This window comes from Drosophila biarmipes, unplaced genomic scaffold, assembly GCF_025231255.1.
Source record: "Drosophila biarmipes strain raj3 unplaced genomic scaffold, RU_DBia_V1.1 ptg000005l, whole genome shotgun sequence".
Lineage (NCBI taxonomy): Eukaryota > Metazoa > Arthropoda > Insecta > Diptera > Drosophilidae > Drosophila > Drosophila biarmipes.
The window spans coordinates 4,075,840-4,356,931 of NW_026114527.1; the positions used below are offsets into that span (position 1 = coordinate 4,075,840).

Here is a 281,092-nt window from a genome sequence, read left to right on the forward strand (position 1 = left end):
TCAAATGAGCGAATTCCAGGTGGCTTTACTGGCGCGTGGATTGCCAAGAAAGGAACCCATTATTGGAGCTCAGGACATAATAGTCGTCGCGTCCGGAAAGGAAGGTGTAGACAAAAGCACCATCGCGAGTGGGCTTGGCTGAATTATTCTAAGGCATCTAACCACAGAAAAAAATTAATCTTAAAAAAACAACTTCAGGGGTCTTCAACGTATTTCTTGCATATGTATGTAACTTAAGTTTTAATGTTAAATAGCTGACGAACTATTAAAGCTATAACGAAATAAAAAGTATAACGAATTTATAAACATCAAGCAACGGCAGTTTGGTGGTAACGAGTAGATCAAAATTTTGGTCAATTGACCTAAACCTTTTTTTCATACACATATAAAAAAAATTTTGGTGTGAACATGTTGGATGAAGGTCTCAAGCCTGGCAATAACATGCTTAAATAGCGATCAAAAAATAATTAATTTTATATTTTTTAAGCAAGCTGTTCGGCATTAACCCCGAAAAGCAAATGAGAATGCGTGAGCAATATTTTATTATTAACGGAATTTTTAACCAAACTTAATTTAAGAAACAAGAGGTAAATATTACATATTAAATATCGTCCTTTCTTAAGACGTTGGGCCAAATACGGATGAACTCATCAAGATCTAGGTAATTTTTCATTGTCTTAATTCTTAATGATAATACTGTCACAACACTAGCTTAAATAGCATTCGTTTCTATTCTTTTTAGAAGTGCAAATAAATCGGGTTATTTGTTGGTTTGTATTCAAGCCAGTGTGGCCTTAAATTTAAACGCAGATATTACAACATAGATATGCTATTTGGTAATGAAAAATGTATCAGGCCTTAAAATAAGTATTATATGTTAGAAAAAATCAATAAGGTGTAACAAATTTGACTGCCCCGCATATCAGTGAGAAAACACAGGAAAACAGACCCTTTTCATCGCGTTAACCGCCTTTCGCTATGGCTCCTATGGTTATCTCGATGCTAACCTACCCAAATCAGACCTATCTGTGACAAAAAAAAATTTTGTCCAATTTCAGTAATTATTTTTTAATGTTGTCAAACGATTTTAACCAAAAAATACATATTTGATTGATGATTTCTACAATATTATATTTTTAATAATATTTGTTATAAGGATGTGGGCAACATCCATTTTTTTTAAAGGAAAACACTTAGAAAACAAAAAAGAGTTGAAAACGTAAAAGAGGTGTTTTTAAGGGTTTTAGGTTTTTTAGAATTCGAAAAGGCGGAACAACAGATAATAACACAGTTTGAACAAAATTTCCAGCCAGTGGAAATATTACTACTTTTTAAGGAAAAGACCCCCTCCATCTCAAGCCATTCTAAGAATAACTGATAACTTTAATTTAGGGTTCTAAAAAAAACTGTAAATATCACCTTTAGACGTAAAAAGGTGGTTAGTGTCTTAAAAAAAAGCCTCTAAATAAATGAAAAATGTTTTGAGTCGAATAATTTTATCGTAGGTTTTTCGTGATATCAGCCCCAATATCAAATGTGTAGAAGGACATAAAAGCAATTTAGTGACATATCAATAAAATTAAAATTATTTAGAAAATAAAATGTTATTATTGGTTTGAAAAACCGTGATTTTACAAAAACTACACGTTATAACCCCTTCCCCTTAGAGTCATCCATTCAGATCGGTAGGGTTTTTCGACAAATGTGAAACTCTGATTCCCACAGGGCACATCCACCACCTACCATAATCAAACAAAATCTTTAGCTTCTGCGATTCTTCACTGTCATCATTGCTTACCTTTTAACAGTGAATTTTTAAATTTTCAATGGCAAGAAAAATAACTCAGAGTTGCACCAAAAAAAAAAGACTAACTATCGCATAAAAGTCGGTTAAAATTGAATGGGTAACTATATGGAAAATTTTCCATATGAACCATCTACTGTGTGTGGATTTCCGTGGGAAGACGCTATTAGGATCAATAGCTTAGTAAGCAGTTTTTCTTATTAACATAATTTAATTACCGCATAGTCCATTTTTTTGTCCAGTGTTATATGTCTAAAGAAAAAGATATTTGAAAGCACGTCACTTACTTATTATTTGTATAAAAAAGCATTGTTGGTCAAAAATATATCAGGTTTATCATGCTGCCTTTATTGACCAAGCTTCTTCGGCGCTCTTATTCAACTAAATTGAGCGGATCCCAGATGGCTTTAATGGCGCGTGGATTGCCAAGAAAGAAGCCCATTATTGGAGTGCAGGACATAATAGTCGTCGCGTCTGGAAAGGGAGGTGTAGGCAAAAGCACCGTTGCAGGTGGGCTTGGCTGAATTATTCTAAGGCATAGGGATGCTATTTTTTTGATAGCCAATTTCGCCTGCAGCATGGCCAGATTGGGAAAACGAGTCGGCTTGTTGGACGGAGATATTTTCGGACCTACTGTCCCCCTTCTTATGAATGTCCAAAATGAGCCAGTTGTGAACGATAGGAATCTTATGATTCCGGCCCAAAATTACAATGTAAAATGCTTGTCCATGGGCATGCTTACACCTTTGGAGTCCTCTGTTATATGGCGCGGACCTCTGGTAATGTCGGCCATACGACGGCTGTTAAAAGGAACTGAATGGGGACTGTTAGATGTTTTGATTATAGATACACCGCCGGGAACTGGAGATGTGCATCTTTCAATATCTCAAGAAGCACCTATCACAGGTGTCATCTTGGTAACAACTCCTCATACTGCTGCTATACAAGTGACCTTGAAGGGTGCAAGGATGTACGAAAAGTTGGAAGTTCCTATCTTTGGTGTAGTGGAAAATATGGCTTATAGCATCTGTAAAAACTGCAATCAACGAATGGATTTCTCTCATAACAACTTTATGAATTCTCTACCGCGTAAGCTAATTTCTCTCCCGCTAGACTCTCACATAGCAGAAAGCAACGAGAAAGGCGTGCCTGTTGTTATAAAGCATCCGGATAGCGACTATACAAATTTATTTACACAAATGGCCAGACAGATTTTGGAAATTCTTGAAAAAAAAAATTCAATCAAACCAAAGAAAAATATTGAGTCCTAAAAGAAGCAACATAAGTCGTCCGCAAATTATTTCTTGCATATGTATATTTATGTCTTAATTTTAAATAGCTGACGAATTGTTAGAGATATAACGAAATAAAAAGTATAACGAATTCATTAACATCAATGAACGGCAGCTTAGCAGTTTAGTAATAAAAACGAGTAGATCATAATTTATCGTACAATAATGTCCTAAACCCTTTTTACAGAAGAGTGGAGTTATGGGGTAATTGTAATGACCCTATTTTTGGGTTTAGGCTTAGTATTAATCCTACCAATAAGTCGTTCCAAAACAAAAGCTTTATACAAAAAACCTTAAAAAAATGTTTGGTTAAAAAATTTCAGATGACCTGTGCCTTAAAAAAAAAATTAAATACCGCTAAAGAATTAATTTATTTTATACATTTCTTAAGCTATTGAGCTGTTTGGAATCAACGCCGAAAAGATATAGAAATATGTAAGCAATATTTTAATATTGGAATATTTTAACCCCCATCAAAGATCAAAATCTCTTCTTATTGTCTTTATCCTAAATAACAATGTTCAAACAACAGTAGCTATTACAGCATTCGTTTTTATTCTTTCTAGAACTGCAATATCTATTTCACTTGCTAAAAATTTTTTGTATTTGTATTCAAGCCAGTGCGACCGTAAATTTAAACGCATAAACTATGACGTTAATCAACACGATGGTCTGAAATAGTATTTTTTGTGAGCCTTGGAATTTTTGGTATTTCTTGGCTTATTTTACTATATTTGGTATATATTTGCCGGTCTTGGGCAAATTATCAACTACGACTCACGAATATTTAAATTCTTTTCAATATAGTTACTTTTACACATAATGTGGTAAAACTCGATTCGGTTCGTCTGTAAGTATACATATATATTGCTTTGCCGGTTAATAAATACATATTTATAGCCTGATTTTTCGTGCCAATTTTGAGCTAAGCAGGCAGGCAGTGAAAATACTGGTGATAAAGTTAACCCAGTGGAGTAATCTCTCGATAATTAGTTCTACACTATGTAACATGGTTTTAAGCAACGTTATTAAGCTTGTAGTCTAGAATTTATTAAACTATAGATATAATGGGCCCGTGCAGACAAAAACATTGAACATTGAATGTTAGGCGGTTGAAAAGATCTGCAGAATCAATGTCACCTCTTATAATATTTTGTATAAAAATGGTAAAAATATTATAAAATTAGCATTGTTCTACGATTTACAAGTGTAAATTAAGCAATTGTAATCTACTCTGGTAGGAAGGTAGCCTTACGTTTTGATCCCAGTTCAAACTACGCAGGGCAATTAAGGGACATTTTTTTCGTACCGACTCAATACAGTCGATGTACACTTGATATTGTGGACTCCAAACCGACGAACAATATTCCAAAATAGGACGGACAAGGAAGGTAAATAATAATTTGGTCGTATAAGGGTCATCAAATTCTTTTGACCAATGCATTATAAACTAAATAACACTCATGGCTTTGTTAACTGTGCACATAATGTGGCAGTCAAATTTAGGGTCAAGAAGAACACCTAAATAGTTATCTGAATATATACGGTCAAGTGGCTTATTTTTAAAAAAGTAACTGATAAACATAGGAGTACCCCTATAAAAAGTCATAACGTTGCATTTAAGAAAGTTCAAAGTTAAAAGGTTGTACTCACACCATCCATGAAAACAATCAATATCTTACTGTAAGTTAAATCCCGACGCTATATCATTATATGATAAACAAAGCTTTACATCATCGTGTACATCATTAGTACACGAAAATGTGTTATGATTGAGGGAAGATCGTTAATAAACAAAGTAAGCAGCAAAGGGCCCAAATGACTACACCGAGGCACTCCAGATGTCACGTAAATCAATTTTAAAACAGAATTCTTGAATATAACCCTCTGAGTCCTACCATTCAAGTAACATAAAAACCAATATAATAGATTACCAGGAAACCCAAGCTGATCTAATCTAAATAAATGAAGAGAATGGTTAACGGAGTCAAAGGCCTTACTAAAATCTGTATATACAATGTTAGTCTGCATTTTTTTCCTAAACCCATTTATTACAATAGATGACCAACAAAACCATGCTGACACAGTGATATAAGTGAGAAACATAAATGTTGCAAATGGGAAGTGATAATACGCTCAAATGCTTTAGGAATTGTCGACAATTTAGAAATACCTCTATAATTTTGGGCAGCCGCCTTCGCACCCTTTTTATGGAGTGGTTTTGTTGATTTGTATGCTTGCTGCTCGCTACGGTATTTGTGCGGCTAGATCAGTAGATTGTGTGTGTTCGTCCCACCAAATTTGTATGAACGTGACCGCCCAGTAGTTCAGTGAAAAAGCACAGAATTCACGGGTTCGGAGTGGGCTTATTGCGGGTATAACTGCAGTCGGCTTTATATGTTGCTTTTCTTGCTGTCTCCGACGGTGTCGGTTATCTCGATGTTCGCTCGCCTCGTTGACACGGTGTTCCCGTTTTGTCACTCCTTGAAGATCCTTGACCGCTGCTTGCTCCTGTCGCGTTTGGCTCGGTGACTGCTCGGCCACGATTCAGACTCGCTATGGGGTCAGCCGTGCGGGCTTAGGGAAGCGTCACCGTTCTGAGAATAGGGTGAACAGACTGACGAGCTCTCCAGGATCACTCCTCTCGATACCCGACCGCCTGTCCCTTGCTCTGTCCCGGATGGTCCCACGGGGCTTTCGCTCAGATCGTGCGGACAGTCAAGACGGAACGCCAGGAAGCTGCCCAGCTCTTCAATTCGCTTCTGCGCCTCGTGTAAAAGAACGTTCCACCCTAGCCTCACCCTTTCGCGTACTGTCCGTGCCGTTCCTGCGGGCTCGATTCTCCTTGCGTGGCTGTTGCGGTGTGGTGTCCTGCTTGCTGGTGGCGGTGTCTTGCGAGCTGCTCCTGACAGGGTGGCTGTACGTCTTGACTTCTGTGCTGGGTTCGTGGGCATACGCCGATCCGGGATTTCTCTGCCTTCTATTGACTCTCGGGGCTCTGTCGCGCCGCTCCGGGACTTCTCTCCCTTCTGGCTCGCTACTCTCGGGGTTTCGTTGCGCCGCTCCGGGACTTTTCTCCCTTCTGGCTCGCTACTCTCGGGGTTCTGTTGCGACGCTTCGGGACTTCTCTCCCTTCTGGCTCGCTACTCTCGGGGTTCTGTTGCGCCGCTCCGGGACTTCTCTCCCTTCAGGCTCGCTACTCTCGGGGTTCTGTTGCGCCGCTCCGGGACTTCTCTCCCTTCTGGCTCGCTACTCTCGGGGTTCTGTTGCGCCGCTCCTGGACTTCTCTCCCTTCTGGCTCGCTACTCTCGGGGTTCTTTCGCGCCGCTCCGGGACTTCTCTCCCTTGTGGCTGATCGCGCCAGGACCTGCTCAACTCCACTTGGCGTACTGGGCTCACGCCGGTATACGTCTGCGTAATACTTGGGCAAGGTACACTGGGGCTCGACAGGCTTACCCCCGAGCTCACAATTTCAAGTCGTCGGCTTTCACTGCTCTAAGTCTAGTAGACCCTCCAGGCGTAACGCCAGGACTTCGTTGGCAGGAAAGAACAGATGCCTTGACTTAGCCGTGTGGTGCCTCCTTAGACCTCAGCCACCTGTCTCTGTTCGGAGATTCCTAGTAATCCCAATCCCGAACGTCTCGACGTGACAATCTTGCTCCTTGTAGGCTCCCACGGCGCTGCTTCCGACTCGCCCTGGTGTGGCTCCCTCGTAGTTTGCTTGGTTGGTGTTCGTTCGACTGCTTGTCTTAACTCTTGATGATCGTACTCGACTGATGCTCTCGACTGACTGATCTCGACTGAATGATCCCGCTGCCTGTGCCCTGCGGGTTTATATAGGGCCTCTGGGAACGGTTATTTCCCTTTTGCACACGGCCCGCCGAAACTCTCCACACCGGGTCCAAAGTCCATGGCTCCTCTTTGACCCTCTTGTCCTTCATGCACTGCCGCCGCCGTCCAGCCTGATGTTGCCGTCCCGCTGATTCCGGTGATGCATATGGCATGTTTGTGTGCCGCACCGTTGCCGAGATGTGGGACCTTCTTTCTCGGTCCAAAGTTCACGGCCGCGTCCGAAGTTCGGCGGCGTCCCGTTACTCCCTTTTGCCCACGGCACTCTCGCTTCGCCCACCAAGTCTCCGCTCTCTCTGTCTCCGAACCCTCTTGTTCGCCAAACTCTATCGCTCTCCAAACTCCCTTGTATCCAAACTTTCTTACTCTCCAAACTACCACGTTCTCCAAGCTCTCACTTTCTCCAAACTCTCACGTTCTCCAACTCTCACGTTTTCCGTCCTCGATCTCCAATCTCTCTCGTTCTCCAATCGCTCTCCGTCGCGCCGCCACTACGCGAATCCGCCGCGTACCTGGTGATCTTCCCGGCCATCTTGGAAGACTTTGTACCACTTGTAAACATATTTTTTACTCAGAACAGTTTTACCGTATGCCACTGTCAACATTTCAAGTGTTTCGGAGCACTTAATTTTATTTTTTAAACAAAATTTGATGCAAATCCTTTGATCCATATTTTTCGATAGCAAAAAATCGCTGAGCACGCAAAACAACTTGTTACCTTTACGACTCTCACAACTAAACAAAAAAGGATATTCAATTGAAACTTGGTACAGATGTTAGGGAAGAGTGTACCAACATAACAAAACAAAAAAATCGATAATCGAAAATATGTTGCCCGCGAAATTTGAAAAGTCACCTTACTTTTTGAACATACCTCGTATGTAATTTAAGTTTTAATGTTAAATAGCTGACGAACTATTAAAGCTATAACGAAATAAAAAGTAGAACGAATTCATTAACATCAAGGAACGGCAGTTTGGAGGTCACTTGACCTAAACCTTTTTTTCATACATATATGAAAAAAAAATTTTGGAGTGAACATGTTGGATGAAGGTTATGGACTGCAATCTCAAGCCTCGCAAAAACATACTTAGCCCCGAAAAGCAATTGAGAATGCGTGAGCAATATTTTATTATTAACGGAATTTTTAACCAAACTTAATTTTAGAAACAAGAGGTAAATGTTACATCTTAAATATCGTCCTTTCTTAAGACGTCGGGCCAAATACGGATGAACTCATCAAGATCTAGGTCGTTTTTCATTGTCTTAGTCCTTAATAATAATACTGTCACAACACTAGCTTATGTAGCACAGCGTGACCCCGCCGTACCAATCGAAAAATACTACTTTTCTAAGAAAAATATACTAAAATATACTATTTCGATATTCACTAAATACTATAAAAATACCATAATAATTTTCAGTTAAAACGCCCAAAAATTTGAATTTCATATTAGAATTTTAACAATACAAAGGTATAAAAGATATTAATAACTTATTATTTAAAAAAATAAGAGTGTTTAGTCATTTCATTGTTTTTTTTGTATTAAAATTATTTAAATCCTTAAAACTAAACAATACAGTAAAATTAACAAAGAAAATTCATATAAATCCTTAAAACTAAACAATGTGTTAAAACTAAATAAAAAATTCATTTTAAGTACTTAAATCTAAGCAAGTGGGTAACATATTGAGTAAGAGGTTTCCTTTTGAGTATCAAATCTTATGCTTATTCTAATCTAATTTTCGTCATCAGAGCCTAAATTATTATTTTTACATCTGCCGATAACATATGTCTATCTTTTCTAGATATCTATTTTTATCTATAATAATTTTTACAATATGCAGTGCGCATCCATCTTATTTGCGCTCCTGCCCAGCCATTTTGCATTTTCCGGCATAGTCCCCACTCAGCTCTATATTTCTGCTTATTGCTCATCTTAATTACTCACTTAAAACTTTATTTGATATGCCATTCAATGAAGCGGTTTTAGTGCGTTTGCAAAAGTAAGCGTCACATTTGTTGAAGTGTGACCAAACCGAAAATACCATATAATACCTAGCTGATAAAATACCAAAAAGTATTTAAAATACCATATTCGGTCACGCTGATATAGCACTCGTTTCTATTCTTTTTATAAGTGCAATACCCGATTTATTTGTTGGTTTGTATTCAAGCCAGTGTGGCCTTAAAGTTAAACGCAGATATTACAACATTAGTCAACACTGGATCTTCAAGATATAATAGTCTGAAAATATTACTGTTTTACCCCAGTTTTTGTTGGGTTAAATAATAGGCCTTAGAACTTTTGTTGGCTTGTTTGCTAGTTTTGGTGTATTTTTTATATATTTGCCCGTTTTTGGTGACTTATGCCCCACAACTAACGAATATTAAATTTTTTTCATTTAATTTCTTATTGAATGTGAAAGACGTTCACTAAACATAGTACAACCCGATTTAGTTCGCCTGTAAGTTTACATATATATATGCTTTGAGGTTTGATAAGTAAGTACTTGCATCCTGATTTTTCGTGCCAATTTTCATCGGGTTATTGGCTTATTGGTTATTCGATAGTTAGCTCTACACAATGTAAAGAGGCTTTAACCACTGTTATTCGACTTGTGGTGTAGATGTTATTAAAATATAGTTATAATTGATATAAATGATCATTTCCAAAATAAATATTACTACATATTCTATTTGGTAACGTAAAATGTATCAGGCCTTAAAATAAGTATTATATGTTAGAAAAAATCAATAAGATGTAACAAATTTAACTGCCCCGCATATCAGTGAGAAAACACAGGAAAAAAGACCCTTTTCATCGCGTTAACCGCCTTTTGCTATGGCTCCTATGGTTATTTCGAGTGCTAACCTACCAAAATCAGACCTATCTGTGACAAAAAAACAGATTGTCCAATTTCAGTAATTAACCCCCTTAATATGGAGTTATTTTAAGATGTTGGCAAACGATTTTAACAAAAAAATACATATTTGATTGATGATTTCCACAATATTATATTTTTAATAATATTTGTTATAAGGATGTGGGCAACATCCATTTTTTTTAAAGGAAAACACTTAGAAAACATAAAAGTGTTGAAAACGTAAAAGAGGTGTTTTAAAGGGTTTTAGGTTTTTTAGAATTCGAAAAGGCGGAACAACAGATAATAACACAGTTTGAACAAAATTTCCAGCCAGTGGAAATATTACTACTTTTTAAGGAAAAGACCCCCTCCATCTCAAGCCATTCTAAGAAAAACGGATAACTTTACTTTAGGGTTCTAAAAAAAACTGTAAATATCACCTTTAGACGTAAAAAGGATGTTAGTGTCTTAAAAAAACGTGGAAAAAAGCCTCTAAATAAATGAAAAATATTTTAAGTCGAATAATTTTATCGTAGGTTTTTCGTGATATCAGCCCCAATATCAAATGTGTAGTAGGACATATAAGCAATTTAGTGACATATCAATAAAATTAAAATTATTTAGAAAATAGAATGTTATTATTGGTTTGAAAAACCGTGATTTTACAAAAACTACACGTTATAACCCCTTCCCCTTAGAGTCATCCATTCAGATTGGTTGGGTTTTTCGACAAATGTGAAACTCTGATTCCCACAGGGCACATCCACCATCTACCATAATCAAACAAAATCTTTAGCTTCTGCGATTCTTCACTGTCATCATTGCTTACCTTTTCACAGTGAATTTTTAAATTTTCAATGACAAGAAGAATAACTCAAAGTTGCACGGAAAAAAATGACTAACCATCGCATAAGAGTCGGTTTAAATTGAATGGGGAACTATATGGGAAATTTTCCATATGAACTATCTACTGTGTGTGGATTTCCGTGGGAAGACGCTATTAGGATCAACAGCTAAGTAAGCAGATATTCTTATTAACGTAATTTAATTACCGCATAGTCCATTTTTTTTGTCCAGTGTTATATGTCTAAAGAAAAAGATATTTGAAAGCACGTCAACGAACGGAAATGTTGCTTGATGTAGCCAAAAAAAATGTCAGCAATCAAGGTGTTTAAATAATCAAAGTGTATTTAGTTGCTTACAGAAATCCCCTTAAAGCAGCGACAATGATTTTAAGCTTGTGTGCGCAGATGGTATACAAATTTGCATCGATGTGTTTATCAAAGTTCCTTTACTAAGGGAACTATAAGCCATCCCTCTCAATCACTTACATATTATTTGTAGAAAAATAGCATTGTTTGTCCAAAGTATATCAGGTTTATCATGGTGCCTTTATTGACCAAGTTTGTTCGGCGCTCTTACTCAAATCAATTGAGCGAATTCCAGGTGGCTTTACTGGCGCGTGGATTGCCAAGGAAGGAACCCATTATTGGAGCTCAGGACATAATAGTCGTCGCGTCCGGAAAGGAAGGTGTAGACAAAAGCACCATCGCGAGTGGGCTTGGCTGAATTATTCTAAGGCATCTAACCACAGAAAAAAATTAATCTTAAAAAAACAACTTCAGGGGTCTTCAACGTATTTCTTGCATATGTATGTAACTTAAGTTTTAATGTTAAATAGCTGACGAACTATTAAAGCTATAACGAAATAAAAAGTATAACGAATTTATAAACATCAAGGAACGGCAGTTTGGTGGTAACGAGTAGATCAAAATTATGGTCAATTGACCTAAACCTTTTTTTCATACACATATAAAAAAATTTTTGGTGTGAACATGTTGGATGAAGGTCTCAAGCCTCGCAATAACATGCTTAAATAGCGATCAAAAAATAATTCATTTCATATTTTTTAAGCAAGCTGTTCGGCATTAACCCCGAAAAGCAAATGAGAATGCGTGAGCAATATTTTAGTATTAACGGAATTTTTAACCAAACTTAATTTTAGAAACAAGAGGTAAATGTTAAATCTTAAATATCATCCTTTCTTAAGACGTTGGGCCAAATACGGATGAACTCATCAAGATCTAGATCTTTTTTCATGGTATCAGTCCTTAATAATTAGACTGTCACAACACTAGCTAATATAGCACTCGTTTCTATTCTTTTTAGAAGTGCAATACCCGATTTATTTGTTGGTTTATATTCAAGCCAGTGCGGCCTTAAATTTAAACGCAGATATTACAACATTAGTCAACACTGGATCTTCAAGATATAATGGTCTGAAAATATTATTTTTTACCCCAGTTTTTTTTTGGCTTGTTTTTTTGTTTTGGTGTATTTGTTATATATTTTTGCCCGTTAAATCGCCAAGATTTATGCCCCACGACTAACGAATATTAAATTTTTTTCATTTAGTTTCTTATTGAATGTGAAAGACGTTCACTATACGTAAGACAACCCGATTTAGTTCGCCTGTAAGTTTACATATATAAGTTTGAGGTTTGATAAATAAGTACTTGTATCCTGATTTTTCGTGCCAATTTTCAGGTAGGCGAACACACACGCAGGAAACTATTGCCCATTTTAAGAATCTAGTGATGGAGTTATCGGGTTATTGGCTTATTGGTTATTCGATAGTTAGCTCTACCAATGTAAAGAGGCTTTAACCACTGTTATTCGACTTGTGGTGAAGATGTTATTAAAATATAGTTTTAATTGATATAAATGATTACTTCCAAAATAAATATTACTAGATATGCTATTAATGTATCAGGCCTTAAGATAAGTATTATATGTTAGAAAAAATCAATAAGATGAGAAAACACAGAAAAACAGACCCTTTTCATCGCGTTAACCGCCTTTCGCTATGGCTCCTATGGTTATTTCGAGTGCTAACCTACCAAAATCAGACCTATCTGTGACAAAAAAACAGATTGTCCAATTTCAGTAATTAACCCCCTTAATATGGAGTTATTTTAAGATGTTGGCAAACGATTTTAACAAAAAAATACATATTTGATTGATGATTTCCACAATATTATATTTTTAATAATATTTGTTATAAGGATGTGGGCAACATCAATTTTTTTTAAAGGAAAACACTTAGAAAACATAAAAGTGTTGAAAACGTAAAAGAGGTGTTTTTAAGGGTTTTAGGTTTTTTAGAATTCGAAAAGGCGGAACAACAGATAATAACACAGTTTGAACAAAATTTCCAGCCAGTGGAAATATTACTACTTTTTAAGGAAAAGACCACCCTCCATCTCAAGCCATTCTAAGAAAAACTGATAACTTTACTTTAGGGTTCTAAAAAAAACTGTAAATATCACCTTTAGACGTAAAAAGGTGGTTAGTGTCTTAAAAAAAAGCCTCTAAATAAATGAAAAATGTTTTGAGTCGAATAATTTTATCGTAGGTTTTTCGTGATATCAGCCCTAATATCAAATGTGTAGAAGGACATATAAGCAATTTAGTGACATATCAATAAAATTAAAATTATTTAGAAAATAAAATGTTATTATTGGTTTGAAAAACCGTGATTTTACAAAAACTACACGTTATAACCCCTTCCCTTTAGAGTCATCCATTCAGATCGGTAGGGTTTTTCGACAAATGTGAAACTCTGATTCCCACAGGGCACATCCACCACCTACCATAATCAAACAAAATCTTTAGCTTCTGCGATTCTTCACTGTCATCATTGCTTACCTTTTCACAGTGAATTTTTAAATTTTCAATGACAAGAAAAATAACTCAGAGTTGCACCAAAAAAAAAAGACTAACTATCGCATAAAAGTCGGTTAAAATTGAATGGGTAACTATATGGAAAATTTTCCATATGAACCATCTATTGTGTGTGGATTTCCGTGGGAAGACGCTATTAGGATCAATAGCTTAGTAAGCAGTTTTTCTTATTAACATAATTTAATTACCGCATAGTCCATTTTTTTGTCCAGTGTTATATGTCTAAAGAAAAAGATATTTGAAAGCACGTCACTTACTTATTATTTGTATAAAAAAGCATTGTTGGTCAAAAATATATCAGGTTTATCATGCTGCCTTTATTGCCCAAGCTTCTTCGGCGCTCTTATTCAACTAAATTGAGCGGATCCCAGATGGCTTTAATGGCGCGTGGATTGCCAAGAAAGAAGCCCATTATTGGAGTGCAGGACATAATAGTCGTCGCGTCTGGAAAGGGAGGTGTAGGCAAAAGCACCGTTGCAGGTGGGCTTGGCTGAATTATTCTAAGGCATAGGGATGCTATTTTTTTGATAGCCAATTTCGCCTGCAGCATGGCCAGATTGGGAAAACGAGTCGGCTTGTTGGACGGAGATATTTTCGGACCTACTGTCCCCCTTCTTATGAATGTCCAAAATGAGCCAGTTGTGAACGATAGGAATCTTATGATTCCGGCCCAAAATTACAATGTAAAATGCTTGTCCATGGGCATGCTTACACCTTTGGAGTCCTCTGTTATATGGCGCGGACCTCTGGTAATGTCGGCCATACGACGGCTGTTAAAAGGAACTGAATGGGGACTGTTAGATGTTTTGATTATAGATACACCGCCGGGAACTGGAGATGTGCATCTTTCAATATCTCAAGAAGCACCTATCACAGGTGTCATCTTGGTAACAACTCCTCATACTGCTGCTATACAAGTGACCTTGAAGGGTGCAAGGATGTACGAAAAGTTGGAAGTTCCTATCTTTGGTGTAGTGGAAAATATGGCTTATAGCATCTGTAAAAACTGCAATCAACGAATGGATTTCTCTCATAACAACTTTATGAATTCTCTACCGCGTAAGCTAATTTCTCTCCCGCTAGACTCTCACATAGCAGAAAGCAACGAGAAAGGCGTGCCTGTTGTTATAAAGCATCCGGATAGCGACTATACAAATTTATTTACACAAATGGCCAGACAGATTTCGGAAATTCTTGAAAAAAAAAATTCAATCAAACCAAAGAAAAATATTGAGTCCTAAAAGAAGCAACATAAGTCGTCCGCAAATTATTTCTTGCATATGTATATTTATGTCTTAATTTTAAATAGCTGACGAATTGTTAGAGATATAACGAAATAAAAAGTATAACGAATTCATTAACATCAATGAACGGCAGCTTAGCAGTTTAGTAATAAAAACGAGTAGATCATAATTTATCGTACAATAATGTCCTAAACCCTTTTTACAGAAGAGTGGAGTTATGGGGTAATTGTAATGATCCTTTTTTTTGGGTTTAGTAGTAGTAGTATTAATCCCACCAATAAGTCGTTCCAAAACAAAAGCTTTATACAAAAAACCTTAAAAAAATGTTTGGTTAAAAAATTTCAGACGACCTGTGCCTTAAAAAAAAAATTAAATACCGCTAAAGAATTAATTAATTTTATACATTTCTTAAGCTATTGAGCTGTTTGGCATCAACGCCGAAAATATATAGAAATATGTAAGCAATATTTTAATATTGGAATATTTTAACCCCCATCTATTCCTAGATACAAAAGGCGATACAGGTCAAATACGGATGAACCCAAGAAGATCAAAATCTCTTCTTATTGTCTTTATCCTAAATAACAATGTTCAAACAACAGTAGCTATTACAGCATTCGTTTTTATTCTTTCTAGAACTGCAATATCTATTTCACTTGCTAAAAATTTTTTGTATTTGTATTCAAGCCAGTGCGACCGTACATTTAAACGCATAAACTATGACGTTAATCAACACGATGGTCTGAAATAGTATTTTTTGTGAGCCTTGGAATTTTTGGTATTTCTTGGCTTGTTTTACTATATTTGGTATATATTTGCCGGTCTTGGGCAAATTATCAACTACGACTCACGAATATTTAAATTCTTTTCAATATAGTTACTTTTACACATAATGTAGTAAAACTCGATTCGGTTCGTCTGTAAGTATACATATATATTGCTTTGCCGGTTAATAAATACATATTTATAGCCTGATTTTTCGTGCCAATTTTGAGCTAAGCAGGCAGGCAGTGAAAATACTGGTGATAAAGTTAACCCAGTGGAGTAATCTCTCGATAATTAGTTCTACACTATGTAACAAGGTTTTAAGCAACGTTATTAAGCTTGTAGTCTAGAATTTATTAAACTATAGATATAATGGGCCCGTGCAGACAAAAACATTGAACATTGAATGTTAGGCGGTTTAAAAGATCTGCAGAATCAATGTCACCTCTTATAATATTTTGTATAAAAATGGTAAAAATATTATAAAATTAGCATTGTTCTACGATTTACAAGTGTAAATTAAGCAATTGTAATCTACTCTGGTAGGAAGGTAGCCTTACGTTTTGATCCCAGTTCAAACTACGCAGGGCAATTAAGAGACATTTTTTTCGTACCGACTCATTACAGTCGATGTACACTTGATATTGTGGACTCCAAACCGACGAACAATATTCCAAAATAGGACGGACAAGGAAGGTAAATAATAATTTGGTCGTATAAGGGTCATCAAATTCTTTTGACCAATGCATTATAAACCAAATAACACTCATGGCTTTGTTAACTGTGCACATAATGTGGCAGTCAAATTTAGGGTCAAGAAGAACACCTAAATAGTTATCTGAATATATACGGTCAAGTGGCTTATTTTTAAAAAAGTAACTGATAAACATAGGAGTACCCCTATAAAAAGTCATAACGTTGCATTTAAGGAAGTTCAAAGTTAAAAGGTTGTACTCACACCATCCATGAAAACAATCAATATCTGACTGTAAGTTAAATTCCGACGCTATATCATTATATGATAAACAAAGCTTTACATCATCGTGTACATCATTAGTACACGAAAATGTGTTATGATTGAGGGAAGATCGTTAATAAATAAAGTAAGCAGCAAAGGGCCCAAATGACTACACCGAGGCACTCCAGATGTCACGTAAATCAATTTTAAAACAGAATTCTTGAATATAACCCTCTGAGTCCTACCATTCAAGTAACATAAAAACCAATATAATAGATTACCAGGAAACCCAAGCTGATCTAATCTAAATAAAAGAAAAGAATGGTTAACGGAGTCAAAGGCCTTACTAAAATCTGTATATACAATGTTAGTCTGCATTTTTTTCTTAAACCCATTTATTACAATAGATGACCAACAAAACCATGCTGACACAGTGATATAAGTGAGGAACATAAATGTTGCAAATGGGAAGTGATAATACGTTCAAATGCTTTAGGAATTGTCGACAATTTAGAAATACCTCTATAATTTTGGGCAGCCGCTTTCGCACCCTTTTTATGGAGTGGTTTTGTTGATTTGTTTGCTTGCTGCTCGCTACGGTATTTGTGCGGCTAGATCAGTAGATTGTGTGTGTTCGTCCCACCAAATTTATATGGACGTGACCGCCCAGTAGTTCAGTGAAAAAGCACAGAATTCACGGGTTCGGAGTGGGCTTATTGCGGGTATAACTGCAGTCGGCTTTATATGTTGCTTTTCTTGCTGTCTCCGACGGTGTCGGTTATCTCGATGTTCGCTCGCCTCGTTGACACGGTGTTCCCGTTTTGTCGCTCCTTGAAGATCCTTGACCGCTGCTTGCTCCTGTCGCGTTTGGCTCGGTGACTGCTCGGCCACGATTCAGACTCGCTATGGGGTCAGCCGTGCGGGCTTAGGGAAGCGTCACCGTTCTCAGAATAGGGTGAACAGACTGACGAGCTCTCCAGGATCACTCCTCTCGATACCCGACCGCCTGTCCCTTGCTCTGTCCCGGATGGTCCCACGGGGCTTTCGCTCAGATCGTGCGGACAGTCAAGACGGAACGCCAGGAAGCTGTCCAGCTCTTCAATTCGCTTCTGCGCCTCGTGTAAACGAACGTTCCACCCTAGCCTCACCCTTTCGCGTACTGTCCGTGCCGTTCCTGCGGGCTCGATTCTCCTTGCGTGGCTGTTGTGGTGTGGTGTCCTGCTTGCTGGTGGCGGTGTCTTGCGAGCTGCTCCTGACAGGGTGGCTGTACGTCTTGACTTCTGTGCTGGGTTCGTGGGCATACGCCGATCCGGGATTTCTCTGCCTTCTATTGACTCTCGGGGCTCTGTCGCGCCGCTCCGGGACTTCTCTCCCTTCTGGCTCGCTACTCTCGGGGTTTCGTTGCGCCGCTCCGGGACTTATCTCCCTTCTGGCTCGCTACTCTCGGGGTTCTGTTGCGACGCTTCGGGACTTCTCTCCCTTCTGGCTCGCTACTTTCGGGGTTCTGTTGCGCCGCTCCGGGACTTCTCTCCCTTCTGGCTCGCTACTCTCGGGGTTCTGTTGCGCCGCTCCGGAACTTCTCTCCCTTCTGGCTCGCTACTCTCGGGGTTCTGTTGCGCCGCTCCTGGACTTCTCTCCCTTCTGGGTCGCTACTCTCGGGGTTCTTTCGCGCCGCTCCGGGACTTCTCTCCCTTGTGGCTGATCGCGCCAGGACCTGCTTAGCTCCACTTGGCGTACTGGGCTCACGCCGGTATACGTCTGCGTAATACTTGGGCAAGGTACACTGGGGCTCGACAGGCTTACCCCCGAGCTCACGATTTCAAGTCGCCGGCTTTCACTGCTCTAAGTCTAGTAGACCCTCCAGGCGTAACGCCAGGACTTCGTTGGCAGGAAAGAACAGATGCCTTGACTTAGCCGTGTGGTGCCTCCTTAGACCTCAGCCACCTGTGTCTCTGTTCGGAGATTCCTAGTAATTCCAATCCCGAACGTCTCGACGTGACAATCTTGCTCCTTGCTCCCACGGCGCTGCTTCCGACTCACCCTGGTGTGGCTCCCTCGTAGTTTGCTTGGTTGGTGTTCGTTCGACTGCTTGTCTTAACTCTTGATGATCGTACTCGACTGATGCTCTCGACTGACTGATCTCGACTGAATGATCCCGCTGCCTTCGCCCTGCGGGTTTATATAGGGCCTCTGGGAACCGTTGTTTCCCTTTTGCACACGGCCCGCCGAAACTCTCCACACCGGGTCCAAAGTCCATGGCTCCTGTTTGACCCTCTTGTCCTTCACGCACTGCCGCCGCCGTCCAGCCTGATGTTGCCGTCCCGCTGATTCCGGTGATGCATATGGCATGTTTGTGTGCCGCACCGTTGCCGAGATGTGGGACCTTCTTTCTCGGTCCAAAGTTCACGGCCGCGTCCGAAGTTCGGCGGCGTCCCGTTACTCCCTTTTGCACACGGCACTCTCGCTTCGCCCGCCAAGTCTCCGCTCTCTCTGTCTCCGAACCCTCTTGCTCGCCAAACTCTATCGCTCTCCAAACTCCCTTGTCTCCAAACTCTCTTACTCTCCAAACTACCACGTTCTCCAAGCTCTCACTTTCTCCAAACTCTCACGTTCTCCAACTCTCACGTTTTCCGTCCTCCATCTCCAATCTCTCTCGTTCTCCAATCGCTCTTTGTCGCGCCGCCACTACGCGAATCCGCCGCGTACCTGGTGAGCGGCCGGCCATCTGCTGCTGGGATTTGTGTGGAGTTATTCAACTCCTCACATGCCCCCTCACTTCGGGAAAGATTTAAGAAAAATCAGCGCTCTCACGCTCCGGCATTCCCTTGTATATCCTAGCCCTTGTGTCATAGCGTACCTCGTCCCGGTTCCCTCGGTGCTCCCTCGTTGCTCCCTCGACGTTCCCTCGATGCTTTCAACCTTGTTACGTTTTCACAGCGCCGGTCGTCCTCCGCATGGCAATTTTAAATCCCCCGCGCCGATCCTCCATCTGTTCCCACTGGGCACCGATACTAATCGGCTATCGATACCCAGAGGGCCTGCTCACGATATCAATATCGCAGGTGCGGCGTTGCCACTTGCTCGCCGCGATGTTCCTCATCACCGATATTTCCATTTTTCTTGTGCCCATCGATCGCACTATCGTCCAGTGCCAATCGACCGCCTATCGAGGCGCCCCCTTCCCTGTCATCTGGTGATTCTGCAAAATTTGCGACTTCTCAAGGTGAGTTTCAATTTCCCTTTCCCACTTTCGTTCCTATCCTTTCTGCGACTTTCCTTCACTTTCATCCTTCATTCGCCCTCAGCTGGCTGTCCCGGCTCCACGCGGACCCCTTCGAGAGCGGGCGCGAAGAGGACTTAGCATTGGCTTCGCAGCGGGTAAGGCAGCTGGAGTTTTGTCTATGCCTTCGCCCTAACCCTTTCCCTTCGTTTCAGGTTGCTGCCATGTATGCCCCCTTCTTCTTTATGCTTTGAGTCGCGTTCCCGCCTCCTCCGGTCCTTAGCTTCTGAGTGTTAAGTTTTTAACATTTTATTCACGGATTCATCTCGGTCTGCTCCAAAAAAACGCTCATGCCCGCGAGCCCCAGCCTCACGTGCGCCAGCCTCACGGCGTCCGCCGTTCCTGACCCACACGCTGCGCCTGCCGCCCAGGTTGCGAGCCTCGCGCAACGCCAGTTCCTCCGCGATACCTGCGGGCCACTCCTGCTGCGGGACTCCAAGCCATAGCTGGCCTTCCGGCGCCGACATCGTCCGCGCCAACTAAGGACGCGCCGCCGATTCGTACACCACGGGCGCCGAATGTTACCGCTTCAAACTTGGCCTTCCACCTCCCGTCGGTTCCGGCCATTTCCACGGCCCCCGCTCCTGAGGCTCCGCCGCGTTTCGTGTCCCTGCCGGTGTCGTTGGCCCAGTACCTGGCGTCGATGGTCGCGTACTCGGTGTCGGCGGGGTCCACAGGACCGGCCGGCCACGGGTTCTAGGATCCAGCGGGCTCACCCGAGGTCCAGTCTCCTCCCAGGTCCGGGGCTCATCCAACGTCGCCTTCTCCTCCGCGGGGCCCTCCGGCCACGTCCAGACGGCCGTCTGTTGCCGCCACCTCACGTCTTCAACCACGAACGTCCGCACGCTATGGGTCAAGTGCGCCGCCGGGATGTCCGTTCGGACGTGGTGTCCTACCGGGTCTCCGGGTTGGTACTGTGGCGTGTCCGGCGCAGGTGCGACTCTGCCGCCGGCGGCCGTTCGAACCTCGGCGTGGGTGGCCGCGCGGGTCTCCATCGGGGAGATTCCCCGCCGCGCCTCGTCGGTGGTGGTGGCGTATCAGGTTGCGGCGGTGGTGGCCATCGGGGAGGGAGCGCCTCGCCTTCCGGTGAGGGTGGTCTCGTCGGCGACCCCTCGTTCCGCGGCACCTCCGGCAGCCAGCCCGGCGGAGAGGCTGGAGGCGGGACTCCAAGCCATAGCTGGCCATCCGGCGCCGACATCGTCCGCGCCAACTAAGAACGCGCCGCCGATTCGGACACCACGGGCACCGAATGTTGCCGCTTCAAACTTGGCCTTCCACCTCCCGTCGATTCCGGCCATTTCCACGGCCCCCGCTCCTGAGGCTCCGCCGCGTTTCGTGTCCCTGCCGGTGTCGTTGGCCCAGTCCCTGTCGTCGATGGTCGCGTACTCGGTGTCGGCGGGGTCCACAGGTCCGGCCGGCCACGGGTTCTAGGATCCACCGGGCTCACCCGAGGTCCCGTCTCCTCCCAAATCCGGGGCTCATCCACCGTCGCCTTCTCATCCGCGGGGCCCTCCGGCCACGTCCAGACGGCCGTCTGTTGCCGCCACCTCACGTCTTCAACCACGAACGTCCGCACGCTATGGGTCAAGTGCGCCGCCGGGATGTCCGTTCGGACGTGGTGTCCTACCGGGTCTCCGGGTTGGTACTGTGGCGTGTCCGGCGCAGGTGCGACTCTGCCGCCGGCGGCCGTTCGAACCTCGGCGTGGGTGGCCGCGCGGGTCTCCATCGGGGAGATTCCCCGCCGCGCCTCGTCGGTGGTGGTGGCGTATCAGGTTGCGGCGGTGGTGGCCATCGGGGAGGGAGCGCCTCGCCTTCCGGTGAGGGTGGTCTCGTCGGCGACCCGGAGAGGCAGCCCGAACGTCGGCCTCCTCCTGGGGCGGCACCCACGGTTCGGCGACATACCTCGGAGTGGGTGGGCATGCCGGCTCCTCCCACAGCTGCTGCTCCTCTTCCTCGGCTCGTCGCAAACGGGCTGCCATTCAGGGTCCTCCTACATCTCTCGCAGCCGCGCTTCCTCCGTCCTCCTCCGCGCCACTAGGCTTAGCCGGGTCCTCGCTGACCCACTCGACATTGGTTGTGCCGGTTGGGATGCGGCCGTCCGTGTCGCTGGTGGCCTTCTGAAGACGCCACCTCCTCTGCTCCAGCCGCGGATCTTCGATCAGCCTTTATCGATTTGGCGTTGATCTGCGTCAAGTCGACGCACAGTCTCCACTTGCCCGTCTTCTTCCTAACCATCACGATGGGAGAGCTATATGGGCTGGTTGAGTGCTCTATGCATTCCATTTGGAGTAGCTCGTCCACCTTCGCATTGATCTCCTCTTGAACTTTCGGGTTCTTGGGGTAGTATCGCTGTTTTATTGGTTTGTCGTCCTTCATCGTTATTTGATGCTCTGCCATGTTCGACGTTCCTGTCATGGTTTTGAAACTGGCTAGCTCTGCCTCCAGGAACTTCGCTGTGTCGTCGTACTCTGTTTCCTGTTGTACGACTGCTACCGATAGCCTCTCCTCGAGCCACCCATTGTGTCGGTTCCTGGCCGGTATTATCACCTCGTGTCCAGCGCACCTTATCTCGGTTCCGACTTGAGTTAGAAAGTTCCATCCTAACACCAATGAATCCACTACCCCTGGTAGTATCAGCAGACTCGTTGAGGCGGTGAAAATTTGTCATTTCTCCGTGTCTCCTGGCTATCTGTCTCCTCGCATCTTCTGCACGTGACCTGCGTTGGTGGTGACGACTTTGCCTTTGAGAACTTGTTTTCTTGGGCGAACTCTTTCCGCTCCTTTTCCAGTTCTTCGTATTTATCGGCTAATAGCATCAACGTGTCCAGGTCCGGCACTTTGTACGCCCTTAAAAAGTTCCTTAGGCTTGGGGTGCAGTTTTCCTTTATGATCTTTAAGGTGTCTCTCGCAGAATAGTTTAGAGGCCTCGACATCGTCTGCATGTCGATCATGTAGTCTTTAAAAGACTCACTGAAACCCTGCTTTCGTTGCCTGACCTTTCCCATTCAGTTTATTTTGCTTTCACCGCTGGGACAATCACTTTGGGCGCCAGATGTAACGAGCTGATTTGTTTGCTTTCAGCTCGCTACGGTATTTGTGCGGCTAGTTCAGTAGATTGTGTGTGTTCGTCCCACCAAATTTATATAAACGTGACCGCCTGCGAGCTGCTCCTAACAGGGTGGCTGTACGTCTTGACTTCTGTGCTGGGTTCGTGGGCATATGCCGATCCGGGACTTCTCTCCCTTCTGATTCGTGACTTCTCTCCCTTCTGGCTCGCTACTCTCGGGGTTTCGTTGCGCCGCTCCTGGACTTCTCTCCCTTCTGGCTCGCTACTCTCGGGGTTCTGTTGCGCCGCTCCGGGACTTCTCTTCCTTCTGGCTCGCTACTCTCGGGGTTCTGTTGCGCCGCTCCGGGACTTCTCTCCCTTCTGGCTCGCTACTCTTGGAGTTCTTTCCGGGACTTCTCTTCCTTGTGGCTGATCGCGCCAGGACCTGCTCAACTGCACTTGGCGCACTGGGCTCACGCCGGGATACGTCCGCATAGTGCTTGGGCAAGGTACACTGGGGCTCGACAGGCTTACCCCCGAGCTCACGATTTCAAGTCGCCGGCTTTCACTGCTCTAAGTCTAGTAGACCCTCCAGGCGTAACGCCAGGACTTCGTTGGCAGGAAAGAACAGATGCCTTGACTTAGCCGTGTGGTGCCTCCTTAGACCTCAGCCACCTGAGTCTCTGTTCGGAGATTCCTAGTAATCCCAATCCCGAACGTCTCGACGTGACAATCTTGCTCCTTGTAGGCTCCCACGGCGCTGCTTCCGACGACTCGCCCTGGTGTGGCTCCCTCGTAGTTTGCTTGGTTGGTGTTCGTTCGACTGCTTGTCTTAACTCTTGATGATCGTACTCGACTGATGCTCTCGGATGACTGATCTCGACTGAATGATCCCGCTGCCTGTGCCCTGCGGGTTTATATAGGGCCTCTGAGAACCGTTATTTCTCTTTTGCTCACGGCCCGCCGAAACTCGCCACACCGTGTCCAAAGTCCATGGCTCCTGTTTGACCCTCTTGTCCTTCACGCATTGCTTCCCGCCGCCGTCCAGCCTGATGTTGCCGTCCCGCTGATTCCGGTGATTCATATGGCATCGCCCGCCAAGTCTCCGCTCTCTCTTTCTCCATTATTGGTCTCCGAACCCTCTTGCTCGTCAAACTCTATCTCTCTCCAAACTCCCTTGTCTCCAAACTCTCTTACTCTCCAAACTACCACGTTCTCCAAGCACTCACTTTCTCAAAACTCTCACGTTCTCCAACTCTCACGTTCTACGTCCTCGATCTCCAAACTCTCTCGTTCTCCGTCCTCGATCTCCAAACTCTCTCGTTCTCCGTCCTCGATCTCCAAACCCTCACGTTCTCCAACTCTCACGTTCTCCGTCCTCGATCTCCAAACTCTCTCTTTCTCCGTCCTCGAGCTCCAAACTCTCTCGTTCTCCGTCCTCGATCTCCAAACTCTCACGTTCTCCAACTCTCACGTTTTCCGTCCTCGATCTCCAATCTTTCTCGTTCTCCAATCGCTCTTCGTCGCGCTCTTCTTCCCTCGGTGCTCCCTCGACGCTTTCAATCTTGTTTTCACAGCGCCGGTCGTCCTCTGCATGGCAACTTTAAATCCCCCGCGCCGATCCTCCATCTGTTCCCACTGGGCACCGATACTAATCGGCTATCGATACCCAGAGGGTCTGCTCACGATTCCCTGTCATCTGGTGATTCTGCAAAATTTGCGACTTCTCAAGGTGAGTTTCAATTTCCTTTTCCCACTTTCGTTCCTATCCTTTCTGCGACTTTCCTTCACTTTCATCCTTCATTCGCCCTCAGCTGGCTGACCCGGCTCCACGCGGACCCCTTCGAGAGCGGGCGCGAAGAGGACTTAGCATTGGCTTCGCAGCGGGTAAGTCAGCTGCAGTTTTGTCTATGCCTCCGCCCTAACCCTTTTCCTTCGTTTCAGGTTGCTGCCATGTATGCCCCCTTCTTCTTTATGCTTTCAGCCGCGTTCCCGCCTCCTCCGGTCCTTAGCTTCTGAGTGTTAAGTTTTCAACATTTTATTCACGGATTCATCTCTGTCTGCTCCACAAAAACGCTCATGCCCGCGAGCCCCAGCCCCACGTGCGCCAGCCTCACGGCGTCCGCCGTTCCTGACCCACACGCTGCGCCTGCCGCCCAGGTTGCGAGCTTCGCGCAACGCCGGTTCCTCCGCGATTCCTGCGGGCCACTCCTGCTGCGGGACTCCAAGCCATAGCTGGCCTTCCGGCGCCGACATCGTCCACGCCAACTAAGGACGCGCCGCCGATTCGTACACCACGGGCGCCGAATGTTACCGCTTCAAACTTGGCCTTCCACCTCCCGTCGGTTCCGGCCATTTCCACGGCCCCCGCTCCTGAGGCTCCGCCGCGTTTCGTGTCCCTGCCGGTGTCGTTGGCCCAGTACCTGGCGTCGATGGTCGCGTACTCGGTGTCGGCGGGGTCCACAGGTCCGGCCGGCCACGGGTTCTAGGATCCAGCGGGCTCACCCGAGGTCCAGTCTCCTCCCAGGTCCGGGGCTCATCCAACGTCGCCTTCTCCTCCGCGGGGCCCTCCGGCCACATCCAGACGGCCGTCTGTTGCCGCCACCTCACGCCTTCGGCCACGATAGTCCGCACGCTATGGGTCAAGTGCGCCGCCGGGATGTCCGTTCGGACGTGGTGTCCTACCGGGTCTCCGGGTTGGTACTGTGGCGTGACCGGCGCAGGTGCGACTCTGCCGCCGGCGGCCGTTCGAACCTCGGCGTGGGTGGCCGCGCGGGTCTCCATCGGGGAGATTTCTCGCCGCGCCTCGTCGGTGGTGGTGGCGTATCAGGTTGCAGCGGTGGTGGCCATCGGGGAGGGAGCGCCTCGCCTTCCGGTGAGGGTGGTCTCGTCGGCGACCCCTCGTTCCGCGGCACCTCCGGCAGCCAGCCCGGCGGAGAGGCAGCCCGAACGTCGGCCTCCTCCTGGGGCGGCACCCACGGTTCGGCGATATACCTCGGAGTGGGTGGGCATGCCGGCTCCTCCCACAGCTGCTGCTCCTCTTCCTCGGCTCGTCGCAAACGGGCTGCCATTCAGGGTCCTCCTACATCTCTCGCAGCCGCGCTTCCTTCGTCCTCCTCCGCGCCACTGGGTTAAGCCGGAACTCCAGCGTGGCTGCTGCTACCTGCTCCTCGTGGTTGCGGGGAATCCGTCGCCCCGCAGGTGGCTCCTCTCTGACCCACTCGACATTGGTTGTGCCGGTTGGGATGCGGCCGTCCGTGTCGCTGGTGGCCTTCTGAAGACGCCACCTCCTCTGCTCCAGCCGCGGATCTCCGATCAGCTCGATGTCGCTGTCGGAGCTGATCACTGGATCGGGCTTTCCTCGCCTCCAGATTTGCCGCGAGGTTCGGGTAGGCCGTGTGGGTCAACCACAACCTTGCCCCGGGCAAGACCTCTCGGCCGGCTGGCGGGCAGCCATCGCTTTCCGTGCGTCGCTCCTTGTTACTCTGGTGCTCATGGTGGTGTTCTCGCTAAATGACCGTCTGCCGCCGGCCGTCCCTTCCTCGACACCTCGGCTCTAAGCCTTTGTCTTTGCTCGGTACCGCTATTTCTTCCAGCCTCCCTCCTTTTACATTCCGTTTTTACGGTACAGCTCTCTGATCTGTGCCGTCTTCCCCTTCCTTCGGCGGACTATCGCTGGAAATTTTCCTTTCAGTCATCTCCGAGCGTTTGGACGTTCCGGTCTGATGGTTGTGTCTTTTCCGTACTCCAGTTGTTTTTTTTTTGCTTTCCCTTGAGATATCCTTGTATTCCCTCCTTCGTATCCTAGAGTCTCCTTGGAGTTATCCCTTGACCCTTTTATCTGTGTTCTTTGAGAGTCCTTGGAGCTATCCTTGGGTTCCTTCCTTGTATTCCTGAGCATCCTTGAAATTATCCTCGGGCTATTTTCCTTGTATCCTTTGGCCATCCTTGGAGCTATCCTTGGACCCTTTCGTAGTATCTTTTGAGACTCTTTGACACTTTATTGTTGCCTTTTGTCTAACATATCTGCTTGTGGCTGCTCCTATGTGTTCTGTGTTTGTTATTGTTTCAGCTCGCTCACGTAGGTGGTCCTCTCTTTTTTTGTGTTCACGTACCGTATTTTGCAGATTACTGGTGACGCAAAATCCGTGACCTGGTAAGGTCCATCGTATCTTGGGGCCAACTTTGCTGCGAACCCCTCGGCCGCCTTTGACAAATGACGTTCCTTGGCCCACACGACGTCCCACCACTTCTTGTGTCCATTGTCTCCTCCTTACGTTGTAATGCCTAGCCTGATCCTGCGAGGCTCTCTCAAGATTCTGCCTTACAATCTCGAAGATTTCCCCGAGTTTGTTTGCCTTCTCCCCTGGGGTCTCAGTGGGTCGTCCTGTTCCCAAGGTCTCTCTGTCGTATAGGGCGCTCGGTAGTAATAAACGTCGGCGTGTGTCCTGTGGATTCCGAAACACTCATATTTACTGCCAGCATGATCTCAGCATGATCTCGTCCCAGTTTCTCTGATCCTCCGCAGTGTTACTGGTAGTGGCTGCCTTGATAATGCGTCTGCCACCATATTGAGTTGTCCCTTCCTGTACGCTATTTCGAAGTCATACTGCTGCAACTCCAGGGCCCATCTGGCGATCCTTCCTGAAGGGCTCGCGATGCTGTTGAGCCACTTCAGTGCCATGTGGTCGGTTACCACCTTGAAGTGGTGCCCTTCAAAATATGGCTTCAGTTTCCGGATCGCCCAGACTACTGCCAAACACTCCTTCTCGGACGTGGAGTAGTAAGAGATCACCTTTTCGCCACGTTCAGTTTCCTGGGTCAAAATGGCCCCAATACCGTAATCAAAATCCGGGCACGCCAGTACGGGGTCTGCCACCAGCCTTGCCTTTACCTCTCCGAATGCCGACTGATGTTGCTGTGTCCACACCCACTTGTTGCCCTTGCGCAGCGGATCGTTGAGAGGTTTGACTATTTTTGCGAAGTCAAGTACAAATCGCCGATACCATGATGCTAGTCCTGCTGCTTTCTTTTAGCGGGATTTGCCAGTAGCCATCCTTCAATTCCAAGCTGTTTATGTACCGTGCCTCTCTTAGCTGGTCGAGGATATAATTTATTCGAGGTACGGGTAGGCATCCTTTATCGATTTGGCGTTGATCTGCCTCAAGTCGACGCACAGTCTCCACTTGCCCGTCTTCTTCCTAACCATCACGATGGGAGAGCTATATGGGCTGGTTGAGTGCTCTATGCATTCCATTTGGAGTAGCTCGTCCACCTTCGCATTGATCTCCTCTTGAACTTTCGGGTTCTTGGGGTAGTATCGCTGTTTTATTGGTTTGTCGTCCTTCATCGTTATTTGATGCTCTGCCATGTTCGACGTTCCTGTCATGGTTTTGAAACTGGCTAGCTCTGCCTCCAGGAACTTCGCTGTGTCGTCGTACTCTGTTTCCTGTTGTACGACTGCTACCGATAGCCTCTCCTCGAGCCACCCATTGTGTCGGTTCCTGGCCGGTATTATCACCTCGTGTCCAGCGCACCTTATCTCGGTTTCGACTTGAGTTAGAAAGTTCCATCCTAACACCAATGAATCCACTACCCCTGGTAGTGTCAGCAGACTCGTTGCGGCGGTGAAAATTTGTCATTTCTCCGTGTCTCCTGGCTATCTGTCTCCTCGCATCTTCTGCACGTGACCTGCGTTGGTGGTGACGACTTTGCCTTTGAGAACTTGTTTTCTTGGGCGAACTCTTTCCGCTCCTTTTCCAGTTCTTCGTATTTACCGGCTAATAGCATCAACGTGTCCAGGTCCGGCACTTTGTACGCCCTTAAAAAGTTCCTTAGGCTTGGGGTGCAGTTTTCCTTTATGATCTTTAAGGTGTCTCTCGCAGAATAGTTTAGAGGCCTCGACATCGTCTGCATGTCGATCATGTAGTCTTTAAAAGACTCACTGAAACCCTGCTTTCGTTGCCTGACCTTTCCCATTCAGTTTATTTTGCTTTCACCGCTGGGACAATCACTTTGGGCGCCAGATGTAACGAGCTGATTTGTTTGCTTTCAGCTCGCTACGGTATTTGTGCGGCTAGTTCAGTAGATTGTGTGTGTTCGTCCCACCAAATTTATATAAACGTGACCGCCTGCGAGCTGCTCCTAACAGGGTGGCTGTACGTCTTGACTTCTGTGCTGGGTTCGTGGGCATATGCCGATCCGGGACTTCTCTCCCTTCTGATTCGTGACTTCTCTCCCTTCTGGCTCGCTACTCTCGGGGTTCTGTTGCGCCGCGCCGGGACTTCTCTTCCTTCTGGCTCGCTACTCTCGGGGTTCTGTTGCGCCGCTCCGGGACTTCTCTCCCTTCTGGCTCGCTACTCTTGGAGTTCTTTCCGGGACTTCTCTTCCTTGTGGCTGATCGCGCCAGGACCTGCTCAACTGCACTTGGCGCACTGGGCTCACGCCGGGATACGTCCGCATAGTGCTTGGGCAAGGTACACTGGGGCTCGACAGGCTTACCCCCGAGCTCACGATTTCAAGTCGCCGGCTTTCACTGCTCTAAGTCTAGTAGACCCTCCAGGCGTAACGCCAGGACTTCGTTGGCAGGAAAGAACAGATGCCTTGACTTAGGCGTGTGGTGCCTCCTTAGACCTCATCCACCTGTGTCTCTGTTCGGAGATTCCTAGTAATCCCAATCCCGAACGTCTCGACGTGACAATCTTGCTCCTTGTAGGCTCCCACGGCGCTGCTTCCGACGACTCGCCCTGGTGTGGCTCCCTCGTAGTTTGCTTGGTTGGTGTTCGTTCGACTGTTTGTCTTAACTCTTGATGATCGTACTCGACTGATGCTCTCGGATGACTGATCTCGACTGAATGATCCCGCTGCCTGTGCCCTGCGGGTTTATATAGGGCCTCTGAGAACCGTTATTTCTCTTTTGCTCACGGCCCGCCGAAACTCGCCACACCGGGTCCAAAGTCCATGGCTCCTGTTTGACCTTCTTGTCCTTCACGCATTGCTTCCCGCCGCCGTCCAGCCTGATGTTGCCGTCCCGCTGATTCCGGTGATTCATATGGCATCGCCCGCCAAGTCTCCGCTCTCTCTTTCTCCATTATTGGTCTACGAACCCCCTTGCTCGCCAAACTCTATCTCTCTCCAAACTCCCTTGTCTCCAAACTCTCTTACTCTCCAAACTACCACGTTATCCAAGCTCTCACTTTCTCCAAACTCTCACGCTCTCCAACTCTCACGCTCTCCGTCCTCGATCTCCAAACTCTCTCGTTCTCCGTCCTCGATCTCCAAACTCTCTCGTTCTCCGTCCTCGATCTCAAAACTCTCACGTTCTCCAACTCTCACGTTTTCCGTCCTCGATCTCCAATCTCTCTCGTTCTCCGTCCTCGATCTCCAAACTCTCACGTTCTTCAACTCTCACGTTCTCCAACTCTCACGTTCTCCAACTTTCACGTTCTACGTCCTCGATCTCCAAACTCTCTCGTTCTCCGTCCTCGATCTCCAAACTCTCACGTTCTCCAACTCTCACGTTCTCCGCCCTCGATCTCCAAACTCTCTCGTTCTCCGTCCTCGATCTCCAAACTCTCTCGTTCTCCGTCCTCGATCTCAAAACTCTCACGTTCTCCAACTCTCACGTTTTCCGTCCTCGATCTCCAATCTCTCTCGTTCTCCAATCGCTCTTCGTCGCGCCGCCACTACGCGAATCCGCCGCGTACCTGGTGAGCGGCCGGCCATCTGCTGCTGGGATTTGTGTGGAGTTATTCAACTCCTTACATGCCCCCTCACTTCGGGAAAGATTTAAGAAAAATCAGCGCTCTCACTCTCCGGCATTCCCTTGTATATCCTAGCCCTTGAGTCATAGCGCACTTCGTTCCGGTTCCCTCGGTGCTCCCTCGACGCTTTCAACCTTGTTACGTTTTCACAGCGCCGGTCGTCCTCCGCATGGCAACTTTAAATCCCCCGCGCCGATCCTCCATCTGTTCCCACAGGGCCTGCTCACGATATCAATATCGCAGGTGCGGCGTTGCCACTTGCTCGCCGCGATGTTCCTCATCACCGATATTTCCATTTTTCTTGTGCCCATCGATCGCACTATCGTCCAGTGCCAATCGACCGCCTATCGAGGCGCCCCCTTCCCTGTCATCTGGTGATTCTGCAAAATTTGCGACTTCTCAAGGTGAGTTTCAATTTCCTTTTCCCACTTTCGTTCCTATCCTTTCTGCGACTTTCCTTCACTTTCATCCTTCATTCGCCCTCAGCTGGCTGAACCCCTTCGAGAGCGGGCGCGAAGAGGACTTAGCATTGGCTTCGCAGCGGGTAAGTCAGCTGGAGTTTTGTCTATGCCTCCGCCCTAACCCTTTCCCTTCGTTTCAGGTTGCTGCCATGTATGCCCCCTTCTTCTTTATGCTTTCAGCCGCGTTCCCGCCTCCTCCGGTCCTTAGCTTCTGAGTGTTAAGTTTTCAACATTTTATTCACGGATTCATCTCGGTCTGCTCCACAAAAACGCTCATGCCCGCGAGCCCCAGCATCACGTGCGCCAGCCTCACGGCGTCCGCCGTTCCTGACCCACACGCTGCGCCTGCCGCCCAGGTTGCGAGCCTCGCGCAACGCCAGTTCCTCCGCGATACCTGCGGGCCACTCCTGCTGCGGGACTCCAAGCCATAGCTGGCCTTCCGGCGCCGACATCGTCCGCGCCAACTAAGGACGCGCCGCCGATTCGTACACCACGGGCGCTGAATGTTACCGCTTCAAACTTGGCCTTCCACCTCCCGTCGGTTCCGGCCATTTCCACGGCCCCCGCTCCTGAGGCTCCGCCGCGTTTCGTGTCCCTGCCGGTGTCGTTGGCCCAGTACCTGGCGTCGATGGTCGCGTACTCGGTGTCGGCGGGGTCCACAGGACCGGCCGGCCACGGGTTCTAGGATCCAGCGGGCTCACCCGAGGTCCAGTCTCCTCCCAGGTCCGGGGCTCATCCAACGTCGCCTTCTCCTCCGCGGGGCCCTCCGGCCACGTCCAGACGGCCGTCTGTTGCCGCCACCTCACGTCTTCAACAACGAACGTCCGCACGCTATGGGTCAAGTGCGCCGCCGGGATGTCCGTTCGGACGTGGTGTCCTACCGGGTCTCCGGGTTGGTACTGTGGCGTGACCGGCGCAGGTGCGACTCTGCCGCCGGCGGCCGTTCGAACCTCGGCGTGGGTGGCCGCGCGGGTCTCCATCGGGGAGATTTCTCACCGCGCCTCGTCGGTGGTGGTGGCGTATCAGGTTGCGGCGGTGGTGGCGACCGGGGAGGGAGCGCCTCGCCTTCCGGTGAGGGTGGTCTCGTCGGCGACCCCTCGTACCGCGGCACCTCCGGCAGCCAGCCCGGCGGAGAGGCAGCCCGAACGTCGGCCTCCTCCTGGGGCGGCACCCACGGTTCGGCGATATACCTCGGAGTGGGTGGGCATGCCGGCTCCTCCCACAGCTGCTGCTCCTCTTCCTCGGCTCGTCGCAAACGGGCTGCCATTCAGGGCCTCCTACATCTCTCGCAGCCGCGCTTCCTTCGTCCTCCTCCGCGCCACTAGGTTTAGCCGGAACTCCAGCGTGGCTGCTGCTACCTGCTCCTCTTGGTTGCGGGGAGTCCGTCGCCCCGCAGGTGGCTCCTCGCTGACCCACTCGACATTGGTTGTGCCGGTTGGGATGCGGCCGTCCGTGTCGCTGGTGGCCTTCTGAAGACGCCACCTCCTCTGCTCCAGCCGCGGATCTTCGATCAGCTCGATGTCGCTGTCGGAGCTGATCACTGGATCGGGCTTTCCTCGCCTCGAGATTTGCCGCGAGGTTCGGGTAGGCCGTGTGGTCGACCATCCTTGCCCCGGGCAAGACCTCTCGGCCGGCTGGCGGGCAGCTATCGCTTTCCGTGCGTCGCTCCTTGTTACTCTGGTGCTCATGGTGGTGTTCTCGCTAAATGACCGTCTGCCGCCGGCCGTCCCTTCCTCGACACCTCGGTTCTAAGCTTTCGTCTTTACTCGGTACCGCTATTTCTTCCAGCCTCCCTCCTTTTACATTCCGTTTTTACGGTACAGCTCTCTGATCTGTGCCGTCCTCCCCTTCCTTTGCCGGACTATCGCTGGAAATTTTACTTTCAGTCATCTCCGAGCGTTTGGACGTTCCGGTCTGATGGTTGTGTCTTTTCCGTCCTCCAGTTGTTTTTTTTTTTTGCTTTCCCTTGAGATATCCTTGTATTCCCTCCTTCGTATCCTAGAGTCTCCTTGGAGTTATCCCTTGACCCTTTTATCTGTGTTCTTTGAGAGTCCTTGGAGCTATCTTTGGGTTCCTTCCTTGTATTCCTGAGCATCCTTGAAATTATCCTCGGGCTAATTTCCTTGTATCCTTTGGCCATCCTTGGAGCTATCCTTGGACCCTTTTCCTCGTTTCCTTCGGGTATCCTTGGAGCTATCCTCGGACCCTTTTCCTCGTGTCCTTTGGGTATCGTTGGAGCTAACCTTGGACCCTTTTCCTCGTGTCCTTTGGGTATCCTTGGAGCTATCCTTAGACCCTTTTCATCGTGTCCTTTGGGTATCCTTGGAGCTATCCTCGAACCCTTCTCCTCGTGTCCTTTGGGTATCCTTGGAGCTATCCTTGGACCCTTCTCCTCGTGTCCTTCGGGTAACCTTGGAGCTATCCTTGGACCCTTTCGTAGTATCTTTTGAGACTCTTTGACACTTTATTGTTGCCTTTTGTCTAACATATCTGCTTGTGGCTGCTCCTATGTGTTCTGTGTTTGTTATTGTTTCAGCTCGCTCACGTAGATGGTCCTCTCTTTTTTTGTGTTCACGTACCGTATTTTGCAGATTACTGGTGACGCAAAATCCGTGACCTGGTAAGGTCCGTCGTATCTTGGGGCCAACTTTGCTGCGAACCCCTCGGCCGCCTTTGACAAATGACGTTCCTTGGCCCACACGACGTCCCCCACCGCTGGTGTCCATTGTCTCCTCCTTACGTTGTAATGCCTAGCCTGATCCTGGGAGGCTCTCTCAAGATTCTGCCTTACAATCTCAAAGATTTCCCCGAGTTTGTTTGCCTTCTCCCCTGGGGTCTCAGTGGGTCGTCCTGCTCCCAAGGTCTCTCTGTCGTATAGGGCGCTCGGTAGTAATAAACGTCGGCGTGTATCCTGTGGATTCCGAAACACTCATATTTACTGCCAGCATGATCTCAGCATGATCTCGTCCCAGTTTCTCTGATCCCCCGCAGTGTTACTGGTAGTGGCTGCCTTGATAATGCGTCTGCCACCACATTGAGTTGTCCCTTCCTGTACGCTATTTCGAAGTCATACTGCTGCAACTCCAGGGCCCATCTGGCGATCCTTCCTGAAGGGCTCTCGATGCTGTTGAGCCACTTAAGAGCCATGTGGTCGGTTACCACCTTGAAGTGGTACCCTTCCAAATATGGCTTCAGTTTCCGGATCGCCCAGACTATTGCCAAACACTCCATCTCGGTCGTGGAGTAGTTTTTTTTCAGCCCCGTTAAGCGTTCGGCTTGAGTAAGAGATCACCTTTTCGCCACGTTCAGTTTCCTGGGTCAAATGGCCCCAATACCGTAATCACTTGCGTCCGTTTGCAGGACAAATGGTTTTTCAAAATCCGGGCACGCCAGTAGGGGTCTGCCACCAGCCTGGCCTTTACCTCTTCGAATGCCGACTGATGTTGCAGTGTCCACACCCACTTGTTGCTCTTGCGCAGCAGATCGTTGAGAGGTTTGACTATTTTTGCGAAGTCAGGTACAAATCGCCGATACCATGATGCTACTCCCAGGTACTGTCGGAGCTCTCTAACTGTTGACGGCGGCTCTTATTCGGCGATGGCTGCTACCATTTCCGGATCCGTGCCTATTACGTCGCTAGTCACTCTATGACCCAAATAAAGCAGCTCCTTCTTGAAAAACTGACATTTTTCCGGGTTCAATCTCAGATTAGCGTCTTTCAGCCGCCGGAATACTTCTTTCAAGTTTGCCTTGTGCTCTTCTAGTGTGCGTCCGATCACTATGATATCGTCCTGGTACGCAAATGAGTGCGGCGACATGTCGGGACCAATTACCCGGTCCAACATCCGCTGGAAGGTCGCAGATGCCGAATGGAGTCCAAACGGCATTACTCTCCACTGGAATAAGCCCTTTCCGGGCACTGTATCGATTTGGTGTTGATCTGCCTCAAGTCGACGCACAGTCTCCACTTGCCCGTCTTCTTCCTAACCATCACGATGGGAGAGCTGTATGGGCTGGTTGAGTGCTCTATGCATTCCATTTGGAGTAGCTCGTCCACCTTCGCATTGATCTCCCCTTGAACTTTCGGGTTCTTGGGGTAGTATCGCTGTTTTATTGGTTTGTCGTCCTTCATCGTTATTTGATACTCTGCCATGTTCGACGTTCCTGTCATGGTTTTGAAACTGGCTAGCTCTCCCTCCAGGAACTTCGCTGTGTCGTCGTACTCTGTTTCCTGTTGTACGACTGCTACCGATAGCCTCTCCTCGAGCCACCCATTGTGTCGGTTCCTGGCCGGTATTATCACCTCGTGTCCAGACCACCTTATCTCGGTTCCGACTTGAGTTAGAAAGTTCCATCCTAACACCAATGAATCCACTACCCCTGGTAGTATCAGCAGACTCGTTGCGGCGGTGAAAATTTGTCATTTCTCCGTGTCTCCTGGCTATCAGTCTCCTCGCATCTTCTGCACGTGACCTGCGTTGGTGGTGACGACTTTGCCTTTGAGAACTTGTTTTCTTGGGCGAACTCGTTCCGCTCCTTTTCCAGTTCTTCGTATTTATCGGCTAATAGCATCAACGTGTCCAGGTCCGGCACTTTGTACGCCCTTAAAAAGTTCCTTAGGCTTGGGGTGCAGTTTTCCTTTATGTTCTTTAAGGTGTCTCTCGCAGAATAGTTTAGAGGCCTCGACATCGTCTGCATGTCGATCATGTAGTCTTTAAATGACTCACTGAAACCCTGCTTTCGTTGCCTGACCTGATCCGACAGCCTTGTGAAGAAATTTCTCGGCAGAAAGTAAAGATGAAAGCTCTCTCTCTCTGAATGACCACTCTCGGACTTGTTTAGCGACCCTTGCATAATCCGCTTGGCTGTGTTTAGAGGTCAGCACCGTTGTCTTCCTGTCCTGGCTTGACTCTCTCCTGTGAGCCTCCCTTTGCAAGTTGTCGACGCTCAAGCTTGTTACTAGGTTATCCCCTTCAGCATTAGTAAGCGTGATACTCGGGCTGATTCTGTCGTAATACATGGCTTCCAACTCAGCCCAGATGTCGGCAAGTTGTGGGTCGTTCTCTGTCTCGGAGTAATACTCCGACAGTGTCCACCTCATGTCCTCTAATCTTCCGTCCAGGGCGACATTAAGTCTTTGTGCGACCTGGGGGAAGTCCTCCTTCTGAAGGCGGTAAATCCACTTCTTTCCCATTCTGTTTATTTTGCTTTCACCGCTGGGACAATCACTTTGGGCGCCAGATGTAACGAGCTGATTTGTTTGCTTTCAGCTCGCTACGGTATTTGTGCGGCTAGTTCAGTAGATTGTGTGTGTTCGTCCCACCAAATTTATATAAACGTGACCGCCTGCGAGCTGCTCCTAACAGGGTGGCTGTACGTCTTGACTTCTGTGCTGGGTTCGTGGGCATATGCCGATCCGGGACTTCTCTCCCTTCTGATTCGTGACTTCTCTCCCTTCTGGCTCGCTACTCTCGGGGTTCTGTTGCGCCGCGCCGGGACTTCTCTTCCTTCTGGCTCGCTACTCTCGGGGTTCTGTTGCGCCGCTCCGGGACTTCTCTCCCTTCTGGCTTGCTACTCTTGGAGTTCTTTCCGGGACTTCTCTTCCTTGTGGCTGATCGCGTCAGGAACTGCTCAACTGCACTTGGCGCACTGGGCTCACGCCGGGATACGTCCGCATAGTGCTTGGGCAAGGTACACTGGGGCTCGACAGGCTTACCCCCGAGCTCACGATTTCAAGTCGCCGGCTTTCACTGCTCTAAGTCTAGTAGACCCTCCAGGCGTAACGCCAGGACTTCGTTGGCAGGAAAGAACAGATGCCTTGACTTAGGCGTGTGGTGCCTCCTTAGACCTCAGCCACCTGTGTCTCTGTTCGGAGATTCCTAGTAATCCCAATCCCGAACGTCTCGACGTGACAATCTTGCTCCTTGTAGGCTCCCACGGCGCTGCTTCCGACGACTCGCCCTGGTGTGGCTCCCTCGTAGTTTGCTTGGTTGGTGTTCGTTCGACTGTTTGTCTTAACTCTTGATGATCGTACTCGACTGATGCTCTCGGATGACTGATCTCAACTGAATGATCCCGCTGCCTGTGCCCTGCGGGTTTATATAGGGCCTCTGAGAACCGTTATTTCTCTTTTGCTCACGGCCCGCCGAAACTCGCCACACCGGGTCCAAAGTCCATGGCTCCTGTTTGACCTTCTTGTCCTTCACGCATTGCTTCCCGCCGCCGTCCAGCCTGATGTTGCCGTCCCGCTGATTCCGGTGATTCATATGGCATCGCCCGCCAAGTCTCCGCTCTCTCTTTCTCCATTATTGGTCTACGAACCCTCTTGCTCGCCAAACTCTATCTCTCTCCAAAATCCCTTGTCTCCAAACTCTCTTACTCTCCAAACTACCACGTTATCCAAGCTCTCACTTTCTCCAAACTCTCACGTTCTCCAACTCTCACGCTCTCCGTCCTCGATCTCCAAACTCTCTCGTTCTCCGTCCTCGATCTCCAAACTCTCACGTTCTCCAAACTCTCACGTTCTTCAACTCTCACGTTCTCCAACTCTCACGTTCTCCAACTTTCACGTTCTACGTCCTCGATCTCCAAACTCTCTCGTTCTCCGTCCTCGATCTCCAAACTCTCACGCTCTCCAACTCTCACGTTCTCCGCCCTCGATCTCCAAACTCTCTCGTTCTCCGTCCTCGATCTCCAAACTCTCTCGTTCTCCGTCCTCGATCTCAAAACTCTCACGTTCTCCAACTCTCACGTTTTCCGTCCTCGATCTCCAATCTCTCTCGTTCTCCAATCGCTCTTCGTCGCGCCGCCACTACGCGAATCCGCCGCGTACCTGGTGAGCGGCCGGCCATCTGCTGCTGGGATTTGTGTGGAGTTATTCAACTCCTTACATGCCCCCTCACTTCGGGAAAGATTTAAGAAAAATCAGCGCTCTCACTCTCCGGCATTCCCTTGTATATCCTAGCCCTTGAGTCATAGCGCACCTCGTTCCGGTTCCCTCGGTGCTCCCTCGACGCTTTCAACCTTGTTACGTTTTCACAGCGCCGGTCGTCCTCCGCATGGCAACTTTAAATCCCCCGCGCCGATCCTCCATCTGTTCCCACAGGGCCTGCTCACGATATCAATATCGCAGGTGCGGCGTTGCCACTTGCTCGCCGCGATGTTCCTCATCACCGATATTTCCATTTTTCTTGTGCCCATCGATCGCACTATCGTCCAGTGCCAATCGACCGCCTATCGAGGCGCCCCCTTCCCTGTCATCTGGTGATTCTGCAAAATTTGCGACTTCTCAAGGTGAGTTTCAATTTCCTTTTCCCACTTTCGTTCCTATCCTTTCTGCGACTTTCCTTCACTTTCATCCTTCATTCGCCCTGAGCTGGCTGAACCCCTTCGAGAGCGGGCGCGAAGAGGACTTAGCATTGGCTTCGCAGCGGGTAAGTCAGCTGGAGTTTTGTCTATGCCTCCGCCCTAACCCTTTCCCTTCGTTTCAGGTTGCTGCCATGTATGCCCCCTTCTTCTTTATGCTTTCAGCCGCGTTCCCGCCTCCTCCGGTCCTTAGCTTCTGAGTGTTAAGTTTTCAACATTTTATTCACGGATTCATCTCGGTCTGCTCCACAAAAACGCTCATGCCCGCGAGCCCCAGCATCACGTGCGCCAGCCTCACGCCGTCCGCCGTTCCTGACCCACACGCTGCGCCTGCCGCCCAGGTTGCGAGCCTCGCGCAACGCCAGTTCCTCCGCGATACCTGCGGGCCACTCCTGCTGCGGGACTCCAAGCTATAGCTGGCCTTCCGGCGCCGACATCGTCCGCGCCAACTAAGGACGCGCCGCCGATTCGTACACCACGGGCGCCGAATGTTACCGCTTCAAACTTGGCTTTCCACCTCCCGTCGGTTCCGGCCATTTCCACGGCCCCCGCTCCTGAGGCTCCGCCGCGTTTCGTGTCCCTGCCGGTGTCGTTGGCCCAGTACTTGGCGTCGATGGTCGCGTACTCGGTGTCGGCGGGTTCCACAGGTCCGGCCGGCCACGGGTTCTAGGATCCAGCGGGCTCACCCGAGGTCCAGTCTCCTCCCAGGTCCGGGGCTCATCCAACGTCGCCTTCTCCTCCGCGGGGCCTCCGGCCACGTCCAGACGGCCGTCTGTTGCCGCCACCTCACGCCTTCGGCCACGATAGTCCGCACGCTATGGGTCAAGTGCGCCGCCGGGATGTCCGTTCGGACGTGGTGTCCTACCGGGTCTCCAGGTTGGTACTGTGGCGTGTCCGGCGCAGGTGCGACTCTGCCGCCGGCGGCCGTTCGAACCTCGGCGTGGGTGGCCGCGCGGGTCTCCATCGGGGAGATTTCTCGCCGCGCCTCGTCGGTGGTGGTGGCGTATCAGGTTGCGGCCTTGCTCGCCTTCCGGTGAGGGTGGTCTCGTCGGCGACCCCTCGTACCGCGGCACGTCCGGCAGCCAGCCCGGCGGAGAGGCAGCCCGAACGTCGGCCTCCTCCTGGGGCGGCACCCACGGTTCGGCGATATACCTCGGAGTGGGTGGGCATGCCGGCTCCTCCCACAGCTGCTGTCCTCTTCCTCGGCTCGTCGCAAACGGGCTGCCATTCAGGGTCCTCCTACATCTCTCGCAGCCGCGCTTCCTTCGTCCTCCTCCGCGCCACTAGGTTTAGCCGGAACTCCAGCGTGGCTGCTGCTACCTGCTCCTCGTGGTTGCGGGGAGTCCGTCGCCCCGCAGGTGGCTCCTCGCTGACCCACTCGACATTGGTTGTGCCGGTTGGGATGCGGCCGTCCGTGTCGCTGGTGGCCTTCTGAAGACGCCACCTCCTCTGCTCCAGCCGCGGATCTTCGATCAGCTCGATGTCGCTGTCGGAGCTGATCACTGGATCGGGCTTTCCTCGCCTCGAGATTTGCCGCGAGGTTCGGGTAGGCCGTGTGGTTGACCATCCTTGCCCCGGGCAAGACCTCTCGGCCGGCTGGCGGGCAGCCATCGCTTTCCGTGCGTCGCTCCTTGTTACTCTGGTGCTCATGGTGGTGTTCTCGCTAAATGACCGTTTGCCGCCGGCCGTCCCTTCCTCGACACCTCGGCTCTAAGCCTTTGTCTTTGCTCGGTACCGCTATTTCTTCCAGCCTCCCTCCTTTTACATTCCGTTTTTACGGTACAGCTCTCTGATCTGTGCCGTCTTCCCCTTCCTTCGGCGGACTATCGCTGGAAATTTTCCTTTCAGTCATCTCCGAGCGTTTGGACGTTCCGGTCTGATGGTTGTGTCTTTTCCGTCCTCCAGTTGTTTTTTTTTTTTTGCTTTCTCTTGAGATATCCTTGTATTCCCTCCTTCGTATCCTAGAGTCTCCTTGGAGTTATCCCTTGACCCTTTTATCTGTGTTCTTTGAGAGTCCTTGGAGCTATCCTTGGGTTCCTTCCTTGTATTCCTGAGCATCCTTGAAATTATCCTCGGGCTAATTTCCTTGTATCCTTTGGCCATCCTTGGAGCTATCCTTGGACCCTTTTCCTCGCTTCCTTCGGGTATCCTTGGAGCTATCCTCGGACCCTTTTCCTCGTGTCATTTGGGTATCCTTGGAGCTAACCTTGGACCCTTTTCCTCGTGTCCTTTGGGTATCCTTGGAGCTATCCTTAGACCCTTTTCATCGTGTCCTTGGGTATCCTTGGAGCTATCCTCGAACCCTTCTCCTCGTGTCCTTTGGGTATCCTTGGAGCTATCCTTGGACCCTTCTCCTCGTGTCCTTCGGGTAACCTTGGAGCTATCCTTGGACCCTTTCGTAGTATCTTTTGAGACTCTTTGACACTTTATTGTTGCCTTTTGTCTAACATATCTGCTTGTGGCTGCTCCTATGTGTTCTGTGTTTGTTATTGTTTCAGCTCGCTCACGTAGATGGTCCTCTCTTTTTTTGTGTTCACGTACCGTATTTTGCAGATTACTGGTGACGCAAAATCCGTGACCTGGTAAGGTCCGTCGTATCTTGGGGCCAACTTTGCTGCGAGCCCCTCGGCCGCCTTTGACAAATGACGTTACTTGGCCCACACGTCGTCCCCCACCGCTGGTGTCCATTGTCTCCTCCTTACGTTGTAATGCCTAGCCTGATCCTGGGAGGCTCTCTCAAGATTCTGCCTTACAATCTCGAAGATTTCCCCGAGTTTGTTTGCCTTCTCCCCTGGGGTCTCAGTGGGTCGTCCTGCTCCCAAGGTCTCTCTGTCGTATAGGGCGCTCGGTAGTAATAAACGTCGGCGTGTATCCTGTGGATTCCGAAACACTCATATTTACTGCCAGCATGATCTCAGCATGATCTCGTCCCAGTTTCTCTGATCCCCCGCAGTGTTACTGGTAGTGGCTGCCTTGATAATGCGTCTGCCACCACATTGAGTTGTCCCTTCCTGTACGCTATTTCGAAGTCATACTGCTGCAACTCCAGGGCCCATCTGGCGATCCTTCCTGAAGGGCTCTCGATGCTGTTGAGCCACTTAAGAGCCATGTGGTCGGTTACCACCTTGAAGTGGTACCCTTCCAAATATGGCTTCAGTTTCCGGATCGCCCAGACTATTGCCAAACACTCCATCTCGGTCGTGGAGTAGTTTTTTTTCAGCCCCGTTAAGCGTTCGGCTTGAGTAAGAGATCACCTTTTCGCCACGTTCAGTTTCCTGGGTCAAATGGCCCCAATACCGTAATCACTTGCGTCCGTTTGCAGGACAAATGGTTTTTCAAAATCCGGGCACGCCAGTAGGGGTCTGCCACCAGCCTGGCCTTTACCTCTTCGAATGCCGACTGATGTTGCAGTGTCCACACCCACTTGTTGCTCTTGCGCAGCAGATCGTTGAGAGGTTTGACTATTTTTGCGAAGTCAGGTACAAATCGCCGATACCATGATGCTACTCCCAGGTACTGTCGGAGCTCTCTAACTGTTGACGGCGGCTCTTATTCGGCGATGGCTGCTACCATTTCCGGATCCGTGCCTATTACGTCGCTAGTCACTCTATGACCCAAATAAAGCAGCTCCTTCTTGAAAAACTGACATTTTTCCGGGTTCAATCTCAGATTAGCGTCTTTCAGCCGCCGGAATACTTCTTTCAAGTTTGCCTTGTGCTCTTCTAGTGTGCGTCCGATCACTATGATATCGTCCTGGTACGCAAATGAGTGCGGCGACATCTCGGGACCAATTACCCGGTCCAACATCCGCTGGAAGGTCGCAGATGCCGAATGGAGTCCAAACGGCATTACTCTCCACTGGAATAAGCCCTTTCCGGGCACTGTATCGATTTGGTGTTGATCTGCCTCAAGTCGACGCACAGTCTCCACTTGCCCGTCTTCTTCTTAACCATCACGATGGGAGAGCTGTATGGGCTGGTTGAGTGCTCTATGCATTCCATTTGGAGTAGCTCGTCCACCTTCGCATTGATCTCCCCTTGAACTTTCGGGTTTTGGGGTAGTATGGCTGTTTTATTGGTTTGTCGTCCTTCATCGTTATTTGATGCTCTGCCATGTTCGACGTTCCTGTCATGGTTTTGAAACTGGCTAGCTCTGCCTCCAGGAACTTCGCTGTGTCGTCGTACTCTGTTTCCTGTTGTACGACTGCTACCGATAGCCTCTCCTCGAGCCACCCATTGTGTCGGTTCCTGGCCGGTATTATCACCTCGTGTCCAGCGCACCTTATCTCGGTTTCGACTTGAGTTAGAAAGTTCCATCCTAACACCAATGAATCCACTACCCCTGGTAGTATCAGCAGACTCGTTGCGGCGGTGAAAATTTGTCATTTCTCCGTGTCTCCTGGCTATCTGTCTCCTCGCATCTTCTGCACGTGACCTGCGTTGGTGGTGACGACTTTGCCTTTGAGAACTTGTTTTCTTGGGCGAACTCTTTCCGCTCCTTTTCCAGTTCTTCGTATTTATCGGCTAATAGCATCAACGTGTCCAGGTCCGGCACTTTGTACGCCCTTAAAAAGTTCCTTAGGCTTGGGGTGCAGTTTTCCTTTATGATCTTTAAGGTGTCTCTCGCAGAATAGTTTAGAGGCCTCGACATCGTCTGCATGTCGATCATGTAGTCTTTAAATGACTCACTGAAACCCTGCTTTCGTTGCCTGACCTGATCCGACAGCCTTGTGAAGAAATCTCTCGGCAGAAAGTAAAGATAAAAGCTCTCTCTCTCTGAATGACCACTCTCGGACTTGTTTAGCGACCCTTGCATAATCCGCTTGGCTGTGTTTAGAGGTCAGCACCGTTGTCTTTCTGCCCAGGCTTGACTCTCTCCTGTGAGCCTCCCTTTGCAAGTTGTCGACGCTCAAGCCTGTTACTAGGTTATCCCCTTCAGCGTTAGTTAGCGTGATACTCGGGCTGATTCTGTCGTAATATGTGGCTTCCAACTCAGCCCAGATGTCGGCAAGTTGTGGGTCGTTCTCTGTCTCGGAGTAATACTCCGACAGTGTCCATCTCATGTCCTCTAATCTGCCGTCCAGGGCGACATTAAGTCTTTGTGCGACCTGGGGGAAGTCCTCCTTCTGAAGGCGGTAAATCCACTTCTTTCCCATTCTGTTAATTTTGTTTTCACCGCTGGGACAATCACTTTGGGCGCCAGATGTAACGAGCTGATTTGTTTGCTTTCAGCTCGCTACGGTATTTGTGCGGCTAGTTCAGTAGATTGTGTGTGTTCGCCCCACCAAATTTATATAAACGAGCTGCTCCTAACATGGTGGCTGTACGTCTTGACTTCTGTGCTGGGTTCGTGGGCATACGCCGATCCGGGACTTCTCTCCCTTCTGATTCGTGACTTCTCTCCCTTCTGGCTCGCTACTCTCGGGGTTTCGTTGCGCCGCTCCTGGACTTCTCTCCCTTCTGGCTCGCTACTCTCGGGGTTCTGTTGCGCCGCTCCGGGACTTCTCTTCCTTCTGGCTCGCTACTCTCGGGGTTCTGTTGCGCCGCTCCGGGACTTCTCTCCCTTCTGGCTCGCTACTCTTGGAGTTCTTTCCGGGACTTCTCTCCCTTGTGGCTGATCGCGCCAGGACTTGCTCAACTGCACTTTGCGCACTGGGCTCACGCCGGGATACGTCCGCATAGTGCTTGGGCAAGGTACACTGGGGCTCGACAGGCTTACCCCCGAGCTCACGATTTCAAGTCGCCGGCTTTCACTGCTCTAAGTCTAGTAGACCCTCCAGGCGTAACGCCAGGACTTCGTTGGCAGGAAAGAACAGATGCCTTGACTTAGCCGTGTGCTGCCTCCTTAGACCTCAGCAACCTGTGTCTCTGTTCGGAGATTCCTAGTAATCCCAATCCCGAACGTCTCGACGTGACAATCTTGCTCCTTGTAGGCTCCCACGGCGCTGCTTCCGACGACTCGCCCTGGTGTGGCTCCCTCGTAGTTTGCTTGGTTGGTGTTCGTTCGACTGTTTGTCTTAACTCTTGATGATCGTACTCGACTGATGCTCTCGGATGACTGATCTCGACTGAATGATCCCGCTGCCTGTGCCCTGCGGGTTTATATAGGTCCTCTGAGAACCGTTATTTCTCTTTTGCTCACGGCCCGCCAAAACTCGCCACACCGGGTCCAAAGTCCATGGCTCCTGTTTGACCCTCTTGTCCTTCACGCATTGCTTCCCGCCGCCGTCCAGCCTGATGTTGACGTCCCGCTGATTCCGGTGATTCATATGGCATCGTCCGCCAAGTCTCCGCTCTCTCTTTCTCCGTTATTGGTCTCCGAACCCTCTTGCTCGCCAAACTCTATCTCTCTCCAAACTCCCTTGTCTCCAAACTCTCTTACTCTCCAAACTACCACGTTCTCCAAGCTCTCACTTTCTCCAAACTCTCACGTTCTCCAACTCTCACGCTCTCCGTCCTCGATCTCCAAACTCTCTCGTTCTCCGTCCTCGATCTCCAAACTCTCACGTTCTCCAACTCTCACGTTCTCCAACTTTCACGTTCTCCAACTGTCACGTTCTCCAACTCTCACGTTCTCCAACTCTCACGTTCTCCAACTCTCACGTTCTCCAACTCTCACGTTCTACGTCCTCGATCTCCAAACTCTCTCGTTCTCCGTCCTCGATCTCCAAACTCTCTCGTTCTCCGTCCTCGATCTCCAAACTCTCACGTTCTCCAACTTTCACGTTCTCCGCCCTCGATCTCCAAACTCTCTCGTTCTCCGTCCTCGATCTCCAAACTCTCTCGTTCTCCTTCCTCGATCTCCAAACTCTCACGTTCTCCAACTCTCACGTTTTCCGTCCTCGATCTCCAATCTCTCTCGTTCTCCAATCGCTCTTCGTCGCGCCGCCACTACGCGAATCCGCCGCGTACCTGGTGAGCGGCCGGCCTTCTGCTGCTGGGATTTGTGTGGAGTTATTCAACTCCTCACATGCCCCCTCACTTCGGGAAAGATTTAAGAAAAATCAGCGCTCTCACTCTCCGGCATTCCCTTGTATATCCTTGCCCTTGAGTCATAGCGCACCTCGTTCCGGTTCCCTCGGTGCTCCCTCGACGTTCCCTCGATGCTTTCAACCTTGTTACGTTTTCACAGCGCCGGTCGTCCTCCGCATGGCAACTTTAAATCCCCCACGCCGATCCTCCATCTGTTCCCACTGGGCACCGATACTAATCGGCTATCGATACCCAGAGGGCCTGCTCACGATATCAATATCGCAGGTGCGGCGTTGCCACTTGCTCGCCGCGATGTTCCTCATCACCGATATTTCCATTTTTCTTGTGCCCATCGATCGCACTATCGTCCAGTGCCAATCGACCGCCTATCGAGGCGCCTCCTTCCCTGTCATCTGGTGATTCTGCAAAATTTGCGACTTCTCAAGGTGAGTTTCAATTTCCTTTTCCCACTTTCGTTCCTATCCTTTCTGCGACTTTCCTTCACCTTCATCCTTCATACGCCCTCAGCTGGCTGAACCCCTTCGAGAGCGGGCCCGAAGAGGACTTATCATTGGCTTCGCAGCGGGTAAGTCAGCTGGAGTTTTGTCTATGCCTCCGCCCTAACCCTTTCCCTTCGTTTCAGGTTGCTGCCATGTATGCCCCCTTCTTCTTTATGCTTTCAGCCGCGTTCCCGCCTCCTCCGGTCCTTAGCTTCTGACCCACACGGCGTCCGCCGTTCCTGACCCACACGCTGCGCCTGCCGCCCAGGTTGCGAGCCTCGCGCAACGCCAGTTCCTCCGCCTGCTGCGGGACTCCAAGCCATAGCTGGCCTTCCGGCGCCGACATCGTCCGCGCCAACTAAGGACGCGCCGCCGATTCGGACACCACGGGCGCCGAATGTTACCGCTTCAAACTTGGCCTTCCACCTCCCGACGGTTCCGGCCATTTCCACGGCCCCCGCTCCTGAGGCTCCGCCGCGTTTCGTGTCCCTGCCGGTGTCGTTGGCCCAGTACCTGGCGTCGATGGTCACGTACTCGGTGTCGGCGGGGACCACAGGTCCGGCCGGCCACGGGTTCTAGGATCCAGCGGGCTCACCCGAGGTCCAGTCTCCTCCCAGGTCCGGGGCTCATCCAACGTCGCCTTCTCCTCCGCGGGGCCCTCCGGCCACGTCCAGATGGCCGTCTGTTGCCGCCACCTCACGCCTTCGGCCACGAACGTCCGCACGCTATGGGTCAAGTGCGCCGCCGGGATGTCCGTTCGGACGTGGTGTCCTACCGGGTCTTCAGGTTGGTACTGTGGCGTGTCCGGCGCAGGTGCGACTCTGCCGCCGGCGGCCGTTCGAACCTCGGCGCGGGTGGCCGCGCGGGTCTCCATCGGGGAGATTTCTCGCCGCGCCTCGTCGGTGGTGGTGGCGTATCAGGTTGCGGCGGTGGTGGCCATCGGGGAGGGAGCGCCTCGCCTTCCGGTGAGGGTGGTCTCGTCGGCGACCCCTCGTTCCGCGGTACCTCCGGCAGCCAGCCCGGCGGAGAGGCAGCCCGAACGTCGGCCTCCTCCTGGGGCGGCACCCACGGTTCGGCGATATACCTCGGAGTGGGTGGGCATGCCGGCTCCTATCACAGCTGCTGCTCCTCTTCCTCAGCTCGTCGCAAACGGGCTGCCATTCAGGGTCCTCCTACATCTCTCGCAGCCGCGCTTCCTCCGTCCTCCTCCGCGCTCCTAGGTTAAGCCGCAACTCCAGCGGCTGCTACCTGCTCCTCGTGGTTGCGGAGAGTCCGTCGCCCCGCAGGTGGCTCCTCGCTGACCCACTCGACATTGGTTGTGCCGGTTGCGATGCGGCCGTCCGTATCGCTGGTGGCCTTCTGAAGCCGCCACCTCCTCTGCTCCAGCCGCGGATCTTCGATCAGCTCGATGTCGCTGTCGGAGCTGATCACCGGATCGGGCTTTCCTCGCCTCGAGATTTGCCGCGAGGTTCGGGTAGGCCGTGTGGTTGACCATCCTTGCCCCGGGCAAGACCTCTCGGCCGGCTGGCGGGCAGCCATCGCTTTTCGTGCGTCGCTCCTTGTTACTGTGGTGCTCATGGTGGTGTTCTCGCTAAATGACCGTTTGCCGCCGGCCGTTCCTTCCTCGACACCTCGGTTCTAAGCCTTCCGCTTTGCTCGGTACCGCTATTTCTTCCAGCCTCCCTCCTTTTACATTCCGTTTTTACGGTACAGCTCTCTGATCTGTGCCGTCTTCCCCTTCCTTCGGCGGACTATCGCTGGAAATTTTCCTTTCAGTCATCTCCGAGCGTTTGGTCCAACTAAGGACGCGCCGCCGATTCGGACACCACGGGCGCCGAATGTTACCGCTTCAAACTTGGCCTTCCACCTCCCGTCGGTTCCGGCCATTTCCACGGCCCCCGCTCCTGAGGCTCCGCCGCGTTTCGTGTCCCTGCCGGTGTAGTTGGCCCAGTACCTGGCGTCGATGGTCACGTACTCGGTGTCGGCGGGGTCCACAGGTCCGGCCGGCCACGGGTTCTAGGATCCAGCGGGCTCACCCGAGGTCCAGTCTCCTCCCAGGTCCGGGGCTCATCCAACGTCGCCTTCTCCTCCGCGGGGCCCTCCGGCCACGTCCAGATGGCCGTCTGTTGCCGCCACCTCACGCCTTCGGCCACGAACGTCCGCACGCTATGGGTCAAGTGCGCAGCCGGGATGTCCGTTCGGACGTGGTGTCCTACCGGGTCTCCAGGTTGGTACTGTGGCGTGTCCGGCGCAGGTGCGACTCTGCCGCCGGCGGCCGTTCGAACCTCGGCGCGGGTGGCCGCGCGGGTCTCCATCGGGGAGATTTCTCGCCGCGCCTCGTCGGTGGTGGTGGCGTATCAGGTTGCGGCGGTGGTGGCCATCGGGGAGGGAGCGCCTCGCCTTTTGGTGAGGGTGGTCTCGTCGGCGACCCCTCGTTCCGCGGTACCTCCGGCAGCCAGCCCGGCGGAGAGGCAGCCCGAACGTCGACCTCCTCCTGGGGCGGCACCCACGGTTCGGCGATATACCTCGGAGTGGGTGGGCATGCCGGCTCCTATCACAGCTGCTGCTCCTCTTCCTCAGCTCGTCGCAAACGGGCTGCCATTCAGGGTCCTCCTACATCTCTCGCAGCCGCGCTTCCTCCGTCCTCCTCCGCGCCCCTAGGTTAAGCCGCAACTCCAGCGGCTGCTACCTGCTCCTCGTGGTTGCGGAGAGTCCGTCGCCCCGCAGGTGGCTCCTCGCTGACCCACTCGACATTGGTTGTGCCGGTTGCGATGCGGCCGTCCGTATCGCTGGTGGCCTTCTGAAGCCGCCACCTCCTCTGCTCCAGCCGCGGATCTTCGATCAGCTCGATGTCGCTGTCGGAGCTGATCACCGGATCGGGCTTTCCTCGCCTCGAGATTTGCCGCGAGGTTCGGGTAGGCCGTGTGGTTGACCATCCTTGCCCCGGGCAAGACCTCTCGGCCGGCTGGCGGGCAGCCATCGCTTTTCGTGCGTCGCTCCTTGTTACTGTGGTGCTCATGGTGGTGTTCTCGCTAAATGACCGTTTGCCGCCGGCCGTTCCTTCCTCGACACCTCGGTTCTAAGCCTTCCGCTTTGCTCGGTACCGCTATTTCTTCCAGCCTCCCTCCTTTTACATTCCGTTTTTACGGTACAGCTCTCTGATCTGTGCCGTCTTCCCCTTCCTTCGGCGGACTATCGCTGGAAATTTTCCTTTCAGTCATCTCCGAGCGTTTGGTCCAACTAAGGACGCGCCGCCGATTCGGACACCACGGGCGCCGAATGTTACCGCTTCAAACTTGGCCTTCCACCTCCCGTCGGTTCCGGCCATTTCCACGGCCCCCGCTCCTGAGGCTCCGCCGCGTTTCGTGTCCCTGCCGGTGTCGTTGGCCCAGTACCTGGCGTCGATGGTCACGTACTCGGTGTCGGCGGGGTCCACAGGTCCGGCCGGCCACGGGTTCTAGGATCCAGCGGGCTCACCCGAGGTCCAGTCTCCTCCCAGGTCCGGGGCTCATCCAACGTCGCCTTTTCCTCCGCGGGGCCCTCCGGCCACGTCCAGATGGCCGTCTGTTGCCGCCACCTCACGCCTTCGGCCACGAACGTCCGCACGCTATGGGTCAAGTGCGCAGCCGGGATGTCCGTTCGGACGTGGTGTCCTACCGGGTCTCCAAGTTGGTACTGTGGCGTGTCCGGCGCAGGTGCGACTCTGCCGCCGGCGGCCGTTCGAACCTCGGCGCGGGTGGCCGCGCGGGTCTCCATCGGGGAGATTTCTCGCCGCGCCTCGTCGGTGGTGGTGGCGTATCAGGTTGCGGCGGTGGTGGCCATCGGGGAGGGAGCGCCTCGCCTTTTGGTGAGGGTGGTCTCGTCGGCGACCCCTCGTTCCGCGGTACCTCCGGCAGCCAGCCCGGCGGAGAGGCAGCCCGAACGTCGACCTCCTCCTGGGGCGGCACCCACGGTTCGGCGATATACCTCGGAGTGGGTGGGCATGCCGGCTCCTATCACAGCTGCTGCTCCTCTTCCTCAGCTCGTCGCAAACGGGCTGCCATTCAGGGTCCTCCTACATCTCTCGCAGCCGCGCTTCCTCCGTCCTCCTCCGCGCCCCTAGGTTAAGCCGCAACTCCAGCGGCTGCTACCTGCTCCTCGTGGTTGCGGAGAGTCCGTCGCCCCGCAGGTGGCTCCTCGCTGACCCACTCGACATTGGTTGTGCCGGTTCCTTGTTACTGTGGTGCTCATGGTGGTGTTCTCGCTAAATGACCGTTTGCCGCCGGCCGTTCCTTCCTCGACACCTCGGTTCTAAGCCTTCCGCTTTGCTCGGTACCGCTATTTCTTCCAGCCTCCCTCCTTTTACATTCCGTTTTTACGGTACAGCTCTCTGATCTGTGCCGTCTTCCCCTTCCTTCGGCGGACTATCGCTGGAAATTTTCCTTTCAGTCATCTCCGAGCGTTTGGACGTTCCGGTCTGATGGTTGTGTCTTTTCCGTCCTCCAGTTGTTTTTTTTTTGCTTTCCCTTGAGATATCCTTGTATTCCCTTCTTCGTATCCTAGAGTCTCCTTGGAGTTATCCCTTGCCCTTTTGTCTGTGTTCTTTGAGAATCCTTGGAGCTATCCTTGGGTTCCTTCCTTGTATTCCTGAGCATCCTTGAAATTATCCTCGGGCTCTTTTCCTTGTATCCTTTGGCCATCCTTGGAGCTATCCTTGGATCCTTTTCCTCGCTTCCTTCGGGTATCCTTGGAGCTATCCTTGGACCCTTTTCATCGTGTCCTTTGGGTATCCTTGGAGCTATCCTTAGACCCTTTTCATCGTGTCCTTGGGTATCCTTGGAGCTATCCTCGAACCCTTCTCCTCGTGTCCTTTGGGTATCCTTGGAGCTATCCTTGGACCCTTCTCCTCGTGTCCTTCGGGTAACCTTGGAGCTATCCTTGGACCCTTTCGTAGTATCTTTTGAGACTCTTTGACACTTTATTGTATCCTTTTGTCTAACATATCTGCTTGTGGCTGCTCCTATGTGTTCTGTGTTTGTTATTGTTTCAGCTCGCTCACGTAGATGGTCCTCTCTTTTTTTGTGTTCACGTACCGTATTTTGCAGATTACTGGTGACGCAAAATCCGTGACCTGGTAAGGTCCGTCGTATCTTGGGGCCAACTTTGCTGCGAACCCCTCGGCCGCCTTTGACAAATGACGTTACTTGGCCCACACGTCGTCCCCCACCGCTGGTGTCCATTGTCTCCTCCTTACGTTGTAATGCCTAGCCTGATCCTGGGAGGCTCTCTCAAGATTCTGCCTTACAATCTCGAAGATTTCCCCGAGTTTGTTTGCCTTCTCCCCTGGGGTCTCAGTGGGTCGTCTTGTTCCCAAGGTCTCTCTGTCGTATAGGGCGCTCGGTAGTAATAAACGTCGGCGTGTATCCTGTGGATTCCGAAACACTCATATTTACTGCCAGCATGATCTCAGCATGATCTCGTCCCAGTTTCTCTGATCCCCCGCAGTGTTACTGGTAGTGGCTGCCTTGATAATGCGTCTGCCACCACATTGAGTTGTCCCTTCCTGTACGCTATTTCGAAGTCATACTGCTGCAACTCCAGGGCCCATCTGGCGATCCTTCCTGAAGGGCTCTCGATGCTGTTGAGCCACTTCAGAGCCATGTGGTCGGTTACCACCTTGAAGTGGTACCCTTCCAAATATGGCTTCAGTTTCCGGATCGCCCAGACTATTGCCAAACACTCCATCTCGGTCGTGGAGTAGTTTTTTTTTCAGCCCCGTTAAGCGTTCGGCTTGAGTAAGAGATCACCTTTTCGCCACGTTCAGTTTCCTGGGTCAAATGGCCCCAATACCGTAATCACTTGGGTCCGTTTGCAGGACAAATGGTTTTTCAAAATCCGGGCACGCCAGTAGGGGTCTGCCACCAGCCTGGCCTTTACCTCTTCGAATGCCGACTGATGTTGCAGTGTCCACACCCACTTGTTGCTCTTGCGCAGCAGATCGTTGAGAGGTTTGACTATTTTTGCGAAGTCAGGTACAAATCGCCGATACCATGATGCTACTCCCAGGTACTGTCGGAGCTCTCTAACTGTTGACGGCGGCTCTTATTCGGCGACGGCTGCTACCATTTCCGGATCCGTGCCTATTACGTCGCTAGTCACTCTATGACCCAAATAAAGCAGCTCCTTCTTGAAAAACTGACATTTTTCCGGGTTCAATCTCAGATTAGCGTCTTTCAGCCGCCGGAATACTTCTTTCAAGTTTGCCTTGTGCTCTTCTAGTGTGCGTCCGATCACTATGATATCGTCCTGGTACGCAAATGAGTGCGGCGACATCTCGGGACCAATTACCCGGTCCAACATCCGCTGGAAGGTCGCAGATGCCGAATGGAGTCCAAACGGCATTACTCTCCACTGGAATAAGCCCTTTCCGGGCACTGTATCGATTTGGTGTTGATCTGCCTCAAGTCGACGCACAGTCTCCACTTGCCCGTCTTCTTCTTAACCATCACGATGGGAGAGCTGTATGGGCTGGTTGAGTGCTCTATGCATTCCATTTGGAGTAGCTCGTCCACCTTCGCATTGATCTCCCCTTGAACTTTCGGGTTTTGGGGTAGTATGGCTGTTTTATTGGTTTGTCGTCCTTCATCGTTATTTGATGCTCTGCCATGTTCGACGTTCCTGTCATGGTTTTGAAACTGGCTAGCTCTGCCTCCAGGAACTTCGCTGTGTCGTCGTACTCAGTTTCCTGTTGTACGACTGCTACCGATAGCCTCTCCTCGAGCCACCCATTGTGTCGGTTCCTGGCCGGTATTATCACCTCGTGTCCAGCGCACCTTATCTCGATTTCGACTTGAGTTAGAAAGTTCCATCCTAACACCAATGAATCCACTACCCCTGGTAGTATCAGCAGACTCGTTGCGGCGGTGAAAATTTGTCATTTCTCCGTGTCTCCTGGCTATCTGTCTCCTCGCATCTTCTGCACGTGACCTGCGTTGGTGGTGACGACTTTGCCTTTGAGAACTTGTTTTCTTGGGCGAACTCGTTCCGCTCCTTTTCCAGTTCTTCGTATTTATCGGCTAATAGCATCAACGTGTCCAGGTCCGGCACTTTGTACGCCCTTAAAAAGTTCCTTAGGCTTGGGGTGCAGTTTTCCTTTATGATCTTTAAGGTGTCTCTCGCAGAATAGTTTAGAGGCCTCGACATCGTCTGCATGTCGATCATGTAGTCTTTAAATGACTCACTGAAACCCTGCTTTCGTTGCCTGACCTGATCCGACAGCCTTGTGAAGAAATCTCTCGGCAGAAAGTAAAGATAAAAGCTCTCTCTCTCTGAATGACCACTCTCGGACTTGTTTAGCGAACCTTGCATAATCCGCTTGGCTGTGTTTAGAGGTCAGCACCGTTGTCTTTCTGCCCAGGCTTGACTCTCTCCTGTGAGCCTCCCTTTGCAAGTTGTCGACGCTCAAGCCTGTTACTAGGTTATCCCCTTCAGCGTTAGTTAGCGTGATACTCGGGCTGATTCTGTCGTAATATGTGGCTTCCAACTCAGCCCAGATGTCGGCAAGTTGTGGGTCGTTCTCTGTCTCGGAGTAATACTCCGACAGTGTCCATCTCATGTCCTCTAATCTGCCGTCCAGGGCGACATTAAGTCTTTGTGCGACCTGGGGGAAGTCCTCCTTCTGAAGGCGGTAAATCCACTTCTTTCCCATTCTGTTTATTTTGTTTTCACCGCTGGGACAATCACTTTGGGCGCCAGATGTAACGAGCTGATTTGTTTGCTTTCAGCTCGCTACGGTATTTGTGCGGATAGTTCAGTAGATTGTGTGTGTTCGCCCCACCAAATTTATATAAACGAGCTGCTCCTAACAGGGTGGCTGTACGTCTTGACTTCTGTGCTGGGTTCATGGGCATACGCCGATCCGGGACTTCTCTCCCTTCCGATTCGTGACTTCTCTCCCTTCTGGCTCGCTACTCTCGGGGTTTCGTTGCGCCGCTCCTGGACTTCTCTCCCTTCTGGCTCGCTACTCTCGGGGTTCTGTTGCGCCGCTCCGGGACTTCTCTTCCTTCTGGCTCGCTACTCTCGGGGTTCTGTTGCGCCGCTCCGGGACTTCTCTCCCTTCTGGCTCGCTACTCTTGGAGTTCTTTCCGGGACTTCTCTCCCTTGTGGCTGATCGCGCCAGGACTTGCTCAACTGCACTTTGCGCACTGGGCTCACGCCGGGATACGTCCGCATAGTGCTTGGGCAAGGTACACTGGGGCTCGACAGGCTTACCCCCGAGCTCACGATTTCAAGTCGCCGGCTTTCACTGCTCTAAGTCTAGTAGACCCTCCAGGCGTAACGCCAGGACTTCGTTGGCAGGAAAGAACAGATGCCTTGACTTAGCCGTGTGCTGCCTCCTTAGACCTCAGCAACCTGTGTCTCTGTTCGGAGATTCCTAGTAATCCCAATCCCGAACGTCTCGACGTGACAATCTTGCTCCTTGTAGGCTCCCACGGCGCTGCTTCCGACGACTCGCCCTGGTGTGGCTCCCTCGTAGTTTGCTTGGTTGGTGTTCGTTCGACTGTTTGTCTTAACTCTTGATGATCGTACTCGACTGATGCTCTCGGATGACTGATCTCGACTGAATGATCCCGCTGCCTGTGCCCTGCGGGTTTATATAGGTCCTCTGAGAACCGTTATTTCTCTTTTGCTCACGGCCCGCCAAAACTCGCCACACCGGGTCCAAAGTCCATGGCTCCTGTTTGACCCTCTTGTCCTTCACGCATTGCTTCCCGCCGCCGTCCAGCCTGATGTTGACGTCCCGCTGATTCCGGTGATTCATATGGCATCGTCCGCCAAGTCTCCGCTCTCTCTTTCTCCGTTATTGGTCTCCGAACCCTCTTGCTCGCCAAACTCTATCTCTCTCCAAACTCCCTTGTCTCCAAACTCTCTTACTCTCCAAACTACCACGTTCTCCAAGCTCTCACTTTCTCCAAACTCTCACGTTCTCCAACTCTCACGCTCTCCGTCCTCGATCTCCAAACTCTCTCGTTCTCCGTCCTCGATCTCCAAACTCTCACGTTCTCCAACTCTCACGTTCTCCAACTCTCACGTTCTCCAACTCTCACGTTCTCCAACTCTCACGTTCTCCAACTCTCACGTTCTCCAACTCTCACGTTCTACGTCCTCGATCTCCAAACTCTCTCGTTCTCCGTCCTCGATCTCCAAACTCTCTCGTTCTCCGTCCTCGATCTCCAAACTCTCACGTTCTCCAACTTTCACGTTCTCCGCCCTCGATCTCCAAACTCTCTCGTTCTCCGTCCTCGATCTCCAAACTCTCACGTTCTCCAACTCTCACGTTTTCCGTCCTCGATCTCCAATCTCTCTCGTTCTCCAATCGCTCTTCGTCGCGCCGCCACTACGCGAATCCGCCGCGTACCTGGTGAGCGGCCGGCCTTCTGCTGCTGGGATTTGTGTGGAGTTATTCAACTCCTCACATGCCCCCTCACTTCGGGAAAGATTTAAGAAAAATCAGCGCTCTCACTCTCCGGCATTCCCTTGTATATCCTAGCCCTTGAGTCATAGCGCACCTCGTTCCGGTTCCCTCGGTGCTCCCTCGACGTTCCCTCGATGCTTTCAACCTTGTTACGTTTTCACAGCGCCGGTCGTCCTCCGCATGGCAACTTTAAATCCCACTGGGCACCGATACTAATCGGCTATCGATACCCAGAGGGCCTGCTCACGATATCAATATCGCAGGTGCGGCGTTGCCACTTGCTCGCCGCGATGTTCCTCATCACCGATATTTCCATTTTTCTTGTGCCCATCGATCGCACTATCGTCCAGTGCCAATCGACCGCCTATCGAGGCGCCCCCTTCCCTGTCATCTGGTGATTCTGCAAAATTTGCGACTTCTCAAGGTGAGTTTCAATTTCCTTTTCCCACCTTCGTTCCTATCCTTTCTGCGACTTTCCTTCACTTTCATCCTTCATTCGCCCTCAGCTGGCTGAACCCCTTCGAGAGCGGGCCCGAAGAGGACTTATCATTGGCTTCGCAACGGGTAAGTCAGCTGGAGTTTTGAGGCATACTCCGCCCTAACCCTTTCCCTTCGTTTCAGGTTGCTGCCATGTATGCCCCCTTCTTCTTTATGCTTTCAGCCGCGTTCCCGCCTCCTCCGGTCCTTAGCTTCTGAGTGTTAAGTTTTCAACATTTTATTCATGGATTCATCTCGGTCTGCTCCACAAAAACGCTCATGCCCGCGAGCCCCAGCCTCACGTGCGCCAGCCTCACGGCGTCCGCCGTTCCTGACCCACACGCTGCGCCTGCCGCCCAGGTTGCGAGCCTCGCGCAACGCCAGTTCCTCCGCCTGCTGCGGGACTCCAAGCCATAGCTGGCCTTCTGGCGCCGACATCGTCCGCGCCAACTAAGGACGCGCCGCCGATTCGGACACCACGGGCGCCGAATGTTACCGCTTCAAACTTGGCCTTCCACCTCCCGTCGGTTCCGGCCATTTCCACGGCCCCCGCTCCTGAGGCTCCGCCGCGTTTCGTGTCCCTGCCGGTGTAGTTGGCCCAGTACCTGGCGTCGATGGTCACGTACTCGGTGTCGGCGGGGTCCACAGGTCCGGCCGGCCACGGGTTCTAGGATCCAGCGGGCTCACCCGAGGTCCAGTCTCCTCCCAGGTCCGGGGCTCATCCAACGTCGCCTTCTCCTCCGCGGGGCCCTCCGGCCACGTCCAGATGGCCGTCTGTTGCCGCCACCTCACGCCTTCGGCCACGAACGTCCGCACGCTATGGGTCAAGTGCGCCGCCGGGATGTCCGTTCGGACGTGGTGTCCTACCGGGTCTCCGGGTTGGTACTGTGGCGTGTCCGGCGCAGGTGCGACTCTGCCACCGGCGGCCGTTCGAACCTCGGCGTGGGTGGCCGCGCGGGTCTCCATCGGGGAGATTTCTCGCCGCGCCTCGTCGGTGGTGGTGGCGTATCAGGTTGCGGCGGTGGTGGCCATCGGGGAGGGAGCGCCTCGCCTTCCGGTGAGGGTGGTCTCGTCGGCGACCCCTCGTTCCGCGGTACCTCCGGCAGCCAGCCCGGCGGAGAGGCAGCCCGAACGTCGGCCTCCTCCTGGGGCGGCACCCACGGTTCGGCGATATACCTCGGAGTGGGTGGCCATGCCGGCTCCTATCACAGCTGCTGCTCCTCTTCCTCAGCTCGTCGCAAACGGGCTGCCATTCAGGGTCCTCCTACATCTCTCGCAGCCGCGCTTCCTCCGTCCTCCTCCGCGCCACTAGGTTAAGCCGCAACTCCAGCGGCTGCTACCTGCTCCTCGTGGTTGCGGAGAGTCCGTCGCCCCGCAGGTGGCTCCTCGCTGACCCACTCGACATTGGTTGTGCCGGTTGCGATGCGGCCGTCCGTATCGCTGGTGGCCTTCTGAAGCCGCCACCTCCTCTGCTGCAGCCGCGGATCTTCGATCAGCTCGATGTCGCTGTCGGAGCTGATCACCGGATCGGGCTTTCCTCGCCTCGAGATTTGCCGCGAGGTTCGGGTAGGCCGTGTGGTTGACCATCCTTGCCCCGGGCAAGACCTCTCGGCCGGCTGGCGGGCAGCCATCGCTTTCCGTGCGTCGCTCCTTGTTACTCTGGTGCTCATGGTTGTGTTCTCGCTAAATCGGTTCTAAGCCTTCGTCTTTGCTCGGTACCGCTATTTCTTCCAGCCTCCCTCCTTTTACATTCCGTTTTTACGGTACAGCTCTCTGATCTGTGCCGTCCTCCCCTTCCTTCGGCGGACTATCGCTGGAAATTTTACTTTCAGTCATATCCGAGCGTTTGGACGTTCCGGTCTGATGGTTGTGTCTTTTCCGTCCTCCAGTTGTTTTTTTTTTTTTTGCTTTCCCTTGAGATATCCTTGTATTCCCTCCTTCGTATCCTAGAGTCTCCTTGGAGTTATCCCTTGACCCTTTTATCTGTGTTCTTTGAGAGTCCTTGGAGCTATCCTTGGGTTCCTTCCTTGTATTCCTGAGCATCCTTGAAATTATCCTCGGGCTATTTTCCTTGTATCCTTTGGCCATCCTTGGAGCTATCCTTGGACCCGGCCCTTTCGTAGTATCTTTTGAGACTCTTTGACACTTTATTGTTGCCTTTTGTCTAACATATCTGCTTGTGGCTGCTCCTATGTGTTCTGTGTTTGTTATTGTTTCAGCTCGCTCACGTAGATGGTCCTCTCTTTTTTTGTGTTCACGTACCGTATTTTGCAGATTACTGGTGACGCAAAATCCGTGACCTGGTAAGGTCCGTCGTATCTTGGGGTCAACTTTGCTGCGAACCCCTCGGCCGCCTTTGACAAATGACGTTACTTGGCCCACACGACGTCCCCCACCGCTGGTGTCCATTGTCTCCTCCTTACGTTGTAATGCCTAGCCTGATCCTGGGAGGCTCTCTCAAGATACTGCCTTACAATCTCGAAGATTTCCCCGAGTTTGTTTGCCTTCTCCCCTGGGGTCTCAGTGGGTCGTCCTGTTCCCAAGGTCTCTCTGTCGTATAGGGCGCTCGGTAGTAATAAACGTCGGCGTGTATCCTGTGGATTCCGAAACACTCATATTTACTGCCAGCATGATCTCAGCATGATCTCGTCCCAGTTTCTCTGATCCCCCGCAGTGGTACTGGTAGTGGCTGCCTTGATAATGCGTCTGCCACCACATTGAGTTGTCCCTTCCTGTACGCTATTTCGAAGTCATACTGCTGCAACTCCAGGGCCCATCTGGCGATCCTTCCTGAAGGGCTCTCGATGCTGTTGAGCCACTTCAGAGCCATGTGGTCGGTTACCACCTTGAAGTGGTACCCTTCCAAATATGGCTTCAGTTTCCGGATCGCCCAGACTATTGCCAAACACTCCATCTCGGTCGTGGAGTAGTTTTTTTTTCAGCCCCGTTAAGCGTTCGGCTTGAGTAAGAGATCACCTTTTCGCCACGTTCAGTTTCCTGGGTCAAATGGCCCCAATACCGTAATCACTTGCGTCCGTTTGCAGGACAAATGGTTTTTCAAAATCCGGGCACGCCAGTAGGGGTCTGCCACCAGCCTGGCCTTTACCTCTTCGAATGCCGACTGATGTTGCAGTGTCCACACCCACTTGTTGCTCTTGCGCAGCAGATCGTTGAGAGGTTTGACTATTTTTGCGAAGTCAGGTACAAATCGCCGATACCATGATGCTACTCCCAGGTACTGTCGGAGCTCTCTAACTGTTGACGGCGGCTCTTATTCGGCGATGGCTGCTACCATTTCCGGATCCGTGCCTATTACGTCGCTAGTCACTCTATGACCCAAATAAAGCAGCTCCTTCTTGAAAAACTGACATTTTTCCGGGTTCAATCTCAGATTAGCGTCTTTCAGCCGCCGGAATACTTCTTTCAAGTTTGCCTTGTGCTCTTCTAGTGTGCGTCCGATCACTATGATATCGTCCTGGTACGCAAATGAGTGCGGCGACATCTCGGGACCAATTACCCGGTCCAACATCCGCTGGAAGGTCGCAGATGCCGAATGGAGTCCAAACGGCATTACTCTGCACTGGAATAAGCCCTTTCCGGGCACTGTATCGATTTGGTGTTGATCTGCCTCAAGTCGACGCACAGTCTCCACTTGCCCGTCTTCTTCCTAACCATCACGATGGGAGAGCTGTATGGGCTGGTTGAGTGCTCTATGCATTCCATTTGGAGTAGCTCGTCCACCTTCGCATTGATCTCCCCTAGAACTTTCGGGTTCTTGGGGTAGTATCGCTGTTTTATTGGTTTGTCGTCCTTCATCGTTATTTGATGCTCTGCCATGTTCGACGTTCCTGTCATGGTTTTGAAACTGGCTAGCTCTGCCTCCAGGAACTTCGCTGTGTCGTCGTACTCTGTTTCCTGTTGTACGACTGCTACCGATAGCCTCTCCTCGAGCCACCCATTGTGTCGGTTCCTGGCCGGTATTATCACCTCGTGTCCAGCGCACCTTATCTCGGTTTCGACTTGAGTTAGAAAGTTCCATCCTAACACCAATGAATCCACTACCCCTGGTAGTATCAGCAGACTCGTTGCGGCGGTGAAAATTTGTCATTTCTCCGTGTCTCCTGGCTATCTGTCTCCTCGCATCTTCTGCACGTGACCTGCGTTGGTGGTGACGACTTTGCCTTTGAGAACTTGTTTTCTTGGGCGAACTCTTTCCGCTCCTTTTCCAGTTCTTCGTATTTATCGGCTAATAGCATCAACGTGTCCAGGTCCGGCACTTTGTACGCCCTTAAAAAGTTCCTTAGGCTTGGGGTGCAGTTTTCCTTTATGATCTTTAAGGTGTCTCTCGCAGAATAGTTTAGAGGCCTCGACATCGTCTGCATGTCGATCTTGTAGTCTTTAAATGACTCACTGAAACCCTGCTTTCGTTGCCTGACCTGATCCGACAGCCTTGTGAAGAAATTTCTCGGCAGAAAGTAAAGATGAAAGCTCTCTCTCTCTGAATGACCACTCTCGGACTTGTTTAACGACCCTTGCATAATCCGCTTGGCTGTGTTTAGAGGTCAGCACCGTTGTCTTCCTGTCCTGGCTTGACTCTCTCCTGTGAGCCTCCCTTTGCAAGTTGTCGACGCTCAAGCTTGTTACTAGGTTATCCCCTTCAGCGTTAGTTAGCGTGATACTCGGGCTGATTCTGTCGTAATATGTGGCTTCCAACTCAGCCCAGATGTCGGCAAGTTGTGGGTCGTTCTCTGTCTCGGAGTAATACTCCGACAGTGTCCATCTCATGTCCTCTAATCTGCCGTCCAGGGCGACATTAAGTCTTTGTGCGACCTGGGGGAAGTCCTCCTTCTGAAGGCGGTAAATCCACTTCTTTCCCATTCTGTTTATTTTGTTTTCACCGCTGGGACAATCACTTTGGGCGCCAGATGTAACGAGCTGATTTGTTTGCTTTCAGCTCGCTACGGTATTTGTGCGGCTAGTTCAGTAGATTGTGTGTGTTCGCCCCACCAAATTTATATAAACGAGCTGCTCCTAACAGGGTGGCTGTACGTCTTGACTTCTGTGCTGGGTTCATGGGCATACGCCGATCCGGGACTTCTCTCCCTTCCGATTCGTGACTTCTCTCCCTTCTGGCTCGCTACTCTCGGGGTTTCGTTGCGCCGCTCCTGGACTTCTCTCCCTTCTGGCTCGCTACTCTCGGGGTTCTGTTGCGCCGCTCCGGGACTTCTCTTCCTTCTGGCTCGCTACTCTCGGGGTTCTGTTGCGCCGCTCCGGGACTTCTCTCCCTTCTGGCTCGCTACTCTTGGAGTTCTTTCCGGGACTTCTCTCCCTTGTGGCTGATCGCGCCAGGACTTGCTCAACTGCACTTTGCGCACTGGGCTCACGCCGGGATACGTCCGCATAGTGCTTGGGCAAGGTACACTGGGGCTCGACAGGCTTACCCCCGAGCTCACGATTTCAAGTCGCCGGCTTTCACTGCTCTAAGTCTAGTAGACCCTCCAGGCGTAACGCCAGGACTTCGTTGGCAGGAAAGAACAGATGCCTTGACTTAGCCGTGTGCTGCCTCCTTAGACCTCAGCAACCTGTGTCTCTGTTCGGAGATTCCTAGTAATCCCAATCCCGAACGTCTCGACGTGACAATCTTGCTCCTTGTAGGCTCCCACGGCGCTGCTTCCGACGACTCGCCCTGGTGTGGCTCCCTCGTAGTTTGCTTGGTTGGTGTTCGTTCGACTGTTTGTCTTAACTCTTGATGATCGTACTCGACTGATGCTCTCGGATGACTGATCTCGACTGAATGATCCCGCTGCCTGTGCCCTGCGGGTTTATATAGGTCCTCTGAGAACCGTTATTTCTCTTTTGCTCACGGCCCGCCAAAACTCGCCACACCGGGTCCAAAGTCCATGGCTCCTGTTTGACCCTCTTGTCCTTCACGCATTGCTTCCCGCCGCCGTCCAGCCTGATGTTGACGTCCCGCTGATTCCGGTGATTCATATGGCATCGTCCGCCAAGTCTCCGCTCTCTCTTTCTCCGTTATTGGTCTCCGAACCCTCTTGCTCGCCAAACTCTATCTCTCTCCAAACTCCCTTGTCTCCAAACTCTCTTACTCTCCAAACTACCACGTTCTCCAAGCTCTCACTTTCTCCAAACTCTCACGTTCTCCAACTCTCACGCTCTCCGTCCTCGATCTCCAAACTCTCTCGTTCTCCGTCCTCGATCTCCAAACTCTCACGTTCTCCAACTCTCACGTTCTCCAACTCTCACGTTCTCCAACTCTCACGTTCTCCAACTCTCACGTTCTCCAACTCTCACGTTCTCCAACTCTCACGTTCTACGTCCTCGATCTCCAAACTCTCTCGTTCTCCGTCCTCGATCTCCAAACTCTCTCGTTCTCCGTCCTCGATCTCCAAACTCTCACGTTCTCCAACTTTCACGTTCTCCGCCCTCGATCTCCAAACTCTCTCGTTCTCCGTCCTCGATCTCCAAACTCTCACGTTCTCCAACTCTCACGTTTTCCGTCCTCGATCTCCAATCTCTCTCGTTCTCCAATCGCTCTTCGTCGCGCCGCCACTACGCGAATCCGCCGCGTACCTGGTGAGCGGCCGGCCTTCTGCTGCTGGGATTTGTGTGGAGTTATTCAACTCCTCACATGCCCCCTCACTTCGGGAAAGATTTAAGAAAAATCAGCGCTCTCACTCTCCGGCATTCCCTTGTATATCCTAGCCCTTGAGTCATAGCGCACCTCGTTCCGGTTCCCTCGGTGCTCCCTCGACGTTCCCTCGATGCTTTCAACCTTGTTACGTTTTCACAGCGCCGGTCGTCCTCCGCATGGCAACTTTAAATCCCACTGGGCACCGATACTAATCGGCTATCGATACCCAGAGGGCCTGCTCACGATATCAATATCGCAGGTGCGGCGTTGCCACTTGCTCGCCGCGATGTTCCTCATCACCGATATTTTCCATTTTTCTTGTGCCCATCGATCGCACTATCGTCCAGTGCCAATCGACCGCCTATCGAGGCGCCCCCTTCCCTGTCATCTGGTGATTCTGCAAAATTTGCGACTTCTCAAGGTGAGTTTCAATTTCCTTTTCCCACCTTCGTTCCTATCCTTTCTGCGACTTTCCTTCACTTTCATCCTTCATTCGCCCTCAGCTGGCTGAACCCCTTCGAGAGCGGGCCCGAAGAGGACTTATCATTGGCTTCGCAACGGGTAAGTCAGCTGGAGTTTTGAGGCATACTCCGCCCTAACCCTTTCCCTTCGTTTCAGGTTGCTGCCATGTATGCCCCCTTCTTCTTTATGCTTTCAGCCGCGTTCCCGCCTCCTCCGGTCCTTAGCTTCTGAGTGTTAAGTTTTCAACATTTTATTCATGGATTCATCTCGGTCTGCTCCACAAAAACGCTCATGCCCGCGAGCCCCAGCCTCACGTGCGCCAGCCTCACGGCGTCCGCCGTTCCTGACCCACACGCTGCGCCTGCCGCCCAGGTTGCGAGCCTCGCGCAACGCCAGTTCCTCCGCCTGCTGCGGGACTCCAAGCCATAGCTGGCCTTCTGGCGCCGACATCGTCCGCGCCAACTAAGGACGCGCCGCCGATTCGGACACCACGGGCGCCGAATGTTACCGCTTCAAACTTGGCCTTCCACCTCCCGTCGGTTCCGGCCATTTCCACGGCCCCCGCTCCTGAGGCTCCGCCGCGTTTCGTGTCCCTGCCGGTGTCGTTGGCCCAGTACCTGGCGTCGATGGTCACGTACTCGGTGTCGGCGGGGTCCACAGGTCCGGCCGGCCACGGGTTCTAGGATCCAGCGGGCTCACCCGAGGTCCAGTCTCCTCCCAGGTCCGGGGCTCATCCAACGTCGCCTTCTCCTCCGCGGGGCCCTCCGGCCACGTCCAGATGGCCGTCTGTTGCCGCCACCTCACGCCTTCGGCCACGAACGTCCGCACGCTATGGGTCAAGTGCGCCGCCGGGATGTCCGTTCGGACGTGGTGTCCTACCGGGTCTCCGGGTTGGTACTGTGGCGTGTCCGGCGCAGGTGCGACTCTGCCACCGGCGGCCGTTCGAACCTCGGCGTGGGTGGCCGCGCGGGTCTCCATCGGGGAGATTTCTCGCCGCGCCTCGTCGGTGGTGGTGGCGTATCAGGTTGCGGCGGTGGTGGCCATCGGGGAGGGAGCGCCTCGCCTTCCGGTGAGGGTGGTCTCCTCGGCGACCCCTCGTTCCGCGGTACCTCCGGCAGCCAGCCCGGCGGAGAGGCAGCCCGAACGTCGGCCTCCTCCTGGGGCGGCACCCACGGTTCGGCGATATACCTCGGAGTGGGTGGCCATGCCGGCTCCTATCACAGCTGCTGCTCCTCTTCCTCAGCTCGTCGCAAACGGGCTGCCATTCAGGGTCCTCCTACATCTCTCGCAGCCGCGCTTCCTCCGTCCTCCTCCGCGCCACTAGGTTAAGCCGCAACTCCAGCGGCTGCTACCTGCTCCTCGTGGTTGCGGAGAGTCCGTCGCCCCGCAGGTGGCTCCTCGCTGACCCACTCGACATTGGTTGTGCCGGTTGCGATGCGGCCGTCCGTATCGCTGGTGGCCTTCTGAAGCCGCCACCTCCTCTGCTGCAGCCGCGGATCTTCGATCAGCTCGATGTCGCTGTCGGAGCTGATCACCGGATCGGGCTTTCCTCGCCTCGAGATTTGCCGCGAGGTTCGGGTAGGCCGTGTGGTTGACCATCCTTGCCCCGGGCAAGACCTCTCGGCCGGCTGGCGGGCAGCCATCGCTTTCCGTGCGTCGCTCCTTGTTACTCTGGTGCTCATGGTGGTGTTCTCGCTAAATCGGTTCTAAGCCTTCGTCTTTGCTCGGTACCGCTATTTCTTCCAGCCTCCCTCCTTTTACATTCCGTTTTTACGGTACAGCTCTCTGATCTGTGCCGTCCTCCCCTTCCTTCGGCGGACTATCGCTGGAAATTTTACTTTCAGTCATATCCGAGCGTTTGGACGTTCCGGTCTGATGGTTGTGTCTTTTCCGTCCTCCAGTTGTTTTTTTTTTTTTTGCTTTCCCTTGAGATATCCTTGTATTCCCTCCTTCGTATCCTAGAGTCTCCTTGGAGTTATCCCTTGACCCTTTTATCTGTGTTCTTTGAGAGTCCTTGGAGCTATCCTTGGGTTCCTTCCTTGTATTCCTGAGCATCCTTGAAATTATCCTCGGGCTATTTTCCTTGTATCCTTTGGCCATCCTTGGAGCTATCCTTGGACCCGGCCCTTTCGTAGTATCTTTTGAGACTCTTTGACACTTTATTGTTGCCTTTTGTCTAACATATCTGCTGTGGCTGCTCCTATGTGTTCTGTGTTTGTTATTGTTTCAGCTCGCTCACGTAGATGGTCCTCTCTTTTTTTGTGTTCACGTACCGTATTTTGCAGATTACTGGTGACGCAAAATCCGTGACCTGGTAAGGTCCGTCGTATCTTGGGGCCAACTTTCCTGCGAACCGCTCGGCCGCCTTTGACAAATGATGTTCCTTGGCCCACACGACGTCCCCCACCGCTGGTGTCCATTGTCTTCTCCTTAGGTTGTAATGCCTAGCCTGATCCTGGGAGGCTCTCTTCAGATTCTGCCTTACAATCTCAAAGATTTCCCCGAGTTTGTTTGCCTTCTCCCCTGGGGTCTCAGTGGGTCGTCCTGTTCCCAAGGTCTCTCTGTCGTATAGGGCGCTCGGTAGTAATAAACGTCGGCGTGTATCCTGTGGATTCCGAAACACTCATATTTACTGCCAGCATGATCTCAGCATGATCTCGTCCCAGTTTCTCTGATCCCCCGCAGTGGTACTGGTAGTGGCTGCCTTGATAATGCGTCTGCCACCACATTGAGTTGTCCCTTCCTGTACGCTATTTCGAAGTCATACTGCTGCAACTCCAGGGCCCATCTGGCGATCCTTCCTGAAGGGCTCTCGATGCTGTTGAGCCACTTCAGAGCCATGTGGTCGGTTACCACCTTGAAGTGGTACCCTTCCAAATATGGCTTCAGTTTCCGGATCGCCCAGACTATTGCCAAACACTCCATCTCGGTCGTGGAGTAGTTTTTTTTTCAGCCCCGTTAAGCGTTCGGCTTGAGTAAGAGATCACCTTTTCGCCACGTTCAGTTTCCTGGGTCAAATGGCCCCAATACCGTAATCACTTGCGTCCGTTTGCAGGACAAATGGTTTTTCAAAATCCGGGCACGCCAGTAGGGGTCTGCCACCAGCCTGGCCTTTACCTCTTCGAATGCCGACTGATGTTGCAGTGTCCACACCCACTTGTTGCTCTTGCGCAGCAGATCGTTGAGAGGTTTGACTATTTTTGCGAAGTCAGGTACAAATCGCCGATACCATGATGCTACTCCCAGGTACTGTCGGAGCTCTCTAACTGTTGACGGCGGCTCTTATTCGGCGATGGCTGCTACCATTTCCGGATCCGTGCCTATTACGTCGCTAGTCACTCTATGACCCAAATAAAGCAGCTCCTTCTTGAAAAACTGACATTTTTCCGGGTTCAATCTCAGATTAGCGTCTTTCAGCCGCCGGAATACTTCTTTCAAGTTTGCCTTGTGCTCTTCTAGTGTGCGTCCGATCACTATGATATCGTCCTGGTACGCAAATGAGTGCGGCGACATCTCGGGACCAATTACCCGGTCCAACATCCGCTGGAAGGTCGCAGATGCCGAATGGAGTCCAAACGGCATTACTCTGCACTGGAATAAGCCCTTTCCGGGCACTGTATCGATTTGGTGTTGATCTGCCTCAAGTCGACGCACAGTCTCCACTTGCCCGTCTTCTTCCTAACCATCACGATGGGAGAGCTGTATGGGCTGGTTGAGTGCTCTATGCATTCCATTTGGAGTAGCTCGTCCACCTTCGCATTGATCTCCCCTAGAACTTTCGGGTTCTTGGGGTAGTATCGCTGTTTTATTGGTTTGTCGTCCTTCATCGTTATTTGATGCTCTGCCATGTTCGACGTTCCTGTCATGGTTTTGAAACTGGCTAGCTCTGCCTCCAGGAACTTCGCTGTGTCGTCGTACTCTGTTTCCTGTTGTACGACTGCTACCGATAGCCTCTCCTCGAGCCACCCATTGTGTCGGTTCCTGGCCGGTATTATCACCTCGTGTCCAGCGCACCTTATCTCGGTTTCGACTTGAGTTAGAAAGTTCCATCCTAACACCAATGAATCCACTACCCCTGGTAGTATCAGCAGACTCGTTGCGGCGGTGAAAATTTGTCATTTCTCCGTGTCTCCTGGCTATCTGTCTCCTCGCATCTTCTGCACGTGACCTGCGTTGGTGGTGACGACTTTGCCTTTGAGAACTTGTTTTCTTGGGCGAACTCTTTCCGCTCCTTTTCCAGTTCTTCGTATTTATCGGCTAATAGCATCAACGTGTCCAGGTCCGGCACTTTGTACGCCCTTAAAAAGTTCCTTAGGCTTGGGGTGCAGTTTTCCTTTATGATCTTTAAGGTGTCTCTCGCAGAATAGTTTAGAGGCCTCGACATCGTCTGCATGTCGATCATGTAGTCTTTAAATGACTCACTGAAACCCTGCTTTCGTTGCCTGACCTGATCCGACAGCCTTGTGAAGAAATTTCTCGGCAGAAAGTAAAGATGAAAGCTCTCTCTCTCTGAATGACCACTCTCGGACTTGTTTAACGACCCTTGCATAATCCGCTTGGCTGTGTTTAGAGGTCAGCACCGTTGTCTTCCTGTCCTGGCTTGACTCTCTCCTGTGAGCCTCCCTTTGCAAGTTGTCGACGCTCAAGCTTGTTACTAGGTTATCCCCTTCAGCGTTAGTAAGCGTGATACTCGGGCTGATTCTGTCGTAATACATGGCTTCCAACTCAGCCCAGATGTCGGCAAGTTGTGGGTCGTTCTCTGTCTCGGAGTAATACTCCAACAGTGTCCACCTCATGTCCTCTAATCTGCCGTCCAGGGCGACATTAAGTCTTTGTGCGACCTGGGGGAAGTCCTCCTTCTGAAGGCGGTAAATCCACTTCTTTCCCATTCTGTTTATTTTGCTTTCACCGCTGGGACAATCACTTTGGGCGCCAGATGTAACGAGCTGATTTGTTTGCTTTCAGCTCGCTACGGTATTTGTGCGGCTAGTTCAGTAGATTGTGTGTGTTCGTCCCACCAAATTTATATAAACGTGACCGCCTGCGAGCTGCTCCTAACAGGGTGGCTGTACGTCTTGACTTCTGTGCTGGGTTCGTGGGCATATGCCGATCCGGGACTTCTCTCCCTTCTGATTCGTGACTTCTCTCCCTTCTGGCTCGCTACTCTCGGGGTTCTGTTGCGCCGCGCCGGGACTTCTCTTCCTTCTGGCTCGCTACTCTCGGGGTTCTGTTGCGCCGCTCCGGGACTTCTCTTCCTTCTGGCTCGCTACTCTTGGAGTTCTTTCCGGGACTTCTCTTCCTTGTGGCTGATCGCGTCAGGACCTGCTCAACTGCACTTGGCGCACTGGGCTCACGCCGGGATACGTCCGCATAGTGCTTGGGCAAGGTACACTGGGGCTCGACAGGCTTACCCCCGAGCTCACGATTTCAAGTCGCCGGCTTTCACTGCTCTAAGTCTAGTAGACCCTCCAGGCGTAACGCCAGGACTTCGTTGGCAGGAAAGAACAGATGCCTTGACTTAGGCGTGTGGTGCCTCCTTAGACCTCAGCCACCTGTGTCTCTGTTCGGAGATTCCTAGTAATCCCAATCCCGAACGTCTCGACGTGACAATCTTGCTCCTTGTAGGCTCCCACGGCGCTGCTTCCGACGACTCGCCCTGGTGTGGCTCCCTCGTAGTTTGCTTGGTTGGTGTTCGTTCGACTGCTTGTCTTAACTCTTGATGATCGTACTCGACTGATGCTCTCGGATGACTGATCTCGACTGAATGATCCCGCTGCCTGTGCCCTGCGGGTTTATATAGGGCCTCTGAGAACCGTTATTTCTCTTTTGCTCACGGCCCGCCGAAACTCGCCACACCGGGTCCAAAGTCCATGGCTCCTGTTTGACCTTCTTGTCCTTCACGCATTGCTTCCCGCCGCCGTCCAGCCTGATGTTGCCGTCCCGCTGATTCCGGTGATTCATATGGCATCGCCCGCCAAGTCACCGCTCTCTCTTTCTCCATTATTGGTCTACGAACCCTCTTGCTCGCCAAACTCTATCTCTCTCAAAAATCCCTTGTCTCCAAACTCTCTTACTCTCCAAACTACCACGTTATCCAAGCTCTCACTTTCTCCAAACTCTCACGTTCTCCAACTCTCACGCTCTCCGTCCTCGATCTCCAAACTCTCTCGTTCTCCGTCCTCGATCTCCAAACTCTCACGTTCTCCAACTCTCACGTTCTCCAACTCTCACGTTCTACGTCCTCGATCTCCAAACTCTCTCGTTCTCCGTCCTCGATCTCCAAACTCTCACGTTCTCCAACTCTCACGTTCTCCGCCCTCGATCTCCAAACTCTCTCGTTCTCCGTCCTCGATCTCCAAACTCTCTCGTTCTCCGTCCTCGATCTCAAAACTCTCACGTTCTCCAACTCTCACGTTCTCCAACTCTCACGTTCTCCAACTCTCACGTTCTACGTCCTCGATCTCCAAACTCTCTCGTTCTCCGTCCTCGATCTCCAAACTCTCTCGTTCTCCGTCCTCGATCTCCAAACTCTCACGTTCTCCAACTCTCACGTTCTCCGTCCTCGATCTCCAAACTCTCTCGTTCTCCGTCCTCGATCTCCAAACTCTCACGTTCTCCAACTCTCACGTTCTACGTCCTCGATCTCCAAACTCTCTCGTTCTCCGTCCTCGATCTCCAAACTCTCTCGTTCTCCGTCCTCGATCTCCAAACTCTCACGTTCTCCAACTCTCACGTTCTCCGTCCTCGATCTCCAAACTTTCTCGTTCTCCGTCCTCGATCTCCAAACTCTCTCGTTCTCCGTCCTCGATCTCCAAACTCTCACGTTCTCCAACTCTCACGTTCTCCGTCCTCGATCTCCAAACTCTCTCTTTCTCCGTCCTCGAGCTCAAAACTCTCTCGTTCTCCGTCCTCGATCTCCTCGGTGCTCCCTCGACGCTTTCAATCTTGTTTTCACAGCGCCGGTCGTCCTCTGCATGGCAACTTTAAATCCCCCGCGCCGATCCTCCATCTGTTCCCACTGGGCACCGATACTAATCGGCTATCGATACCCAGAGGGTCTGCTCACGATTCCCTGTCATCTGGTGATTCTGCAAAATTTGCGACTTCTCAAGGTGAGTTTCAATTTCCTTTTCCCACTTTCGTTCCTATCCTTTCTGCGACTTTCCTTCACTTTCATCCTTTATTCGCCCTCAGTTGGCTGACCCGGCTCCACGCGAACCCCTTCGAGAGTAAGTCAGCTGGAGTTTTGTCTATGCCTCCGCCCTAACCCTTTCCCTTCGTTTCAGGTTGCTGCCATGTATGCCCCCTTCTTCTTTATGCTTTCAGCCGTGTTCCCGCCTCCTCCGGTCCTTAGCTTCTGAGTGTTAAGTTTTCAACATTTTATTCACGGATTCATCTCGGTCTGCTCCACAAAAACGCTCATGCCCGCGAGCCCCAGCCTCACGTGCGCCAGCCTCACGGCGTCCGCCGTTCCTGACCCACACGCTGCGCCTGCCGCCCAGGTTGCGAGCCTCGCGCAACACCAGTTCCTCCGCGATACCTGCGGGCCACTCCTGCTGCGGGACTCCAAGCCATAGCTGGCCTTCCGGCGCCGACATCGTCCGCGGCAACTAAGGACGCGCCGCCGATTCGGACACCACGGGCGCCGAATGTTACCGCTTCAAACTTGGCCTTCCACCTCCCGTCGGTTCCGGCCATTTCCACGGCCCCCGCTCCTGAGGCTCCGCCGCGTTTCGTGTCCCTGCCGGCACTCGACATTGGTTGTGCCGGTTGCGATGCGGCCGTCCGTATCGCTGGTGGCCTTCTGAAGCCGCCACCTCCTCTGCTCCAGCCGCGGATTTTCGATCAGCTCGATGTCGCTGTCGGAGCTGATCACCGGATCGGGCTTTCCTCGCCTCGAGATTTGCCGCGAGGTTCGGGTAGGCCGTGTGGTTGACCATCCTTGCCCCGGGCAAGACCTCTCGGCCGGCTGGCGGGCAGCCATCGCTTTTCGTGCGTCGCTCCTTGTTACTCTGGTGCTCATGGTGGTGTTCTCGCTAAATCGGTTCTAAGCCTTCGTCTTTGCTCGGTACCGCTATTTCTTCCAGCCTCCCTCCTTTTACATTCCGTTTTTACGGTACAGCTCTCTGATCTGTGCCGTCCTCCCCTTCCTTCGGCGGACTATCGCTGGAAATTTTACTTTCAGTCATCTCCGAGCGTTTGGACGTTCCGGTCTGATGGTTGTGTCTTTTCCGTCCTTCAGTTGTTTTTTTTTTTTGCTTTCCCTTGAGATATCCTTGTATTCCCTCCTTCGTATCCTAGAGTCTCCTTGGAGTTATCCCTTGACCCTTTTATCTGTGTTCTTTGAGAGTCCTTGGAGCTATCCTCGGGTTCCTTCCTTGTATTCCTGAGCATCCTTGAAATTATCCTCGGGCTATTTTCCTTGTATCCTTTGGCCATCCTTGGAGCTATCCTTGGACCCGGCCCTTTCGTAGTATCTTTTGAGACTCTTTGACACTTTATTGTTGCCTTTTGTCTAACATATCTGCTTGTGGCTGCTCCTATGTGTTCTGTGTTTGTTATTGTTTCAGCTCGCTCACGTAGATGGTCCTCTCTTTTTTTGTGTTCACGTACCGTATTTTGCAGATTACTGGTGACGCAAAATCCGTGACCTGGTAAGGTCCGTCGTATCTTGGGGCCAACTTTGCTGCGAACCCCTCGGCCGCCTTTGACAAATGACGTTACTTGGCCCACACGACGTCCCCCACCGCTGGTGTCCATTGTCTCCTCCTTACGTTGTAATGCCTAGCCTGATCCTGGGAGGCTCTCTCAAGATTCTGCCTTACAATCTCGAAGATTTCCCCGAGTTTGTTTGCCTTCTCCCCTGGGGTCTCAGTGGGTCGTCCTGTTCCCAAGGTCTCTCTGTCGTATAGGGCGCTCGGTAGTAATAAACGTCGGCGTGTATCCTGTGGATTCCGAAACACTCATATTTACTGCCAGCATAATCTCAGCATGATCTCGTCCCAGTTTCTCTGATCCCCCGCAGTGTTACTGTTAGTGGCTGCCTTGATAATGCGTCTGCCACCACATTGAGTTGTCCCTTCCTGTACGCTATTTCGAAGTCATACTGCTGCAACTCCAGGGCCCATCTGGCGATCCTTCCTGAAGGGCTCTCGATGCTGTTGAGCCACTTCAGAGCCATGTGGTCGGTTACCACCTTGAAGTGGTACCCTTCCAAATATGGCTTCAGTTTCCGGATCGCCCAGACTATTGCCAAACACTCCATCTCGGTCGTGGAGTAGTTTTTTTTTCAGCCCCGTTAAGCGTTCGGCTTGAGTAAGAGATCACCTTTTCACCACGTTCAGTTTCCTGGGTCAAATGGCCCCAATACCGTAATCACTTGCGTCCGTTTGCAGGACAAATGGTTTTTCAAAATCCGGGCACGCCAGTAGGGGTCTGCCACCAGCCTGGCCTTTACCTCTTCGAATGCCGACTGATGTTGCAGTGTCCACACCCACTTGTTGCTCTTGCGCAGCAGATCGTTGAGAGGTTTGACTATTTTTGCGAAGTCAGGTACAAATCGCCGATACCATGATGCTACTCCCAGGTACTGTCGGAGCTCTCTAACTGTTGACGGCGGCTCTTATTCGGCGATGGCTGCTACCATTTCCGGATCCGTGCCTATTACGTCGCTAGTCACTCTAAGACCCAAATAAAGCAGCTCCTTCTTGAAAAACTGACATTTTTCCGGGTTCAATCTCAGATTAGCGTCTTTCAGCCGCCGGAATACTTCTTTCAAGTTTGCCTTGTGCTCTTCTAGTGTGCGTCCGATCACTATGATATCGTCCTGGTACGCAAATGAGTGCGGCGACATCTCGGGACCAATTACCCGGTCCAACATCCGCTGGAAGGTCGCAGATGCCGAATGGAGTCCAAACGGCATTACTCTCCACTGGAATAAGCCCTTTCCGGGCACTGTATCGATTTGGTGTTGATCTGCCTCAAGTCGACGCACATTCTCCACTTGCCCGTCTTCTTCCTAACCATCACGATGGGAGAGCTGTATGGGCTGGTTGAGTGCTCTATGCATTCCATTTGGAGTAGCTCGTCCACCTTCGCATTGATCTCCCCTAGAACTTTCGGTTTCTTGGGGTAGTATCGCTGTTTTATTGGTTTGTCGTCCTTCATCGTTATTTGATGCTCTGCCATGTTCGACGTTCCTGTCATGGTTTTGAAACTGGCTAGCTCTGCCTCCAGGAACTTCGCTGTGTCGTCGTACTCTGTTTCCTGTTGTACGACTGCTACCGATAGCCTCTCCTAGAGCCACCCATTGTGTCGGTTCCTGGCCGGTATTATCACCTCGTGTCCAGCGCACCTTATCTTGGTTCCGACTTGAGTTAGAAAGTTCTATCCTAACACCAATGAATCCACTACCCCTGGTAGTATCAGCAGGCTCATGGTTAGTCGCTTGTTCCCGAATGCGATCTCCACCTCCAGCTGTTCATCGATCCCGCCGCACCTTCCGTCTGCCAACCTAACTTGCCGCCGAGGGCAGCCAGGTTGTCCGCCAGTTCCTTGGTTATAAAGCTCGCTGTTGCTCCGGTGTCGATCGTGGCCTTGTACGAGCCTCCCCCAATCGTCACCGCTGCGGACAACTGCTGCTCCTCCTCGATTAGCTTGCCCGTTAGTTTGTAGAGGTAGCATCTTGCGACCCTCGCTCGCCTCTCTGCGGCTGAGGTCGCTGGGCATTTCCCGCCTGCTGGCAGCATTCGACGCTCCTGACACCTACTCTCCCGCACACCCAGCAAAACAACAGGCATTGGAGTCGACATCCTTGTGCCCAGTGTCCGTGGCAGCCGCACCTTCGGCAGGCCTCATGGGGATCTGCAATGTGTGTCGTTCCCCGCGGCCTCTGTGTTTGTGTGTTTGTGTGTTTGTCGGTCTCCACCCCGTGTTCGCTGGTTGTATCTGTTGCTGCTGTGGTGGCGTCCATTGGCCTCCTCGTGGTGCTCCTGGTGCCTGCTGTCGTGGGACTCGTTGCGGCGGTGAAAATTTGTCATTTCTCCGTGTCTCCTGGCTATCTGTCTCCTCGCATCTTCTGAACGTGACCTGCGTTGGTGGTGACGACTTTGCCTTTGAGAACTTGTTTTCTTGGGCGAACTCTTTCCGCTCCTTTTCCAGTTCTTCGTATTTATCGGCTAATAGCATCAACGTGTCCAGGTCCGGCACTTTGTACGCCCTTAAAAAGTTCCTTAGGCTTGGGGTGCAGTTTTCCTTTATGATCTTTAAGGTGTCTCTCGCAGAATAGTTTAGAGGCCTCGACATCGTCTGCATGTCGATCATGTAGTCATTAAATGACTCACTGAAACCCTGCTTTCGTTGCCTGACCTGATCCGACAGCCTTGTGAAGAAATCTCTCGGCAGAAAGTAAAGATGAAAGCTCTCTCTCTCTGAATGACCACTCTCGGACTTGTTTAGCGACCCTTGCATAATCCGCTTGGCTGTGTTTAGAGGTCAGCACCGTTGTCTTTCTGCCCTGGCTTGACTCTCTCCTGGGAGCCTCCCTTTGCAAGTTGTCGACGCTCAAGCCTGTTACTAGGTTATCCCCTTCAGCGTTAGTTAGCGTGATACTCGGGCTGATTCTGTCGTAATATGTGGCTTCCAACTCAGCCCAGATGTCGGCAAGTTGTGGGTCGTTCTCTGTCTCGGAGTAATACTCCGACAGTGTCCACCTCATGTCCTCTAATCTGCCGTCCAGGGCGACATTAAGTCTTTGTGCGACCTGGGGGAAGTCCTCCTTCTGAAGGCGGTAAATCCACTTCTTTCCCATTCTGTTTATTTTGCTTTCACCGCTGGGACAATCACTTTGGGCGCCAGATGTAACGAGCTGATTTGTTTGCTTTCAGCTCGCTACGGTATTTGTGCGGCTAGTTCAGTAGATTGTGTGTGTTCGCCCCACCAAATTTATATAAACGTGACCGCCTGCGAGCTGCTCCTAACAGGGTGGCTGTACGTCTTGACTTCTGTGCTGGGTTCGTGGGCATATGCCGATCCGGGACTTCTCTCCCTTCTGATTCGTGACTTCTCTCCCTTCTGGCTCGCTACTCTCGGGGTTCTGTTGCGCCGCGCCGGGACTTCTCTTCCTTCTGGCTCGCTACTCTCGGGGTTCTGTTGCGCCGCTCCGGGACTTCTCTTCCTTCTGGCTCGCTACTCTTGGAGTTCTTTCCGGGACTTCTCTTCCTTGTGGCTGATCGCGTCAGGACCTGCTCAACTGCACTTGGCGCACTGGGCTCACGCCGGGATACGTCCGCATAGTGCTTGGGCAAGGTACACTGGGGCTCGACAGGCTTACCCCCGAGCTCACGATTTCAAGTCGCCGGCTTTCACTGCTCTAAGTCTAGTAGACCCTCCAGGCGTAACGCCAGGACTTCGTTGGCAGGAAAGAACAGATGCCTTGACTTAGGCGTGTGGTGCCTCCTTAGACCTCAGCCACCTGTGTCTCTGTTCGGAGATTCCTAGTAATCCCAATCCCGAACGTCTCGACGTGACAATCTTGCTCCTTGTAGGCTCCCACGGCGCTGCTTCCGACGACTCGCCCTGGTGTGGCTCCCTCGTAGTTTGCTTGGTTGGTGTTCGTTCGACTGCTTGTCTTAACTCTTGATGATCGTACTCGACTGATGCTCTCGGATGACTGATCTCGACTGAATGATCCCGCTGCCTGTGCCCTGCGGGTTTATATAGGGCCTCTGAGAACCGTTATTTCTCTTTTGCTCACGGCCCGCCGAAACTCGCCACACCGGGTCCAAAGTCCATGGCTCCTGTTTGACCTTCTTGTCCTTCACGCATTGCTTCCCGCCGCCGTCCAGCCTGATGTTGCCGTCCCGCTGATTCCGGTGATTCATATGGCATCGCCCGCCAAGTCACCGCTCTCTCTTTCTCCATTATTGGTCTACGAACCCTCTTGCTCGCCAAACTCTATCTCTCTCAAAAATCCCTTGTCTCCAAACTCTCTTACTCTCCAAACTACCACGTTATCCAAGCTCTCACTTTCTCCAAACTCTCACGTTCTCCAACTCTCACGCTCTCCGTCCTCGATCTCCAAACTCTCTCGTTCTCCGTCCTCGATCTCCAAACTCTCACGTTCTCCAACTCTCACGTTCTCCAACTCTCACGTTCTACGTCCTCGATCTCCAAACTCTCTCGTTCTCCGTCCTCGATCTCCAAACTCTCACGTTCTCCAACTCTCACGTTCTCCGCCCTCGATCTCCAAACTCTCTCGTTCTCCGTCCTCGATCTCCAAACTCTCTCGTTCTCCGTCCTCGATCTCAAAACTCTCACGTTCTCCAACTCTCACGTTCTCCAACTCTCACGTTCTCCAACTCTCACGTTCTACGTCCTCGATCTCCAAACTCTCTCGTTCTCCGTCCTCGATCTCCAAACTCTCTCGTTCTCCGTCCTCGATCTCCAAACTCTCACGTTCTCCAACTCTCACGTTCTCCGTCCTCGATCTCCAAACTCTCTCGTTCTCCGTCCTCGATCTCCAAACTCTCACGTTCTCCAACTCTCACGTTCTACGTCCTCGATCTCCAAACTCTCTCGTTCTCCGTCCTCGATCTCCAAACTCTCTCGTTCTCCGTCCTCGATCTCCAAACTCTCACGTTCTCCAACTCTCACGTTCTCCGTCCTCGATCTCCAAACTTTCTCGTTCTCCGTCCTCGATCTCCAAACTCTCTCGTTCTCCGTCCTCGATCTCCAAACTCTCACGTTCTCCAACTCTCACGTTCTCCGTCCTCGATCTCCAAACTCTCTCTTTCTCCGTCCTCGAGCTCAAAACTCTCTCGTTCTCCGTCCTCGATCTCCTCGGTGCTCCCTCGACGCTTTCAATCTTGTTTTCACAGCGCCGGTCGTCCTCTGCATGGCAACTTTAAATCCCCCGCGCCGATCCTCCATCTGTTCCCACTGGGCACCGATACTAATCGGCTATCGATACCCAGAGGGTCTGCTCACGATTCCCTGTCATCTGGTGATTCTGCAAAATTTGCGACTTCTCAAGGTGAGTTTCAATTTCCTTTTCCCACTTTCGTTCCTATCCTTTCTGCGACTTTCCTTCACTTTCATCCTTTATTCGCCCTCAGTTGGCTGACCCGGCTCCACGCGAACCCCTTCGAGAGTAAGTCAGCTGGAGTTTTGTCTATGCCTCCGCCCTAACCCTTTCCCTTCGTTTCAGGTTGCTGCCATGTATGCCCCCTTCTTCTTTATGCTTTCAGCCGTGTTCCCGCCTCCTCCGGTCCTTAGCTTCTGAGTGTTAAGTTTTCAACATTTTATTCACGGATTCATCTCGGTCTGCTCCACAAAAACGCTCATGCCCGCGAGCCCCAGCCTCACGTGCGCCAGCCTCACGGCGTCCGCCGTTCCTGACCCACACGCTGCGCCTGCCGCCCAGGTTGCGAGCCTCGCGCAACACCAGTTCCTCCGCGATACCTGCGGGCCACTCCTGCTGCGGGACTCCAAGCCATAGCTGGCCTTCCGGCGCCGACATCGTCCGCGGCAACTAAGGACGCGCCGCCGATTCGGACACCACGGGCGCCGAATGTTACCGCTTCAAACTTGGCCTTCCACCTCCCGTCGGTTCCGGCCATTTCCACGGCCCCCGCTCCTGAGGCTCCGCCGCGTTTCGTGTCCCTGCCGGCACTCGACATTGGTTGTGCCGGTTGCGATGCGGCCGTCCGTATCGCTGGTGGCCTTCTGAAGCCGCCACCTCCTCTGCTCCAGCCGCGGATTTTCGATCAGCTCGATGTCGCTGTCGGAGCTGATCACCGGATCGGGCTTTCCTCGCCTCGAGATTTGCCGCGAGGTTCGGGTAGGCCGTGTGGTTGACCATCCTTGCCCCGGGCAAGACCTCTCGGCCGGCTGGCGGGCAGCCATCGCTTTTCGTGCGTCGCTCCTTGTTACTCTGGTGCTCATGGTGGTGTTCTCGCTAAATCGGTTCTAAGCCTTCGTCTTTGCTCGGTACCGCTATTTCTTCCAGCCTCCCTCCTTTTACATTCCGTTTTTACGGTACAGCTCTCTGATCTGTGCCGTCCTCCCCTTCCTTCGGCGGACTATCGCTGGAAATTTTACTTTCAGTCATCTCCGAGCGTTTGGACGTTCCGGTCTGATGGTTGTGTCTTTTCCGTCCTTCAGTTGTTTTTTTTTTTTGCTTTCCCTTGAGATATCCTTGTATTCCCTCCTTCGTATCCTAGAGTCTCCTTGGAGTTATCCCTTGACCCTTTTATCTGTGTTCTTTGAGAGTCCTTGGAGCTATCCTCGGGTTCCTTCCTTGTATTCCTGAGCATCCTTGAAATTATCCTCGGGCTATTTTCCTTGTATCCTTTGGCCATCCTTGGAGCTATCCTTGGACCCGGCCCTTTCGTAGTATCTTTTGAGACTCTTTGACACTTTATTGTTGCCTTTTGTCTAACATATCTGCTTGTGGCTGCTCCTATGTGTTCTGTGTTTGTTATTGTTTCAGCTCGCTCACGTAGATGGTCCTCTCTTTTTTTGTGTTCACGTACCGTATTTTGCAGATTACTGGTGACGCAAAATCCGTGACCTGGTAAGGTCCGTCGTATCTTGGGGCCAACTTTGCTGCGAACCCCTCGGCCGCCTTTGACAAATGACGTTACTTGGCCCACACGACGTCCCCCACCGCTGGTGTCCATTGTCTCCTCCTTACGTTGTAATGCCTAGCCTGATCCTGGGAGGCTCTCTCAAGATTCTGCCTTACAATCTCGAAGATTTCCCCGAGTTTGTTTGCCTTCTCCCCTGGGGTCTCAGTGGGTCGTCCTGTTCCCAAGGTCTCTCTGTCGTATAGGGCGCTCGGTAGTAATAAACGTCGGCGTGTATCCTGTGGATTCCGAAACACTCATATTTACTGCCAGCATAATCTCAGCATGATCTCGTCCCAGTTTCTCTGATCCCCCGCAGTGTTACTGTTAGTGGCTGCCTTGATAATGCGTCTGCCACCACATTGAGTTGTCCCTTCCTGTACGCTATTTCGAAGTCATACTGCTGCAACTCCAGGGCCCATCTGGCGATCCTTCCTGAAGGGCTCTCGATGCTGTTGAGCCACTTCAGAGCCATGTGGTCGGTTACCACCTTGAAGTGGTACCCTTCCAAATATGGCTTCAGTTTCCGGATCGCCCAGACTATTGCCAAACACTCCATCTCGGTCGTGGAGTAGTTTTTTTTTCAGCCCCGTTAAGCGTTCGGCTTGAGTAAGAGATCACCTTTTCACCACGTTCAGTTTCCTGGGTCAAATGGCCCCAATACCGTAATCACTTGCGTCCGTTTGCAGGACAAATGGTTTTTCAAAATCCGGGCACGCCAGTAGGGGTCTGCCACCAGCCTGGCCTTTACCTCTTCGAATGCCGACTGATGTTGCAGTGTCCACACCCACTTGTTGCTCTTGCGCAGCAGATCGTTGAGAGGTTTGACTATTTTTGCGAAGTCAGGTACAAATCGCCGATACCATGATGCTACTCCCAGGTACTGTCGGAGCTCTCTAACTGTTGACGGCGGCTCTTATTCGGCGATGGCTGCTACCATTTCCGGATCCGTGCCTATTACGTCGCTAGTCACTCTAAGACCCAAATAAAGCAGCTCCTTCTTGAAAAACTGACATTTTTCCGGGTTCAATCTCAGATTAGCGTCTTTCAGCCGCCGGAATACTTCTTTCAAGTTTGCCTTGTGCTCTTCTAGTGTGCGTCCGATCACTATGATATCGTCCTGGTACGCAAATGAGTGCGGCGACATCTCGGGACCAATTACCCGGTCCAACATCCGCTGGAAGGTCGCAGATGCCGAATGGAGTCCAAACGGCATTACTCTCCACTGGAATAAGCCCTTTCCGGGCACTGTATCGATTTGGTGTTGATCTGCCTCAAGTCGACGCACATTCTCCACTTGCCCGTCTTCTTCCTAACCATCACGATGGGAGAGCTGTATGGGCTGGTTGAGTGCTCTATGCATTCCATTTGGAGTAGCTCGTCCACCTTCGCATTGATCTCCCCTAGAACTTTCGGTTTCTTGGGGTAGTATCGCTGTTTTATTGGTTTGTCGTCCTTCATCGTTATTTGATGCTCTGCCATGTTCGACGTTCCTGTCATGGTTTTGAAACTGGCTAGCTCTGCCTCCAGGAACTTCGCTGTGTCGTCGTACTCTGTTTCCTGTTGTACGACTGCTACCGATAGCCTCTCCTAGAGCCACCCATTGTGTCGGTTCCTGGCCGGTATTATCACCTCGTGTCCAGCGCACCTTATCTTGGTTCCGACTTGAGTTAGAAAGTTCTATCCTAACACCAATGAATCCACTACCCCTGGTAGTATCAGCAGGCTCATGGTTAGTCGCTTGTTCCCGAATGCGATCTCCACCTCCAGCTGTTCATCGATCCCGCCGCACCTTCCGTCTGCCAACCTAACTTGCCGCCGAGGGCAGCCAGGTTGTCCGCCAGTTCCTTGGTTATAAAGCTCGCTGTTGCTCCGGTGTCGATCGTGGCCTTGTACGAGCCTCCCCCAATCGTCACCGCTGCGGACAACTGCTGCTCCTCCTCGATTAGCTTGCCCGTTAGTTTGTAGAGGTAGCATCTTGCGACCCTCGCTCGCCTCTCTGCGGCTGAGGTCGCTGGGCATTTCCCGCCTGCTGGCAGCATTCGACGCTCCTGACACCTACTCTCCCGCACACCCAGCAAAACAACAGGCATTGGAGTCGACATCCTTGTGCCCAGTGTCCGTGGCAGCCGCACCTTCGGCAGGCCTCATGGGGATCTGCAATGTGTGTCGTTCCCCGCGGCCTCTGTGTTTGTGTGTTTGTGTGTTTGTCGGTCTCCACCCCGTGTTCGCTGGTTGTATCTGTTGCTGCTGTGGTGGCGTCCATTGGCCTCCTCGTGGTGCTCCTGGTGCCTGCTGTCGTGGGACTCGTTGCGGCGGTGAAAATTTGTCATTTCTCCGTGTCTCCTGGCTATCTGTCTCCTCGCATCTTCTGAACGTGACCTGCGTTGGTGGTGACGACTTTGCCTTTGAGAACTTGTTTTCTTGGGCGAACTCTTTCCGCTCCTTTTCCAGTTCTTCGTATTTATCGGCTAATAGCATCAACGTGTCCAGGTCCGGCACTTTGTACGCCCTTAAAAAGTTCCTTAGGCTTGGGGTGCAGTTTTCCTTTATGATCTTTAAGGTGTCTCTCGCAGAATAGTTTAGAGGCCTCGACATCGTCTGCATGTCGATCATGTAGTCATTAAATGACTCACTGAAACCCTGCTTTCGTTGCCTGACCTGATCCGACAGCCTTGTGAAGAAATCTCTCGGCAGAAAGTAAAGATGAAAGCTCTCTCTCTCTGAATGACCACTCTCGGACTTGTTTAGCGACCCTTGCATAATCCGCTTGGCTGTGTTTAGAGGTCAGCACCGTTGTCTTTCTGCCCTGGCTTGACTCTCTCCTGGGAGCCTCCCTTTGCAAGTTGTCGACGCTCAAGCCTGTTACTAGGTTATCCCCTTCAGCGTTAGTTAGCGTGATACTCGGGCTGATTCTGTCGTAATATGTGGCTTCCAACTCAGCCCAGATGTCGGCAAGTTGTGGGTCGTTCTCTGTCTCGGAGTAATACTCCGACAGTGTCCACCTCATGTCCTCTAATCTGCCGTCCAGGGCGACATTAAGTCTTTGTGCGACCTGGGGGAAGTCCTCCTTCTGAAGGCGGTAAATCCACTTCTTTCCCATTCTGTTTATTTTGCTTTCACCGCTGGGACAATCACTTTGGGCGCCAGATGTAACGAGCTGATTTGTTTGCTTTCAGCTCGCTACGGTATTTGTGCGGCTAGTTCAGTAGATTGTGTGTGTTCGCCCCACCAAATTTATATAAACGAGCTGCTCCTAACAGGGTGGCTGTACGTCTTGACTTCTGTGCTGGGTTCGTGGGCATACGCCGATCCGGGACTTCTCTCCCTTCTGATTCGTGACTTCTCTCCCTTCTGGCTCGCTACTCTCGGGGTTTCGTTGCGCCGCTCCTGGACTTCTCTCCCTTCTGGCTCGCTACTCTCGGGGTTCTGTTGCGCCGCTCCGGGACTTCTCTTCCTTCTGGCTCGCTACTCTCGGGGTTCTGTTGCGCCGCTCCGGGACTTCTCTCCCTTCTGGCTCGCTACTCTTGGAGTTCTTTCCGGGACTTCTCTCCCTTGTGGCTGATCGCGCCAGGACCTGCTCAACTGCACTTTGCGCACTGGGCTCACGCCGGGATACGTCCGCATAGTGCTTGGGCAAGGTACACTGGGGCTCGACAGGCTTACCCCCGAGCTCACGATTTCAAGTCGCCGGCTTTCACTGCTCTAAGTCTAGTAGACCCTCCAGGCGTAACGCCAGGACTTCGTTGGCAGGAAAGAACAGATGCCTTGACTTAGCCGTGTGCTGCCTCCTTAGACCTCAGCAACCTGTGTCTCTGTTCGGAGATTCCTAGTAATCCCAATCCCGAACGTCTCGACGTGACAATCTTGCTCCTTGTAGGCTCCCACGGCGCTGCTTCCGACGACTCGCCCTGGTGTGGCTCCCTCGTAGTTTGCTTGGTTGGTGTTCGTTCGACTGCTTGTCTTAACTTTTGATGATCGTACTCGACTGATGCTCTCGGATGACTGATCTCGACTGAATGATCCCGCTGCCTGTGCCCTGCGGGTTTATATAGGTCCTCTGAGAACCGTTATTTCTCTTTTGCTCACGGCCCGCCGAAACTCGCCACACCTGGTCCAAAGTCCATGGCTCCTGTTTGACCCTCTTGTCCTTCACGCATTGCTTCCCGCCGCCGTCCAGCCTGATGTTGACGTCCCGCTGATTCCGGTGATTCATATGGCATCGCCCGCCAAGTCTCCGCTCTCTCTTTCTCCGTTATTGGTCTCCGAACCCTCTTGCTCGCCAAACTCTATCTCTCTCCAAACTCCCTTGTCTCCAAACTCTCTTACTCTCCAAACTACCACGTTCTCTAAGCTCTCACTTTCTCCAAACTCTCACGTTCTCCAACTCTCACGCTCTCCGTCCTCGATCTCCAAACTCTCTCGTTCTCCGTCCTCGATCTCCAAACTCTCACGTTCTCCAACTCTCACGTTCTCCAACTCTCACGTTCTCCAACTCTCACGTTCTCCAACTCTCACGTTCTCCAACTCTCACGTTCTACGTCCTCGATCTCCAAACTCTCTCGTTCTCCGTCCTCGATCTCCAAACTCTCTCGTTCTCCGACCTCGATCTCCAAACTCTCACGTTCTCCAACTTTCACGTTCTCCGCCCTCGATCTCCAAACTCTCTCGTTCTCCGTCCTCGATCTCCAAACTCTCTCGTTCTCCGTCCTCGATCTCCAAACTCTCACGTTCTCCAACTCTCACGTTTTCCGTCCTCGATCTCCAATCTCTCTCGTTCTCCAATCGCTCTTCGTCGCGCCGCCACTACGCGAATCCGCCGCGTACCTGGTGAGCGGCCGGCCTTCTGCTGCTGGGATTTCTGTGGAGTTATTCAACTCCTCACATGCCCCCTCACTTCGGGAAAGATTTAAGAAAAATCAGCGCTCTCACTCTCCGGCATTCCCTTGTATATCCTAGCCCTTGAGTCATAGCGCACCTCGTTCCGGTTCCCTCGGTGCTCCCTCGACGTTCCCTCGATGCTTTCAACCTTGTTACGTTTTCACAGCGCCGGTCGTCCTCCGCATGGCAACTTTAAATCCCCCGCGCCGATCCTCCATCTGTTCCCACTGGGCACCGATACTAATCGGCTATCGATACCTAGAGGGCCTGCTCACGATATCAATATCGCAGGTGCGGCGTTGCCACTTGCTCGCCGCGATGTTCCTCATCACCGATATTTCCATTTTTCTTGTGCCCATCGATCGCACTATCGTCCAGTGCCAATCGACCGCCTATCGAGGCGCCCCCTTCCCTGTCATCTGGTGATTCTGCAAAATTTGCGACTTCTCAAGGTGAGTTTCAATTTCCTTTTCCCACCTTCGTTCCTATCCTTTCTGCGACTTTCCTTCACTTTCATCCTTCATTCGCCCTCAGCTGGCTGAACCCCTTCGAGAGCGGGCCCGAAGAGGACTTATCATTGGCTTCGCAGCGGGTAAGTCAGCTGGAGTTTTGTCTATGCCTCCGCCCTAACCCTTTCCCTTCGTTTCAGGTTGCTGCCATGTATGCCCCCTTCTTCTTTATGCTTTCAGCCGCGTTCCCGCCTCCTCCGGTCCTTAGCTTCTGAGTGTTAAGTTTTCAACATTTTATTCATGGATTCATCTCGGTCTGCTCCACAAAAACGCTCATGCCCGCGAGCCCCAGCCTCACGTGCGCCAGCCTCACGGCGTCCGCCGTTCCTGACCCACACGCTGCGCCTGCCGCCCAGGTTGCGAGCCTCGCGCAACGCCAGTTCCTCCGCCTGCTGCGGGACTCCAAGCCATAGCTGGCCTTCCGGCGCCGACATCGTCCGCGCCAACTAAGGACGCGCCGCCGATTCGGACACCACGGGCGCCGAATGTTACCGCTTCAAACTTGGCCTTCCACCTCCCGTCGGTTCCGGCCATTTCCACGGCCCCCGCTCCTGAGGCTCCGCCGCGTTTCGTGTCCCTGCCGGTGTCGTTGGCCCAGTACCTGGCGTCGATGGTCGCGTACTCGGTGTCGGCGGGGTCCACAGGTCCGGCCGGCCACGGGTTCTAGGATCCAGCGGACTCACCCGAGGTCCAGTCTCCTCCCAGGTGCGGGGCTCATCCAACGTCGCCTTCTCCTCCGCGGGGCCCTCCGGCCACGTCCAGACGGCCGTCTGTTGCCGCCACCTCACGCCTTCGGCCACGAACGTCCGCACGCTATGGGTCGAGTGCGCCGCTGGGATGTCCGTTCGGACGTGGTGTCCTACCGGGTCTCCGGGTTGGTACTGTGGCGTGTCCGGCGCAGGTGCGACTCTGCCGCTGGCGCCCGTTCGAACCTCGGCGTGGGTGGCCGCGCGGGTCTCCATCGGGGAGATTCCCCGCCGCGCCTCGTCGGTGGTGGTGGCGTATCAGGTTGCGGCGGTGGTGGCCATCGGGGAGGGAGCGCCTCGCCTTCCGGTGAGGGTGGTCTCGTCGGCGACCCCTCGTTCCGCGGCACCTCCGGCAGCCAGCCCGGCGGAGAGGCAGCCCGAACGTCGGCCTCCTCCTGGGGCGGCACCCACGGTTCGGCGATATACCTCGGAGTGGGTGGGCATGCCGGCTCCTCCCACAGCTGCTGCTCCTCTTCCTCGGCTCGTCGCAAACGGGCTGCCATTCAGGGTCCTCTTACATCTCTCGCAGCCGCGCTTCCTCCGTCCTCCTCGACGTCGCTGTCGGAGCTGATCACCGGATCGGGCTTTCCTCGCCTCAAGATTTGCCGCGAGGTTCGGGTAGGCCGTGTGGTTGACCATCCTTGCCCCGGGCAAGACCTCTCGGCCGGCTGGCGGGCAGCCATCGCTTTCCGTGCGTCGCTCCTTGTTACTCTGGTGGTGTTCTCGGTAAATGACCGTCTGCCGCCGGCCGTTCCTTCCTCGACACCTCGGTTCTAAGCCTTCGTCTTTGCTCGGTACCGCTATTTCTTCCAGCCTCCCTCCTTTTACATTCCGTTTTTACGGTACAGCTCTCTGATCTGTGCCGTCCTCCCCTTCCTTCGGCGGACTATCGCTGGAAATTTTACTTTCAGTCATCTCCGAGCGTTTGGACGTTCCGGTCTGATGGTTGTGTCTTTTCCGTCCTCCAGTTGTTTTTTTTTTTTTGCTTTCCCTTGAGATATTCTTGTATTCCCTCCTTCGTATCCTAGAGTCTCCTTGGAGTTATTTCTTGACCCTTTTATCTGTGTTCTTTGAGAGTCCTTGGAGCTATCCTTGGGTTCCTTCCTTGTATTCCTGAGCATCCTTGAAATTATCCTCGGGCTATTTTCCTTGTATCCTTTGGCCATCCTTGGAGCTATCCTTGGACCCGGCCCTTTCGTAGTATCTTTTGAGACTCTTTGACACTTTATTGTTGCCTTTTGTCTAACATATCTGCTTGTGGCTGCTCCTATGTGTTATGTGTTTGTTATTGTTTCAGCTCGCTCACGTAGATGGTCCTCTCTTTTTTTGTGTTCACGTACCGTATTTTGCAGATTACTGGTGACGCAAAATCCGTGACCTGGTAAGGTCCGTCGTATCTTGGGGCCAACTTTGCTGCGAACCCCTCGGCCGCCTTTGACAAATGACGTTACTTGGCCCACACGACGTCCCCCACCGCTGGTGTCCATTGTCTCCTCCTTACGTTGTAATGCCTAGCCTGATCCTGGGAGGCTCTCTCAAGATTCTGCCTTACAATCTCGAAGATTTTTCCGAGTTTGTTTGCCTTCTCCCCTGGGGTCTCAGTGGGTCGTCCTGTTCCCAAGGTCTCTCTGTCGCATAGGGCGCTCGGTAGTAATAAACGTCGGCGTGTATCCTGTGGATTCCGAAACACTCATATTTACTGCCAGCATAATCTCAGCATGATCTCGTCCCAGTTTCTCTGATCCCCCGCAGTGTTACTGTTAGTGGCTGCCTTGATAATGCGTCTGCCACCACATTGAGTTGTCCCTTCCTGTACGCTATTTCGAAGTCATACTGCTGCAACTCCAGGGCCCATCTGGCGATCCTTCCTGAAGGGCTCTCGATGCTGTTGAGCCACTTCAGAGCCATGTGGTCGGTTACCACCTTGAAGTGGTACCCTTCCAAATATGGCTTCAGTTTCCGGATCGCCCAGACTATTGCCAAACACTCCATCTCGGTCGTGGAGTAGTTTTTTTTTCAGCCCCGTTAAGCGTTCGGCTTGAGTAAGAGATCACCTTTTCACCACGTTCAGTTTCCTGGGTCAAATGGCCCCAATACCGTAATCACTTGCGTCCGTTTGCAGGACAAATGGTTTTTCAAAATCCGGGCACGCCAGTAGGGGTCTGCCACCAGCTTGGCCTTTACCTCTTCGAATGCCGACTGATGTTGCAGTGTCCACACCCACTTGTTGCTCTTGCGCAGCAGATCGTTGAGAGGTTTGACTATTTTTGCGAAGTCAGGTACAAATCGCCGATACCATGATGCTACTCCCAGGTACTGTCGGAGCTCTCTAACTGTTGACGGCGGCTCTTATTCGGCGATGGCTGCTACCATTTCCGGATCCGTGCCTATTACGTCGCTAGTCACTCTAAGACCCAAATAAAGCAGCTCCTTCTTGAAAAACTGACATTTTTCCGGGTTCAATCTCAGATTAGCGTCTTTCAGCCGCCGGAATACTTCTTTCAAGTTTGCCTTGTGCTCTTCTAGTGTGCGTCCGATCACTATGATATCGTCCTGGTACGCAAATGAGTGCGGCGACATCTCGGGACCAATTACCCGGTCCAACATCCGCTGGAAGGTCGCAGATGCCGAATGGAGTCCAAACGGCATTACTCTCCACTGGAATAAGCCCTTTCCGGGCACTGTATCGATTTGGTGTTGATCTGCCTCAAGTCGACGCACAGTCTCCACTTGCCCGTCTTCTTCCTAACCATCACGATGGGAGAGCTGTATGGGCTGGTTGAGTGCTCTATGCATTCCATTTGGAGTAGCTCGTCCACCTTCGCATTGATCTCCCCTAGAACTTTCGGGTTCTTGGGGTAGTATCGCTGTTTTATTGGTTTGTCGTCCTTCATCGTTATTTGATGCTCTGCAATGTTCGACGTTCCTGTCATGGTTTTGAAACTGGCTAGCTCTGCCTCCAGGAACTTCGCTGTGTCGTCGTACTCTGTTTCCTGTTGTACGACTGCTACCGATAGCCTCTCCTCGAGCCACCCATTGTGTCGGTTCCTGGCCGGTATTATCACCTCGTGTCCAGCGCACCTTATCTCGGTTTCGACTTGAGTTAGAAAGTTCCATCCTAACACCAATGAATCCACTACCCCTGGTAGTATCAGCAGACTCGTTGCGGCGGTGAAAATTTGTCATTTCTCCGTGTCTCCTGGCTATCTGTCTCCTCGCATCTTCTGCACGTGACCTGCGTTGGTGGTGACGACTTTGCCTTTGAGAACTTGTTTTCTTGGGCGAACTCTTTCCGCTCCTTTTCCAGTTCTTCGTATTTATCGGCTAATAGCATCAACGTGTCCAGGTCCGGCACTTTGTACGCCCTTAAAAAGTTCCTTAGGCTTGGGGTGCAGTTTTCCTTTATGATCTTTAAGGTGTCTCTCGCAGAATAGTTTAGAGGCCTCGACATCGTCTGCATGTCGATCATGTAGTCTTTAAATGACTCACTGAAACCCTGCTTTCGTTGCCTGACCTGATCCGACAGCCTTGTGAAGAAATCTCTCGGCAGAAAGTAAAGATGAAAGCTCTCTCTCTCTGAATGACCACTCTCGGACTTGTTTAGCGACCCTTGCATAATCCGCTTGGCTGTGTTTAGAGGTCAGCACCGTTGTCTTTCTGCCCTGGCTTGACTCTCTCCTGGGAGCCTCCCTTTGCAAGTTGTCGACGCTCAAGCCTGTTACTAGGTTATCCCCTTCAGCGTTAGTTAGCGTGATACTCGGGCTGATTCTGTCGTAATATGTGGCTTCCAACTCAGCCCAGATGTCGGCAAGTTGTGGGTCGTTCTCTGTCTCGGAGTAATACTCCGACAGTGTCCACCTCATGTCCTCTAATCTGCCGTCCAGGGCGACATTAAGTCTTTGTGCGACCTGGGGGAAGTCCTCCTTCTGAAGGCGGTAAATCCACTTCTTTCCCATTCTGTTTATTTTGCTTTCACCGCTGGGACAATCACTTTGGGCGCCAGATGTAACGAGCTGATTTGTTTGCTTTCAGCTCGCTACGATATTTGTGCGGCTAGTTCAGTAGATTGTGTGTGTTCGCCCCACCAAATTTATATAAACGAGCTGCTCCTAACAGGGTGGCTGTACGTCTTGACTTCTGTGCTGGGTTCGTGGGCATACGCCGATCCGGGACTTCTCTCCCTTCTGATTCGTGACTTCTCTCCCTTCTGGCTCGCTACTCTCGGGGTTTCGTTGCGCCGCTCCTGGACTTCTCTCCCTTCTGGCTCGCTACTCTCGGGGTTCTGTTGCGCCGCTCCGGGACTTCTCTTCCTTCTGGCTCGCTACTCTCGGGGTTCTGTTGCGCCGCTCCGGGACTTCTCTCCCTTCTGGCTCGCTACTCTTGGAGTTCTTTCCGGGACTTCTCTCCCTTGTGGCTGATCGCGCCAGGACCTGCTCAACTGCACTTTGCGCACTGGGCTCACGCCGGGATACGTCCGCATAGTGCTTGGGCAAGGTACACTGGGGCTCGACAGGCTTACCCCCGAGCTCACGATTTCAAGTCGCCGGCTTTCACTGCTCTAAGTCTAGTAGACCCTCCAGGCGTAACGCCAGGACTTCGTTGGCAGGAAAGAACAGATGCCTTGACTTAGCCGTGTGCTGCCTCCTTAGACCTCAGCAACCTGTGTCTCTGTTCGGAGATTCCTAGTAATCCCAATCCCGAACGTCTCGACGTGACAATCTTGCTCCTTGTAGGCTCCCACGGCGCTGCTTCCGACGACTCGCCCTGGTGTGGCTCCCTCGTATTTTGCTTGGTTGGTGTTCGTTCGACTGCTTGTCTTAACTCTTGATGATCGTACTCGACTGATGCTCTCGGATGACTGATCTCGACTGAATGATCCCGCTGCCTGTGCCCTGCGGGTTTATATAGGTCCTCTGAGAACCGTTATTTCTCTTTTGCTCACGGCCCGCCGAAACTCGCCACACCGGGTCCAAAGTCCATGGCTCCTGTTTGACCCTCTTGTCCTTCACGCATTGCTTCCCGCCGCCGTCCAGCCTGATGTTGACGTCCCGCTGATTCCGGTGATTCATATGGCATCGCCCGCCAAGTCTCCGCTCTCTCTTTCTCCGTTATTAGTCTCCGAACCCTCTTGCTCGCCAAACTCTATCTCTCTACAAACTCCCTTGTCTCCAAACTCTCTTACTCTCCAAACTACCACGTTCTCTAAGCTCTCACTTTCTCCAAACTCTCACGTTCTCCAACTCTCACGCTCTCCGTCCTCGATCTCCAAACTCTCTCGTTCTCCGTCCTCGATCTCCAACTCTCACGTTCTCCAACTCTCACGTTCTCCAACTCTCACGTTCTCCAACTCTCACGTTCTACGTCCTCGATCTCCAAACTCTCTCGTTCTCCGTCCTCGATCTCCAAACTCTCTCGTTCTCCGTCCTCGATCTCCAAACTCTCACGTTCTCCAACTTTCACGTTCTCCGCCCTCGATCTCCAAACTCTCTCGTTCTCCGTCCTCGATCTCCAAACTCTCTCGTTCTCCGTCCTCGATCTCCAAACTCTCACGTTCTCCAACTCTCACGTTTTCCGTCCTCGATCTCCAATCTCTCTCGTTCTCCAATCGCTCTTCGTCGCGCCGCCACTAAGCGAATCCGCCGCGTACCTGGTGAGCGGCCGGCCTTCTGCTGCTGGGATTTGTGTGGAGTTATTCAACTCCTCACATGCCCCCTCACTTCGGGAAAGATTTAAGAAAAATCAGCGCTCTCACTCTCCGGCATTCCCTTGTATATCCTAGCCCTTGAGTCATAGCGCACCTCGTTCCGGTTCCCTCGGTGCTCCCTCGACGTTCCCTCGATGCTTTCAACCTTGTTACGTTTTCACAGCGCCGGTCGTCCTCCGCATGGCAACTTTAAATCCCCCACGCCGATCCTCCATCTGTTCCCACTGGGCACCGATACTAATCGGCTATCGATACCCAGAGGGCCTGCTCACGATATCAATATCGCAGGTGCGGCGTTGCCACTTGCTCGCCGCGATGTTCCTCATCACCGATATTTCCATTTTTCTTGTGCCCATCGATCGCACTATCGTCCAGTGCCAATCGACCGCTTATCGAGGCGCCTCCTTCCCTGTCATCTGGTGATTCTGCAAAATTTGCGACTTCTCAAGGTGAGTTTCAATTTCCTTTTCCCACTTTCGTTCCTATCCTTTCTGCGACTTTCCTTCACCTTCATCCTTCATACGCCCTCAGCTGGCTGAACCCCTTCGAGAGCGGGCCCGAAGAGGACTTATCATTGGCTTCGCAGCGGGTAAGTCAGCTGGAGTTTTGTCTATGCCTCCGCCCTAACCCTTTCCCTTCGTTTCAGGTTGCTGCCATGTATGCCCCCTTCTTCTTTATGCTTTCAGCCGCGTTCCCGCCTCCTCCGGTCCTTAGCTTCTGAGTGTTAAGTTTTCAACATTTTATTCATGGATTCATCTCGGTCTGCTCCACAAAAACGCTCATGCCCGCGAGCCCCAGCCTCACGTGCGCCAGCCTCACGGCGTCCGCCGTTCCTGACCCACACGCTGCGCCTGCCGCCCAGGTTGCGAGCCTCGCGCAACGCCAGTTCCTCCGCCTGCTGCGGGACTCCAAGCCATAGCTGGCCTTCCGGCGCCGACATCGTCCGCGCCAACTAAGGACGCGCCGCCGATTCGGACACCACGGGCGCCGAATGTTACCGCTTCAAACTTGGCCTTCCACCTCCCGTCGGTTCCGGCCATTTCCACGGCCCCCGCTCCTGAGGCTCCGCCGCGTTTCGTGTCCCTGCCGGTGTCGTTGGCCCAGTACCTGGCGTCGATGGTCGCGTACTCGGTGTCGGCGGGGTCCACAGGTCCGGCCGGCCACGGGTTCTAGGATCCAGCGGGCTCACCCGAGGTCCAGTCTCATCCCAGGTGCGGGGCTCATCCAACGTCGCCTTCTCCTCCGCGGGGCCCTCCGGCCACGTCCAGACGGCCGTCTGTTGCCGCCACCTCACGCCTTCGGCCACGAACGTCCGCACGCTATGGGTCGAGTGCGCCGCTGGGATGTCCGTTCGGACGTGGTGTCCTACCGGGTCTCCGGGTTGGTACTGTGGCGTGTCCGGCGCAGGTGCGACTCTGCCGCTGGCGCCCGTTCGAACCTCGGCGTGGGTGGCCGCGCGGGTCTCCATCGGGGAGATTCCCCGCCGCGCCTCGTCGGTGGTGGTGGCGTATCAGGTTGCGGCGGTGGTGGCCATCGGGGAGGGAGCGCCTCGCCTTCCGGTGAGGGTGGTCTCGTCGGCGACCCCTCGTTCCGCGGCACCTCCGGCAGCCAGCCCGGCGGAGAGGCAGCCCGAACGTCGGCCTCCTCCTGGGGCGGCACCCACGGTTCGGCGATATACCTCGGAGTGGGTGGGCATGCCGGCTCCTCCCACAGCTGCTGCTCCTCTTCCTCGGCTCGTCGCAAACGGGCTGCCATTCAGGGTCCTCCTACATCTCTCGCAGCCGCGCTTCCTCCGTCCTCCTCCGCGCCACCAGGTTTAGCCGGAACTCCAGCGTGGCTGCTGCTACCTGCTCCTCGTGGCTGCGGGGAGTCCGTCACCCCGCAGGTGGCTCCTCGCTGACCCACTCGACATTGGTTGTTCCGGTTGGGATGCGGCCGTCCGTGTCGCTGGTGGCCTTCTGAAGCCGCCACCTCCTCTGCTTCAGCCGCGGATCTTCGATCAGCTCGACGTCGCTGTCGGAGCTGATCACCGGATCGGGCTTTCCTCGCCTCAAGATTTGCCGCGAGGTTCGGGTAGGCCGTGTGGTTGACCATCCTTGCCCCGGGCAAGACCTCTCGGCCGGCTGGCGGGCAGCCATCGCTTTCCGTGCGTCGCTCCTTGTTACTCTGGTGCTCATGGTGGTGTTCTCGCTAAATGACCGTCTGCCGCCGGCCGTTCCTTCCTCGACACCTCGGTTCTAAGCTTTCGTCTTTGCTCGGTACCGCTATTTCTTCCAGCCTCCCTCCTTTTACATTCCGTTTTTACGGTACAGCTCTCTGATCTGTGCCGTCCTCCCCTTCCTTTGGCGGACTATCGCTGGAAATTTTACTTTCAGTCATCTCCGAGCGTTTGGACGTTCCGGTCTGATGGTTGTGTCTTTTCCGTCCTCCAGTTGTTTTTTTTTTTTGCTTTCCCTTGAGATATTCTTGTATTCCCTCCTTCGTATCCTGGAGTCTCCTTGGAGTTATTTCTTGACCCTTTTATCTGTGTTCTTTGAGAGTCCTTGGAGCTATCCTTGGGTTCCTTCCTTGTATTCCTGAGCATCCTTGAAATTATCCTCGGCCTATTTTCCTTGTATCCTTTGGCCATCCTTGGAGCTATCCTTGGACCCTTTCGTAGTATCTTTTGAAACTCTTTGACACTTTATTATTGCCTTTTGTCTAACATATCTGCTTGTGGCTGCTCCTATGTGTTCTGTGTTTGTTATTGTTTCAGCTCGCTCACGTAGATGGTCCTCTCTTTTTTTGTGTTCACGTACCGTATTTTGCAGATTACTGGTGACGCAAAATCCGTGACCTGGTAAGGTCCGTCGTATCTTGGGGCCAACTTTGCTGCGAACCCCTCGGCCGCCTTTGACAAATGATGTTCCTTGGCCCACACGACGTCCCCCACCGCTGGTGTCCATTGTCTCCTCCTTAGGTTGTAATGCCTAGCCTGATCCTGGGAGGCTCTCTTCAGATTCTGCCTTACAATCTCGAAGATTTCCCCGAGTTTGTTTGCCTTCCCCCCTGGGGTCTCAGTGGGTCGTCCTGTTCCCAAGGTCTCTCTGTCGTATAGGGCGCTCGGTAGTAATAAACGCCGGCGTGTATCCTGTGGATTCCGAAACACTCGTATTTACTGCCAGCATGATCTCAGCATGATCTCGTCCCAGTTTCTCTGATCCTGCCCTGTGAATTGCGCTATCATCGTCTTCACGGTCCTGTTTGCTCTTTCTGTCGGGTCTTCTTGCGGGGTATATGGAGCCGTGAACTGTTGCTTGGCTCCCATCTCGGTCAGAAATCTCTTGAAGATTTTGCTGTTGAACTGTACTCCGTTGTCCGTTATGACTATCTTCGGGACCCCAAACCTTGCGATGATGCGCTCTCTGAACGCTTTCTTTAGGGACTCGGCCGTCGCGCTCCGCAGCGGCACCAATTCAGTCCACTTGGAGAACTTGTCTATCAGCACCAGCAGCATTTGGTTGCCGTGTTTTGAACGCGGCAGGGGTCCGACGAAGTCTGCGCATACTGTTTCCTACGGTTCCTCTGGCACCTGCGCTAGCATTTTCCCAGCTGCCTGCATCTGATTCGGCTTGAATCTGATACATTTCTCGAACCCTCTTACGTGGGCTCGAGCGTCTCGATGCATGCCTGGCCAGTAGTACCGGCTTGCCAGACGTGCTATTGTCCTTCTGCTTCCTACATGGCTAGCTGTCGGTGAGTTGTGGTTCTCTTTCAGCACCGCTTCTCGTAGAGCTTTCGGGACGCACATCTTCCACGTCGCGACATCCTCACTGCCTGTTCTGTGTGGAATGTTCCTGTAGAAGGTGTCTCCCTCCTTTACGTGGTCCGGGTACTTTTGTGGCTGGGTTCTAATCTTTCCGCGCATGTCCTGAATCCAGATGCATGCTGCGGAGGCTTCCGCCGCCGATGTCTCCTTGATCCCCCGCAGTGTTACTGGTAGTGGCTGCCTTGATAATGCGTCTGCCACCACATTGAGTTGTCCCTTCCTGTACGCTATTTCGAAGTCATACTGCTGCAACTCCAGGGCCCATCTGGCGATCCTTCCTGAAGGGCTCTCGATGCTGTTGAGCCACTTCAGTGCCATGTGGTTCAGCTACCACCTTGAAGTGGTACCCTTCCAAATATGGCTTCAGTTTCCGGATCGCCCAGACTATTGCCAAACACTCCTTCTCGGTCGTGGAGTAGTTTTTTTTCAGCCCCGTTAAGCGTTCGGCTTGAGTAAGAGATCACCTTTTCGCCACGTTCAGTTTCCTGGGTCAAATGGCCCCAATACCGTAATCACTTGCGTCCGTTTGCAGGACAAATGGTTTTTCAAAATCCGGGCACGCCAGTAGGGGTCTGCCACCAGCCTGGCCTTTACCTCTTCGAATGCAGACTGATGTTGCAGTGTCCACACCCACTTGTTGCCCTTGCGCAGCAGATCGTTGAGAGGTTTGACTATTTTTGCGAAGTCAGGTACAAATCGCCGATACCATGATGCTACTCCCAGGTACTGTCGGAGCTCTCTAACTGTTGACGGCGGCTCTTATTCGGCGACGGCTGCTACCATTTCCGGATCCGTGCCTATTACGTCGCTAGTCACTCTATGACCCAAATAAAGCAGCTCCTTCTTGAAAAACTGACATTTTTCCGGGTTCAATCTCAGATTAGCGTCTTTCAGCCGCCGGAATACTTCTTTCAAGTTTGCCTTGTGCTCTTCTAGTGTGCGTCCGATCACTATGATATCGTCCTGGTACGCAAATGAGTGCGGCGACATGTCGGGACCAATTACCCGGTCCAACATCCGCTGGAAGGTCGCAGATGCCGAATGGAGTCCAAACGGCATTACTCTCCACTGGAATAAGCCCTTTCCGGGCACTGTATCGATTTGGTGTTGATCTGTCCCGTCTTCTTCCTAACCATCACGATGGGAGAGCTGTATGGGCTGGTTGAGTGCTCTATGCATTCCATTTGGAGTAGCTCGTCCACCTTCGCATTGATCTCCCCTTGAACTTTCGGGTTCTTGGGGTAGTATCGCTGTTTTATTGGTTTGTCGTCCTTCATCGTTATTTGATGCTCTGCCATGTTCGACGTTCCTGTCATGGTTTTGAAACTGGCTAGCTCTCCCTCCAGGAACTTCGCTGTGTCGTCGTACTCTGTTTCCTGTTGTACGACTGCTACCGATAGCCTCTCCTCGAGCCACCCATTGTGTCGGTTCCTGGCCGGTATTATCACCTCGTGTCCAGACCACCTTATCTCGGTTCCGACTTGAGTTAGAAAGTTCCATCCTAACACCAATGAATCCACTACCCCTGGTAGTATCAGCAGACTCGTTGCGGCGGTGAAAATTTGTCATTTCTCCGTGTCTCCTGGCTATCTGTCTCCTCGCATCTTCTGCACGTGACCTGCGTTGGTGGTGACGACTTTGCCTTTGAGAACTTGTTTTCTTGGGCGAACTCGTTCCGCTCCTTTTCCAGTTCTTCGTATTTATCGGCTAATAGCATCAACGTGTCCAGGTCCGGCACTTTGTACGCCCTTAAAAAGTTCCTTAGGCTTGGGGTGCAGTTTTCCTTTATGTTCTTTAAGGTGTCTCTCGCAGAATAGTTTAGAGGCCTCGACATCGTCTGCATGTCGATCGTGTAGTCTTTAAATGACTCACTGAAACCCTGCTTTCGTTGCCTGACCTGATCCGACAGCCTTGTGAAGAAATTTCTCGGCAGAAAGTAAAGATGAAAGCTCTCTCTCTCTGAATGACCACTCTCGGACTTGTTTAGCGACCCTTGCATAATCCGCTTGGCTGTGTTTAGAGGTCAGCACCGTTGTCTTTCTGCCCTGGCTTGACTCTCTCCTGGGAGCCTCCCTTTGCAAGTTGTCGACGCTCAAGCCTGTTACTAGGTTATCCCCTTCAGCGTTAGTTAGCGTGATACTCGGGCTGATTCTGTCGTAATATGTGGCTTCCAACTCAGCCCAGATGTCGGCAAGTTGTGGGTCGTTCTCTGTCTCGGAGTAATACTCCGACAGTGTCCACCTCATGTCCTCTAATCTTCCGTCCAGGGCGACATTAAGTCTTTGTGCGACCTGGGGGAAGTCCTCCTTCTGAAGGCGGTAAATCCACTTCTTTCCCATTCTGTTTATTTTGCTTTCACCGCTGGGACAATCACTTTGGGCGCCAGATGTAACGAGCTGATTTGTTTGCTTTCGGCTCGCTACGGTATTTGTGCGGCTAGTTCAGTAGATTGTGTGTGTTCGTCCCACCAAATTTATATAAACGTGACCGTCTGCGAGCTGCTCCTAACAGGGTGGCTGTACGTCTTGACTTCTGTGCTGGATTCGTGGGCATACGCCGATCTCTCCCTTCTGATTCGTGACTTCTCTCCCTTCTGGCTCGCTACTCTCAGGGTTTCGTTGCGCCGCTCCTGGACTTCTCTCCATACTGGCTCGCTACTCTCGGGGTTCTGTTGCGCCGCTCCGGGACTTCTCTTCCTTCTGGCTCGCTACTCTCGGGGTTCTGTTGCGCCGCTCCGGGACTTCTCTCCCTTCTGGCTCGCTACTCTCGGGGTTCTTTCGCGCCGCTCCGGGACTTCTCTTCCTTCTGGCTCGCTACTCTCGGGGTTCTGTTGCGCCGCTCCGGGACTTCTCTCCCTTCTGGCTCGCTACTCTTGGAGTTCTTTCTTGGACTTCTCTCCCTTGTGGCTGATCGCGCCAGGACCTGCTCAACTGCACTTTGCGCACTGGGCTCACGCCGGGATACGTCCGCATAGTGCTTGGGCAAGGTACACTGGACTCGACAGGCTTACCCCCGAGCTCACAATTTCAAGTCGTCGGCTTTCACTGCTCTAAGTCTAGTAGACCCTCCAGGCGTAACGCCAGGACTTCGTTGGCAGGAAAGAACAGATGCCTTGACTTAGCCGTGTGGTGCCTCCTTAGACCTCAGCCACCTGTGTCTCTGTTCGGAGATTCCTAGTAATCCCAATCCCGAACGTCTCGACGTGACAATCTTGCTCCTTGTAGGCTCCCACGGCGCTGCTTCCGACGACTCGCCCTGGTGTGGCTCCCTCGTAGTTTGGTTGGTTGGTGTTCGTTCGACTGCTTGTCTTAACTCTTGATGATCGTACTCGACTGATGCTCTCGGATGACTGATCTCGACTGAGTGATCCCGCTGCCTGTGCCCTGCGGGTTTATATAGGACCTCTGAGAACCGTTATTTCTCTTTTGCTCACGGCCCGCCGAAACTCGCCACACCGGGTCCAAAGTCCATGGCTCCTGTTTGACCCTCTTGTCCTTCACGCATTGCTTCCTGCCGCCGTCCAGCCTGATGTTGACGTCCCGCTGATTCCGGTGATTCATATGGCATCGCCCACCAAGTCTCCGCTCTCTCTTTCTCCATTATTGGTCTACGAACCCTCTTGCTCGCCAAACTCTATCTCTCTCCAAACTTTATTGTCTCCAAACTCTTGTACTCTCCAAACTACCACGTTATCCAAGCTCTCACTTTCTCCAAACTCTCACGTTCTCCAACTCTCACGCTCTCCGTCCTCGATCTCCAAACTCTCTCGTTCTCCGTCCTCGATCTCCAAACTCTCACGTTCTCCAACTCTCACGTTCTCCAACTCTCACGTTCTCCAACTCTCACGTTCTCCAACTCTCACGTTCTCCAACTCTCACGTTCTCCAACTCTCACGTTCTCCAACTCTCACGTTCTCCAACTCTCACGTTCTACGTCCTCGATCTCCAAACTCTCTCGTTCTCCGTCCTCGATCACCAAACTCTCTCGTTCTCCGTCCTCGATCTCCAAACTCTCACGTTCTCCAACTCTCACGTTCTCCGTCCTCGATCGCCAAACTCTCTCGTTCTCCGTCCTCGATCTCCAAACTCTCTCGTTCTCCGTCCTCGATCACCAAACTCTCTCGTTCTCCGTCCTCGATCTCCAAACTCTCACGTTCTCCAACTCTCACGTTCTCCGTCCTCGATCGCCAAACTCTCTCGTTCTCCGTCCTCGATCTCCAAACTCTCTCGTTCTCCGTCCTCGATCTCCAAACTCTCACGTTCTCCAACTCTCACGTTTTCCGTCCTCGATCTCCAATCTCTCTCGTTCTCCAATCGCTCTTCGTCGCGCCGCCACTACGCGAATCCGCCGCGTACCTGGTGAGCGGCCGGCCATCTGCTGCTGGGATTTGTGTGGAGTTATTCAACTCCTCACATGCCCCCTCACTTCGGGAAAGATTTAAGAAATATCAGCGCTCTCACTCTCCGGCATTCCCTTGTATATCCTAGCCCTTGAGTCATAGCGCACCTCGTTCCGGTTCCCTCGGTGCTCCCTCGACGTTCCCTCGATGCTTTCAACCCTGTTACGTTTTCACAGCGCCGGTCGGCCTCCGCATGGCAACTTTAAATCCCCCGCGCCGATCCTCCATCTGTTCCCACTGGGCACCGATACTAATCGGCTATCGATACCCAGAGGGCCTGCTCACGATATCAATATCGCAGGTGCGGCGTTGCCACTTGCTCGCCGCGATGTTCCTCATCACCGATATTTCCATTTTTCTTGTGCCCATCGATCGCACTATCGTCCAGTGCCAATCGACCGCCTATCGAGGCGCCCCCTTCCCTGTCATCTGGTGATTCTGCAAAATTTGCGACTTCTCAAGGTGAGTTTCAATTTCCTTTTCCCACTTTCGTTCCTATCCTTTCTGCGACTTTCCTTCACTTTCATCCTTCATTCGCCCTCAGCTGGCTGACCCGGCTCCACGCGGACCCCTTCGAGAGCGGGCGCGAAGAGGACTTAGCATTGGCTTCGCAGCGGGTAAGTCAGCTGGAGTTTTGTCTATGCCTCCGCCCTAACCCTTTCCCTTCGTTTCAGGTTGCTGCCATGTATGCCCCCTTCTTCTTTATGCTTTCAGCCGCGTTCCCGCCTCCTCCGGTCCTTAGCTTCTGAGTGTTAAGTTTTCAACATTTTATTCACGGATTCATCTCGGTCTGCTCCACAAAAACGCTCATGCCCGCGAGCCCCAGCCTCACGTGCGCCAGCCTCATGTGCGCCAGCCTCACGGCGTCCGCCGTTCCTGACCCACACGCTGCGCCTGCCGCCCAGGTTGCGAGCCTCGCGCAACGCCAGTTCCTCCGCGATACCTGCGGGCCATTCCTGCTGCGGGACTCCAAGCCATAGCTGGCCTTCCGGCGCCGACATCGTCCGCGCCAACTAAGGACGCGCCGCCGATTCGGACACCACGGGCGCCGAATGTTGCCGCTTCAAACTTGGCCTTCCACCTCCCGTCGGTTCCGGCCATTTCCACGGCCCCCGCTCCTGAGGCTCCGCCGCGTTTCGTGTCCCTGCCGGTGTCGTTGGCCCAGTACCTGGCGTCGATGGTCGCGTACTCGGTGTCGGCGGGGTCCACAGGTCCGGCCGGCCACGGGTCCTAGGATCCAGCAGGCTCACCCGAGGTCCAGTCTCCTCCCAGGTCCGGAGCTCATCCAACGTTGCTTCTTCTCCGCGGGGCCCTCCGGCCACGTCTAGACAGCCGTCTGTTGCCGCCACCTCACGCCTTCGGCCACGAACGTCCGCACGCTATGGGTCAAGTGCGCCGCCGCGATGTCCGTTCGGACGTGGTGTCCTACCGGGTCTCCGGGTTGGTACTGTGGCGTGTCCGGCGCAGGTGCGACTCTGCCGCCGGCGGCCGTTCGAACCTCGGCGTGGGTGGCTGCGCGGGTCTCCATCGGGGAGATTCCCCGCCGCGCCTCGTCGGTGGTGGTGGCGTATCAGGTTGCGGCGGTGGTGGCCATCGGGGAAGGAGCGCCTCGCCTTCCGGTGAGGGTGGTCTCGTCGGCGACCCCTCGTTCCGCGGCACCTCCGGCAGCCAGCCCGGCGGAGAGGCAGCCCGAACGACGGCCTCCTCCTGGGGCGGCACCCACGGTTCGGCGATATACCTCGGAGTGGGTGGGCATGCCGGCTCCTCCCACAGCTGCTGCTCCTCTTCCTCGGCTCGTCGCAAACGGGCTGCCATTCAGGGTCCTCCTACATCTCTCGCAGCCGCGCTTCCTCCGTCCTCCTCCGCGCCACTAGGTTTAGCCGGAACTTCAGCGTGGCTGCCGCTACCTACTCCTCGTGGCTGCGGGGAGTCCGTCGCCCCGCAGGTGGCTCCTCGCTGACCCACTCGACATTGGTTGTGCCGGTTGGGATGCTGCCGTCCGTGTCGCTGGTGGCCTTCTGAAGCCGCCACCTCCTCTGCTCCAGCCGCGGATCTTCGATCAGCTCGATGTCGCTGTCGGAGCTGATCACTGGATCGGGCTTTCCTTCGGGTAGGCCGTGTGGTTGACCATCCTTGCCCCGGGCAAGACCTCTCGGCCGGCTGGCGGGCAGCCATCGCTTTCCGTGCGTCGCTCCTTGTTACTGTGGTGCTCATGGTGGTGTTCTCGCTAAATGACCGTTTGCCGCCGGCCGTTCCTTCCTCGACACCTCGGTTCTAAGCCTTCCGCTTTGCTCGGTACCGCTATTTCTTCCAGCCTCCCTCCTTTTACATTCCGTTTTTACGGTACAGCTCTCTGATCTGTGCCGTCATCCCCTTCCTTCGGCGGACTATCGCTAGAAATTTTACTTTCAGTCATCTCCGAGCGTTTGGACGTTCCGGTCTGATCGTTGTGTCTTTTCCGTCCTCCAGTTGTTTTTTTTTTGCTTTCCCTTGAGATATCCTTGTATTCCCTCCTTCGTATCCTAGAGTCTCCTTGGAGTTATCCCTTGAACCTTTTATCTGTGTTCTTTGAGAGTCCTTGGAGCTATCCTTGGGTTCCTTCCTTGTATTCCTGAGCATCCTTGAAATTATCCTCGGGCTATTTTCCTTGTATCCTTTGGCCATCCTTGGAGCTATCCTTGGACCCTTTCGTAGTATCTTTTGAGACTCTTTGACACTTTATTGTTGCCTTTTGTCTAACATATCTGCTTGTGGCTGCTCCTATGTGTTCTGTGTTTGTTATTGTTTCAGCTCGCTCACGAAGGTGGTCCTCTCCTTTTTTGTGTTCACGTACCGTATTTTGCAGATTACTGGTGTCGCAAAATCCGTGACCTGGTAAGGTCCGTCGTATCTTGGGGCCAACTTTGCTGCGAACCCCTCGGCCGCCTTTGACAAATGACGTTCCTTGGCCCACACGACGTCCCCCACCGCTGGTGTCCATTGTCTCCTCCTTAGGTTGTAATGCCTAGCCTGATCCTGGGAGGCTCTCTCAAGATTCTGAGTTTGTTTGCCTTCTCCCCTGGGGTCTCAGTGGGTCGTCCTGTTCCCAAGGTCTCTCTGTCGTATAGGGCGCTCGGTAGTAATAAACGTCGGCGTGTATCCTGTGGATTCCGAAACACTCATATTTACTGCCAGCATGATCTCAGCATGATCTCGTCCCAGTTTCCCTGATCCTACCCTTCCAAATATGGCTTCAGTTTCCGGATCGCCCAGACTATTGCCAAACACTCCTTCTCGGTCGTTGAGTAGTTTTTTTTCAGCCCCGTTAAGCGTTCGGCTTGAGTAAGAGATCACCTTTTCGCCACGTTCAGTTTCCTGGGTCAAATGGCCCCAATACCGTAATCACTTGCGTCCGTTTGCAGGACAAATGGTTTTTCAAAATCCGGGCACGCCAGTAGGGGTCTGCCACCAGCCTGGCCTTTACCTCTTCGAATGCCGACTGATGTTGCAGTGTCCACACCCACTTGTTGCTCTTGCGCAGCAGATCGTTGAGAGGTTTGACTATTTTTGCGAAGTCAGGTACAAATCGCCGATACCATGATGCTACTCCCAGGTACTGTCGGAGCTCTCTAACTGTTGACGGCGGCTCTTATTCGGCGATGGCTGCTACCATTTCCGGATCCGTGCCTATTACGTCGCTAGTCACTTTATGACCCAAATAAAGCAGCTCCTTCTTGAAAAACTGACATTTTTCCGGGTTCAATTTCAGATTAGCGTCTTTCAGCCGCCGGAATACCTCTTTCAAGTTTGCCTTGTGCTCTTCTAGTGTGCGTCCGATCACTATGATATCGTCCTGGTACGCAAATGAGTGCGGCGACATCTCGGTACCAATTACCCGGTCCAACATCCGCTGGAAGGTCGCAGATGCCGAATAGAGTCCAAACGGCATTACTCTCCACTGGAATAAGCCCTTTCCGGGCACTGTAAATGCAGTTACTGCCTGCTGCTTTCCTTCAGCGGGATTTGCCAGTAGCCATCCTTCAGGTCCAAGCTGTTTATGTACCGTGCCTCTCTCAGCTGGTCGAGGATATAATTTATTCGAAGCATCGGGTAGGCATCCTTTATCGATTTGGTGTTGATCTGCCTCAAGTCGACGCACAGTCTCCACTTGCCCGTCTTCTTCTTAACCATCACGATGGGAGAGCTGTATGGGCTGGTTGAGTGCTCTATGCATTCCATTTGGAGTAGCTCGTCCACCTTCGCATTGATCTCCCCTTGAACTTTCGGGTTTTGGGGTAGTATGGCTGTTTTATTGGTTTGTCGTCCTTCATCGTTATTTGATGCTCTGCCATGTTCGACGTTCCTGTCATGGTTTTGAAACTGGCTAGCTCTGCCTCCAGGAACTTCGCCGTGTCGTCGTACTCTGTTTCCTGTTGTACGACTGCTACTGATAGGCTCTCCTCGAGCCACCCATTGTGTCGGTTCCTGGCCGGTATTATCACCTCGTGTCCAGCGCACCTTATCTCGGTTCCGACTTGAGTTAGAAAGTTCCATCCTAACACCAATGAATCCACTACCCCTGGTAGTATCAGCAGACTCGTTGCGGCGGTGAAAATTTGTCATTTCTCCGTGTCTCCTGGCTATCTGTCTCCTCGCATCTTCTGCACGTGACCTGCGTTGGTGGTGACGACTTTGCCTTTGAGAACTTGTTTTCTTGGGCGAACTCTTTCCGCTCCTTTTCCAGTTCTTCGTATTTATCGGCTAATAGCATCAACGTGTCCAGGTCCGGCACTTTGTACGCCCTTAAAAAGTTCCTTAGGCTTGGGGTGCAGTTTTCCTTTATGATCTTTAAGGTGTCTCTCGCAGAATAGTTTAGAGGCCTCGACATCGTCTGCATGTCGATCGTGTAGTCTTTAAATGACTCACTGAAACCCTGCTTTCGTTGCCTGACCTGATCCGACAGCCTTGTGAAGAAATCTCTCGGCAGAAAGTAAAGATGAAAGCTCTCTCTCTCTGAATGACCACTCTCGGACTTGTTTAGCGACCCTTGCATAATCCGCTTGGCTGTGTTTAGAGGTCAGCACCGTTGTCTTCCTGTCCTGGCTTGACTCTCTCCTGTGAGCCTCCCTTTGCAAGTTGTCGACGCTCAAGCTTGTTAGTAGGTTATCCCCTTCAGCGTTAGTTAGCGTGATACTCGTGCTGATTCTGTCGTAATACATGGCCTCCAACTCAGCCCAGATGTCGGCAAGTTGTGGGTCGTTCTCTGTCTCGGAGTAATACTCCGACAGTGTCCACCTCATGTCCTCTAATCTGCCGTCCAGGCGACATTAAGTCTTTGTGCGACCTGGGAAGAGTCCTCCTTCTGATGGCGGTAAACCCACTTCTTTCCCATTCTGTTTATTTTGCTTTCACCGCTGGGACAATCACTTTGGGCGCCAGATGTAACGAGTTGATTTGTTTGCTTTCAGCTCGCTACGGTATTTGTGCGGCTAGTTCAGTAGATTGTGTGTGTTCGTCCCACCAAACTTATATAAACGTGACCGCCTGCGAGCTGCTCTTAACAGGGTGGCTGTACGTCTTGACTTCTGTGCTGGGTTCGTGGGCATACTTCTCTCCCTTCTGGCTCGCTACTCTCGGGGTTTCGTTGCGCCGCTCCTGGACTTCTCTCCCTTCTGGCTCGCTACTCTCGGGGTTCTGTTGCGCCGCTCCGGGACTTCTCTTCCTTCCGGTTCGCTACTCTCGGGGTTCTGTTGCGCCGCTCCGGGACTTCTCTTTCTTCTGGCTCGCTACTCTCGGGGTTCTGTTGCGCCGCTCCGGGACTTCTCTCCCTTCTGGCTCGCTACTCTTGGAGTTCTTTCCGGGACTTCTCTCCCTTGTGGCTGATCGCGCCAGGACCTGCTCAACTGCACTTGGCACACTGGGCTCACGCCGGGATACGTCTGCATAGTGCTTGGGCAAGGTACACTGGGGCTCGACAGGCTTACCCCCGAGCTCGCAATTTCAAGTCGTCGGCTTTCAGTGCTCTAAGTCTAGTAGACCCTCCAGGCGTAACGCCAGGACTTCGTTGGCAGGAAAGAACAGATGCCTTGACTTAGCCGTGTGGTGCCTCCTTAGACCTCAGCCACCTGTGTCTCTGTTCGGAGATTCCTAGTAATCCCAATCCCGAAAGTCTCGACGTGACAATCTTGCTCCTTGTGGGCTCCCACAGCGCTGCTTCCGACGACTCGCCCTGGTGTGGCTCCCTCGTAGTTTGCTTGGTTGGTGTTCGTTCGACTGCTTGTCTTAACTCTTGATGATCGTACTCGACTGATTCTCTCGGATGACTGATCTCGACTGAATGATCCCGCTGCCTGCGCCCTTCGGGCTTATATAGGGCCTCTGAGAACCGATATTTCTCTTTTGCTCACGGTCCGCCGAAACTCGCCACACCGGGTCCAAAGTCCATGGCTCCTGTTTGACCCTCTTGTCCTTCACGCATTGCTTCCCGCCGCCGTCCAGCCTGATGTTGCCGTCCCGCTGATTCCGGTGATTCATATGGCATCGCCCGCCAAGTCTCCGCTCTCTCTTTCTCCATTATTGGTCTCCGAACCCTCTTGCTCGCCAAACTCTATCTCTCTCCAAACTCCCTTGTCTCCAAACTCTCTTACTCTCCAAACTACCACGTTCTCCAAGCTCTCACTTTCTACAACTCTCACGTTCTCCAACTCTCACGCTCTCCGTCCTCGATCTCCAAACTCTCACGTTCTCCAACTCTCACGTTCTCCAACTCTCACGTTCTACGTCCTCGATCTCCAAACTCTCTCGTTCTCCGTCCTCGATCTCCAAACTCTCCCGTTCTCCGTCCTCGATCTCCAAACTCTCACGTTCTCCAACTCTCACGTTTTCCGTCCTCGATCTCCAAACTCTCTCGTTCTCCGTCCTCGATCTCCAAACTTTCACGTTCTCCAACTCTCACGTTTTCCGTCCTCGATCTCCAATCTTTCTCGTTCTCCAATCGCTCTTCGTCGCGCTCTTCTTCCCTCGGTGCTCCCTCGACGCTTTCAACCTTGTTACGTTTTCACAGCGCCGGTCGTCCTCTGCATGGCAACTTTAAATCCCCCGCGCCGATCCTCCATCTGTTCCCACTGGGCACCGATACTAATCGGCTATCGATACCCAGAGGGCCTGCTCAAGATATCAATATCGCAGGTGCGGCGTTGCCACTTGCTCGCCGCGATGTTCCTCATCACCGATATTTCCATTTTTCTTGTGCCCATCGATCGCTTTATCGTCCAGTGCCAATCGACCGCCTATCGAGGCGCCCCCTTCCCTGTCATCTGGTGATTCTGCAAAATTTGCGACTTCTCAAGGTGAGTTTCAATTTCCTTTTCCCACTTTCGTTCCTATCCTTTCTGCGACTTTCCTTCACTTTCATCCTTCATTCGCCCTCAGCTGGCTGACCCGGCTCCACGCGGACCCCTTCGAGAGCGGGCGCGAAGAGGACTTAGCATTGGCTTCGCAGCGGGTAAGTCAGCTGGAGTTTTGTCTATGCCTCCGCCCTAACCCTTTCCCTTCGTTTCAGGTTGCTGCCATGTATGCCCCCTTCTTCTTTATGCTTTCAGCCGCGTTCCCGCCTCCTCCGGTCCTTAGCTTCTGAGTGTTAAGTTTTCAACATTTTATTCACGGATTCATCTCGGTCTGCTCCACAAAAACGCTCATGCCCGCGAGCCCCAGCCTCACGTGCGCCAGCCTCATGTGCGCCAGCCTCACGGCGTCCGCCGTTCCTGACCCACACGCTGCGCCTGCCGCCCAGGTTGCGAGCCTCGCGCAACGCCAGTTCCTCCGCGATACCTGCGGGCCATTCCTGCTGCGGGACTCCAAGCCATAGCTGGCCTTCCGGCGCCGACATCGTCCGCGCCAACTAAGGACGCGCCGCCGATTCGGACACCACGGGCGCCGAATGTTGCCGCTTCAAACTTGGCCTTCCACCTCCCGTCGGTTCCGGCCATTTCCACGGCCCCCGCTCCTGAGGCTCCGCCGCGTTTTGTGTCCCTGCCGGTGTCGTTGGCCCAGTACCTGGCGTCGATGGTCGCGTACTCGGTGTCGGCGGGGTCCACAGGTCCGGCCGGCCACGGGTCCTAGGATCCAGCAGGCTCACCCGAGGTCCAGTCTCCTCCCAAATCCGGGGCTCATCCACCGTCGCCTTCTCATCCGCGGGGCCCTCCGGCCACGTCCAGACGGCCGTCTGTTGCCGCCACCTCACGCCTTCGGCCACGAACGTCCGCACGCTATGGGTCAAGTGCGCCGCCGGGATGTCCGTTCGGACGTGGTGTCCTACCGGGTCTCCGGGTTGGTACTGTGGCGTGTCCGGCGCGGGTGCGACTCTGCTGCCGGCGGCCGTTCGAACCTCGGCGTGGGTGGCCGCGCGGGTCTCCATCGGGGAGATTCCCCGCCGCGCCTCGTCGGTGGTGGTGGCGTATCAGGTTGCGGCGGTGGTGGCGAACGGGGTGGGAGCGCCTCGCCTTCCGGTGAGGGTGGTCTCGTCGGCGACCCCTCGTACCGCGGCACCTCCGGCAGCCAGCCCGGCGGAGAGGCAGCCCGAACGTCGGCCTCCTCCTGGGGCGGCACCCACTGTTCGGCGACATACCTCGGAGTGGGTGGGCATGCCGGCTCCTCCCACAGCTGCTGCTCCTCTTCCTCGGCTCGTCGCAAACGGGCCTGCCTTTCAGGGTCCTCTTCCATCTCTCGCAGCCGCGTTTCCTCCGTCCTCCTCCGCGCCACCAGGTTTAGCCGGAACTCCAGCGTGGCTGCTGCTAACTACTCATCGTGGCTGCGGGGAGACCGTCGCCCCGCAGGTGGCTCCTCGCTGACCCACTCGACATTGGTTGTGCCGGTTGGGATACGGCCGTCCGTGTCGCTGGTGGCCTTCTGAAGCCGCCACCTCCTCTGCTTCAGCCGCGGATCTTCGATCAGCTCGATGTCGCTGTCGGAGCTGATCACTGGATCGGGCTTTCCTTCGGGTAGGCCGTGTGGTTGACCATCCTTGCCCCGGGCAAGACCTCTCGGCCGGCTGGCGGGCAGCCATCGCTTTCCGTGCGTCGCTCCTTGTTACTCTGGTGCTCATGGTGGTGTTCTCGCTAAATGACCGTTTGCCGCCGGCCGTTCCTTCCTCGACACCTCGGTTCTAAGCCTTCCGCTTTGCTCGGTACCGCTATTTCTTCCAGCCTTTACTTTCAGTCATCTCCGAGCGTTTGGACGTTCCGGTCTGATCGTTGTGTCTTTTCCGTCCTCCAGTTGTTTTTTTTTTGCTTTCCCTTGAGATATCCTTGTATTCCCTCCTTCGTATCCTAGAGTCTCCTTGGAGTTATCCCTTGACCCTTTTATCTGTGTTCTTTGAGAGTCCTTGGAGCTATCCTTGGGTTCCTTCCTTGTATTCCTGAGCATCCTTGAAATTATCCTCGGGCTATTTTCCTTGTATCCTTTGGCCATCCTTGGAGCTATCCTTGGACCCTTTCGTAGTATCTTTTGAGACTCTTTGACACTTTATTGTTGCCTTTTGTCTAACATATCTGCTTGTGGCTGCTCCTATGTGTTCTGTGTTTGTTATTGTTTCAGCTCGCTCACGAAGGTGGTCCTCTCCTTTTTTGTGTTCACGTACCGTATTTTGCAGATTACTGGTGTCGCAAAATCCGTGACCTGGTAAGGTCCGTCGTATCTTGGGGCCAACTTTGCTGCGAACCGCTCGGCCGCCTTTGACAAATGATGTTCCTTGGCCCACACGACGTCCCCCACCGCTGGTGTCCATTGTCTTCTCCTTAGGTTGTAATGCCTAGCCTGATCCTGGGAGGCTCTCTTCAGATTCTGCCTTACAATCTCGAAGATTTCCCCGAGTTTGTTTGCCTTCCCCCCTGGGGTCTCAGTGGGTCGTCCTGTTCCCAAGGTCTCTCTGTCGTATAGGGCGCTCGGTAGTAATAAACGCCGGCGTGTATCCTGTGGATTCCGAAACACTCGTATTTACTGCCAGCATGATCTCAGCATGATCTTGTCCCAGTTTCTCTGATCCTGCCCTGTGAAATGCGCTATCATCGTCTTCACGGTCCTGTTTGCTCTTTCTGTCGGGATCTCTTGCGGGGTATATGGAGCCGTGAACTGTTGCTTGGCTCCCATCTCGGCCAGAAAACTCTTGAAGATTTTGCTGTTGAACTGTACTCCGTTGTCCTTTATGACTATCTTCGGGACCCCAAACTCGGCCGTCGCGCTCCGCAGCGGCACCAATTCAGTCCACTTGGAGAACTTGTCTATCAGCACCAGCAGCATTTGGTTGCCGTGTTTTGAGCGCGGCAGGGGTCCGACGAAGTCTGCGCATACTGTAGCCTACGGTTCCTCTGGCACCTGCGTTAGCACTTTCCCAGCTGCCTGCATCTGATTCGGCTTGAATCTGATACATTTCTCGAACCCTCTTACGTGGGCTCGTGCGTCTCGGTGCATGCCTGGCCAGTAGAACCGGGTTGCCAGACGTGCTATTGTCCTTCTGCATCCTACATGGCCAGCTGTCGGTGAGTCGTGGTTCTCTTTCAGCACCGCTTCTCGAAGAGCTTTCGGGACGCACATCTTCCACGTCGCGACATCCTTACTGCCTGCTCTGTGTGGAATGTTCCTGTAGAAGGTGTCTCCCTCCTTTACGTGGTCCGGGTACTTTTGTGGCTGGGTTCTAATCTTTCCGCGCATGTCCTGAATCCAGCTCATTGCTGCGGAGGCTTCCGCCGCCGATGTCTCCTTGATCCCCCGCAGTGTTACTGGTAGTGGTTTCCTTGATAATGCGTCTGCCACCACATTGAGTTGTCCCTTCCTGTACGCTATTTCGAAGTCATACTGCTGCAACTCCAGGGCCCATCTGGCGATCCTTCCTGAAGGGCTCTCGATGCTGTTGAGCATCCGGCCACGGGTCCTAGGATCCAGCAGGCTCACCCGAGGTCCCGTCTCCTCCCAAATCCGGGGCTCATCCACCGTCGCCTTCTCATCCGCGGGGCCCTCCGGCCACGTCCAGACGGCCGTCTGTTGCCGCCACCTCACGCCTTCGGCCACGAACGTCCGCACGCTATGGGTCAAGTGCGCCGCCGGGATGTCCGTTCGGACGTGGTGTCCTACCGGGTCTCCGGGTTGGTACTGGGGCTTGTCCGGCGCAGGTGCGACTCTGCCGCCGGCGGCCGTTCGAACTTCGGCGTGGGTGGCCGCGCGGGTCTCCATCGGGGAGATTCCCCGCCGCGCCTCGTCGGTGGTGGTGGCGTATCAGGTTGCGGCGGTGGTGGCGACTGGGGAGGGAGCGCTTCGCCTTCCGGTGAGGGTGGTCTCGTCGGCGACCCCTCGTACCGCGGCACCTCCGGCAGCCAGCCCGGCGGAGAGGCAGCCCGAACGCTGGTGGCCTTCTGAAGCCGCCACCTCCTCTGCTTCAGCCGCGGATCTTCGATCAGCTCGACGTCGCTGTCGGAGCTGATCACCGGATCGGGCTTTCCTCGCCTCCAGATTTGCCGCGAGGTTCGGGTAGGCCGTGTGGTTGACCATCCTTGCCCCGGGCAAGACCTCTCGGCCGGCTGGCGGGCAGCCATCGCTTTCGTGCGTCGCTCCTTGTTACTGTGGTGCTCATGGTGGTGTTCTCGCTAAATGACCGTTTGCCGCCGGCCGTTCCTTCCTCGACACCTCGGTTCTAAGCCTTCCGCTTTGCTCGGTACCGCTATTTCTTCCAGCCTCCCTCCTTTTACATTCCGTTTTTACGGTACAGCTCTCTGATCTGTGCCGTCTTCCCCTTCCTTCGGCGGACTATCGCTGGAAATTTTCCTTTCAGTCATCTCCGAGCGTTTGGACGTTCCGGTCTGATGGTTGTGTCTTTTCCGTACTCCAGTTGTTTTTTTTTTGCTTTCCCTTGAGATATCCTTGTATTCCCTCCTTCGTATCCTGGAGCTATCCTTGGGTTCCTTCCTTGTATTCCTGAGCATCCTTGAAATTATCCTCGGGCTCTTTTCCTTGTATCCTTTGGCCATCCTTGGAGCTATCCTTGGACCCTTTTCCTCGCTTCCTTCGGGTATCCTTGGAGCTAACCTTGGACCCTTTTCCTCGTGTCCTTTGGGTATCCTTGGAGCTATCCTTAGACCCTTTTCATCGTGTCCTTTGGGTATCCTTGGAGCTATCCTCGCACCCTTCTCCTCGTGTCCTTTGGGTATCCTTGGAGCTATCCTTGGACCCTATTCTCCGTGTCCTTCGGGTATCCTTGGAGCTATCCTTGGACCCTTTCGTAGTATCCTTTGAGACTCTTTGACACTTTATTGTTGCCTTTTGTCTAACATATCTGCTTGTGGCTGGCCGTATGTGTTCTGTGTTTGTTCTTATTTCAGCTTGCTTACGTGGATGGTTCTCTCTTTTTTGTGTTCACGTACCGTATTTGGCAGATTACTGGTGACGCAAAATCCGTGACCTGGTAAGGTCCGTCGTATCTTGGGGCCAACTTTGCTGCGAACCGCTCGGCCGCCTTTGACAAATGATGTTCCTTGGCCCACACGACGTCCCCCACCGCTGGTGTCCATTGTCTCCTCCTTAGGTTGTAATGCCTAGCCTGATCCTGGGAGGCTCTCTTCAGATTCTGCCTTACAATCTCGAAGATTTCCCCGAGTTTGTTTGCCTTCCCCCCTGGGGTCTCAGTGGGTCGTCCTGTTCCCAAGGTCTCTCTGTCGTATAGGGCGCTCGGTAGTAATAAACGCCGGCGTGTATCCTGTGGATTTCGAAACACTCGTATTTACTGCCAGCATGATCTCAGCATGATCTCGTCCCAGTTTCTCTGATCCTGCCCTGTGAAATGCGCTATCATCGTCTTCACGGTCCTGTTTGCTCTTTCTGTCGGGATCTCTTGCGGGGTATATGGAGCCGTGAACTGTTGCTTGGCTCCCATCTCGGCCAGAAAACTCTTGAAGATTTTGCTGTTGAACTGTACTCCGTTGTCCTTTATGACTATCTTCGGGACCCCAAACCTTGCGATGATGCGCTCTCTGAACGCTTTCTTTAGGGACTCGGCCGTCGCGCTCCGCAGCGGCACCAATTCAGTCCACTTGGAGAACTTGTCTATCAGCACCAGCAGCATTTGGTTGCCGTGTTTTGAACGCGGCAGGGGTCCGACGAAGTCTGCGCATACTGTAACCTACGGTTCCTCTGGCACCTGCGTTAGTATTTTCCCAGCTGCCTGCATCTGATTCGGCTTGAATCTGATACTTTTCTCGAACCCTCTTACGTGGGCTCGTGCGTCTCGATGCATGCCTGGCCAGTAGTACCGGGTTGCCAGACGTGCTATTGTCCTTCTGCTTCCTACATGGCTAGCTGTCGGTGAGTCGTGGTTCTCTTTCAGCACCGCTTCTCGTAGAGCTTTCGGGACGCACATCTTCCACGTCGCGACATCCTTACTGCCTGCTCTGTGTGGAATGTTCCTGTAGAAGGTGTCTCCCTCCTTTACGTGGTCCGGGTACTTTTGTGGCTGGGTTCTAATCTTTCCGCGCATGTCCTGAATCCAGCTGATTGCTGCGGAGGCTTCCGCCGCCGATGTCTCCTTGATCCCCCGCAGTGTTACTGGTAGTGGTTTCCTTGATAATGCGTCTGCCACCACATTGAGTTGTCCCTTCCTGTACGCTATTTCGAAGTCATACTGCTGCAACTCCAGGGCCCATCTGGCGATCCTTCCTGAAGGGCTCTCGATGCTGTTGAGCCACTTCAGTGCCATGTGGTTCAGTTACCACCTTGAAGTGGTACCCTTCCAAATATGGCTTCAGTTTCCGGATCGCCCAGACTATTGCCAAACACTCCTTCTCGGTCGTGGAGTAGATTTTTCCAGCCCCGTTAAGCGTTCGGCTTGAGTAAGAGATCACCTTTTCGCCACGTTCAGTTTCCTGGGTCAAATGGCCCCAATACCGTAATCACTTGCGTCCGTTTGCAGGACAAATGGTTTTTCAAAATCCGGGCACGCCAGTAGGGGTCTGCCACCAGCCTGGCCTTTACCTCTTCGAATGCCGACTGATGTTGCAGTGTCCACACCCACTTGTTGCCCATGCGCAGCAGATCGTTGAGAGGTTTGACTATTTTTGCGAAGTCAGGTACAAATCGCCGATACCATGATGCTACTCCCAGGTACTGTCGGAGCTCTCTAACTGTTAACGGCGGATCCGTGCCTATTACGTCGCTAGTAGTAGGTAGTATCGCTGTTTTATTGGTTTGTCGTCCTTCATCGTTATTTGATGCTCTGCCATGTTCGACGGTCCTGTCATGGACTGCTCTGCCTCCATGAACTTCGCTGTGTCGTCGTACTCTGTTTCCTGTTCTACGACTGCTACTGATAGCCTCTCCTCGAGCCACCCATTGTGTCGGTTCCTGGCCGGTATTATCACCTCGTGTCCAGCGCACCTTATCTCGGTTAGAAAGTTCCATCCTAACACCAATGAATCCACTACCCCTGGTAGTATCAGCAGACTCGTTGCGGCGGTGAAAATTTGTCATTTCTCCGTGTCTCCTGGCTATCTGTCTCCTCGCATCTTCTGCACGTGACCTGCGTTGGTGGTGACGACTTTGCCTTTGAGAACTTGTTTTCTTGGGCGAACTCGTTCCGCTCCTTTTCCAGTTCTTCGTATTTATCGGCTAATAGCATCAACGTGTCCAGGTCCGGCACTTTGTACGCCCTTAAAACGTTCCTTAGGCTTGGGGTCCAGTTTTCCTTTATGATCTTTAAGGTGTCTCTCGCAGAATAGTTTAGAGGCCTCGACATCGTCTGCATGTCGATCATGTAGTCTTTAAATGACTCACTGAAACCCTGCTTTCGTTGCCTGACCTGATCCAACAGCCTTGTGAAGAAATCTCTCGGCAGAAAGTAAAGATGAAAGCTCTCTCTCTCTGAATGACCACTCTCGGACTTGTTTAACGACCCTTGCATAATCCGCTTGGCTGTGTTTAGAGGTCAGCACCGTTGTCTTCCTGTCCTGGCTTGACTCTCTCCTGTGAGCCTCCCTTTGCAAGTTGTCGAAGCTCAAGCTTGTTACTAGGTTATCCCCTTCAGCGTTAGTTAGCGTGATACTCGGGCTGATTCTGTCGTAATACATGGCTTCCAACTCAGCCCAGATGTCGGCAAGTTGTGGGTCGTTCTCTGTCTCGGAGTAATACTCCGACAATGTCCTCCTCATGTCCTCTAATCTGCCGTCTAGGGCGACATTAAGTTTTTGTGCGACCTGGGCGAAGTCCTCCTTTTGAAGGCGGTAAATCCACTTCTTTCCCATTTGCTTTCATTTTGCTTTCACCGCTGGGACAATCACTTTGGGCGCCAGATGTAACGAGCTGATTTGTTTGCTTTCAGCTCGCTACGGTATTTGTGCGGCTAGTTCAGTAGATTGTGTGTGTTCGTCCCACCAAATTTATATAAACGTGACCGCCTGCGAGCTGCTCCTAACAGGGTGGCTGTACGTCTTGACTTCTGTGCTAGGTTCGTGGGCATACGCCGATCCGGGACTTCTCTCTCTTCTGATTCGTGACTTCTCCCCCTTCTGGCTCGCTACTCTCGGGGTTCTGTTGCGCCGCTCCGGGACTTCTCTTCCTTCCGGCTCGCTACTCTCGGGGTTCTGTTGCGCCGCTCCGGGACTTCTCTTCCTTCTGGCTCGCTACTCTCGGGGTTCTGTTGCGCCGCTCCGGGACTTCTCTTCCTTCTGGCTCGCTACTCTTGGAGTTCTTTCCGGGACTTCTTTCCCTTGTGACTGATCGCGCCAGGACCTGCTCAACTGCACTTGGCGCACTGGGCTCACACCGGGATACGTCCGCATAGTGCTTGGGCAAGGTACACTGGGGCTCGACAGGCTTACCCCCGAGCTCACAATTTCAAGTCGTCGGCTTTCACTGCTCTAAGTCTAGTAGACCCTCCAGGCGTAACGCCAGGACTTCGTTGGCAGGAAAGAACAGATGCCTTGACTTAGCCGTGTGGTGCCTCCTTAGACCTCAGCCACCTGTGTCTCTGTTCGGAGATTCCTAGTAATCCCAATCCCAAACGTCTCGACGTGACAATCTTGCTCCTTGTAGGCTCCCACGGCGTTGCTTCCGACCACTCGCCCTGATGTGGCTCCCTCGTAGTTTGCTTGGTTGGTGTTCGTTCGACTGCTTGTCTTAACTCTTGATGATCGTACTCGACTGATGCTCTCGGATGACTGATCTCGACTGAATGATCCCGCTGCCTGCACCCTGCGGGTTTATATGGGCGTCTGAGAACCGTTATTTCTCTTTTGCTCACGGCCCGCCGAAATTCGCCACACCGGGTCCAAAGTCCATGGCTCCTGTTTGACCCTCTTGTCCTTCACGCATTGCTTCCCGCCGCCGTCCAGCCTGATGTTGCCGTTCCGCTGATTCCGGTGATTCATATGGCATCGCCCGCCAAGTCTCCGCTCTCTCTTTCTCCATTATTGGTCTCCGAACACTCTTGCTCGCCAAACTCTATCTCTCTCCAAACTCCCTTGTCTCCAAACTCTCTTACTCTCCAAACTACCACGTTCTCCAACTCTCACTTTCTCCAAACTCTCACGTTCTCCAACTCTCACGCTCTCCGTCCTCGATCTCCAAACTCTCTCGTTCTCCGTCCTCGATCTCCAAACTCTCACGTTCTCCAACTCTCACGTTCTCCAACTCTCACGTTCTACGTCCTCGATCTCCAAACTCTCTCGTTCTCCGTCCTCGATCTCCAAACTCTCTCGATCTCCGTCCTCGATCTCCAAACTCTCTCGTTCTCCGTCCTCGATCTCCAAACTCTCTCGTTCTCCGTCCTCGATCTCCAAACTCTCACGTTCTCCAACTCTCACGTTCTCCGTTCTCGATCTCCAAACTCTCTCGTTCGCCGTCCTCGATCTCCAAACTCTCTCGTTCTCCGTCCTCGATCTCCAAGCTCTCACGTTCTCCAACTCTCACGTTCTCCAACTCTCACGTTTTCCGTCCTCGATCTCCAATCTTTCTCGTTCTCCAATCGCTCTTCGTCGCGCTCTTCTTCCCTCGGTGCTCCCTCGACGCTTTCAACCTTGTTACATTTTCACAGCGCCGGTCGTCCGCTGCATGGCAACTTTAAATCCCTCGCGCCGATCCTCTATCTGTTCCCACTGGGCACCGATACTAATCGGCTATCGATACCCAGAGGGCCTGCTCACGATATCAATATCGCAGGTGCGGCTTTGCCACTTGCTCGCCGCGATGTTCCTCATCACCGATATTTCCATTTTTCTTGTGCCCATCGATCGCTTTATCGTCCAGTGCCAATCGACCGCCTATCGAGGCGCCCCCTTCCCTGTCATCTGGTGATTCTGCAAAATTTGCGACTTCTCAAGGTGAGTTTCAATTTCCTTTTCCCACTTTCGTTCCTATCCTTTCTGCGACTTTCCTTCAATTTCATCCTTCATTCGCCCTCAGCTGGCTGAACCCCTTCGAGAGCGGGCCCGAAGAGGACTTATCATTGGCTTCGCAGCGGGTAAGTCAGCTGGAGTTTTGTCTATGCCTCCGCCCTAACCCTTTCCCTTCGTTTCAGGTTGCTGCCATATATGCCCCCTTCTTCTTTATGCTTTCAGCCGCGTTCCCGCCTCCTCCGGTCCTTAGCTTCTGAGTGTTAAGTTTTCAACATTTTATTCACGGATTCATCTCGGTCTGCTCCACAAAAACGCTCATGCCCGCGAGCCCCAGCCTCACGTGCGCCAGCCTCACGGCGTCCGCCGTTCCTGACCCACACGCTGCGCCTGCCGCCCAGGTTGCGAGCCTCGCGCAACGCCGGTTCCTCCGCGATTCCTGCGGGCCACTCCTGCTGCGGGACTCCAAGCCATAGCTGGACTTCGGCGCCGAATGTTGCCGCTTCAAACTTGGCCTGAGGCTCCGCCGCGTTTCGTGTCCCCGCCGGTGTCGTTGGCCCACTACCTGGCGTCGATGGCCGCGTACTCGGTGTCGGCGGGGTCCACAGGTCCGGCCGGCCACGGGTCCTAGGATCCAGCAGGCTCACCCGAGGTCCCGTCTCCTCCCAAATCCGGGGCTCATCCACCGTCGCCTTCTCATCCGCGGGGCCCTCCGGCCACGTCCAGACGGCCGTCTGTTGCCGCCACCTCACGTCTTCAACCACGAACGTCCGAACGCTATGGGTCAAGTGCGCCGCCGGGATGTCCGTTCGGACGTGGTGTCCTACCGGCTCTCCGGGTTGGTACTGGGGCTTGTCCGGCGCAGGTGCGACTCTGCCGCCGGCGGCCGTTCGAACCTCGGCGTGGGTGGCCGCGCGGGTCTCCATCGGGGAGATTCCCCGCCGCGCCTCGTCGGTGGTGGTGGCGTATCAGGTTGCGGCGGTGGTGGCGACAGCTCTCTGATCTGTGCCGTCTTCTCCTTCCTTCGGCGGACTATCGCTGGAAATTTTCCTTTCAGTCATCTCCGAGCGTTTGGACGTTCCGGTCAAATGGTTGTGTCTTTTCCGTCCTCCAGTTGTTTTTTTTTTTGTTTTCCCTTGAGATATCCTTGTATTCCCTCCTTCGTATCCTAGAGTCTCCTTGGAGTTATCCCTTGACCCTTTTGTCTGTGTTCTTTGAGAATCCTTGGAGCTATCCTTGGGTTCCTTCCTTGTATTCCTGAGCATCCGTGAAATTATCCTCGGGCTCTTTTCCTTGTATCCTTTGGCCATCCTTGGAGCTATTCTTGGACCCTTTTCCTCGCTTTCTTCGGGTATCATTGGAGCTATCCTTGGACCCTTTTCATCGTGTCCTTTGGGTATCCTTGGAGTTATCCTTGGACCCTTTTCGTCGTGTCCCTTGGGTATCCTTAGAGCTGTCCTTGGATCCTTTTCCTTGTGTCCTTTGGGTATCCTTGGAGCTATCCTTGGACCCTTCTCCTCGTGTCCTTTGGGTATCCTTGGAGCTATCCTTGGACCCTATTCCCCGTGTCCTTCGGGTATCCTTGGAGCTATCCTTGGACCCGGCCCTTTCGTAGTATCCTTTGAGACTCTTTGACACTTTATTGTTGCCTTTAGTCTAACATATCTGCTTGTGGCTGGCCGTATGTGTTCTGTGTTTGTTCTTATTTCAGCTCGCTCACGTGGATGGTTCTCTCTTTTTTTGTGTTCACGTACCGTATTTGGCAGATTACTGGTGACGCAAAATCCGTGACCTGGTAAGGTCCGTCGTATTTTAGGGCCAACTTTGCTGCGAACCCCTCGGCCGCCTTTGACAAATGATGTTCCTTGGCCCACACGACGTCCCCCACCGCTGGTGTCCATTGTCTCCTCCTTAGGTTTTAATGCCTAGCCTGATCCTGGGAGGCTCTCTTCAGATTCTGCCTTACAATCTCGAAGATTTCCCCGAGTTTGTTTGCCTTCCCCCTTGGGGTCTCAGTGGGTCGTCCTGTTCCCAAGGTCTCTCTGTCGTATAGGGCGCTCGGTAGTAATAAACGCCGGCGTGTATCCTGTGGATTCCGAAACACTCGTATTTACTGCCAGCATGATCTCAGCATGATCTCGTCCCAGTTTCTCTGATCCTGCCCTGTGAATTGCGCTATCATCGTCTTCACGGTCCTGTTTGCTCTTTCTGTCGGGTTCTCTTTCGGGGTATATGGAGCCGTGAACTGTGTTTTGCTGTTGAACTGTACTCCGTTGTCCGTTATGACTATCTTCGGGACCCCAAACCTTGCGATGATGCGCTCTCTGAACGCTTTCTTTAGGGACTTGTCTATCAGCACCAGCAGCATTTGGTTGCCGTGTTTTGAGCGCGGCAGGGGTCCGACGAAGTCTGCGCATACTGTAGCCTACGGTTCCTCTGGCACCTGCGTTAGCACTTTCCCAGCTGCCTGCATCTGATTCGGCTTGAATCTGATACATTTCTCGAACCCTCTTACGTGGGCTCGTGCGTCTCGGTGCATGCCTGGCCAGTAGAACCGGGTTGCCAGACGTGCTATTGTCCTTCTGCATCCTACATGGCCAGCTGTCGGTGAGTCGTGGTTCTCTTTCAGCACCGCTTCTCGAAGAGCTTTCGGGACGCACATCTTCCACGTCGCGACATCCTCACTGCCTGCTCTGTGTGGAATTTTCCTGTTCAAGGTGTCTCGCTCCTTTTCGTAGTCCGGGTACTTTTTCGGCTGGGTCCTAATCTTTCCGCGCATGTCCTGAATCCAGCTGCATGCTGCGGAGGCTTCCGCCGCCGATGTCTCCTTGATCCCCCGCAGTGTTACTGGTAGTGGCTGCCTTGATAATGCGTCTGCCACCACATTGAGTTGTCCCTTCCTGTACGCCATTTCGAAGTCATACTGCTGCAACTCCAGGGCCCATCTGGCGATCCTTCCTGAAGGGCTCTCGATGCTGTTGAGCCACTTCAGTGCCATGTGGTTCAGTTACCACCTTGAAGTGGTACCCTTCCAAATATGGCTTCAGTTTCCGGATCGCCCAGACTATTGCCAAACACTCCTTCTCGGTCGTGGAGTAGTTTTTTTTCAGCCCCGTTAAGCGTTCGGCTTGAGTAAGAGATCACCTTTTCGCCACGTTCAGTTTCCTGGGTCAAATGGCCCCAATACCGCAATCACTTGCGTCCGTTTGCAGGACAAATGGTTTTTCAAAATCCGGGCACGCCAGTAGGGGTCTGCCACCAGCCTGGCCTTTACCTCTTCGAATGCCGACTGATGTTGCAGTGTCCACACCCACTTGTTGCCCTTGCGCAGCAGATCGTTGAGAGGTTTGACTATTTTTGCGAAGTCAGGTACAAATCGCCGATACCATGATGCTACTCCCAGGTACTGTCGGAGCTCTCTAACTGTTGACGGCGGCTCTTATTCGGCGACGGCTGCTACCATTTCCGGATCCGTGCCTATTACGTCGCTAGTCACTCTATGACCCAAATAAAGCAGCTCCTTCTTGAAAAACTGACATTTTTCCGGGTTCAATCCTTGTGCTCTTCTAGTGTGCGTCCGATCACTATGATATCGTCCTGGTACGCAAATGAGTGCGGCGACATCTCGGGACCAATTACCCGGTCCAACATCGGCTGGAAGGTCGCAGAATGGAGTCCAAACGGCATTACTCTCCATTGGAATAAGCCCTTTCCGGGCACTGTAAATGCAGTGTACTGCCTGATGCTTTCTTTCAGCGGGATTTGCCAGTAGCCATCCTTCAGGTCCAAGCTGTTTATGTACCGTGCCTCTCTCAGCTGGTCGAGGATATAATTTATTCGAAGCATTGGGTGGGCATCCTTTATCGATTTGGTGTTGATCTGCCTCAAGTTGACGCACAGTCTCCACTTGCCCGTCTTCTTCCTAACCATCACGTTGGGAGAGTTGTATGGGCTGGTTGAGTGCTCTATGCATTCCATTTGGAGTAGCTCGTCCACCTTCGCATTGATCTCCCCTTGAACTTTCGGGTTTTGGGGTAGTATGGCTGTTTTATTGGTTTGTCGTCCTTCATCGTTATTTGATGCTCTGCCATGTTCGACGTTCCTGTCATGGTTTTGAAACTGGCTAGCTCTGCCTCCAGAAACTTCGCTGTGTCGTCGTACTCTGTTTCGTGTTGTACGACTTCTACCGATAGCCTCTCCTCGAGCCACCCATTGTGTCGGTTCCTGGCCGGTATTATCACCTCGTGTCCAGCGCACCTTATCTTGGTTCCGACTTGAGTTAGAAAGTTCTATCCTAACACCAATGAATCCACTACCCCTGGTAGTATCAGCAGGCTCATGGTTAGTCGCTTGTTCCCGAATGCGATCTCCACCTCCAGCTGTTCATCGATCCCGCCGCACCTTCCGTCTGCCAACCTAACTTGCCGCCGAGGGCAGCCAGGTTGTCCGCCAGTTCCTTGGTTATAAAGCTCGCTGTTGCTCCGGTGTCGATCGTGGTCTTGTACGAGCCTCCCCCAATCGTCACCGCTGCGGACGACTGCTGCTCCTCCTCGATTAGCTTGCTCGTTAGTTTGTAGAGGTAGCATCTTGCGACCCTCGCTCGCCTCTCTGCGGCTGAGGTCGCTGGGCATTTCCCGCCTGCTGGCAGCATTCGACGCTCCTGACACCTACTCTCCCGCACACCCAGCAAAACAACAGGCATTGGAGTCGACATCCTTGTGCCCAGTGTCCGTGGCAGCCGCACCTTCGGCAGGCCTCATGGGGATCTGCAATGTGTGTCGTTCCCCGCGGCCTCTGTGTTGTGTTTGTCGGTCTCCACCCCGTGTTCGCTGGTTGTATCTGTTGCTGCTGTGGTGGCGTCCATTGGCCTCCTCGTGGTGCTCCTGGTGCCTGCTGTCGTGGGACTCGTTGCGGCGGTGAAAATTTGTCATTTCTCCGTGTCTCCTGGCTATCTGTCTCCTCGCATCTTCTGCACGTGACCTGCGTTGGTGGTGACGACTTTGCCTTTGAGAACTTGTTTTCTTGGGCGAACTCTTTCCGCTCCTTTTCCAGTTCTTCGTATTTATCGGCTAATAGCATCAACGTGTCCAGGTCCGGCACTTTGTACGCCCTTAAAAAGTTCCTTAGGCTTGGGGTGCAGTTTTCCTTTATGATCTTTAAGGTGTCTCTCGCAGAATAGTTTAGAGGCCTCGACATCGTCTGCATGTCGATCGTGTAGTCTTTAAATTACTCACTGAAACCCTGCTTTCGTTGCCTGACCTGATCCGACAGCCTTGTGAAGAAATCTCTCGGCAGAAAGTAAAGATGAAAGCTCTCTCTCTCTGAATGACCACTCTCGGACTTGTTTAGCGACCCTTGCATAATCCGCTTAGCTGTGTTTAGAGGTCAGCACCGTTGTCTTCCTGTCGTGGCTTGACTCTCTCCTGTGAGCCTCACTTTGCAATTTGTCGACGCTCAAGCTTGTTACTAGGTTATCCCCTTCAGCGTTAGTTAGCGTGATACTCGGGCTGATTCTGTCGTAATACATGGCTTCCAACTCAGCCCAGATGTCGGCAAGTTGTGGGTCGTTCTCTGTCTCGGAGTAATACTCCGACAGTGTCCTCCTCATGTCCTCTAATCTGCCGTCTAGGGCGACATTAAGTTTTTGTGCGACCTGGGCGAAGTCCTCCTTCTGAAGGCGGTAAATCCACTTCTTTCCCATTTGCTTTCATTTTGCTTTCACCGCTGGGACAATCACTTTGGGCGCCAGATGTAACGAGCTGATTTGTTTGCTTTCAGCTCGCTACGGTATTTGTGCGGCTAGTTCAGTAGATTGTGTGTGTTCGTCCCACCAAATTTATATAAACGTGACCGCCTGCGAGCTGCTCCTAACAGGGTGGCTGTACGTCTTGACTTCTGTGCTAGGTTCGTGGGCATACGCCGATCCGGGACTTCTCTCTCTTCTGATTCGTGACTTCTCCCCCTTCTGGCTCGCTACTCTCGGGGTTCTGTTGCGCCGCTCCGGGACTTCTCTTCCTTCCGGCTCGCTACTCTCGGGGTTCTGTTGCGCCGCTCCGGGACTTCTCTTTCTTCTGGCTCGCTACTCTCGGGGTTCTGTTGCGCCGCTACGGGACTTCTCTCCCTTCTGGCTCGCTACTCTTGGAGTTCTTTCCGGGACTTCTCTCCCTTGTGGCTGATCGCGCCAGGACCTGCTCAACTGCACTTGGCGCACTGGGCTCACGCCGGGATACGTCTGCATAGTGCTTGGGCAAGGTACACTGGGGCTCGACAGGCTTACCCCCGAGCTTGCAATTTCAAGTCGTCGGCTTTCACTGCTCTAAGTCTAGTAGACCCTCCAGGCGTAACGCCAGGACTTCGTTGGCAGGAAAGAACAGATGCCTTGATTTAGCCGTGTGGTGCCTCCTTAGACCTCAGCCACCTGTGTCTCTGTTCGGAGATTCCTAGTAATCCCAATCCCGAACGTCTCGACGTGACAATCTTGCTCCTTGTAGGCTCCCACGGCGCTGCTTCCGACGACTCGCCCTGATGTGGCTCCCTCGTAGTTTGCTTGGTTGGTGTTCGTTCGACTGCTTGTCTTAACTCTTGATGATCGTACTCGACTGATGCTCTCGGATGACTGATCTCGACTGAATGATCCCGCTGCCTGCGCCCTGCGGGTTTATATGGGCCTCTGAGAACCGTTATTTCTCTTTTGCTCACGGCCCGCCGAAACTCGCCACACCGGGTCCAAAGTCCATGGCTCCTGTTTGACCCTCTTGTCCTTCACGCATTGCTTCCCGCCGCCGTGCAGCCTGATGTTGCCGTTCCGCTGATTCCGGTGATTCATATGGCATCGCCCGCCAAGTCTCCGCTCTCTCTTTCTCCATTATTGGTCTCCGAACCCTCTTGCTCGCCAAACTCGATCTCTCTCCAAACTCCCTTGTCTCCAAACTCTCTTTCTCTCCAAACTACAACGTTCTCCAAGCTCTCACTTTCTCCAAACTCTCACGTTCTCCAACTCTCACGCTCTCCGTCCTCGATCTCCAAACTCTCTCGTTCTCCGTCCTCGATTTCCAAACTCTCACGTTCTCCAACTCTTACGTTCTCTAACTCTCACGTTCTACGTCCTCGATCTCCAAACTCTCTCGTTCTCCGTCCTCGATCTCCAAACTCTCACGTTCTCCAACTCTCACGTTCTCCAACTCTCACGTTCTACGTCCTCGATCTCCAAACTCTCTCGTTCTCCGTCCTCGATCTCCAAACTCTCTCGTTCTCCGTCCTCGATCTCCAAACTCTCACGTTCTCCAACTCTCACGTTTTCCGTCCTCGATCTCCAATCTCTCTCGTTCTCAAATCGCTCTTCGTCGCGCCGTCACTACGCGAATCCGCCGCGTACCTGGTGAGCGGCCGGCCATCTGCTGCTGGGATTTGTGTGGAGTTATTCAACTCCTCACTTCGGGAAAGATTTAAGAAAAATCAGCGCTCTCACTCTCCGGCATTCCCTTGTATATCCTAGCCCTTGAGTCATAGCGCACCTCGTTCCGGTTCCCTCGGTGCTCCCTCGACGCTTTCAACCTTGTTACGTTTTCACAGCGCCGGTCGTCCTCCGCATGGCAACTTTAAATCCCCCGCGCCGATCCTCCATCTGTTCCCACTGGGCACCGATACTAATCGGCTATCGATACCCAGGGGGCCTGCTCACGATATCAATATCGCAGGTGCGGCGTTGCCACTTGCTCGCCGCGATGTTCCTCATCACCGATATTTCCATTTTTCTTGTGCCCATCGATCGCTTTATCGTCCAGTGCCAATCGACCGCCTATCGAGGCGCCCCCTTCCCTGTCATCTGGTGATTCTGCAAAATTTGCGACTTCTCAAGCTGAGTTTCAATTTCCTTTTCCCACTTTCGTTCCTATCCTTTCTGCGACTTTCCTTCACTTTCATCCTTCATTCGCCCTCAGCTGGCTGACCCGGCTCCACGCAGACCCCTTCGAAAGCGGGCGCGAAGAGGACTTAGCATTGGCTTCGCAGCGGGTTAGTCAGCTGGAGTTTTGTCTATGCCTCCGCCCTAACCCTTTCCCTTCGTTTCAGGTTGCTGCCATGTATGCCCCCTTCTTCTTTATGCTTTCAGCCGCGTTCCCGCCTCCTCCGGTCCTTAGCTTCTGAGTGTTAAGTTTTCAACATTTTATTCACGGATTCATCTCGGTCTGCTCCACAAAAACGCTCATGCCCGCGAGCCCCAGCCTCACGTGCGCCAGCCTCATGTGCGCCAGCCTCACGGCGTCCGCCGTTCCTGACCCACACGCTGCGCCTGCCGCCCAGGTTGCGAGCCTCGCGCAACGCCGGTTCCTCCGCGATTCCTGCAGGCCACTCCTGCTGCGGGACTCCAAGCCATAGCTGGCCTTCCGGCGCCGACATCGTCCGCGCCAACTAAGGACGCGCCGCCGATTCGGACACCACGGGCGCCGAATGTTGCCGCTTCAAACTTGGCCTTCCACCTCCCGTCGGTTCCGGCCATTTCCACGGCCCCCGCTCCTGAGGCCACGTTTCGTGTCCCCGCCGGTGTCGTTGGCCCAGTACCTGGCGTCGATGGCCGCGTACTCGGTGTCGGCGGGGTCCACAGGTCCGGCCGGCCACGGGTCCTAGGATCCAGCAGGCTCACCCGAGGTCCCGTCTCCTCCCAAATCCGGGGCTCATCCACCGTCGCCTTCTCATCCGCGGGGCCCTCCGGCCACGTCCAGACGGCCGTCTGTTGCCGCCACCTCACGTCTTCACCATTTCTCCGTGTCTCCTGGCTATCTGTCTCCTCGCATCTTCTGCACGTGACCTGCGTTGGTGGTGACGACTTTGCCTTTGAGAACTTGTTTTCTTGGGCGAACTCTTTCCGCTCCTTTTCCAGTTCTTCGTATTTATCGGCTAATAGCATCAACGTGTCCAGGTCCGGCACTTTGTACGCCCTTAAAAAGTTCCTTAGGCTTGGGGTGCAGTTTTCCTTTATGATCTTTAAGGTGTCTCTCGCAGAATAGTTTAGAGGCCTCGACATCGTCTGCATGTCGATCATGTAGTCTTTAAATGACTCACTGAAACCCTGCTTTCATTGCCTGACCTGATCCGACAGCCTTGTGAAGAAATTTCTCGGCAGAAAGTAAAGATGAAAGCTCTCTCTCTCTGAATGACCACTCTCGGACTTGTTTAACGACCCTTGCATAATCCGCTTGGCTGTGTTTAGAGGTCAGCACCGTTGTCTTCCTGTCCTGGCTTGACTCTCTCCTGTGAGCCTCCCTTTGCAAGTTGTCGACGCTCAAGCTTGTTACTAGGTTATCCCCTTCAGCGTTAGTAAGCGTGATACTCGGGCTGATTCTGTCGTAATACATGGCTTCCAACTCAGCCCAGATGTCGGCAAGTTGTGGGTCGTTCTCTGTCTCGGAGTAATACTCCGACAGTGTCCACCTCATGTCCTCTAATCTGCCGTCCAGGGCGACATTAAGTCTTTGTGCGACCTGGGGGAAGTCCTCCTTCTGAAGGCGGTAAATCCACTTCTTTCCCATTCTGTTTATTTTGCTTTCACCGCTGGGACAATCACTTTGGGCGCCAGATGTAACGAGCTGATTTGTTTGCTTTCAGCTCGCTACGGTATTTGTGCGGCTAGTTCAGTAGATTGTGTGTGTTCGTCCCAACAAATTTATATAAACGTGACCGCCTGCGAGCTGCTCCTAACAGGGTGGCTGTACGTCTTGACTTCTGTGCTAGGTTCGTGGGCATACGCCGATCCGGGACTTCTCTCTCTTCTGATTCGTGACTTCTCCCCCTTCTGGCTCGCTACTCTCGGGGTTCTGTTGCGCCGCTCCGGGACTTCTCTTCCTTCCGGCTCGCTACTCTCGGGGTTCTGTTGCGCCGCTCCGGGACTTCTCTTTCTTCTGGCTCGCTACTCTCGGGGTTCTGTTGCGCCGCTCCGGGACTTCTCTCCCTTCTGGCTCGCTACTCTTGGAGTTCTTTCCGGGACTTCTCTCCCTTGTGGCTGATCGCGCCAGGACCTGCTCAACTGCACTTGGCGCACTGGGCTCACGCCGGGATACGTCTGCATAGTGCTTGGGCAAGGTACACTGGGGCTCGACAGGCTTACCCCCGAGCTCGCAATTTCAAGTCGTCGGCTTTCACTGCTCTAAGTCTAGTAGACCCTCCAGGCGTAACGCCAGGACTTCGTTGGCAGGAAAGAACAGATGCCTTGATTTAGCCGTGTGGTGCCTCCTTAGACCTCAGCCACCTGTGTCTCTGTTCGGAGATTCCTAGTAATCCCAATCCCGAACGTCTCGACGTGACAATCTTGCTCCTTGTAGGCTCCCACGGCGCTGCTTCCGACGACTCGCCCTGATGTGGCTCCCTCGTAGTTTGCTTGGTTGGTGTTCGTTCGACTGCTTGTCTTAACTCTTGATGATCGTACTCGACTGATGCTCTCGGATGACTGATCTCGACTGAATGATCCCGCTGCCTGCGCCCTGCGGGTTTATATGGGCCTCTGAGAACCGTTATTTCTCTTTTGCTCACGGCCCGCCGAAACTCGCCACACCGGGTCCAAAGTCCATGGCTCCTGTTTGACCCTCTTGTCCTTCACGCATTGCTTCCCGCCGCCGTGCAGCCTGATGTTGCCGTTCCGCTGATTCCGGTGATTCATATGGCATCGCCCGCCAAGTCTCCGCTCTCTCTTTCTCCATTATTGGTCTCCGAACCCTCTTGCTCGCCAAACTCGATCTCTCTCCAAACTCCCTTGTCTCCAAACTCTCTTTCTCTCCAAACTACAACGTTCTCCAAGCTCTCACTTTCTCCAAACTCTCACGTTCTCCAACTCTCACGCTCTCCGTCCTCGATCTCCAAACTCTCTCGTTCTCCGTCCTCGATTTCCAAACTCTCACGTTCTCCAACTCTTACGTTCTCTAACTCTCACGTTCTACGTCCTCGATCTCCAAACTCTCTCGTTCTCCGTCCTCGATCTCCAAACTCTCACGTTCTCCAACTCTCACGTTCTCCAACTCTCACGTTCTACGTCCTCGATCTCCAAACTCTCTCGTTCTCCGTCCTCGATCTCCAAACTCTCTCGTTCTCCGTCCTCGATCTCCAAACTCTCACGTTCTCCAACTCTCACGTTCTCCGTCCTCGATCTCCAAACTCTCTCGTTCTCCGTCCTCGATCTCCAAACTCTCTCGTCCTCCGTCCTCGATCTCCAAACTCTCACGTTCTCCAACTCTCACGTTTTCCGTCCTCGATCTCCAATCTCTCTCGTTCTCAAATCGCTCTTCGTCGCGCCGTCACTACGCGAATCCGCCGCGTACCTGGTGAGCGGCCGGCCATCTGCTGCTGGGATTTGTGTGGAGTTATTCAACTCCTCACTTCGGGAAAGATTTAAGAAAAATCAGCGCTCTCACTCTCCGGCATTCCCTTGTATATCCTAGCCCTTGAGTCATAGCGCACCTCGTTCCGGTTCCCTCGGTGCTCCCTCGACGCTTTCAACCTTGTTACGTTTTCACAGCGCCGGTCGTCCTCCGCATGGCAACTTTAAATCCCCCGCGCCGATCCTCCATCTGTTCCCACTGGGCACCGATACTAATCGGCTATCGATACCCAGGGGGCCTGCTCACGATATCAATATCGCAGGTGCGGCGTTGCCACTTGCTCGCCGCGATGTTCCTCATCACTGATATTTCCATTTTTCTTGTGCCCATCGATCGCTTTATCGTCCAGTGCCAATCGACCGCCTATCGAGGCGCCCCCTTCCCTGTCATCTGCTGATTCTGCAAAATTTGCGACTTCTCAAGCTGAGTTTCAATTTCCTTTTCCCACTTTCGTTCCTATCCTTTCTGCGACTTTCCTTCACTTTCATCCTTCATTCGCCCTCAGCTGGCTGAACCCCTTCGAGAGCGGGCCCGAAGAGGACTTATCATTGGCTTCGCAGCGGGTAAGTCAGCTGGAGTTTTGTCTATGCCTCCGCCCTAACCCTTTCCCTTCGTTTCAGGTTGCTGCCATGTATGCCCCCTTCTTCTTTATGCTTTCAGCCGCGTTCCCGCCTCCTCCGGTCCTTAGCTTCTGAGTGTTAAGTTTTCAACATTTTATTCACGGATTCATCTCGGTCTGCTCCACAAAAACGCTCATGCCCGCGAGCCCCAGCCTCACGTGCGCCAGCCTCACGGCGTCCGCCGTTCCTGACCCACACGCTGCGCCTGCCGCCCAGGTTGCGAGCCTCGCGCAACGCCGGTTCCTCCGCGATTCCTGCGGGCCACTCCTGCTGCGGGACTCCAAGCCATAGCTGGCCTTCCGGCGCCGACATCGTCCGCGCCAACTAAGGACGAGCCGCCGATTCGGACACCACGGGCGCCGAATGTTGCCGCTTCAAACTTGGCCTTCCACCTCCCGTCGGTTCCGGCCATTTCCACGGCCCCCGCTCCTGAGGCTCCGCCGCGTTTCGTGTCCCCGCCGGTGTCGTTGGCCCACTACCTGGCGTCGATGGCCGCGTACTCGGTGTCGGCGGGGTCCACAGGTCCGGCCGGCCACGGGTCCTAGGATCCAGCAGGCTCACCCGAGGTCCCGTCTCCTCCCAAATCCGGGGCTCATCCACCGTCGCCTTCTCATCCGCGGGGCCCTCCGGCCACGTCCAGACGGCCGTCTGTTGCCGCCACCTCACGTCTTCAACCACGAACGTCCGAACGCTATGGGTCAAGTGCGCCGCCGGGATGTCCGTTCGGACGTGGTGTCCTACCGGCTCTCCGGGTTGGTACTGGGGCTTGTCCGGCGCAGGTGCGACTCTGCCGCCGGCGGCCGTTCGAACCTCGGCGTGGGTGGCCGCGCGGGTCTCCATCGGGGAGATTCCCCGCCGCGCCTCGTCGGTGGTGGTGCCGTATCAGGTTGCGGCGGTGGTGGCGACAGCTCTCTGATCTGTGCCGTCTTCTCCTTCCTTCGGCGGACTATCGCTGGAAATTTTCCTTTCAGTCATCTCCGAGCGTTTGGACGTTCCGGTCTAATGGTTGTGTCTTTTCCGTCCTCCAGTTGTTTTTTTTTTGTTTTCCCTTGAGATATCCTTGTATTCCCTCCTTCGTATCCTAGAGTCTCCTTGGAGTTATCCCTTGACCCTTTTGTCTGTGTTCTTTGAGAATCCTTGGAGCTATCCTTGGGTTCCTTCCTTGTATTCCTGAGCATCCGTGAAATTATCCTCGGGCTCTTTTCCTTGTATCCTTTGGCCATCCTTGGAGCTATTCTTGGACCCTTTTCCTCGCTTTCTTCGGGTATCCTTGGAGCTAACCTTGGACCCTTTTCCTCGTGTCCTTTGGGTATCCTTGGAGCTATCCTTAGACCCTTTTCATCGTGTCCTTTGGGTATCCTTGGAGCTATCCTCGCACCCTTCTCCTCGTGTCCTTTGGGTATCCTTGGAGCTATCCTTGGACCCTATTCCCCGTGTCCTTCGGGTATCCTTGGAGCTATCCTTGGACCCTTTCGTAGTATCCTTTGAGACTCTTTGACACTTTATTGTTGCCTTTTGTCTAACATATCTGCTTGTGGCTGGCCGTATGTGTTCTGTGTTTGTTCTTATTTCAGCTTGCTTACGTGGATGGTTCTCTCTTTTTTTGTGTTCACGTACCGTATTTGGCAGATTACTGGTGACGCAAAATCCGTGACCTGGTAAGGTCCGTCGTATCTTGGGGCCAACTTTGCTGCGAACCCCTCGGCCGCCTTTGACAAATGATGTTCCTTGGCCCACACGACGTCCCCCACCGCTGGTGTCCATTGTCTCCTCCTTAGGTTGTAATGCCTAGCCTGATCCTGGGAGGCTCTCTTCAGATTCTGCCTTACAATCTCGAAGATTTCTCAGTGGGTCGTCCTGTTCCCAAGGTCTCTCTGTCGTATAGGGCGCTCGGTAGTAATAAACGCCGGCGTGTATCCTGTGGATTCCGAAACACTCGTATTTACTGCCAGCATGATCTCAGCATGATCTTGTCCCAGTTTCTCTGATCCTGCCCTGTGAAATGCGCTATCATCGTCTTCACGGTCCTGTTTGCTCTTTCTGTCGGGATCTCTTGCGGGGTATATGGAGCCGTGAACTGTTGCTTGGCTCCCATCTCGGCCAGAAAACTCTTGAAGATTTTGCTGTTGAACTGTACTCCGTTGTCCTTTATGACTATCTTCGGGACCCCAAACCTTGCGATGATGCGCTCCCTGAACGCTTTCTTTAGGGACTCGGCCGTCGCGCTCCGCAGCGGCACCAATTCAGTCCACTTGGAGAACTTGTCTATCAGCACCAGCAGCATTTGGTTGCCGTGTTTTGAACGCGGCAGGGGTCCGACGAAGTCTGCGCATACTGTAACCTACGGTTCCTCTGGCACCTGCGTTAGCATTTTCCCAGCTGCCTGCATCTGATTCGGCTTGAATATGATACTTTTCTCGAACCCTCTTACGTGGGCTCGTGCGTCTCGATGCATGCCTGGCCAGCAGTACCGGGTTGCCAGACGTGCTATTGTCCTTCTGCTTCCTACATGGCTAGCTGTCGGTGAGTCGTGGTTCTCTTTCAGCACCGCTTCTCGTAGAGCTTTCGGGACGCACATCTTCCACGTCGCGACATCCTTACTGCCTGCTCTGTGTGGAATGTTCCTGTAGAAGGTGTCTCCCTCCTTTACGTGGTCCGGGTACTTTTGTGGCTGGGTTCTAATCTTTCCGCGCATGTCCTGAATCCAGCTCATTGCTGCGGAGGCTTCCGCCGCCGATGTCTCCTTGATCCCCCGCAGTGTTACTGGTAGTGGTTTCCTTGATAATGCGTCTGCCACCACATTGAGTTGTCCCTTCCTGTACGCTATTTCGAAGTCATACTGCTGCAACTCCAGGGCCCATCTGGCGATCCTTCCTGAAGGGCTCTCGATGCTGTTGAGCATCCGGCCACGGGTCCTAGGATCCAGCAGGCTCACCCGAGGTCCCGTCTCCTCCCAAATCCGGGGCTCATCCACCGTCGCCTTCTCATCCGCGGGGCCCTCCGGCCACGTCCAGACGGCCGTCTGTTGCCGCCACCTCACGCCTTCGGCCACGAACGTCCGCACGCTATGGGTCATGTGCGCCGCCGGGATGTCCGTTCGGACGTGGTGTCCTACCGGGTATCCGGGTTGGTACTGGGGATTGTCCGGCGCAGGTGCGACTCTGCCGCCGGCGGCCGTTCGAACTTCGGCGTGGGTGGCCGCGCGGGTCTCCACCGGGGAGATTCCCCGCCACGCCTCGTCGGTGGTGGTGGCGTATCAGGTTGCGGCGGTGGTGGCGACTGGGGAGGGAGCGCTTCGCCTTCCGGTGAGGGTGGTCTCGTCGGCGACCCCTCGTACCGCGGCACCTCCGGCAGCCAGCCCGGCGGAGAGGCAGCCCGAACGCTGGTGGCCTTCTGAAGCCGCCACCTCCTCTGCTTCAGCCGCGGATCTTCGATCAGCTCGACGTCGCTGTCGGAGCTGATCACCGGATCGGGCTTTCCTCGCCTCCAGATTTGCCGCGAGGTTCGGGTAGGCCGTGTGGTTGACCATCCTTGCCCCGGGCAAGACCTCTCGGCCGGCTGGCGGGCAGCCATCGCTTTTCGTGCGTCGCTCCTTGTTACTGTGGTGCTCATGTGCTCTGATCTGTGCCGTCTTCCCCTTCCTTCGGCGGACTATCGCTGGAAATTTTCCTTTCAGTCATCTCCGAGCGTTTGGACGTTCCGGTCTGATGGTTGTGTCTTTTCCGTCCTCCAGTTGTTTTTTTTTTGCTTTCCCTTGAGATATCCTTGTATTCCCTCCTTCGTATCCTGGAGCTATCCTTGGGTTCCTTCCTTGTATTCCTGAGCATCCTTGAAATTATCCTCGGGCTCTTTTCCTTGTATCCTTTGGCCATCCTTGGAGCTATCCTTGGACCCTTTTCCTCGCTTCCTTCGGGTATCCTTGGAGCTAACCTTGGACCCTTTTCCTCGTGTCCTTTGGGTATCCTTGGAGCTATCCTTAGACCCTTTTCATCGTGTCCTTTGGGTATCCTTGGAGCTATCCTCGCACCCTTCTCCTCGTGTCCTTTGGGTATCCTTGGAGCTATCCTTGGACCCTATTCCCCGTGTCCTTCGGGTATCCTTGGAGCTATCCTTGGACCCTTTCGTAGTATCCTTTGAGACTCTTTGACACTTTATTGTTGCCTTTTGTCTAACATATCTGCTTGTGGCTGGCCGTATGTGTTCTGTGTTTGTTCTTATTTCAGCTTGCTTACGTGGATGGTTCTCTCTTTTTTGTGTTCACGTACCGTATTTGGCAGATTACTGGTGACGCAAAATCCGTGACCTGGTAAGGTCCGTCGTATCTTGGGGCCAACTTTGCTGCGAACCGCTCGGCCGCCTTTGACAAATGATGTTCCTTGGCCCACACGACGTCCCCCACCGCTGGTGTCCATTGTCTCCTCCTTAGGTTGTAATGCCTAGCCTGATCCTGGGAGGCTCTCTTCAGATTCTGCCTTACAATCTCGAAGATTTCCCCGAGTTTGTTTGCCTTCCCCCCTGGGGTATCAGTGGGTCGTCCTGTTCCCAAGGTCTCTCTGTCGTATAGGGCGCTCGGTAGTAATAAACGCCGGCGTGTATCCTGTGGATTCCGAAACACTCGTATTTACTGCCAGCATGATCTCAGCATGATCTCGTCCCAGTTTCTCTGATCCTGCCCTGTGAAATGCGCTATCATCGTCTTCACGGTCCTGTTTGCTCTTTCTGTCGGGATCTCTTGCGGGGTATATGGAGCCGTGAACTGTTGCTTGGCTCCCATCTCGGCCAGAAAACTCTTGAAGATTTTGCTGTTGAACTGTACTCCGTTGTCCTTTATGACTATCTTCGGGACCCCAAACCTTGCGATGATGCGCTCTCTGAACGCTTTCTTTAGGGACTCGGCCGTCGCGCTCCGCAGCGGCACCAATTCAGTCCACTTGGAGAACTTGTCTATCAGCACCAGCAGCATTTGGTTGCCGTGTTTTGAACGCGGCAGGGGTCCGACGAAGTCTGCGCATACTGTAACCTACGGTTCCTCTGGCACCTGCGTTAGTATTTTCCCAGCTGCCTGCATCTGATTCGGCTTGAATCTGATACTTTTCTCGAACCCTCTTACGTGGGCTCGTGCGTCTCGATGCATGCCTGGCCAGTAGTACCGGGTTGCCAGACGTGCTATTGTCCTTCTGCTTCCTACATGGCTAGCTGTCGGTGAGTCGTGGTTCTCTTTCAGCACCGCTTCTCGTAGAGCTTTCGGGACGCACATCTTCCACGTCGCGACATCCTTACTGCCTGCTCTGTGTGGAATGTTCCTGTAGAAGGTGTCTCCCTCCTTTACGTGGTCCGGGTACTTTTGTGGCTGGGTTCTAATCTTTCCGCGCATGTCCTGAATCCAGCTGATTGCTGCGGAGGCTTCCGCCGCCGATGTCTCCTTGATCCCCCGCAGTGTTACTGGTAGTGGTTTCCTTGATAATGCGTCTGCCACCACATTGAGTTGTCCCTTCCTGTACGCTATTTCGAAGTCATACTGCTGCAACTCCAGGGCCCATCTGGCGATCCTTCCTGAAGGGCTCGAGATGCTGTTGAGCCACTTCAGTGCCATGTGGTTCAGTTACCACCTTGAAGTGGTACCCTTCCAAATATGGCTTCAGTTTCCGGATCGCCCAGACTATTGCCAAACACTCCTTCTCGGTCGTGGAGTAGATTTTTCCAGCCCCGTTAAGCGTTCGGCTTGAGTAAGAGATCACCTTTTCGCCACGTTCAGTTTCCTGGGTCAAATGGCCCCAATACCGTAATCACTTGCGTCCGTTTGCAGGACAAATGGTTTTTCAAAATCCGGGCACGCCAGTAGGGGTCTGCCACCAGCCTGGCCTTTACCTCTTCGAATGCCGACTGATGTTGCAGTGTCCACACCCACTTGTTGCCCTTGCGCAGCAGATCGTTGAGAGGTTTGACTATTTTTGCGAAGTCAGGTACAAATCGCCGATACCATGATGCTACTCCCAGGTACTGTCGGAGCTCTCTAACTGTTAACGGCGGATCCGTGCCTATTACGTCGCTAGTAGTAGGTAGTATCGCTGTTTTATTGGTTTGTCGTCCTTCATCGTTATTTGATGCTCTGCCATGTTCGACGTTCCTGTCATGGTTTTGAAACTGGCTAGCTCTGCCTCCATGAACTTCGCTGTGTCGTCGTACTCTGTTTCCTGTTCTACGACTGCTACTGATAGCCTCTCCTCGAGCCACCCATTGTGTCGGTTCCTGGCCGGTATTATCACCTCGTGTCCAGCGCACCTTATCTCGGTTCCGACTTGAGTTAGAAAGTTCCATCCTAACACCAATGAATCCACTACCCCTGGTAGTATCAGCAGACTCGTTGCGGCGGTGAAAATTTGTCATTTCTCCGTGTCTCCTGGCTATCTGTCTCCTCGCATCTTCTGCACGTGACCTGCGTTGGTGGTGACGACTTTGCCTTTGAGAACTTGTTTTCTTGGGCGAACTCGTTCCGCTCCTTTTCCAGTTCTTCGTATTTATCGGCTAATAGCATCAACGTGTCCAGGTCCGGCACTTTGTACGCCCTTAAAAAGTTCCTTAGGCTTGGGGTCCAGTTTTCCTTTATGATCTTTAAGGTGTCTCTCGCAGAATAGTTTAGAGGCCTCGACATCGTCTGCATGTCGATCATGTAGTCTTTAAAGGACTCACTGAAACCCTGCTTTCGTTGCCTGACCTGATCCAACAGCCTTGTGAAGAAATCTCTCGGCAGAAAGTAAAGATGAAAGCTCTCTCTCTCTGAATGACCACTCTCGGACTTGTTTAGAGACCCTTGCATAATCCGCTTGGCTGTGTTTAGAGGTCAGCACCGTTGTCTTCCTGTCCTGGCTTGACTCTCTCCTGTGAGCCTCCCTTTGCAAGTTGTTGAAGCTCAAGCTTGTTACTAGGTTATCCCCTTCAGCGTTAGTTAGCGTGATACTCGGGCTGATTCTGTCGTAATACATGGCTTCCAACTCAGCCCAGATGTCGGAAAGTTGTGGGTCGTTCTCTGTCTCGGAGTAATACTCCGACAATGTCCTCCTCATGTCCTCTAATCTGCCGTCTAGGGCGACATTAAGTTTTTGTGCGACCTGGGCGAAGTCCTCCTTCTGAAGGCGGTAAATCCACTTCTTTCCCATTTGCTTTCATTTTGCTTTCACCGCTGGGACAATCACTTTGGGCGCCAGATGTAACGAGCTGATTTGTTTGCTTTCAGCTCGCTACGGTATTTGTGCGGCTAGTTCAGTAGATTGTGTGTGTTTGTCCAACCAAATTTATATAAACGTGACCGCCTGCGAGCTGCTCCTAACAGGGTGGCTGTACGTCTAGACTTCTGTGCTGGGTTCGTGGGCATACGCCGATCCGGGACTTCTCTCCCTTCTGATTCGTGACTTCTCCCCCTTCTGGCTCGCTACTCTCGGGGTTCTGTTGCGCCGCTCCGGGACTTCTCTTCCTTCCGGCTCGCTACTCTCGGGGTTCTGTTGCGCCGCTCCGGGACTTCTCTTCCTTCTGGCTCGCTACTCTCGGGGTTCTGTTGGGCCGCTCCGGGACTTCTCTCCCTTCTGGCTCGCTACTCTTGGAGTTCTTTCCGGGACTTCTCTCCCTTGTGGCTGATCGCGCCAGGACCTGCTCAACTGCACTTGGCGCACTGGGCTCACACCGGGATACGTCCGCATAGTGCTTGGGCAAGGTACACTGGGGCTCGACAGGCTTACCCCCGAGCTCATAATTTCAAGTCGTCGGCTTTCACTGCTCTAAGTCTAGTAGACCCTCCAGGCGTAACGCCAGGACTTCGTTGGCAGGAAAGAACAGATGCCTTGACTTAGCCGTGTGGTGCCTCCTTAGACCTCAGCCACCTGTGTCTCTGTTCGGAGATTCCTAGTAATCCCAATCCCAAACGTCTCGACGTGACAATCTTGCTCCTTGTAGGCTCCCACGGCGTTGCTTCCGACCACTCGCCCTGATGTGGCTCCCTCGTAGTTTGCTTGGTTGGTGTTCGTTCGACTGCTTGTCTTAACTCTTGATGATCGTACTCGACTGATGCTCTCGGATGACTGATCTCGACTGAATGATCCCGCTGCCTGCACCCTGCGGGTTTATATGGGCGTCTGAGAACCGTTATTTCTCTTTTGCTCACGGCCCGCCGAAATTCGCCACACCGGGTCCAAAGTCCATGGCTCCTGTTTGACCCTCTTGTCCTTCACGCATTGCTTCCCGCCGCCGTCCAGCCTGATGTTGCCGTTCCGCTGATTCCGGTGATTCATATGGCATCGCCCGCCAAGTCTCCGCTCTCTCTTTCTCCATTATTGGTCTCCGAACACTCTTGCTCGCCAAACTCTATCTCTCTCCAAACTCCCTTGTCTCCAAACTCTCTTACTCTCCAAACTACCACGTTCTCCAACTCTCACTTTCTCCAAACTCTCACGTTCTCCAACTCTCACGCTCTCCGTCCTCGATCTCCAAACTCTCTCGTTCTCCGTCCTCGATCTCCAAACTCTCACGTTCTCCAACTCTCACGTTCTCCAACTCTCACGTTCTACGACCTCGATCTCCAAACTCTCTCGTTCTCCGTCCTCGATCTCCAAACTCTCTCGATCTCCGTCCTCGATCTCCAAACTCTCTCGTTCTCCGTCCTCGATCTCCAAACTCTCTCGTTCTCCGTCCTCGATCTCCAAACTCTCACGTTCTCCAACTCTCACGTTCTCCGTCCTCGATCTCCAAACTCTCTCGTTCGCCGTCCTCGATCTCCAAACTCTCTCGTTCTCCGTCCTCGATCTCCAAGCTCTCACGTTCTCCAACTCTCACGTTTTCCGTCCTCGATCTCCAATCTTTCTCGTTCTCCAATCGCTCTTCGTCGCGCTCTTCTTCCCTCGGTGCTCCCTCGACGCTTTCAACCTTGTTACATTTTCACAGCGCCGGTCGTCCGCTGCATGGCAACTTTAAATCCCCCGCGCCGATCCTCTATCTGTTCCCACTGGGCACCGATACTAATCGGCTATCGATACCCAGAGGGCCTGCTCACGATATCAATATCGCAGGTGCGGCTTTGCCACTTGCTCGCCGCGATGTTCCTCATCACCGATATTTCCATTTTTCTTGTGCCCATCGATCGCTTTATCGTCCAGTGCCAATCGACCGCCTATCGAGGCGCCCCCTTCCCTGTCATCTGGTGATTCTGCAAAATTTGCGACTTCTCAAGGTGAGTTTCAATTTCCTTTTCCCACTTTCGTTCCTATCCTTTCTGCGACTTTCCTTCACTTTCATCCTTCATTCGCCCTCAGCTGGCTGAACCCCTTCGAGAGCGGGCCCGAAGAGGACTTATCATTGGCTTCGCAGCGGGTAAGTCAGCTGGAGTTTTGTCTATGCCTCCGCCCTAACCCTTTCCCTTCGTTTCAGGTTGCTGCCATGTATGCCCCCTTCTTCTTTATGCTTTCAGCCGCGTTCCCGCCTCCTCCGGTCCTTAGCTTCTGAGTGTTAAGTTTTCAACATTTTATTCACGGATTCATCTCGGTCTGCTCCACAAAAACGCTCATGCCCGCGAGCCCCAGCCTCACGTGCGCCAGCCTCACGGCGTCCGCCGTTCCTGACCCACACGCTGCGCCTGCCGCCCAGGTTGCGAGCCTCGCGCAACGCCGGTTCCTCCGCGATTCCTGTGGGCCACTCCTGCTGCGGGACTCCAAGCCATAGCTGGCCTTCCGGCGCCGACATCGTCCGCGCCAACTAAGGACGCGCCGCCGATTCGGACACCACGGGCGCCGAATGTTGCCGCTTCAAACTTGGCCTTCCACCTCCCGTCGGTTCCGGCCATTTCCACGGCCCCCGCTCCTGAGGCTCCGCCGCGTTTCGTGTCCCCGCCGGTGTCGTTGGCCCACTACCTGGCGTCGATGGCCGCGTACTCGGTGTCGGCGGGGTCCACAGGTCCGGCCGGCCACGGGTCCTAGGATCCAGCAGGCTCACCCGAGGTCCCGTCTCCTCCCAAATCCGGGGCTCATCCACCGTCGCCTTCTCATCCGCGGGGCCCTCCGGCCACGTCCAGACGGCCGTCTGTTGCCGCCACCTCACGTCTTCAACCACGAACGTCCGAATGCTATGGGTCAAGTGCGCCGCCGGGATGTCCGTTCGGACGTGGTGTCCTACCGGCTCTCTGGGTTGGTACTGGGGCTTGTCCGGCGCAGGTGCGACTCTGCCGCCGGCGGCCGTTCGAACCTCGGCGTGGGTGGCCGCGCGGGTCTCCATCGGGGAGATTCCCCGCCGCGCCTCGTCGGTGGTGGTGGCGTATCAGGTTGCGGCGGTGGTGGCGACAGCTCTCTGATCTGTGCCGTCTTCTCCTTCCTTCGGCGGACTATCGCTGGAAATTTTCCTTTCAGTCATCTCCGAGCGTTTGGACGTTCCGGTCTAATGGTTGTGTCTTTTCCGTCCTCCAGTTGTTTTTTTTTTGTTTTCCCTTGAGATATCCTTGTATTCCCTCCTTCGTATCCTAGAGTCTCCTTGGAGTTATCCCTTGACCCTTTTGTCTGTGTTCTTTGAGAATCCTTGGAGCTATCCTTGGGTTCCTTCCTTGTATTCCTGAGCATCCGTGAAATTATCCTCGGGCTCTTTTCCTTGTATCCTTTGGCCATTCTTGGAGCTATTCTTGGACCCTTTTCCTCGCTTTCTTCGGGTATCATTGGAGCTATCCTTGGACCCTTTTCATCGTGTCCTTTGGGTATCCTTGGAGTTATCCTTGGACCCTTTTCGTCGTGTCCCTTGGGTATCCTTAGAGCTGTCCTTGGATCCTTTTCCTTGTGTCCTTTGGGTATCCTTGGAGCTATCCTTGGACCCTTCTCCTCGTGTCCTTTGGGTATCCTTGGAGCTATCCTTGGACCCTATTCCCCGTGTCCTTCGGGTATCCTTGGAGCTATCCTTTGACCCTTTCGTAGTATCCTTTGAGACTCTTTGACACTTTATTGTTGCCTTTAGTCTAACATATCTGCTTGTGGCTGGCCGTATGTGTTCTGTGTTTGTTCTTATTTCAGCTCGCTCACGTGGATGGTTCTCTCTTTTTTTGTGTTCACGTACCGTATTTGGCAGATTACTGGTGACGCAAAATCCGTGACCTGGTAAGGTCCGTCGTATTTTAGGGCCAACTTTGCTGCAAACTCCTCGGCCGCCTTTGACAAATGATGTTCCTTGGCCCACACGACGTCCCCCACCGCTGGTGTCCATTGTCTCCTCCTTAGGTTTTAATGCCTAGCCTGATCCTGGGAGGCTCTCTTCAGATTCTGCCTTACAATCTCGAAGATTTCCCCGAGTTTGTTTGCCTTCCCCCTTGGGGTCTCAGTGGGTCGTCCTGTTCCCAAGGTCTCTCTGTCGTATAGGGCGCTCGGTAGTAATAAACGCCGGCGTGTATCCTGTGGATTCCGAAACACTCGTATTTACTGCCAGCATGATCTCAGCATGATCTCGTCCCAGTTTCTCTGATCCTGCCCTGTGAATTGCGCTATCATCGTCTTCACGGTCCTGTTTGCTCTTTCTGTCGGGTTCTCTTTCGGGGTATATGGAGCCGTGAACTGTGTTTTGCTGTTGAACTGTACTCCGTTGTCCGTTATGACTATCTTCGGGACCCCAAACCTTGCGATGATGCGCTCCCTGAACGCTTTCTTTAGGGACTTGTCTATCAGCACCAGCAGCATTTGGTTGCCGCGTTTTGAGCGCGGCAGGGGTCCGACGAAGTCTGCGCATACTGTAGCCTACGGTTCCTCTGGCACCTGCGTTAGCACTTTCCCAGCTGCCTGCATCTGATTCGGCTTGAATATGATACTTTTCTCGAACCCTCTTACGTGGGCTCGTGCGTCTCGGTGCATGCCTGGCCAGTAGTACCGGGTTGCCAGACGTGCTATTGTCCTTCTGCATCCTACATGGCCAGCTGTCGGTGAGTCGTGGTTCTCTTTCAGCACCGCTTCTCGAAGAGCTTTCGGGACGCACATCTTCCACGTCGCGACATCCTCACTGCCTGCTCTGTGTGGAATTTTCCTGTTCAAGGTGTCTCGCTCCTTTTCGTAGTCCGGGTACTTTTTCGGCTGGGTCCTAATCTTTTCGCGCATGTCCTGAATCCAGCTGCATGCTGCGGAGGCTTCCGCCGCCGATGTCTCCTTGATCCCCCGCAGTGTTACTGGTAGTGGCTGCCTTGATAATGCGTCTGCCACCACATTGAGTTGTCCCTTCCTGTACGCTATTTCAAAGTCATACTGCTGCAACTCCAGGGCCCATCTGGCGATCCTTCCTGAAGGGCTCGAGATGCTGTTGAGCCACTTCAGTGCCATGTGGTTCAGTTACCACCTTGAAGTGGTACCCTTCCAAATATGGCTTCAGTTTCCGGATCGCCCAGACTATTGCCAAACACTCCTTCTCGGTCGTGGAGTAGTTTTTTTTCAGCCCCGTTAAGCGTTCGGCTTGAGTAAGAGATCACCTTTTCGCCACGTTCAGTTTCCTGGGTCAAATGGCCCCAATACCGTAATCACTTGCGTCCGTTTGCAGGACAAATGGTTTTTCAAAATCCGGGCACGCCAGTAGGGGTCTGCCACCAGCCTGGCCTTTACCTCTTCGAATGCCGACTGATGTTGCAGTGTCCACACCCACTTGTTGCCCTTGCGCAGCAGATCGTTGAGAGGTTTGACTATTTTTGCGAAGTCAGGTACAAATCGCCGATACCATGATGCTACTCCCAGGTACTGTCGGAGCTCTCTAACTGTTGACGGCGGCTCTTATTCGGCGACGGCTGCTACCATTTCCGGATCCGTGCCTATTACGTCGCTAGTCACTCTATGACCCAAATAAAGCAGCTCCTTCTTGAAAAACTGACATTTTTCCGGGTTCAATCTCAGATTAGCGTCTTTCAGCCGCCGGAATACCTCTTTCAAGTTTGCCTTGTGCTCTTCTAGTGTGCGTCCGATCACTATGATATCGTCCTGGTACGCAAATGAGTGCGGCGACATCTCGGGACCAATTACCCGGTCCAACATCGGCTGGAAGGTCGCAGATGCCGAATGGAGTCCAAACGGCATTACTCTCCACTGGAATAAGCCCTTTCCGGGCACTGTAAATGCAGTGTACTGCCTGTTGCTTTCTTTCAGCGGGATTTGCCAGTAGCCATCCTTCAGGTCCAAGCTGTTTATGTACCGTGCCTCTCTCAGCTGGTCGAGGATATAATTTATTCGAAGCATTGGGTGGGCATCCTTTATCGATTTGGTGTTGATCTGCCTCAAGTTGACGCACAGTCTCCACTTGCCCGTCTTCTTCCTAACCATCACGTTGGGAGAGTTGTATGGGCTGGTTGAGTGCTCTATGCATTCCATTTGGAGTAGCTCGTCCACCTTCGCATTGATCTCCCCTTGAACTTTCGGGTTTTGGGGTAGTATGGCTGTTTTATTGGTTTGTCGTCCTTCATCGTTATTTGATGCTCTGCCATGTTCGACGTTCCTGTCATGGTTTTGAAACTGGCTAGCTCTGCCTCCAGAAACTTCGCTGTGTCGTCGTACTCTGTTTCGTGTTGTACGACTTCTACCGATAGCCTCTCCTCGAGCCACCCATTGTGTCGGTTCCTGGCCGGTATTATCACCTCGTGTCCAGCGCACCTTATCTTGGTTCCGACTTGAGTTAGAAAGTTCTATCCTAACACCAATGAATCCACTACCCCTGGTAGTATCAGCAGGCTCATGGTTAGTCGCTTGTTCCCGAATGCGATCTCCACCTCCAGCTGTTCATCGATCCCGCCGCACCTTCCGTCTGCCAACCTAACTTGCCGCCGAGGGCAGCCAGGTTGTCCGCCAGTTCCTTGGTTATAAAGCTCGCTGTTGCTCCGGTGTCGATCGTGGTCTTGTACGAGCCTCCCCCAATCGTCACCGCTGCGGACGACTGCTGCTCCTCCTCGATTAGCTTGCTCGTTAGTTTGTAGAGGTAGCATCTTGCGACCCTCGCTCGCCTCTCTGCGGCTGAGGTCGCTGGGCATTTCCCGCCTGCTGGCAGCATTCGACGCTCCTGACACCTACTCTCCCGCACACCCAGCAAAACAACAGGCATTGGAGTCGACATCCTTGTGCCCAGTGTCCGTGGCAGCCGCACCTTCGGCAGGCCTCATGGGGATCTGCAATGTGTGTCGTTCCCCGCGGCCTCTGTGTTGTGTTTGTCGGTCTCCACCCCGTGTTCGCTGGTTGTATCTGTTGCTGCTGTGGTGGCGTCCATTGGCCTCCTCGTGGTGCTCCTGGTGCCTGCTGTCGTGGGACTCGTTGCGGCGGTGAAAATTTGTCATTTCTCCGTGTCTCCTGGCTATCTGTCTCCTCGCATCTTCTGCACGTGACCTGCGTTGGTGGTGACGACTTTGCCTTTGAGAACTTGTTTTCTTGGGCGAACTCTTTCCGCTCCTTTTCCAGTTCTTCGTATTTATCGGCTAATAGCATCAACGTGTCCAGGTCCGGCACTTTGTACGCCCTTAAAAAGTTCCTTAGGCTTGGGGTGCAGTTTTCCTTTATGATCTTTAAGGTGTCTCTCGCAGAATAGTTTAGAGGCCTCGACATCGTCTGCATGTCGATCGTGTAGTCTTTAAATTACTCACTGAAACCCTGCTTTCGTTGCCTGACCTGATCCGACAGCCTTGTGAAGAAATCTCTCGGCAGAAAGTAAAGATGAAAGCTCTCTCTCTCTGAATGACCACTCTCGGACTTGTTTAGCGACCCTTGCATAATCCGCTTAGCTGTGTTTAGAGGTCAGCACCGTTGTCTTCCTGTCCTGGCTTGACTCTCTCCTGTGAGCCTCACTTTGCAAGTTGTCGACGCTCAAGCTTGTTACTAGGTTATCCCCTTCAGCGTTAGTTAGCGTGATACTCGGGCTGATTCTGTCGTAATACATGGCTTCCAACTCAGCCCAGATGTCGGCAAGTTGTGGGTCGTTCTCTGTCTCGGAGTAATACTCCGACAATGTCCTCCTCATGTCCTCTAATCTGCCGTCTAGGGCGACATTAAGTTTTTGTGCGACCTGGGCGAAGTCCTCCTTCTGAAGACGGTAAATCCACTTCTTTCCCATTTGCTTTCATTTTGCTTTCACCGCTGGGACAATCACTTTGGGCGCCAGATGTAACGAGCTGATTTGTTTGCTTTCAGCTCGCTACGGTATTTGTGCGGCTAGTTCAGTAGATTGTGTGTGTTCGTCCCACCAAATTTATATAAACGTGACCGCCTGCGAGCTGCTCCTAACAGGGTGGCTGTACGTCTTGACTTCTGTGCTAGGTTCGTGGGCATACGCCGATCCGGGACTTCTTTCTCTTCTGATTCGTGACTTCTCCCCCTTCTGGCTCGCTACTCTCGGGGTTCTGTTGCGCCGCTCCGGGACTTCTCTTCCTTCCGGCTCGCTACTCTCGGGGTTCTGTTGCGCCGCTCCGGGACTTCTCTTTCTTCTGGCTCGCTACTCTCGGGGTTCTGTTGCGCTGCTCCGGGACTTCTCTCCCTTCTGGCTCGCTACTCTTGGAGTTCTTTCCGGGACTTCTCTCCCTTGTGGCTGATCGCGCCAGGACCTGCTCAACTGCACTTGGCGCACTGGGCTCACGCCGGGATACGTCTGCATAGTGCTTGGACAAGGTACACTGGGGCTCGACAGGCTTACCCCCGAGCTCGCAATTTCAAGTCGTCGGCTTTCACTGCTCTAAGTCTAGTAAACCCTCCAGGCGTAACGCCAGGACTTCGTTGGCAGGAAAGAACAGATGCCTTGATTTAGCCGTGTGGTGCCTCCTTAGACCTCAGCCACCTGTGTCTCTGTTCGGAGATTCCTAGTAATCCCAATCCCGAACGTCTCGACGTGACAATCTTGCTCCTTGTAGGCTCCCACGGCGCTGCTTCCGACGACTCGCCCTGATGTGGCTCCCTCGTAGTTTGCTTGGTTGGTGTTCGTTCGACTGCTTGTCTTAACTCTTGATGATCGTACTCGACTGATGCTCTCGGATGACTGATCTCGACTGAATGATCCCGCTGCCTGCGCCCTGCGGGTTTATATGGGCCTCTGAGAACCGTTATTTCTCTTTTGCTCACGGCCCGCCGAAACTCGCCACACCGGGTCCAAAGTCCATGGCTCCTGTTTGACCCTCTTGTCCTTCACGCATTGCTTCCCGCCGCCGTGCAGCCTGATGTTGCCGTTCCGCTGATTCCGGTGATTCATATGGCATCGCCCGCCAAGTCTCCGCTCTCTCTTTCTCCATTATTGGTCTCCGAACCCTCTTGCTCGCCAAACTCGATCTCTCTCCAAACTCCCTTGTCTCCAAACTCTCTTTCTCTCCAAACTACAACGTTCTCCAAGCTCTCACTTTCTCCAAACTCTCACGTTCTCCAACTCTCACGCTCTCCGTCCTCGATCTCCAAACTCTCTCGTTCTCCGTCCTCGATTTCCAAACTCTCACGTTCTCCAACTCTTACGTTCTCTAACTCTCACGTTCTACGTCCTCGATCTCCAAACTCTCTCGTTCTCCGTCCTCGATCTCCAAACTCTCACGTTCTCCAACTCTCACGTTCTCCAACTCTCACGTTCTCCGTCCTCGATCTCCAAACTCTCTCGTTCTCCGTCCTCGATCTCCAAACTCTCTCGTTCTCCGTCCTCGATCTCCAAACTCTCACGTTCTCCAACTCTCACGTTCTCCGTCCTCGATCTCCAAACTCTCTCGTTCTCCGTCCTCGATCTCCAAACTCTCTCGTTCTCCGTCCTCGATCTCCAAACTCTCACGTTCTCCAACTCTCACGTTTTCCGTCCTCGATCTCCAATCTCTCTCGTTCTCAAATCGCTCTTCGTCGCGCCGTCACTACGCGAATCCGCCGCGTACCTGGTGAGCGGCCGGCCATCTGCTGCTGGGATTTGTGTGGAGTTATTCAACTCCTCACTTCCGGAAAGATTTAAGAAAAATCAGCGCTCTCACTCTCCGGCATTCCCTTGTATATCCTAGCCCTTGAGTCATAGCGCACCTCGTTCCGGTTCCCTCGGTGCTCCCTCGACGCTTTCAACCTTGTTACGTTTTCACAGCGCCGGTCGTCCTCCGCATAGCAACTTTAAATCCCCCGCGCCGATCCTCCATCTGTTCCCACTGGGCACCGATACTAATCGGCTATCGATACCCAGGGGGCCTGCTCACGATATCAATATCGCAGGTGCGGCGTTGCCACTTGCTCGCCGCGATGTTCCTCATCACCGATATTTCCATTTTTCTTGTGCCCACCGATCGCTTTATCGTCCAGTGCCAATCGACCGCCTATCGAGGCGCCCCCTTCCCTGTCATCTGCTGATTCTGCAAAATTTGCGACTTCTCAAGGTGAGTTTCAATTTCCTTTTCCCACTTTCGTTCCTATCCTTTCTGCGACTTTCCTTCACTTTCATCCTTCATTCGCCCTCAGCTGGCTGACCCGGCTCCACGCAGACCCCTTCGAAAGCGGGCGCGAAGAGGACTTAGCATTGGCTAAGCGGGTTAGTCAGCTGGAGTTTTGTCTATGCCTCCGCCCTAACCCTTTCCCTTCGTTTCAGGTTGCTGCCATGTATGCCCCCTTCTTCTTTATGCTTTCAGCCGCGTTCCCGCCTCCTCCGGTCCTTAGCTTCTGAGTGTTAAGTTTTCAACATTTTATTCACGGATTCATCTCGGTCTGCTCCACAAAAACGCTCATGCCCGCGAGCCCCAGCCTCACGTGCGCCAGCCTCACGGCGTCCGCCGTTCCTGACCCACACGCTGCGCCTGCCGCCCAGGTTGCGAGCCTCGCGCAACGCCGGTTCCTCCGCGATTCCTGCGGGCCACTCCTGCTGCGGGACTCCAAGCCATAGCTGGCCTTCCGGCGCCGACATCGTCCGCGCCAACTAAGGACGCGCCGCCGATTCGGACACCACGGGCGCCGAATGTTGCCGCTTCAAACTTGGCCTTCCACCTCCCGTCGGTTCCGGCCATTTCCACGGCCCCCGCTCCTGAGGCTCCGCCGCGTTTCGTGTCCCCGCCGGTGTCGTTGGCCCACTACCTGGCGTCGATGGCCGCGTACTCGGTGTCGGCGGGGTCCACAGGTCCGGCCGGCCACGGGTCCTAGGATCCAGCAGGCTCACCCGAGGTCCCGTCTCCTCCCAAATCCGGGGCTCATCCACCGTCGCCTTCTCATCCGCGGGGCCCTCCGGCCACGTCCAGACGGCCGTCTGTTGCCGCCACCTCACGTCTTCAACCACGAACGTCCGAATGCTATGGGTCAAGTGCGCCGCCGGGATGTCCGTTCGGACGTGGTGTCCTACCGGCTCTCTGGGTTGGTACTGGGGCTTGTCCGGCGCAGGTGCGACTCTGCCGCCGGCGGCCGTTCGAACCTCGGCGTGGGTGGCCGCGCGGGTCTCCATCGGGGAGATTCCCCGCCGCGCCTCGTCGGTGGTGGTGGCGTATCAGGTTGCGGCGGTGGTGGCGACAGCTCTCTGATCTGTGCCGTCTTCTCCTTCCTTCGGCGGACTATCGCTGGAAATTTTCCTTTCAGTCATCTCCGAGCGTTTGGACGTTCCGGTCTAATGGTTGTGTCTTTTCCGTCCTCCAGTTGTTTTTTTTTTGTTTTCCCTTGAGATATCCTTGTATTCCCTCCTTCGTATCCTAGAGTCTCCTTGGAGTTATCCCTTGACCCTTTTGTCTGTGTTCTTTGAGAATCCTTGGAGCTATCCTTGGGTTCCTTCCTTGTATTCCTGAGCATCCGTGAAATTATCCTCGGGCTCTTTTCCTTGTATCCTTTGGCCATCCTTGGAGCTATTCTTGGACCCTTTTCCTCGCTTTCTTCGGGTATCATTGGAGCTATCCTTGGACCCTTTTCATCGTGTCCTTTGGGTATCCTTGGAGTTATCCTTGGACCCTTTTCGTCGTGTCCCTTGGGTATCCTTAGAGCTGTCCTTGGATCCTTTTCCTTGTGTCCTTTGGGTATCCTTGGAGCTATCCTTGGACCCTTCTCCTCGTGTCCTTTGGGTATCCTTGGAGCTATCCTTGGACCCTATTCCCCGTGTCCTTCGGGTATCCTTGGAGCTATCCTTGGACCCTTTCGTAGTATCCTTTGAGACTCTTTGACACTTTATTGTTGCCTTTAGTCTAACATATCTGCTTGTGGCTGGCCGTATGTGTTCTGTGTTTGTTTTTATTTCAGCTCGCTCACGTGGATGGTTCTCTCTTTTTTTGTGTTCACGTACCGTATTTGGCAGATTACTGGTGACGCAAAATCCGTGACCTGGTAAGGTCCGTCGTATTTTAGGGCCAACTTTGCTGCGAACCCCTCGGCCGCCTTTGACAAATGATGTTCCTTGGCCCACACGACGTCCCCCACCGCTGGTGTCCATTGTCTCCTCCTTAGGTTTTAATGCCTAGCCTGATCCTGGGAGGCTCTCTTCAGATTCTGCCTTACAATCTCGAAGATTTCCCCGAGTTTGTTTGCCTTCCCCCTTGGGGTCTCAGTGGGTCGTCCTGTTCCCAAGGTCTCTCTGTCGTATAGGGCGCTCGGTAGTAATAAACGCCGGCGTGTATCCTGTGGATTTCGAAACACTCGTATTTACTGCCAGCATGATCTCAGCATGATCTCGTCCCAGTTTCTCTGATCCTGCCCTGTGAATTGCGCTATCATCGTCTTCACGGTCCTGTTTGCTCTTTCTGTCGGGTTCTCTTTCGGGGTATATGGAGCCGTGAACTGTGTTTTGCTGTTGAACTGTACTCCGTTGTCCGTTCGGGACCCCAAACCTTGCGATGATGCGCTCCCTGAACGCTTTCTTTAGGGACTTGTCTATCAGCACCAGCAGCATTTGGTTGCCGCGTTTTGAGCGCGGCAGGGGTCCGACGAAGTCTGCGCATACTGTAGCCTACGGTTCCTCTGGCACCTGCGTTAGCACTTTCCCAGCTGCCTGCATCTGATTCGGCTTGAATATGATACTTTTCTTGAACCCTCTTACGTGGGCTCGTGCGTCTCGGTGCATGCCTGGCCAGTAGTACCGGGTTGCCAGACGTGCTATTGTCCTTCTGCTTCCTACATGGCCAGCTGTCGGTGAGTCGCGGTTCTCTTTCAGCACCGCTTCTTGTAGAGCTTTCGGGACGCACATCTTCCACGTCGCGACATCCTCACTGCCTGCTCTGTGTGGAATGTTCCTGTAGAAGGTGTCTCCCTCCTTTACGTGGTCCGGGTACTTTTGTGGCTGGGTTCTAATCTTTCCGCGCATGTCCTGAATCCAGCTGCATGCTGCGGAGGCTTCCGCCGCCGATGTCTCCTTGATCCCCGGCAGTGTTACTGGTAGTGGCTGCCTTGATAATGCGTCTGCCACCACATTGAGTTGTCCCTTCCTGTACGCTATTTCGAAGTCATACTGCTGCAACTCCAGGGCCCATCTGGCGATCCTTCCTGAAGGGCTCGAGATGCTGTTGAGCCACTTCAGTGCCATGTGGTTCAGTTACCACCTTGAAGTGGTACCCTTCCAAATATGGCTTCAGTTTCCGGATCGCCCAGACTATTGCCAAACACTCCTTCTCGGTCGTGGAGTAGTTTTTTTTCAGCCCCGTTAAGCGTTCGGCTTGAGTAAGAGATCACCTTTTCGCCACGTTCAGTTTCGTGGGTCAAATGGCCCCAATACCGTAATCACTTGCGTCCGTTTGCAGGACAAATGGTTTTTCAAAATCCGGGCACGCCAGTAGGGGTCTGCCACCAGCCTGGCCTTTACCTCTTCGAATGCCGACTGATGTTGCAGTGTCCACACCCACTTGTTGCCCTTGCGCAGCAGATCGTTGAGAGGTTTGACTATTTTTGCGAAGTCAGGTACAAATCGCCGATACCATGATGCTACTCCCAGGTACTGTCGGAGCTCTCTAACTGTTGACGGCGGCTCTTATTCGACGACGGCTGCTACCATTTCCGGATCCGTGCCTATTACGTCGCTAGTCACTCTATGACCCAAATAAAGCAGCTCCTTCTTGAAAAACTGACATTTTTCCGGGTTCAATCTCAGATTAGCGTCTTTCAGCCGCCGGAATACCTCTTTCAAGTTTGCCTTGTGCTCTTCTAGTGTGCGTCCGATCACTATGATATCGTCCTGGTACGCAAATGAGTGCGGCGACATCTCGGGACCAATTACCCGGTCCAACATCGGCTGGAAGGTCCAAACGGCATTACTCTCCACTGGAATAAGCCCTTTCCGGGCACTGTAAATGCAGTGTACTGCCTGTTGCTTTCTTTCAGCGGGATTTGCCAGTAGCCATCCTTCAGGTCCAAGCTGTTTATGTACCGTGCCTCTCTCAGCTGGTCGAGGATATAATTTATTCGAAGCATTGGGTGGGCATCCTTTATCGATTTGGTGTTGATCTGCCTCAAGTTGACGCACAGTCTCCACTTGCCCGTCTTCTTCCTAACCATCACGTTGGGAGAGTTGTATGGGCTGGTTGAGTGCTCTATGCATTCCATTTGGAGTAGCTCGTCCACCTTCGCATTGATCTCCCCTTGAACTTTCGGGTTTTGGGGTAGTATGGCTGTTTTATTGGTTTGTCGTCCTTCATCGTTATTTGATGCTCTGCCATGTTCGACGTTCCTGTCATGGTTTTGAAACTGGCTAGCTCTGCCTCCAGGAACTTCGCTGTGTCGTCGTACTCTGTTTCGTGTTGTACGACTTCTACCGATAGCCTCTCCTCGAGCCACCCATTGTGTCGGTTCCTGGCCGGTATTATCACCTCGTGTCCAGCGCACCTTATCTTGGTTCCGACTTGAGTTAGAAAGTTCTATCCTAACACCAATGAATCCACTACCCCTGGTAGTATCAGCAGGCTCATGGTTAGTCGCTTGTTCCCGAATGCGATCTCCACCTCCAGCTGTTCATCGATCCCGCCGCACCTTCCGTCTGCCAACCTAACTTGCCGCCGAGGGCAGCCAGGTTGTCCGCCAGTTCCTTATAAAGCTCGCTGTTGCTCCGGTGTCGATCGTGGCCTTGTACGAGCCTCCCCCAATCGTCACCGCTGCGGACAACTGCTGCTCCTCCTCGATTAGCTTGCCCGTTAGTTTGTAGAGGTAGCATCTTGCGACCCTCGCTCGCCTCTCTGCGGCTGAGGTCGCTGGGCATTTCCCGCCTGCTGGCAGCATTCGACGCTCCTGACACCTACTCTCCCGCACACCCAGCAAAACAACAGGCATTGGAGTCGACATCCTTGTGCCCAGTGTCCGTGGCAGCCGCACCTTCGGCAGGCCTCATGGGGATCTGCAATGTGTGTCGTTCCCCGCGGCCTCTGTGTTTGTGTGTTTGTGTGTTTGTGTGTTTGTCGGTCTCCACCCCGTGTTCGCTGGTTGTATCTGTTGCTGCTGTGGTGGCGTCCATTGGCCTCCTCGTGGTGCTCCTGGTGCCTGCTGTCGTGGGACTCGTTGCGGCGGTGAAAATTTGTCATTTCTCCGTGTCTCCTGGCTATCTGTCTCCTCGCATCTTCTGCACGTGACCTGCGTTGGTGGTGACGACTTTGCCTTTGAGAACTTGTTTTCTTGGGCGAACTCTTTCCGCTCCTTTTCCAGTTCTTCGTATTTATCGGCTAATAGCATCAACGTGTCCAGGTCCGGCACTTTGTACGCCCTTAAAAAGTTCCTTAGGCTTGGGGTGCAGTTTTCCTTTATGATCTTTAAGGTGTCTCTCGCAGAATAGTTTAGAGGCCTCGACATCGTCTGCATGTCGATCGTGTAGTCTTTAAATTACTCACTGAAACCCTGCTTTCGTTGCCTGACCTGATCCGACAGCCTTGTGAAGAAATCTCTCGGCAGAAAGTAAAGATGAAAGCTCTCTCTCTCTGAATGACCACTCTCGGACTTGTTTAGCGACCCTTGCATAATCCGCTTAGCTGTGTTTAGAGGTCAGCACCGTTGTCTTCCTGTCCTGGCTTGACTCTCTCCTGTGAGCCTCCCTTTGCAAGTTGTCGACGCTCAAGCTTGTTACTAGGTTATCCCCTTCAGCGTTAGTTAGCGTGATACTCGGGCTGATTCTGTCGTAATACATGGCTTCCAACTCAGCCCAGATGTCGGCAAGTTGTGGGTCGTTCTCTGTCTCGGAGTAATACTCCGACAGTGTCCTCCTCATGTCCTCTAATCTGCCGTCTAGGGCGACATTAAGTTTTTGTGCGACCTGGGCGAAGTCCTCCTTCTGAAGGCGGTAAATCCACTTCTTTCCCATTCTGTTTATTTTGCTTTCACCGCTGGGACAATCACTTTGGGCGCCAGATGTAACGAGCTGATTTGTTTGCTTTCAGCTCGCTACGGTATGTGTGCGGCTAGTTCAGTAGATTGTGTGTGTTCGTCCCAACAAATTTATATAAACGTGACCGCCTGCGAGCTGCTCCTAACAGGGTGGCTGTACGTCTTGACTTCTGTGCTAGGTTCGTGGGCATACGCCGATCCGGGACTTCTCTCTCTTCTGATTCGTGACTTCTCCCCCTTCTGGCTCGCTACTCTCGGGGTTCTGTTGCGCCGCTCCGGGACTTCTCTTCCTTCCGGCTCGCTACTCTCGGGGTTCTGTTGCGCCGCTCCGGGACTTCTCTCCCTTCTGGCTCGCTACTCTTGGAGTTCTTTCCGGGACTTCTCTCCCTTGTGGCTGATCGCGCCAGGACCTGCTCAACTGCACTTGGCGCACTGGGCTCACGCCGGGATACGTCTGCATAGTGCTTGGGCAAGGTACACTGGGGCTCGACAGGCTTACCCCCGAGCTCGCAATTTCAAGTCGTCGGCTTTCACTGCTCTAAGTCTAGTAGACCCTCCAGGCGTAACGCCAGGACTTCGTTGGCAGGAAAGAACAGATGCCTTGATTTAGCCGTGTGGTGCCTCCTTAGACCTCAGCCACCTGTGTCTCTGTTCGGAGATTCCTAGTAATCCCAATCCCGAACGTCTCGACGTGACAATCTTGCTCCTTGTAGGCTCCCACGGCGCTGCTTCCGACGACTCGCCCTGATGTGGCTCCCTTGTAGTTTGCTTGGTTGGTGTTCGTTCGACTGCTTGTCTTAACTCTTGATGATCGTACTCGACTGATGCTCTCGGATGACTGATCTCGACTGAATGATCCCGCTGCCTGCGCCCTGCGGGTTTATATGGGCCTCTGAGAACCGTTATTTCTCTTTTGCTCACGGCCCGCCGAAACTCGCCACACCGGGTCCAAAGTCCATGGCTCCTGTTTGACCCTCTTGTCCTTCACGCATTGCTTCCCGCCGCCGTGCAGCCTGATGTTGCCGTTCCGCTGATTCCGGTGATTCATATGGCATCGCCCGCCAAGTCTCCGCTCTCTCTTTCTCCATTATTGGTCTCCGAACCCTCTTGCTCGCCAAACTCGATCTCTCTCCAAATTCCCTTGTCTCCAAACTCTCTTTCTCTCCAAACTACAACGTTCTCCAAGCTCTCACTTTCTCCAAACTCTCACGTTCTCCAACTCTCACGCTCTCCGTCCTCGATCTCCAAACTCTCTCGTTCTCCGTCCTCGATTTCCAAACTCTCACGTTCTCCAACTCTTACGTTCTCTAACTCTCACGTTCTCCGTCCTCGATCTCCAAACTCTCTCGTTCTCCGTCCTCGATCTCCAAACTCTCACGTTCTCCAACTCTCACGTTCTCCGTCCTCGATCTCCAAACTCTCTCGTTCTCCGTCCTCGATCTCCAAACTCTCTCGTTCTCCGTCCTCGATCTCCAAACTCTCACGTTCTCCAACTCTCACGTTTTCCGTCCTCGATCTCCAATCTCTCTCGTTCTCAAATCGCTCTTCGTCGCGCCGTCACTACGCGAATCCGCCGCGTACCTGGTGAGCGGCCGGCCATCTGCTGCTGGGATTTGTGTGGAGTTATTCAACTCCTCACTTCCGGAAAGATTTAAGAAAAATCAGCGCTCTCACTCTCCGGCATTCCCTTGTATATCCTAGCCCTTGAGTCATAGCGCACCTCGTTCCGGTTCCCTCGGTGCTCCCTCGACGCTTTCAACCTTGTTACGTTTTCACAGCGCCGGTCGTCCTCCGCATGGCAACTTTAAATCCCCCGCGCCGATCCTCCATCTGTTCCCACTGGGCACCGATACTAATCGGCTATCGATACCCAGGGGGCCTGCTCACGATATCAATATCGCAGGTGCGGCGTTGCCACTTGCTCGCCGCGATGTTCCTCATCACCGATATTTCCATTTTTCTTGTGCCCATCGATCGCTTTATCGTCCAGTGCCAATCGACCGCCTATCGAGGCGCCCCCTTCCCTGTCATCTGCTGATTCTGCAAAATTTGCGACTTCTCAAGGTGAGTTTCAATTTCCTTTTCCCACTTTCGTTCCTATCCTTTCTGCGACTTTCCTTCAATTTCATCCTTCATTCGCCCTCAGCTGGCTGAACCCCTTCGAGAGCGGGCCCGAAGAGGACTTATCATTGGCTTCGCAGCGGGTAAGTCAGCTGGAGTTTTGTCTATGCCTCCGCCCTAACCCTTTCCCTTCGTTTCAGGTTGCTGCCATGTATGCCCCCTTCTTCTTTATGCTTTCAGCCGCGTTCCCGCCTCCTCCGGTCCTTAGCTTCTGAGTGTTAAGTTTTCAACATTTTATTCACGGATTCATCTCGGTCTGCTCCACAAAAACGCTCATGCCCGCGAGCCCCAGCCTCACGTGCGCCAGCCTCACGGCGTCCGCCGTTCCTGACCCACACGCTGCGCCTGCCGCCCAGGTTGCGAGCCTCGCGCAACGCCGGTTCCTCCGCGATTCCTGCGGGCCACTCCTGCTGCGGGACTCCAAGCCATAGCTGGCCTTCCGGCGCCGACATCGTCCGCGCCAACTAAGGACGCGCCGCCGATTCGGACACCACGGTCGCCGAATGTTGCCGCTTCAAACTTGGCCTTCCAACTCCCGTCGGTTCCGGCCATTTCCACGGCCCCCGCTCCTGAGGCTCCGCCGCGTTTCGTGTCCCCGCCGGTGTCGTTGGCCCACTACCTGGCGTCGATGGCCGCGTACTCGGTGTCGGCGGGGTCCACAGGTCCGGCCGGCCACGGGTCCTAGGATCCAGCAGGCTCACCCGAGGTCCCGTCTCCTCCCAAATCCGGGGCTCATCCACCGTCGCCTTCTCATCCGCGGGGCCCTCCGGCCACGTCCAGACGGCCGTCTGTTGCCGCCACCTCACGTCTTCAACCACGAACGTCCGAATGCTATGGGTCAAGTGCGCCGCTGGGATGTCCGTTCGGACGTGGTGTCCTACCGGCTCTCTGGGTTGGTACTGGGGCTTGTCCGGCGCAGGTGCGACTCTGCCGCCGGCGGCCGTTCGAACCTCGGCGTGGGTGGCCGCGCGGGTCTCCATCGGGGAGATTCCCCGCCGCGCCTCGTCGGTGGTGGTGGCGTATCAGGTTGCGGCGGTGGTGGCGACAGCTCTCTGATCTGTGCCGTCTTCTCCTTCCTTCGGCGGACTATCGCTGGAAATTTTCCTTTCAGTCATCTCCGAGCGTTTGGACGTTCCGGTCTAATGGTTGTGTCTTTTCCGTCCTCCAGTTGTTTTTTTTTTGTTTTCCCTTGAGATATCCTTGTATTCCCTCCTTCGTATCCTAGAGTCTCCTTGGAGATATCCCTTGACCCTTTTGTCTGTGTTCTTTGAGAATCCTTGGAGCTATCCTTGGGTTCCTTCCTTGTATTCCTGAGCATCCGTGAAATTATCCTCGGGCTCTTTTCCTTGTATCCTTTGGCCATTCTTGGAGCTATTCTTGGACCCTTTTCCTCGCTTTCTTCGGGTATCATTGGAGCTATCCTTGGACCCTTTTCATCGTGTCCTTTGGGTATCCTTGGAGTTATCCTTGGACCCTTTTCGTCGTGTCCCTTGGGTATCCTTAGAGCTGTCCTTGGATCCTTTTCCTTGTGTCCTTTGGGTATCCTTGGAGCTATCCTTGGACCCTTCTCCTCGTGTCCTTTGGGTATCCTTGGAGCTATCCTTGGACCCTATTCCCCGTGTCCTTCGGGTATTCTTGGAGCTATCCTTGGACCCTTTCGTAGTATCCTTTGAGACTCTTTGACACTTTATTGTTGCCTTTAGTCTAACATATCTGCTTGTGGCTGGCCGTATGTGTTCTGTGTTTGTTCTTATTTCAGCTCGCTCACGTGGATGGTTCTCTCTTTTTTTGTGTTCACGTACCGTATTTGGCAGATTACTGGTGACGCAAAATCCGTGACCTGGTAAGGTCCGTCGTATTTTAGGGCCAACTTTGCTGCGAACCCCTCGGCCGCCTTTGACAAATGATGTTCCTTGGCCCACACGACGTCCCCCACCGCTGGTGTCCATTGTCTCCTCCTTAGGTTTTAATGCCTAGCCTGATCCTGGGAGGCTCTCTTCAGATTCTGCCTTACAATCTCGAAGATTTCCCCGAGTTTGTTTGCCTTCCCCCTTGGGGTCTCAGTGGGTCGTCCTGTTCCCAAGGTCTCTCTGTCGTATAGGGCGCTCGGTAGTAATAAACGCCGGCGTGTATCCTGTGGATTCCGAAACACTCGTATTTACTGCCAGCATGATCTCAGCATGATCTCGTCCCAGTTTCTCTGATCCTGCCCTGTGAATTGCGCTATCATCGTCTTCACGGTCCTGTTTGCTCTTTCTGTCGGGTTCTCTTTCGGGGTATATGGAGCCGTGAACTGTGTTTTGCTGTTGAACTGTACTCCGTTGTCCGTTATGACTATCTTCGGGACCCCAAACCTTGCGATGATGCGCTCCCTGAACGCTTTCTTTAGGGACTTGTCTATCAGCACCAGCAGCATTTGGTTGCCGTGTTTTGAGCGCGGCAGGGGTCCGACGAAGTCTGCGCATACTGTAGCCTACGGTTCCTCTGGCACCTGCGTTAGCACTTTCCCAGCTGCCTGCATCTGATTCGGCTTGAATCTGATACATTTCTCGAACCCTCTTACGTGGGCTCGTGCGTCTCGGTGCATGCCTGGCCAGTAGAACCGGGTTGCCAGACGTGCTATTGTCCTTCTGCTTCCTACATGGCCAGCTGTCGGTGAGTCGCGGTTCTCTTTCAGCACCGCTTCTTGTAGAGCTTTCGGGACGCACATCTTCCACGTCGCGACATCCTCACTGCCTGCTCTGTGTGGAATGTTCCTGTAGAAGGTGTCTCCCTCCTTTACGTGGTCCGGGTACTTTTGTGGCTGGGTTCTAATCTTTCCGCGCATGTCCTGAATCCAGCTGCATGCTGCGGAGGCTTCCGCCGCCGATGTCTCCTTGATCCCCGGCAGTGTTACTGGTAGTGGCTGCCTTGATAATGCGTCTGCCACCACATTGAGTTGTCCCTTCCTGTACGCTATTTCGAAGTCATACTGCTGCAACTCCAGGGCCCATCTGGCGATCCTTCCTGAAGGGCTCGAGATGCTGTTGAGCCACTTCAGTGCCATGTGGTTCAGTTACCACCTTGAAGTGGTACCCTTCCAAATATGGCTTCAGTTTCCGGATCGCCCAGACTATTGCCAAACACTCCTTCTCGGTCGTGGAGTAGTTTTTTTTCAGCCCCGTTAAGCGTTCGGCTTGAGTAAGAGATCACCTTTTCGCCACGTTCAGTTTCGTGGGTCAAATGGCCCCAATACCGTAATCACTTGCGTCCGTTTGCAGGACAAATGGTTTTTCAAAATCCGGGCACGCCAGTAGGGGTCTGCCACCAGCCTGGCCTTTACCTCTTCGAATGCCGACTGATGTTGCAGTGTCCACACCCACTTGTTGCCCTTGCGCAGCAGATCGTTGAGAGGTTTGACTATTTTTGCGAAGTCAGGTACAAATCGCCGATACCATGATGCTACTCCCAGGTACTGTCGGAGCTCTCTAACTGTTGACGGCGGCTCTTATTCGGCGACGGCTGCTACCATTTCCGGATCCGTGCCTATTACGTCGCTAGTCACTCTATGACCCAAATAAAGCAGCTCCTTCTTGAAAAACTGACATTTTTCCGAGTTCAATCTCAGATTAGCGTCTTTCAGCCGCCGGAATACCTCTTTCAAGTTTGCCTTGTGCTCTTCTAGTGTGCGTCCGATCACTATGATATCGTCCTGGTACGCAAATGAGTGCGGCGACATCTCGGGACCAATTACCCGGTCCAACATCGGCTGGAAGGTCGCAGATGCCGAATGGAGTCCAAACGGCATTACTCTCCACTGGAATAAGCCCTTTCCGGGCACTGTAAATGCAGTGTACTGCCTGTTGCTTTCTTTCAGCGGGATTTGCCAGTAGCCATCCTTCAGGTCCAAGCTGTTTATGTACCGTGCCTCTCTCAGCTGGTCGAGGATATAATTTATTCGAAGCATTGGGTGGGCATCCTTTATCGATTTGGTGTTGATCTGCCTCAAGTTGACGCACAGTCTCCACTTGCCCGTCTTCTTCCTAACCATCACGTTGGGAGAGTTGTATGGGCTGGTTGAGTGCTCTATGCATTCCATTTGGAGTAGCTCGTCCACCTTCGCATTGATCTCCCCTTGAACTTTCGGGTTTTGGGGTAGTATGGCTGTTTTATTGGTTTGTCGTCCTTCATCGTTATTTGATGCTCTGCCATGTTCGACGTTCCTGTCATGGTTTTGAAACTGGCTAGCTTTGCCTCCAGGAACTTCGCTGTGTCGTCGTACTCTGTTTCGTGTTGTACGACTTCTACCGATAGCCTCTCCTCGAGCCACCCATTGTGTCGGTTCCTGGCCGGTATTATCACCTCGTGTCCAGCGCACCTTATCTTGGTTCCGACTTGAGTTAGAAAGTTCTATCCTAACACCAATGAATCCACTACCCCTGGTAGTATCAGCAGGCTCATGGTTAGTCGCTTGTTCCCGAATGCGATCTCCACCTCCAGCTGTTCATCGATCCCGCCGCACCTTCCGTCTGCCAACCTAACTTGCCGCCGAGGGCAGCCAGGTTGTCCGCCAGTTCCTTGGTTATAAAGCTCGCTGTTGCTCCGGTGTCGATCGTGGCCTTGTACGAGCCTCCCCCAATCGTCACCGCTGCGGACAACTGCTGCTCCTCCTCGATTAGCTTGCCCGTTAGTTTGTAGAGGTAGCATCTTGCGACCCTCGCTCGCCTCTCTGCGGCTGAGGTCGCTGGGCATTTCCCGCCTGCTGGCAGCATTCGACGCTCCTGACACCTACTCTCCCGCACACCCAGCAAAACAACAGGCATTGGAGTCGACATGCTTGTGCCCAGTGTCCGTGGCAGCCGCACCTTCGGCAGGCCTCATGGGGATCTGCAATGTGTGTCGTTCCCCGCGGCCTCTGTGTTGTGTTTGTCGGTCTCCACCCCGTGTTCGCTGGTTGTATCTGTTGCTGCTGTGGTGGCGTCCATTGGCCTCCTCGTGGTGCTCCTGGTGCCTGCTGTCGTGGGACTCGTTGCGGCGGTGAAAATTTGTCATTTCTCCGTGTCTCCTGGCTATCTGTCTCCTCGCATCTTCTGCACGTGACCTGCGTTGGTGGTGACGACTTTGCCTTTGAGAACTTGTTTTCTTGGGCGAACTCTTTCCGCTCCTTTTCCAGTTCTTCGTATTTATCGGCTAATAGCATCAACGTGTCCAGGTCCGGCACTTTGTACGCCCTTAAAAAGTTCCTTAGGCTTGGGGTGCAGTTTTCCTTTATGATCTTTAAGGTGTCTCTCGCAGAATAGTTTAGAGGCCTCGACATCGTCTGCATGTCGATCGTGTAGTCTTTAAATTACTCACTGAAACCCTGCTTTCGTTGCCTGACCTGATCCGACAGCCTTGTGAAGAAATCTCTCGGCAGAAAGTAAAGATGAAAGCTCTCTCTCTCTGAATGACCACTCTCGGACTTGTTTAGCGACCCTTGCATAATCCGCTTAGCTGTGTTTAGAGGTCAGCACCGTTGTCTTCCTGTCCTGGCTTGACTCTCTCCTGTGAGCCTCCCTTTGCAAGTTGTCGACGCTCAAGCTTGTTACTAGGTTATCCCCTTCAGCGTTAGTTAGCGTGATACTCGGGCTGATTCTGTCGTAATACATGGCTTCCAACTCAGCCCAGATGTCGGCAAGTTGTGGGTCGTTCTCTGTCTCGGAGTAATACTCCGACAGTGTCCTCCTCATGTCCTCTAATCTGCCGTCTAGGGCGACATTAAGTTTTTGTGCGACCTGGGCGAAGTCCTCCTTCTGAAGGCGGTAAATCCACTTCTTTCCCATTCTGTTTATTTTGCTTTCACCGCTGGGACAATCACTTTGGGCGCCAGATGTAACGAGCTGATTTGTTTGCTTTCAGCTCGCTACGGTATGTGTGCGGCTAGTTCAGTAGATTGTGTGTGTTCGTCCCAACAAATTTATATAAACGTGACCGCCTGCGAGCTGCTCCTAACAGGGTGGCTGTACGTCTTGACTTCTGTGCTAGGTTCGTGGGCATACGCCGATCCGGGACTTCTCTCTCTTCTGATTCGTGACTTCTCCCCCTTCTGGCTCGCTACTCTCGGGGTTCTGTTGCGCCGCTCCGGGACTTCTCTTCCTTCCGGCTCGCTACTCTCGGGGTTCTGTTGCGCCGCTCCGGGACTTCTCTCCCTTCTGGCTCGCTACTCTTGGAGTTCTTTCCGGGACTTCTCTCCCTTGTGGCTGATCGCGCCAGGACCTGCTCAACTGCACTTGGCGCACTGGGCTCACGCCGGGATACGTCTGCATAGTGCTTGGGCAAGGTACACTGGGGCTCGACAGGCTTACCCCCGAGCTCGCAATTTCAAGTCGTCGGCTTTCACTGCTCTAAGTCTAGTAGACCCTCCAGGCGTAACGCCAGGACTTCGTTGGCAGGAAAGAACAGATGCCTTGATTTAGCCGTGTGGTGCCTCCTTAGACCTCAGCCACCTGTGTCTCTGTTCGGAGATTCCTAGTAATCCCAATCCCGAACGTCTCGACGTGACAATCTTGCTCCTTGTAGGCTCCCACGGCGCTGCTTCCGACGACTCGCCCTGATGTGGCTCCCTTGTAGTTTGCTTGGTTGGTGTTCGTTCGACTGCTTGTCTTAACTCTTGATGATCGTACTCGACTGATGCTCTCGGATGACTGATCTCGACTGAATGATCCCGCTGCCTGCGCCCTGCGGGTTTATATGGGCCTCTGAGAACCGTTATTTCTCTTTTGCTCACGGCCCGCCGAAACTCGCCACACCGGGTCCAAAGTCCATGGCTCCTGTTTGACCCTCTTGTCCTTCACGCATTGCTTCCCGCCGCCGTGCAGCCTGATGTTGCCGTTCCGCTGATTCCGGTGATTCATATGGCATCGCCCGCCAAGTCTCCGCTCTCTCTTTCTCCATTATTGGTCTCCGAACACTCTTGCTCGCCAAACTCTATCTCTCTCCAAACTCCCTTGTCTCCAAACTCTCTTACTCTCCAAACTACCTTGTTACGTTTTCACAGCGCCGGTCGTCCTCTGCATGGCAACTTTAAATCCCCCGCGCCGATCCTCCATCTGTTCCCACTGGGCACCGATACTAATCGGCTATCGATACCCAGAGGGCCTGCTCAAGATATCAATATCGCAGGTGCGGCGTTGCCACTTGCTCGCCGCGATGTTCCTCATCACCGATATTTCCATTTTTCTTGTGCCCATCGATCGCTTTATCGTCCAGTGCCAATCGACCGCCTATCGAGGCGCCCCCTTCCCTGTCATCTGGTGATTCTGCAAAATTTGCGACTTCTCAAGGTGAGTTTCAATTTCCTTTTCCCACTTTCGTTCCTATCCTTTCTGCGACTTTCCTTCACTTTCATCCTTCATTCGCCCTCAGCTGGCTGACCCGGCTCCACGCGGACCCCTTCGAGAGCGGGCGCGAAGAGGACTTAGCATTGGCTTCGCAGCGGGTAAGTCAGCTGGAGTTTTGTCTATGCCTCCGCCCTAACCCTTTCCCTTCGTTTCAGGTTGCTGCCATGTATGCCCCCTTCTTCTTTATGCTTTCAGCCGCGTTCCCGCCTCCTCCGGTCCTTAGCTTCTGAGTGTTAAGTTTTCAACATTTTATTCACGGATTCATCTCGGTCTGCTCCACAAAAACGCTCATGCCCGCGAGCCCCAGCCTCACGTGCGCCAGCCTCACGGCGTCCGCCGTTCCTGACCCACACGCTGCGCCTGCCGCCCAGGTTGCGAGCTTCGCGCAACGCCAGTTCCTCCGCGATTCCTGCGGGCCACTCCTGCTGCGGGACTCCAAGCCATAGCTGGCCTTCCGGCGCCGACATCGTCCGCGCCAACTAAGGACGCGCCGCCGATTCGGACACCACGGGCGCCGAATGTTGCCGCTTCAAACTTGGCCTTCCACCTCCCGTCGGTTCCGGCCATTTCCACGGCCCCCGCTCCTGAGGCTCCGCCGCGTTTTGTGTCCCTGCCGGTGTCGTTGGCCCAGTACCTGGCGTCGATGGTCGCGTACTCGGTGTCGGCGGGGTCCACAGGTCCGGCCGGCCACGGGTCCTAGGATCCAGCAGGCTCACCCGAGGTCCCGTCTCCTCCCAAATCCGGGGCTCATCCACCGTCGCCTTCTCATCCGCGGGGCCCTCCGGCCACGTCCAGACGGCCGTCTGTTGCCGCCACCTCACGCCTTCGGCCACGAACGTCCGCACGCTATGGGTCAAGTGCGCCGCCGGGATGTCCGTTCGGACGTGGTGTCCTACCGGGTCTCCGGGTTGGTACTGTGGCGTGTCCGGCGCGGGTGCGACTCTGCTGCCGGCGGCCGTTCGAACCTCGGCGTGGGTGGCCGCGCGGGTCTCCATCGGGGAGATTCCCCGCCGCGCCTCGTCGGTGGTGGTGGCGTATCAGGTTGCGGCGGTGGTGGCGACCGGGGAGGGAGCGCCTCGCCTTCCGGTGAGGGTGGTCTCGTCGGCGACCCCTCGTACCGCGGCACCTCCGGCAGCCAGCCCGGCGGAGAGGCAGCCCGAACGTCGGCCTCCTCCTGGGGCGGCACCCACTGTTCGGCGACATCCCTCGGAGTGCGTGGGCATGCCGGCTCCTCCCACAGCTGCTTCTCCTCTTCCTCGGCTCGTCGCAAACGGGCCTGCCTTTCAGGGTCCTCCTCCATCTCTCGCAGCCGCGTTTCCTCCGTCCTCCTCCGCGCCACCAGGTTTAGCCGGAACTCTAGCGTGGCTGCTGCTACCTGCTCCTCGTGGCTGCGGGGAGTCCGTCGCCCAGCAGGTGGCTCCTCGCTGACCCACTCGACATTGGTTGTGCCGGTTGGGATGCGGCCGTCCGTGTCGCTGGTGGCCTTCTGAAGCCGCCACCTCCTCTGCTTCAGCCGCGGATCTTCGATCAGCTCGACGTCGCTGTCGGAGCTGATCACCGGATCGGGCTTTCCTCGCCTCCAGATTTGCCGCGAGGTTCGGGTAGGCCGTGTGGTTGACCATCCTTGCCCCGGGCAAGACCTCTCGGCCGGCTGGCGGGCAGCCATCGCTTTTCGTGCGTCGCTCCTTGTTACTGTGGTGCTCATGTGCTCTGATCTGTGCCGTCTTCCCCTTCCTTCGGCGGACTATCGCTGGAAATTTTCCTTTCAGTCATCTCCGAGCGTTTGGACGTTCCGGTCTGATGGTTGTGTCTTTTCCGTCCTCCAGTTGTTTTTTTTTTGCTTTCCCTTGAGATATCCTTGTATTCCCTCCTTCGTATCCTGGAGCTATCCTTGGGTTCCTTCCTTGTATTCCTGAGCATCCTTGAAATTATCCTCGGGCTCTTTTCCTTGTATCCTTTGGCCATCCTTGGAGCTATCCTTGGACCCTTTTCCTCGCTTCCTTTGGGTATCCTTGGAGCTATCCTCGGACCCTTTTCCTCGTGTCCTTTGGGTATTCTTGGAGCTATCTTTGGTCCCTTTTCCTCGTGTCCTTAGTGTATCCTTGGAGCTATCCTTGGACCCTTTTCATCGTGTCCTTTGGGTATCCTTGGAGTTATCCTTGGACCCTTTTCGTCGTGTCCTTTGGGTATCTTTGGAGCTATCCTTGGATCCTTTTCCTTGTGTCCTTTGGGTATCCTTGGAGCTATCCTTGGACCCTTCTCCTCGTGTCCTTTGGGTATCCTTTGAGCTATCCTTGGACCCTATTCCCCGTGTCCTTCGGGTATCCTTGGAGCTATCCTTGGACCCTTTCGTAGTATCCTTTGAGACTCTTTGACACTTTATTGTTGCCTTTAGTCTAACATATCTGCTAGTGGCTGGCCGTATGTGTTCTGTGTTTGTTCTTATTTTAGCTCGCTCACGTGGATGGTTCTCTCTTTTTTTGTGTTCACGTACCGTATTTGGCAGATTACTGGTGACGCAAAATCCGTGACCTGGTAAGGTCCGTCGTATCTTGGGGCCAACTTTGCTGCGAACCGCTCGGCCGCCTTTGACAAATGATGTTCCTTGGCCCACACGACGTCCCCCACCGCTGGTGTCCATTGTCTCCTCCTTAGGTTGTAATGCCTAGCCTGATCCTGGGAGGCTCTCTTCAGATTCTGCCTTACAATCTCCAAGATTTCCCCGAGTTTGTTTGCCTTGGGTTCTGTTGGGTTCTCTTGCGGGGTATATGGAGCCGTGAACTGTTGCTTGGCTCCCATCTCGGCCAGAAAATTCTTGAAGATTTTGCTGTTGAACTGTACTCCGTTGTCCGTTATGACTATCTTCGGGACCCCAAACCTTGCGATGATGCGCTCCCTGAACGCTTTCTTTAGGGACTCGGCCGTCGCGCTCCGCAGCGGCACCAATTCAATCCACTTGGAGAACTTGTCTATCAGCACCAGCAGCATTTGGTTGCCGTGTTTTGAACGCGGCAGGGGTCCGCCGAAGTCTGCGCATACTGTAGCCTACGGTTCCTCTGGCACCTGCGGGAAAGATTTAAGAAAAATCAGCGCTCTCACTCTACGGCGTTCCCTTGTATATCCTAGCCCTTGAGTCATAGCGCACCTCGTTCCGGTTCCCTCGGTGCTCCCTCGTTGCTCCCTCGACGTTCCCTCGACGCTTTTAACCTTGTTACATTTTCACAGCGCCGGACGTCCTCCGCATGGCAACTTTAAATCTCCCGCGCCGATCCTCCATCTGTTCCCACTGGGCACCGATACTAATCGGCTATCGATACCCAGGGGGCCTGCTCACGATATCAATATCGCAGGTGCGGCGTTGCCACTTGCTCGCCGCGATGTTCCTCATCACCGATATTTCAATTTTTCTTGTGCCCATTGATCGCACTATCGTCCAGTGCCAATCGACCGCCTATCGAGGCGCCCCCTTCCCTGTCATCTGGTGATTCTGCAAAATTTGCGACTTCTCAAGGTGAGTTTCAATTTCCTTTTCCCACTTTCGCTCCTATCCTTTCTGCGACTTTCCTTCACTTTCATCCTTCATTCGCCCTCAGCTGGCTGACCCGGCTCCACGCAGACCCCTTCGAGAGCGGGAGCGGAGAGGACTTAGCATTGGCTTCGCAGCGGGTAAGTCAGCTGGAGTTTTGTCAATGCCTCCGCCCTAACCCTTTCCCTTCGTTTCAGGTTGCTGCCATGTATGCTCCCTTTTGCTTTATGCTTTCAGCCGCTTTCCCGCCCCCTCCGGTCCTTAGCTTCTGAGTGTTAAGTTTTCAACATTTTATTCACGGATTCATCTCGGTCTGCTCCACAAAAACGCTCATGCCCGCGAGCCCCAGCCTCACGTGCGCCAGCCTCACGGCGTCCGCCGTTCCTGACCCACACGCTGCGCCTGCCGCCCAGGTTGCGAGCCTCGCGCAACGCCGGTTCCTCCGCGATTCCTGCGGGCCACTCCTGCTGTGGGACTCCAAGCCACAGCTGGCCTTCCGGCGCCGACATCGTCCGCGCCAACTAAGGACGCGCCGCCGATTCGGACACCACGGGCGCCGAATGTTGCCGCTTCAAACTTGGCCTTCCACCTCCCGTCGGTTCCGGCCATTTCCACGGCCCCCGCTCCTGAGGCTCCGCCGCGTTTCGTGTCCCTGCCGGTGTCGTTGGCCCACTACCTGGCGTCGATGGCCGCGTACTCGGTGTCGGCGGGGTCCACAGGTCCGGCCGGCCACGGGTCCTAGGATCCAGCAGGCTCACCCGAGGTCCCGTCTCCTCCCAAATCCGGGGCTCATCCACCGTCGCCTTCTCATCCGCGGGGCCCTCCGGCCACGTCCAGACGGCCGTCTGTTGCCGCCACCTCACGTCTTCAACCACGAACGTCCGAACGCTATGGGTCAAGTGCGCCGCCGGGATGTCCGTTCGGACGTGGTGTCCTACCGGCTCTCCGGTTTGGTACTGGGGCTTGTCCGGCGCAGGTGCGACTCTGCCGCCGGCGGCCGTTCGAACCTCGGCGTGGGTGGCCGCGCGGGTCTCCATCGGGGAGATTACCCGCCGCGCCTCGTCGGTGGTGGCGTATCAGGTTGCGGCGGTGGTGGCGACAGCTCTCTGATCTGTGCCGTCTTCTCCTTCCTTCGGCGGACTATCGCTGGAAATTTTCCTTTCAGTCATCTCCGAGCGTTTGGACGTTCCGGTCTGATGGTTGTGTCTTTTCCGTCCTCCAGTTGTTTTTTTTTTGTTTTCCCTTGAGATATCCTTGTATTCCCTCCTTCGTATCCTAGAGTCTCCTTGGAGTTATCCCTTGACCCTTTTGTCTGTGTTCTTTGAGAATCCTTGGAGCTATCCTTGGGTTCCTTCCTTGTATTCCTGAGCATTCTTGAAATTATCCTCGGGCTCTTTTCCTTGTATCCTTTGGCCATTCTTGGAGCTATCCTTGGACCCTTTTCATCGCTTCCTTCGGGTATCCTTGGAGCTAACCTTGGACCCTTTTCCTCGTGTCCTTTGGGTATCCTTGGAGTTATCCTTGGACCCTTTTCGTCGTGTCCTTTGGGTATCTTTGGAGCTATCCTTGGATCCTTTTCCTTGTGCCCTTTGGGTATCCTTGGAGCTATCCTTGGACCCTATTCGTCGTGTCCTTTGGGTATTTTTGGAGATATCCTTGGATCCTTTTCCTTGAGCCCTTTGGGTATCCTTGGAGCTATCCTTGGACCCTTTTCCTTGCTTCCTTCGGGTATTCTTGGAGTTATCCTCGGACCCTTTTCCTCGTGTCCTTTGGGTATTCTTGGAGCTATCTTTGGTCCCTTTTCCTCGTGTCCTTAGTGTATCCTTGGAGCTATCCTTGGACCCTTTTCATCGTGTCCTTTGGGTATCCTTGGAGTTATCCTTGGACCCTTTTCGTCGTGTCCTTTGGGTATCCTTGGAGCTATCCTCGGACCCTTTTCCTCGTGTCCTTTGGGTATTCTTGGAGCTATCTTTGGTCCCTTTTCCTCGTGTCCTTCGTGTATCCTTGGAGCTATCCTTGGACCCTTTTCATCGTGTCCTTTGGGTATCCTTGGAGTTATTCTTGGACCCTTTTCTTCGCTTCCTTCGGGTATCCTTGGAGCTATCCTCGGACCCTTTTCCTCGTGTCCTTTGGGTATTCTTGGAGCTATATTTGGTCCCTTTTCCTCGTGTCCTTCGTGTATCCTTGGAGCTATCGTTGGACCCTTTCGTAGTATCTTTTGAGACTCTTTGACACTTTATTGTTGCCTTTTGTCAAACATATCTGCTTCTGGCTGGCCGTATGTGTTCTGTGTTTGTTCTTATTTTAGCTCGCTCACGTGGATGGTTCTCTCTTTTTTGTGTTCACGTACCGTATTTGGCAGATTACTGGTGACGCGAAATCCGTGACCTGGTAAGGTCCGTCGTATCTTGGGGCCAACTTTGCTGCGAACCCCTTGGCCGCCTTTGACAAATGATGTTCCTTGGCCCACACGACGTCCCCCACCGCTGGTGTCCATTGTCTCCTCCTTAGGTTGTAATGCCTAGCCTGATCCTGGGAGGCTCTCTTCAGATTCTGCCTTACAATCTCGAAGATTTCCCCGAGTTTGTTTGCCTTCTCCCCTGGGGTCTCAGTGGGTCGTCCTGTTCCCAAGGTCTCTCTGTCGCATAGGGCGCTCGGTAGTAATAAACGCCGGCGTGTATCCTGTGGATTCCGAAACAATCGTATTTACTGCCAGCATGATCTCAGCATAATCTCGTCCCAGTTTCTCTGATCCTGCCCTGTGAATTGCGCTATCATCGTCTTCACGGTCCTGTTTGCTCTTTCTGTCGGGTTCTCTTGCGGGGTATATGGAGCCGTGAACTGTTGCTTGGCTCCCATCTCGGCCAGAAAATTCTTGAAGATTTTGCTGTTGAACTGTACTCCGTTGTCCGTTATGACTATCTTCGGGACCCCAAACCTTGCGATGATGCGCTCCCTGAACGTTTTCTTTAGGGACTCGGCCGTCGCGCTCCGCAGCGGCACCATTTCAGTCCACTTGGAGAACTTGTCTATCAGCACCAGCAGCATTTGGTTGCCGTGTTTTGAACGCGGCAGGGGTCCGACGAAGTCTGCGCATACTGTAGCCTACGGTTCCTCTGGCACCTGCGGGAAAGATTTAAGAAAAATCAGCGCTCTCACTCTACGGCGTTCCCTTGTATATCCTAGCCCTTGAGTCATAGCGCACCTCGTTCCGGTTCCCTCGGTGCTCCCTCGTTGCTCCCTCGACGTTCCCTCGACGTTCCCTTGACGTTCCCTCGACGCTTTTAACCTTGTTACGTTTTCACAGCGCCGGTCGTCCTCCGCATGGCAACTTTGAATCTCCCGCGCCGATCCTCCATCTGTTCCCACTGGGCACCGATACTAATCGGCTATCGATACCCAGGGGGCCTGCTCACGATATCAATATCGCAGGTGCGGCGTTGCCACTTGCTCGCCGCGATGTTCCTCATCACCGATATTTCCATTTTTCTTGTGCCCATCGATCGCACTATCGTCCAGTGCCAATCGACCGCCTATCGAGGCGCCCCCTTCCCTGTAATCTGGTGATTCTGCAAAATTTGCGACTTCTCAAGGTGAGTTTCAATTTCCTTTTCCCACTTTCGCTCCTATCCTTTCTGCGACTTTCCTTCACTTTCATCCTTCATTCGCCCTCAGCTGGCTGACCCGGCTCCACGCAGACCCCTTCGAGAGCGGGAGCGGAGAGGACTTAGCATTGGCTTCGCAGCGGGTAAGTCAGCTGGAGTTTTGTCAATGCCTCCGACCTAACCCTTTCCCTTCGTTTCAGGTTGCTGCCATGTATGCTCCCTTTTTCTGTATGCTTTCAGCCGCGTTCCCGCCCCCTCCGGTCCTGAGCTTCTGAGTGTTAAGTTTTCAACATTTTATTCACGGATTCACTTCGGTCTGCTCCACAAAAACGCTCATGCCCGCGAGCCCCAGCCTCACGTGCGCCTGCCTCACGGCGTCCGCCGTTCCTGACCCACACGCTGCGCCTGCCACCCAGGTTGCGAGACTCCAAGGCTTCCGGCGCTGACATCGTCCGCGCCAACTAAGGACGCGCCGCCGATTCGGACACCACGGGCGCCGAATGTTACCGCTTCAAACTTGGCCTTCCACCTCTCGTCGGTTCCGGCCATTTCCACGGCCCCCACTCCTGAGGCTCCGCGTTTCGTGTCCCTGCCGGTGTTGTTGGCCCAGTACCTGGCGTCGATGGTCGCGTACTCGGTGTCGGCGGGGTCCACAGGTCCGGCCGGCCACGGGTCCTAGGTTCCAGCAGGCTCACCCGAGGTCCCGTCTCCTCCCAAATCCGGGGCTCATCCACCGTCGCCTTCTCATCCGCGGGGACCTCCGAGCACGTCCAGACGGCCGTTTGTTGGCGCCACCTCACGCCTTCGGCCACGAACGTCCGCACGCTGTGGGTCAAGTGCGCCGCCGGGATGTCCGTTCGGACGTGGTGTCCTACCGGGTCTCCGGGTTGGTACTGTGGCGTGTCCGGCGCGGGTGCGACTCTGCTGCCGGCGGCCGTTCGAACCTCGGCGTGGGTGGCCGCGCGGGTCTCCATCGGGGAGATTCCCCGCCGCGCCTCGTCGGTGGTGGTGGCGTATCAGGTTGCGGCGGTGGTGGCGACCAGGGAGGGAGCGCCTCGCCTTCCGGTGAGGGTGGTCTCGTCGGCGACCCTTGTCGGCGAGCCCGAACGTCGGCCTCCTCCTGGGGCGGCACCCACGGTTTGGCGACATACCTCGTAGTGGGTGGGCATGCCGGCTCCTCCCACAGCTGCTGCTCCTCTTCCTCGGCCCTTTTCCTCGCTTCCTTCGGGTATCCTTGGAGCTATCCTCGGACCCTTTTCCTCGTGTCCTTTGAGTATTCTTGGAGCTATCTTTGGTCCCTTTTCCTCGTGTCCTTCGTGTATCCTTGGAGCTATCCTTGGACCCTTATTGTTGCCTTTTGTCTAACATATCTGCTAGTGGCTGGCCGTATGTGTTCTGTGTTTGTTCTTGTTTCAGCTCGCTCACGTGGATGGTTCTCTCTTTTTTGTGTTCACGTACCGTATTTGGCAGATAACTGGTGACGCAAAATCCGTGACCTGATAAGGTCCGTCGTATCTTGGGGCCAACTTTGCTGCGAACCCCTCGGCCGCCTTTGACAAATGATGTTCCTTGGCCCACACGACGTCCCCCACCGCTGGTGTCCATTGTCTCCTCCTTAGGTTGTAATGCCTAGCCTGATCCTGGGAGGCTCTCTTCAGATTCTGCCTTACAATCTCGAAGATTTCCCCGAGTTTGTTTGCCTTCACCCCTGGGGTCTCAGTGGGTCGTCCTGTTCCCAAGGTCTCTCTGTCGTATAGTGCGCTCGGTAGTATCCTGTGGATTCCGGAACACTCGTATTTACTGCCAGCATGATCTCGTCCCAGTTTCTCTGATCCTGCCCTGTGAAATGCGCTATCATCGTCTTCACGGTCCTGTTTGCTCTTTCTGTCGGGTTCTCTTTCGGGGTATATGGAGCCGTGAACTGTTGCTTGGCTCCCATCTCGGCCAGAAAATTCTTGAAGATTTTGCTGTTGAACTGTACTCCGTTGTCCGTTATGACTATCTTCGGGACCCCAAACCTTGCGATGATGCGCTCCCTGAACGCTTTCTTTAGGGACTCGGCCGTCGCGCTCCGCAGCGGCACCAATTCAATCCACTTGGAGAACTTGTCTATCAGCACCAGCAGCATTTGGTTGCCGTGTTTTGAACGCGGCAGGGGTCCGCCGAAGTCTGCGCATACTGTAGCCTACGGTTCCTCTGGCACCTGCGGGAAAGATTTAAGAAAAATCAGCGCTCTCACTCTACGGCGTTCCCTTGTATATCCTAGCCCTTGAGTCATAGCGCACCTCGTTCCGGTTCCCTCGGTGCTCCCTCGTTGCTCCCTCGACGTTCCCTCGACGTTCCCTTGACGTTCCCTCGACGCTTTTAACCTTGTTACGTTTTCACAGCGCCGGTCGTCCTCCGCATGGCAACTTTGAATCTCCCGCGCCGATCCTCCATCTGTTCCCACTGGGCACCGATACTAATCGGCTATCGATACCCAGGGGGCCTGCTCACGATATCAATATCGCAGGTGCGGCGTTGCCACTTGCTCGCCGCGATGTTCCTCATCACCGATATTTCCATTTTTCTTGTGCCCATCGATCGCACTATCGTCCAGTGCCAATCGACCGCCTATCGAGGCGCCCCCTTCCCTGTAATCTGGTGATTCTGCAAAATTTGCGACTTCTCAAGGTGAGTTTCAATTTCCTTTTCCCACTTTCGCTCCTATCCTTTCTGCGACTTTCCTTCACTTTCATCCTTCATTCGCCCTCAGCTGGCTGACCCGGCTCCACGCAGACCCCTTCGAGAGCGGGAGCGGAGAGGACTTAGCATTGGCTTCGCAGCGGGTAAGTCAGCTGGAGTTTTGTCTATGCCTCCGCCCTAACCCTTTCCCTTCGTTTCAGGTTGCAGCCATGTATGCTCCCTTTTTCTTTATGCTTTCAGCCGCTTTCCCGCCCCCTCCGGTCCTTAGCTTCTGAGTGTTAAGTTTTCAACATTTTATTCACGGATTCATCTCGGTCTGCTCCACAAAAACGCTCATGCCCGCGAGCCCCAGCCTCACGTGCGCCAGCCTCACGGCGTCCGCCGTTCCTGACCCACACGCTGCGCCTGCCGCCCAGGTTGCGAGCCTCGCGCAACGCCAGTTCCTCCGCGATACCTGCGGGCCACTCCTGCTGCGGGACTCCAAGCTATAGCTGGCCTTCCGGCGCCGACATCGTCCGCGCCAACTAAGGACGCGCCGCCGATTCGTACACCACGGGCGCCGAATGTTACCGCTTCAAACTTGGCTTTCCACCTCCCGTCGGTTCCGGCCATTTCCACGGCCCCCGCTCCTGAGGCTCCGCCGCGTTTTGTGTCCCTGCCGGTGTCGTTGGCCCAGTACCTGGCGTCGATGGTCGCGTACTCGGTGTCGGCGGGGTCCACAGGACCGGCCGGCCACGGGTCCTAGGATCCAGCAGGCTCACCCGAGGTCCCGTCTCCTTCCAAATCCGGGGCTCATCCACCGTCGCCTTCTCATCCGCGGGGCCCTCTGGCCACGACCAGACGGCCGTCTGTTGGCGCCACCTCACGCCTTCGGCCACGAACGTCCGCACGCTGTGGGTCAAGTGCGCCGCCGGGATGTCCGTTCGGACGTGGTGTCCTACCGGGTCTCCGGGTTGGTACTGTGGCGTGTCCGGCGCGGTTGCGACTCTGCTGCCGGCGGCCGTTCGAACCTCGGCGTGGGTGGCCGCGCGGGTCTCCATCGGGGAGATTCCCCGCCGCGCCTCGTCGGTGGTGGTGGCGTATCAGGTTGCGGCGGTGGTGGCGACCGGGGAGGGAGCGCCTCGCCTTCCGGTGAGGGTGGTCTCGTCGGCGACCCCTCGTACCGCGGCACCTCCGGCAGCCAGTCCGGCGGAGAGGCAGCCCGAACGTCGGCCTCCTCCTGGGGCGGCACCCACTGTTCGGCGACATACCTCGGAGTGGGTGGGCATGCCGGCTCCTCCCACAGCTGCTGCTCCTCTTCTTCGGCTCGTCGCAAACGGGCCTGCCTTTCAGGGTCCTCCTCCATCTCTCGCAGCCGCGTTTCCTCTGTCCTCCTCCGCGCCACCAGGTTTAGCCGGAACTCTAGCGTGGCTGCTGCTACCTGCTCCTCGTGGCTGCGGGGAGTCCGTCGCCCCGCAGGTGGCTCCTCGCTGACCCACTCGACATTGGTTGTGCCGGTTGGGATACGGCCGTCCGTGTCGCTGGTGGCCTTCTGAAGCCGCTATCCTTGGATCCTTTTCCTTGTGTCCTTTGGGTATCCTTGGAGCTATCCTTGGACCCTATTCAACGTGTCCTTCGGGTATCCTTGGAGCTATCCTTGGACCCTTTCGTAGTATCCTTTGAGACTCTTTGACACTTTATTGTTGCCTTTTGTCTAACATATCTGCTAGTGGCTGGCCGTATGTGTTCTGTGTTTGTTCTTATTTCAGCTCGCTCACGTGGATGGTTCTCTCTTTTTTTGTGTTCACGTACCGTATTTTGCAGATTACTGGTGACGCAAAATCCGTGACCTGGTAAGGTCCGTCGTATCTTGGGGCCAACTTTGCTGCTTGTTACTCTGGTGCTCATGGTGGTGTTCTCGCTAAATGAACGTTTGCCGCCGGCCGTTCCCTTCTCGACACCTCGGTTCTAAGCCTTCCTCTTTGCTCGGTACCGCTATTTCTTCCAGCCTCCCTCCTGTTACATTCCGTTTTTACGGTACAGCTCTCTGATCTGTGCCGTCTTCCCCTTCCTTCGGCGAACTATCGCTGGAAATTTTCCTTTCAGTCATCTCCGAGCGTTTGGACGTTCCGGTCTGATGGTTGTGTCTTTTCCGTCCTCCAGTTGTCTTTTTTTTTGCTTTCCCTTGAGATATCCTTGTATTCCCTTCTTCGTATCCTAGAGCCTCCTTGGAGTTATCCCTTGACCCTTTTGTCTGTGTTCTTTGAGAGTCCTTGGAGTTATCCTTGGGTTCCTTCCTTGTATTCCTGAGCATTCTTGAAATTATCCTCGGGCTCTTTTCCTTGTATCCTTTGGCCATCCTTGGAGCTATCCTTGGACCCTTTTCATCGCTTCCTTCGGGTATCCTTGGAGCTAACCTTGGACCCTTTTCCTCGTGTCCTTTGGGTATCCTTGGAGTTATCCTTGGACCCTTTTCGTCGTGTCCTTTGGGTATCTTTGGAGCTATCCTTGGATCCTTTTCCTTGTGCCCTTTGGGTATCCTTGGAGCTATCCTTGGACCCTATTCGTCGTGTCCTTTGGGTATTTTTGGAGCTATCCTTGGATCCTTTTCCTTGAGCCCTTTGGGTATCCTTGGAGCTATCCTTGGACCCTTTTCCTTGCTTCCTTCGGGTATTCTTGGAGCTATCCTCGGACCCTTTTCCTCGTGTCCTTTGGGTATTCTTGGAGCTATCTTTGGTCCCTTTTCCTCGTGTCCTTAGTGTATCCTTGGAGCTATCCTTGGACCCTTTTCATCGTGTCCTTTGGGTATCCTTGGAGTTATCCTTGGACCCTTTTCGTCGTGTCATTTGGGTATCTTTGGAGCTATCCTTGGATCCTTTTCCTTGTGTCCTTTGGGTATCCTTGGAGCTATCCTTGGACCCTTCTCCTCGTGTCCTTTGGGTATCCTTTGAGCTATCCTTGGACCCTATTCCCCGTGTCCTTCGGGTATCCTTGGAGCTATCCTTGGACCCTTTCGTAGTATCCTTTGAGACTCTTTGACACTTTATTGTTGCCTTTTGTCTAACATATCTGCTAGTGGCTGGCCGTATGTGTTCTGTGTTTGTTCTTATTTCAGCTCGCTCAAGTGGATGGTTCTCTCTTTTTTTTGTGTTCACGTACCGTATTTTGCAGATTACTGGTGACGCAAAATCCGTGACCTGGTAAGGTCCGTCGTATCTTGGGGCCAACTTTGCTGCGAACCGCTCGGCCGCCTTTGACAAATGATGTTCCTTGGCCCACACGACGTCCCCCACCGCTGGTGTCCATTGTCTCCTCCTTAGGTTGTAATGCCTAGCCTGATCCTGGGAGGCTCTCTTCAGATTCTGCCTTACAATCTCGAAGATTTCCCCGAGTTTGTTTGCCTTCTCCCCTGGGGTCTCAGTGGGTCGGCTTGTTCCCAAGGTCTCTCTGTCGTAAAGGGCGCTCTGTAGTAATAAACGCCGGCGTGTATCCTGTGGATTCCGAAACAATCGTATTTACTGCCAGCATGATCTCAGCATGATCTCGTCCCAGTTTCTCTGATCCTGCCCTGTGAATTGCGCTATCATCGTCTTCACGGTCCTGTTTGCTCTTTCTGTCGGGTTCTCTTGCGGGGTATATGGAGCCGTGAACTGTTGCTTGGCTCCCATCTCGGCCAGAAAATTCTTGAAGATTTTGCTGTTGAACTGTACTCCGTTGTCCGTTATGACTATCTTCGGGACCCCAAACCTTGCGATGATGCGCTCCCTGAACGCTTTCTTTAGGGACTCGGCCGTCGCGCTCCGCAGCGGCACCAATTCAGTCCACTTGGAGAACTTGTCTATCAGCACCAGCAGCATTTGGTTGCCGTGTTTTGAACGCGGCAGGGTTCCGACGAAGTCTGCGCATACTGTAGCCTACGGTTCCCTTGTATATCCTAGCCCTTGAGTCATAGCGCACCTCGTTCCGGTTCCCTCGGTGCTCCCTCGTTGCTCCCTCGTCGTCCCCTCGACGCTTTTAACCTTGTTACGTTTTCACAGCGCCGGACGTCCTCCGCATGGCAACTTTAAATCTCCCGCGCCGATCCTCCATCTGTTCCCACTGGGCACCGATACTAATCGGCTATCGATACCCAGGGGGCCTGCTCACGCTATCAATATCGCAGGTGCGGCGTTGCCACTTGCTTGCCGCGATGTTCCTCATCACCGATATTTCCATTTTTCTTGTGCCCATCGATCGCACTATCGTCCAGTGCAAATCGACCGCCTATCGACGCGCCCCCTTCCCTGTAATCTGGTGATTCTGCAAAATTTGCGACTTCTCAAGGTGAGTTTCAATTTCCTTTTCCCACTTTCGCTCCTATCCTTTCTGCGACTTTCCTTCACTTTCATCCTTCATTCGCCCTCAGCTGGCTGACCCGGCTCCACGCAGACCCCTTCGAGAGCGGGAGCGGAGAGGACTTAGCATTGGCTTCGCAGCGGGTAAGTCAGCTGGAGTTTTGTCTATGCCTCCGCCCTAACCCTTTCCCTTCGTTTCAGGTTGCAGCCATGTATGCTCCCTTTTTCTTTATGCTTTCAGCCGCTTTCCCGCCCCCTCCGGTCCTTAGCTTCTGAGTGTTAAGTTTTCAACATTTTATTCACGGATTCATCTCGGTCTGCTCCACAAAAACGCTCATGCCCGCGAGCCCCAGCCTCACGTGCGCCAGCCTCACGGCGTCCGCCGTTCCTGACCCACACGCTGCGCCTGCCGCCCAGGTTGCGAGCCTCGCGCAACGCCGGTTCCTCCGCGATTCCTGCGGGCCACTCTTGCTGTGGGACTCCAAGCCACAGCTGGCCTTCCGGCGCCGACATCGTCCGCGCCAACTAAGGACGCGCCGCCGATTCGGACACCACGGGCGCCGAATGTTGCCGCTTCAAACTTGGCCTTCCACCTCCCGTCGGTTCCGGCCATTTCCACGGCCCCCGCTCCTGAGGCTCCGCCGCGTTTCGTGTCCCTGCCGGTGTCGTTGGCCCAGTACTTGGCGTCGATGGTCGCGTACTCGGTGTCGGCGGGGTCCACAGGACCGGCCGGCCACGGGTCCTAGGATCCAGCAGGCTCACCCGAGGTCCCGTCTCCTTCCAAATCCGGGGCTCATCCACCGTCGCCTTCTCATCCGCGGGGCCCTCTGGCCACGTCCAGACGGCCGTCTGTTGCCGCCACCTCACGCCGTGGTGTCCTACCGGGTCTCCGGGTTGGTACTGTGGCGTGTCCGGCTCGGGTGCGACTCTGCTGCCGGCGGCCGTTCGAACCTCGGCGTGGGTGGCCGCGCGGGTCTCCATCGGGGAGATTCCCCGCCGCGCCTCGTCGGTGGTGGTGGCGTATCAGGTTGCGGCGGTGGTGGCGACCGGGGTGGGAGCGCCTCGCCTTCCGGTGAGGGTGGTCTCGTCGGCGACCCCTCGTACCGCGGCACCTCCGGCAGCCAGCCCGGCGGAGAGGCAGCCCGAACGTCGGCCTCCTCCTGGGGCGGCACCCACTGTTCGGCGACATACCTCGGAGTGGGTGGGCATGCCGGCTCCTCCCACAGCTGCTGCTCCTCTTCCTCGGCTCGTCGCAAACGGGCCTGCCTTTCAGGGTCCTCTTCCATCTCTCCCAGCCGCGTTTCCTCCGTCCTCCTCCGCGCCACCAGGTTTAGCCGGAACTCCAGCGTGGCTGCTGCTAACTACTCATCGTGGCTGCGGGGAGACCGTCGCCCCGCAGGTGGCTCCTCGCTGACCCACTCGACATTGGTTGTGCCGGTTGGGATACGGCCGTCCGTGTCGCTGGTGGCCTTCTGAAGCCGCCACCTCCTCTGCTTCAGCCGCGGATCTTCGATCAGCTCGACGTCGCTGTCGGAGCTGATCACCGGATCGGGCTTTCCTCGCCTCCAGGTTTGCCGCGAGGTTCGGGTAGGCCGTGTGGTTGACCATCCTTGCCCCGGGCAAGACCTCTCGGCCGGCTGGCGGGCATCCATCGCTTTCCGTGCGTCGCTCCTTGTTACTCTGGTGCTCATGGTGGTGTTCTCGCTAAATGACCGTTTGCCGCCGGCCGTTCCTTCCTCGACACCTCGGTTCTAAGCCTTCCTCTTTGCTCGGTACCGCTATTTCTTCCACCTTCCCTCCTTTTACATTCCGTTTTTACGGTACAGCTCTCTGATCTGTGCCGTCTTCCCCTTCCTTCGGCGGTCTATCGCTGGAAATTTTCCTTTCAGTCATCTCCGAGCGTTTGGACGTTCCGGTCTGATGGTTGTGTCTTTTCCGTCCTCCAGTTGTTTTTTTTTTGCTTTCCCTTGAGATATCCTTGTATTCCCTCCTTCGTATCCTAGAGTCTCCTTGGAGTTATCCCTTGACCTTTTTGTCTGTGTTCTTTGAGAGTCCTTGGAGCTATCCTTGGGTTCCTTCCTTGTATTCCTGAGCATCCTTGAAATTATCCTCGGGCTCTTTTCCTTGTATCCTTTGGCCATTCTTGAAGCTATCCTTGGACCCTTTTCCTCGCTTCCTTCGGGTATCCTTGGAGCTATCCTCGGACCCTTTTCCTCGTGTCCTTTGGGTATTCTTGGAGCTATCTTTGGTCCCTTTTCCTCGTGTCCTTTGTGTATCCTTGGAGCTATCCTTGGACCCCTTTCATTGTGTCCTTTGGGTATCCTTGGAGTTATCCTTGGACCCTTTTCGTCGTGTCCTTTGGGTAGTTTTGGAGCTATCCTTGGATCCTTTTCCTTGTGTCCTTTGGGTTTCCTTGGAGCTATCCTTGGATCCTTCTCCTCGTGTCCTTTGGGTATCCTTGGAGCTATCCTTGGACCCTATTCAACGTGTCCTTCGGGTATCCTTGGAGCTATCCTTGGACCCTTTCGTAGTATCCTTTGAGACTCTTTGACACTTTATTGTTGCCTTTTGTCTAACATATCTGCTAGTGGCTGGCCGTATGTGTTCTGTGTTTGTTCTTATTTCAGCTCGCTCACGTGGATGGTTCTCTCTTTTTTTGTGTTCACGTACCGTATTTTGCAGATTACTGGTGACGCAAAATCCGTGACCTGGTAAGGTCCGTCGTATCTTGGGGCCAACTTTGCTGCGAACCGCTCGGCCGCCTTTGACAAATGATGTTCCTTGGCCCACACGACGTCGCCCACCGCTGGTGTCCATTGTCTCCTCCTTAGGTTGTAATGCCTAGCCTGATCCTGGGAGGCTCTCTTCAGATTCTGCCTTACAATCTCCAAGATTTCCCCGAGTTTGTTTGCCTTGGGTTCTGTTGGGTTCTCTTGCGGGGTATATGGAGCCGTGAACTGTTGCTTGGCTCCCATCTCGGCCAGAAAAGTCTTGAAGATTTTGCTGTTGAACTGTACTCCGTTGTCCGTTATGACTATCTTCGGGACCCCAAACCTTGCGATGATGCGCTCCCTGAACGCTTTCTTTAGGGACTCGGCCGTCGCGCTCCGCAGCGGCACCAATTCAGTCCACTTGGAGAACTTGTCTATCAGCACCAGCAGCATTTGGTTGCCGTGTTTTGAACGCGGCAGGGTTCCGACGAAGTCTGCGCATACTGTAGCCTACGGTTCCTCTGGCACCTGCGGGAAAGATTTAAGAAAAATCAGCGCTCTCACTCTACGGCGTTCCCTTGTATATCCTAGCCCTTGAGTCATAGCGCACCTCGTTCCGGTTCCCTCGGTGCTCCCTCGTTGCTCCCTCGACGTTCCCTCGACGCTTTTAACCTTGTTACATTTTCACAGCGCCGGACGTCCTCCGCATGGCAACTTTAAATCTCCCGCGCCGATCCTCCATCTGTTCCCACTGGGCACCGATACTAATCGGCTATCGATACCCAGGGGGCCTGCTCACGATATCAATATCGCAGGTGCGGCGTTGCCACTTGCTTGCCGCGATGTTCCTCATCACCGATATTTCCATTTTTCTTGTGCCCATCGATCGCACTATCGTCCAGTGCAAATCGACCGCCTATCGAGGCGCCCCCTTCCCTGTAATCTGGTGATTCTGCAAAATTTGCGACTTCTCAAGGTGAGTTTCAATTTCCTTTTCCCACTTTCGCTCCTATCCTTTCTGCGACTTTCCTTCACTTTCATCCTTCATTCGCCCTCAGCTGGCTGACCCGGCTCCACGCAGACCCCTTCAAGAGCGGGAGCGGAGAGGACTTAGCATTGGCTTCGCAGCGGGTAAGTCAGCTGGAGTTTTGTCTATGCCTCCGCCCTAACCCTTTCCCTTCGTTTCAGGTTGCAGCCATGTATGCTCCCTTTTTCTTTATGCTTTCAGCCGCTTTCCCGCCCCCTCCGGTCCTTAGCTTCTGAGTGTTAAGTTTTCAACATTTTATTCACGGATTCATCTCGGTCTGCTCCACAAAAACGCTCATGCCCGCGAGCCCCAGCCTCACGTGCGCCAGCCTCACGGCGTCCGCCGTTCCTGACCCACACGCTGCGCCTGCCGCCCAGGTTGCGAGCCTCGCGCAACGCCGGTTCCTCCGCGATTCCTGCGGGCCACTCTTGCTGTGGGACTCCAAGCCACAGCTGGCCTTCCGGCGCCGACATCGTCCGCGCCAACTAAGGACGCGCCGCCGATTCGGACACCACGGGCGCCGAATGTTGCCGCTTCAAACTTGGCCTTCCACCTCCCGTCGGTTCCGGCCATTTCCACGGCCCCCGCTCCTGAGGCTCCGCCGCGTTTCGTGTCCCTGCCGGTGTCGTTGGCCCAGTACTTGGCGTCGATGGTCGCGTACTCGGTGTCGGCGGGGTCCACAGGACCGGCCGGCCACGGGTCCTAGGATCCAGCAGGCTCACCCGAGGTCCCGTCTCCTTCCAAATCCGGGGCTCATCCACCGTCGCCTTCTCATCCGCGGGGCCCTCTGGCCACGACCAGACGGCCGTCTGTTGCCGCCACCTCACGCCGTGGTGTCCTACCGGGTCTCCGGGTTGGTACTGTGGCGTGTCCGGCTCGGGTGCGACTCTGCTGCCGGCGGCCGTTCGAACCTCGGCGTGGGTGGCCGCGCGGGTCTCCATCGGGGAGATTCCCCGCCGCGCCTCGTCGGTGGTGGTGGCGTATCAGGTTGCGGCGGTGGTGGCGACCGGGGTGGGAGCGCCTCGCCTTCCGGTGAGGGTGGTCTCGTCGGCGACCCCTCGTACCGCGGCACCTCCGGCAGCCAGCCCGGCGGAGAGGCAGCCCGAACGTCGGCCTCCTCCTGGGGCGGCACCCACTGTTCGGCGACATACCTCGGAGTGGGTGGGCATGCCGGCTCCTCCCACAGCTGCTGCTCCTCTTCCTCGGCTCGTCGCAAACGGGCCTGCCTTTCAGGGTCCTCTTCCATCTCTCGCAGCCGCGTTTCCTCCGTCCTCCTCCGCGCCACCAGGTTTAGCCGGAACTCCAGCGTGGCTGCTGCTAACTACTCATCGTGGCTGCGGGGAGACCGTCGCCCCGCAGGTGGCTCCTCGCTGACCCACTCGACATTGGTTGTGCCGGTTGGGATACGGCCGTCCGTGTCGCTGGTGGCCTTCTGAAGCCGCCACCTCCTCTGCTTCAGCCGCGGATCTTCGATCAGCTCGACGTCGCTGTCGGAGCTGATCACCGGATCGGGCTTTCCTCGCCTCCAGGTTTGCCGCGAGGTTCGGGTAGGCCGTGTGGTTGACCATCCTTGCCCCGGGCAAGACCTCTCGGCCGGCTGGCGGGCAGCCATCGCTTTCCGTGCGTCGCTCCTTGTTACTCTGGTGCTCATGGTGGTGTTCTCGCTAAATGACCGTTTGCCGCCGGCCGTTCCTTCCTCGACACCTCGGTTCTAAGCCTTCCTCTTTGCTCGGTACCGCTATTTCTTCCACCTTCCCTCCTTTTACATTCCGTTTTTACGGTACAGCTCTCTGATCTGTGCCGTCTTCCCCTTCCTTCGGCGGACTATCGCTGGAAATTTTCCTTTCAGTCATCTCCGAGCGTTTGGACGTTCCGGTCTGATGGTTGTGTCTTTTCCGTCCTCCAGTTGTTTTTTTTTTTGCTTTCCCTTGAGATATCCTTGTATTCCCTCCTTCGTATCCTAGAGTCTCCTTGGAGTTATCCCTTGACCTTTTTGTCTGTGTTCTTTGAGAGTCCTTGGAGCTATCCTTGGGTTCCTTCCTTGTATTCCTGAGCATCCTTGAAATTATCCTCGGGCTCTTTTCCTTGTATCCTTTGGCCATTCTTGGAGCTATCCTTGGACCCTTTTCCTCGCTTCCTTCGGGTATCCTTGGAGCTATCCTCGGACCCTTTTCCTCGTGTCCTTTGGGTATTCTTGGAGCTATCTTTGGTCCCTTTTCCTCGTGTCCTTTGTGTATCCTTGGAGCTATCCTTGGACCCCTTTCATTGTGTCCTTTGGGTATCCTTGGAGTTATCCTTGGACCCTTTTCGTCGTGTCCTTTGGGTAGTTTTGGAGCTATCCTTGGATCCTTTTCCTTGTGTCCTTTGGGTTTCCTTGGAGCTATCCTTGGATCCTTCTCCTCGTGTCCTTTGGGTATCCTTGGAGCTATCCTTGGACCCTATTCAACGTGTCCTTCGGGTATCCTTGGAGCTATCCTTGGACCCTTTCGTAGTATCCTTTGAGACTCTTTGACACTTTATTGTTGCCTTTTGTCTAACATATCTGCTAGTGGCTGGCCGTATGTGTTCTGTGTTTGTTCTTATTTCAGCTCGCTCACGTGGATGGTTCTCTCTTTTTTTGTGTTCACGTACCGTATTTTGCAGATTACTGGTGACGCAAAATCCGTGACCTGGTAAGGTCCGTCGTATCTTGGGGCCAACTTTGCTGCTTGTTACTCTGGTGCTCATGGTGGTGTTCTCGCCGTTCCTTCCTCGACACCTCGGTTCTAAGCCTTCCTCTTTGCTCGGTACCGCTATTTCTTCCAGCCTCCCTCCTTTTACATTCCGTTTTTACGGTACAGCTCTCTGATCTGTGCCGTCTTCCCCTTCCTTCGGCGGACTATCGCTGGAAATTTTCCTTTCAGTCATCTCCGAGCGTTTGGACGTTCCGGTCTGATGGTTGTGTCTTTTCCGTACTCCAGTTGTTTTTTTTTTTGCTTTCCCTTGAGATATCCTTGTATTCCCTCCTTCGTATCCTAGAGTCTCCTTGGAGTTATCCCTTGACCCTTTTGTCCGTGTTCTTTGAGAGTCCTTGGAACTATCCTTGGGTTCCTTCCTTGTATTCCTGAGCATCCTTGAAATTATCCTCGGGCTCTTTTCCTTGTATCCTTTGGCCATTCTTGGAGCTATCCTTGGACCCTTTTCCTCGCTTCCTTCGGGTATCCTTGGAGCTATCCTCGGACCCTTTTCCTCGTGTCCTTTGGGTATTCTTGGAGCTATCTTTGGTCCCTTTTCCTCGTGTCCTTTATGTATCCTTGGAGCTATCCTTGGACCCCTTTCATTGTGTCCTTTGGGTATCCTTGGAGTTATCCTTGGACCCTTTTCCTTGTGTCCTTTGGGTATTCTTGGAGCTATCTTTGGTCCCTTTTCCTCGTGTCCTTTGTGTATCCTTGGAGCTATCCTTGGACCCCTTTCATTGTGTCCTTTGGGTATCCTTGGAGTTATCCTTGGACCCTTTTCGTCGTGTCCTTTGGGTATCTTTGGAGCTATCCTTGGATCCTTTTCCTTGTGCCCTTTGGGTATCCTTGGAGCTATCCTTGGACCCTATTCGTCGTGTCCTTTGGGTAGTTTTGGAGCTATCCTTGGATCCTTTTCCTTGTGTCCTTTAAGTATCCTTGGAGCTATCCTTGGACCCTTCTCCTCGTGTCCTTTGGGTATTCTTGGAGCTATATTTGGTCCCTTTTCCTCGTGTCCTTCGTGTATCCTTGGAGCTATCGTTGGACCCTTTCGTAGTATCTTTTGAGACTCTTTGACACTTTATTGTTGCCTTTTGTCAAACATATCTGCTTCTGGCTGGCCGTATGTGTTCTGTGTTTGTTCTTATTTCAGCTAAGGACGCGCCGCCGATTCGGACTCCACGGGCGCCGAATGTTGCCGCTTCAAACTTGGCCTTCCACCTCCCGTCGGTTCCGGCCATTTCCACGGCCCCCGCTCCTGAGGCTCCGCCGCGTTTGGTGTCCCTGCCGGTGTCGTTGGCCCAGTACTTGGCGTCGATGGTCGCGTACTCGGTGTCGGCGGGGTCCACAGGACCGGCCGGCCACGGGTCCTAGGATCCAGCAGGCTCACCCGAGGTCCCGTCTCCTCCCAAATCCGGGGCTCATCCACCGTCGCCTTCTCATCCGCGGGGCCCTCCGGCCACGTCCAGACGGCCGTTGCCGCCACCTCACGCCTTCGGCCACGAACGTCCGCACGCTGTGGGTCAAATGCGCCGCCGGGATGTCCGTTCGGACGTGGTGTCCTACCGGGTCTCCGGGTTGGTACTGTGGCGTGTCCGGCGCGGGTGCGACTCTGCTGCCGGCGGCCGTTCGAACCTCGGCGTGGGTGGCCGCGCGGGTCTCCATCGGGGAGATTCCCCGCCGCGCCCTGTCGGTGGTGGTGGCGTATCAGGTTGCGGCGGTGGTGGCGACCGGGGAGGGAGCCCGAACGTCGTCCTCCTCCTGGGGCGGCACCCACTCTTCGGCGACATACCTCGGAGTGGGTGGGCATGCCGGCTCCTCCCACAGCTGCTGCTCCTCTTCCTCGGCTCGTCGCAAACGGGCCTGCCTTTCAGGGTCCTCCTCCATCTCTCGCAGCCGCGTTTCCTCCGTCCTCCTCCGCGCCTCTCGGCCGGCTGGCGGGCAGCCATCGCTTTCCGTGCGTCGCTCCTTGTTACTCTACTGCTCATGGTGGTGTTCTCGCTAAATGACCGTTTGCCGCCGGCCGTTCCTTCCTCAACACCTCGGTTCTAAGCCTTCCTCTTTGCTCGGTACCGCTATTTCTTCCAGCCTCCCTCCTTTTACATTCCGTTTTTACGGTACAGCTCTCTGATCTGTGCCGTCTTCCCCTTCCTTCGGCGGACTTACGCTGGAAATTTTCCTTTCAGTCATCTCCGAGCGTTTGGACGTTCCGGTCTGATGGTTGTCTTTTCCGTCCCCCAGTTGCTTTTTTTTTTTGCCTTCCCTTGAGATATCCTTGTATTCCCTCCTTCCTAGATTCTCCTTGGAGTTATCCCTTGACCCTTTTGTCTGTGTTCTTTGAGAGTCCTTGGAGCTATCATTGGGTTCCTTCCTTGTATTCCTGAGCATCCTTGAAATTATCCTCGGGCTCTTTTCCTTGTATCCTTTGGCCATCCTTGGAGCTATCCTTGGACCCTTTTCCTCGCTTCCTTCGGGTATCCTTGGAGCTATCCTCGGACCCTTTTCCTCGTGTCCTTTGGGTATTCTTGGAGCTATCTTTGGTCCCTTTTCCTCGTGTCCTTTGTGTATCCTTGGAGCTATCCTTGGACCCTTTTCATTGTGTCCTTTGGTATCCTTGGAGTTATCCTTGGACCCTTTTCGTCGTGTCCTTTGGGTATCTTTGGGGCTATCCTTGGATCCTTTTCCTTGTGTCCTTTGGGTTTCCTTGGAGCTATCCTTGGACCCTTCTCCTCGTGTCCTTTGGGTATCCTTGGAGCTATCCTTGGACCCTTTCGTAGTATCCTTTGAGACTCTTTGACACTTTATTGTTGCCTTTTGTCTAACATATCTGCTAGTGGCTGGCCGTATGTGTTCTGTGTTTGTTCTTATTTCAGCTCGCTCACGTGGATGGTTCTCTCTTTTTTTGTGTTCACGTACCGTATTTTGCAGATTACTGGTGACGCAAAATCTGTGACCTGGTAAGGTCCGTCGTATCTTGGGGCCAACTTTGCTGCGAACCGCTCGGCCGCCTTTGACAAATGATGTTCCTTGGCCCACACGACGTCCCCCACCGCTGGTGTCCATTGTCTCCTCCTTAGGTTGTAATGCCTAGCCTGATCCTGGGAGGCTCTCTTCAGATTCTGCCTTACAATCTCCAAGATTTCCCCGAGTTTGTTTGCCTTGGGTTCTGTTGGGTTCTCTTGCGGGGTATATGGAGCCGTGAACTGTTGCTTGGCTCCCATCTCGGCCAGAAAATTCTTGAAGATTTTGCTGTTGAACTGTACTCCGTTGTCCGTTATGACTATCTTCGGGACCCCAAACCTTGCGATGATGCGCTCCCTGAACGCTTTCTTTAGGGACTCGGCCGTCGCGCTCCGCAGCGGCACCAATTCAGGCCACTTGGAGAACTTGTCTATCAGCACCAGCAGCATTTGGTTGCCGTGTTTTGAACGCGGCAGGGTTCCGACGAAGTCTGCGCATACTGTAGCCTACGGTTCCTCTGGCACCTGCGGGAAAGATTTAAGAAAAATCAGCGCTCTCACTCTACGGCGTTCCCTTGTATATCCTAGCCCTTGAGTCATAGCGCACCTCGTTCCGGTTCCCTCGGTGCTCCCTCGTTGCTCCCTCGACGTTCCCTCGACGCTTTTAACCTTGTTACATTTTCACAGCGCCGGACGTCCTCCGCATGGCAACTTCAAATCTCCCGCGCCGATCCTCCATCTGTTCCCACTGGGCACCGATACTAATCGGCTATCGATACCCAGGGGGCCTGCTCACGATATCAATATCGCAGGTGCGGCGTTGCCACTTGCTCGCCGCGATGTTCCTCATCACCGATATTTCAATTTTTCTTGTGCCCATCGATCGCACTATCGTCCAGTGCCAATCGACCGCCTATCGAGGCGCCCCCTTCCCTGTAATCTGGTGATTCTGCAAAATTTGCGACTTCTCAAGGTGAGTTTCAATTTCCTTTTCCCACTTTCGCTCCTATCCTTTCTGCGACTTTCCTTCACTTTCATCCTTCATTCGCCCTCAGCTGGCTGACCCGGCTCCACGCAGACCCCTTCGAGAGCGGGAGCGGAGAGGACTTAGCATTGGCTTCGCAGCGGGTAAGTCAGCTGGAGTTTTGTCAATGCCTCCGCCCTAACCCTTTCCCTTCGTTTCAGGTTGCTGCCATGTATGCTCCCTTTTGCTTTATGCTTTCAGCCGCTTTCCCGCCCCCTCCGGTCCTTAGCTTCTGAGTGTTAAGTTTTCAACATTTTATTCACGGATTCATCTCGGTCTGCTCCACAAAAACGCTCATGCCCGCGAGCCCCAGCCTCACGTGCGCCAGCCTCACGGCGTCCGCCGTTCCTGACCCACACGCTGCGCCTGCCGCCCAGGTTGCGAGCCTCGCGCAACGCCGGTTCCTCCGCGATTCCTGCGGGCCACTCCTGCTGTGGGACTCCAAGCCGCAGCTGGCCTTCCGGCGCCGACATCGTCCGCGCCAACTAAGGACGCGCCGCCGATTCGGACACCACGGGCGCCGAATGTTGCCGCTTCAAACTTGGCCTTCCACCTCCCGTCGGTTCCGGCCATTTCCACGGCCCCCGCTCCTGAGGCTCCGCCGCGTTTTGTGTCCCTGCCGGTGTCGTTGGCCCAGTACCTGGCGTCGATGGTCGCGTACTCGGTGTCGACGGGGTCCACAGGACCGGCCGGCCACGGGTCCTAGGATCCAGCAGGCTCACCCGAGGTCCCGTCTCCTCCCAAATCCGGGGCTCATCCACCGTCGCCTTCTCATCCGCGGGGCCCTCCGGCCACGTCCAGACGGCCGTCTGTTGCCGCCACCTCACGCCTTCGGCCACGAACGTCCGCACGCTGTGGGTAAAGTGCGCCGCCGGGATGTCCGTTCGGACGTGGTGTCCTACCGGGTCTCCGGGTTGGTACTGTGGCGTGTCCGGCGCGGGTGCGACTCTGCTGCCGGCGGCCGTTCGAACCTCGGCGTGGGTGGCCGCGCGGGTCTCCATCGGGGAGATTCCCCGCCGCGCCTCGTCGGTGGTGGTGGCGTATCAGGTTGCGGCGGTGGTGGCGACCGGGGAGGGAGCCCGAACGTCGGCCTCCTCCTGGGGCGGCACCCACTGTTCGGCGACATACCTCGGAGTGGGTGGGCATGCCGGCTCCTCCCACAGCTGCTGCTCCTCTTCCTCGGCTCGTCGCAAACGGGCCTGCCTTTCAGGGTCCTCCTCCATCTCTCGCGGCCGCGTTTCCTCCGTCCTCCTCCGCGCCACCAGGTTTAGCCGGAACTCCAGCGTGGCTGCTGCTACCTAGTCCTCGTGGCTGCGGGGAGTCCGTCGCCCCGCAGGTGGCTCCTCGCTGACCCACTCGACATTGGTTGTGCCGGTTGGGATACGGCCGTCCGTGTCGCTGGTGGCCTTCTGAAGCCGCCACCTCCTCTGCTTCAGCCGCGGATCTTCGATCAGCTCGACGTCGCTATCAGAGCTGATCACCGGATCGGGCTTTCCTCACCTCCAGATTTGCCGCGAGGTTCGGGTAGGCCGTGTGGTTGACCATCCTTGCCCCGGGCAAGACCTCTGGGCCGGCTGGCGGGCAGCCATCGCTTTCCGTGCGTCGCTCCTTGTTACTCTAGTGCTCATGGTGGTGTTCTCGCTAAATGACCGTTTGCCGCCGGCCGTTCCTTCCTCGACACCTCGGTTCTAAGCCTTCCTCTTTGCTCGGTACCGCTATTTCTTCCAGCCTCCCTCCTTTTACATTCCGTTTTTACGGTACAGCTCTCTGATCTGTGCCGTCTTCCCCTTCCTTCGGCGGACTTACGCTGGAAATTTTCCTTTCAGTCATCTCCGAGCGTTTGGACGTTCCGGTCTGATGGTTGTCTTTTCCGTCCTCCAGTTATTTTTTTTTGCTTTCCCTTGAGATATCCTTGTATTCCCTCCTTCCTAGATTCTCCTTGGAGTTATCCCTTGACCCTTTTGTCTGTGTTCTTTGAGAGTCCTTGGAGCTATCATTGGGTTCCTTCCTTGTATTCCTGAGCATCCTTGAAATTATCCTCGGGCTCTTTTCCTTGTACCCTTTGGCCATCCTTGGAGCTATCCTTGGACCCTTTTCATCGCTTCCTTCGGGTATCCTTGGAGCTATCCTCGGACCCTTTTCCTCGTGTCCTTTGGGTATCCTTGTAGTTATCCTTGGACCCTTTTCGTCGTGTCCTTTGGGTATCTTTGGAGCTATCCTTGGATCCTTTTCCTTGTGCCCTTTGGGTATCCTTGGAGCTATCCTTGGACCCTATTCGTCGTGTCCTTTGGGTATCTTTGGAGCTATCCTTGGATCCTTTTCCTTGAGCCCTTTGGGTATCCTTGGAGCTATCCTTGGACCCTTCTCCTCGTGTCCTTTGGGTATCCTTGGAGCTATCCTTGGACCCTTTCGTAGTATCCTTTGAGACTCTTTGACACTTTATTGTTGCCTTTTGTCTAACATATCTGCTAGTGGCTGGCCGTATGTGTTCTGTGTTTGTTCTTATTTCAGCTCGCTCACGTGGATGGTTCTCTCTTTTTTTGTGTTCACGTACCGTATTTTGCAGATTACTGGTGACGCAAAATCCGTGACCTGGTAAGGTCCGTCGTATCTTGGGGCCAACTTTGCTGCGAACCGCTCGGCCGCCTTTGACAAATGATGTTCCTTGGCCCACACGACGTCCCCCACCGCTGGTGTCCATTGTCTCCTCCTTAGGTTGTAATGCCTAGCCTGATCCTGGGAGGCTCTCTTCAGATTCTGCCTTACAATCTCGAAGATTTCCCCGAGTTTGTTTGCCTTCTCCCCTGGGGTCTCAGTGGGTCGTCCTGTTCCCAAGGTCTCTCTGTCGTATAGGGCGCTCTGTAGTAATAAACGCCGGCGTGTATCCTGTGGATTCCGAAACAATCGTATTTACTGCCAGCATGATCTCAGCATGATCTCGTCCCAGTTTCTCTGATCCTGCCCTGTGAATTGCGCTATCATCGTCTCCACGGTCCTGTTTGCTATTTCTGTCGGGTTCTCTGTCGGGGTATATGGAGCCGTGAACTGTGTTTTGCTGTTGAACTGTACTCCGTTGTCCGTTATGACTATCTTCGGGACCCCAAACCTTGCGATGATGCGCTCCCTGAACGCTTTCTTTAGGGACTTGTCTATCAGCACCAGCAGCATTTGGTTGCCGTGTTTTGAACGCGGCAGGGGTCCGACGAAGTCTGCGCATACTGTAGCCTACGGTTCCTCTGGCACCTGCGTTAGCATTTTCCCAGCTGCCTGCATCTGATTCGGGTAGAATCTGATACATTTCTCAAACCCTCTTACGTGGGCTCGTGCGTCTCGGTGCATGCCTGGCCAGTAGAACCGGGTTGCCAGACGTGCTATTGTCCTTCTGCATCCTACATGGCCAGCTGTCGGTGAGTCGTGGTTCTCTTTCAGCACCTCTTCTCGTAGAGCTTTCGGGACGCACATCTTCCACGTCGCGACATCCTCACTGCCTGCTCTGTGTGGAATTTTCCTGTTCAAGGTGTCTCGCTCCTTTTCGTAGTCCGGGTACTTTTTCGGCTGGGTCCTAATCTTTCCGTGCATGTCCTGAATCCAGCTGCATGCTGCGGAGGCTTCCGCCGCCGCTGTCTCCTTGATCCCCGCAGTGTTACTGGTAGTGGATGGCTTGATAATGCGTCTGCCACCACATTGAGTTGTCCCTTCCTGTACGCTATTTCGAAGTCATACTGCTGCAACTCCAGGGCCCATCTGGCGATCCTTCCTGAAGGGCTCTCGATGCTGTTAAGCCACTTCAGTGCCATGTGGTCGGTTACCACCTTGAAGTGGTACCCTTCCAAACATGGCTTCAGTTTCCGGATCGCCCAGACTATTGCCGAACACTCCTTCTCGGTCGTGGAGTAGTTTTTTTCTGCCCCGTTAAGCGTTCGGCTTGAGTAAGAGATCACCTTTTCGCCACGTTCAGTTTCCTAGGTCAAAATGGCCCCAATACCGTAGTCACTTGCGTCCGTTTGCAGGACAAATGGTTTTTCAAAATCCGGGCACGCCAGTACGGGGTCTGCCACCAGCCTGGCCTTTACCTCTTCGAATGCCGACTGATGTTGCAGTGTCCACACCCACTTGTTGCCCTTGCGCAGAAGATCGTTGAGAGGTTTGACTATTTTTGCGAAGTCAGCTACAAATCGCCGATACCATGATGCTACTCCCAGGTTCTGTCGGAGCTCTCTAACTGATGACTGCTACCTTTTCCGGATCTGTGCCTATTACGTCGCTAGTCACTCTATGACCCAAATAAAGCAGCTCCTTCTTGAAAAACTGACATTTTTCCGGGTTCAATCTCAGATTAGCGTCTTTCAGCCGCCTCTCTTTCAAAATTGCCTTGTGCTCTTCTAGTGTGCGTCCGATCACTATGATATCGTCCTGGTACGCAAATGAGCGCGGCGACTTCTCGGGACCAATTACCCGGTCCGCTGGAAGGTCGCAGATGCCGAATGGAGTCCATTACTCTCCACTGGAATAAGCCCTTTCCGGGCACTGTAAATGAAGTTGAACTTTCGGGTTCTTCGGGTAGTATCGCTGTTTTATTGGTTTGTCGTCCTTCATCGTTATTTGATGCTCTGCCATGTTCGACGTTCCTGTCATGGTTTTGAAACTGGCTAGCTCTGGCTCCAGGAACTTCGCTGTGTCGACGTACTCTGTTTCCTGTAGTACGACTGCTACCGATAGCCTCTCCTCGAGCCACCCATTGTGTCGGTTCCTGGCCGGTATTATCACCTCGTGTCCAGCGCACCTTATCTCGTTCCGACTTGTGTTGGAAAGTTCCATCCTAACACCAATGAATCCACTACCCCTGGTAGTATCAGCAGGCTCATGGTTAGTCGCTTGTTCCCGAATGCGATCTCCACCTCCAGCTGTTCATCGATCCCGCCGCACCTTCCGTCTGCCAACCTAACTTGCCGCCAAGGGCAGCCAGGTTGTCCGCCAGTTCCTTGGTTATAAAGCTCGCTGTTGCTCCGGTGTCAATCGTGGCCTTGTACGATGCTCCCCCAATCGTCACCGCTGCGGACAACTGCTGCTCCTCCTCGATTAGCTTGCCCGTTAGTTTGGAGAGGTAGCATCTTGCGACCCCCGCTCGCCTCTCTGCGGCTGAGCATTTCCCGCCTGCTGGCAGCATTCGACGCTAGGCGGTATTTTCTCGCGGAAAATTATAAATATAAAACTTCTAAACCTTATCACTAAGATTTTTTTTCTCTTATATTAAATAATTGATCAAAGTCCGATCACTGCGGGCAAAGGCCCAAATTTTAGTGCAGTACCGGTGAATTCCCCAGGCGGGGATATGGTGGGTAGGGGACCGGGGGCACAACCCCCGGGAGCTAGCCTAGGAGTTGGACTGGTGGTGGGCGGTGGTACGCCGGCAAGCAAAGGACTGGCGGCGCCGGCTAATGCGGACGGATTATACACGCCACTGTCCAGCTTTCCCGACTGGGCCAACATGGGAGCTGACCCATTCAAAAAAAGCAATGTGATGGCGAGATCGCCAGAAAAAAGGGCGGAGAGCATCGGCAAGCAGCCTGGCACCCCCACAATAGTAGAGAAAGGCAGCCCAAAAGCTGCTGATGAAGAGCAAGGGGATGTGCTGAAACAGCTTACTGACCTTGGATCGAAGGCCAGGGAGCTGAAGAAGCTAATGGACGGAAAGCGCTCCATCACAAACCCTATGCGGGACATAGTCGATGAAATCGACTATCTCCAGAGAGAAGTTCTGTCGGCTGTGCAAGGCATGCTCGAAGAACAGGAAAGAGCGAAAGTGACCGCTAAAAAAACCTGCGCAGAAGTGCTCGCGAGCGGCAATAGCAAGCGACCCAGGGGACATGAAACTGGGAAAACGCTAGCCATGCCAGCAAAAAAGGCGATGCATAAGGCGCCGGCAAGCGAAGCTAGCCAAGGGGGAAATAGGGGCAAACATGCTGCGACCGAGAGCACCAGTAAGCCCCAAAAGCCCCCACAGGAGTGGAAAAAAGTAGAACCGAAGGCGAGGAAGCCCAAGGTACGTCCGCCACGAAATGACGCGATAGTTATCGCAACATCTACTGGGGGGTCCTACGCGGACATCCTTAAAAAGGTAAAGGCAGATCCGCAGCTGGAAGACCTAGGTCAAGCTGTACAGGCCGTCAGGCGAACGGCAAAGGGGGAACTGCTAATCCTCCTAAACAAGGTCTCTGACCCAAAAACCGCAGAGCTTCAGAGCAAAATGAAAGCGGTCCTGGGCAGCAATGTTGACGTCAGAGCGCAGACTGAGACAACGCTGATCGAGGACATCGACGAGACCACGGACAAAACGGATGTCATATGTGCGGTTAAGTCACAGTTTGATGTGGAACTGCCAGAATCTGCGGTGGTAGGACTACGGGCGGCGTGCGGGGGCACCCAAACCGCCACACTAAGAGTTATGCCCGACATAGGGAGGCGTCTCGTAGAAAAGGGAAAACTCAGGTTGGGATGGACCTGGTGCAGAATCCGGTCCAAGATAACACCCAAAAGGTGTTTTAAGTGTATGGAATTCAACCACATAGCAGGAAACTGCAGATCCCAGGAGGACTGCTCTAAATGATCAACCTAAACCACTGCGAGTTTGCCCAATCGTTGCTGGAACAAAATGTCATCGAGCTCATAAGCGAGCAATATAGAAATAAAAGCTCCGGTGAATGGCTAGCAAAAAATCGGCAATATGGAGCTGCGGAAACCCAAGGCGCCAGATTAGCAGGAAAAAAAGCGGAAATTGCTTCGCCAGGGCCCACGTGAATGATATAGCTTTCTATAGCTGCTACCTGCCGCCAAGCCTTAGCCTCCCCAGGCAATAAATGTGCTCGAAGAGATTGCAGAAGACGCCCGGGAAAATCGCCCTTCCGTAATTGCCGGGGACTTCAACGCCTGGGCTACGGAGTGGGGCTCCCCCGAACAAATGCGAGGGGAAGGGCGATACTGGAGAGCTTCGCCGCACTTGAGCTAGTACTGCTGAACTCTGGAACAAAACCGACCTTTTCTAGAGCCGGGACAAGTTCCATCATTGACCTTACATTTGTGAGCGCTGGACTGGCTTCGGGCTCCAGCTGGGAGGTTAGTGACGCCTATATGGGTAGTGATCATGCGGCAATAATTTGCACGATTAAGACCACAAATGGCCCACCACGAGTTCCAAAGACCGTGGTAGGGTACAAAGTAGAAACGCTAGACGTGGAGATGGTGCAGATGTTGTTCGAGGACCTCTCTACAAACGGATCAGCAGACGAAAGGGCAAACCGCATCGCAGATTACACCAAGGTAGCCTGTGATGCATCTATGCAGAGGAAGGGGAAACTCCCATCAAGGAAAAGACCGGCATACTGGTGGAACCAATCCACTGCGGGAGCCAGGAAAGAATGCCATAGAGCAAGACGCGCATACCAACGAGCAAGAGGAAGACTCGAATTTAGGGCACTTCAGATATATTACAGGGAAAAAAGACGAGCCCTGGAAAAACTAATAAAAGAAAGCAAACGCAGGTGTTTTAATAATATATGCGAAGAAATAGACTCCAACCCTTGGGGCTTCGCATATAAACTCGTCACAAAACGGCTTCGGGCATTTAGTAGACCGTCGCCGACATGCCCAGTCTTCCTAAAAAGGGTAGTAGAAACACTATTCCCTGAGCAAGAGGGTATGGCGCGTATAGCACAGATCGTAGACACGAGAAGCATTAAGCTCACAAGTCCTGAGGAAGTCCTTGAGGTTCTTAAGACAATAAAGGACGATAATGCACCGGGACCTGATGGAATCCCGAATAAAGTATTAAAAATAGCCATAAAAGCAAACACCAAACAGTATGTTGACACGTACAATGCATGCCTAACAGAAGGTGTGTTCCCTAGTCGCTGGAAAACTCAGCGGTTGGTACTCATACCAAAGGGGGACAAGGCAGCGGAGGAGCCTTCCTCGTATACGCCACTCTGTATGCTGGATACGGTGGGCAAAATTCTTGAAAGAATTATCCACTCCCGGCTAGAAAGTGCCCTTGTCGGGACCAACGGCCTCTCTGAGATGCAGTATGGTTTTCGAAAGGGACTATCCACAATCGACGCCATTGGTAAACCGTGTGAGATCGCAGACAAAGCCATTGAGGGAAAGAGGTGGTTGTACGGCACTAAGCAGTATTGCATAGCGGCAACATTGGATGTTAAAAACGCATTCAACTCCGCTAGCTGGCACCACACACTTAATGTCCCAGTGTACATACAGCGAGTAATAGCGAGCTACTTCGAAGGTCGCCTGCTCCTGTACGAAACAGAAACAGGGCAATCTACTCACAGGGTCACCGGGGGAGTCCCACAAGGATCAGTCCTAGGCCCTTTGTTGTGGAATGTCATGTACGACGAGATCCTTAGGATCACGATGCCCGAAGGGGCACGACTCATTGGTTTCGCGGATGACGTAGCCATAGTAGTTACGGCCAAGAAACTCCCAGACGCGGAAAGGATCTGCAATGAAGCTGGGAAACGAGCAAGCGCATGGCTCGACTCTAAGGGTCTCGCCTTGGCAGCTCATAAAACCGAAGCAGTCCTGATAAGTAGCATGCAGAAAGTGGAAACGGCCACTATTAAAATTGGAGAAGCCACCATATGATCTCGCCCAAGCTTAAAATACTTGGGGGTCATGATCGACCACCGGCTTTCTTTCAAAGAGCATCTAGCGTACGCTAGTGGCAAGGCAGGCAGAACCGCGGCAGCAATTTCGCGAATTATGGCGAACACTCGTGGGCCGAGGCAACCAGGACGTAGATTACTGGTTAGCGTTGTCACATCGACGCTGATGTACGCTGCTCCCATATGGGCCCGAGCCACAAAAAATGGGAGTTATCTGCAGGAGGGTGATTCCGTACAGAGACTGTGTGCCCTGAGGGTCTACTGTGCGATCCGCACAGTATCCCATGACGAGGCACTAGTTATTTCAGGAGTAATACCGATGGATCTGCTAGCAGTGGAGTCAGTGGGTATACGCGCAGGTAGCACGGGGGTCGAAACTGTCGAATCCCTACGAAAAAGGTGCAGACAACTCACCATTGCAAAGTGGCAGGAGAGGTGGGCTAATAGCAGCAAAGGACGATGGACGCATAAGCTTATGCAGAGATGGCTGGGAAGGAAGCATGGACATGTGGACTTTTACTTAACACAACTGCTGACAGGACATGGATGCTTTAAATACTACTTGAATAGGTTTAAGCATGAACGTTATCCGCACTGCCCACTCAGCGAGTCGGATAATGAAGACGCAGAGCACGTATTTTTTGTCTGTCCGAGATTTAATAATGAACGTCGAGATCTGAGCATAAGGGTTGGGAGGACGCCAGCCGTTTGTAACCTGGTGGAAATTATGCCTGAATCAGAAGTAAATTGGTCCGCTGTATGTAACATGGCCACAATAATTCTTAAAAAACTGCGCATCGCAGAAAGGCTGCGAAATTCCAATAGGATAGTATCCTAGAGAGCCCTTAGGGCATTCCTCCCCCCCGGCGAAGTAATACCTAACGGCAGTACCGCCGGGGAAGCGGGGAGGGGGTGGAGTTTTTACTGGGTTAGAGTCCCAGACTTCGGTAAGCTAGCACAGCTCCGAGTTGGCTTTCGATGCTTTAAACCACCACTAACAAAAAAAAAAAAAAAAAACACCTACTCTCCCGCACACCCAGCAGAACAACAGGCATTGGAGTCAACATCCTCGTGCCCAGTGTCCGTGGCTGCCGCACCTTCGTCAGGCCTCATGGGGATCTGCAATGTGTGTCGCTCCCCGCGGCCTCTGTGTTGTGTTTGGCTGTCTCCACACCGTGTGTGCTGGTTGTATCTGTTGCTGCTGTGGTGGCGTCCATTGGCCTCCTTGTGGTGCAACCTAGCTTTCGTTGCCTGACTTGATCCGACAGCCTTGTGAAGAAATCTCTCGGCAGAAAGTAAAGATGGAAGCTCTCAATGCCCAGATTTTCCATTGTTTATTATTGGCGATAAACCACTTCAACGCCTTTCCTTTCAGCAACTCGAACGGTTTCTCCGCCCCGTCCAACCTGAATGACCACTCTCGGAGTTGTTTAGCGACCCTTGCATAATCCGCTTGGCTGTGTCTAGAGGTCAGCACCGTTCCTGTCCTGGCTTGACTCTATCCTGTGAGCCTCCCTTTGCAAGTTGTCGACGCTCAAGCCTGTTACTAGGTTATCCCTTTCAGCGTTAGTTAGCGTGATACTCGGGCCGGTTCAGTCGTAATACATGGCTTCCAACTCAGCCCAGATGTCGGCAAGTTGTGGGTCGTTCTCTGTCTCGGAGTAATACTCCGACAATGTCCTCCTCATGTCCTCTAATCTGCCGTCCAGGGAGACATTAAGTCTTTGTGCGACCTGGGCGAAGTCCTACTTCTTAAGGCGGTAAATCCACTTCTTTCCCATTCTGTTTATTTTGCTTTCACCGCTGGGATAAACACTTGGGCGCCAGATGTAACGAACTGATTTGTTTGCTTTCTGCTCGCTGCGGTATTTCTGCGGCTAGTTCAGTAGATTGTGTGTGTTCGTCCCACCAAATTTATATAAAAGTGACCGCCCAGTAGTTCAGTGAAAAAGCACAGAATTCACGGCTTCGGAGTGGGTTTATTGCGGGTATAACTGCAGTCGGTTTTATAAGTTGCTTGTCTTGCTGTCTCCGACTGTGTGGGTTATCTCGATGTTCGCTCGCCTCGTTGACACGGTGTTCCCGTTTTGTCGCTCCTTGAAGATCGTGTAAACGAACGTTCCACCCTAGCCTCACCCTTTCGCGTACTGTCCGAGCCGTTCCTGCGGGCTCGGTTCTCCTTGCGTGGCTGTTGCGGTGTGGTGTCCTGCTTGCTGGTGGCGGTGTCCTGCGAGCTGCTCCTAGCAGGGTGGCTGTACGTCTTGACTTCTGTGCTGGGTTCGTGGGCATACGCCGATCCGGGACTTCTCTCCCTTCTGACTCGTGACTCTCGGGGCTCTGTCGCGCCGCTCCGGGACTTCTCTCCCTTCTGGCTCGCTACTCTGGGGTTCTGTTGCGCCGCTCCGGGACTTCTCTCCCTTCTGGCTCGCTACTCTCCTCCGTCCTCCTCCGCGCCACTAGGTTTAGCCGGAACTCCAGCGTGGCTGCTGCTACCTGCTCCTCGTGGTTGCGGGGAGTCCGTCGCCCCGCAGGTGGCTCCTCGCTGACCCACTCGACATTGGTTGTGCCGGTTGGGATGCGGCCGTCCGTGTCGCGGGTGGCCTTCTGAAGCCGCCACCTCCTCTGCTTCAGCCGCGGATCTTCGGTCAGCTCGACGTCGCTGTCGGAGCTGATCACCGGATCGGGCTTTCCTCGCCTCCAGGTTTGCCGCGAGGTTCGGGTAGGCCGTGTGGTTGACCATCCTTGCCCCGGGCAAGACCTCTCGGCCGGCTGGCGGGCAGCCATCGCTTTCCGTGCGTCGCTCCTTGTTACTCTACTGCTCATGGTGGTGTTCTCGCTAAATGACCGTTTGCCGCCGGCCGTTCCTTCCTCAACACCCCGGTTCTAAGCCTTCCTCTTTGCTCGGTACCGCTATTTCTTCCAGCCTCCCTCCTTTTACATTCCGTTTTTACGGTACAGCTCTCTGATCTGTGCCGTCTTCCCCTTCCTTCGGCGGACTTACGCTGGAAATTTTCCTTTCAGTCATCTCCGAGCGCTTGAACGTTCCGGTCTGATGGTTGTGTCTTTTCCGTCCTCCAGTTGTCTTTTTTTTTGCTTTCCCTTGAGATATCCTTGTATTCCCTCCTTCGTATCCTAGAGTCTCCTTGGAGTTATCCCTTGACCCTTTTGTCTGTGTTCTTTGAGAGTCCTTGGAGTTATCCTTGGGTTCCTTCCTTGTATTCCTGAGCCTCCTTGAAATTATCCTCGGGCTCTTTTCCTTGTATCCTTTGGCCATCCTTGGAGCTATCCTTGGACCCTTTTCCTCGCTTCCTTCGGGTATCCTTGGAGCTATCCTCGGACCCTTTTCCTCGTGTCCTTTGGGTATTCTTGGAGCTATTTTTGGTCCCTTTTCCTCGTGTCCTTTGTGTATCCTTGGAGCTATCCTTGGACCCTTTTCATTGTGTCCTTTGGGTATCCTTGGAGTTATCCTTGGACCCTTTTCGTCGTGTCCTTTGGGTATTTTTGGAGCTATCCTTGGATCCTTTTCCTTGTGTCCTTTGGGTATCCTTGGAGCTATCCTTGGATCCTTCTCCTCGTGTCCTTCGGGTATTCTTGGAGCTATCCCTTTCGTAGTATCCTTTGAGACTCTTTGACACATTATTGTTGCCTTTTGTCTAACATATCTGCTTGTGGCTGGCCGTATGTGTTCTGTGTTTGTTCTTATTTCAGCTCGCTCACGTGGATGGTTCTCTCTTTTTTTGTGTTCACGTACCGTATTTTGCAGATTACTGGTGACGCAAAATCCGTGACCTGGTAAGGTCCGTCGTATCTTGGGGCCAACTTTCCTGCGAACCGCTCGGCCGCCTTTGACAAATGATGTTCCTTGGCCCACACGACGTCCCCCACCGCTGGTGTCCATTGTCTCCTCCTTAGGTTGTAATGCCTAGCCTGATCCTGGGAGGCTCTCTTCAGATTCTGCCTTACAATCTCGAAGATTTCCCCGAGTTTGTTTGCCTTCTCCCCTGGGGTCTCAGTGGGTCGTCCTGTTCCCAAGGTCTCTCTGTCGTATAGGGCGCTCTGTAGTAATAAACGCCGGCGTGTATCCTGTGGATTCCGAAACAATCGTATTTACTGCCAGCATGATCTCAGCATGATCTCGTCCCAGTTTCTCTGATCCTGCCCTGTGAATTGCGCTATCATCGTCTCCACGGTCCTGTTTGCTATTTCTGTCGGGTTCTCTGTCGGGGTATATGGAGCCGTGAACTGTGTTTTGCTGTTGAACTGTACTCCGTTGTCCGTTATGACTATCTTCGGGACCCCAAACTTTGCGATGATGCGCTCCCTGAACGCTTTCTTTAGGGACTTGCCTATCAGCACCAGCAGCATTTGGTTGCCGTGTTTTGAACGCGGCAGGGGTCCGACGAAGTCTACGCATACTGTAGCCTACGGTTCCTCTGGCACCTGCGTTAGCATTTTCCCAGCTGCCTACATCTGATTCGGGTAGAATCTGATACATTTCTCGAACCCTCTTACGTGGGCTCGTGCGTCTCGGTGCATGCCTGGCCAGTAGTACCGGGTTGCCAGACGTGCTATTGTCCTTCTACATCCTACATGGCCAGCTGTCGGTGAGTCGTGGTTCTCTTTCAGCACCGCTTCTCGTAGAGCTTTCGGGACGCACATCTTCCACGTCGCGACATCCTCAATGCCTGCTCCGTGTGGAATGTTCCTGTTCAAGGTGTCTCCCTCCTCTTCGTAGTCCGGGTACTTTTGTGGCTGGGTCCTAATCTTTCCGTGCATGTCCTGAATCCAGCTGCATGCTGCGGAGGCTTCCGCCGCCGCTGTCTCCTTGATCCCCGCAGTGTTACTGGTAGTGGCTGGCTTGATAATGCGTCTGCCACCACATTGAGTTGTCCCTTCCTGTACGCCATTTCGAAGTCATACTGCTGCAACTCCAGGGCCCATCTGGCGATCCTTCCTGAAGGGCTCTCGATGCTGTTAAGCCACTTCAGTGCCATGTGGTCGGTTACCACCTTGAAGTGGTACCCTTCCAAATATGGCTTCAGTTTCCGGATCGCCCAGACTATTGCCGAACACTCCTTCTCGGTCGTGGAGTAGTTTTTTTCTGCCCCGTTAAGCGTTCGGCTTGAGTAAGAGATCACCTTTTCGCCACGTTCAGTTTCCTAGGTCAAAATGGCCCCAATACCGTAGTCACTTGCGTCCGTTTGCAGGACAAATGGTTTTTCAAAATCCGGGCACGCCAGTACGGGGTCTGCCACCAGCCTGGCCTTTACCTCTTCGAATGCCGACTGATGTTGCAGTGTCCACACCTACTTGTTGCCCTTGCGCAGAAGATCGTTGAGAGGTTTGACTATTTTTGCGAAGTCAGGTACAAATCGCCGATACCATGATGCTACTCCCAGGTTTTGTCGGAGCTCTCTAACTGTTGACGGCGGCTCTAATTCGGCGATGGCTGCTACCTTTTCCGGATCCGTGCCTATTTCGTCGCTAGTCACTCTATGACCCGAATAAAGCAGCTCCTTCTTGAAAAACTGACATTTTTCCGGGTTCAAACTTAGATTAGCGTCTTTCAGCCGCCGGAATACCTCTTTCAAGTTTGCCTTGTGCTCTTCTAGTGTGCCTCCGATCACTATGATATCGTCCAGGTATGCAAATGTGTGCGGCGACATCTCGGGACCAATCACCCGGTCCAACACCCGCTGGAAGGTCGCAGATGCCGGATGGAGTCCAAACGGCATTACTCTCCACTGGAATAAGCCCTTTCCGGGCACTGTAAATGCAGTGTAATGCCTGATGCTTTCTTTCAGCGGGATTTGCCAGTAGCCATCCTTCAGGTCCAAGCTTTTTATGTAACGTGCCTCTCTCAGCTGGTCGAGGATATAATTTATTCGAAGCATCGGGTAGGCATCATTTATCGATTTGGCGTTGATCTGCCAAAAGTCGACGCACAGTCTCCACTTGCCCGTCTTCTTCCTAACCATCACGATGGGAGAGCTGTATGGGCTGGTTGAGTGCTCTATGCATTCCATTTGGAGTAGCTCGTCCTCCTTCGCATTGATCACCCCTTGAACTTTCGGGTTCTTGGGATAGTATCGCTGTTTTATTGGTTTGTCGTCCTTCATCGTTATTTGATGCTCTGCCATGTTCGACGTTCCTGTCATGGTTTTGAAACTGGCTAGCTCTGCCTCCAGGAACTTCGCTGTGTCGTCGTACTCTGTTTCCTGTTGTACGACTGCTACCGATAGCCTCTCCTCGAGCCACCCATTGTGTCGGTTTCTGGCCGGTATTATCACTTCGTGTCCAGCGCACCTTATCTTGGTTCCGACTTGAGTTAGAAAGTTCCATCCTAACACCAATGAAAACACTACCCCTGGTAGTATCAGCGGACTCGTTGCGGCGGTGAAAATTTGTCATTTCTCCGTGTCTCCTGGCTATCTGTCTCCTCGCATCTTCTGCACGTGACCTGCGTTGGTGGTGACTACTTTGCCTTTGAGAACTTGTTTTCTTGGGCGAACGCTTTCCGCTCCTTTTCCAGTTCTTCGTATTCATCGGCTAATAGCATCAACGTGTCCAGGTCCGGCACTTTGTACGCCCTTAAAAAAAGTTCCTTAGGCTTGGGGTGCAGTTTTCCTTTATGATCTTTAAGGTGTCTCTCGCAGAATAGTTTAGAGGCCTCGACATCGTCTGCATGTCGATCATGTAGTCTTTAAATGACTCACTGAAACCCTGCTTTCGTTGCCTGACCTGATCCGACAGCCTTGTGAAGAAATCTCTCGGCAGAAAGTAAAGATGGAAGCTCTCAATGCCCAGATTTTCCATTGTTTATTATTGGCGATAAACCACTTCAACGCCCTTCCTTTCAGCAACTCCGGTATCGCTCGGGGGATCATGTCCCATTCAACTTGTTCCAGGAACTCGAACGGTTTCTCCGCCCCGTCCAACCTGAATGACCACTCTCGGACTTGTTTAGCGACCCTTGCATAATCCGCTTGGCTGTGTCTAGAGGTCAGCACCGTTGTCTTCCTGTCCTGGCTTGACTCTCTCCTGTGAGCCTCCCTTTGCAAGTTGTCGACGCTCAAGCCTGTTACTAGGTTATCCCTTTCAGCGTTAGTTAGCGTGATACTCGGGCCGGTTCAGTCGTAATACATGGCTTCCAACTCAGCCCAGATGTCGGCAAGTTGTGGGTCGTTCTCTGTCTCGGAGTAATACTCCGACAATGTCCTCCTCATGTCCTCTAATCTGCCGTCCAGGGAGACATTAAGTCTTTGTGCGACCTGGGCGAAGTCCTACTTCTTAAGGCGGTAAATCCACTTCTTTCCCATTCTGTTTATTTTGCTTTCACCGCTGGGATAAACACTTGGGCGCCAGATGTAACGAACTGATTTGTTTGCTTTCTGCTCGCTGCGGTATTTCTGCGGCTAGTTCAGTAGATTGTGTGTGTTCGTCCCACCAAATTTATATAAAAGTGACCGCCCAGTAGTTCAGTGAAAAAGCACAGAATTCACGGCTTCGGAGTGGGTTTATTGCGGGTATAACTGCAGTCGGTTTTATAAGTTGCTTGTCTTGCTGTCTCCGACTGTGTGGGTTATCTCGATGTTCGCTCGCCTCGTTGACACGGTGTTCCCGTTTTGTCGCTCCTTGAAGATCGTGTAAACGAACGTTCCACCCTAGCCTCACCCTTTCGCGTACTGTCCGAGCCGTTCCTGCGGGCTCGGTTCTCCTTGCGTGGCTGTTGCGGTGTGGTGTCCTGCTTGCTGGTGGCGGTGTCCTGCGAGCTGCTCCTAGCAGGGTGGCTGTACGTCTTGACTTCTGTGCTGGGTTCGTGGGCATACGCCGATCCGGGACTTCTCTCCCTTCTGACTCGTGACTCTCGGGGCTCTGTCGCGCCGCTCCGGGACTTCTCTCCCTTCTGGCTCGCTACTCTGGGGTTCTGTTGCGCCGCTCCGGGACTTCTCTCCCTTCTGGCTCGCTACTCTCCTCCGTCCTCCTCCGCGCCACTAGGTTTAGCCGGAACTCCATCGTGGCTGCTGCTACCTGCTCCTCGTGGTTGCGGGGAGTCCGTCGCCCCGCAGGTGGCTCCTCGCTGACCCACTCGACATTGGTTGTGCCGGTTGGGATGCGGCCGTCCGTGTCGCGGGTGGCCTTCTGAAGCCGCCACCTCCTCTGCTTCAGCCGCGGATCTTCGGTCAGCTCGACGTCGCTGTCGGAGCTGATCACCGGATCGGGCGTTCCTCGCCTCCAGATTTGCCGCGAGGTTCGGGTAGGCCGTGTGGTTGACCATCCTTGTCCCGGGCAAGACCTCTCGGCCGGCTGGCGGGCAGCCATCGCTTTCCGTGCGTCGCTCCTTGTTACTCTACTGCTCATGGTGGTGTTCTCGCTAAATGACCGTTTGCCGCCGGCCGTTCCTTCCTCAACACCCCGGTTCTAAGCCTTCCTCTTTGCTCGGTACCGCTATTTCTTCCAGCCTCCCTCCTTTTACATTCCGTTTTTACGGTACAGCTCTCTGATCTGTGCCGTCTTCCCCTTCCTTCGGCGGACTTACGCTGGAAATTTTCCTTTCAGTCATCTCCGAGCGCTTGAACGTTCCGGTCTGATGGTTGTGTCTTTTCCGTCCTCCAGTTGTCTTTTTTTTTGCTTTCCCTTGAGATATCCTTGTATTCCCTCCTTCGTATCCTAGAGTCTCCTTGGAGTTATCCCTTGACCCTTTTGTCTGTGTTCTTTGAGAGTCCTTGGAGTTATCCTTGGGTTCCTTCCTTGTATTCCTGAGCCTCCTTGAAATTATCCTCGGGCTCTTTTCCTTGTATCCTTTGGCCATCCTTGGAGCTATCCTTGGACCCTTTTCCTCGCTTCCTTCGGGTATCCTTGGAGCTATCCTCGGACCCTTTTCCTCGTGTCCTTTGGGTATTCTTGGAGCTATTTTTGGTCCCTTTTCCTCGTGTCCTTTGTGTATCCTTGGAGCTATCCTTGGACCCTTTTCATTGTGTCCTTTGGGTATCCTTGGAGTTATCCTTGGACCCTTTTCGTCGTGTCCTTTGGGTATTTTTGGAGCTATCCTTGGATCCTTTTCCTTGTGTCCTTTGGGTATCCTTGGAGCTATCCTTGGATCCTTCTCCTCGTGTCCTTCGGGTATTCTTGGAGCTATCCCTTTCGTAGTATCCTTTGAGACTCTTTGACACATTATTGTTGCCTTTTGTCTAACATATCTGCTTGTGGCTGGCCGTATGTGTTCTGTGTTTGTTCTTATTTCAGCTCGCTCACGTGGATGGTTCTCTCTTTTTTTGTGTTCACGTACCGTATTTTGCAGATTACTGGTGACGCAAAATCCGTGACCTGGTAAGGTCCGTCGTATCTTGGGGCCAACTTTCCTGCGAACCGCTCGGCCGCCTTTGACAAATGATGTTCCTTGGCCCACACGACGTCCCCCACCGCTGGTGTCCATTGTCTTCTCCTTAGGTTGTAATGCCTAGCCTGATCCTGGGAGGCTCTCTTCAGATTCTGCCTTACAATCTCAAAGATTTCCCCGAGTTTGTTTGCCTTCCCCCCTGGGGTCTCAGTGGGTCGTCCTGTTCCCAAGGTCTCTCTGTCGTATAGGGCGCTCGGTAGTAATAAACGCCGGCGTGTATCCTGTGGATTCCGAAACAATCGTATTTACTGCCAGCATGATCTCAGCATGATCTCGTCCCAGTTTCTCTGATCCTGCCCTGTGAATTGCGCTATCATCGTCTCCACGGTCCTGTTTGCTATTTCTGTCGGGTTCTCTGTCGGGGTATATGGAGCCGTGAACTGTGTTTTGCTGTTGAACTGTACTCCGTTGTCCGTTATGACTATCTTCGGGACCCCAAACTTTGCGATGATGCGCTCCCTGAACGCTTTCTTTAGGGACTTGCCTATCAGCACCAGCAGCATTTGGTTGCCGTGTTTTGAACGCGGCAGGGGTCCGACGAAGTCTACGCATACTGTAGCCTACGGTTCCTCTGGCACCTGCGTTAGCATTTTCCCAGCTGCCTACATCTGATTCGGGTAGAATCTGATACATTTCTCGAACCCTCTTACGTGGGCTCGTGCGTCTCGGTGCATGCCTGGCCAGTAGTACCGGGTTGCCAGACGTGCTATTGTCCTTCTACATCCTACATGGCCAGCTGTCGGTGAGTCGTGGTTCTCTTTCAGCACCGCTTCTCGTAGAGCTTTCGGGACGCACATCTTCCACGTCGCGACATCCTCAATGCCTGCTCCGTGTGGAATGTTCCTGTTCAAGGTGTCTCCCTCCTCTTCGTAGTCCGGGTACTTTTGTGGCTGGGTCCTAATCTTTCCGTGCATGTCCTGAATCCAGCTGCATGCTGCGGAGGCTTCCGCCGCCGCTGTCTCCTTGATCCCCGCAGTGTTACTGGTAGTGGCTGGCTTGATAATGCGTCTGCCACCACATTGAGTTGTCCCTTCCTGTACGCCATTTCGAAGTCATACTGCTGCAACTCCAGGGCCCATCTGGCGATCCTTCCTGAAGGGCTCTCGATGCTGTTAAGCCACTTCAGTGCCATGTGGTCGGTTACCACCTTGAAGTGGTACCCTTCCAAATATGGCTTCAGTTTCCGGATCGCCCAGACTATTGCCGAACACTCCTTCTCGGTCGTGGAGTAGTTTTTTTCTGCCCCGTTAAGCGTTCGGCTTGAGTAAGAGATCACCTTTTCGCCACGTTCAGTTTCCTAGGTCAAAATGGCCCCAATACCGTAGTCACTTGCGTCCGTTTGCAGGACAAATGGTTTTTCAAAATCCGGGCACGCCAGTACGGGGTCTGCCACCAGCCTGGCCTTTACCTCTTCGAATGCCGACTGATGTTGCAGTGTCCACACCTACTTGTTGCCCTTGCGCAGAAGATCGTTGAGAGGTTTGACTATTTTTGCGAAGTCAGGTACAAATCGCCGATACCATGATGCTACTCCCAGGTTTTGTCGGAGCTCTCTAACTGTTGACGGCGGCTCTAATTCGGCGATGGCTGCTACCTTTTCCGGATCCGTGCCTATTTCGTCGCTAGTCACTCTATGACCCGAATAAAGCAGCTCCTTCTTGAAAAACTGACATTTTTCCGGGTTCAAACTTAGATTAGCGTCTTTCAGCCGCCGGAATACCTCTTTCAAGTTTGCCTTGTGCTCTTCTAGTGTGCCTCCGATCACTATGATATCGTCCAGGTATGCAAATGTGTGCGGCGACATCTCGGGACCAATCACCCGGTCCAACACCCGCTGGAAGGTCGCAGATGCCGGATGGAGTCCAAACGGCATTACTCTCCACTGGAATAAGCCCTTTCCGGGCACTGTAAATGCAGTGTAATGCCTGATGCTTTCTTTCAGCGGGATTTGCCAGTAGCCATCCTTCAGGTCCAAGCTTTTTATGTAACGTGCCTCTCTCAGCTGGTCGAGGATATAATTTATTCGAAGCATCGGGTAGGCATCATTTATCGATTTGGCGTTGATCTGCCAAAAGTCGACGCACAGTCTCCACTTGCCCGTCTTCTTCCTAACCATCACGATGGGAGAGCTGTATGGGCTGGTTGAGTGCTCTATGCATTCCATTTGGAGTAGCTCGTCCTCCTTCGCATTGATCACCCCTTGAACTTTCGGGTTCTTGGGATAGTATCGCTGTTTTATTGGTTTGTCGTCCTTCATCGTTATTTGATGCTCTGCCATGTTCGACGTTCCTGTCATGGTTTTGAAACTGGCTAGCTCTGCCTCCAGGAACTTCGCTGTGTCGTCGTACTCTGTTTCCTGTTGTACGACTGCTACCGATAGCCTCTCCTCGAGCCACCCATTGTGTCGGTTTCTGGCCGGTATTATCACTTCGTGTCCAGCGCACCTTATCTTGGTTCCGACTTGAGTTAGAAAGTTCCATCCTAACACCAATGAAAACACTACCCCTGGTAGTATCAGCGGACTCGTTGCGGCGGTGAAAATTTGTCATTTCTCCGTGTCTCCTGGCTATCTGTCTCCTCGCATCTTCTGCACGTGACCTGCGTTGGTGGTGACTACTTTGCCTTTGAGAACTTGTTTTCTTGGGCGAACGCTTTCCGCTCCTTTTCCAGTTCTTCGTATTCATCGGCTAATAGCATCAACGTGTCCAGGTCCGGCACTTTGTACGCCCTTAAAAAAAGTTCCTTAGGCTTGGGGTGCAGTTTTCCTTTATGATCTTTAAGGTGTCTCTCGCAGAATAGTTTAGAGGCCTCGACATCGTCTGCATGTCGATCATGTAGTCTTTAAATGACTCACTGAAACCCTGCTTTCGTTGCCTGACCTGATCCGACAGCCTTGTGAAGAAATCTCTCGGCAGAAAGTAAAGATGGAAGCTCTCAATGCCCAGATTTTCCATTGTTTATTATTGGCGATAAACCACTTCAACGCCCTTCCTTTCAGCAACTCCGGTATCGCTCGGGGGATCATGTCCCATTCAACTTGTTCCAGGAACTCGAACGGTTTCTCCGCCCCGTCCAACCTGAATGACCACTCTCGGACTTGTTTAGCGACCCTTGCATAATCCGCTTGGCTGTGTCTAGAGGTCAGCACCGTTGTCTTCCTGTCCTGGCTTGACTCTCTCCTGTGAGCCTCCCTTTGCAAGTTGTCGACGCTCAAGCCTGTTACTAGGTTATCCCTTTCAGCGTTAGTTAGCGTGATACTCGGGCCGGTTCAGTCGTAATACATGGCTTCCAACTCAGCCCAGATGTCGGCAAGTTGTGGGTCGTTCTCTGTCTCGGAGTAATACTCCGACAATGTCCTCCTCATGTCCTCTAATCTGCCGTCCAGGGAGACATTAAGTCTTTGTGCGACCTGGGCGAAGTCCTACTTCTTAAGGCGGTAAATCCACTTCTTTCCCATTCTGTTTATTTTGCTTTCACCGCTGGGATAAACACTTGGGCGCCAGATGTAACGAACTGATTTGTTTGCTTTCTGCTCGCTGCGGTATTTCTGCGGCTAGTTCAGTAGATTGTGTGTGTTCGTCCCACCAAATTTATATAAAAGTGACCGCCCAGTAGTTCAGTGAAAAAGCACAGAATTCACGGCTTCGGAGTGGGTTTATTGCGGGTATAACTGCAGTCGGTTTTATAAGTTGCTTGTCTTGCTGTCTCCGACTGTGTGGGTTATCTCGATGTTCGCTCGCCTCGTTGACACGGTGTTCCCGTTTTGTCGCTCCTTGAAGATCGTGTAAACGAACGTTCCACCCTAGCCTCACCCTTTCGCGTACTGTCCGAGCCGTTCCTGCGGGCTCGGTTCTCCTTGCGTGGCTGTTGCGGTGTGGTGTCCTGCTTGCTGGTGGCGGTGTCCTGCGAGCTGCTCCTAGCAGGGTGGCTGTACGTCTTGACTTCTGTGCTGGGTTCGTGGGCATACGCCGATCCGGGACTTCTCTCCCTTCTGACTCGTGACTCTCGGGGCTCTGTCGCGCCGCTCCGGGACTTCTCTCCCTTCTGGCTCGCTACTCTGGGGTTCTGTTGCGCCGCTCCGGGACTTCTCTCCCTTCTGGCTCGCTACTCTCCTCCGTCCTCCTCCGCGCCACTAGGTTTAGCCGGAACTCCATCGTGGCTGCTGCTACCTGCTCCTCGTGGTTGCGGGGAGTCCGTCGCCCCGCAGGTGGCTCCTCGCTGACCCACTCGACATTGGTTGTGCCGGTTGGGATGCGGCCGTCCGTGTCGCGGGTGGCCTTCTGAAGCCGCCACCTCCTCTGCTTCAGCCGCGGATCTTCGGTCAGCTCGACGTCGCTGTCGGAGCTGATCACCGGATCGGGCGTTCCTCGCCTCCAGATTTGCCGCGAGGTTCGGGTAGGCCGTGTGGTTGACCATCCTTGTCCCGGGCAAGACCTCTCGGCCGGCTGGCGGGCAGCCATCGCTTTCCGTGCGTCGCTCCTTGTTACTCTACTGCTCATGGTGGTGTTCTCGCTAAATGACCGTTTGCCGCCGGCCGTTCCTTCCTCAACACCCCGGTTCTAAGCCTTCCTCTTTGCTCGGTACCGCTATTTCTTCCAGCCTCCCTCCTTTTACATTCCGTTTTTACGGTACAGCTCTCTGATCTGTGCCGTCTTCCCCTTCCTTCGGCGGACTTACGCTGGAAATTTTCCTTTCAGTCATCTCCGAGCGCTTGAACGTTCCGGTCTGATGGTTGTGTCTTTTCCGTCCTCCAGTTGTCTTTTTTTTTGCTTTCCCTTGAGATATCCTTGTATTCCCTCCTTCGTATCCTAGAGTCTCCTTGGAGTTATCCCTTGACCCTTTTGTCTGTGTTCTTTGAGAGTCCTTGGAGTTATCCTTGGGTTCCTTCCTTGTATTCCTGAGCCTCCTTGAAATTATCCTCGGGCTCTTTTCCTTGTATCCTTTGGCCATCCTTGGAGCTATCCTTGGACCCTTTTCCTCGCTTCCTTCGGGTATCCTTGGAGCTATCCTCGGACCCTTTTCCTCGTGTCCTTTGGGTATTCTTGGAGCTATTTTTGGTCCCTTTTCCTCGTGTCCTTTGTGTATCCTTGGAGCTATCCTTGGACCCTTTTCATTGTGTCCTTTGGGTATCCTTGGAGTTATCCTTGGACCCTTTTCGTCGTGTCCTTTGGGTATTTTTGGAGCTATCCTTGGATCCTTTTCCTTGTGTCCTTTGGGTATCCTTGGAGCTATCCTTGGATCCTTCTCCTCGTGTCCTTCGGGTATTCTTGGAGCTATCCCTTTCGTAGTATCCTTTGAGACTCTTTGACACATTATTGTTGCCTTTTGTCTAACATATCTGCTTGTGGCTGGCCGTATGTGTTCTGTGTTTGTTCTTATTTCAGCTCGCTCACGTGGATGGTTCTCTCTTTTTTTGTGTTCACGTACCGTATTTTGCAGATTACTGGTGACGCAAAATCCGTGACCTGGTAAGGTCCGTCGTATCTTGGGGCCAACTTTCCTGCGAACCGCTCGGCCGCCTTTGACAAATGATGTTCCTTGGCCCACACGACGTCCCCCACCGCTGGTGTCCATTGTCTTCTCCTTAGGTTGTAATGCCTAGCCTGATCCTGGGAGGCTCTCTTCAGATTCTGCCTTACAATCTCAAAGATTTCCCCGAGTTTGTTTGCCTTCCCCCCTGGGGTCTCAGTGGGTCGTCCTGTTCCCAAGGTCTCTCTGTCGTATAGGGCGCTCGGTAGTAATAAACGCCGGCGTGTATCCTGTGGATTCCGAAACAATCGTATTTACTGCCAGCATGATCTCAGCATGATCTCGTCCCAGTTTCTCTGATCCTGCCCTGTGAATTGCGCTATCATCGTCTCCACGGTCCTGTTTGCTATTTCTGTCGGGTTCTCTGTCGGGGTATATGGAGCCGTGAACTGTGTTTTGCTGTTGAACTGTACTCCGTTGTCCGTTATGACTATCTTCGGGACCCCAAACTTTGCGATGATGCGCTCCCTGAACGCTTTCTTTAGGGACTTGCCTATCAGCACCAGCAGCATTTGGTTGCCGTGTTTTGAACGCGGCAGGGGTCCGACGAAGTCTACGCATACTGTAGCCTACGGTTCCTCTGGCACCTGCGTTAGCATTTTCCCAGCTGCCTACATCTGATTCGGGTAGAATCTGATACATTTCTCGAACCCTCTTACGTGGGCTCGTGCGTCTCGGTGCATGCCTGGCCAGTAGTACCGGGTTGCCAGACGTGCTATTGTCCTTCTACATCCTACATGGCCAGCTGTCGGTGAGTCGTGGTTCTCTTTCAGCACCGCTTCTCGTAGAGCTTTCGGGACGCACATCTTCCACGTCGCGACATCCTCAATGCCTGCTCCGTGTGGAATGTTCCTGTTCAAGGTGTCTCCCTCCTCTTCGTAGTCCGGGTACTTTTGTGGCTGGGTCCTAATCTTTCCGTGCATGTCCTGAATCCAGCTGCATGCTGCGGAGGCTTCCGCCGCCGCTGTCTCCTTGATCCCCGCAGTGTTACTGGTAGTGGCTGGCTTGATAATGCGTCTGCCACCACATTGAGTTGTCCCTTCCTGTACGCCATTTCGAAGTCATACTGCTGCAACTCCAGGGCCCATCTGGCGATCCTTCCTGAAGGGCTCTCGATGCTGTTAAGCCACTTCAGTGCCATGTGGTCGGTTACCACCTTGAAGTGGTACCCTTCCAAATATGGCTTCAGTTTCCGGATCGCCCAGACTATTGCCGAACACTCCTTCTCGGTCGTGGAGTAGTTTTTTTCTGCCCCGTTAAGCGTTCGGCTTGAGTAAGAGATCACCTTTTCGCCACGTTCAGTTTCCTAGGTCAAAATGGCCCCAATACCGTAGTCACTTGCGTCCGTTTGCAGGACAAATGGTTTTTCAAAATCCGGGCACGCCAGTACGGGGTCTGCCACCAGCCTGGCCTTTACCTCTTCGAATGCCGACTGATGTTGCAGTGTCCACACCTACTTGTTGCCCTTGCGCAGAAGATCGTTGAGAGGTTTGACTATTTTTGCGAAGTCAGGTACAAATCGCCGATACCATGATGCTACTCCCAGGTTTTGTCGGAGCTCTCTAACTGTTGACGGCGGCTCTAATTCGGCGATGGCTGCTACCTTTTCCGGATCCGTGCCTATTTCGTCGCTAGTCACTCTATGACCCGAATAAAGCAGCTCCTTCTTGAAAAACTGACATTTTTCCGGGTTCAAACTTAGATTAGCGTCTTTCAGCCGCCGGAATACCTCTTTCAAGTTTGCCTTGTGCTCTTCTAGTGTGCCTCCGATCACTATGATATCGTCCAGGTATGCAAATGTGTGCGGCGACATCTCGGGACCAATCACCCGGTCCAACACCCGCTGGAAGGTCGCAGATGCCGGATGGAGTCCAAACGGCATTACTCTCCACTGGAATAAGCCCTTTCCGGGCACTGTAAATGCAGTGTAATGCCTGATGCTTTCTTTCAGCGGGATTTGCCAGTAGCCATCCTTCAGGTCCAAGCTTTTTATGTAACGTGCCTCTCTCAGCTGGTCGAGGATATAATTTATTCGAAGCATCGGGTAGGCATCATTTATCGATTTGGCGTTGATCTGCCAAAAGTCGACGCACAGTCTCCACTTGCCCGTCTTCTTCCTAACCATCACGATGGGAGAGCTGTATGGGCTGGTTGAGTGCTCTATGCATTCCATTTGGAGTAGCTCGTCCTCCTTCGCATTGATCACCCCTTGAACTTTCGGGTTCTTGGGATAGTATCGCTGTTTTATTGGTTTGTCGTCCTTCATCGTTATTTGATGCTCTGCCATGTTCGACGTTCCTGTCATGGTTTTGAAACTGGCTAGCTCTGCCTCCAGGAACTTCGCTGTGTCGTCGTACTCTGTTTCCTGTTGTACGACTGCTACCGATAGCCTCTCCTCGAGCCACCCATTGTGTCGGTTTCTGGCCGGTATTATCACTTCGTGTCCAGCGCACCTTATCTTGGTTCCGACTTGAGTTAGAAAGTTCCATCCTAACACCAATGAAAACACTACCCCTGGTAGTATCAGCGGACTCGTTGCGGCGGTGAAAATTTGTCATTTCTCCGTGTCTCCTGGCTATCTGTCTCCTCGCATCTTCTGCACGTGACCTGCGTTGGTGGTGACTACTTTGCCTTTGAGAACTTGTTTTCTTGGGCGAACGCTTTCCGCTCCTTTTCCAGTTCTTCGTATTCATCGGCTAATAGCATCAACGTGTCCAGGTCCGGCACTTTGTACGCCCTTAAAAAAAGTTCCTTAGGCTTGGGGTGCAGTTTTCCTTTATGATCTTTAAGGTGTCTCTCGCAGAATAGTTTAGAGGCCTCGACATCGTCTGCATGTCGATCATGTAGTCTTTAAATGACTCACTGAAACCCTGCTTTCGTTGCCTGACCTGATCCGACAGCCTTGTGAAGAAATCTCTCGGCAGAAAGTAAAGATGGAAGCTCTCAATGCCCAGATTTTCCATTGTTTATTATTGGCGATAAACCACTTCAACGCCCTTCCTTTCAGCAACTCCGGTATCGCTCGGGGGATCATGTCCCATTCAACTTGTTCCAGGAACTCGAACGGTTTCTCCGCCCCGTCCAACCTGAATGACCACTCTCGGACTTGTTTAGCGACCCTTGCATAATCCGCTTGGCTGTGTCTAGAGGTCAGCACCGTTGTCTTCCTGTCCTGGCTTGACTCTCTCCTGTGAGCCTCCCTTTGCAAGTTGTCGACGCTCAAGCCTGTTACTAGGTTATCCCTTTCAGCGTTAGTTAGCGTGATACTCGGGCCGGTTCAGTCGTAATACATGGCTTCCAACTCAGCCCAGATGTCGGCAAGTTGTGGGTCGTTCTCTGTCTCGGAGTAATACTCCGACAATGTCCTCCTCATGTCCTCTAATCTGCCGTCCAGGGAGACATTAAGTCTTTGTGCGACCTGGGCGAAGTCCTACTTCTTAAGGCGGTAAATCCACTTCTTTCCCATTCTGTTTATTTTGCTTTCACCGCTGGGATAAACACTTGGGCGCCAGATGTAACGAACTGATTTGTTTGCTTTCTGCTCGCTGCGGTATTTCTGCGGCTAGTTCAGTAGATTGTGTGTGTTCGTCCCACCAAATTTATATAAAAGTGACCGCCCAGTAGTTCAGTGAAAAAGCACAGAATTCACGGCTTCGGAGTGGGTTTATTGCGGGTATAACTGCAGTCGGTTTTATAAGTTGCTTGTCTTGCTGTCTCCGACTGTGTGGGTTATCTCGATGTTCGCTCGCCTCGTTGACACGGTGTTCCCGTTTTGTCGCTCCTTGAAGATCGTGTAAACGAACGTTCCACCCTAGCCTCACCCTTTCGCGTACTGTCCGAGCCGTTCCTGCGGGCTCGGTTCTCCTTGCGTGGCTGTTGCGGTGTGGTGTCCTGCTTGCTGGTGGCGGTGTCCTGCGAGCTGCTCCTAGCAGGGTGGCTGTACGTCTTGACTTCTGTGCTGGGTTCGTGGGCATACGCCGATCCGGGACTTCTCTCCCTTCTGACTCGTGACTCTCGGGGCTCTGTCGCGCCGCTCCGGGACTTCTCTCCCTTCTGGCTCGCTACTCTGGGGTTCTGTTGCGCCGCTCCGGGACTTCTCTCCCTTCTGGCTCGCTACTCTCCTCCGTCCTCCTCCGCGCCACTAGGTTTAGCCGGAACTCCATCGTGGCTGCTGCTACCTGCTCCTCGTGGTTGCGGGGAGTCCGTCGCCCCGCAGGTGGCTCCTCGCTGACCCACTCGACATTGGTTGTGCCGGTTGGGATGCGGCCGTCCGTGTCGCGGGTGGCCTTCTGAAGCCGCCACCTCCTCTGCTTCAGCCGCGGATCTTCGGTCAGCTCGACGTCGCTGTCGGAGCTGATCACCGGATCGGGCGTTCCTCGCCTCCAGATTTGCCGCGAGGTTCGGGTAGGCCGTGTGGTTGACCATCCTTGTCCCGGGCAAGACCTCTCGGCCGGCTGGCGGGCAGCCATCGCTTTCCGTGCGTCGCTCCTTGTTACTCTACTGCTCATGGTGGTGTTCTCGCTAAATGACCGTTTGCCGCCGGCCGTTCCTTCCTCAACACCCCGGTTCTAAGCCTTCCTCTTTGCTCGGTACCGCTATTTCTTCCAGCCTCCCTCCTTTTACATTCCGTTTTTACGGTACAGCTCTCTGATCTGTGCCGTCTTCCCCTTCCTTCGGCGGACTTACGCTGGAAATTTTCCTTTCAGTCATCTCCGAGCGCTTGAACGTTCCGGTCTGATGGTTGTGTCTTTTCCGTCCTCCAGTTGTCTTTTTTTTTGCTTTCCCTTGAGATATCCTTGTATTCCCTCCTTCGTATCCTAGAGTCTCCTTGGAGTTATCCCTTGACCCTTTTGTCTGTGTTCTTTGAGAGTCCTTGGAGTTATCCTTGGGTTCCTTCCTTGTATTCCTGAGCCTCCTTGAAATTATCCTCGGGCTCTTTTCCTTGTATCCTTTGGCCATCCTTGGAGCTATCCTTGGACCCTTTTCCTCGCTTCCTTCGGGTATCCTTGGAGCTATCCTCGGACCCTTTTCCTCGTGTCCTTTGGGTATTCTTGGAGCTATTTTTGGTCCCTTTTCCTCGTGTCCTTTGTGTATCCTTGGAGCTATCCTTGGACCCTTTTCATTGTGTCCTTTGGGTATCCTTGGAGTTATCCTTGGACCCTTTTCGTCGTGTCCTTTGGGTATTTTTGGAGCTATCCTTGGATCCTTTTCCTTGTGTCCTTTGGGTATCCTTGGAGCTATCCTTGGATCCTTCTCCTCGTGTCCTTCGGGTATTCTTGGAGCTATCCCTTTCGTAGTATCCTTTGAGACTCTTTGACACATTATTGTTGCCTTTTGTCTAACATATCTGCTTGTGGCTGGCCGTATGTGTTCTGTGTTTGTTCTTATTTCAGCTCGCTCACGTGGATGGTTCTCTCTTTTTTTGTGTTCACGTACCGTATTTTGCAGATTACTGGTGACGCAAAATCCGTGACCTGGTAAGGTCCGTCGTATCTTGGGGCCAACTTTCCTGCGAACCGCTCGGCCGCCTTTGACAAATGATGTTCCTTGGCCCACACGACGTCCCCCACCGCTGGTGTCCATTGTCTCCTCCTTAGGTTGTAATGCCTAGCCTGATCCTGGGAGGCTCTCTTCAGATTCTGCCTTACAATCTCGAAGATTTCCCCGAGTTTGTTTGCCTTCTCCCCTGGGGTCTCAGTGGGTCGTCCTGTTCCCAAGGTCTCTCTGTCGTATAGGGCGCTCTGTAGTAATAAACGCCGGCGTGTATCCTGTGGATTCCGAAACAATCGTATTTACTGCCAGCATGATCTCAGCATGATCTCGTCCCAGTTTCTCTGATCCTGCCCTGTGAATTGCGCTATCATCGTCTCCACGGTCCTGTTTGCTATTTCTGTCGGGTTCTCTGTCGGGGTATATGGAGCCGTGAACTGTGTTTTGCTGTTGAACTGTACTCCGTTGTCCGTTATGACTATCTTCGGGACCCCAAACTTTGCGATGATGCGCTCCCTGAACGCTTTCTTTAGGGACTTGCCTATCAGCACCAGCAGCATTTGGTTGCCGTGTTTTGAACGCGGCAGGGGTCCGACGAAGTCTACGCATACTGTAGCCTACGGTTCCTCTGGCACCTGCGTTAGCATTTTCCCAGCTGCCTACATCTGATTCGGGTAGAATCTGATACATTTCTCGAACCCTCTTACGTGGGCTCGTGCGTCTCGGTGCATGCCTGGCCAGTAGTACCGGGTTGCCAGACGTGCTATTGTCCTTCTACATCCTACATGGCCAGCTGTCGGTGAGTCGTGGTTCTCTTTCAGCACCGCTTCTCGTAGAGCTTTCGGGACGCACATCTTCCACGTCGCGACATCCTCAATGCCTGCTCCGTGTGGAATGTTCCTGTTCAAGGTGTCTCCCTCCTCTTCGTAGTCCGGGTACTTTTGTGGCTGGGTCCTAATCTTTCCGTGCATGTCCTGAATCCAGCTGCATGCTGCGGAGGCTTCCGCCGCCGCTGTCTCCTTGATCCCCGCAGTGTTACTGGTAGTGGCTGGCTTGATAATGCGTCTGCCACCACATTGAGTTGTCCCTTCCTGTACGCCATTTCGAAGTCATACTGCTGCAACTCCAGGGCCCATCTGGCGATCCTTCCTGAAGGGCTCTCGATGCTGTTAAGCCACTTCAGTGCCATGTGGTCGGTTACCACCTTGAAGTGGTACCCTTCCAAATATGGCTTCAGTTTCCGGATCGCCCAGACTATTGCCGAACACTCCTTCTCGGTCGTGGAGTAGTTTTTTTCTGCCCCGTTAAGCGTTCGGCTTGAGTAAGAGATCACCTTTTCGCCACGTTCAGTTTCCTAGGTCAAAATGGCCCCAATACCGTAGTCACTTGCGTCCGTTTGCAGGACAAATGGTTTTTCAAAATCCGGGCACGCCAGTACGGGGTCTGCCACCAGCCTGGCCTTTACCTCTTCGAATGCCGACTGATGTTGCAGTGTCCACACCTACTTGTTGCCCTTGCGCAGAAGATCGTTGAGAGGTTTGACTATTTTTGCGAAGTCAGGTACAAATCGCCGATACCATGATGCTACTCCCAGGTTTTGTCGGAGCTCTCTAACTGTTGACGGCGGCTCTAATTCGGCGATGGCTGCTACCTTTTCCGGATCCGTGCCTATTACGTCGCTAGTCACTCTATGACCCGAATAAAGCAGCTCCTTCTTGAAAAACTGACATTTTTCCGGGTTCAAACTTAGATTAGCGTCTTTCAGCCGCCGGAATACCTCTTTCAAGTTTGCCTTGTGCTCTTCTAGTGTGCCTCCGATCACTATGATATCGTCCAGGTATGCAAATGTGTGCGGCGACATCTCGGGACCAATCACCCGGTCCAACACCCGCTGGAAGGTCGCAGATGCCGGATGGAGTCCAAACGGCATTACTCTCCACTGGAATAAGCCCTTTCCGGGCACTGTAAATGCAGTGTAATGCCTGATGCTTTCTTTCAGCGGGATTTGCCAGTAGCCATCCTTCAGGTCCAAGCTTTTTATGTAACGTGCCTCTCTCAGCTGGTCGAGGATATAATTTATTCGAAGCATCGGGTAGGCATCATTTATCGATTTGGCGTTGATCTGCCAAAAGTCGACGCACAGTCTCCACTTGCCCGTCTTCTTCCTAACCATCACGATGGGAGAGCTGTATGGGCTGGTTGAGTGCTCTATGCATTCCATTTGGAGTAGCTCGTCCTCCTTCGCATTGATCACCCCTTGAACTTTCGGGTTCTTGGGATAGTATCGCTGTTTTATTGGTTTGTCGTCCTTCATCGTTATTTGATGCTCTGCCATGTTCGACGTTCCTGTCATGGTTTTGAAACTGGCTAGCTCTGCCTCCAGGAACTTCGCTGTGTCGTCGTACTCTGTTTCCTGTTGTACGACTGCTACCGATAGCCTCTCCTCGAGCCACCCATTGTGTCGGTTTCTGGCCGGTATTATCACTTCGTGTCCAGCGCACCTTATCTTGGTTCCGACTTGAGTTAGAAAGTTCCATCCTAACACCAATGAAAACACTACCCCTGGTAGTATCAGCGGACTCGTTGCGGCGGTGAAAATTTGTCATTTCTCCGTGTCTCCTGGCTATCTGTCTCCTCGCATCTTCTGCACGTGACCTGCGTTGGTGGTGACTACTTTGCCTTTGAGAACTTGTTTTCTTGGGCGAACGCTTTCCGCTCCTTTTCCAGTTCTTCGTATTCATCGGCTAATAGCATCAACGTGTCCAGGTCCGGCACTTTGTACGCCCTTAAAAAAAGTTCCTTAGGCTTGGGGTGCAGTTTTCCTTTATGATCTTTAAGGTGTCTCTCGCAGAATAGTTTAGAGGCCTCGACATCGTCTGCATGTCGATCATGTAGTCTTTAAATGACTCACTGAAACCCTGCTTTCGTTGCCTGACCTGATCCGACAGCCTTGTGAAGAAATCTCTCGGCAGAAAGTAAAGATGGAAGCTCTCAATGCCCAGATTTTCCATTGTTTATTATTGGCGATAAACCACTTCAACGCCCTTCCTTTCAGCAACTCCGGTATCGCTCGGGGGATCATGTCCCATTCAACTTGTTCCAGGAACTCGAACGGTTTCTCCGCCCCGTCCAACCTGAATGACCACTCTCGGACTTGTTTAGCGACCCTTGCATAATCCGCTTGGCTGTGTCTAGAGGTCAGCACCGTTGTCTTCCTGTCCTGGCTTGACTCTCTCCTGTGAGCCTCCCTTTGCAAGTTGTCGACGCTCAAGCCTGTTACTAGGTTATCCCTTTCAGCGTTAGTTAGCGTGATACTCGGGCCGGTTCAGTCGTAATACATGGCTTCCAACTCAGCCCAGATGTCGGCAAGTTGTGGGTCGTTCTCTGTCTCGGAGTAATACTCCGACAATGTCCTCCTCATGTCCTCTAATCTGCCGTCCAGGGAGACATTAAGTCTTTGTGCGACCTGGGCGAAGTCCTACTTCTTAAGGCGGTAAATCCACTTCTTTCCCATTCTGTTTATTTTGCTTTCACCGCTGGGATAAACACTTGGGCGCCAGATGTAACGAACTGATTTGTTTGCTTTCTGCTCGCTGCGGTATTTCTGCGGCTAGTTCAGTAGATTTTGTGTGTTCGTCCCACCAAATTTATATAAAAGTAACCGCCCAGTAGTTCAGTGAAAAAGCACAGAATTCACGGCTTCGGAGTGGGTTTATTGCGGGTATAACTGCAGTCGGTTTTATAAGTTGCTTGTCTTGCTGTCTCCGACTGTGTGGGTTATCTCGATGTTCGCTCGCCTCGTTGACACGGTGTTCCCGTTTTGTCGCTCCTTGAAGATCGTGTAAACGAACGTTCCACCCTAGCCTCACCCTTTCGCGTACTGTCCGAGCCGTTCCTGCGGGCTCGATTATCCTTGCGTGGCTGTTGCGGTGTGGTGTCCTGCTTGCTGGTGGCGGTGTCCTGCGAGCTGCTCCTAACAGGGTGGCTGTACGTCTTGACTTCTGTGCTAGGTTCGTGGGCATACGCCGATCCGGGACTTCTCTCTCTTCTGATTCGTGACTTCTCTCCCTTCTGGCTCGCTACTCTCGGGGTTTCGTTGCGCCGCTCCTGGACTTCTCTCCCTTCTCGCTCTCTACTCTCGGAGTTCTTTCCGGGACTTCTCTTCCTTCTGGCTGATCGCGCCAGGACTTGCTCAACTGCACTTGGCGTACTGGGCTCACGCCGGGATACGTCCGCATAGTGCTTGGGCAAGGTACACTGGGGCTCGACAGGCTTAGCCCCGAGCTCACGATTTCAAGTCGCCGGCTTTCACTGCTCTAAGTCTAGTAGACCCTCCAGGCGTAACGCCAGGACTTCGTTGACAGGAAAGAACAGATGCCTTGACTTAGCCGTGTGGTGCCTCCTTAGACCTCAGCCACCTGTGTCTCTGTTCGGAGATTCCTAGTAATCCCAATCCCGAACGTCTCGACGTGACAATCTTGCTCCTCGTAGGCTCCCACGGCGCTGCTTCCGACGACTCGCCCTGGTGTGGCTCCCTCGTAGTTTGGTTGGTTGGTGTTCGTTCGACTGCTTGTCCTAACTTTTGATGATCGTACTCGACTGATGCTCTCAACTGACTGATCTCGACGAATGATCCCGCTGCCTGCACCCTGCGGGTTTATATAGGGCCTCTGGGAACCGTTATTTCCCTTTTGCACACGGCCCGCCGAAACTCTCCACACCGGGTCCAAAGTCCATGGCTGCTGTTTGACCCTCTTGTCCTTCACGCACTGCTTCCCGCCGCCGTCCACCCTGATGTTGCCGTCCCGCTGATTTCGGTGATGCATATGGCATGTTTGTGTGCCGCACCGCTGCCGAGATGTGGGACCTTTTTTCTCGGTCCAAAGTTCACGGCCGCGTCCGAAGTTCGGCAGCGTCCCGATACTCCCTTTTGCACACGGCACTCTCGCTTCGCCCGCCAAGTCTCCGATCTCTCTTTCTCCATTCTTGGTCTCCGAACCCTCTTCCTCGCCAAACTCTATCGCTCTCCAAAATCCCTTGTCTCCAAACTCTCTTACTCTCCAAACTACCACGTTCTCCAAGCTCTCACTTTCTCCAAACTCTCACGTTCTCCAACTCTCACGTTCTCCGTCCTCGATCTCCAAACTCTCTCGTTCTCCAATCGCTCTTCGTCGCGCCGCCACTACGCGAATCCGCCGCTGGGATTTGTGTGGAGTTATTCAACTCCTCAAAAGTCCTTCCAGATAGAAGGAAAAACTGATGATGAAAAAGAAAAATGAAAAAGTTTAAGAATCGGTTTACAAATGCACACATTCAAGCAGTCCATCTGGACCGGGAGAATAAGTTGGCGTTGTTGTACCTAAATCTCTTAAGAGAGAGCTTTTGGTGATTACAGGGGGAAAAATACAATCTGCCCTCTTTAAGGGATAAGGGTAGTTCGAATTTGACCAAGCTGTCGAACTATAAGTAGTTTGAAAAACTCATCAAATAAATCAGCAATTTCAGAATCTGTCGATGCCTCCATTGAGTTTAGACGTACCGATAAAGGCAATGCCGATGACTTACGCTTGGCATTAACAGAGTTGTACAACTGTTTCGGATCGTTTGGAAATTCAAATTTACATCGATTTAGATACAAAGAATAGCCATGACTGTTGAGAACATTAAAAATCCGTTAGAGCCACTACATATTTCGAAAAATCTGCTGGTCTACACGATTTTTTATACTTTTTATAAGTGTTAGATTTAAGGTTTTTAAGTCTTTGAAGTGCATTGGTAAACCAAGGAGGCCTGTTTAGGTTTGAAAGAAAACTATCATTAAAAAACGTATTTAACACTGTATAGAATACATCAGTGGCACTTTCAATGTCTGTACAATTGTACAAGTCTGTCCAATTATAATGAGAAATCATATCGTTAAGTTTATTATAGTCACATTTACGAACACATCTCATTTTAGTTGGATAAACTAAATTAGGGAGGGTATAAGAACAGGGGAGGCAAATTGTCAGTTCCATAGTTGGATGATATCGGGCTTCAGGTACAACAAGAGCGCCAATTCTACGGACTGTGATTTCAAACGGGTTTAAAACAAACACAAGATTTAATTGTCTACTTAAGGAATTTTTTTATATAGCTTTCTTGCTGTAACGATAATTCTAAAAGGCCATTCACAAAATCATTGGCGGATAAAGGCATAACGACAAATGAGTCAGTAGGAGGAGAGTCAATCAAAAGGTCACTGTTAGAAAAATGATCCGATGTATTTTAATATCAAATTCCTCCGCTCTGTTATTTATAAAAGTCTGCTTTTGTTCAAATTTATAATATAATTTAATTTTTTTAAAATTTTTTTTTTTATTTATAATTTATATGTTGATGTATATGAAGTGTTAAATCAAATTATTTGAAACAATATGCGTTGACTTCGTGATCTCTGCTCGCTCTTCAACTCGTTGACTCTTGGTGCTTAGGGAGGCGACACCATTCTCATACTAGGGTCGAAGAGGTGCCTTTTTCTCCAGGGCTACGCCTATCCCTTACTCTGTCCCGTTTTATTTGTTCGTTCTGTCGGACATTCTTGTGGTGTGTGCATTGCTATCTGATACCCATCTTAGCCAGAAAACTTGAAGATACGGCTTGCAAACTGCACTCGTTATGTCCGTTATAACAACTTTTGGGAACCTAAACGCCTTCTAATGCTACTCAGCTGTCGCACTTCATTTCGAAAATCGATCCATCATTTGGTGGCCGTGCTCAGATCGTGGTGTGGGTTCGACGAACTCGGTGCATATTGTGCCCCATGGTTTTACCGGCACTTGTGTTAACCTTTTTTTCAGGCTGCATTTTATTTCTCTTAAATCTCATGGAAGTCTGACGTCTCTTGCCTTGCATGCCTGGCCAGTAGTTTCGGGCTGCCAGACGTGCAATTGTCCTTCGGCTTTTATGTGTCCCGCCAACGATGCTGCGTCATGGTTTTTCCGCAATAATGTTTCCCGTAGCGACTTTGTGGCGCACATCTTCAACGACCGAAGGGATTTCGGTGCTGTCGAGACTCTTAAGAGCCATGTGGTTGGTTACTACTTTAAGGAAGAACTTTCCAGATAAGGCTTGAGCTTTCAAATCGCGCAGACAATTGCCAAGCACATCTCCTCCGTTGTTGAATAGTTTGTTTCGCCTTTGTCGGTGTTCTGGGTCAGTATAGCCCCGCAGTAGCTGGCGTCTTGTTGTAGGGCCAAAGTTCTACCAAAAAATTTTAATAATTAAATGATAATAATAAAACAGATTTGATAAAGATAAAGTCAACTTCTTTGTTTTAGTGTCGCTCTAAGACATCTTTTTATATGAGTTCTGAGTATATACGAGAGCTAGCTTAAGAGTAGGGTACATATGCTGTGTTTGTGAAATATTCTATGTCGGCGTATTCGGCCGGATGCCTTTGGCCCAGTTGTTTGCAAGATTTAGCATCCAGAGTCGCCTGCGTCGGCAGTACGATGTCCGCGTTGAACGGTAGGTATGGCGGGAGTGACTATAAGGTCCCCATGGGTAGGGGAAAAAATTACCTTCTTCCTGTTAAAGGTCCAGAAAACGGCAGTAATCAGGATTGACAATGCGTCGAGTATGTATATTATCGACAGATGTGTACTTCTGCTTGACGCCTTGGCTTATGTCTTATTATTGCCAGTGTTGCTCCTCACACTTGTAGTAAACACACGTTCGTTTTATTTTAGACCAACAGGTCGTTATTTATTAAGTTGAATGTTTCTTTTAAGCTTAAGTCTGATTGATGGAAATTCGGCAGGAGCGGGGAAAAATGCTGACTATGCAATTTTGCATTTAAATTATTTTAGTCCGTTTACATTACCGTTTAATTATTTCTTTGGGTCTGTTTAGGCGATGGTCAGTAATAACACGGAAGAGTTAACTTATTAATAATTTATTTTCCTTAACCTGTTAAGGCAAGAATAAGGTAAATTGTTTGGTTATAATGATATTAAGATTAGGCAGCTATGGCTATGGAGTTCAATTTTAGACCAACTTAAGGGCCTGATCCGGCCATAGCTTGAGGCCTTTGCCTACTAGCAGCGTCGTCACCAAAATGCAAGGTCAACATTTCGTACACTTCGATCATTCACAGAGCGCGTGTTCCCTGCAATGCCGCTGAAGCGCCTGAAATCAGGCGATGGGGCGATGGCATCCAAAGTGTGGATTCGGCAGTTTCCTTTATGCGTTTGTGGGCCATCGGATATGGCCTGCAACTCGACAAATTCTGATCATGGCAAGGGCGTGTTAAATCCTTCCTCTTTAAAGCGGTCACCGTCCCGGTGACCTGCTAATTCTACGTCGCCATTGGTTGCTGGTTGGCCTTGTCTTCTGGTCCTGTGAATGTAGGATCCAAACGGTGGAACACAATAGGAAGGAGGCAAGTAGAGCGAACGAGTAGCTGAGGAAGGAAGCCATTGTTAATTTTTCTATTGAGCGGTAATGTTTATCAGGGTCATGGCTGAGACCGCAGGCTTTTTCCTCGAAGTTTGAAGTTGCTTTATTTACCAGGCGCCGTTGAGTGATACCTTGCTAGAGTAGGTTACAAGTCGTCGTTGATGACGAGGGTACCGTGGTTCACTACAGTAACTGGGCTTAAGTGACCTGGTAGGGTATAGCATTGTGCAGTCACTCCGGCCACCATCTGTTGTGCGTATATGTCGCCTTATAGTTCTTTGCAGAAGGTAGCGCCTACTGTAGCTTTGCAGCCCCCGATGTTGACAATTCGTGCCGCTCAATCGGCGACTAGGCCTCCATTCTCGTATACTAAGATCTTGTTGTGTTGCTAAACCGGGGAGACTGTTATATTTTTACATACTAGCTTAGATGAGGGAAATTTAATAAGGAAGTGGATTATTTCTGAATTTTGAAAAACGCTTGCGCTAGATACTTCTAATATTTCTACTAAACTTATGTTAGTAGGCTGTGTGTCTTTCAATTCGCTTTTGTCACTGCTATCCAGGATAGCGGAGCTTACGATGTTAAGTTTCGCTATGGTTAGGTTCATCAAAATATTTTCTAAGTCTGTGATAACAATTCTGTTTTTTGCTTAAATGATTTCTAAAAGGGGTGTCTTTTAATCTCTGTCTAACTTTTGAATTTGGTACAAAGAATTGGTAAGTGCATTTAAACGTTGTTGAAATTTAATTCGATATATTTAATTCAATTTAAAGTCGCTACGGGACATTTTCAAGGAAGTACAGGAGAACACTCAGAGAGCTTCGTTGGAGCAGCGAAAGCATTGCGATCTCAGGCGACGTGCGTGGAGACCGACCATAGGATCGCTGGTCTTCGTAAAACAGCATCATTTGTCCATGGCGGCGGATAACTTTGCCGCTAAGCTAGCAAGTACGAAGGCCCGTACAAAGTAATTAAGTTCTTTTCTCCCACCATAGTGCGCTTGCAACATACCCAGAGCAGGCAACGCAGAACGGCATCCCTTAGAGATTTGAAGGAAGCAGTCAACGAGCCAGAAACCCAGAGTCTGGTACCCAGACAAGCAAGTTTAGCGATCGATTGACGCTAAAAACCCGTAGCAGAGCAACAGAATAGCAGAGGTACAGAAACCAAGGATACCCGCATCAAGGCGCAGGCAACGGAGAAGCCAGCACGAAGAAATGTACACATCAAGACGAGAGCAGCAGAGAAGAATCCAAGGATACCCGCAGACGGCGGAAGCATACACGAAGATAGTAGCGCAGCAGCAGCTCCAGAAGTCCGTACGAAGACGGCACAATAGCAACGAACTTGAAACAAACAAGCCGACGAGTGACGCTCGATCTGGCCGAGGCGAGAGCCAACCAGGAACACTGCGACAGGAGCCAAGGTCTGAGTCCGTGGGGCCACTTGCTGGAGGGTGCGCCTTCCCAACGTTCCACTTCCCTAGTGGGAACTCAACGCACCTAGTGCCACTGTAGCGAACCCTTTTCCCCATGATTACTAACTAAACAATTAAAACCCAGTTAGTAATAGTTAAAATAAAGCACTAATATCCTTTTGTTCTCCCCTACAGACATGGCGTCTGACAACCCGTCCCCCCTGAGGCGCATGGCGACGCAAGCCACGGCCCGAACGGAGTCGTCATTGACTATACGGTAAAGGAATTCCGGGTATACATCTCAAAAACCGACCGGATCACCATTTCTAAACGCCCCCCGAAGTAACAGATGGATGTAAGGAGTCGTTTGAACCCTCAAAAAAAGCGCCAGCAACAACAACAGCAGCCAGCGGCAACAACAACAGCAGCTAACCACAAAACAAAACCCTCGCGAATAACTTTGTAAAAACTTTGTACAGTTCACCTTATATGTAAGCTTAGCCAATAATTGTAAGATTTGTAGTTATATTGGTACACAACAATTATCTTAGCTAAGCTTTCCCGCTACGTTCTCGCATCAGCAGTAGCCACACACACACACACCAAGAGAGCAACAAAATATTCAAAGTGCTCGCATGAGCAGCGCCGCACAGGAGCAAGCGAGAGAGGACATGCGATCGAGGAGGAAAACAACCCCCGAAAATTAGCACGCGTCAAGGGAAGAGCGAGAGAAAAGGAGTACGAGAAGTGGAAAAAACCCAGAGCAGCCGAAAACTTGAACAAAACGCGGGGGCAGAGCTTGACACTCTTAGACACGCGGCGCACGGGATCAGAAGAGGGCCTCTTGCAAACGCGGCGCACGGGATCAGAAGTGCGAGCAGAGCGAATTCATGTGGACAACGAGAGTCTTTTGCGTTCGAAGTGCGAGAAGTGGTGCAGTCGAGTGACATGTGCCAAGTGACCCAAGCAAAAGAAGGAGTGGGAAGGAGTTTACCTGGACGACCTCGAGGAGAGTGTGCCGGCCCAGGACCAACGGCGGAGCACCCGGAGTCACGCGTGTGTGTGTGCGTGAGAGCGAGACGGGTGAGTGAGTGGAGTGAGCCGCATTTTAGCCAGCGAGAATCACGTGCAATGAGAAATTTCTCGAAGTCCTCGATGCGGCTTCGTCCAGAGTAGACTAGAATTTATATACCATGACCTAACCTAACCCGTTAACCTGCGAGCACTGAGAAAAACATGAAACAAGAAATAAAAAGAATGGTCTTATGAATATAAAATATTTCTCGCCTGATTTTAATGCAACTCGTAGGAAAAGAATACAATCCGCTACGGGACTGGCCACGCATAAATATAAATATTTCAGAACAAATGCCTAGATCTTAGGCCATAAATTCTGCCCTAGGAAAAAGTTGTCTCCATAATCGATCTTTTCTCTCTAGGTATTCTCGTAGCGAGCGCTAAGAGCCAGGCCCAAATGCGCGTTGCCGCTGACCCTTTTCACTCTGCTGCAGACACCGAATAAACTATTTCTCTTACTCCGTATCCCGGTGGCTGGCACTCTACATCTCACGCCAGCCAACCGATTTTCGTCCTAGACCTTTTTGTCCCATATCTTTACAAATATTTTCGGTAAAGAGACCCTGGCGGGACTGAGTATATCCCAGCCTACAAGACTTCTTTACAGAATGTTTTTTTTTTTTTATGTATTTATTAGTGCTGTTTCGATTAAGATAATGCTCCTAATATCTCTTAAGTTCGTTAAATGTCTTAGGTATCCGATACTATCTTAAATTATAATGTCACTGTCCACTATGGGGACTGTAGTCTGCTTTCGTGTAGTTGTTAAGTTTGACTGTAGCGTTCATCATGGCGGTCGATAGCGTAAGTAGTAAGAAGTAATTCTTAGAAAGGGTTCTTTAGATTCTAATAATAATTATTAAAAGTATGATAATTATATAAGTATCGATATTCATCGCAGCCAATTTCAAGTAAAACGTTTAAAAGAACGGTCAAGCTTAAAATAAGTTACTTTAATGCGCGCAACATTTTATACTGCTATAAACTTCAGAAGTGGTCCTGACCAATAAAATGGATCTAATTTATGCACAAAAATTTACAGTCGTCCAGCTCAAAAGGTGGTTGGCGACACTGAACTTCCCGACAATCGACAATAAGGCCGAACTCGCCCGACTAAACATCATGGAAGCCGCCCGGAGTCCCCAGTTCAGGAGTTGGATCCGACCCTAGGTCGGATCTGATTCCCTCAGCGGCTTCAAGGGAGACGAGTGGCTAGCCGTGGCCGAAGGAGTATCGTCGCTACAACAAATACGCGCTGAAATCAAAGCTGATAGAAAAGAGCTCCAGAACATTCTCTTGCAAGTAAGAGGCTCGTCGCAAGCAGTTGCCAATGACGTCATCAGCAAGCTCGAAAACTGCAATCAAGCAGTGAGCATCGATGCGAAAACTTCCAGGAAGCTATGAGCAAAAAAAAACCAAACAACGATAGAAGTACTGATAGCGATAGCGGCACCGATATCGATGTAAGCAATGGTGTTGTGAAACGACGAATTTCAGTAGTAAACAAATAATTAGAATCGCCAAGTTTGTCACATTCATTTGCCAAAAAAATCATAATGGATTACGATGGATCCAACGTTGCGCAAACGTTTGGATCCAGCAAGTATCTGCTGAAATATACAACTTGGAAGCAGTGTGCCTGAAAATGGTGAGTGTGGCCAAACTGAAGGGCATCGCCCAGCGCTGGTTGCATGCAAATGCCACGCATGATCTTAGCATTCGGGAATAAGCTGTTAAAAGCAGAGCCGCGTCGCAAATTTGAAGATTCTGGCAGTCTATTTTCGTTGCTTAAAATACCTGGGAGGCCCATTTACATGAACTCAAAGAACAATATTTTGGTATAAATAGAAGTCCATTAAAAATCTACGGAAAAATGTTATGTTTTGTATTAAAATGTCTTGATCATGTTATCAACCGGTCAGGATGGCAGAATTGTGTTAGGATAAGTGACTTGCTAAAAGTATACTTAAGTACAACTGTGCTATGTATATGACATTCTAACCTTTCGATGTAAGTGTATATTAACAGATAGCTTCGTTAGCGTTCGTTAGCGACCAATCTGGCAGCTCTGTTAAAGTGTTAAGTTATTGATTGCAGCCAACTTCAAGTAATCGTATGTTAAAAAACCGACGGTATGTAAAACCGGGTAATTGCGAATAAAACTTGTAAGAGAACGGTCAAGCTTAAATAAAGTTACTTTAATTCGCGCAATGGTTTATACTGCTATAATTTGTTCTTCAATTATTAGACAACGCTCTAGTTCAGCAAGGGTGCTGTGAAATCTTTAATATTGGGGCTTTCACATCAACGATGGCTCTTGAGGTTATTTTCTGCACTATAGCGATATGTCGACGTGAAGAGTATCCCCTGCGTGGGAGGGTATTGGTGTTTGGCCGACCGTCTGTTTGGTGGGGTGGTGGCTGTACTTGGCCATGGAACACAATTTAAAGTAACTTCTGATGCTAGCTTGAGCATTTTTGGAAAGAAATAGTCCCGTAAAATTTGTTTTACATTTTCCTGAGCAGCATATTGTAATTTCTTTTTGTTCAGTTTTATCTGTTATGTTCTGGACAAAATTATTTGAATACTTAAATGTTGTGCTTGGGAATAACTCGATTATCTTATGATGAACAAAAGCTAGGACTGGGAGGGAGCAATGTATCGCATTTACTACCTCCGGATTAATTATATCTTCAATCGTATTAATCAGGCTACTGCGGTCTGAGAACTTTATTATGTGTCTCATTTTGGGTTTAAATAAGATAAAGTTATCTCCAGACGAACTGTTTCCATCCTCGACTATAATCTGATTTCGGAAGCAGTTGCCCGGTTTGTCGGTCGTGTCACTGGTGTAGAAAAGCGATTGCTCGATATGTATCTTAGCAGCGTCCGATTCTGAGGTGTCTTGTAGGACGTTTATATTTTGGCGTTTTGACGCGTCCGCTAAAAGATTTTCTTTGCTTGGCTTAAAAATGACTCTTGCTCCGTCATCATCGCTAATACCTTTCCAGCGTTTAAGTTTCGCATTGGTATTTTTATCCGACACAGCGAACGTGCACGTCTGGTGATCAGTAAAAATGCGTAAATCTTGTACTTCATATAAGTAGTTGGGGAGGTTTTTTAGGGACCAGACTATGGCAAGTAGCTCCCGTTCGTTTGTTGCGAAGTTTTCGTTATCATGTAACGTGCGAGATACCATGGTAATAGGGCGTCCCCCTTGGGATAATACCGGCCCTAGACTGAGACCTGAAGCGTCCGTTGTTAAAACGGCTTCGTAAAGTCAGGGTATGACAATAGGACATCTTCTGATGCTAGGATTTGTCTTAACTTATGAAATGCGTCCCTTTGTTATTTAGTCATTTCGATATCAATTTTCCTCGATTGATACTTGCTTACTTTTTCATTTTCCCTTCTTATTCTTTCTTTCATTCTTATAAGGGGTCCCGCTATTGATGCAAAATCTTTAATAAAGCATCTGTAGATTGAAAAGGGAAAAGGGGAAGTTCCTTGATAGCCTTGACCTTTTCAGGTAAGGTTCGTAAGCCCCTTTCTGATACTATAAAAGAACGGTTATCTACAAAATTCATACTTACCGTTATTTATTGAAAAATCTATTTTTTCCTGTCCCTTTCCGCCAGTTCTATCTGGTGAAAGCCTAATTTAAAATCAAGTGTTGTAAAAAATTAAGATTTGCCCATATTTGACAATATGGTCGAAATCGCGGGCATAGGGAATCAATCGTCGACTGTTTTCTGGTTTAATTTTCTGAAACCAATAACATGTCGCTTATTTTTTAAACCATTTTGGTCGGTTCCCTTTTGTCGACGACCCAAGTTGAACTGTTGTACTGTGATCTAGATCGCCTTACGATGCCGTTCGCTAGAAGTTGTTTAACCTCTGCGTTCACAAATTCTGTCACACCCATGGGGTGCGGGTATGACCGGTTCCACATCTGTTTTAAATTATTTTGTCATATTGGACACTTTCGTCATGAATTTTAAAAGAATTAACGTTTGCTGATTTGGCAAATTGAAGCTGTTGCATTGCCAGCTGGTAACATATTTTTAGTTAATTCGAGTTTCGCATTTACATTTTTAAGTAGGTGAATACCGATTATCCCGTCAAATTCCTTAAGAGCATTTAGGAGGAAGAAGTGAGACTTAACGTAAAAAGTTGAAAATAAGAACTTCTTTGTAATTTGGGTGTGGCCATAAATTGACTTAATACTAAATGGGGTTTCTATTTCCACGATGCCTTTAAGCATCGGGAGGGATGCATCGTAATTTTTTGAAGTTCCGGCAGCAATTAACAGTTTAACTTCCCGCCATGCTAGCCTTCATGTAATGTACGGGAGCAGGTATTTTATTCTAAAAAATTGCAAGTATCATCTGCTCTAATTCGTTTTCAATCTCCGTAGCATACGCTTGTACGATGGAATCGTATTCTTCCTCCTTGAGTTTTTCCTCTGGCAGGTAGTTAATTTTTTGTTGGCTCCGCGTTGACTGCCCTTTTCGCCAATTTGTGGACTGTCTGAATTGCGAGAGAGTATCATCATCAATCGGTTCAGGCTCCTGGCCTGACTATTTCCTGAATAATGGCTTGGCTTCTGTTTAAAGGAGGGTTTTATTATTATCTTAGTTTCGATTTTTTACGAAATGTGGGTTTTTCTTATTGCCGCCGTATTTTGATTTTGTTCATGATTAGGAGAACTTGACCGTTGTGAGGAATTTTTCCAAAAAAGTGAAATTCAATTATTATTTTATTTATTTATTTTTTTCTGAATTTCGATTTAAATTTAATTAAAGTCGGACGACTATATTGTATAGCTGTCATGGTAACGATTGAAAAATTGGTGGGAAAATAATATGAAACCAATTAGAGATTTTGTGCTTTTTGACAAATAACTTTCTAAGCTTGGAAATAACCATTTTTCATTAGTTCTGAATTTCTAATTAAATTGTATCAAAATGTGACGACTATATGGTATAGCTGTCATAGAAACGATCGGAAAATTGGTGTGAAAATAATATGAAACAAATTATTGCTTTGGGGCTTTTTGACATATTATCTTATAATATTGGGAATGTAATTTTTTATATTTTTAAGAATTTCGAATTCAATACGAATTCAAAACGGTCTGAAAAAAGGAAATGAAATAATTTTTTGCTAATTGTTCGGCCTGCATTTCCTGCGAATGGGTTTCTATCAGTTAGGGACTTTCTTAAACACTTTTTTTAAACAATTTGACTTCTGCCAGTTGATGGGGTGCAAGCCTCCTCTTGGTTTCTTTCCTTTTTATTTACTTTGGTTGCTAATTATCGCTTATATTCTTCTATTATTCATCTCTTGACGAGCTGGACTCGTCGTTTCTGTATATGAGTTTTAATAAGAGCAAGGGCTTTCTCTTTTATTTTCGGGAAAACCCTTTTAATAGTTTTGGGTAAAAAATCGGAAAAAACATTTAAATCTGTTTTTTTTTTTGTATTATTACGTTGTTTTTGTTTTTAACACGCAATATTAGTTTAAAGACGCAAAAATTTTGAGACGAAACAAAAATGTGCTTTTAATAATTTTTTTTTATAAAAAACAATTTGTTATACTTCTTAGAGAAAAAAAATTATTTGGATTGTTTAATATTTAAAGCAATCTTGTATAATATTTATTTCAAGAAATTATAAAAGGTAAAAATTCCCAGTGTAGTTTTTACAAATGATTAATCACAAGTACAGATTTTAGTTCTTTCCGTATTTTTATAAATTCTTTTTAATTTTGGGACAAATTTACTTCTCTCAGTGTAGACGGACACCAGAAAATTCTAAAGATTTTTTCCCTTAACATTTTTAGTTTTTATTTTCTACCTTCAGAATTGTACTCACAGAGTATTTGTTCATGTTCTATATAGTGACATATCCATAGTACCACGCACTCTTATGCATATGTCCACACACCCACACATACACACAGTCGACCTCGAGACACCCTCTAAGAAATAATATTCGAGTCACCCTCTAAGAAATAAGAATCCAAATTTAATTGTAAACAAGCCAATATAAAATTAACAAGCTATAAACAAGCCACAGGCTTGAAACAAAAAGATCAGCCTGTAGACTAAACAATTAGAACGAGCCGCTGTTCAGACTATCGGCACGTTCCCACAATTTAGGATACTCAGATTCCGGGACCCCAGTCTGGAGTCTAAAGTACAATGTTACAGAGTGCAATAGCAGCAAACCCCACTCAAAAAGCTCTAAAGCTCAAAACCGAGGTATGATCGTAAATGAAGGAGGAGTTAGAGAGCGAGTTAAGTTTGAGATTTGTAATAACAAGTCGGGTTTTTTACATAATAAAAATATTAAATAAAGAATTATAATTAAATAAATTTATTTTTTAACTTAAACTTTTGGTGGAAGATCTTAATTGGCACAGTAGGTAGGATTTCAAAAGTCCTTTAAAAAGTCACCGGTACTGATCAAATGAAGGATTATACTTTACGACTGGTTTATCCTGATCAGCGTAAATTTCCTGAACAAATTTATTATAATCTTTTTTTTTTTATAAATAAAGACAATAAAGAGATACGCAAAAGAATCTAAGTGCAAATCATTCCAAATCGGTCAATACGCTCTTAATATAAAAATTAAAAAGTGCATATATTAAAAGTAAAAATAAAAAACTTTTAAACTAAATCACAAATCCAAATCGGTCAATAAAGTGCAAATATTGAAAATTAACAAAACGCAACGACAACTAAAAATGGCAAACCCTTCAGCTCTACCACAGCCGAGATTCATTTGAATCCATTGATCGGGCAAATCAAAGAATTGCCATACTTTGATGGAAATCCAGCAGAGCTAAGCCGGTACATCGCCAGGGTTGAGTACCACCACAACTATACCCTACTCAAGATGCCTGACAAACTCACTTTATATATGGAGCCGTCGAAAGGACCATTGTTGACTCAGCGCAAGCAGTGTTCGAAGAAGGAAAATCTAGCGCTTGGGTGACCTCAAAACCAGGTCTAATCAAGGCCTTCAAGGATCACAGGCCTTATACATCAACCAGCACATCCGGGACACCCCATACCAAGGAAGCATTGGCAAGTTCGTAAATGAACTTCAGCTTAGATCTTCAAAAGTACACAATAAATTAGAAGTAGAGTCAGACCCAACAGAAAGATTACTTTACATTAAATAAAACTATTAAGTTTCGTAAATGAACTTCAGCTTAGATCTTCAAAAGTACACAATAAATTAGAAGTAGAGTCAGACCCAACAGAAAGATTACTTTACATTAAATAAAACTATTAAGGATTTTATCGAGAGAAAACTTTCCGACATATTGTATAATTGTTTATCCAAAAACGATATCACAACTCTTGTTAACTTAAAAGAAGCAGCTATGATTTTAGGCTATTGGGATCCAGACCCATTCGATAACTATAAACCTATTACTGTGGGCAAAAAGTAAGCTGAATCTTCAATTTAAAATTCGCGGGCTCAAGATGGCAGACTAGTTTTTTTTTCTTGAGTTGATGACATCATGCGGTAATTTCAAGTCAATGTCAGTATCAGTACTATATTTACGCTTTTGTAGAGAGCAGAGAAGTGCCATCAAATTTTGCTTGCGGAATTAAATTTCCGCTGCGGAAACGTTGAGGATGTTGCGGAAGGCCTTTGGCGATTCTGCCATGTCCCAAAAAAATGTTAATAAGTGGTACTAGACTTCGAAGAGTGTCGGGAACGTGTGATGACTTTGAGCGCTTCGGACGACCATCGACGTTAACAGACGACTAACACGTCAATGAAGTAAAGAAATTAGTGCTCAAAAATCGTCGGTTGACTGTTAGATAGCTTACTGATATGATCGGAATATCATAAAGATCTATGACAACCATTTTGAAAGACCATTTGGGCCTACGAAAAGTGGCTAAACTGTTAATTTTTTTTTATATTATATATAGACGTTGATGCACTTCGAACAGTACAAACAAGTGGCCCAACGACACCAAGCACGTGCTTGTTACGCGCGGGGCCCTTTTATCAATTTGGGAGGAAAATAACAATATTATTACAGCATTATGCGTCATTTGAGTGAAGCAATTCATCGAAAAAGACCAGAAATATGGAACAACAACTCTTAGTTTTTGCATCACAATAATGCAACGTCGCCCACTGCACTCATTCTTCGTGACCATTTTGCCAAGAATTCGACTCATATTGTTCCGCAACCACCGTATTCTCCTGATTCTGCTCCGTGTGACTTCCGGCTATTCCCAAAACTCTAGAGACTCTAGAGTCGAGTCGAGGTAAAAGCGGAAACGACGAGGAAGCTCATGGCTATACCGGAAAGGGACTATTTGGCTTGTTTCGAGGGTTTGAAAAAACGTTGGCATTAGTTATTTTATCGGGAGAGGATTACTTTGAAGGAGATAAAATTGATTCAGGAGTATAAATAAAGAATGTTCACTTAACAAACAAATTCACCTTACTTACGCCCACAGTAGTAGACGCCATGATAATCGAAGGTATTTGGGAGATTCACATAAAAATTGTTGTTATCAAAAATTTAATTCTCAATCACAAAATTATCCAAGGTATAACAATAACAATTCAAGGGATAATAATAATTATTATAATATAAATAAAAAAATAAATAATAATTCAAATAATTCATCAAACCACCAAAACTCACAAAATATAAATCAAATTCCCACTATCACGAGTTTAAGAGAAACCTAGATCAAGGTAGGGTACAAAATCCTTTAAAGTTCCAGGCATCTACTTCAAATAATTCGCCTAATGCACCTCTTAAGAGCCAAAGGGAAACTGACAGTGCACAGAATAGGATTGACTTAAATTTACAGCAAACTGCCTCGGATACAAAAAGTGTTGCCCATATGTCAGAATAATGATTAAGGGAAAACTCCTCAGAGCTATGATAGATACAGAATCATCTATCAAGTTAATGACAAAGAATTTCGCAGAAAATAAAGAAGAGAAAGAAAAATTAAAAGTGTATATAATAAATAGATCAATGGAATTAAATAAAAGTGTATCATTAGATACTTGCAAAATCTGTCCTACTAAACAGAAATTTTATTTATATAAATGTTTTGAAAATTACGAAATTGATTCGCACAATTATTTAAAAGAAAGTAAGGGAAAAATAAATTATGAGGAGACACGTTTTTTTTATATAAAGTATGGAGAAAATGATATGGAAAAGGATAAGACCGCAATAGAATGCCTTACAAGGGTGGATGTCAAATGACCAATGATTTAATTTTGCCATAAATACTGAATTACAAGAATGTAATGAATACAGGTCAGAACTTGAATAAGGAAGAAAAAGAATATTTAAAAAAGGTTTAATTTGAATTTATTGACATACAGTACAAGGAAGGTGAAAATTTGACTTTTATAAGTACTACTGAAATTCAGATTAGTATTAGAATACATAAACATGGTCATTACGAATATACTCGAATGCCATTTGGCCTTAAAAACGCCCCCGCTGTTTTTCAATAATGTATGAACAATTTATTAAAAGATTTAATCTATAAAGATTGTTTAGAATATCTAGATGATATTATACTTCATTGAAAGAACACATTCTATCATTGAAAAAAGTATTCCAAAAATTACAATATGCCAATTTAAAATTACAATTAGATAAATGTGAATTTATAAAAAAGAAAACTGAATTCATACGTCTCGTTGTAACCACTACAGGTATAAAGCCAAATCCAAAGAAAATAAGTGTCATTATAAATTTCCCTATACCAAAGACCCCAAAAGAAATTAAATCATTTCTAGAACTGTGTGTATTTTATCAGAAATGTAAACCGAATTTCGCAAATATTGTAAAACCAATGACTATAAATTAAAAAAAGGTGCAACAAGTAATATTAAAGACAAACCTTACCTAGAAGCATTTGAAAAAATGAATTTCTTAATTAAATCCGACCCGATTTTAATTTATCTTGACTTTAGCAAAACTTTTTCTTTGACAACAGACGCAAATAACATGGCGATAGGAGCAATACTATCAACAAATCATAAGCCAGTTTGCCAGCAGAACCTCTAACGAACACGAAATAAATTATGCTACGCATCCGTTTACGTTTGGCAGTCGTATCGATCGGTCGTGTCTTTCTCCCAAATCAAACTTAACAGCGAGTCAAGCTCAAGTGACAAAACAAACAACAACAAACATACAAACACAACTGTGAATAGAGTTCTTATCAGTTACTACAACCGCTTATACTGCACTTGTCTCACGGGAGCACAATTAAGCTCTTCGAACCATGCGGGATCCTCCAGACATATGCAGGGGAAAACCTTCACCTACCAGCAAATTCTTAGTAATAAGCAGAATTAATGATGAAGAAACCCAATCTGAAGTCCCACGAATCCTAGCAGGTGTATCACCATTCACCATAAAAAAAATAATCGACTTAACATGCGGAGGCGAAGTAGTGAGCTGCAAGAAAACTCGCGCCGGAAACCTTCTAGTTCAAACAAAAGACCACCAACAAGCAGAGAAACTATTAAAGCTTACCAACATCCCAAACAATATACCACTAGCTGTGTCAGAGCACCGTACAATGAATTACTCAAAGGGAGTAATATATTCAAACAACCTTCGTGGTATAAATGAAAAAGAAATACTTGATAATTTAAGGTCCCAAAGAGTCTCTGAGGTAAAAAAAATCATGAAGAGAGCTATTTGTGGTGATCCAACCAAAACAGGACTTATAACATTGACTTTCGCTAAACTTGACCTGCCAGATTACATATATATTGGATACGAGACACCTACAACACCTACACTGATCACAGGAGATTTTAATGGATGGAATAGCCTCTGGTGATCTCCCAAAAGCAATCGCAGAGATAGAATCCTCGGTCATTATATTCACAGCAACAACTACATCATATTAAACAACCACCAACCCACACATTTTTCCACCCACATAGACCTAGCCTTTTGCTCTCCGAACCTCAAAATTCACTGTGACTTTAAAATCATGGACACTCTCCAAGGTAGTTACCATTTTTCAATAACAATAAATAAAACACATGATAACCAAACATTCAACTACACTAAAAGGTTTATAACTAAAATAGCAAACTGGGAAAAGTTCGAAAGCCTTACCATAGTTTACAGTTACAGCGAACGGCAAAACCAGTAAAAATTAGAATAATTAACTTCTTTAACTCAATTCTAAAATCATTTATACCTCAGGCCTTTAAAATAAGTACAACAGTTCCAATCTACAAACCTGGCAAGGAGAAAACAATTATGGAATCATATAGACCCATTTCCCTTAACCCGTGTATCTCAAAAACACTTGACAAAACCATATCTAAACGGGTCTGGTGGTTTGTTAGCTCCAACAAGCTTCTGAACAGCCGTCAAGTTGGGTTTAAAAAGGGAAAATCTGTGACAGACTGTCTACTATATGTAGACGCTCTGATCAACAAGGTCCTTTCAGAAAAAAGACACGCCTCAATTATATCTCTTGACTTTGAAAAAGCATTTGAGAAAGTAGGCCTTCCCACCATAAAAAATCAACTGAATAATAGACACACATTTGAGCCAATATAAAAAAGCAACAACGAGCATGCCAATATTAAGAAAAAAATTTCTGGACATAAAATCAAAACTGTCCAACTACACTTTTATATACACGGACGCATAACAAAACCAAGACACAACGGCTTATGCCATAACCACTGAGAACATTGTTCTTGAAAGAGCTATCCTTCCAAGCTATACATCAGTTTATACTGCAGAAATTATTGCAATACTTGAGGCAATCATGATAGGCCGTACTACTAAAGGGAAAATCTGCATCTGCTCGGACTCTCTTTCCGCAATTCATTCGATTGGAAATATAGATAATTCAGCTTATTATTCTATGAAAATCCGCGGTATAATAAATAACGCTTACCCCAAAATAAAAATCATGTTGGTTCCGAGACATGTTGGAATAAATGGAAACGAATTTGCTGACGAAGCCGGAAAAAACGCAACTATCTGATCACCACACCTAATATTAACCGGTCTGACATAAACAGTTTTTTAAAAAAACATTTTTATAGCACCTCTCTTAACCTTTTCCAATACTCCTCTAGTTGTTACCAATCAATAAACGGCAACCAACTGAATATCAGCGACTACACAACAGCTACCCAAGTAATCAAACATACAAGAAAAGACCATGTCCGAATAATAAGATTACGTTTAGGTCACACCAGACTTACCCATGAGTTTAGACTTCTTCAGGCTTCAGACAACCCCTGTAAGTTCTGCAACCATATCTCAATGTCAATAGAACATATCCTTAACGAATGCATTAAATTTGATAACAACCGAACCCATATCCCAAATAGAACTCTCACTCCACTACTTTCTAATTCTACGACCACCAACTTTCTACAACTTCTCGATTTCTTTAAAAAATCCAAATTATTAAACCTCTTATAGTTAAGATGGTTTTTTAAGGCAACTAAAGAGTACTTTACTAATTAAGAAGCGAATAACAAATGAAGTAACTATACCCTTAGTAATTAAGAAATTAAAATCATAACGAACTGTAACATTATATAATAACAAGGAACCAAATATGAAATTACAAAGATGGAAAATAAAATTAAACGGATTTGTCTATCAGATAAAATATTTACCAGAAAAAGAGAATTAATGCGTCGGCTGCATTATTTAGATTCAAGATAGAAGCCACCATGTTTACGGACAATGTTGAATACGACATACAAGAAGAAACAGATAGTAGCGCAGACGCAACAGTGCACATTGCACAAGAGGACAACAAAACTATATTTCTTTTACTGGGAAACCATTCAATTATTTTTCTTGATAAATTGAATTGATTAAGGAAACGAAGATACGACAGAAGTGACACAATTTTCATAAATTAAAAGAGCGAAAGAAATAATTAATAAATATTTATGTACCAAAAAGAGTGCAATTTATTTCCATGACGACTCAGATTTTATCATATTCCAGAAAGCTTATGTAGAAATTATAAGGGCAAATCACTTAACGAAACTAGTGAGATGTACAACAAGACTCGAAAAAATTCTGACGTACACAGACTTTAAAGACAAAATTCTAAAACGACGTAATGAGGTTCTACACTTTCAAATGGCTTAGAGAAAAATATTATAAAAATATTATATTATAATAATATTGCTAAAACAGAATATAGAAATACTAAAATGACATTTGAACTTACCCCAAAAATTCAGAATACAAGGGAAAAATTTGCTATGGATTTTTTTATGTTAGGCAACCAACAGTTCCTATCATGCATAGACGTGTTTTCCACATTTGCTACTTTAGTTGAAGTAACAGGTTAGAAGCCAAAAGAGCAATCATAAAAGTATTCAATGAAATGGGAAAACCCCAAGAAATTAAGACAGACAAGGACTCAGCGTTTATGTGCGTAGCTTTACATAATTGGTTAAACTCAGAAGGAGTTTAAATTCAAATAACAACTAGTAAAAATGGTATTTCAGATATAGAAAGATTCCACAAAACAGTAAATGAAAAGTTAAGAATTATACAAAGTGAGTTCCAAATTAAACAGGTCTTAAAAAAAAAAGACAGAACAAATAGTTTTTAAGGCAAAATCAATTTATTTTCTTCAAAATAGTTTCATTCTGCTTTAATGCAGCGTTTAGCACGGTCCAAAAGCATGTCGAACGAGTGTTTTAGCTCGTTCCTCAGTATGGCCTCTATATCTGCATAACGCTTTCCTTTCATCGTCAATCAGGTGAATACGGGGTGTGGTTGATGGTTCAAATGAGATTTTTGGTCAAATAGTCGGACACAAGCTTCGATCGATGATGATGGTGATTTAATGTTGGCTCTTTGTTCGAAGCTCATTTTCGCATCGATAAAATAAATAAAATTAAAATTTAAAAATGGAAAAAACATATAAATTAATTAAAATAATAGTAAAAATAGTTGTAATAACTCTGATTTAAATGATCTTTATTAAGATTTGTAATTATTTGTCCTCAAACCATCTAATTCGACGCAAATGTTAGCATATAAGTTCAACTATCAAATTTGATATTTGATCAGCGCCTTAATTTATGAGTATGCTACACTCTTGTAGCGGTGGGATAAAAACAATCAAATAAATAAATCTTTTTTTTTACTAAAGAAGGGAAAGCTTGGTAGTGCGACATGAGTCCAAAAAGCCGCGAAAGTCTGAGGCTTCTAAAGAGCAAAATGTTGCCACCCCAATTCCAACGTGGAAAAACCACCCAAAACTGTGGCGGTTACATTTTTCTAGATAGAAAAAAATTTAAGTGATATGTGCTTGTTTTGTCAATACTTATCGATTGACCTACAAAATGATTAGCCACGACCACTCTAATACTCACAAACGTCCACAATGCTTAAATATATGTCGGCAAATGGCCATCGTTTTCCTCTGTCATCTCGTCTTTCACAACGCGCAGCGAGTCGCAATGATCTTCTGTACGTCTTTTCACTTCCGAGGACTATTCTTAATTACCTTCCCCCTTCTCTTCCTCCTTTCCATCATTGCGCCACGCTCAGAAGGGCTTTACTCTCTTTCCCCACCGCGCTCTCATTCACAAAGCTTGTCTCTCTTCATTTGCATTGCTTATTTATTTCCTCTTAGACTCTTAACCCACAATTAACCAGCAAATATGGTACTTGAAATTAAATCTAACTTATCTCCGACACGGCCTTCCTAAATATATCACGTCCTCGTGTTGCTCTGCATAGTACAAGACTTATCATAACACATTATTATCAATATCCTATATTACTCATCTTATTTCTACGATTACAAAATTCAATTATTCTTTAAAACAAATTTAATTGCACCTCTTGTGCCTTCAAGCGTTAGTTTGACGGGATAACACTTCTCAAATTCTCTAGAGTACAAGCTCTCTTCCGTTCAAACCCAACCACTTGGATGTTTATCAGAGATTAGCTTAGCGGGATAACTTTCTTCTCTTTTACATGTTTTAGAGTGTACGCTCTCTTCCGCTCAAGCTCCATCCTCTGGTTATCAATTCAATTATCATCAAAACATCATTTTAGCAGGCTTCTCACACACAAATCAGAGTACTACGCTCTCTTCTGCATAAAAATCTCTCTTCACTCCTCTTGGGTCACAGATCTCTTGTTTACACGCACTACTTTTTGCCATCATTAAGCTCTCCCGCTAATTCTAATGTCTCTCGATCTTTTGGCACACTACGCACACGATCGTGTGGATATTTGTACACTCGTTTAGTTGTCAATGGTTTTAACAGGTATCGGTCACCATATAGCAATTGTATAATTTCGAATGGTCCCTTAAATTTTTGATCCAACTTCGTTTGGTGCCGTTCTTCGCTTTTCAGTAATACATGATCGCCAATTTTATCCCCTACTACCTGAGCATGCTTTTTATCCACTTTTGCCTTATCATACTAAGCATTCTTACTTATTCCTTCCCTAGCTTCCTTTCTAGCCTTATTCAGATCTACTCGCTCTTCCTCATTTACAGTTAGCATTTCCAGGGGCCTCGCTTCTTTGCCAATCATCAACTCTAATGGACTATGGTTAGTTACACGGTTCATGTACTTCGCCCACTGCCTCTTGCCATGTTCGTTCACTCGTCTCTACAGCCGTTAGCATGCCCTTTAGCACACTCATGACACGCTGCACCTGGCCATTTGCTCTACTGGCACCCGTTGCTACTACATGGGGGTCAATTTTGTTATTGGAACAGAATTTTCGAAACTCGTTACTTGTAAAGCATCTGCCTTGGTCCGCTATTATTCTGTTAGGAACACCAAATACTGATATCGCAGACTTTACTGACTGTAAGCAGTTCACCGTGTCCAAGTTCCAGGTGTGCTACAGGTAAACAAACTTGGTGAAGGCATCAATTTCAACGATCACATATTCCTTCTCGTCCTTTTTTCCGCTTAATTTCCCACTAATATCTATGTGTACCGTATGCCACGGTATCTCTACCTTGGGAATGGGATGTAACTCCGACTGTATTTTACCTGACACTGATTTTGACAATTTACATGTCACACAATTTTTACAAATCTTCGCACGTATTTTGACATTCCATTGAACCAGTATTGCCCGTAAATCTGATCTAGGGTTGTTTGCCACCCCAAGTGCATTATAGCTTCGTGAACATGATTAACTACTGACCACCTAAATGCCCTGGGTACGACTGGCAAGCATCGTGTCTTACCATTTCTTTGAATTTTACGATGCAGCAAACTCTTCCTGATTTCATAAGAACTTGCTATTTCTTTCTGCATTTCATCACTATTTAAACCGGCCATGATTTGCGATATGTCTTGATCACGCTTCTGTTCGGATATAAGCCAGTTGCTCTACTATAGTGACGGGATTCCTAGACAAACAGTCAACGTGAGCCATTTGGCTCCCCTTCTTGTATTCCACCTGGAATTCGTATGCCTGTTGAAATGGCCACCAACGATGAACCCGCGGTGTCAATGCCGATTTCTTTTTGACTTGCTCTAACAGAATTACAATCCTTATATACTGTAAACTTTCTGCCGCTTAAATAATGTCTGAAATTTCTGATCGCGTTGTATGTGATATATTTTGATTCAGGTATTGTGGTGCACTTACTGTAGTACTCAATTACACGGCGCTGACCATATACCATGTGTTATAGCATAGCGCCATACCCATTAGCGCTAGCATCCGTATGCAGCTCTATTGGTAAGTTGGGATCGAAAATGGTCAACACGGGGTCACTAGTTAGCACCCTTATAATCTTTTTACGAATGCTTTTCTTTCCAGTCAAATTCGTTCATCTTTGATGTTAGCAAATATAGAGGCTTCAATACTTCTGAGAAATGTGGGACAAATTTCCTAAAGTAAGATGCTAAACCTATGAACTGTCTAGTTTGTGTGACTGATTCTGGTTTGTGCATTTGAGTTAGTACTTGTATTTTTCGGGGATTGGGTTTTAGCCTACCATCTTTTATAAGAAAACCTAAGTACTCCATCTCTGTTTGCAGAAATTTGCACTTTTTAATGTTAAAGGAAAAGCCTGACTTTGATAATACGCTTAGTACTGTTTCCAATCTGTCAAATGCTTCCTCTATAGTACTAGAAACAATTAATACGTCATCAATGTAGACTACTGCGTATTTATTAACCAAGTCCCCTAAAGCTCGAACTATGGCACGTTGAAAGACATAAGAAGCGTTTTTGAGGCCGAAGGGCATGGCTAAAAATTCATATTGACCCTCTGGAGTCACGAATGCAGTTCGCTCGACCGAATCGGGGTGAATTGGCACCTGTTAGAATCCGCTGGCCATGTCTAGACTAGAGAAATATTTACCGCCTCGCAGGCGATCTATTTGGTCTGATATTAATGGCAAGGGGTATCTATCTGACACAGTATTTGCGTTGAGTTCTCGATAATCTATGCATAGTCTATCACTGTCGTCTTTCTTTTTTACTAGTAACATTGGACTAGAGAAAGGGGAGATACTTGGTCGAATTACGTTGGATTCTAGCATTTGCTGAATTTTCTCTCTCACTATTTTTTTCTCACCCTCGCTAAGACGATATGGTCGTCTCCGTTTTGTTTACGTCTACTAAACGTATTTCTAAGGAACCTGTAGTTACTCGTCTGTTTGGAATGCCATCAATAAGAAATTTGGAATATTTGGCCAATATGTCGTTTAATATTAACTCATCACTATTACTTAACTCCACATTAACATTACTTTTTTTGTATCGCATTTACATTTTTATCAACGGTTAATACGGTTTGAGTTCTGTAGATATCGAATCTATCTCTTTCTAAAGTTACTACAAAACCAAGCTCAAAAATGTCTTGTCCAATTATCATATCATATTTAAGGCACTTATTATCTACTACGTGAAATAAGAATTCAAAATTAAATTCAGAGACTTGTATGGTGGACAGAATTCGCATATTGCTCTTGACAACGTTGTCGCCTATGCCTTTCAAAACAACCATGTTATGGATTCTTTTAGCAGCCAGCTTCGCGCCGACTGTTTCTTTTACCAAAGAGCATTCTGATCCCGAATCAAAGAAAAATGGAAACTTCTCACCAAATTGAATTACTGTCCCGTTAGGTTGATGTACTGCGCACATGTCTACTCTTCTTTCGGTGCTGCTTCGGCTCGCTGTTGCTGTTCCCCTCGTACACACTGATGCGATATGTCCAACGCCGCCACACTTGAAACAAGTTACTGTTGATCTCTCTCTCATCGTTGTTCTGTTGTTGCTATGTTCTGGTCTAGTCTCTTTTCGCTCGTCTGTTCTCCTCTTGCGACATTCCATTGCCTTATGTTCAAGTTTCCCGCAGTTATGCCATCTAATCGGCGTCTGCATTTTGATCCTCTTCTTTTCGGGTCCCTCTGATCCAGAAAATTCTACATTTCTGCTGAACGTGTACGCCTTGAGTTGTTGTTGCAGTTCAGTACGCGTTTTTATGTTTGTGGTGAACGCTACACGCTGCAGTCTAGGGTCAATTTGGGATGCATGAGCCAAGACTAGGGATATGGCAATCTCCTCATGGGTCATTGATTTCCACTTGGTCAATAATGATGTAATTAGTCGACTGGAATACACCGAGAGGCATTCATTTGCATTGGGACGACCCTTGAGCATGTTGAGCAATACTGCTGCCGGCGTCTCGTTGCCTATGTAGCGTTCCATGAGCAATTCTCGAAATTGCGACCAGCTCATTCCAGGAAAACAAATTTGCGACAGCCACTGCGATACACTACCGAGCAGCGATTTGCTTAGCGTCATCACCAAGGATGAACCTTCTTGTGGATGTTCACTTAGAATCATATCCGCCGTTTTGCACCATGCTGCCGCGTCGGCCTCTGCAGCTTTGGGGTTGAATGTCGGTAACATCGCGGATGCGGCGCGCGTGTCAGGCTGCGGCGTTGCTTTTAGTAGTTCAGTTATCACTCTATTTTGTGATTCTAATAGCCTGCGCCAGCTATTTTCCGAGTTATCTTGTAGGGGCGGGGATTCCACTTCTGATGTCGGGAAATGGCCATCGTTTTCCTCTGTCATCTCGTCTTTCACAACGCGCAGCGAGTCGCAATGATCTTCTGTACGTCTGTTCACTTCCGAGGACTGTTCTTGATTGCCTTCCCTCTCCTCTTCCTCCTTTCCATCATTGCGCCACGCTCAGCAGGGCTTTACTCTCTTTCCCCACCGCGCTCTCATTCACAAAGCTTGTCTCTCTTCATTTGCAATGCTTATTTATTTCCTCTTAAACTATACTCCTAACCCACAATTAAGCAGCAAATATGGTACTTGAAATTAAATCTAACTTATCTCCGACATATATATATTATATATTAAATATAAAAAAGCGGGAGGATGACGGTTTATAATCTCGCTTGCTGTTGGTATACCTCCATGTCCCTTTTGCTCCCTTTGGCTCATTAAAGAGTTTTTGATAGCCGAGGCACTCGACGGGTATTAGTTAAACTAAATTCATCTTTCCTTAGAGGCTTGCAATAAGGGAGTTCAGTCCTAAGCATTAAAACATTTAGCTTTGTATGCATAAATACCGTAAGGTTTTAAAACTTGCGGATTCATCCACCTATATAAGTTACCGGTCGCCTTTTTTCACAAATTCTGTCTAAGTTCGTAGAAATATAACAAATTAAAAAAATAACAGAGCTCCTAAAATAGGCTCAAACCTTTTCTCTAGCCTTTTCTCAGTTTTTGTTTGAGCAAAGACACTTTTTTTTCGTTTTACACATGAAAGAGTTCAAAAATAACAGGATGGACTAGTGTCAAAATGGCTTATGTTGAGAAAGGTGAACATAAACTGCGTTCAGATCAACAACATAGTAGCTGATCTCTGACGAAATTCTTACGATAGGTCTGTATTCATGCACCTTGTACAGTAAAAAAGAAGAATAACAAGAAAGGAAGTTAACTTCGGCAAGCCGAAGTTTGTATACTCTTGCAGTTGTATAAAATTATCAATAATTTTGTAAATTGAATTCGAAATTCATAAAAATATAAAAATGTATATTCCCAATATTATAAGATAATATGTCAAAAAAGCCCCATAGCTATAATTTGTTTCATATTATTTCCCACCAATTATCCGATCGTTCCTATGACAGCTATATGATATAGTCATCCGATTTTAATAAAATTTAATTCGAAATTCAGAACTAATTAAAAAATGTTATTTCCACGCTTAGAAGGTTATATGTCATAAAGCACTAAAGCTTTAATTTGTTTCATGTTATTTTCCCACCAATATTCCGATCGTTCCTATGACAGCTATATAATATAGTCGTCCGATTTTGTTAAAATTTAATTCGATTCTGATAAAATTTAATTTGAAATTCAGAACTAATTAAAATATGTTATTTCCAAGCTTATAAGGTTATATGTTAAAAAACACCAAAGATATAATTTTTGTTTAGTTTTTTCACCAATAGTTCCTATGGGAGCTATAAGATCCGATCCGGCTGGTTCCGATTTATACACTACCTGCAATAGAAAGAAGACTTTTGGAAAAGTTTCAGCCCGATAGCTTTAAAACTGAGAGACTAGTTTGCGTAGAAACGGACGGACAGACGGACGGACAGATGGACATGGTTAGATCGACTCGTCTTGTGACGCTGATCAAGAATATATTTACTTTATGGAATCGGAAACGGCTTCTTCACTGCGTTGCAAACTTCTGACTGAAATCATTATACCCTCTGCAAGGGTATACAAAGGGAACGCTACCATTTTGTGATACATAATACATTGCTGCTTTCGCGTATTGATGAGTCAAATTATGATAAGAACTAATATAATTATTAATAAAACACTATGATATTAAATAAGTCTTATTGAACTGCGTTGGTCTCTTTGATTTTTGCGTGTCAACAATTACTGTGCGCAAAGGAGCAGTTGCGGTGGTGACCAATATCATTTTTGTAAACGATATTTTAGTTCAGAACAATTATACCCTTGAGATTATACCCAGAGGATATTATGATTCATACATATATAGTGACATATCCATAGGTCAACGCACTTCTATGCACATGTCCAAACACCCACACAAACAAACAAGCCTCTGAAAAATTACCATGAAACAAAAACCTCAGCCTGTAGACTAAACAATTAGAACGAGCCGCTGTTCAGACTATCGGCACGTTCCCACAATTTAGGATACTCAGATTTCGGGACCCAAGTCTGGAGTCTAAAGTACAATGTTAGAGAGTCACTCAATAGCAGCAAACCCCACTCAAAAAGCTCTAAAGCTTAAAACCGAGGTACGATCGTAAATGAAGGAGGAGTTAGAGAGCGAGTTAAGTTTGAGATTTGTCAATAACAAGTCGGGGTTTTTCCATAATAAAAATATTGAATAAAGAATTATAATTAAATAAATTTTTTTTTAACTTAAACTTTTGGTGGAAGATTTTAATTGGCACAGTAGGTAGGATTTCAAAAGTCCTTTAAAAAGTCACCGGTACTGATAAAATGAAGGATTATACTATACGACTGGTTTATCCTGATCAGCGTAAATTTCGTGAACAAATTTATTATAATCTTTTTTTTTTATATAAATAAAGACAATAAAGAGATACGCAAAAGAATCTAAGTGCAAATCATTCCAAATCGGTCAATACGCTCTTAATATAAAAATTAAAAAGTGCATATATTAAAAGTAAAAATAAAAAACTTTTAAACTAAAACACAAATCCAAATCGGTCAATAAAGTGCAAATATTGAAAATTAACAAAATGCAACGACAACTAAAAATGGCAAATCCATTGAATCCATTGATCGGGCAAATCAAAGAATTGCCATACTTTGATGGAAATCCAGCAGAGCTAAGCCGGTACATCGCCAGGGTTGAGTACCACCACAACTATACCCTACTCAAGATGCCTGACAAACTCACTTTATATATGGAGCCGTCGAAAGGACCATTGTTGACTCAGCGCAAGCAGTCATCGAAGAGGAAAATCTAGCGCTTGGGTAACCTCAAAACCAGGTCTAATCAAGGCCTTCAAGGATCACAGGCCTTATACATCATCCAGCACATCCGGGTCACCCCATACCAAGGAAGCATTGGCAAGTTCGTAAATGAACTTCAGTTTAGATCTTCAAAAGTACACAATAAATTAGAAGTAGAGTCAGACCCAACAGAAAGATTACTTTACACAAGTTTATTTAATAAAACTATTAAGGATATTATCGAGAGAAAACTTTCCGACAGATTGTATAATTGTTTATCCAAAAACGATATCACAACTCTTGTTAACCTAAAAGAAGCAGCTATGATTTTAGTCTATTGGGATGCAGACCCATTCGATAACTATAAACCTATTACTGTGGGCAAAAATTAAGGTGAATCTTCAATTTAAAATTCGCGGCGATGGCGAACTAGTTTTTTTTTCTTGAGTTGATGACATTATGCGGTAATTTCATGTCAATGTCAGTATTAGTACTATATTTACGCTTTTGTAGAGAGCAGAGAAGTGCCATCAAATTTTGTTTGCGGAATTAAATTTGCTGCGGAAACGTTGAGGATGTTGCGGAAGGCCTTTGGCGATTCCGCCATGTCCCAGAAAAATGTTAATAAGTAGTACAAGACTACGAAGAGTGTCGGGAACGTGTGATGACTTTGAGCGCTGCACTTGTGCACCGTCGCACATTGCACACTAGAGTCGAGTCGAGGTAAAAGCGGAAACGACGAGGAAGCTCATGGCTTTACCGGAAAGGGACTATTTGGCTTGAAAAAACGTTGGCAAAAGTTATTTTATCGGGAGAGGATTACTTTGAAGGGGATTAAATTGATTCAGGAGTATAAATAAAGAATGTTCACTTAACAAACAAATTCACCTTACTTTTTGCCCACAGTAGTAGACGTCATGATAATCGAAGGTATTTGGGAGATTCACACCAAAATTATTATTATCAAAACTTTAATTCTCAATCACAAAATTATTAAAAGTATAACAATGACAATTCAAGGGGTAATAATAATTCTAATAATTTATCAAGTCCTCAAAGTCAACAAAATAAAAATCAAATTGACCCTAGGGACCAAGGTAACTATCACAGTTTAAGAGAAATCTAGATCAAAGTAGGGCACAAAATAGTTTAAATTTACAGGCATCTACTTCAAATAATTCTCCTAATGTACCTATTAAGAGACAAAGGGAAACTGACAGCGCACAGAATAGGTTGGACGTAAATTTTCAGCAAACTGCCTCGGATACAGAAAGTGTTGCCCATTTGTTAGAGTAATGATTAAGGGAAAACTCTTTAGAGGTGTGGTAGATATAGGGTCATCTATCAATTTAATGACAAAGAATTTCGCAGAAAATAAAGGGGAGGAAGACAAATTAAAAGCGTATACAATAAATGAATATATGGAATTGAGTAAAAGTATAACATTAGATCCTTGAAAATTCTGTCCTACTAAACAAAAATTTTATTCACATAAATTTTCTGACAATTACAATAAATTTATAGGCAGAGATTATTTAAAAGAAAGTAAGGCAAAAATAAATTAGAAGGAAAAAACAGTGATGTTAGGAGACACGTTATGGAGAAGAAGATATAGGAAAGGATAAGGCCGCAGTGAAATGCCTTAATCCAACCTTGTCAATTGACCAATAATTTAATTTTGTCTTAAACAATGAATTAAAAGAATGCAATGAATAAAGGTTAGAATACTTGAATGAGGAAGAAAAAGAAAATTTAAAAAGTATTTATTAGAACTTAATGAAATCCAGTACAAAGAAGTTGGAAATTTGACTTTTACAAGTACTCTCAACAAATCATGGTCATTACGAATATACTCGAATGCCATTTGGCCTTAAAAATGCCCCCGATACTTTCAAAAGAAGTATGAACAATTTAATAGAAGATTTAATCTATAAAGATTGTTTGGTATATCTAGATGATATTATTATAATTTTTTGCACTTCATTGGAAGAATTCTATCATTGAAAAAAGTATTCCAAAAATTACGAGAGACAATTTAATATTAGATAAATGTGAATTTCTGAAAAAGGAAACCGAAATCCTAGGCCACGTAGTAACCACTACGGGTATAAAGCCAAATCCAAAGAAAATAAGTGTCATTCAAAATTTCCCTATACCAAAGACAGCAAAAGAAATTAAATCATTAAAACCAATGACTATGAAATTAAAAAAGGGTGCAACAAGTAATATTAAAGACAAATCTTAAAGTCTTAATTAAATCCGACCTGATTTTAATTTATCCCGACTTTAGCAAAAAATTTTCTTTGACAACAGACGCAGGAGCAGTATTATCACAAAATCATAAACCAGTTTGTTATGCCAGCAAAACCCTTAACGAACACAAAATAAATTATGCCACGATAGAAAATGAACTTTTAGCAATCGTATGGGCTACCAAATATTTTAGATCATATTTATTCGGTAGGTCTTTTGAAATATTAAGTGACCACAAACCTTTAGTTTGGTTAAATAATAACAAGGAACCAAATATGAAATTACAAAGATGGAAAATAAAATTAAACGGATTTGACTATCAGATAAAATATTTACCAGAAAAAGAGAATTAATGCGTCGGCTGCATTATTTAGATTCAAGATAGAAGCCACCATGTTTACGGACAATGTTGAATACGACATACAAGAAGAAACAGATAGTAGCGCAGACGCAACAGTGCACATTGCACAAGAGGACAACAAAACTATATTTCTTTTACTGAGAAACCATTCAATTATTTTTCTTGACAAATTGAATTGATTAAAGGAAACGAAGATACGACAGAAGTGACACAATTTTCATAAATTAAAAGAGCGAAAGAAATAATTAATAAATATTTATGTACCAAAAAGAGTGCAATTTATTTCCATGACGACTCAGATTTTATCATATTCCAGAAAGCTTATGTAGAAATTATAAGGGCAAATCACTTAACGAAACTAGTGAGATGTACAACAAGACTCGAAAAAATTCTGACGTACACAGACTTTAAAGACAAAATTCTAAAACGACGTAATGAGGTTCTACACTTTCAAATGGTTTAGAGAAAAATATTATAAAAATATTATATTATAATAATATTGCTAAAACAGAATATAGAAATACTAAAATGACATTTGAACTTACCCCAAAAATTCAGAATACAAGGGAAAAATTTGCTATGGATTTTTTTATGTTAGGCAACCAACAGTCCCTATCATGCATAGACGTGTTTTCCACATTTGCTACTTTAGTTGAAGTAACAGGTTAGAAGCCAAAAGAGCAATCATAAAAGTATTCAATGAAATGGGAAAACCCCAAGAAATTAAGACAGACAAGGACTCAGCGTTTATGTGCGTAGCTTTACATAATTGGTTAAACTCAGAAGGAGTTTAAATTCAAATAACAACTAGTAAAAATGGTATTTCAGATATAGAAAGATTCCACAAAACAGTAAATGAAAAGTTAAGAATTATACAAAGTGAGTTCCAAATTAAACAGGTCTTAAAAAAAAAAGACAGAACAAATAGTTTTTAAGGCAAAATCAATTTATTTTCTTCAAAATAGTTTCATTCTGCTTTAATGCAGCGTTTAGCACGGTCCAAAAGCATGTCGAACGAGTGTTTTAGCTCGTTCCCCAGTATGGCCTCTATATCTGCATAACGCTTTCCTTTCATCGTCAATCAGGTGAATACGGGGTGTGGTTGATGGTTCAAATGAGATTTTTGGTCAAATAGTCGGACACAAGCTTCGATCGATGATGATGGTGATTTATTGTTGGCTCTTTGTTCGAAGCTCATTTTCGCACCGATGAAATAAATAAAATTAAAATTTAAAAATGGAAAAAACATATAAATTAATTAAAATAATAGTAAAAATAGTTGTAATAACTCTGATTTAAATGATCTTTATTAAGATTTGTAATTATTTGTCCTCAAACCATCTAATTCGACGCAAATGTTTGAAAATTTGATATTTGATCAGCGCCTTAATTTATGAGTATGCTACACTCTTGTAGCGGTGGGATAAAAACAATCAAATAAATAAATTTTTTACTAAAGAAGGGAAAGCTTGGTAGTCCGACATGAGTCCAAAAAGCCGCGAAAGTCTGAGGCTTCTAAAGAGCAAAATGTTGCCACCCCAATTCCAACGTGGAAAAACCACCCAAAACTGTGGCGGTTACATTTTTCTAGATAGAAAAAAATTTAAGTGATATGTGCTTGTTTTGTCAATACTTATCGATTGACCTACAAAATGATTAGCCACGACCACTCTAATACTCACAAACGTCCACAATGCTTAAATATATGTCGGCAAATGGCCATCGTTTTCCTCTGTCATCTCGTCTTTCACAACGCGCAGCGAGTCGCAATGATCTTCTGTACGTCTTTTCACTTCCGAGGACTATTCTTAATTACCTTCCCCCTTCTCTTCCTCCTTTCCATCATTGCGCCACGCTCAGAAGGGCTTTACTCTCTTTCCCCACCGCGCTCTCATTCACAAAGCTTGTCTCTCTTCATTTGCATTGCTTATTTATTTCCTCTTAGACTCTTAACCCACAATTAACCAGCAAATATGGTACTTGAAATTAAATCTAACTTATCTCCGACACGGCCTTCCTGAATATAACACGTCCTCGTGTTGCTCTGCATAGTACAAGACTTATCATAACACATTATTATCAATATCCTATATTACTCATCTTATTTCTACGATTACAAAATTCAATTATTCTTTAAAACAAATTTAATTGCACCTCTTGTGCCTTCAAGCGTTAGTTTGACGGGATAACACTTCTCAAATTCTCTAGAGTACAAGCTCTCTTCCGTTCAAACCCAACCACTTGGATGTTTATCAGAGATTAGCTTAGCGGGATAACTTTCTTCTCTTTTACATGTTTTAGAGTGTACGCTCTCTTCCGCTCAAGCTCAATCCTCTGGTTATCAATTCAATTATCATCAAAACATCATTTTAGCAGGCTTCTCACACACAAATCAGAGTACTACGCTCTCTTCTGCATAAAAATCTCTCTTCACTCCTCTTGGGTCACAGATCTCTTGTTTACACGCACTACTTTTTGCCATCATTAAGCTCTCCCGCTAATTCTAATGTCTCTCGATCTTTTGGCACACTACGCACACGATCGTGTGGATATTTGTACACTCGTTTAGTTGTCAATGGTTTTAACAGGTATCGGTCACCATATAGCAATTGTATAATTTCGAATGGTCCCTTAAATTTTTGATCCAACTTCGTTTGGTGCCGTTCTTCGCTTTTCAGTAATACATGATCGCCAATTTTATCCCCTACTACCTGAGCATGCTTTTTATCCACTTTTGCCTTATCATACTAAGCATTCTTACTTATTCCTTCCCTAGCTTCCTTTCTAGCCTTATTCAGATCTACTCGCTCTTCCTCATTTACAGTTAGCATTTCCAGGGGCCTCGCTTCTTTGCCAATCATCAACTCTAATGGACTATGGTTAGTTACACGGTTCATGTACTTCGCCCAATGCCTCTTGCCATGTTCGTTCACTCGTCTCTACAGCCGTTAGCATGCCCTTTAGCACACTCATGACACGCTCCACCTGGCCATTTGCTCTACTGGCACCCGTTGCTACTACATGGGGGTCAATTTTGTTATTGGAACAGAATTTTCGAAACTCGTTACTTGTAAAGCATCTGCCTTGGTCCGCTATTATTCTGTTAGGAACACCAAATACTGATATCGCAGACTTTACTGACTGTAAGCAGTTCACCGTGTCCAAGTTCCAGGTGTGGTACAGGTAAACAAACTTGGTGAAGGCATCAATTTCAACGATCACATATTCCTTCTCGTCCTTTTTTCCGCTTAATTTCCCACTAATATTTATGTGTACCGTATGCCACGGTATCTCTACCTTGGGAATGGGATGTAACTCCGATTGTATTTTACCTGACACTGATTTTGACAATTTACATGTCACACAATTTTTACAAATCTTCGCACGTATTTTGACATTCCATTGAACCAGTATTGCCCGTAAATCTGATCTAGGGTTGTTTGCCACCCCAAGTGCATTATAGCTTCGTGAACATGATTAACTACTGACCACCTAAATGCCCTGGGTACGACTGGCAAGCATCGTGCCTTACCATTTCTTTGAATTTTACGATGCAGCAAACTCTTCCTGATTTCATAAGAACTTGCTATTTCTTTCTGCATTTCATCACTATTTAAATCGGCCATGATTTGCGATATGTCTTGATCACGCTTCTGTTCGGATATAAGCCAGTTGCTCTACTATAGTGACGGGATTCCTAGACAAACAGTCAACGTGAGCCAATTGGCTCCCCTTCTTGTATTCCAGCTGGAATTCGTATGCCTGTTGAAATGGCCACCAACGATGAACCCGCGGTGTCAATGCCGATTTCTTTTTGACTTGCTCTAACAGAATTACAATCCGTATATACTGTAAACTTTCTGCCGCTTAAATAATGTCTGAAATTTCTGATCGCGTTGTATGTGATATATTTTGATTCAGGTATTGTGGTGCATTTACTGTAGTACTCAATTACACGGCGCTGACCATATACCATGTGTTATAGCATAGCGCCATACCCATTAGCGCTAGCATCCGTATGCAGCTCTATTGGTAAGTTGGGATCGAAAATGGTCAACACGGGGTCACTAGTTAGCACCCTTATAATCTTTTTACGAATGCTTTTCTTTCCAGTCAAATTCGTTCATCTTTGATGTTAGCAAATATAGAGGCTTCAATACTTCTGAGAAATGTGGGACAAATTTCCTAAAGTAAGATGCTAAACCTATGAACTGTCTAGTTTGTGTGACTGATTCTGGTTTGTGCATTTGAGTTAGTACTTGTATTTTTCGGGGATTGGGTTTTAGTCTACCATCTTTTATAAGAAAACCTAAGTACTCCATCTCTGTTTGCAGAAATTTGCACTTTTTAATGTTAAAGGAAAAGCCTGACTTTGATAATACGCTTAGTACTGTTTCCAATCTGTCAAATGCTTCCTCTATAGTACTAGAAACAATTAATACGTCATCAATGTAGACTACTGCGTATTTATTAACCAAGTCCCCTAAAGCTCGAACTATGGCACGTTGAAAGACATAAGAAGCGTTTTTGAGGCCGAAGGGCATGGCTAAAAATTCATATTGACCCTCTGGAGTCACGAATGCAGTTCGCTCGACCGAATCGGGGTGAATTGGCACCTGTTAGAATCCGCTGGCCATGTCTAGACTAGAGAAATATTTACCGCCTCGCAGGCGATCTATTTGGTCTGATATTAATGGCAAGGGGTATCTATCTGACACAGTATTTGCGTTGAGTTCTCGATAATCTATGCATAGTCTATCACTGCCGTCTTTCTTTTTTACTAGTAACATTGGACTAGAGAAAGGGGAGATACTTGGTCGAATTACGTTGGATTCTAGCATTTGCTGAATTTTCTCTCTCACTATTTTTTTCTCACCCTCGCTAAGACGATATGGTCGTCTCCGTTTTGTTTACGTCTACTAAACGTATTTCTAAGGAACCTGTAGTTACTCGTCTGTTTGGAATGCCATCAATAAGAAATTTGGAATATTTGGCCAATATGTCGTTTAATATTAACTCATCACTATTACTTAACTCCACATTAACATTACTTTTTTTGTATCGCATTTACATTTTTATCAACGGTTAATACGGTTTGAGTTCTGTAGATATCGAATCTATCTCTTTCTAAAGTTACTACAAAACCAAGCTCAAAAATGTCTTGTCCAATTATCATATCATATTTAAGGCACTTATTATCTACTACGTGAAATAAGAATTCAAAATTAAATTCAGAGACTTGTATGGTGGACAGAATTCGCATATTGCTCTTGACAACGTTGTCGCCTATGCCTTTCAAAACAACCATGTTATGGATTCTTTTAGCAGCCAGCTTCGCGCCGACTGTTTCTTTTACCAAAGAGCATTCTGATCCCGAATCAAAGAAAAATGGAAACTTCTCACCAAATTGAATTACTGTCCCGTTAGGCTGATGTACTGCGCACATGTCTACTCTTCTTTCGGTGCTGCTTCGGCTCGCTGTTGCTGTTCCCCTCGTACACACTGATGCGATATGTCCAACGCCGCCACACTTGAAACAAGTTACTGTTGATCTCTCTCTCATCGTTGTTCTGTTGTTGCTATGTTCTGGTCTAGTCTCTTTTCGCTCGTCTGTTCTCCTCTTGCGACATTCCATTGCCTTATGTTCAAGTTTCCCGCAATTATGCCATCTAATCGGCGTCTGCATTTTGATCCTCTTCTTTTCGGGTCCCTCTGATCCAGAAAATTCTACATTTCTGCTGAACGTGTACGCCTTGAGTTGTTGTTGCAGTTCAGTACGCGTTTTTATGTTTGTGGTGAACGCTACACGCTGCAGTCTAGGGTCAATTTGGGATGCATGAGCCAAGACTAGGGATATGGCAATCTCCTCATGGGTCATTGATTTCCACTTGGTCAATAATGATGTAATTAGTCGACTGGAATACACCGAGAGGCATTCATTTGCATTGGGACGACCCTTGAGCATGTTGAGCAATACTGCTGCCGGCGTCTCGTTGCCTATGTAGCGTTCCATGAGCAATTCTCGGAATTGCGACCAGCTCATTCCAGGAAAACAAATTTGCGACAGCCACTGCGATACACTACCGAGCAGCGATTTGCTTAGCGTCATCACCAAGGATGAACCTTCTTGTGGATGTTCACTTAGAATCATATCCGCCGTTTTGCACCATGCTGCCGCGTCGGCCTCTGCAGCTTTGGGGTTGAATGTCGGTAACATCGCGGATGCGGCGCGCGTGTCAGGCTGCGGCGTTGCTTTTAGTAGTTCAGTTATCACTCTATTTTGTGATTCTAATAGCCTGCGCCAGCTATTTTCCGAGTTATCTTGTAGGGGCGGGGATTCCACTTCTGATGTCGGGAAATGGCCATCGTTTTCCTCTGTCATCTCGTCTTTCACAACGCGCAGCGAGTCGCAATGATCTTCTGTACGTCTGTTCACTTCCGAGGACTATTCTTGATTGCCTTCCCTCTCCTCTTCCTCCTTTCCATCATTGCGCCACGCTCAGCAGGGCTTTACTCTCTTTCCCCACCGCGCTCTCATTCACAAAGCTTGTCTCTCTTCATTTGCAATGCTTATTTATTTCCTCTTAGACTATACTCCTAACCCACAATTAAGCAGCAAATATGGTACTTGAAATTAAATCTAACTTATCTCCGACATATATATATTATATATTAAATATAAAAAAGCGGGAGGATGACGGTTTATAATCTCGCTTGCTGTTGGTATACCTCCATCTCCCTTTTGCTCCCTTTGGCTCATTAAAGAGTTTTTGATAGCCGAGGCACTCGACGGGTATTAGTTAAACTAAATTCATCTTTCCTTAGAGGCTTGCAATAAGGGAGTTCAGTCCTAAGCATTAAAACATTTAGCTTTGTATGCATAAATACCGTAAGGTTTTAAAACTTGCGGATTCATCCACCTATATAAGTTACCGGTCGCCTTTTTTCACAAATTCTGTCTAAGTTCGTAGAAATATAACAAATTAAAAAAATAACAGAGCTCCTAAAATAGGCTCAAACCTTTTCTCTAGCCTTTTCTCAGTTTTTGTTTGAGCAAAGACACTTTTTTTTCGTTTTACACATGAAAGAGTTCAAAAATAACAGGATGGACTAGTGTCAAAATGGCTTATGTTGAGAAAGGTGAACATAAACTGCGTTCAGATCAACAACATAGTAGCTGATCTCTGACGAAATTCTTACGATAGGTCTGTATTCATGCACCTTGTACAGTAAAAAAGAAGAATAACAAGAAAGGAAGTTAACTTCGGCAAGCCGAAGTTTGTATACTCTTGCAGTTGTATAAAATTATAAATAATTTTGTAAATTGAATTCGAAATTCATAAAAATATAAAAATGTATATTCCCAATATTATAAGATAATATGTCAAAAAAGCCCCATAGCTATAATTTGTTTCATATTATTTCCCACCAATTATCCGATCGTTCCTATGACAGCTATATGATATAGTCATCCGATTTTAATAAAATTTAATTCGAAATTCAGAACTAATTAAAAAATGTTATTTCCACGCTTAGAAGGTTATATGTCATAAAGCACTAAAGCTTTAATTTGTTTCATGTTATTTTCCCACCAATATTCCGATCGTTCCTATGACAGCTATATAATATAGTCGTCCGATTTTGTTATAATTTAATTCGATTCTGATAAAATTTAATTTGAAATTCAGAACTAATTAAAATATGTTATTTCCAAGCTTATAAGGTTATATGTTAAAAAACACCAAAGATATAATTTTTTTTTAGTTTTTTCACCAATAGTTCCTATGGAAGCTATAAGATCCGATCCGGCTGGTTCCGATTTATACACTACCTGCAATAGAAAGAAGACTTTTGGAAAAGTTTCAGCCCGATAGCTTTAAAACTGAGAGACTAGTTTGCGTAGAAACGGACGGACAGACGGACGGACAGATGGACATGGTTAGATCGACTAGTCTTGTGACGCTGATCAAGAATATATTTACTTTATGGAATCGGAAACGGCTCCTTCACTGCGTTGCAAACTTCTGACTGAAATCATTATACCCTCTGCAAGGGTATACAAAGGGAACGCTACCATTTTGTGATACATAATACATTGCTGCTTTCGCGTATTGATGAGTCAAATTATGATAAGAACTAATATAATTATTAATAAAACACTATGATATTAAATAAGTCTTATTGAACTGCGTTGGTCTCTTTGATTTTTGCGTGTCAACAATTACTGTGCGCAAAGGAGCAGTTGCGGTGGTGACCAATATCATTTTTGTAAACGATATTTTAGTTCAGAACAATTATACCCTTGAGATTATACCCAGAGGATATTATGATTCATACATATATAGTGACATATCCATAGGTCAACGCACTTCTATGCACATGTCCAAACACCCACACAAACAAACAAGCCTCTGAAAAATTACCATGAAACAAAAACCTCAGCCTGTAGACTAAACAATTAGAACGAGCCGCTGTTCAGACTATCGGCACGTTCCCACAATTTAGGATACTCAGATTTCGGGACCCAAGTCTGGAGTCTAAAGTACAATGTTAGAGAGTCACTCAATAGCAGCAAACCCCACTCAAAAAGCTCTAAAGCTCAAAACCGAGGTATGATCGTAAATGAAGGAGGAGTTAGAGAGCGAGTTAAGTTTGAGATTTGTCAATAACAAGTCGGGGTTTTTCCATAATAAAAATATTGAATAAAGAATTATAATTAAATAAATTTTTTTTTTAACTTAAACTTTTGGTGGAAGATTTTAATTGGCACAGTAGGTAGGATTTCAAAAGTCCTTTAAAAAGTCACCGGTACTGATCAAATGAAGGATTATACTATACGACTGGTTTATCCTGATCAGCGTAAATTTCGTGAACAAATTTATTATAATCTTTTTTTTTTATATAAATAAAGACAATAAAGAGATACGCAAAAGAATCTAAGTGCAAATCATTCCAAATCGGTCAATACGCTCTTAATATAAAAATTAAAAAGTGCATATATTAAAAGTAAAAATAAAAAACTTTTAAACTAAAACACAAATCCAAATCGGTCAATAAAGTGCAAATATTGAAAATTAACAAAATGCAACGACAACTAAAAATGGCAAACCCTTCAGCGCTACCACAGCCGAGATTCATTTGAATCCATTGATCGGGCAAATCAAAGAATTGCCATACTTTGATGGAAATCCAGCAGAGCTAAGCCGGTACATCGCCAGGGTTGAGTACCACCACAACTATACCCTACTCAAGATGCCTGACAAACTCACTTTATATATGGAGCCGTCGAAAGGACCATTGTTGACTCAGCGCAAGCAGTCATCGAAGAGGAAAATCTAGCGCTTGGGTAACCTCAAAACCAGGTCTAATCAAGGCCTTCAAGGATCACAGGCCTTATACATCATCCAGCACATCCGGGTCACCCCATACCAAGGAAGCATTGGCAAGTTCGTAAATGAACTTCAGTTTAGATCTTCAAAAGTACACAATAAATTAGAAGTAGAGTCAGACCCAACAGAAAGATTACTTTACACAAATTTATTTAATAAAACTATTAAGGATATTATCGAGAGAAAACTTTCCGACAGATTGTATAATTGTTTATCCAAAAACGATATCACAACTCTTGTTAACCTAAAAGAAGCAGCTATGATTTTAGTCTATTGGGATGCAGACCCATTCGATAACTACAAACCTATTACTGTGGGCAAAAATTAAGGTGAATCTTCAATTTAAAATTCGCGGCGATGGCGAACTAGTTTTTTTTTCTTGAGTTGATGACATCATGCGGTAATTTCATGTCAATGTCAGTATCAGTACTATATTTACGCTTTTGTAGAGAGCAGAGAAGTGCCATCAAATTTTGTTTGCGGAATTAAATTTCGGCTGCGGAAACGTTGAGGATGTTGCGGAAGGCCTTTGGCGATTCCGCCATGTCCCAGAAAAATGTTAATAAGTAGTACAAGACTACGAAGAGTGTCGGGAACGTGTGATGACTTTGAGCGCTGCACTTGTGCACCGTCGCACATTGCACACTAGAGTCGAGTCGAGGTAAAAGCGGAAACGACGAGGAAGCTCATGTCTTTACCGGAAAGGGACTATTTGGCTTGAAAAAACTTTGGCAAAAGTTATTTTATCGGGAGAGGATTACTTTGAAGGGGATTAAATTGATTCAGGAGTATAAATAAAGAATGTTCACTTAACAAACAAATTCACCTTACTTTTTGCCCACAGTAGACGTCATGATAATCGAAGGTATTTGGGAGATTCACACCAAAATTATTATTATCAAAAATTTAGTTCTCAATCACAAAATTATTAAAAGTATAACAATGACAATTCAAGGGGTAATAATAATTCTAATAATTTATCAAGTCCTCAAAGTCAACAAAATAAAAATCAAATTCACCCTAGGGACCAAGGTAACTATCACAGTTTAAGAGAAATCTAGATCAAAGTAGGGCACAAAATAGTTTAAATTTACAGGCATCTACTTCCAATAATTCCCCTAATGTACCTATTAAGAGACAAAGGGAAACTGACAGCGCACAGAATAGGTTGGACGTAAATTTTCAGCAAACTGCCTCGGATACAGAAAGTGTTGCCCATTTGTTAGAGTAATGATTAAGGGAAAACTCTTTAGAGGTGTGGTAGATATAGGGTCATCTATCAATTTAATGACAAAGAATTTCGCAGAAAATAAAGGGGAGGAAGACAAATTAAAAGCGTATACAATAAGTGAATATATGGAATTGAGTAAAAGTATAACATTAGATCCTTGAAAATTCTGTCCTACTAAACAAAAATTTTATTCACATAAATTTTCTGACAATTACAATAAATTTATAGGCAGAGATTATTTAAAAGAAAGTAAGGCAAAAATAAATTAGGAGGAAAAAACAGTGATGTTAGGAGACACGTTATGGAGAAGAAGATATAGGAAAGGATAAGGCCGCAGTGAAATGCCTTAATCCAACCTTGTCAATTGACCAATAATTTAATTTTGTCTTAAACAATGAATTAAAAGAATGCAATGAATAAAGGTTAGAATACTTGAATGAGGAAGAAAAAGAAAATTTAAAAAGTATTTATTAGAACTTAATGAAATCCAGTACAAAGAAGTTGGAAATTTGACTTTTACAAGTACTCTCAACAAATCATGGTCATTACGAATATACTCGAATGCCATTTGGCCTTAAAAATGCCCCCGATACTTTCAAAAGAAGTATGAAAAATTTAATAGAAGATTTAATCTATAAAGATTGTTTGGTATATCTAGATGATATTATTATAATTTTTTGCGAGAGACAATTTAATATTAGATAAATGTGAATTTCTGAAAAAGGAAACCGAAATCCTAGGCCACGTAGTAACCACTACGGGTATAAAGCCAAATCCAAAGAAAATAAGTGCCATTCAAAATTTCCCTATACCAAAGACAGCAAAAGAAATTAAATCATTTCGAGAAAATTTCCGAATTTCGCAAATACTGTAAAACCAATGACTATGAAATTAAAAAAGGGTGCAACAAGTAATATTAAAAACAAATCTTAAAGTCTTAATTAAATCCGACCTGATTTTAATTTATCCCGACTTTAGCAAAAAATTTTCTTTGACAACAGACGCAGGAGCAGTATTATCACAAAATCATAAACCAGTTTGTTATGCCAGCAAAACCCTTAACGAACACAAAATAAATTATGCCACGATAGAAAACGAACTTTTAGCAATCGTATGGGCTACCAAATATTTTAGATCATATTTATTCGGCAGGTCTTTTGAAATATTAAGTGACCACAAACCTTTAGTTTGGTTAAATAATAACAAGGAACCAAATATGAAATTACAAAGATGGAAAATAAAATTAAACGGATTTGACTATCAGATAAAATATTTACCAGAAAAAGAGAATTAATGCGTCGGCTGCATTATTTAGATTCAAGATAGAAGCCACCATGTTTACGGACAATGTTGAATACGACATACAAGAAGAAACAGATAGTAGCGCAGACGCAACAGTGCACATTGCACAAGAGGACAACAAAACTATATTTCTTTTACTGAGAAACCATTCAATTATTTTTCTTGACAAATTGAATTGATTAAAGGAAACGAAGATACGACAGAAGTGACACAATTTTCATAAATTAAAAGAGCGAAAGAAATAATTAATAAATATATATGTACCAAAAAGAGTGCAATTTATTTCCATGACGACTCAGATTTAATCATATTCCAGGAAGCTTATGTAGAAATTATAAGGGCAAATCACTTAACGAAACTAGTGAGATTTACAACAAGACTCGAAAAAATTCTGACGTACACAGGCTTTAAAAACAAAATTCTAAAACGACGTAATGAGGTTCTACACTTTCATATGGTTTAGAGAAAAATATTATAAAGATATTATATTATAATAATATTGCTAAAACAGAATATAGAAATACTAAAATGACATTTGAACTTACCCCAAAAATTCAGAATACAAGGGAAAAATTTGCTATGGATTTTTTTAAGTTAGGCAATCACACTTATAATCCTGATGCATGCTTAATAATGTACGTGCATATGCCCGACAATCTCAACATGTGTAACGTAAGACAACGTAAGCACGGTAACCAACTTACCTACTTTCCCGATACACCCTACAAACATTTTAAAAGCGACATTAACAATACAATCCACATTGTTTATAATTTCCAAATATAAAAAGTACAATTTACACACATATACCAAATTCCCAAACACAAATATCCATTCGTCTATACATACACATATATAATCCTGATGTATGCTTATCAATAGACGTACATATGCCTGTCCACTGCAACATATATACATAATATAATTATATTATCAAAAATCAAAATAACGTGATTCCACTAAACCCATCACCACGATACGCCTTTCCAGAATTTGCATTATATTTATTTCAGCAGCGCTAACTCGCAAACACCGTCTGCTCACATCCATTAAATAAAAATAAATAAAAATATATTTTTTTTTTGCAAGCCGTGACGTTGCGAAATATATATTTATTTTCCTATTAGTAGCGCTCATTTCCGCAGCACATCAAACCACTTCTAATATCTTGCAGAGCATTTTTTCCGAATTCTCGTTATTACTTCGCACATCAAGTTGTTCATGTGCGTCCGTTCCCACATATTCCAAAAGTAGACCGGAGCTGCGACCGCTTGCAATTGCCATAACGGAAAAACGAAGTAGCCACTGCGAAAAATTATTTTGTTTATTTTTAAAATCAAATTAAATTACGATTTGTCGTCGTTCTTTTTCCTTTGGAATCCAATCTGGTGATCCGCAACAGTGTGACCACACTCCACCACAGACTTTTCCGGGCGGATCTAATTTTTACAAATCAAACAAGGGCGGCTCAGATAATCTGATTTCTGGAATTTCAGGAGGATATAAACAAGGTTATCGGTTCCGCCTGTAATTAAAACGCGATCGCTATCCGCATCTTCTCGCCCACGCACAGCAAGCCCAGTAGCCCCAAATCGAGGTCCCTATCATGCATAGACGTGTTTTCCACATTTGCTACTTTAGTGGAAGTAACAGGTTAGAAGCCAAAAGAGCAATCATAAAAGTATTCAATGAAATGGGAAAACCCCAAGAAATTAAGACAGACAAGGACTCAGCGTTTATGTGCGTAGCTTTACATAATTGGTTAAACTCAGAAGGAGTTTAAATTCAAATAACAACTAGTAAAAATGGTATTTCAGATATAGAAAGATTCCACAAAACAGTAAATGAAAAGTTAAGAATTATACAAAGTGAGTTCCAAATTAAACAGGTCTTAAAAAAAAAAGACAGAACAAATAGTTTTTAAGGCAAAATCAATTTATTTTCTTCAAAATAGTTTCATTCTGCTTTAATGCAGCGTTTAGCACGGTCCAAAAGCATGTCGAACGAGTGTTTTAGCTCGTTCCTCAGTATGGCCTCTATATCTGCATAACGCTTTCCTTTCATTGTCAATCAGGTGAATACGGGGTGTGGTTGATGGTTCAAATGAGATTTTTGGTCAAATAGTCGGACACAAGCTTCGATCGATGATGATGGTGATTTAATGTTGGCTCTTTGTTCGAAGCTCATTTTCGCACCGATGAAATAAATAAAATTAAAATTTAAAAATGGAAAAAACATATAAATTAATTAAAATAATAGTAAAAATAGTTGTAATAACTCTGATTTAAATGATCTTTATTAAGATTTGTAATTATTTGTCCTCAAACCATCTAATTCGACGCAAATGTTTGAAAATTTGATATTTGATCAGCGCCTTAATTTATGAGTATGCTACAATCTTGTAGCGGTGGGATAAAAACAATCAAATAAATAAATCTTTTTTTTTACTAAAGAAGGGAAAGCTTGGTAGTGCGACATGAGTCCAAAAAGCCGCGAAAGTCTGAGGCTTCTAAAGAGCAAAATGTTGCCACCCCAATTCCAACGTGGAAAAACCACCCAAAACTGTGGCGGTTACATTTTTCTAGATAGAAAAAAATTTAAGTGATATGTGCTTGTTTTGTCAATACTTATCGATTGACCTACAAAATGATTAGCCACGACCACTCTAATACTCACAAATCCACAATGCTTAAATATATGTCGGCAAATGGCCATCGTTTTCCTCTGTCATCTCGTCTTTCACAACGCGCAGCGAGTCGCAATGATCTTCTGTACGTCTTTTCACTTCCGAGGACTATTCTTAATTGCCTTCCCTCTCCTCTTCCTCCTTTCCATCATTGCGCCACGCTCAGCAGGGCTTTACTCTCTTTCCCCACCGCGCTCTCATTCACAAAGCTTGTCTCTCTTCATTTGCATTGCTTATTTAATTCCTCTTAGACTCTTAACCCACAATTAACCAGCAAATATGGTACTTGAAATTAAATCTAACTTGTCTCCGACATATATATATTATATATTAAATATAAAAAAGCGGGAGGATGACGGTTTATAATCTCGCTTGCTGTTGGTATACCTCCATCTCCCTTTTGCTCCCTTTGGCTCATTAAAGAGTTTTTGATAGCCGAGGCACTCGACGGGTATTAGTTAAACTAAATTCATCTTTCCTTAGAGGCTTGCAATAAGGGAGATCAGTCTTAAGCATTAAAACATTTAGCTTTGTATGCATAAATACCGTAAGGTTTTAAAACTTGCGGATTCATCCAGAATCAAAAGCTAAAACAGCATTCGCAACAAAACATGGTCATTACGAATATACTCGAATGCCATTTGGCCTTAAAAACGCCCCCGCTGCTTTTCAATAATGTATGAACAATTTATTAAAAGATTTAATCTATAAAGATTGTTTAGAATATCTAGATGATATTATACTTCATTGAAAGAACACATTCTATCATTGAAAAAAGTATTCCAAAAATTACAATATGCCAATTTAAAATTACAATTAGATAAATGTGAATTTATAAAAAAGAAAACTGAATTCATACGTCTCGTTGTAACCACTACAGGTATAAAGCCAAATCCAAAGAAAATAAGTGTCATTATAAATTTCCCTATACCAAAGACCCCAAAAGAAATTAAATCATTTCTAGAACTGTGTGTATTTTATCAGAAATGTAAACCGAATTTCGCAAATATTGTAAAACCAATGACTATAAATTAAAAAAAGGTGCAACAAGTAATATTAAAGACAAACCTTACCTAGAAGCATTTGAAAAAATGAATTTCTTAATTAAATCCGACCCGATTTTAATTTATCTTGACTTTAGCAAAACTTTTTCTTTGACAACAGACGCAAATAACATGGCGATAGGAGCAATACTATCAACAAATCATAAGCCAGTTTGCCAGCAGAACCTCTAACGAACACGAAATAAATTATGCTACGCATCAGTTTACGTTTGGCAGTCGTATCGATCGGTCGTGTCTTTCTCCCAAATCAAACTTAACAGCGAGTCAAGCTCAAGTGACAAAACAAACAACAACAAACATACAAACACAACTGTGAATAGAGTTCTTATCAGTTACTACAACCGCTTATACTGCACTTGTCTCACGGGAGCACAATTAAGCTCTTCGAACCATGCGGGATCCTCCAGACATATGCAGGGGAAAACCTTCACCTACCAGCAAATTCTTAGTAATAAGCAGAATTAATGATGAAGAAACCCAATCTGAAGTCCCACGAATCCTAGCAGGTGTATCACCATTCACCATAAAAAAAATAATCGACTTAACATGCGGAGGCGAAGTAGTGAGCTGCAAGAAAACTCGCGACGGAAACCTTCTAGTTCAAACAAAAGACCACCAACAAGCAGAGAAACTATTAAAGCTTACCAACATCCCAAACAATATACCACTAGCTGTGTCAGAGCACCGTACAATGAATTACTCAAAGGGAGTAATATATTCAAACAACCTTCGTGGTATAAATGAAAAAGAAATACTTGATAATTTAAGGTCCCAAAGAGTCTCTGAGGTAAAAAAAATCATGAAGAGAGCTATTTGTGGTGATCCAACCAAAACAGGACTTATAACATTGACTTTCGCTAAACTTGACCTGCCAGATTACATATATATTGGATACGAGACACCTACAACACCTACACTGATCACAGGAGATTTTAATGGATGGAATAGCCTCTGGTGATCTCCCAAAAGCAATCGCAGAGATAGAATCCTCGGTCATTATATTCACAGCAACAACTACATCATATTAAACAACCACCAACCCACACATTTTTCCACCCACATAGACCTAGCCTTTTGCTCTCCGAACCTCAAAATTCACTGTGACTTTAAAATCATGGACACTCTCCAAGGTAGTGACCATTTTTCAATAACAATAAATAAAACACAAGATAACCAAACATTCAACTACACTAAAAGGTTTATAACTAAAATAGCAAACTGGGAAAAGTTCGAAAGCCTTACCATAGTTTACAGTTACAGCGAACGGCAAAACCAGTAAAAATTAGAATAATTAACTTCTTTAACTCAATTCTAAAATCATTTATACCTCAGGCCTTTAAAATAAGTACAACAGTTCCAATCTACAAACCTGGCAAGGAGAAAACAATTATGGAATCATATAGACCCATTTCCCTTAACCCGTGTATCTCAAAAACACTTGACAAAACCATATCTAAACGGGTCTGGTGGTTTGTTAGCTCCAACAAGCTTCTGAACAGCCGTCAAGTTGGGTTTAAAAAGGGAAAATCTGTGACAGACTGTCTACTATATGTAGACGCTCTGATCAACAAGGTCCTTTCAGAAAAAAGACACGCCTCAATTATATCTCTTGACTTTGAAAAAGCATTTGAGAAGCATTGAGAAAAGCACCATAAAAAATCAACTGAATAATAGACACACATTTGAGCAAATATAAAAAAGCAACAACGAGCATGCCAATATTAAGAAAAAAATTTCTGGACATAAAATCAAAACTGTCCAACTACACTTTTATATACACGGACGCATAACAAAACCAAGACACAACGGCTTATGCCATAACCACTGAGAACATTGTTCTTGAAAGAGCTATCCTTCCAAGCTATACATCAGTTTATACTGCAGAAATTTTTGAAATACTTGAGGCAATCATGATAGGCCGTACTACTAAAGGGAAAATCTGCATCTGCTCGGACTCTCTTTCCGCAATTCATTCGATTGGAAATATAGATAATTCAGCTTATTATTCTATGAAAATCCGCGGTATAATAAATAACGCTTACCCCAAAATAAAAATCATGTGGGTTCCGAGCCATGTTGGAATAAATGGTAACGAATTTGCTGACGAAGCCGGAAAAAACGCAACTATCTGATCACCACACCTAATATTAACCGGTCTGACATAAACAGTTTTTTAAAAAAACATTTTTATAGCACCTCTCTTAACCTTTTCCAATACTCCTCTAGTTGTTACCAATCAATAAACGGCAACCAACTGAATATCAGCGACTACACAACAGCTACCCAAGTAATCAAACATACAAGAAAAGACCATGTCCGAATAATAAGATTACGTTTAGGTCACACCAGACTTACCCATGAGTTTAGACTTCTTCAGGCTTCAGACAACCCCTGTAAGTTCTGCAACCATATCTCAATGTCAATAGAACATATCCTTAACGAATGCATTAAATTTGATAACAACCGAACCCATATCCCAAATAGAACTCTCACTCCACTACTTTCTAATTCTACGACCACCAACTTTCTACAACTTCTCGATTTCCTTAAAAAATCCAAATTATTAAACCTCTTATGGTTAAGATGGTTTTTTAAGGCAACTAAAGAATACTTTATTAATTAAGAAGCGAATAACAAATGAAGTAATTATACCCTTAGTAATTAAGAAATTAAAATCATAACGAACTGTAATATTAAGCCAGCCTAAAGCTTTAGTAGCTATGACTGCGTATGCCTGTTGCTTTAGTCTTTAACTTTAAGCAAACAGTATGTAAATAACTAAATAAAATTATGCTGCTATGGAAAAAGGACTTTTAGCAATCGTATGGGCTACCGAATACTTTAGATTATATTTATTCGGCAGGGCTTTCTAAATATTAAGTGACCACAAACCTTTAGTTTGGTTAAATAATAACAAGGAACCAAATATGAAATTACAAAGATGGAAGATAAAATTAAACGAATTTTACTATCAGACAAAATGTTTACCAGGAAAAGAGAATTAAGTAGCCTACACATTACCTAGAACCAAGATAGAAAAAACCATGTTTACAGACAATTTTGAAGAGGATATACAACAGATAGTAACGCAGATGCAACAGTGAACAGTGCACAAGAGGACAATCAAAACTATATTTCTATTACTGAGAAACCATTCAATTTTTTTCTCTACAAACTGAATTGATTCAAGGAAACGAAAATACGACAGAAATGACACACTTTTTTCATAAATTAAAATTATTTTTAAAGAAATGACAGAAACTTCAGCGAAAGAAATGATTAAAGAATATCTGTGCACCAAAAAGAGCGCAATCTATTTCCATGACGACTCAGATATTTACAAAAAGACTTGAAGATATTCTAAATTCTAAAAAGACATAAGGAACTTCTAAACCCAGGAATTAAAAAAACTTCCAAATCGTTTAGAAAAAATATTATTTTCCTGATTATCAACAATAAGTTCAAAATATCATAAATGAATGCGAAAACGTAAAAGAGATATTAATGGAATTACCATAGCTAAACGCAGAAAAAAAGGTTTATTTAATATTGTAGGATCTGCTTACAAATATCTTTTCGGAACTCTTTCTTTTTAATGATTTCAAAAATGTTTTTATTGATCAAGAATTACCCCTGCGAAAACATCGCTTACGATTATTAACATTTGATCTACAAAATTTAATTGACACAATCACACTTGCAAAAATTGACGTTTTTAATACCAACATTTTAAACAATAACGACATCATAGAAATATCAAAACTCGAACCAAACCAATAATTATTGCTGACTTAATGGACTTTTTTTTAAATAAGGAACTTTTAATAATTTGTATAAAATACCCAATAATACAAAATAGATGTAAAATAAATCACGCCAGAGCGATTTCTGAAATATATGGGAAACTAAGCAATCAAGTCGCAAAATGCGCAAATATGTTTTATAAAATGTCTAACATTTAAAAACAAACTTTTTAATAATTATTGCACTTTAATTAAGGAAAAAGCTTGTTTTACCCGATTATTAAATGGTGGGAAATCAACTTGTAAAAAAAATAACGGAAAAAAATATATACATTATTCAAGCTATCGGGCTGAAACTTTCCTAAAAGTCTTCTTTCTATTGCAGGTAGTATATAAGTCGGAACCAGCCGGATTGGGCAACTATATCTTATAGCTCCAATAGGAAAAATCGCGGAAAAAATTAAAAAAATATTGTATCTTCGGAGTTTTTTAACATATAATCTTCTAAGCTTGGAAATAACATTTTTTAATTAGTTCTGACTATCGAATAAATTTTTTAAAAAATTGGACGACTATATCATATAGTTGCCATTGGAACGACCGGAAATGTAGTGGTAAAATATTGTGAAACAAGAAAGGAAGTTAACTAAGTTTGTATACCCTTGCAGTTACAAGACATAATCATCTTTAGTAACACCATGTGAATTTTAAGGGTTGTTGTGATATTAAATATTGTCAGTGATATTAAAAAAAAATGATTTTATTCTTTTTTTCAGTCTTTTTTTTACATCTTTATTTTAGAGTAGTCCGATTTTTATTAAACTGAAATTGAAATTCCTAAAATGTAAACATTATATTCCCAATATTATAAGATAATATGTCAAAAAGCCCCAAAGGTATATATCGTTTCATACTTTTTTCCCACCAATTTTTCGTTATACGATATAGTCGCTATATGAAATAGTCGTCCGATTTTGATAAATTTTAATTCGAAATTCAGAACTAATTAAAGAATGTTATTTATATAATATGAAACAAATTATAGCTTTTGGGGAGTTTGACAGTTTGACATTTTATCTTATAATATTGAGAATACATTTTTTCATATTTTCAAGAATTTCGACTTCAATTAAATAAAAATAGGACTACTCTAACTTATAGATGTTAAAAAAATGGTTCTTAAAAAGAATGAAAAAATGTATTTTATTATAACTGAAGTCAGCAAAAACTTTTTTTTTGCTTAACATAACCTTCTAAGCTTGGAAATAACATTCTCTAATTAGTTCTCTAACAGTGAAGGAGACGTTTCCGAGCCCATAAAGTATATATATTCTTGATCAGCGCCACTAGACGAGTCGATCTAGCCATGTCAGTCTGTCCGTCCGTCTGGCCATCTGTACGTCCGCTTCTACGCAAACTAGTCCCTCAGTTAGTTCCTCAGCTAGTAATATAAGTCATAAAGCACAATATCTATAATTTGTTTCATATTATTTTCCCACCAATTTTCCGATCGTTCCTATGTCAGCTATATAATATAGTCGTCCGATTTTGATAAAATTTAATTTAATATTCAGAACTAATTGAAAAATTTTATTTCAAAGCTTAAATTTATATGTTAACAAACAAGAAAGATATAATTTGTTCATATTTTCCCACAAATTTTGGAATCGATTTTTATGGCACCTATATGGAATAGTCGTCCGATTTCGATAAAAATTAATTCGAAATTCAGAACTAATTAAAAAATGTTACTTTTAAGCTTAGAAAGTTATATTTTTAGAAACACCAAAAATATAATTTGTTCTTGTTTTCCGACTAATTTTCCAATCGTTTCTATGGCAGCTATATGATATAGTCGTCCGATTTCGATAAAATTATAAAATGTTATTTCAAAGCTTAGAAGGTTATATTTTTAAAAACGTCAAAAATATAATTTGATCTTGTTTTCCGAATAATTTTTCAATCGTTTCTATGGCTGCTATATGATATAGTAGTCCGAATTCGATAAAATTTAATTTGAAATTCAGAACTAATTAAAAAATGTTATTTCCAAGCTTAAAGAGTATATGTGATAAAGCACCATAGCTATAATTTGTTTCATATTATTTTCCCACCAAATTACCGATCGTTCCTATGACAGCTAAATGATATAGTCCTCCGATTTTGATGAAATTTAATTCGAAATACAGAACTAATTAAAAAATATTATTTCCAAGCTTAGAAGGTTATATGTTTAAGAACACCAAAGATATAATTTGTTCATATTTTCCGACTAATTTTCCAATCGTTTCTATGGCAGCTTTAAGCTTACAAGGTTATATGTGATAAAGCATCACAGCTATAATTTGTTTCATATTATTGTCCCACCAATTTACAGATCGTTCCTATGACAGCTAAATGATATAGTCGTCCGATTCTGATAAAATTTAATTCGAAATACAGAACTAATTAAAATATGTTATTTCCACGCTTAGAAGGTTATATGTCATAAAGCACTAAAGCTATAATTTGTTTCATGTTATTTTCCCACCAATATTCCGATCGTTCATATGACAGCTATTTTATTAGTCGTCCGATATTGTTAAAATTTAATTCGAAATTCAGAACTAATTAAAAAATGTTATTTCCAAGCATAGAAGGTTATATATTAAGCAAGAATGGAAGTTAACTTCGGCAAGCCGAAGTTTGTAAACTCTTGCACTTGTAAGAAATAATTAACTTTAGTAACATCATGTAATATTTTTATGGATTGTTGCTGACTTTAGTGATAATAACTAAAAATTGTTGAATTCTTTTTTAAGACCATTTTTTTTTGACATCTAAATGTTAAAGTAGTCCCATTTTTATTAAATTGAATTCGAAATTCTAAAAATTACAAAAAATTAAATTCTCAATATTATAAGATAATATGTCAAAAAGCCCCAAAACTATAATTTGTTTCACATTATTTTCCCACCAATTTTCCGATCGTTCCTATGACAGCTATATAATATAGTCGTCCGATTATGATAAAATTTAATTTGAAATTCAGAACTAATTAAAATATGTTATTTCCACGCTTAGATGGTTATATGTCATAAAGCACCAAAGCTATAATTTGCGTTATGTTATTTTCCCACCAATATTCCGATCGTTCATATGACATCTATTTTATTAGTCGTCCGATTTTGTTAAAATTTAATTCGAAATTCAGGACTAATTAAAAGTGTTATTTTGAGGCATAGAAGGTTATATATTAAGCAAGAATGGAAGTTAACTTCGGCAAGCCGAAGTTTGTAAACTCTTGCACTTGTAAGAAATAATTAACTTTAGTAACATCATGTAATATTTTTATGGATTGTTGCTGACTTTAGTGATAATAACTAAAAATTGTTGAATTCTTTTTTAAGACCATTTTTTTTTGACATCTAAATGTTAAAGTAGTCCCATTTTTATTAAATTGAAATCGAAATTCTAAAAATTATAAAAACTTAAATTCTCAATATTATAAGATAATATGTCAAAAAGCCCCAAAACTATAATTTGTTTCATATTATTTTCCCACCAATTTTCCGATCGTTCCTATGACAGCTATATAATATAGTCGTCCGATTATGATAAAATTTAATTTGAAATTCAGAACTAATTAAAATATGTTATTTCCACGCTTAGATGGTTATATGTCATAAAGCACCAAAGCTATAATTTGTTTCATGTTATTTTCCCACCAATATTCCGATCGTTCATATGACAGCTATTTTATTAGTCGTCCGATTTTGTTAAAATTTAATTCGAAATTCAGGACTAAGTAAAAGTGTTATTTTGAGGCATAGAAGGTTATGTATTAAGCAAGAATGGAAGTTAACTTCGGCAAGCCGAAGTTTGTAAACTCTTGCACTTGTAAGAAATAATTAACTTTAGTAACACCATGTGATATTTTTATGGATTGTTGATGACTTTAGTGATAATAACTAAAAATTGTTGAATTCTTTTTTAAGACCATTTTTTTTACATCTAAATGTTAAGAAGTCCCATTTTTATTAAATTGAATTCGAAATACTTAAAATTATAACAAACTAAATTCTCAATATTATAAGATAATATGTCAAAAAGCCCCAAAACTATAATTTGTTTCATGTTATTTTCCCACCAATATTCCGATCGTTCCTATGACAGCTATTTAATTTAGTCGTCCGATTTTGATAAAATTTAATTTGAAATTCAGAACTAATTAAAATATGTTATTTTCTCGCTTAAATGGTTATATGTTATAAAGCACCAAAGCTATAATTTGTTTCATGTTATTTTCCCACCAAAATTCCGATCGTTCCTATGACAGCTATATAATATAGTCGTCCGATTTTGTTCAAATTTAATTCGAAATTCTGAACTAATTAAAAAATGTTATTTCCAAGCATAGAAGGTTATATATTAAGCAAGAATGGAAGTTAACTTCGGCAAGCCGAAGTTTGTAAACTCTTGCAGTTGTAAGAAATAATTAACTTTAGTAACACCATGTGATATTTTTATGGATTGTTGATGACTTTAGTGATAATAACTAAAAATTGTTGAATTCTTTTTTAAGACCATTTTTTTTACATCTAAATGTTAAGAAGTCCCATTTTTATTAAATTGAATTCGAAATTCTTAACATTATAAAAAATTAAATTCACAATATTATAAGATAATATGTCTAAAAGCCCCAAAACTATAATTTGTTTCATATTTTTTTCCCAACAATTTTTTATAATATAGTCGTCCAATTCTGATAAAATTTAATTTGAAATTCAGATCTAAATAAAATATGTTATTTCCACGCTTAGAAGGTTATATGTCTAAAGCACCAAAGCTATAATTTGTTTTATGTTATTTTCCCTCCAAATTTCCGATCGTTCCTATGACAGCTATTTAATTTAGTCGGCCGATTTTGATAAAATTTAATTTGAAATTCAGAACTAATTAAAATATGTTATTTCCACGCTTAGAAGGTTATATGTCTAAAGCACCAAAGCTATAATTTGTTTTATGTTATTTTCCCTCCAAATTTCCGATCGTTCCTATGACAGCTGTTTAATTTAGTCGTCCGATTTATATGAAATTGAATTAAAAATTTACAACTAATTATAAAATGTTATTTCCAAGCGTAGAAGGTTATATGTTAAGCAAGAATGGAAGTTAACTTCGGCAAACCGAAGTTTGTAAACTCTTGCAGTTGTAAGAAATAATTAACTTTAGTGACACCATGTGATATTTTAATGGCTTGTTGCTCACCTTAGTGATAATAACTAAAAATTTTTGAATTCTTTTTTAAGACCATTTTTTTTACATCTAAATGTTAGAGTAATCCTATTTTTATTAAATTGAATTCGAAATTCTAAAAATTATAAAAAACTAAATTCTCAATATTATAAAATATGTCAAAAAGCCCCAAAACTATAATTTGTTTCATATTATTTTCCCACCAATTTTCCGATCGTTCCTATGACAGCTATATAATATAGTCGTCCGATTATGATAAAATTTAATTTGAAATTCAGAACTAATTAAAATATGTTATTTCCACGCTTAGATGGTTATATGTCATAAAGCACCAAAGCTATAATTTGTTTCATGTTATTTTCCCACCAATATTCCGATCGTTCATATGACATCTATTTTATTAGTCGTCCGATTTTCTTAAAATTTAATTCGAAATTCAGGACTAATTAAAAGTGTTATTTTGAGGCATAGAAGGTTATATATTAAGCAAGAATGGAAGTTAACTTCGGTAAGCCGAAGTTTGTAAACTCTTGCACTTGTAAGAAATAATTAACTTTAGTAACACCATGTGATATTTTTATGGATTGTTGCTGACTTTAGTGATAATAACTAAAAATTGTTGAATTCTTTTTTAAGACCATTTTTTTGACTTCTAAATGTTAAAGTAGTCCCATTCTTATTAAATTGAATTCGAAATACTTAAAATTATAAAAAACTAAATTCTCAATATTATAAGATAATATGTCAAAAAGCCCCAAAACTATAATTTGTTTCATATTATTTTCCCACCAATTTTCCGATCGTTCCTATGACAGCTATATAATATAGTCGTCCGATTTTGTTAAAATTTAATTCGAAATTCTGAACTAATTAAAAAATGTTATTTCCAAGTATAGAAGGTTATATGTTAAGCAAGAATGGAAGTTAACTTCGGCAAGCCAAAGTTTGTAAACTCTTGCAGTTGTAAGAAATAATTAACTTTAGTAACACCATGTGATATTTTTATGGATTGTTGCTGACTTTAGTGATAATAACTAAAAATTGTTGAATTCTTTTTTAAGACCATTTTTTTCATCTAAATGTTAAGAAGTCCCATTTTTATTAAATTGAATTCGAAATTCTTAAAATTATAAAAAATTAAATTCACAATATTATAAGATAATATGTCAAAAAGCCCCAAAACTATAATTTGTTTTATATTATTTTCCCACCAATTTTCCGATCGTTCCTATGACAGCTATATAATATAGTCGTCCGATTCTGATAAAATTTAATTTGAAATTCAGAACTAAATAAAATATGTTATTTCCACGCTAAGAAGGTTATATGTCTAAAGCACCAAAGCTATAATTTGTTTTATGTTATTTTCCCTCCAAATTTCCGATCGTTCCTATGACAGCTATTTAATTTAGTCGGCCGATTTTGTTAAAATTTAATTTGAAATTCAGAACTAATTAAAATATGTTATTTCCACGCTTAGAAGGTTATATGTCTAAAGCACCAAAGCTATATTTTGTTTTATGTTATTTTCCCTCCAAATTTCCGATCGTTCCTATGACAGCTATTTAATGTAGTCGGCCGATTTTTATGAAATTGAATTAAAAATTTACAACTAATTATAAAATGTTATTTCCAAGCATAGAAGGTTATATGTTAGGCAAGAAAGGAAGTTAACTTCGGCAAGCCGAAGTTGGTATACCCTTGCAGTTATAAGAAATAATCAACTTTAGTAACACCATGTGTTATTTTTAAAAATAGTTGCTCACTTCAGTGATAATAACAAAAAATTGTTGAATTCTTTTTTAAGACAGTTCTTTTGACATCTACATGTAAGAGTAGTCCGATTTTAAATAAATTGAATTCGAAATTCCTAAAATTATAAAAAACTAAATTCTCAATATTATAAGATAATATGTCAAAAAGCCCCAAAACTATAATTTGTTTCATATTATTTTCCCACCAATTTTCCGATCGTTTCTATGACAGCTATATAATATAGTCGTACGATTTTGATAAAATTTAATTTGAAATTCAGAACTAATTAAAATATGTTATTTCCACGCTTAGAAGGTTATATGTCTAAAAGCACCAAAGCTCTAATTTGTTTTATGTTATTCTCCCTCCAAATTTTCGATCGTTTCCATGACAGCTGTTTAATTTAGTCGTCCGATTTTAATAAAATTTAATTTGAAATTCAGAACTAATTAAAATATGTTATTTCCACGCTTAGAAGGTTATATGTCTAAAGCCCCAAAACTATAATTTGTTTTATGTTATTTTCCCTCCAAATTTCCGATCGTTCCTATGACAGCTATTTAATTTAGTCGGCCGATTTTGATAAAATTTAATTTGAAATTCAGAACTAATTAAAATATGTTATTTCTACGCTTAGAAGGTTATACTTCATAAAGCACTAAAGCTATAATTTGTTTCATGTTATTTTCCCACCAATATTCCGATCGTACATATGACAACTATTTTATTAGTCGTCCGATTTTGTTAAAATTTAATTCGAAATTCAGAACTATTTAAAAAATGTTATTTCCAGGCATAGAAGGATATATAGTAAGCAAGAATGGAAGTTAACTTCGGCAAGCCGAAGTTTGTAAACTCTTGCAGTTGTAAGAAATAATTAACTTTAGTAACACCATGTGATATTTTTATGGATTGTTGATGACTTTAGTGATAATAACTAAAAATTGTTGAATTCTTTTTTAAGATCATTTTTTTGACATCTAAATGTTAGAGTAGTCCTTTTTTTATTAAATTGAATTCGAAATTCTTAAAATTATAAAAAACTAAATTCTCAATATTATAAGATAATATGTCAAAAAGCCTCAAAACTATAATTTGTTTCATATTATTTTTCCACCAATTTTCCGATCGTTTCTATGACAGCTATATAATATAGTCGTCCGATTCTGATAAAATTTAATTTGAAATTTAGAACTAATTAAAATATGTTATTTTCACGCTTAGAAAGTTATATGTCATAAAGCACTAAAGCTATAATTTGTTTCATGTTATTTTCCCACCAATATTCTGATCGTTCCTATGACAGCTATATTATATAGTGGTCAGATTTTGTTAAAATTTAATTCGAAATTCTGAACTAATTAAAAAATGTTATTTCCAAGCATAGAAGGTTATATGTTAAGCAAGAATGGAAGTTAACTTCGGCAAGCCGAAGTTTGTAAACTCTTGCAGTTGTAAGAATAATTAACTTTAGTAACACCATGTGATATTTTTATGGATTGTTGCTGACTTTAGTGATAATAACTAAAAATTGTTGAATTCTTTTTAAGACCATTTTTTTTTGACATCTAAATGTTGAAGTAGTCCCATTTTTATTAAATTGAATTCGAAATTCTTAAAATTATAAAAAAATAGCTGACCCGGCGAACATTGTTCTGCCCCAAATGACGTCATTTGGAAACAACTATTGTATTTTCGAGTATTTGCAAGAAAGTGGCGTGATTCTTGTGTTTCGGCGCAAAGCAATGAATACAATGGCTCATGTGCCGCAGTCAACACTGGCAATTTCACTTTACCATTAACGCAGCATAATCCAGGCGTTTCTCCGGAAAACTTTAATGCACCACAATACTCGCAAACAACGTCCATTTGCCCAATGCAAACGCTAGGATGCAAGCTGTAATCATTGCTGCAATCGTATCGAAACGCAGCTCGATTCAAATCAGCTAAATATCTTGTTCTGCGTCGCAAATTATCTATTTGTCGACTTCTGTTGTTCGCTCGACGATTCTGCATTGCCAACCGAGCTGTTTCACGGGCTGCTTCACTTTGCTCTCGTGATTGAGAAGCACGAAGTCGAGCCATACTATTGCGGCGCTGTTCACGTGCAATTTCTTGTTCTTCTTCAGTCCTTTCATTTGCAGTATTTTGTATTCTTCTTGCATTACGGCTTTGTCGGGAAAGATTCGATCGTCTTGGTCGCGGCATTATTAATTAAACTTCACTTCACTTCAATCCACTTGTTAATTATTTATTTAATAGAAATAGTTTTAATATTGATTTCTTACAAATATCAAATTGTCATCCATACGTCGTTACATAGCTGTCATTTTACGTCAATTACATAGCTGTCATTTGCGTTTTGTTATTCCAAGTCTGATTCTTTTTTGTTATACCACGTTTTATAGTGACTGACGTTTCATGTCAAGTCACAGAGGAACGCTGTCGAACGGGATAAAAAGTATCCTATGTCCGTCTCCTGGCTCTAAGCTACCTCCCTACCAATTTTCAGTCAAATCTTTTCCGCCGTTCTTGAGTTATAAGTGGTGCAACTAACACGACTTTCTTGTATATATATAGATAGACTAGCTGACCCGGCGAACTTTGTTCTGCCCCAAATGACGTCATTTGGAAACAACTATTGTATTTTCTAGTATTTGCAAGAAAGTGGCGTGATTCTTGTGTTTCGGCGCAAAGCAATGAATACAATGGCTCATGTGCCGCAGTCAACACTGGCAATTTCACTTTACCATTAACGCAGCATAATCCAGGCGTTTCTCCGGAAAACTTTAATGCACCACAATACTCGCAAACAACGTCCATTTGCCCAATGCAAACGCTAGGATGCAAGCTGTAATCATTGCTGCAATCGTATCGAAACGCAGCTCGATTCAAATCAGCTAAATATCTTGTTCTGCGTCGCAAATTATCTATTTGTCGACTTCTGTTGTTCGCTCGACGATTCTGCATTGCCAACCGAGCTGTTTCACGGGCTGCTTCACTTTGCTCTCGTGATTGAGAAGCACGAAGTCGAGCCATACTATTGCGGCGCTGTTCATGTGCAATTTCTTGTTCTTCTTCAGTCCTTTCATTTGCAGTATTTTGTATTCTTCTTGCATTACGGCTTTGTCGGGAAAGATTCGATCGTCTTGGTCGCGGCATTATTAATTAAACTTCACTTCACTTCAATCCACTTGTTAATTATTTATTTAATAGAAATAGTTTTAATATTGATTTCTTACAAATATCAAATTGTCATCCATACGTCGTTACATAGCTGTCATTTTACGTCAATTACATAGCTGTCATTTGCGTTTTGTTATTCCAAGTCTGATTCTTTTTTGTTATACCACGTTTTATAGTGACTGACGTTTCATGTCAAGTCACAGAGGAACGCTGTCGAACGGGATAAAAAGTATCCTATGTCCGTCTCCTGGCTCTAAGCTACCTCCCTACCAATTTTCAGTCAAATCTTTTCCGCCGTTCTTGAGTTATAAGTGGTGCAACTAACACGACTTTCTTGTATATATATAGATAGACTAGCTGACCCGGCGAACTTTGTTCTGCCCCAAATGACGTCATTTGGAAACAACTATTGTATTTTCTAGTATTTGCAAGAAAGTGGCGTGATTCTTGTGTTTCGGCGCAAAGCAATGAATACAATGGCTCATGTGCCGCAGTCAACACTGGCAATTTCACTTTACCATTAACGCAGCATAATCCAGGCGTTTCTCCGGAAAACTTTAATGCACCACAATACTCGCAAACAACGTCCATTTGCCCAATGCAAACGCTAGGATGCAAGCTGTAATCATTGCTGCAATCGTATCGAAACGCAGCTCGATTCAAATCAGCTAAATATCTTGTTCTGCGTCGCAAATTATCTATTTGTCGACTTCTGTTGTTCGCTCGACGATTCTGCATTGCCAACCGAGCTGTTTCACGGGCTGCTTCACTTTGCTCTCGTGATTGAGAAGCACGAAGTCGAGCCATACTATTGCGGCGCTGTTCACGTGCAATTTCTTGTTCTTCTTCAGTCCTTTCATTTGCAGTATTTTGTATTCTTCTTGCATTACGGCTTTGTCGGGAAAGATTCGATCGTCTTGGTCGCGGCATTATTAATTAAACTTCACTTCACTTCAATCCACTTGTTAATTATTTATTTAATAGAAATAGTTTTAATATTGATTTCTTACAAATATCAAATTGTCATCCATACGTCGTTACATAGCTGTCATTTTACGTCAATTACATAGCTGTCATTTGCGTTTTGTTATTCCAAGTCTGATTCTTTTTTGTTATACCACGTTTTATAGTGACTGACGTTTCATGTCAAGTCACAGAGGAACGCTGTCGAACGGGATAAAAAGTATCCTATGTCCGTCTCCGGGCTCTAAGCTACCTCCCTACCAATTTTCAGTCAAATCTTTTCCGCCGTTCTTGAGTTATAAGTGGTGCAACTAACACGACTTTCTTGTATATATATAGATAGACTAGCTGACCCGGCGAACTTTGTTCTGCCCCAAATGACGTCATTTGGAAACAACTATTGTATTTTCTAGTATTTGCAAGAAAGTGGCGTGATTCTTGTGTTTCGGCGCAAAGCAATGAATACAATGGCTCATGTGCCGCAGTCAACACTGGCAATTTCACTTTACCATTAACGCAGCATAATCCAGGCGTTTCTCCGGAAAACTTTAATGCACCACAATACTCGCAAACAACGTCCATTTGCCCAATGCAAACGCTAGGATGCAAGCTGTAATCATTGCTGCAATCGTATCGAAA

General features: G+C 49.4%; 16 protein-coding genes across 29 annotated transcripts; 3 read left to right on the forward strand and 13 right to left on the reverse strand.

The window, feature by feature from the left end:
* The first annotated feature begins 2,006 nt into the window (after nucleotides 1-2,006).
* Nucleotides 2,007-3,201, forward strand: LOC108031791 (iron-sulfur protein NUBPL). Of its 3 annotated transcripts, XM_017105519.3 has the most exons (3): nucleotides 2,008-2,314; nucleotides 2,366-2,583; nucleotides 2,651-2,858. In XM_017105519.3, the coding sequence occupies exons 1-3, from the start codon at nucleotides 2,143-2,145 to the stop codon at nucleotides 2,723-2,725; spliced, it is 465 nt and encodes a 154-aa protein (XP_016961008.1). In that variant the 5' UTR covers nucleotides 2,008-2,142; the 3' UTR covers nucleotides 2,726-2,858. The 3 variants fall into 3 exon arrangements, with proteins under 3 accessions (XP_016961000.2, XP_016961008.1, XP_043949743.1); XM_017105511.3 differs by having other exon boundaries at nucleotides 2,007-2,314; nucleotides 2,366-3,201; XM_044093808.2 differs by having other exon boundaries at nucleotides 2,180-2,314; nucleotides 2,382-3,201.
* On the forward strand, nucleotides 2,180-14,924 carry LOC122817746 (iron-sulfur protein NUBPL). 3 transcript variants are annotated; one of them, XM_050889743.1, is made up of 2 exons: nucleotides 2,180-2,314; nucleotides 14,105-14,924. In XM_050889743.1, exon 2 carries the CDS (start codon nucleotides 14,106-14,108, stop codon nucleotides 14,796-14,798), a length of 693 nt encoding a protein of 230 aa, XP_050745700.1. In that variant the 5' UTR covers nucleotides 2,180-2,314; nucleotide 14,105; the 3' UTR covers nucleotides 14,799-14,924. The 3 variants fall into 3 exon arrangements, with proteins under 3 accessions (XP_050745700.1, XP_043949744.1, XP_043949745.1); XM_044093809.2 differs by lacking the exon at nucleotides 2,180-2,314 and adding an exon at nucleotides 13,735-14,037 and having other exon boundaries at nucleotides 14,089-14,924; XM_044093810.2 differs by lacking the exon at nucleotides 2,180-2,314 and adding an exon at nucleotides 13,897-14,037.
* A 16,459-nt stretch (nucleotides 14,925-31,383) lies between these two features.
* On the reverse strand, nucleotides 31,384-32,341 carry LOC127011686 (uncharacterized). The gene is made up of 2 exons (XM_050889691.1): nucleotides 31,956-32,341; nucleotides 31,384-31,693 (listed from the first exon to the last, which is right to left on the reverse strand). The coding sequence occupies exons 1-2, from the start codon at nucleotides 32,339-32,341 to the stop codon at nucleotides 31,384-31,386; spliced, it is 696 nt and encodes a 231-aa protein (XP_050745648.1).
* Nucleotides 32,342-40,345: 8,004 nt separating this feature from the next.
* Nucleotides 40,346-135,397, reverse strand: LOC127011708 (uncharacterized). Of its 4 annotated transcripts, none has more exons than XR_007764968.1 (2): nucleotides 131,887-135,397; nucleotides 40,346-40,690 (listed from the first exon to the last, which is right to left on the reverse strand). XR_007764968.1 is itself a non-coding variant. In XM_050889744.1 (2 exons), exon 1 carries the CDS (start codon nucleotides 134,341-134,343, stop codon nucleotides 133,708-133,710), a length of 636 nt encoding a protein of 211 aa, XP_050745701.1. In that variant the 5' UTR covers nucleotides 134,344-135,397; the 3' UTR covers nucleotides 119,054-119,114; nucleotides 133,695-133,707. The 4 variants fall into 4 exon arrangements, 1 of the variants encoding a protein (XP_050745701.1); XR_007764969.1 differs by lacking the exon at nucleotides 40,346-40,690 and adding an exon at nucleotides 110,534-110,724; XR_007764970.1 differs by lacking the exon at nucleotides 40,346-40,690 and adding an exon at nucleotides 117,626-117,762 and having other exon boundaries at nucleotides 132,260-135,397.
* LOC127011687 (PE-PGRS family protein PE_PGRS33-like) lies at nucleotides 49,520-50,017 on the forward strand. The gene has a single exon (XM_050889692.1). It carries the CDS (start codon nucleotides 49,520-49,522, stop codon nucleotides 50,015-50,017), a length of 498 nt encoding a protein of 165 aa, XP_050745649.1.
* Nucleotides 52,767-60,487, reverse strand: LOC127011711 (uncharacterized). Its single transcript, XM_050889747.1, has 2 exons — nucleotides 60,278-60,487; nucleotides 52,767-53,155 (listed from the first exon to the last, which is right to left on the reverse strand). The coding sequence occupies exons 1-2, from the start codon at nucleotides 60,377-60,379 to the stop codon at nucleotides 52,793-52,795; spliced, it is 465 nt and encodes a 154-aa protein (XP_050745704.1). The 5' UTR covers nucleotides 60,380-60,487; the 3' UTR covers nucleotides 52,767-52,792.
* On the reverse strand, nucleotides 66,824-81,778 carry LOC127011712 (uncharacterized). Of its 2 annotated transcripts, none has more exons than XM_050889749.1 (2): nucleotides 81,240-81,778; nucleotides 66,824-67,399 (listed from the first exon to the last, which is right to left on the reverse strand). In XM_050889749.1, the coding sequence occupies exons 1-2, from the start codon at nucleotides 81,339-81,341 to the stop codon at nucleotides 67,037-67,039; spliced, it is 465 nt and encodes a 154-aa protein (XP_050745706.1). In that variant the 5' UTR covers nucleotides 81,342-81,778; the 3' UTR covers nucleotides 66,824-67,036. The 2 variants fall into 2 exon arrangements, with proteins under 2 accessions (XP_050745706.1, XP_050745705.1); XM_050889748.1 differs by lacking the exon at nucleotides 81,240-81,778 and adding an exon at nucleotides 74,320-74,858.
* LOC127011709 (uncharacterized) lies at nucleotides 86,007-114,496 on the reverse strand. 4 transcript variants are annotated; one of them, XR_007764973.1, is made up of 3 exons: nucleotides 114,370-114,496; nucleotides 101,497-104,499; nucleotides 86,007-86,092 (listed from the first exon to the last, which is right to left on the reverse strand). XR_007764973.1 is itself a non-coding variant. In XM_050889745.1 (2 exons), exon 2 carries the CDS (start codon nucleotides 103,225-103,227, stop codon nucleotides 102,598-102,600), a length of 630 nt encoding a protein of 209 aa, XP_050745702.1. In that variant the 5' UTR covers nucleotides 103,228-104,499; nucleotides 114,370-114,496; the 3' UTR covers nucleotides 101,233-102,597. The 4 variants fall into 4 exon arrangements, 1 of the variants encoding a protein (XP_050745702.1); XR_007764971.1 differs by having other exon boundaries at nucleotides 86,020-86,768; nucleotides 101,959-104,499; XR_007764972.1 differs by lacking the exon at nucleotides 86,007-86,092 and adding an exon at nucleotides 92,983-93,254.
* LOC127011688 (uncharacterized) lies at nucleotides 91,784-92,173 on the reverse strand. The gene has a single exon (XM_050889693.1). It carries the CDS (start codon nucleotides 92,171-92,173, stop codon nucleotides 91,784-91,786), a length of 390 nt encoding a protein of 129 aa, XP_050745650.1.
* Nucleotides 92,451-184,815, reverse strand: LOC127011707 (cylicin-1-like). Of its 3 annotated transcripts, none has more exons than XM_050889742.1 (2): nucleotides 183,274-184,815; nucleotides 92,451-92,648 (listed from the first exon to the last, which is right to left on the reverse strand). In XM_050889742.1, the coding sequence occupies exon 1, from the start codon at nucleotides 184,293-184,295 to the stop codon at nucleotides 183,345-183,347; it is 951 nt and encodes a 316-aa protein (XP_050745699.1). In that variant the 5' UTR covers nucleotides 184,296-184,815; the 3' UTR covers nucleotides 92,451-92,648; nucleotides 183,274-183,344. The 3 variants fall into 3 exon arrangements, with proteins under 3 accessions (XP_050745699.1, XP_050745697.1, XP_050745698.1); XM_050889740.1 differs by lacking the exon at nucleotides 92,451-92,648 and adding an exon at nucleotides 176,437-176,524; XM_050889741.1 differs by lacking the exon at nucleotides 92,451-92,648 and adding an exon at nucleotides 180,146-180,222.
* On the reverse strand, nucleotides 99,639-100,440 carry LOC122818740 (nascent polypeptide-associated complex subunit alpha, muscle-specific form-like). The gene is made up of 2 exons (XM_044093837.2): nucleotides 100,055-100,440; nucleotides 99,639-99,981 (listed from the first exon to the last, which is right to left on the reverse strand). The coding sequence occupies exons 1-2, from the start codon at nucleotides 100,438-100,440 to the stop codon at nucleotides 99,639-99,641; spliced, it is 729 nt and encodes a 242-aa protein (XP_043949772.2).
* On the reverse strand, nucleotides 106,505-107,325 carry LOC127011689 (nascent polypeptide-associated complex subunit alpha, muscle-specific form-like). Its single transcript, XM_050889694.1, has 2 exons — nucleotides 106,991-107,325; nucleotides 106,505-106,871 (listed from the first exon to the last, which is right to left on the reverse strand). The coding sequence occupies exons 1-2, from the start codon at nucleotides 107,323-107,325 to the stop codon at nucleotides 106,505-106,507; spliced, it is 702 nt and encodes a 233-aa protein (XP_050745651.1).
* Nucleotides 109,728-110,189, reverse strand: LOC127011690 (uncharacterized). The gene has a single exon (XM_050889695.1). It carries the CDS (start codon nucleotides 110,187-110,189, stop codon nucleotides 109,728-109,730), a length of 462 nt encoding a protein of 153 aa, XP_050745652.1.
* On the reverse strand, nucleotides 137,657-147,297 carry LOC127011710 (uncharacterized). Its single transcript, XM_050889746.1, has 2 exons — nucleotides 147,204-147,297; nucleotides 137,657-139,070 (listed from the first exon to the last, which is right to left on the reverse strand). The coding sequence occupies exon 2, from the start codon at nucleotides 138,208-138,210 to the stop codon at nucleotides 137,695-137,697; it is 516 nt and encodes a 171-aa protein (XP_050745703.1). The 5' UTR covers nucleotides 138,211-139,070; nucleotides 147,204-147,297; the 3' UTR covers nucleotides 137,657-137,694.
* On the reverse strand, nucleotides 161,131-162,317 carry LOC122818741 (nascent polypeptide-associated complex subunit alpha, muscle-specific form-like). The gene is made up of 2 exons (XM_050889696.1): nucleotides 161,617-162,317; nucleotides 161,131-161,497 (listed from the first exon to the last, which is right to left on the reverse strand). The coding sequence occupies exons 1-2, from the start codon at nucleotides 162,315-162,317 to the stop codon at nucleotides 161,131-161,133; spliced, it is 1,068 nt and encodes a 355-aa protein (XP_050745653.1).
* On the reverse strand, nucleotides 175,659-176,066 carry LOC122818742 (uncharacterized). Its single transcript, XM_044093839.1, has one exon. It carries the CDS (start codon nucleotides 176,064-176,066, stop codon nucleotides 175,659-175,661), a length of 408 nt encoding a protein of 135 aa, XP_043949774.1.
* Nucleotides 184,816-281,092: the final 96,277 nt, after the last annotated feature.

Coding starts and splice junctions, on each gene's coding strand:
- LOC108031791 (XM_017105511.3), top strand. CDS start 2,143: ATGCTGCCTTTATTGACCAAGCTTCTTCGGCGCTCTTATTCAACTAAA. Junction 2,315..2,365: donor AGGCAAAAGCACCGTTGCAG/GTGGGCTTGGCT, acceptor TTTTTTTGATAG/CCAATTTCGCCTGCAGCATG.
- LOC122817746 (XM_044093809.2), top strand. CDS start 13,866: ATGCTGCCTTTATTGCCCAAGCTTCTTCGGCGCTCTTATTCAACTAAA. Junction 14,038..14,088: donor AGGCAAAAGCACCGTTGCAG/GTGGGCTTGGCT, acceptor TTTTTTTGATAG/CCAATTTCGCCTGCAGCATG.
- LOC127011686 (XM_050889691.1), bottom strand. CDS start 32,341: ATGGCAGCCCGTTTGCGACGAGCCGAGGAAGAGGAGCAGCAGCTGTGG. Junction 31,694..31,955: donor AGTACCAACCCGGAGACCCG/GTAGGACACCAC, acceptor CATCGACGCCAG/GTACTGGGCCAACGACACCG.
- LOC127011687 (XM_050889692.1), top strand. CDS start 49,520: ATGGGTCAAGTGCGCAGCCGGGATGTCCGTTCGGACGTGGTGTCCTAC.
- LOC127011711 (XM_050889747.1), bottom strand. CDS start 60,379: ATGCAAGGGTCGTTAAACAAGTCCGAGAGTGGTCATTCAGAGAGAGAG. Junction 53,156..60,277: donor TCACAAGGCTGTCGGATCAG/GTCAGGCAACGA, acceptor CTGTCGGATCAG/GTCAGGCAACGAAAGCAGGG.
- LOC127011712 (XM_050889749.1), bottom strand. CDS start 81,341: ATGCAAGGGTCGCTAAACAAGTCCGAGAGTGGTCATTCAGAGAGAGAG. Junction 67,400..81,239: donor TCACAAGGCTGTCGGATCAG/GTCAGGCAACGA, acceptor CTGTCGGATCAG/GTCAGGCAACGAAAGCAGGG.
- LOC127011688 (XM_050889693.1), bottom strand. CDS start 92,173: ATGGCAGCCCGTTTGCGACGAGCCGAGGAAGAGGAGCAGCAGCTGTGG.
- LOC122818740 (XM_044093837.2), bottom strand. CDS start 100,440: ATGGCAGCCCGTTTGCGACGAGCCGAGGAAGAGGAGCAGCAGCTGTGG. Junction 99,982..100,054: donor AGTACCAACCCGGAGACCCG/GTAGGACACCAC, acceptor TCGTGGCCGAAG/GCGTGAGGTGGCGGCAACAG.
- LOC127011709 (XM_050889745.1), bottom strand. CDS start 103,227: ATGACAAATTTTCACCGCCGCAACGAGTCTGCTGATACTACCAGGGGT.
- LOC127011689 (XM_050889694.1), bottom strand. CDS start 107,325: ATGGAAGAGGACCCTGAAAGGCAGGCCCGTTTGCGACGAGCCGAGGAA. Junction 106,872..106,990: donor GCGCGGCCACCCACGCCGAG/GTTCGAACGGCC, acceptor CTTGACCCATAG/CGTGCGGACGTTCGTGGCCG.
- LOC127011690 (XM_050889695.1), bottom strand. CDS start 110,189: ATGGCTGCCCGCCAGCCGGCCGAGAGGTCTTGCCCGGGGCAAGGATGG.
- LOC127011708 (XM_050889744.1), bottom strand. CDS start 134,343: ATGACAAATTTTCACCGCCGCAACGAGTCTGCTGATACTACCAGGGGT.
- LOC127011710 (XM_050889746.1), bottom strand. CDS start 138,210: ATGGAGACCCGCGCGGCCACCCACGCCGAGGTTCGAACGGCCGCCGGC.
- LOC122818741 (XM_050889696.1), bottom strand. CDS start 162,317: ATGGCTGCCCGCCAGCCGGCCGAGAGGTCTTGCCCGGGGCAAGGATGG. Junction 161,498..161,616: donor GCGCGGCCACCCACGCCGAG/GTTCGAACGGCC, acceptor CTTGACCCATAG/CGTGCGGACGTTCGTGGCCG.
- LOC122818742 (XM_044093839.1), bottom strand. CDS start 176,066: ATGGAAGAGGACCCTGAAAGGCAGGCCCGTTTGCGACGAGCCGAGGAA.
- LOC127011707 (XM_050889742.1), bottom strand. CDS start 184,295: ATGGACACCAGCGGTGGGGGACGTCGTGTGGGCCAAGGAACATCATTT.